This window comes from Carex rostrata, chromosome 1 (genome assembly GCF_964058835.1).
Source record: "Carex rostrata chromosome 1, lpCarRost1.2, whole genome shotgun sequence".
Classification (NCBI taxonomy): domain Eukaryota; kingdom Viridiplantae; phylum Streptophyta; class Magnoliopsida; order Poales; family Cyperaceae; genus Carex; species Carex rostrata.
The window spans coordinates 7,261,268-7,535,132 of record NC_135918.1 but is presented as its reverse complement, the minus strand read 5'-3'; the positions used below and the strand labels follow the sequence as shown (position 1 = coordinate 7,535,132).

The window sequence follows — 273,865 nt, the reverse complement described above, 5'->3', positions numbered from 1 at the left end:
TTTTTTAGATCAACTAATTTTCTACCTAAATAAATAGTAAAAATTTTCCAAAAAATATAAAATTTGGTCTCCAAACACATATTAATATGGAGAACAAGATGAAAGACTTAGATCGACCGTTTGAATTTTGAAAACTCAAATATTAAACCATAGCACCGTAAACCTCTATGCAACCCATAGCACCTTAGCCTTACTCATTAATCAGGTTGTGAAATTTTTTTCTACTTTATTGGCGGCCAGATAAACCGACATTGCAACGCACACATGAGTAGTCCATATCCGCTTCAAATGACTTTTACTGTGTTCGTTGGGTTCTCCATTAGGTAAACGAAATTGACCGTTCAACTCTTATGGGGCCTTTTGGTCCTGACGGAGTTGGTAAAGACTAAAGACTACAGCAAATGACAAATTTCAAGATTTTAAATTAATCCACTTTCTGACTTCAGTCTTGATAATTTACTTTCTTTTACGCAAGTCATTGGCATTTGGCAATACATTCTCTCTAACTAATTTCCACCTTGGATCTATTTTTCTTCTTAGAAAAGTTGATAAAGACTAAAGACTGCAGATGATGACAAATTTGAAGATTTTAAATTGAATAAGGCTTGAGTGCTATGGATAGCATAATGGGCTACGGCTCAATATTCGAGTTTTCAAAACTCTAACGGTCGATCCAAACCGTTCATCTTGTTTTCCATATTAATATGTGTTTGGATACCAAATTTTATATTTTTTGAAAAAAAAATTACTATTTTTTAGATAGGTAGAAAATCAAATATCTGAATGGTGCAGAATTTTTTAGATCAAGTGATTTTCTACCTAGCTAAAAAAATAGTAAAAAATTTCCAAAAAATATAAAATTTAGTCTCCAAACACATATTAATATGGAGAACAAGATGAACGGTTTGGATCGACCGTTAGGATTTTGAAAACTCAAATATTGAACCGTAGCACCCAAGCCTTACTCTTTTAAATTAATCCACTTTCAGACTTCAGTCCTTGGTAATTTACTTTCTTTTACGCAAGTCATTGGCAATACATTCTCTCTAACTAATTTCCACCTTGGACCTATTTTTCTTCTTAGAAAAGTTGGTAAAGACTGAAGACTGCAGAGGATGACAAATTTGAAGATTTTAAATTAACCCACTTTCAGACTTCAGTCCTTGTTAATTTACTTTCTTTTACACAAGTCATTGGCAATTACATTCTCTCTAACTAATTTCCACCTTGGACCTATTTTTCTTCTTAGAAAGTAATTACCAAGGACTTATCTAAGAAGATTTTAAATTAAAAGATGGATCAGAAACGACTGCGGAGTCTGCGGTCAAACATCTTGATTGACATTATAGAGCCGACTGCGGTCAAATATCTTGATTGACATTATAACATGTTATTTCCAAACCGGGTAGAAGGTTGTGGCTTGAAAAACCCGGATTTTTTTTTTTTATAATAATATATGAGCGAGTCTATGGTACTATGCATATTACGATTTGTTACTGTGCTACGGCTATATATTCGAGTTTTCAAATCCTAACGGTCGATCCGAACCGTTCATCTTGTTCTCCATATTAATATGTGTTTGGAGACCAAATTTTATATTTTTTGAAATTTTTTTAGATTCATTGAAAATCACTGTTTTGGATGGTCCAGAATTTTCAGATCAAGTGATTTTCTAAATATCTAAAAAAATAGTAAAAAATTTTCAAAAAATGTAAAATTTGGTCTCCAAATACATATTAATATGGAGAACAAGATGAACGGTTCGGATCGACCGTTAGAATTTAAAAACTCTAATATAGAGCCGTAGCACAGTAACAACCCGTGATATGCATAGTACCATAGACTCACTCATAATATATAAGAGTTTCGAAAGAATGTTGCATGGATCATGGGTGGTTTGAGTAGGGGTGTTATTGGGTCTGGTTTATTCAGTTTTAAATCGAACTGTGAGAATTCAGTTTAAACAGTTTGGTTTTTTCAGTTAAATGGATCGGTTAAGTTCATTTATAAAAATCAGTTTAATAATTTGATTTGGTTCGATTTAGAAAATTTAAAACCTGTTAGACCGAACCAATTGATATTTTTAAATTCATTCCCGGTCCAAACCAAATATTTAAAAAAAAATTATGACATAATTAATATATTGCTTAGTTAGATTTAAAATCAATTAAACCAAACCAAACAAAAAATTTAAATTAATCTTTTAAAACATTCAAAAGTTAACAAAAAAAAGAGTTTGTTTTTATGATTAATATCATATTTTCGTTCAATCGAATAAATCAAAATTTACTTGAGTTTGTCTATTTTAATTCGGTTTGAACTCCAACTTTCTCATTTAAAAAAATATATATGTGTGTATTAATTACATGCGGTGTTATGGTGCAACTCGATAACCACCAAGTTCTTAATTAAATTAGAAACGATAAAAGTTCAATAACTAATTTTATTTTTATCATTATTTTCACTAGTCAAAATAATAGTTTGTCTTAGATTACAGGATATATTAAAGCTTGTATAGCTCTTTTGTAATGTATTATCTAAATAATATCAAATAATATATTATAACCTTTTGTATCGAAACTATGGTAATTTAAAACGTATCAACAAAAAAAAAAATTTCGTATCTTAGTTAAAATGTTCAACGGCATATTTTTGTTCTACGTAAAATCCAACAAATTAAGTTTTTGAATCCTAGAAAAACCAAGAAGATCAATAAACACCCTTTTTTTTATTTCTTCTAGCTCTTTTGATCGATCTAAAACAATAAAAAGAGAATTGCAATTAGCAAAATATAATTAAAAAAGTTCTTAGTGTTATATATATATAGAGAGAGAGAGAGATGGGCTATGGTGCATTGCAATGCATAGGCCCCTCTTGTGCATTGGACCATAAATCATCGATTCAAAGTTCAAATGACCGATCCAAACTGTTCATCTTGTTCTCCATAGTAATATGTGCTTGAAGACCAAATTTTACATTTTTTGGAATTTTTTAACTATTTATTAAGCCACTTTGAAAATCGCTGATCTGATGGTCCAGAAATTTTTACTGTTTTTACTGTTCATCCAGATTTTCAGATTTTCAATAAATCTAAAAAAATAGTAAACAAATTTCAAAAAATGTAAAATTTGGTCTCCAAGCACATATTAATATGAAGAATAAGATGAACGGCTTGGATCAGTCATTTGGACTTTGAATCGATGATTTATGGTCCAATGCACAAAGAGCCTATGCATTGCAATGCACCATAGCCCATCTCTCTCAATATATATATCTCCATTCTATTATTAAGCACGTTGGGTGTCCGATCCGCCAACCGCTACGATTGAGAGATGAAACTTCGGATTTGATCTCAGCTCTCCAATTACATAATTTGTCTTCTTTTGATTAAATGCATCTCTTTTATGTATAGAAGTCTAAATTTAGTTAAAAACATACCCACCACATGTACTGCCACACGATACGTTATAATTTAAAATGAACAAATTATGAAATTTAGCTATATATTTATTTGTTTCCTTATTCCTTTATTTCCATATTTTTCATCTTCAATTGAGAAGACTCCACCTTCCATTTTCTTATTTATTGTTTCCCTACTTCTTCGTTTCTATACGAATCACAATGGAAATCATTTTTTTTTAATTTCCATATTTTTCTTTCTTTGTTTTCATACATATTGGTGTGGGAAATTTAGAATATATTTTCAATATATAATATATCAATGTGTGTATGTGTGTGTGTATTCTAAATTGGAAACAAAAAAGAATATAAATTGGAACGTGTGTGTGAATATATATTTTTCTTATAATATGTGTGTGTGTGTGTGTGTGTGTGTGTATCATATACATACAAACGATAACACTTTTTATTTATGTTTTTTTATATCATATTATATGTTGATATTGAATTATTGTATGATATTTGATATTAGATTCGAATCGAGCTATTATTTGATATCATTGGTACTTAAAAATAAAGAATCATCACATCATCAAATTGTTATTAGAGATCACGATTAAAGTTAATTATAAATACATAATCATATAAATTTTCTATTAACATGTGTTTTAATTTTTAGATAATTATTATTTTCATTGATATATTTGTTTCTTATAATATGTCCCCGTTGCAACGCACGGGTATGATACTAGTATATATATATATATATATATTCTAGAAGAGAATAGAAGAAGGGAGCAAAGAGGAGAGGAGGGATGACTGAATCTAACCGGATCTTGTCTACTTATTTTAGAACTTTAAATTTTAAGAGAGAGGAGGTGAATTTATATACAAATCATTTAAATTTTGTAACCTTCAAATTAAAGTGTGGAGGAGGAGGTTAACTCTTTATGCAATCCTCTTGTATTTCCTTCCCTCCCCTCCTTGTTAGTAGAGTACAGTCTAAGGGGCGGATACTAAATAGGAAGATAATTATTTGTTTGTTTACAAATTACAAACCGTGAAAAATATATAAAAAAGGAGTCTCATAATTGTCTCCCAAACAAATAACCGCCTGCGCCCTCCAAGTCCTCTGACCTTCTAAACTGTTGGCATCCGTACATATCCAAACATTTAAAGTTTTCTTTAAAATTCTTAAATCTCTGTCTACAAGCATTTAAATCATAAAATTAGAGTAGTTCAACTCCTAACTATTGTTTTCAAGCCAAAAAATAAAATATTCATTTCACCCACTATTTTTTTCCCTCCGATCATTATTATCATTTTCCAGATGATCAGTGAAGAATTTATAAATCGGAAGAGTACAAACGTTTTCTACTCAATTTTCTCTTTCAAATGAGATCCATAAAATACTTTTGAATTATTTTTGTGTCGTTAAATTTTTTTTAGAGTAAAAGTCCGTGAGCACCTTAAATTCTTAAGCCTTTAAACATATGTCTACTATCCTTTGAAGAATCAAGTCATGCCTTTGGACCTCTATCTATAACTATTAACTTATCATTTTTTTTTTAATTTGTTTTGTTTCACAAACCTTTAAACACATGTTTAAAACTCTTTAGAGTATTTGTGTCAAGCATTTAAATCTCTGTCTACAACCCTTAACTTACCAGTTTTCTATTTTTTTATTTATTTTGATTCATAATTCTTTAAACCTTTGTCTACAGTCATTAAAGTGATCGTGTCAAGCTTTTAAATCTTACATGTAACTTATAAAAAAAATTACAATAAAAGTCTTTTGGAGTAAATGAATTTCATCAATTTGAATTTGTCGTTTGAAACAAATTCAATAGATTTTTGAAATTGTGCTCACGAAACTCTTATTTTAGTGAGCACATTATACTCTAACTTTGCTCATATTAAACTCGTATTCATCATGATGTCAAGGACATTGTAGATGAAAAATTATAAAATTATATCAAGTGAGTTTGCAACGAAAGATATTTACATTGATAGGATTAGAGTTCAAAATATTTAGCTCGTACGCGATGAGTCTACAGTTGAAGTAATACCAGTTACCAGCTCGAGCGAAAATACAAAAGATGTCAAATTGGAAACCTTTTTGCGCGGTTGGATATCGGATCAAGCACAACAAATCATAAACTTTCAACCGTTTGATTTTCTTCACGTGCTATATGAACAATATACTGCATCAACACTTTCAAATTTGGAAGATATCTAAGAGTGGGAAAAATGGCACGGCGGACTCGGCTCCAACATGGAACGGTACAGTTTTAGTACAAAACTGTACCGTATGTGTGTTGGTTATGTGCCGTGACTCGCGTGTCTCGTGCAGTGATCATATTTTGAAACTTTGACACAATACGACACATCACGTGAAAAATATAGTCACAACACAGCACGGCACGTGATCACACAAGTCACTTGTAATTAAGACCATTTGATATTTGATTATGTGGCACAACGAAGTCGGTTCCGTCACAGAAGTTACATGTCGTGACTCGCGTGTCCCGTGCTGTGACCATCTTTTGAAATTTTGGCACAGTACGGCACATCACGTAAAACTCTAATCACGGTACAGCACGGCACGTGGTTACACGAGTCACATGTAATTAAGATTATTAGATATTGATCAAATGATGAATCTTGAATAAATTAACTTAAATTATGATCAAATGATCACGTGAATAACACGAGACAAATTTGAAAACAGTGTGACTATTCTTGTGCCGTGACTAGCCCTTGACATTTTGATTACGACACGTCACATAAAAAATTAACTTGATCACGATACAGCACGACACGAGATTAAAATCACAATGTGTTAATCACAGTACAACACGGCACATTTTTTCCACTCTATATATTGATATCCCTTAAAACGCAATAAATTTGAATCATATCCTGTGATAATCCATATTTTATTTACTACAGTATTGCTTTTAGTTCGGATTTGAATCGGATATATCTATGTAAAAGTAACAATCTAGAAATGAATTCATGTCGAGTTGCAACTAATTATACAGTGATGATTTTGACGCGTATCGTATAGTGCCGAGCGTCGAGTGGCGGTTTAACCGTGGTCGAACTAAAATTAGGACCACAAAATTAAAGCTCTACACCTAGAATCTCCACTTATGTAGACAATTCAGAAGGTGATTCTGAAAACGAGGGTTTGAGAGTCGCTCTCGCTCGACTCCTGTGCTCTGCCCCTCTCCACGTACTACACTCTCATCCACCCGATTCATTTCATTTCGTTTCATTTTGAGCTGATGATTCTGTTTAATGTATTTGACTGCTGCACGACACCTTGATCGTCTTACTTCATCTGAGCAGGTGTTTCCGTCCAACAGATCTAGCCACCGCTTGTCGGTCTATTTCACCTCATTCAAACCTAGTAGATGCTTCCGTCTAACGGATCTGATTACTACTCTTCCATCCATTTCGAATCTCCGAATTCGACTGAGGGTATTGTTAATTCGTTAACCCCTCCCTCCCCCCTCCCCCGCGTTCCGTAGTATCTGTTATAGTTATATATGAATAAGGTGCGTGTTTTTATGGTTATTATCAATAACAATGATGCAAAGAGTTGTCTCATTCCTCTTCTCCTTCTTCTTAGATCTTTCCCACGTTAGGACTTCTGAGTGGTGGTTTTTCTGGTTCCATTGATTCAGTTTTCAGTCTGATTTAATTCAGTGTCTTATCGGCTGCATCATTTCTCTCGGTGATGTTAATTAGGAAAAGTGAAAAATACAATGTAGTCACACTTATTTTACTATTGTGTTTACATACCAAGAGAAGAGAATGAACATTCTTATTAACTTGCTAATCTAGTGCAAACTGAAATAACGGTTAGTTTTACTTTTTTTTCTCTTCTTTTTAATTTTTAGTAGCGAATTTTTTTACAAGTAGTTCAGTGTATATAACGTTATATTTGTGTAATAAGAAAACCTACCTGAAAAAGAATTGTAATTTACTGGTGTTTAATGCTATCGTCTAAAAACTTACGACAACAAAAAGTGGAATTCCTTTGGATTGAAACAGAGCAGTAACATTGTGCAGCCTCTCATGTAGCGTGTCATAAAAAACTAATAAATCAATTGTCAACACAATTTGGTCGGTTGTCGGCTTGTTGCTCCCCTCCAAATTCGTATCATTTGCATTAATTTAAAATGCAGAATAAATTCAGACCATCCGATTCATATTGGCACGAATAGAAACATCGTGCCTTCTATTTCGAACTAAATTAATTTGAACTCTGATTGAATGGGTGAGATGCAATAACTGATTAACTCCAATTGTGTACTGATGCAAAGGATACAGATTCAGCCACCACGTGAGCAGAGGGGCATTTTCAGATCCTATGTGATATTTATTTGTGGCGGTGTAAGAGGGTCTTTGTCTACCCATCACCAATTATTTTGTGGCTCGCTACATGTTCGTCTCATAGAAAGCGTTGCAAATACTTGAAGCTACATGTGTCAATAGCAGGAAAAAAGAATAGAAGTTTGTACATGTATCAATATATAGCAGGAAAAAAAGGATAGAAGTTTATCATGTGCGCCTGGATGGAGCAAGAATAGCATTAATTCGAGAATAATATTATTTTTTTGAGCTATTTGATATTTGAATGGAGCAACAATAGCACTAATTCACTATTCTTTATTTGTCTTATATGAATTAGCTTACTATTTTACTAACCCAACCAAAAATTGAGTTAGCTACTATTTTCAAACTTTAGATTAGTTCTATTCTTTGTTTCATCCAAACATAATAGAAAAGAGCAATGTTTTTAAATGCAGCATTCACACGGTATGTGAAAAATCACTGCATATAAAAATTTTAAAATAAAATTCACAATATATATATAGAAAGAGAGAGGTGGACTAACTTGCTTTGGGAATTAAATAGGGTATTTTACTTTTCGCTCATATTTTCATTTTCAAAGTTCAAATAGTCGATTCAAACTTTCCAACATGTTCTTCATATTAAAATGTGATTGGAAACCAAAATTTACATTTTTTTTTGAAAATTTTTACTATTTTTTTAGAATTTTTGAAACTCGTTGCTTTGCTTTGAATAGTTCAAAAACAGTGATTTTATATCTATCTTAAAAACTAACAAAAAAATTTCAAAAATTATAACATTTTATCCCAAGCATATTTTAGTATGAATATCACATTGAGCAGTTTGGATTAACAATTCAGACTTTGAAAATAAAAATATAAAATATGAAATATGATGAGTTATGAAAGGCATGAAGTATTGGAACCCTTTTCTAGATAAGATAAATAGAGTTATTATGAAAGTGATTAGGTAATAATTGATTTTTCAACTTTAAAGAACTTAAATTAATTGGTTAAAAGGCATGGGAATATGGATATAGACTGGATTTAATTTGTTGGAAAAAAAATGCATTATCGAATAATCTGTTTTTAACAGCTGCAGCCAAGGAAAGTAATTTTATTCTGAGAGTAATACATGTGAGTTTTCTAAACTTGTGTTTGTCATAAATAGATTCTTAAATCTTTATTTATGACAATTGACAAGTATCTTTTCGAACCTTCTAATTTGTGACAATTAGTCTTCTAGCTAATAATCTAACATACTATATTATTTTTTAAAGTGAAATATCAATATTATTGTTGGTAAATTTATTGTTATTCATATGTTTTTTTATTATAGAATTTAAGTCTCGACAATTAACAATATCAGTTTTTAAGTTAATAATAGTTTCTTACTTAATATGATGTGCTATTTTCCAAATATATATAAAAGAGGTTTAAGAAATTCTAATTATTCGTAATATTATATCTTTCTTATAAATATAAATAAAGTATACATTGCCAAATAAAAATAAAAATAACATAGAAAATATGTTACGTATCAAGAATATGTAATTCTACCTTTTTTTTTTAAAAAAACAAAATCTGCTAACGTTGGACAAACATTTAAATCATGAACAGTGTAAATATTATATCTCCATTCTTATATTAAGCACGTAGATGTCCTTATCCGTCAACAGCTTTGATTAAAAGATAAAATTTCGGATTATATATTAGTTTTCCCATCAAATATTTTTGATTCTATGCATTTTTTTATATTAGTTTTTTACGTGCAGAAATTTAAATTTATTTAGATACTTACTCACCACATGCAAATTGTATCGTCTATTTGATTGGTCATGATTTCTTTCTATTTTTTAGATGTTATTTAAAGAATTTTTGAATTGATTGCTAATTGATTGGTCATGTCTCATTTCTTTCTATTTTTTTATTATTAGAAATGTTATTTGTCATTTAATATGTCATATTATATTATTTGAGATTTTTTTATGAAAAAATATATCATTTAAGGAATGTTATTTACATGTATATGTTATTTAAGAAATATTATTTGTTATTTAGTCTATTTTTTTTAATAAAAATATGTTATTTTGTATGAGATTTTTTGTTCCTTATAATATATTTCCGTGGCAACGCACGGGCATAGGGTTGCAAACGAATCGATCTGAATCTAACTTTGAGTTTGGTTTGAATTAATTTCGAAGTAAGTTTGGCTTGAATTAATTTTGAATCGAATTTTTTAAGAACTTTTTTATAACAAGGAAGAGTGATTGTAGTCGTCAAAAGCGAGAAGTGAAAGTCGTCTAGGGTTTTAGAACTGAGAACGAGGGTTACGACTTACGAGTTATGACTTATGGCTGAGCAACCTTATGTTTTAACTTTTAAGTCATCAGCAAACATAAGTCATCAGTGAAAATCAACAGTTCACGTTACTTTGAGATTTGAATTAGAATTGTTCGCGAACCTATTTCGAACGAACTAGGTCCAGTTTGAATTTGATTTGAATTAATTTCAAACTATTTCGAATCGAATTTTTTACGAACTTTTTCGAATCGAATCACGAACTACGAATTTTTTGTGCAACCCGGGCACAATACTAGTTATAAAATAAAGTACAATTCAAGATTTTGTTGTCATTTCGCCCTCAAATTGAGCATCAATTAATTGCTTGGAAAAATAAACCGTTGTCACGGTTGCTTGAGAATTGACTGGTCCTAAATCAAATGTTTGGAGACATAATCATATGATATTATATCTAATTTATTTTCTTCCTTCTTTTTGTTTCTCTTTTTTTTTTTTTGAGGGTTAGTGGAAGGTCTTTTGTTTCTCTTCTTAAACACAACCATTTTTAGCATGATGATACCAACCTACCAATTTTTCATTAACCCAGTTATGATTTAATTGTCTTTATATATATGCGGTTGGTAGACAATGTTGACTCGTTCTGCGTTAATTATTGCTGCTCTTAATTTCTGAAAAGGATTTGAAACCGCAAGAGGTCAAGAAAGGAAAGGTACTTTAAACGTCGGATTTGCCACAAGGATTTTCGTTGTGAAAGAAACTAAATTAGGATTTTAACTAGAGTATGGATTTTTTTTTTTTAAGGATGGATCCACTTATAACATTTGAAAGTTATAATATTTTACAACAATTTAGTGTTGTAATTTTTAAGGTTTAAATAATTTATTCAAACAGTTGAACATGATCTCTATATTAAAATGTGTTTGAAAGTCAAATTTTACATTTTTTTTAAATTTGTTTACTATTTATTAAGTATTTTTCAAAACTGTTGTTTTAAGACAATTTTGGACCACTGAAAAACAACAATTTTGTCAAATACTTAATAAATAGTAAAAAAATGTAAAAGTTTATCTCCAAACACATTTTAATATAGATATCATGTTAAACGGTTTGGATCGAATATTTGGACTTTAAATCGCAAAATGGAATTGTTGTAAAATGTTGTAAGTAGATCCCTCCTCTTTTTTAATATAATTTTTTTTATTTTGATAATATTTAAAAAAATAAAATTTGAGTTTAAAATTAATAATATAGACATGATTTATATTATGTATATAGTATGTCTATATTTCATGCACATCAAGTGACTTAAATTTGAGCAGTTCAAAATTAACAATCATTGGTGCATTAGTAAATAATATTTAATTTGTATGAAATTTGAATTTTGAGCTGTCTATTGTCCAATACCATACCTATATTTTTAATTTTAATTTGTTTGTAATATCTTGAAAAACCGTTTTATCAATATTAGTTAAAATAATTAGTGATATATTTTTTTTCTAAAATAACCAACAAAATTTATCACAACTTATATTTACACTCATATAATATGAATGAAAAATTTCCTATGGGTATTAAATTATAAAAAATGACACGTATATATAATTGAGAACAAATCTTGTCAATATTAATTTTTGGCTGTACTACCGACAACATTATTCAATTTATTGTCAACATCTTTTGCTTTTTCAAGTTGCTTTCAGCCATTAATCTCCATTCCGCTCAAATCCAAGAATTTAAAAAAAAAAAAACATTTTTTTCGATTGCAATTTTCCTCACGGTAAATAATAAGGACAAAACTGGATTATCAATGAGGAGAATGATTTGGTTTTATAAATTACAATCTTATAAGTGACACAAACCTGAGGTCGTATCTTGCGTGGCCATATTTATTACTTCATATTTTTATCATTCATTTAGGAGACCACGACACAAACCATATTTTAAATTGTAAATATTGCGAGTGTTTTATTTAGAGTTAAAAGAGTAATCGTGAATTTAACGTGTCTGTTTTGCACTTGATGCGATACAATAATTGTTGATAGGGCATTTTTTTTAGTAAAAGTTGTTTTTGAGATTTTGTATACATCGTGCTATCAGGTCGGGTAGGGTCCGAATACTATTATATTTGAACCCGTACTCTAAAAGTGTTCAAATTTGAATTCGATCCATATACTTATTAGTTTCAAATCTATTCAGGTCCGGATCCGGATACCTATCGACCCGTAGATATTTCAGGTCCAGTCTTTCGGTTCCAGATAGATAGTTACTTATTACTTGTTTGTGGATTATTGGATCCGGTTTGGATCCGGAGCGGGTATATGTCGCAACTCATAAGTATTTGAGAAACCCTTTATGTTTAAATATAATTAAAATTTCTTAAACATCCAAACATAATATATCATTATAATATAAATTAAAATATGCATCAAAATATTGAAGGTGAGATAATTTTAGAAAGTAAAATATTGAAGATGATGATTTCATTCTATGGTTCCAAAAATCCATGAATATAATATTAATACCAATTTGTTTCAATCAGCGAAAAGAACAATAAATTTCAATGTTCCTGCAGAAAGGCAGATATATGATAGACAAAGCCAAAAATTTTATTTGTAGCACAAAAAGAAAGACCAAAACATCCTAGATTTGGGAGATTTCCATATTTACCCGGGCCGCACAGCCAATTTGCAGCCTATTTACGGGGAACCGCAGATTGGCTGTGCGGCTCGGGTAAATGTGAAAATTCCCCAAATCGATGATGTTTTGGTTTATTTATTTTTATTATGGTATTTAAAAAAAATTCAGTAGACAAAGAGATAAAAAAAAAGGATTAATTAACTTCAAAAATTTATAAGCAAAAGTTGAACGTGACATTTAATTTCAAGAATCTGTGCAAAAAGAGCAACAAAATTCATTCAAAAAATTAAAAAATAGTGCAAGTGGTTGTATTTTCATAGTTATTAATATATATTTTTATATTAAATAATTATAAAGAAATGGTATTATTATTTTATTAGGAATCGGGTCGGGTTCAATTATGGGTCGGATAATTAAACCAAACTCATATCCTACTAGGGGTGCAAACGGATCGGATATGGATTGGATAGTGGTAAAACCATATCCGTATCCGCTTTTAATTTTCGGATACAGATACGAATCGGATATTAAATGGATACATACGGATACGGGTCGGATAGCAGATATCTATAGATATATACATAAATAATTTCATAATTTATGGTAAACTATATGGTATATATCTACTATTCGGATATGGGTAATTAAAATTCAAAACCATATCTGTATCCGTATCCGCACGGATATTCGGATATCGGATTTCCGTATCTAATTTTCGGATATGGATGCGGATACAGTTGGATAATATCCAACCCGTTTGCACCACTATATCCTACCAATTACAGTATCGGTTCCGGTTCGGATTCGGGTCATATATTAAATTATTAGTTTTATAACCGTATCCATAATTTAACAGGTTACATTTTTTAAACTATATCTTATCCAAATTAATCGGATTTGAATCGGTTCTAGATTGAATCCGGATAATCGGATAACAGTAGCACCTCTACATGTGAAACCATAGGATTCAGTGTCTATATCAATTACGTATTTGATGCTCAATTTTTCTTTACTATTTTTGTTTTATTTTTAAAGTTGTATTTTGATTTTGTAATTATTAATTGGAGATAAACTAAGGTCTTTTTAGTAATGTAATTAGAGTTACACATGAAATTAATTATATAATGAATAAATAAGAAAGAGTTGCAAGAGTTGAGATGTAAACAAAAAAGAGTTGCAAAAGTTATAGAATAAATAAGATTAATAGAAGTCTCAAAAAATAAATAAGAAACTACACAAGTCATGATCATAGTGACAAATGAATTATTCAGATTCGATTCGCTGGGATCAAAAATTCGTGATTCGGGAATAATTCGGAAATGATTAGTAATTCACATTTTATTCGCAGTTAATTCACGAATAATTCAATCAACCGAATAATTTTCAGTTCGATTCGAAAATACAAAAAAAAAAAAAAAAAAAAAACAGAAGTTTTATTCACAAATATTGTTACTATGGTCATAATAAATAAAAAATTATCTTAAAAACAGATGGCTACGTAGCGTAGCGAAGACCATTCATGAATATCCTACTTTTTCTCCAATCTATCAAAACTATCTCACTAAGCAATTAATCTTTATGAAGGTGAGAACGACTTCATATAACTATCATTTTCGCATATGTGAACCAATATCTTAAAGCAAGTACAAACTTGCCTTTAAATATGCCAATTTATACAAATAAGATATGTGGAAAAAAAAATTGTGTGCCGCATAAACCTACACGAAGTAATTTAATGCTAATCTCAAGATTCTTATATCAAACAACATATATAGATGCTTTGCAAAAGGACTATTTTCCTTCAATTATTTTTATTTAATAAAAAGGAAATAAAAACCATGTAATCGACAAAATAAATAAATAAATAAATATGGCACATTTGAACAGTAAAAATAAAATAGAACAAAACGTAGCGATCAAATAGCAAAGAAATACGAAAAGGTTATTGGCTATTCGGATGAGATGAGGGGTGTATTTGCCAATTAATTTTTTTTTAAAAAACTAAATAATTAGTTAAGTGAATAAAAAGGAATGGAAGAAATAGAAATACTAAGTTTTAGGGTATGTTTGGTTACAATTTTAAAATAGCAAAAATAGTGAAATTGACATTTGTCTTATTAGAATAGCTTCTTTCAATATTCTGTGAAAATAATTTGTTCTAATAAAACAAACAAGTTTGGTTCTCTATTATTATTATTCTAACACACAATCAAACACCGAATAATTTGTTCCAAATAACTTATTCTTAAAAATAATCTATTCTCACTCCAACCAAACATATCCTTAAAAAATATATATATAGAATATCACGATGTTTTCACGACGATATTGACTATTATAGAAGTTTATATGATGTCTTGGGAGAGCTGCAATTGCAATTGTCAGTGAGCTCTTTCAACAAGAGTTTCCTCTGACGAGCTCAGTCGATGAGCACAGTTGGTAATGATAATTTAAGGATTGAATAGAGAGAGTAGAAATCAAAAGAGAAGAAATAACAAAATGGAAAAATATATACTGGAGATTTTATTAGACTGCATCTGATCGGGCGGTTCACCTGTTTCAGAAGAGTACAAATTGAGGTGGAGGAGAACGCTACGTTGAATTTTAGTGAAATTTTTCATCCTCAAATCGAGATGGATGCGAGGTGAAATGGTGTCGTTCACAATCTTTCAATGAGCACAGTCAGTAAGGACAGTTTAAGATTGAATAAAAAAAAAAATTAATGAAAGAGAAAAATCATACAAAATGAAACTTGTTTGAAAGAAAAAATTATTTTTGTCGTTTTGATTTTTTTTTCTTTTTGCGACGGCTCTGTAAATCGTAAATCGTAATTGAAGCGAATGGAAAAGAATGTTTTTTCTTCCTCTAAAAACGTGCACAAGCAAGAGGAGACAAAGTAACAAAATAAAAGGTTACTGTGGAGAGAAAATAGCAGAACAATAGTGAATAAAAATAAGATATTTTGACAGCGTCAGTTTGAAATCGCTTTCAGTAAATAAAATCATTTTTAAGTTTGAAAACATTCTGCAGTGTTGACAGCAAATAAAACGCCAAAGACCACAGTACTTGGAGATTAAAAATAAGAACCGCCATAGATGCTCTCTCAAGTCTCAACCAAACATACTATGATAATTAGAAAAATAATGATATCACAGGATCAAAGCAACTCAAAGTCTGGCACCTAGTTGGGAAAGATTCGGCCTACGGGCCATGATATCACCAAAAAACAATAAGAAATTAAAATGTGGGTTAGGATTGAATGAATCCATTGATCCATTCGCCTCGTCACACGATATATTATATTTATATAGAGATAGGTGATGCGTCTCGTTCAGTGTGATAAAATACGGCCTATGCATCGCATATGCGGCTGTATATGTATTTGCTATGTTTGATTATATAAAATCCGACTATACGAATCTAATATGCAGATTTAATCACAGTATTAATCAAAATCGCAGCCTACTTAAAATATTTTATTAATAAAAATGGATCAGATATTCAATAATAACCGAAATCCAATCCAATTTCAAATACTCATCCGATTCAATCAAGTCAAGTAATTTTTTCCAAACCCTGTCCAACTTCTTATATAGGCTCTCAAGCGCTACCTTTGTTTTGTTTAGAACATGCAAGATTAAAGAATACTCTTCTCTATACCGAACTGTCTCATATGTTTTTTTTTCCAATTGTCACCGGGAATTCATATCCTCTGCATTAACTCAAAATCTTTTGAATTAATGAATCTTCACCATTCAATTTGTTTTAAGATTCGTGCAAGAGCTGGATTGGCTCCGTTTAAAATAAGACGATTAAAGTCATTAACTCGAGAGATTCATTTTTGAGTTAATGTAGAGGATATGCATTCTTGTCACCAGCTATCCCCCCCCCCCCCCCCCCCCCCGCTGCCCGCATCATCTGCATTAACTCAAAAGAGTAACATTTGAGTTAATAGATATCAGCCGTCCGATTGTAAACGGAGCCCATTCGGCGCCCGTCTAAAAATAGGGGGTCATCAATATTAGTGCGAAATTAATTGGCACGAATCTTAAAGATGATCAAACGGTCCTTATATATTAGCTCAAAAGATTCATTTTTGAGTTAATTCAGAGGATACGAATTACCCCCCCCCCCCCCCCCCCCCCCTAAATCTGTTGAATCACAGGACCCTGCTATTCCAAATCCATCCCTTCATTTATTTTGAGATTCGTGCACAGAAAATTATTGATTTTGAAATTTGTACATTTTATAAAATAAAGGGTTGTATTTGGAATAGCAGTCCTGTGATTCCTGAAGAATCGCAACAGATTTACGAACCAACTCTGCTGATCTTCAAATAGAAGAGTCGTGCATAAAAAACTCAATGGTTAGATTTTGAATAACAGAGTCTCTGCTCTTCTATATACAGAGTCCTGCTCTCCTATGCAGAGAGCAGCGGAGTCAAATCCGCAGATTTATCCCCGCTCCAGCTGCTTTTGGGCCTTTATTGCTTTGAATCCGCCTGGCGTACCTAAGTACCTTTGTTGCCTTGAATTCGTCTTTATTGTAGAGAGGAATTCTCTTTGACATCCTTGTATACCACTTGAGTAAGAATTCATATCACCTAAGAATACTTGGGTTTGGAACCTATTGCTTTTTGGGACTTTTGGACGTAAACCACAATCCGGTTTTATTACATATCTCTGTTCGTATATTTATAGAGCTCGTTCGTCAAGAATTTTTGGCTCAAGTTCTAAGCTACACAAAGGATAACAACCTCGGTAATAGTTAAAAGAGTAATTTTCTTAAGACTTTAAACTTGATAAAATGCTTAAGCTATGTAGAACTATGGTTTAAAAAATTGAGCAAGCTTAAAAATATGAACAAACGAAAGTCTAAGAAACTAGTATTTAAGCTTCATAAAGTAGAGTTTGTTTGACAAGTTTAGGACATGGGTATGTTTGACTGAGAAGTGAAATTAGTTAGAAAAGTGAGCTACTTTATAATTTGAGAATAGCGCTAATTCAAAAAATTGTAGGAATAGAGAATATTGAGCTGACTCAAGTTATTCAGGCTATTTTAACTTCTAATTTTTCATTCAAATGCAGAATAGCAAAACAACTTTTTTGCTAACTTCAACTTTTTCACTATTCTAGCTATTCCTTCATCAACCAAACATTAAAAGATACTAAAGTCGTCTGAAAATTTTTAATCCATACTTGTTGAACAACACCATAAAAATATCAGTGATATTATTTTCGTTTCAAACTTTGGATCCGAAAAAAGAATGCCTCCAATTCAAGGAGAATTTTATTGTTTTCCAGTTGGAGGAAATTTTTTGTGACAATCAAACTACATTGATTGTGGGATGGATTAATTAGAGCAACAGACGAAATAAAGTGCTCTCTTCACTGGGATCAATATCCTCCCAGGTAGGCAGGTACCGTAGAAGATTTCTCTCACTTTACGGTTTGAGATTTAGTTTCAGTCAGTTTGAGATTCATTCTAGTATAGGGGGACAATATTATTGTACTTTGAGATTCGTACCGAGTTAAAAGAACGGTTCATATCCACTAATTGTAAAAGATTATCTTTTCAGGTACGGGTGTAAATGGTCGGATCCGGATCGGATAGTGTCAAACTATATCCTTATCTGTTATAATTTTTCAGATACGGATACGGATAGTTTTGGATATAGATACGGATCGGATATTAAACGCTACGGATACGGATCGGATATTGGACGGATACGGACATTAGATCTAATATTTTCATAATAAGTTTGTTAATTTCAAAACATATATCATATTATCAAAATATTAGTCATTAATCATGTCATACTGTTATATTATTCATCAAAATACATATGTATATGCAGTTTAATAAATTATTGGTATGAATATGTAATTTAATAAATAAATTTAAAAATATATAGTACATTTATTTGTTGTGGTTTAGAGATGTAAACGGTCGGATACGGATAGTTACAAATAGTTAAAAATCTAACTGTATCTTTATCCATTATAATTTTTTAAATACGAATACAGATACAAATAATTTCTGATATAGATATAAATTAAATAATTTAAATAATTTTTCGTATTCAGATTCGAACGAAATCGAATAATATCCGATCCGTTTACACCCCTACCAACCTGGGAGGATGTGAATTCCTTTTCACTGCCCCCATTGATCATTTATTGTGGAATATCGTGGTTGATCAATTAATTGGAGCCGCTATCTCTACCAACCAAATGTTATGTCACATCATGTCTTTTTCTCTCGCTGATCGTACGTTTAGAATGGTTTAATTTTGTAAGGCGTGTTTCACAAACGGACGGAAATAGAAATAGGAATAGGAATGGAATTGCAAAATTTTTGAACTAAATTTTACTGTTCACGTGAAAAAAAAATTTAGTCTCAGTGAATTTTTTTCCCACATGAATAGTAAAATCCAAACACGCCCTAATTGTATGAATTTTATTGCAAAAGTTTTAGACAAACTTAAAAAGATTTCATTTCAAGTCGAAAATTTAATTAGGTTAACTCTCTCTCTCTCTATATATATATATTTGTTTTTTATGCATCCGTTTCGACTCTATCGTGTCTTAATTTTTAATAATAAAATTTTTATAATTTATATGTTAAAATAAAACCATTAGATGTAATATATATCATGCGCATAAAAATAATTTTTTTTAATTTGGTTTATATTAATCAATCAGTAAAAAAAAAAAATCAACATCCATAATTTATTTGTATCAATAAATTTTTTACAAGCTTCTGAGACTTATCAGAACAAAATGAAAAATATCATGATTTTTTAAGCATGCACAGAGAAAATAATGTAAATCATATCTAATTGTTTAATATTGACATTTGTATTTTAAATTTTAAGTTATTGTAATTCTAAAATTGAAAACATAACGAAGACAAGAAAAATAAAGTCATTCAAACACTAATATGTTTTAAATTAAAACAGATGAGTGTTTGAATAACTTTAAAGCAGATGGTTTATTTTAGAAAAAAAATATACTTGTCAATTTGATTTTTAAAATAAATAAATAATATGTTAAATAAATAAAAGAGTATAGAAGAAATTATTTTAAGTTTTGATGAGATATGGATATTATGGTGTTTTTATGAGGATATTGGCTATTTTGAAAGTTAACATGGGCACACAAAATTCTCCTATATTTGAAAATCTATAACTTAAATGCACATGAAATTTGTTGTATTGAAACTCTATCTTGTGGTATTTTTTTTATAAAATTTATTTTGATTTATATTCATTATAAAAATTATCCTCTAGCGAGAAAGGAGAGGTAGCACAATTGGCTAGGAAGATGTCCTAGAGTTGTTATACCCAAAGGTCGAGAGTTTGATTCCCCTTCACAAACCTTGGTAGCTACTACTAAGTTTTCAAAACAAAAAAAAAAGTATCCTCTAGCTAACTTGGTATTATTAATTATTTCATAAAAGACAAATTAGACTTTTTTTTATTTACTATGTGAGTTAATCTTTTTATGCTTAGAAAAATTACCAAGTTACTCTACAAATAATTATTGTGAGACGAATTTGTAAACAAAAAAATATTATTGTTAAAACCTTCCAGAGTCCAAACGGCACATGCAGATTGATTAGTTTTTATGGAGTGCGTATCCTCTGAGATATCTCAACTTTTGCGTGACCTACGCGTACGGTGCCTATTCGGGGATAGCGCAGGTGACCAGTATTATAGTGCTTTGCGATTCGTGCAGAACTTATTTGAACGGTATAGATTTTTCATAAAAACACGTAAAAATTGAGATATCTCAGAGGAGGTGAATTCGTTTTTATGTTGGCAGAAAAATCCTGAGTCAGAATCTTCTGCATTAACTCAAAAGAACATTTTTTTAAGATTTAAAAGGACCATCTGATTAGAATTGGAACTATCCGCCCCACACTTAATAACGAATTCGTATCCTCTACATTAACTCAAAAGAGAATCTTTTGAGTTTATGTATCTCGACCATCCAATTGGCTTTAAGATCCGTGTGGACTAGATCCGCACTAATATTAAATAGCCCTTGTGTTAAAATCAGACGGCCATATTGTCTCCGTTTAAAATCAAACGGCCAAGATGCATTAACTCAAAAGATTCCCTTTTGAGTTAATGCAGAGTAGGGCTGCTAATGATTAAGATTCGGCTCAAATTCGACTCGGCTCGTCAATTGTAGCCCAATGATTCGGCTCTTAACTCGGCTCATTTTTGAAAGAAAAAACTCAGCTCGACTCGGCTCATGAAAGAAAAAGCTCGACTCGACTCGGCTCATAAAAGAAAAGGCTCGACTCGGCTCACGAACTCGCGAGCTGGCTCACGAGCCGACTCATATTTTTAATACATGTATATCTTCATTTGCTATAAAGCCTACCTTCATGCTAATGTTTAATTAATTTACATGTAGAGACGAATTTTTTCAAATTTGTAATACATGTATATCTTCATTTGCCATGAGGCCTATCTTCAAATTTTTTCATATTTCAAAATTTCATATTTCAAATTTTTTTCAGATTTCAAAATTTTCAGATTTCAAAATTTTTCATATTTCAAATTTTTTCAGATTTCAATTATTTCAAATTTCAAAATTTTTCAGATTTCAAATTTTTTTCAGATTTCAAATTTTTGCAAATTTCAAATTTTTTCAGATTTCAAAATTTTCAGATTTCAAATTTTTTTCATATTTCAAATTTTTTCAAATTTTTTTCAGATTTAAAATTTTTCAGATTTAAAATTGTTTCAGATTTAAAATTTTTTCAGATTTAAATTTTTTTTCATATTTCAAATTTTTCAGATTTCAAATTTTTCAAAATTTTTCATGTTTCAATTTTTTTTCAGATTTCAAATTTTTTCATATTTCAAATTTTTTCTTTTTCAAATTTCAAAGTTTTCAACATGTAATATGAGCCGGCATTTTGAAATTATTTTAAAAAAATAATATTTTTTTTCAAATTTCTTTAGATCATTTCTTTAAAAAATAATCAAAGTTTTTCAACATGTAATTTAAAGTCACAAGAATATCTCTATCCCACTTTAATTATTTCTTTAAAATAATTAAATGATTATTTTTTTAACATGTAATATGAGCCAGCTCACGAGCCGACTCGCGAGTCGAGCCGAGTGTTTACATGAGTCGAGCTGAGCCGAGCTTTTTTTATTTCAAAAGTGAGCCGAGTCGAGTTAGGGCATTTTTTAGTTTCGAGTCTGATTCATTATAAAATATTGAGCCGCTCAACTCATTGATTCGCGAGCCGGCTCGACTCATTAGCAGCCCTAATGCAGAGGATATGTGTTCCACTTATAATCGAGTATAGCTAATATAACATCATTGTTATTTCAGTCTATATAACACCAACTCCAAAATCTATCAAATCGAGTTCAAATGGTGAATCTAAACTGTTCAAACCGATCTACTTCATTAGTTGTGCATTTACATGTAAAATTAATAAGTTTTTGAGTTTATTTGGTATCAAGTCAAGTGGTCAAATGTGTGAGTTCTTAAGTTAATTTTAATACATTCATTTTTCAATTTTTTTGTCGCTTGATTTGATACTAAAATAACTCGAAAATATAAAAGGTTTGCATGAAAACGCATCACTCATAAAGTAAATTAGTTTGAACGGTTTGGATTCAACATTTTAACTCGATTTGATAGATTTTGGAGTTGATGTTATATAGACTGAAATGACACTGATGTTATATTAGTCATACTCCTTATAATCACACCTACAACGTACGAGACCCTTTAATATTAGGGAAAATTTTTAGTGTACCCATACAAATTTTAAAAATAGCCAATATCCCCATACAAACTTAATTTTATTTCTATCATCTCCTTTCTTTTATTTAACCTTTTATTTATTTATTTTAAAAATAAAATTGACAAATATACCCCCTCTCTCCTTCCTGTATACCCTCCTCCACCTCTTCTCATCTTTAACCCATGGTGTTTTATTTGGGGAGGCGGAATGAAATTATAAAGTCCAAGCTAAGAAATAATTTTGCACTGCTTTACATTTTCAAATTATTTTGGCCCACTCACGCCGCTATAGGCCTGTAGCGAGTGAAGTAGCCTGATGAACTCGATCTGCATTTTTCTTTGACCTTCTTATTTATCTAATGAATCTCTTTGACCGTCATATTTCATCTTGAGACTTCTCAATGATGAAAATTGGATGAACATTACAATGAAAGTTTCAGTTTCTCACAAAGAAGAGACTACTAAAAGAACCTGGGCACATATGTCCATCCTTGCACAACAATTTAAGCTTGTATTTAGTACTGGTACATGTCCAGCACCTATACCCTTCATCTTGTCTTTCTAGCAGCAATTCCATAATACATGGAACAGTGTCGTGTATCAATCTTTTAATCATCGCCTGAAGCACCAACCCAATTGTTCATTACTGATGTAAACACGTCCTTGCTCTGCCATTCATTTGATTAATAACAATCTACATGTAAAAAACTAACTATTGCTCAAATGATCACATTTTTATAAAAAATATATATTCATATTCTTTGGGTGCTCTCAGAAAATGATTGATGCGCTGCCATCTCATTTGGATTTATCTTTTAATCCCATCTTCAAATTTGAACCATCTAAACTCTAAAGTGACATTTCCCTTTTTGTAGTTAAGAAATAATGTTTTTCTTTCCAAATTGCATGTTTCCATGATAATATTGTAATGGTGTCAATCTTTTCGAAACCATGCTTAGGAATTCAGAAATAGTCACAAGAACACTGTTCGAATTAAAGCGCTAATTTGCCTCAAGAGACAAAACTCAGTTTTCCCATACAATCTAATATGTTATCTATATAGTCTAATTTCTCCTAACACAAACGTCCTCCGAAATAGGCTAGATTTTGACCGCATGCATAGCCATTTGTCTTTTATTAAAACCAGAATAGAAACACCTGAAATTTTCCTCTCAATACATAAAAGACAGAAGCAAATATAGTGAAGGATAGAGAAGAGAGAGGAGGTATATTTGTCTATTTTATTTTTAAAATAAATAGAAAAAAAGGCTAAATAAAAGAAATAAAGTTAAGTTTGTATAGGAATATTAGATGTTATGGTGTTTTTATGGAAATATTGACTATTTTGAATATTTTTATGGGTATACTAGAAATTTTCCCTTAATATTAATGCGAATCAAAATTGAACGGTCCATATCTGATAACGCACATTCCGCTAATGCAGAGGAGACGAATTAAAAAAATCCTGCAAACTCGTGGGAAGAGGATTTGATTCCATCGATAAACTCCGAATTCCAGATTTCCAGCTGCCCTGACTGAAGCAGCTGGCTTTGAGATTTGTTTAGTATTTATATTTTTCCTTAAAAAAAGTCCTCGATACGGGCACATGGCAAAAATAATATATGCATTCTACCAAGCACCTAATGCAAATATGTGGACCGTAATGTGATTCAGATCCACAGGGTTAATAGTTAATACAATTTACGCTGGCACATGACAATACACGTGTGTGACTAGTTCTTATTAGGTATCCAAGTGGAACTTTATTCTCCGTAATTTTTGCTCACGGGCTTTTCTCTTCTCAGAAAAAAAAAAAAAACAAAGGTGGATATTTTGTGTGTTAAAGAAATGAATATTTTTGTGTCAATAAGGTTCCGGACAACAATGTTGCGTTGGCATGTCATATTGTTACATATATTAATTTCCAGAACAAAGATTCGCAAGGCTTGATATGATAATGATAATCTATGTGGGTCTAAAACGTGTTACGCACCGATTAAGCACTTTATAAAATTCTCATGGTAATTTTTGAAGTAGAACTAGATTGCTTTTATGCTCATTAATTTTTTTGATAAGTTTAATTTTAAAATTCATTATATTGATTTTAAATAACAAATTTAATATGTTAAAGCCAATCTTACTTCGCACTCGCGTGTTTATATATAATTATTTTCTAAAGAATTATACAAAAATACACCATTATTCAAGTGAGACACTGTTTGAGTGAAAGTAATTATAATTCTTCTCCAAAAAATCATACAAAAATGTCTTTACTATCTGGGTGTAGCTAATTATTATAATTTTTTTTTTGAAAAATTATACAAAATTATCACCACTATACGTGGATGACTAATTATTATTGCTTTAAATAATGCATTATAACAACACAATAACGTTTTTGGGTCTTAAAAGCTATAGCGGTATTAGCTGTTTTCATAACTATAATATTTTTTGTCTTTTGGTAATATTGCTATACTCGCTATTTAGAAATCTTGCTAATTATAATCACTTTTCATAAAATCGTATATAAATAGTCATTATTAAAATGAGACCGATTATATTGCACCACTCTCTAAATTAAATTACAGGACTAATTACAATTAAACCGATTATAATTTTATTTTATTTTTACAAAAATGACACCACTATCCGAGTGAGGCAAGTTAAATTCCACCCTCATTACACTGTGCGAATGGAATTAAATTTTACAAAAATGCCACCATCACTGGAGTTCAAATATGTTGTTATCCAAATTGGATGGAATAACAGGAACTGTTATTTCAAATTTAGCCGTTGTACTTAATTCAGATTCATGCATAAAAAAAATCCAACAATTAGATTTGAAATAACAGAATCTTGTTATCCCATTCGGATCCAACCATAGTGACAAATGAATTATTCGGGTTCGGTTCGGCGAGGTCAAAAATTCGTGATTCAGGTATAATTCGGGTATAATTCGGGAATGATTCGGTTTATATATTTTAATTTTTTTAATTTTCAATATTTAAAAAAAAAAATTGGAGGCAATAAGAAGCTGTGCCTCTTTTTGACATTCAAAATCTGCTAAAAAATTAAAATTTTGATGTAAGATAGTGGTCACGTGGGGGGAGGGCCCACTTAGTCCTTTCAAAATTCAAAATTGTGTTTCTCTCTCAAAAACAAGTGGCACGGCTTCACCCACGTGTTGCTTTGTCGTGTGAACTAGGAACTGTGAAGTGTGAAATAGCTGCATTGCACGGATTACGGAGAGAAAAACGTGACGAACTTTCAGATTAAAACGCAAATAATTCGTACAATACGTATTATAAGCGTTTTTTTCGCGAATAAATCGGTAAAAGATCGGTCAACCGTTTTATTCGCTGTTCGGTTCGATAACCTCTGAAAAATGTTTTATTCGCGTTTTGCGAATAAAATGCGTATCATGTTACTATGGATCCAACCAGTTATATCCAATAGAACTGAAGTCAGCCAGGATTATTCACCAGATGCGCACAAAAAATCTCAAATTCAAAGTACAATCATGACTCAAAAGTCGATAAATAATTTAATTCCCTTCGTTTCGTTTTCAACTTTTCATATAATTTTCTTAAGACAATGAATTATCCAAAATTAATCCCGTTTTTTATATTTTTCTTAAAAAAAATTCATAATAAATTTTGCACTATTTGCATGTCAGTTTCATACAAATGTTTAAATACCGTTTATCGCGTCATAACGGAATGATTAAAAAAACAACGTTATGCACAAATAGCATCGCTATAGTGCCAATAGCGCCATAGCTTTTATTGTCTGAAAACACTATGGAGCGCTATTTAGAACCTTGATTTCATATAAGAACTCCCTTTATTTCGGAATTTTTTTATAATTTTTTTCTGCTAAAAATTAAATATGTAACGCAACGTGTATCATCATCATCTGTATTAGATGTGCAATTTGATTTCCTAACTAGTAGAGTGATTTCTTCAGTTCGACAATTTAGCTCTTTAGAGTAAATGGTTTAAAAGAAAACATATAAATTAAATGCAATTCCACGTGGATAATTGAACTGTTATTTGCCGAGCAGCAAAAGTAAGCATAGTTGTACTCATTTGGCACACTCTCTTAAAAGCTTCTTAATTAGGATGTACTCGAGTGTGACTAATATGCATTCGGTATCACTTCGGCCGAAGTGCTACCGATTTATTTTCCGATTTTTAAAGTCCAAATGATCGATCCAAACCGTTAGATGTTACCTCCATATTAAAATGTGCTTGGAGACCAAATTTTATATTTTTTGGAATTGTTTTACTATTTATTAAGCCACTTTGAAAATCGCTGATCCAACGGTAGCTTCTGATTTTTACTGTTTGGTAAGCCACCGTTGGATCAGCGATTTTCAAAGTGACTTAATAAATAGTAAAAAAATTTCAAAAAATATAAAATTTGGTCTCCAAGCACATTTTAATATGGAGATGACATCTAACGGTTTGGATCGATCATTTGGCCTTTAAAAATCAAAAAATGAATTGGTAGCACTTCGGCCGAAGTGCTACTGAATGCATATGAGTCACACTCGATGTACTCCATAATTAAGAGCGTAGAGAAAGGGGGCGAAAAAGGAAGAAAGGAGACGAGGATCAATGCTTTTCTCTACACAGTAATTTTTAGAGCATCTCTATCTCATAAATTATTGAGATTTTTAATCTGACGTGCTGATTTTTATTTTATTTCAGAAAAATAGGCAAGTTATTTTATTTAGAAATCATTTGGAAAAATTTCTTATTAAGAAACTGTTTTGAATTGCCAGGCTGGCGAAACAATTTGTTCAAATCGTTTCTTCTTTGTTTTTGTGATGCTCTCTCTTCTAATAGAAAATCTAAAATTAATTTTAGGGACGTGAAAGTTCAGAAATTCATAAAGACTTTAATTTTTAATCATTGGTTAACAGTTATTTAAAAATTCATTTCAATTGCTGAGATGGAGATGCTCTTACATCCCTATTTGAAGGTGAACAGTTTCGTCAAAAACTTTCACGATACTCACATCCGCTCTCCTTCGCACAGTATTCGCCCTCCTCCGCTTCCTCTCTGATTCTTCTATTCTGAAACAGATAAAGTAGCCCGATCAAATACGGTATTGGTTTCCCTCCGCATAGTGTTTCCTCCATTCTCCTTCTATGTCACCCTTTGGAGCAAACCCTTAAGCCACGTTCATTTGCTTTTTATTTGTTTTTTTGCTGCTCTCTCTTTCTTAATAAAAAATATAAATTTAATTTTAGAGATGTAAAAGTTTAGAAATTAAGAAAGACTTTAATTTCTAATTATTAATTAATAATTATTTAGAAATTCCTTTCAATCAGTGAGATCGAGATGCTCTTGCACCCCGTGCCAAAAACTTTCACGGAATCACAGTACTCACATTACAGTACGAAATACCAAAACATGAAAATATATATTTTTTTAAATGCAAAAGAACAACAGAGATCATACCCGTGACAGGCCATAGTTGTATTTTATTGTATATTGGGCTGAAAGCCCAGAATTCCAATATTACATTATTTACTGGATTCATGAAATGGAGTTAGATATGTGAATCTAAATTTACAAGGGGGCCCAACAAAAACCTTTTACATTATTAACAAAATGAATATTTGATGGATACAAATTTGAATATAGATATAAGACATATAATTAATTAAATTACTATAACAATGCAAAATATCGAATATTTTATTTAAAATAATATCAGTATAATAATAAGCTTTTTAGAATGATATTGCTACGATCAAATATTACAAAATAAATTACAAACTTCCATTTACAATGTGATGTTTATAATAGATAACAAATATACAAATATGAGAGTTCTTAATAAAAGAAAGAGAGAAGAAATTTGGATATATGATTATTTTAAGTGACTAAATTATTAATGTTATATCTTATCCGCTAATAATTCTTTTTCTTATTCACGAACGCATAATTACATAATTTGTCTACAAAAGTCATGCGAAAAACCACCACAAATTCTTATTAATTGCATAGTTTAATATGAATGTAGATGAAATTTGGGACAGAAAATTTGGCAAAAGTTTAATAATAATAAAACTGGAGATGGCTTCCCAGTATGCAATTATTTGGGCTTGGAAACAAAGAAAAAGCCCTTTCAAAATAAACAACAGGCCTAAAGTGTGAGCTCTGCATCTTACTAAGCCATTATTTTTGCAAGGGCGATTGTTCAAACAGATCTGGTCCTTTTTAGCCCAACATGACACATTACTGGCATCATATTTGGAATTGACCTTATTAATTATTCTGGCTTGTTTAAACAAGTCGTTGGATGTATTGACATAAACAAGATAAATAGGGTGAAATACAAGAAAAGCGTATTTGTCTGATGACTATAACATCTTGTAAAATGGTAAATTTAATGTGTATATTATGGATTAGATGATGGTCAAATCTATACTGGAAGTGGGAATGCGTTTCCTCTGCATTAACTCAAAAAGGAATCATTCGAGCTGTCTGATTTTAAATGGAGTCAATACAGCTCCTATCTATAATATAAGAGCCATTTGAGTTAATGAATATTAACCTTTGAGTTAATAAATAGATATAGCTTTTGCGGTTCAAAAAAGATATAACACAGCTATTGCGTAACTATAGTTAGCTATTTATAACCCTGATTTATATTCATTTTGTACGAAATAATATGATTTTTTTATAAACCATAATTAGAAAAAAGATTTTCATGAAACCAACATGATTTTTTTTTAAAAAAAAAATCATAAGAATCAAAGCATCATTTTGGTACCGAATTTTTTTTTGACCGAAATGACAATTCGATATCAGGTATTTTTATAATTTTTTAACGTATTTTTTTCTCGAAATCTGTGAAAATGAGTAGGAAAAAAAAGAAGATCGAAATGACATTTCGATTCTTATAATTTTTGTCAAAAAAAATAATCATACAGGTTTCATAAAAAAACTTTTTCCTAATTATAGTTTATAAAAATATTCAAATAATATAGATGTTTTACTTATTAGGTAAATCAATTTTAACGATTTAAATTGTGGTTTGAAATCTATTCGAACCATTTTAAATGTCGTCTGTGTTTGCATGACTTTTGTAGCAAGGAGTGATCACATCATCAGTGCCATTATTGCTCGGATAGATTCTCAACGAAGGAAGGCGACCACGACGTGATATATACAGGTGCCGTCGTTATCGTACGAAAGAAATCAAAATAATTAATACAATAACAAAAATTAGAAATAAAATTAATTATTTTTACTAGATTATTTTTTTATAATTTAATTATATATTAAACTTTAAAAAATGGGGGTGTAACGAATTGATGATTCGATATTTTCTAAAGTGAACTGAAATTTTGATTACCTCCAAGACCGATTTTGTATCCCCCTATATATCACAATAAATAAATCTGAACCCTTCTTTTAACCTGGCACGAATTTCAAAATAAATTTTACGGTCCAGGAGACAAAGCTGTGGTTTAATTTCAGCTAGGAGACATTATCGTTCTCATTTCTTAGAGTTGCTTTGATAGATGTACTGATATAATTTTTTTTTTCTGAAGTGTGGAATCAATGTTTAAAAAATGTTTGTTTAGATTGATTAATCGGCTGATTAGTCGTTGACGGTGACTAAATAGTCATGAATTTTTTCGATTAATCCGTCGATTATTTCTAATTATAATCCATTATTTTCGATTATTTTTCAATTAATCGCTTAGCGGTTCCCTGTCCGTACGACGACCGCATACCATTATTTACAACACTGGATGACATTAGTGTGAACTTAATTTTATCAAGATGATTGGTGGATACAACTTCAAACAACAAATATAAATCAACCAATTTATTTCACAAGTTGATACATTTACACTTTACATTTATAAATCTTCAAATTTAATTACAAAAATAGATGGCGAAAATAAAAATTTACAAGTTATAAAATACGTTTAATTTTTATTATTTTTTTACTGCATGTTTTTACACAAAATAAAATTAAAAATTAATAAATTTAATATATCAATACATCTAAGTCAGTTTCAATAGTTTAGACTTTTAGAATTATCGTTCAGGACCTCTCTAATAAATTTTAAATTTAAGCTCATCAACCATTTTAGTAAGCTTAAGGCTTAAGCTTACTCTTGAACTAATAATATATATATTTTAAAAATTCTTTTCTTCTCCCTGTCACCGAGGCACCACAGTGAGTCAGTGCACTGTGATCCCTTTTTCCGGGAAATAAATCTGCTGTTATTCAAAGAAATAACAGGAACATGTTATTCAGATCTGAACCGTTCATCTTTGTTAAGATTCGCGTATTAAGAAATTTGATCAGTCAGGATTGAAATAACAGAAGATTTATTTCCTTTTCGGATGGGAAATTGTACGATACAACGCCACCTTCGTTTTCCTTACGCCACCTACATATTTGCGATTACTTTACTTTCTGTTATCACCTCTCTCTTTGAGGCCTTAAAAATATCGACTTTTTCGAAGATTTAAGAAACGAGCACGGAGAGTGTGGGATCGTGCAGCGGTTCCTTCCTCCAGCCAAGGAGATTGTTTGAAGAGTGTCGTGTCCGGAACAAAATCTCCAAATTGACCCTGTCGAAATGAGCAAGCCCTTCTCCTCTCCACAGCAGCAAGAGGGTCATTTTCGTAATAGCGTCAGCGATGGTGGCAGTCCTCGCGGGGCTGTACCAATACCGTCCGATCCTCCAGTGATACCGATGACCATTTCCCAAAATACCCATGGAGTAGGAGTAGTATGCTCTCCTTCCTCGCAGGACGGGCATTTTACTAGAGACCACAACACCTGTCAACCGACGAAGGCGCGAACTTCCCAGAATACCCCTGTGGTGGTGAGTCCAGACGGGCATAATCGTAACAAATGCTTTATATCTGGTGCGGATGGCTCTGGACAGCTGGATCATCAGGCCACGATGAAAATGAACGGTGAGGATGTGCCGAAGAAACAGTGTCCATGTGGAGGTGGCACATGCATTGTAAAGACGTCACACACGGAGAAGAACCCAAATCGCCTTTTCTACAAATGCCCCGCTAAAATAGTAAATTCCAGTCTCTATTATCTTTTGATTTGTGAAAGGCAATGCATCCGAGGGCAGGTGTGATGATTTTACCAGCAGAACTTCATTTCAGGGTTTTACTGTGCATTGAAGCTAGTAGGAAAACTATCAGTCCTGCTTCAAAAAAAAAAAAAATTGAACGGATGATCTTCAAAAAAAAACTACTAGCCTAGCATTTGCATTCCAAATTTTTTTATTTTCTTGAGTTAATTTTGTGTTAGATCAAAAGGGTGAGACGTTAACTATTATTATTGTTAATACAAAACCGGCACCAAAAAAATAGAATGAAAACTGTTGGCTCATCAAATACATCAGCATCAATGGTTCAAATTTATCGTTTGAAGCTAATTAAATGGTCTTTTAAGCTAAGCTCACGTATTGTGATGATAAGCTTTAAGTTTAAACTAGCATCACTGTATAACTTGTGGTTAATTTTGTTTACTTGTTAGTTTGGTTCTTTTATTTTTCAGGAGAACCCAGAAAAGTAATGGTGCAACCAGTCTGGATTCACAACAAAGTCAAATGAAACTTGCAATGCCTTTTATGATAGCCTATCATTTATTAACCTCAATATTTTCGCTAATTTGATCCATAAAAAATTTCAGAAAGTTTATTCTTAAATTTAGACTTCAATTTTGTACCTTGCCACGATGGTCGTAAACCTGAAAAAACTCATGAAAATTTAATGCTTGGAATTGATCCAGCTAAAACACAGGTTAACAGTTCGCCTTGCCTCAAATGAAAACCTAAAATGGCAAGACCAACCTGGCATGACACCCTCCACATTTTTACTTATCTTAGGTCAAATATGTATAGATAAACGAGTTGTTATTACCTATGAGTCTATGTTGGCAGCATCTTCTAATTATATCTCCAATGCATTTTATTTCATTTCTTGTATCTTCTGTTTCACAATAACCTATATTGTGCTCTTGCATGTACTTCAAAAGTGCAACTTCTTTCAATGGTGTGATGGGTTGGGCCCGAGTTGTCAAAGCCCTTTGAAGCCAGACCAAGGATGTAGTAGGAGCCCGGGCAAGATAATTAAACCCCAAAATACCTCTTTAGAACCTAAAAATCCAACATGCTCTTGCAAAGCTGGACCATGCATTGTTCAGACCATGCACGAAGGAGAAAACAAGGGCCGCAAGTATTATGCTTGCCCTATAAAAAAGGTACATAAGTTCCTTTTGTTATCATCACTCTATTGATCTCTTTGTATATATCTGTATACACACACCCCTGTGAATTTTACAAATTAGAGACTCCTGATCACCGTATAAAATTGCCAATCCTTAGCAAAGAGGTAAGCTATACCAAAAAAGAGAAACTTGTTTAGACAAATATGTATTAATCTATGAGGTAAGCTATACCAAAAAAGAGAAACTTGTTTAGACAAATATGTATTAATCTAAGAGGTAAGCTATGTATACCAAATAGGCATGTTACATCAGAAATGATACATTAGACAGGAACTAAAGTGTATAAAGAAAAAAAGGAATGGCATAGTCAGTAATGCATGAAATGCACATATGTTCATGTTGCATCATTTGATTCATTTCTCCATTTTGTTTTTTTAGGGTCACGGAGCTTGCAAACACTTTGAATGGGTTGATAGCCTGGTAAAACCGCCTGAAACAGAGAGTAACTCAAAGATACACCAAAATAATATGTCGATCGATGATGTGGCTACCCCGGAGCCAAAGCAAACACTCTCCCCATATGAATCTGTAAATGACCCCTTTGGGGAGAATGACAATAGAACCATTGAATCTTGGTGCAAAGAAAAAGACCCTAATAGCACAGCTGCTACTGGAACTGAGATAAACAAACAGTTATCGCCTGGCACTATTAGGGTTGATAGCCCAGTAATACCACCTGAAATAGAGAGTAACTCTAAGATGTGGCTTGCTTTGAAGCAGAAGTTTGATGGAACTTCTATTACAAAATTGAGACAACTCACTATCAAATTTGACACTTACAAGAAGCGTCATAATCATAGCGTGCGGCAACATCTCAGGGAGATGTCAAATATGATTAGTGAGTTGAAGGATGCTGGTCATGTTTTGACTGATGAGCAACAACTTCAAGCAGTGATTCGTTCACTTCCTCATACATGGGAACACATGAAGGTGAATCTGACCAACAACGAGAGTGTTACAACTTTCAACGATGCAGCAAGGCATCTGGAACTTGAGGAAGATCGTATAGAGGCATCAAAGCCTCAAGAAACTGAATCTGCTGTGCATTTGGCTGGTTCAAGCTCTAATGGAGGGCAATACCAGAAACGCAAGTCAAATTATGATCACAATGGCAAACAAGAGAAAAAACACAAGGGGCAGGATCGTGGCAAGGGAAAGGCTTCTCAGAACAATTTTAAGAAGCATAATAAAGTCAAGATCAAGTGTTTCAATTGTGACAAGAAGGGTCACTATGCTCGTGAATGCAAAGAGCCCCATAAGGTACAAATTATAGAAAAACTTTCATATTTTTCATATGTTTTCAGTTCTGTTTTATTGCTGATTCTCATCTTTTGTGGACTATAGACTCAGGAGCAACAGACCATGTAGTCAAAGACCGAGACTTGTTTGTGAATTTTCATCGAATTTCCCAATGTTCAAAATGGCTCTATGTAGGAAACAACCCTCGTGTACTAGTCAAGGGTATAGGCACATGCAAATTGAATATGCGTGATTGTCGAACTCTCCTCTTACATGATGTTCTCTTTGCACCTGACATTCGACAAAATCTTGTATCTCTAGTTGTTCTTCTTAGATTTATATTTACTTTGAACATGTGTGGCAATAGTATTAAGTTGTATCTGGATGATATGTGTTATGGTTATTGATATGTATCGAATGATTTTATTATTCTGGATGTTATTAATATAATGACTTCTTCTAATACTTATTTTTCTTTAATTACATCATATGCTGATGAAAATGTTGATGCGAATGTATGGCATATGAGATTAGGTCATATCGGACAGCAACGAATGGATAGATTAGCCAAGGAATGCATGTTAGACCAAATTGAAAGGGTTAGTCTACCAACATATGAAAATTATTTAAAAGAAAAAATGACAAGAAAATCATTTGGAACGGGAACCAGATATGAATTTTCGTTGCAATTAATTCATTCATACATTTGTGGATCAATGAATGTGAGGGCACGACATGGAGGTAGATAATTTATCACCTTCATTGACAATTATACGCGATATGGTCACGCTTATTTGATCTCTCATAAATATGAAGCTCTTGTATGTTTCACGAAATTTATAACCTTATGTGAAAATCAATTAGACATAAAGGTTAAGGACTTAAGAACAGATCGCGGTCGCAAATATTTGTCTGATGAGTTCAAACAAATGTGTAAAGAAAAATGAATACTAAGGCAACTAACTATACCATATCAAAACAGAGTGACTGAAAGGAGAAATCAGACTCTTTTGGAAATGGTTAGATCAATAATGCCTCAAGCAAATCTGCTAATCAATTTTTGGAGATGCATTATTGACTGCTGCCAATATTCTAAACCGTGTACCTTCTAAGTCTGTTTCATCAACTCCTTACGAACTTTGGACTAATAGAAAATCATATCTTAGTAATATGAGACATTGGGGATGCACTGCCATTGTTCATGATTCGTCTCATCAACATGGTAAATTAGATTCACGAGGTAAAAAGAGTATATTTATACGATATTATGAACATTCCAAAGGTTATGTGTTCATTGGTGAACAATCGAGTGTGAGTGTAACAGAATTTGAGTCCCGAGATGTCATTTTCTTGAAAAATGAATTTCCAAGAAAGGGTGAGATAGGTCAGGAATTTTTTTTATATGAAGTAGAGGAGCGAGATGATTTGATTGTTGCAAATTGTTTGGTGCATATTCCTGAATCTCCAACAGTATCTCATCCAAGTGAGAGCAAGTTAGTAGATGATGCTGAGCCAAGTTCAGCACAATCACAAATTAGACATAACAATCATGCTAGAGTTCCTAAACGTCATTTTCTAATCGAAAATGAGTCTTACATGATTGTCATGCAAGATGAAGAAGAGCCAAAAAATATTCGAGAGGCTCTCACTTGTTCTGCTAAAGAAAAATAGATGAAAGCAATGGAAGAAGAAATGGAGTCAATGAGATCAAATAATGTTTGGGAATTAATTAATCTCCCTGAATAACGCCAAGCAATTGGGAACAAATGAGTTCTCAAGATTAAGCGTCTAGCTAACGGCAAAGACACAATTCTCTACATGACTGAGCCAAATCATTATGCACTCTTCAATCATAACAGGTTATGAAGCATCCACACAAACCAAGTAGTGCAAAAATCGATAATGCCCCTACAATAGAAAAAAGATTTCTTTCAGACACTGTAAAAAACATAAAAAAACTACAAGAAAAATTCTTTACTAATATAACCAAAGTTCAATTTGATGTTATTGACATAAAAACATCTGTCAAATTCGTGATCAGATCTAAATTTCTCAAAACCAGTCTAGGAAAAGCCACAAGATTCAACTTCTTAAATTGGTTGCAATTTATTGTTTGCACTAGCACAAAGAAAACCCCCATGTATCGACATAAAAACCACTTAAATTCTCATCCTCTACAGATGTCAGGTATATAATAGCCTCATACATGTATCATACCTTGAGCAGCCTTTATGTCACCTGAGGTTGTTTTTCTAACTGCTAGTTTGAATGAAATAAATTTTCTGATAATTTATGTAGCATCTACTTAACTAGTCTTATCACATATATAATAAAAGCTAATCTCATCATCAAAGCCCCATGACATGCAACCAGAATTGCTGATAGCCATCAATAAAATACACTAGGTATACAAATAATGATATTACTTGAAATATAGGAAAACATTCAAGAAATAACAATGATAATAACCATCTGATGACAAGATTTTCCGGTCTCCAACTTAGTACATCTGGATGATTTAAATCCCTATAGATTTTCACCATCTCCCTTGCAACAAGGATAATATATGTTTGACTCCTATAATCAGAAACAATCTTAGAAGGAGTTAACACCAAATAAAAAATTAACTATAACTGACAATTTGAACAGCTGCTAATATGAAAAGTACGTCTCTTGTAATGAAGAAATGGAAGTTTAGTGTACTCCATTTTCTGTCTGTATGAACTTGAACTCTCAAATAGCACGGACGGGGCTTTACAGGTTGTGCAATGTGAAAATGCAAAACCCTCCTGAATAGTAAACAAAGCAAACAATTAAAAAATTGCTACTAGTTCGGTCTGAGACAAAAATCAGTATAATATACAAAGAATCACTATTACAGAGTGTTTGGTTACCAGTCAGCACTTTTTAACTCCAGACGGTATCCGAGACGGGTACGAAGCACAATCTTGAGTATCGGAGTAACATAGTTACTGAATATATCTTGTTCACTCTGCATACCGCTTCGCTTCTGTTACCTTCACAGATGCAAAACTATTAGATATTCTTATACAAACTTGAGGATTTCAAACATAGATGCAAAACTAAAGTTGATTAATTAAAATTTTTGGTGGTATGGTATTTTCTTCTGTGAAATAGTATATAATTTAAATTTTTGATTGTATGATCTCTTTGGAAGACAACAATACCGTTTTGAACAAGTAATTGATTTAATAGAAAAAAACAACCCTGAATGAAGAATAATTTAACATAATTGATTTAGTATAATTTAGTTAATTTTAGTATAATTAGCATAAATTAGTTTATTTTAGTATAATTTTGGTATAATTAGCATAATTTAGATTATTTTAGTACAATCTGCATTAATAGGGATTTTAAAAATAAACTAAATTCTACTAAAATAAAGTAAACTATGCTAATTATACTTAAATTATACTAAATTGTACTAAATTATGCTAAATTATATTAAAATAAACTCAATTATGCTAATTATACTGAAATATACTAAATTATGCTAAATTATGCTAATTATACGAAATTACACTAAATTAAGATAATTATACTAAAAAAGCTAAATTATGGTACATTATACTAAACTAGTATAAAATAAAGAAGATCAAGAGTTTGATTTACAATTGGAATTTCAAGCTTTGATGCAAGCAAAGAGATTTGATAAAAAAAAAAAAAGACAAATGGCTTGTAGAAATATATACATCCCATAAGCAAAAGCTGAAAGGACAAAAAATATTTAGTGAAAGTGAATTCTTATTAATAAATTAGTTACTCCATTTTGTGGCAGTAATTATAGTTAATGTTACCAAAATTACTTCTCAATATATGTCCTCCATATAATTGAGAACTGAAACTAAGAATGAACCTGAACATATTAATAAAAAAATAATATTTTATCTTATCAAAATTGTAAAAAGATTCACTGTAGCTTAAATTGAGTAATGTATTAAATTTGGAGTTATCAAATAAATTGATAAGATATCAAATGTTGATAAAATATTTTTAAAAGATGTCAGCATTTGATATTCTTAAAAATAAATTTATCATCCATCATTATTCTTAAATTTAATGAATGAGAGGAAAAATAAGTAAATAAGGAATGAAAGGAGAAATAAGGAGATGAATAAATTAATTTTCTCTCTAATTTTGTTCTCTATTCAATTTTAATTGTAACATATTGTGTAGCAGTATGTGTGGCGAGTACGTTTCTAACTAAATTTGGACTTGTACACGTAAAAAGATGTATTTAATCAAAAGAAGACAAATTATTTGATTGGAGGGTTGATATTAAATCCGAAATTTCATCTTTCAATCATAGTCGTTGACGGATCAGGACATCTGTATTCGTATCCGAGACTATCCCTATCCAAAAAATTATAACGAATAAGGATACAATTTGACTATTATATGATATGTATCCAATCGTTTACACCCCTAACATTATACTAAAATAAATTAAATTATACTAAATTATGCTAATAATGCTAAATTATACTAAATTATGGTAATTATACAAAATTAAGCTAATTATAGTAAAATAAACTAAATGATAGTAAATTAAGCTAAATTATGCTACATTATACTAAATTATGTGTTATACTAAAATAAACTAAATTATGCTAAATTATACTAAAATATACTAAATTACGTTAATTATACTTATTATACTAAAAAAAATTTAATTATGCTAATTATACTAAAATATGCCATATTATACTAAAATATGCCATATTATACTAAAATATGCCATATTATACTAAAATATGCTATATTATACTAAATTATGCTAATTATACTAAAATATACCAAAATATACTAATTATGCTAATTATAAACTAAATTATACAAATTATACTAAAATATACTAAAATATGATAAATTATGCTACATTATACTAAATTATGCTAATTATACTAAAATATACTAAATTATACTAAATTGTGTTAAATTATACTAAAATATACTAAATTATGCTAGTTATGCTATATTATACTAAATAAACTAAATTATGCTAATTATATTAAATTATACTAAAATTAACTAAATTATGTCAATTATACTAAATTCTACTAAAATAAACTAAATTATATTAATTATATTAAAATAAACTAAATTGTACTAAATTAATTACGTTAAATTAACTTTCATTCATGGTTGTTTTTCCCATTAAGTCAATTACCTGTTCAAAATTGAATGGCAGTCTCACAAAGAGATCACGCAATCAAGATATTTAATTATATATATTTGACAGAAATATACAGGCCGTTGAAATTTTAGCAGGCGCAATAAAAAAATATATACTATTAAGTTGGATATTAATAATTTCTATTGAAGTTGGATATTCATAATTTCTATATGTATCCGAAATTTTGGACATAATTAATAATTTCTATTTTAAGTTGGATATTAATAAAAATGTCAGTTATTTTTGTAACTTAATTATGCATCACATCTTTATCTCTATTTTTTTAATTCTAAGGAATCGATCCGAACCGCTCAATACAAATTTTATATTAAAATGTGTTTGAAAACCAAATTCTATATTTTGTATAATTTACTTACTAATTGTTTAAATAAGCATTTAAAAAATAAGCGATTCATAAAAAGAAATGCAGATTTTAAGAAAATATATTCTGAGTGTCGCCTGTGTATTGTAAAAACACAGCGTGTCCATCGCAAGTGCTGACATGCATGCCTAAGAACATAGTATAACATGGCACGACAAAAATACAGCGTGTCAAGACGTGTCAGTGTCGTGTCTAAAATTTCATGAAATTGGTACGTATAAAACACAACACGGATAGACACTTTTGTTACACCGTATGTCTATGACACGCTACGGACACCCAAAAAAATGGCGCCTGGCTGAAGCACAAATGAAATATTTAGCATTTTTTTTTGTTTCATTGGAGCTACAGACAAAATAAACTCGGAGCGTTTGGTGAAGTGTAGACCCATGATACTCCGATTTTTTTAAAAATACCCAAATATTAAATAAAATTATTAAAAATAACCACATTATCTCCAAAATTTTAAAATACCCACCCGCGGATATTATCTGCGCTCCGTAATATTAATTTCCCCGCGGATAATATCCGCGCCCCGGATTAAAAAACCCCCCCGCGGATAATATCCGCGCTCCGGGTCTTTTATTTATTTTTATTTTTTTGGCGCAATTTTTTGTTATAAATATGGATCAAAGAGACTTCAGAGAGAGAGAGAATCAGAAGGAGAAAGAGAAGGAGAAAGAGAGGAGAAGAAGAGAGGAGGAGGAGAAGAGAGGGAGAGAAGGAAAATGAGTTAAGCTGGTAAATCAGGTATGCACTGTTCACGTATTTACTATTTATGTGTATGTATTTTCTTTTCATGCACTGGTCATATAATGTACGTATACGTATTTACTGTTCACGCACTGTTTATGCACTATTCACACCTGTTTGTTCACTGTTCATGTACTGTTCAATCACTGTTCATATGTACTGTGCAATCACTGTTTAAATACTGTTCAAACACTGTAGAATGACTGTTCCTAAATACTGTTCAATCACTGTTCATATGTACTGTGCAATCAATGTTTAAATACTGTTCATATGTACTATTCAAACACTGTAGAATTATTGTTCCTAAATACTGTTCATATGCACTGTTCAATCACTGTTTAATTACTGTTCATATGCACTGTTCAATCACTGTATAAATACTGTTCATATATACTGTTCTCAACTGTTGACAATTGAAATCAGTAAAATGACCAAATATTTGACATTTGTGAATGTAGTTCATTGGCCATGTCTATTGGAATTTCAGTACATTTTGGAGAGAAGTTCATAAATGATCAATATGGTGTACGTTACTCCAAACCTGTAGTAAATACGTATTGGGTTGAAGAAAATTTCTCATTCGAGGAGTTGCATTCACTTATTTATGAAGCGAGCGGCTACAATAGGAATCACTGAAAATTAGAAATATAGGCCCGTATGCTCCAAGCAGGAAAGTATCTCAGAATCACATTGCGAGACGAATGAGCATTTAGAGGCCTGCTTAGGAAGGTTGTGAGGTCTGGTGATCCTCTGTTGGAAGTTTTTGCATGCCGAATTAACAGAGAGTCAGGAGCTAGATGTTCATCCCAAAATTTGGCTGTAGAAAATTATCAACCAAATTATGAACCACACACTCCTCTATTCGTACCCGGACCAATGCCAGTACTAGAACCAGAACCAGAAATATACAATGATTCACCCCAATCTCCACCTTTTATCCAACCCCAACCACAATGTGCACCTTTTATCCCACCTATATCCGTAGGTTCTCCATCCTTACCTGGACCTGAACCAAATCCTCACCCCAGACCGCCACCGGTACATGAAGATCCAAACGAGTCAGAATTTGAATTTATGAACGAGGTACCGGATGAGAATCTGCAAACTGGGGATGAATGGGGGGAAGGAGACTTGGATGATGAGGTAGATGAGGAAGATGAAGAAGATGAAGAAGAATACACACAGCCCACTGTGAGGCACAATAGAGATATGCCGTTAAGTGGCCGTTCTAAGACTCACCTGTTCCTAAACTTCAATGACACATCTGCTTTTCGAGAAGCAGATGTTTCTTACTACGGTCATCGGATTGAATACAAGAGTGAGCTCGCAGCAGGCCAATTCTTCGCCAACAAAAATTAGATGCAGCACTTCGGGTTGTCGTTTTAAACTGAAGGCAAAAACAACAAAAATTGGAGATACATGGAAGATAATTGAGCAAGACACGCCTCACACATGCACATCTGAGTACACCAGGATCGACCATGCACAATTGACGGCATCAATTATCGCAGATATCATCGGGCCTAGCATTAAGGAAAACCCCACTATGAGCATCCGGAGTGTGGCACACTGCGTGAGGGTTAGGTTTGGCAGTATAACCCTGAAGTACAACAAACTTTGGAGAGGTCGCGAGCTTGCAGTAGCCCGACAATTTGGGAGTTGGGAAGAGTCGTACAACTTTATGAAACTATTACTTCTCGGGATATGTGACAAGAATCCCGGCTCGAGGCACCTATTTCGGACCAACCCGAGCTTCGATAAAGATACAGGACTGGTCAAGCAAGGTGTTGTGGAATTCGTGGCCGTGGCATGGGCTTACGGACCATGCATCACCGCATTTGGTTACCTAAGGTTGGTGATCAGTATAGATGCAGCCTTCCTTTCTGGGCGGTATGAGGGAGGACTTTTGATGGCTTGCGGCTATGATGCCGAGAACTAATTGCTACCTCTAGCATTTGCAATTGTGCATAAGGAGAATGAAGATTTCGCCATGGTATGTCTAATATTGTCTAATATTGTCTAATATATGTCATTTTCGATTATTTAAGATGCATTTTGTCTAATTTGACTTTGTTCTATTGCAGTAAAATCCGATGTGTAATGTTTTTTTAAGGAGAGTGGGCAAAGTACGTCCTAATGATGTCATGGAGCAATCAAATTTTGATAAAATTTTCCAAACCTCTGATGGAGGATACCGATTTGGTATCATGACAACAAACGGCTTCGAGTCCCTTAATGCTGTCTTCAAGGAGAGCCGAATGCTGCCCGTGGCTGCACTTGTGGAGGAGACATTCTACAAGTGCAATAGTTGGTTTGTGCAGCGGCGGCAGGCAGCGATGGAACAAAGGGATGCAGAAAAACCTTTTTCCAAACGGGTACATGATAAGATTGCCAAACGGTGGGTGAAAGGTACAAAAATGGATGTCATCCCATACTCGCACGGCGAAGGTAAGTACGAAGTCACGGGCCCAAATGAATATGTTCCAGTAGTCCAAACGCAGGATGAAACTATGTCCATGCTTCACAGAAGGTTCCAGTATATCGTGACATTCGGGCCCAACAGAGCAGTAGAATGTACATGCAGAGGTATCCAATTAACTGGAATTCCGTGCGCTCATGTGTTAGTTGTCTGTCGCCAGAAAAATTGGTCACCCGACCTATTTGTTGACCACCGGTATAGGGTGGACTACCTTTTGAGTACTTGGAATGTTGTATTTGTTCCTTATGGCAATCCTGAAGATTGGCCTACGACCACTACCCCTAAAATTGAGCCAAAGAAAGATTGGATACGGCGTGGTAGGAGAAAACACATCCGTCATATAATGACCATGGATGAAATGCAAGGTAGGCGACAGGGGCACCGTCCTCGCCGTTCCACTACTGATAGGCAGAGTTGAGGTATGTAACATTCAACCTTGAAAAATGGTTACATTTCATTCCAATATTGAACAGGTTAATAAGTAACATATGTGGGATGCAGATGCTCATAACGCAGCAAATGCAGCAGAAAACGAGCGAGTCATGGCAGAGTCAAGCGGATCGCGAGGGTCGCGGCGAAGCACAGCCAGAAGCCGTACAGCTGACCGTGAAAATGCAACTATGATGTTTAGGGAGGCAGTGGGAGAAAGACTGTCAGGAGGAGAGGCGGTTGGGATGCAAGGGCCCTCAGGTACTACCCAGCGAAGAAGGAGCACATCTCAAGCTGGAAGAAGGAGCACATCTGGCGCAGGACATTGTCAAGAAGAGGCAGTTCAACCAGCTAGAAGGAGCACATCTGGCGCAGGACCATCTGGTACAGCATACCAGCAAGAAGAGGCAGTTCAACCAGCTAGAAGGAGCACATCATCATGGGGATCTGGACGGTTACTAGGATTCCAATTTCTTCGGGGTCGTAGAAATTAACTTCAGTGCTCTTTCAAAGTATTTCACTATTTCAAAGTATTGTGAACAATTTTTATTTTGAGGTTTGTATTAACTTTATTTGTATATGTATGAACGTTTTTTTTAATTATTATTTTGTAAATTGTAGACGAGAAGGATGGACAGCAATACTCGAGGAAAGAGCGAGGAAAATAAAAACCGCACATGCTGCTTTTGCGGAAAGCTTAGAAGTGACTGTCCGAAATGTGTGCGGATAGATGAATTTTTTAACCGGAATGACATATATGATGATGATTTTGTAGAAAACCCCTACGGTTATGGATCAAGGAAAGAAGAAATTAATGTAGCGACGCCGCCTAAGGTTCAGACTAAGACTAAGACTCATGTACCTTCAAAGATGAAAGAAAAAAAAATTTAACCTTCAAGGAATAATACATTTTTCAGTTCGTTATGCATTTAGTTCAATTTGTATTGGGAGCTTACGTTGATCTGCTCAGGCTGGAATTTAAATTAGTTCTAATTGTTAAGTTAGAAGTTTGTATGAACTTAATTTTATTGTGTACTTGTCGGATTATTGTATTTGTTGTGTATTTGGAGATTATGTTTTAAAGTAAATACCAAAACAGTAAAACTAAACTGCAAATCATAATAAAACATAACGAAACATAATAAAACATAATAAAACTAATCTAAACTAAAACAATAACTGCAAATAAGATCTATCTCAAATAACTGCAAATAAGATCTATCTCAAATAACTGCAAATAAGATCTATCTCAAATATACTCTGAAGGGCTAAACCGGTCAGGTGGATGACCCTTATTTTCCCTACTGAAATTCCTTTGACGCCAGTCTTGCCACTGAAGTTGTCCAGCTTGCGCTCTACGAGCTGGTGTAACCTCCTCCTCGGGCTCAGCCTGTGCGCTCATCGTGAGTGCTACACTCCATGGATCTGTGGGCTCGGCCGCGTAGGTAGCTGGCGGTGGCGGTGGGGTATGGAATAGGGACTCTACAAACTGGGATGCACAGTCAGTCTGAGTCCCGCTCCTAGAAGCCTCCCAATCATGAGCCCTCGGTAGATACGGCTGACCCAGAGAGGCGGCTGTATCCCACTGATCAGCTGGAGGTAAATCTGAAAGGCTGAAAGTGAACCCCTCATCATCCTGCTCAAGCTGGATCTCTGAAGACTCGTGCTGCTCAGGTGGTGGCGGCATGTATGCAGGACCCTGCAAGGATACCAATAATTTAGTAAATTTTTACTGAATCTTTACCTGCAATAAAGAAATAAATAAAATAAAGAATCATATACCAGGGGAAGAACTGGACGTCCATGCTCGTCGCGGTAGGCGTGCCAACCGGTCATGGTAAGTACGAAACGATGATAGTCCCACTCTGGCTGCTCTGTGGGGATCGGTGGCATCTCACTGTTCAGCATATGTGGCGCATCAGGCTCGTCCGACCATATTTTGCGCCAATCAATATTCTCTCCCGCGTCTCGTAGCATAGTGACTAGCTTTGCCTCGTGGCCGTTGTCCTCAATACAGGGGGCAACCAAGTTCAACATCGCATGCCCGACTGCTCTGTAGCCTATTTTTCCAAGACAGATGATTGAACGCGCGGCACCTTTAATGTCACACCCCGCGGCCACGGGTCGTAACAGTCCCCCGCCGTAAGCATACAACGCCGTGTATGCTTACAAGGCTACTCACATTTCAAACCAAACAACAAGCAATTCAAACAAGTTTCTAATATATATATCAGAGTACACAGTCTGGTCAGCATATAATACAACAAAAGTATCTCATCCGGATACCAACCACGAGGCCTACCCTAAATCTATACAACAAAAGATATCTAGGGTCATATACTGGTAAGCTACTAAGGCCTACTACTCTCGTGCCTCTCCGGAATCAGTCGCACCAATACCTGTAAAATAACGGGGAAGGTGGGGGTGAGAATAAATTCTCAGTGCGAATTTGCCACATTTGAATTATTGGACTTGCAATCAAACTCTATATTCAATAATGAAACCCAAACAACAACAATGCAAACAGTTATATAAGAAAACATAAATAACAGAATGCCACTACTCGACAACAGTTAATCAACCTGAAACACAGTTTACGGAATTTCCAAGATGAATCTCAAACACAACATATATTTTGGCTTAACTCGATTCCTAACTCAGTTCAGTAGGGCTTGTAGCAATTACAGATGTTCTTTCGAGCTGAACCTTTATCAAACCCACATCTGTAGGGTTACTGACACCTACAGATGGCCAACCGCTGGACCCTTTATCTGACACCCATCTGCAACCGCTTGGCTTAACAGTTTATTAAGGTCTGGTTCAAATCATGTAAAGAAAATCCACTTTAGAATCGTTTCCAATATTCGTCATATTCAATCGACCGTTCAAATGCATTAACACGTAGGAAAATGCTACCGAGCCATAGACGTTACACAAGTCAACCACGATTTCCAATCACACATCTCATAACATAATCACCCTCCCTCGTCCCAACCGGTACTGGGAATATCGAGGGCCGTTCACCTAAGGCCATTTAGGATCCTGGGAATCCAAGTCAGCATACAGCCCGACTTGGCAAATTAATTGGATCCAAGTGCTTAACTTCGTAAATCCATTCACACACACACATATCAATTCCACTCGTGGTGACTTTCAATCAAAATCAGATCACAATAGATCGACATAACCTATAACCATACCAGTATGCAAATCATTCAATTCAGATCAATTCGAGTTTAATTTGATTGGGCTATGCAAATGCTCTACGCAATTCAGTGATGCAATCAATGATATTCAACATGACAAACGAAAACACAGTTTAATTCCTGAAAATAAAGTATCAAACAAGTCCAAGAATCCCGCACCTGTTTGACGAGCGTACCGCTTAAGCTAAGGATTGGACGTCTCGTATGGTCTCGCAAGTTCTTGCTCGACCGAGCCTACACCTATATTATACGTATACTAGGTTTAACATTGGTTCAGGATCGAGGAGTTTAATCGAGTGGTGCTAGGGTTTATACCTTCCCTATTCAATTTCTATGTTTTTGGTATCAATTCGTTCGGTTCATTATTTCTTACCAACATCATCTAAAACCACACAAAATTCATCTAGGTCCTCGGGACCATACAACTCTCCATTTGGTGACCATCAATCACCGGTTCACTACTTTGGTTCTCGGTTCATTTCAATTTACCGTTTGGTTAACCCTAATTTGGTCAAAACCTCAAATCGGCCGTTAAATGTTCTAAAAATTCACGATCAGGAGGCAACCCTACCGATTACAAGTCTAATTGGTCGGGTTAAGCAAATCAAATCACGATTATGCCAACTTTCAATTTTGGCACGAAACCCTAGAAATCAGATTTCATAAATCGGAAGAAATCGGGAAAAAGATTGACAAACAAACTAGTAAGAAGTGTAGAGGAACTAGTCCTCGAGCAATTCGAACACAAATCTCGGGTTTAAAACGAGAATCCGAGAAATCGAGAAAATTCGAGGTTTCGAAAGTAAAAAGGAGAGAAAGAAATACCAAATAGAAGGGTTCGAAGAGATCCTCGGCTGCTTTCTCGGTTCCAGACTCGATTTCTCGCAACAATCGGGAGTCTGAGCGAAACGGAAACTCACGGGATCTTTTCCTTCTCTCTTAACCGAAATTCACTTGAAAATGGGGAAAATGGTGAAGTGAGAGAGAGAGAAGGTTTAATTTGGGTTTTAGGGTTAAAATTACCCTGAATGCGGATTAGCCAATCCGCACTGCGGGTGACTTAATCCGCACTCGAGACTTAGTCGGTTGTCAGCCGAATCCAGGAAAAGTCCGAGCCTACTGCGGATGAACCTGATCCGCACTGCGGTTCAACCTCATCCGCACTCACTACTTAGCCGATTTCAGAAAAATTCAGTGCAATACAGAAATTCATGAGTGCGGCTAAACCCATCCGCACTGCGGATCCCTCACCCGCACTCACTACTTAGTCATTTTTTTTGTCAAAATTCCAGAAAAAGCCTGAGCCACTGCGGATGACTTCTACCCGCACTGCGGTCAATCTAATCCGCACTGAGCCTATAAAGTTCCGAAATCTCGAAATTTCGACGCGGTTTCAATTCACAATTAACTTAATTATTTAGGGAAACCTTAATTAAGGTTTAAACTTCCATTTTATTAACACAATTAACTTGATTCTTTCTTTTGATTCATTTCAATTTAATTGTAAAAATTTCGTAACGTAACATTTAAGCCCTACCAGCAGCTAAAAAAAACAAGGTTAGATTTAGTAAAAATTATGCAAAAAAGTTCATATTTCTCAAAATTATGCATTACCTGACGAGCACCTTTCCGGCCAGTGGGGGTATAACCATCATCTGAGAATATCTTCCAGCGAAGAAAATTGCCGTAATCTCCCTCTAGATAAACCGAGGCCATGCAGACACGTACGTACCAAGCCTCGTATCTCAATAGAGGATCTCCCTGGAACTGCACCCCATCCTCCGGCATATGCCACAAGTTGGCAATCATATTTCTGGCCATTCCGTAGTGTATTTCGTAAAACGTACTCCAATCTCTGCCGGGGTGATTGCCGTGCGTCATCCTGTAATTAATATGTTAGTTGCAATTTTAAGTCAATAACCAATGTCCGCTACTATATAATAGGATAACATAACCTACCCGTATAGCCTCCTGATCTCAGATCTCGGGACGTCTGGATCTGCGGGGATGAGTGGAGGATATCCAAACTGACGGAGCACCCGGTCCGGATAGTGGAACTCCACTATCCAGAAGCACACCAGTGGACCCCTGTATAGCCACACCGCCGAATCATCTGCTACTGTCTGCGGCAGCCTCCCCTCACTGTATAGCTCCTGGTATGGAGTCCAGGTCACCTGCGTGTCACCCAGGCTCTGAATCTGTCCTTGGACCAGCCTGATACCTACTGGTTTTCCGTGAGGCTGGTTCTTGTACTGGTGATGTCCATAAAATTTCTTGCCAAATGCATGACAGTCTTCATTCGTGGGAACTCCCCATTCTGGCGATTTATTCAGCACAGGTACCCCCACCGGTAGCCGTGACCATGCCCAGTGCTGCAGTAGAATTACTAGCCCGTACATAACCTTTTGTTTCTTCTGTAATTTGAAGAATATTAGCCATCACATAGATGTTCAAAAATTTAAAATAAGACAAGAAGAACTTACTGACCTGACAACTCTGGTACAAGTTGAAGTAAAGATGTGATAGGACTGCCCCACCCCAGTTGTACTTTCTATCTGGCTCAAGGTCCCGCACCAGCTCCAGATACATCAGCGGGACAGTATCACCACCCGAATCAGGGAACATAATAGAACCAAATAGGTCCATCAGGAAGGCCCGTGTATATCTGTAATATTAAAATTAGAAGGCAACTCATTTTTTGACATTAATTATAGTACAATTTAAATTTATTTCCTAATAGTTTTTTTAGTACCTCTGAATCTCAAGCTCCGTGGCATCCCGATCCAGACCTCCCGCAAACAGAGCTCGCAGCTTCGTCTTCTTGATAGCGTATCTGGACTTCCCATTATAATCCTGTATATCTCCTTCAGCTCCCAACAGCTCTGCGAGTCTGTCATTGATCATGTCGTCATCCTCCTCAGGGGGGTCAGATATGCCACCAACGGGCTCACCCTGGATGGGCAGACCCCATAGGACACTAACGTCCTGGAGAGTCACTGTCATCTCTCCGAACGGTAGGTGGAACGTCTGAGTCTCAGGGCGCCATCGCTCCACTAGTCCTGCCAAGAGGGACGCATTAATGGCCTTAGTCTCCGTCTCCATAATATCGACCAAATGATGCAGTCCCAAATTTTGCAGATACTGGTCCATCAACGAGTAGTACTGTATACTAGGATGCCGACTCCTAGCCTCTACAATCTCCTCACTCTGTGTTGAAAGAAGTAAACAACATAAAAAACTAAAAATACGACAACTCCACAAAATTTAAACTTAAAAAATTAATCAAGTACCTCAATAGATGCCAGTGAAACTCGATGCTCTGCGTGAGTCATCCATAATAGAGGACTAAAATGTTCCGTGTTGTTATCGGGAATTGGCTCAAGATCAGGGTCCGGTGGTGGTACTCTCCTAGGCCGTCCCCGTCCCCGTCCCCTAGCCGCCATCCTACGTTAAAAAGAAAATTAGACATCATAATATTGGATAAAATACGCTAATTCCGGACTATTAGAACTATTGACTATGTATAACGGGTTGGCTATTAGAACTACTGACTATGTATAATTGACTATTAACTAATGAAAATTCTAGTTTAAAATCTATTTTAATAAGAATTAACAAGCCTTTTTTAAAGTAAAATCTCAAAACTCTTAAAAGTGATGAAATTTGGTATATATTTATCAGATACCAACAAATTGATAATTTAATTTACCAATCAATTATGCCTCTTCATGTCAGACAACCAAGTGTTTTTTCTTCCAGCATAACTAATATATGTGACAAACCAATGTCACATAATTAAGTCTTGTTCATAACCATAACGAACACAATATTACCAATTTCGATAAAATGCACACAAAAAATGGAACGGATCAAGTCACCAGAACTGCTCATGACGCATATATTGCTCATGAATGCTATGCTAATCTATGCATGCAACTCCTCTGACAACCTGTCTACGTGTCTCCTTTCAACATCACAAGAACTTGAAATGAGAAACATAAATGTGTTTATCTTAAGCGCTCTAAACATCACATGGTATGTTAGCTGATGTTTTAGTCTTGTAGACATTCACAAAAAAGATGGAGAAAAGCATTCTTTTTTTTTCTTTTTTTTCATGTAGAAATTGAAGCTTAATTTACTAGTTTTATGAAGTGGTAATATGAGCCTCATCATTGGGTATTAGAATTGATATAACATAACAAAATTATTTCAAGAATAGATAAAAGAATATAAATATGATATTGAATAACCATTATTAGTTACATGTAAAACAGTGTGATGAATTGACTAAATTTACAAAATTGGAAAGCATCTAATTAATTTTTTTTTTCTAAAATTGACCATCTAAATATAGGTTTACAAGTACACTTTCCTAACCGAGCAAACCCCGAGCAAACCCAACAATTCAATTATTTTCTTTAAAACAAATCTCAAATTAGGCATATTATTGCCGGAAAAATCAACAACCCGAGCAAACCCCACAATGCAATTACTTTCTTTAAAGAAAATCTCAAATTAGGCTTGTGCTTGCCGGGAAAATCAACAACCCGAGCAAACCCCACAATTCAATTAATTTCTTTAAATCAAATATTAAATTAGGCTTGTGATTACTAACCGTTTAGAGCAAAGATCGACGGACTAGCAACAATCACACTCTCGAACACCGATCGAACTCACCGGAGGCGAAAACCAGCAACAAGAGGGATTGCTCGTGAGGCGGAGGAGAGGGGCGGGCTCTAGGGAGATGGAAGAGAGAAGGGGCGGGGGTGAGACTCTTGTGAGGCACAAAAGAGAGAGGGGGCGGGGGTTTGGACAGTCTGGGCGCTTCACCGAGAGAGAGCGGCCAGAACAGAACAGAAACGGCGGAAGAAGAGAGAAGAAAGAAGGGTTCTGTCGGGGGGGGTATTAAAGGGGTCGGAGCGCGGATATTATCTGCGGGGGGGGGAATTAAAAGTCCGGGGCGCGGATATTATCCGCGGGGGGGAATAAATATTACGGAGCGCGGATAATATTCGCAGGGCGGGGGTATTTTTATAAATTTTGCGATAACGTGGTTATTTTTATTAATTTTATTTATTAGTTGGGTATTTTTAAAAAAATTGGCATGATACTTGCACAAAAAGTGAGTTTTGTTGAAAAGAAAATTAAGAATGGTAACCGACCGGCCATTTTTATTAATATCCCTGAAAAAAAAGAAAATTTTAAAAATAACCATGTTCCTCATTTTTTTTTAAATATGCCCTGACCGCCTGGACTAGGGGCGGCCCAAAACACCAAGTGAGGCGCCCCAGGGCCCGGCGGCCCATACCCCAAGTGAGGCGCCACCCCCTGGGGCGCCCCATTAGTAATTTGGTTTTTTTTTTTTTTTTTTTGAGAAATCTTAGTATTTTGATTTGAATAATTTTGTTGAAAAAAGTGTTGGGTTTATGTATATGTGTATGTCAAAAAATAAAATATTATGTATATGTGTATGTGTATGCCAAAAAATATAATATTTGATATATTTACGAAGTGATGTCGTAAATTTTTATAACTTTAATTTTTATTTTTATTTCTTTGGTGAACTATATGTATAATATACACACATACACATACACACATGCACATACACATACACATACACATATACACATACATATATACACATACACATACAAAAAAACTCACACATACACATACACATACACATACACATACACATACACATACACATACACATACACATACACATACACATACATACACACATACACATACACATACACATACACATATACCAAATAAATCAATTCGCATAAGCAAAATAGCAAGTTTATCTGCCACCACGTCTGAATAAACCTAACAAACGACTAGTTCTTCTGGTACCAGTGGCAGGTGCGGCATTACTTGTAGAGGCTTGGCTACTAGATGATTGGCTTACAGGAGGAGGGGGTTGTGTTCTACCGGTTGCTTCAGCGACAACTCTGGCATTTTCTCTTTCGTTGTGTTCGTTTATTGCATCTAAATGTAACAATGCAATTCAGTTAGTAATATAATTAAAGCATAAATAAATTTTGTACAATTCTACGTACCTGCCCTGCGCCTGTCGGAAACAGAACGGCGAGCCCGATTTCCCGACGGTCGCCTACCACCCATCTCGTCCATGGTCATTACAATACGCTTGTGTCTCCTCCTTCCCTTTCTTATCCATCCTTCTGAAGGTAATATTCTATCTCCGACATATGTAGGCCACTCATGCTGATCAGGATAAGAATGGAAAGATCCACCCCAAGTGGAAGCAAGGTAATCGGTACGGTACATGTCAGCAACATAGTGATCCTCACAGTAGTTCCTCACTCGGCATACCGCCATCACGTGACTGCAGGGTATGTGACTTAGCTGGGGTCCTTGGCATGTACAGGTTACCGCCCTGGCATCTCCGAATTTAACCACGTACTTGCAAGCCCTCTTGACAAACGCCATAGTGCCGTCTGGTTTACGGGTGGTAGGAACGTACTCATTTGGATTTTGCACTTCGAATTCTGTTCCATCGTTACCCATCGGGATCACGGTCATGGTTGCACCTTTGTCTCTGTGTCGTCTTAGTTTCTCCTCCACCCTTGTTGAAAATGACTGGTTCATCCTTATTAATTCTGCGGCCTTAGCACGCCGTTCCTGAAACCAGGCATTTAACTTGTAGAATGTGTCCTCTACAACTGCAGCCACAGGCAACATCCGGCTCTGCTTGAATACTGCATTCAGCGACTCGGATCCGTTGGTGGTCATAATTCCCCAACGCCAACCTCCATCCCGGGATTGATATATTTTCTCGTATGCTGGATCTTCGTTGACATCTCGGGGATTATTTTTCCCCACCTTCATTAAGTAGAGATTTGCCTTTGGCATGTACTACATAGAAAATAAGGAAATAGAATAATGTAAGTAAACAATTGTAGTAAAAAAAAATTATTTTCTTAAAGTACAATAATATATGTAAACAATTGAAATGCATGTACCCTTGCAAAACTGCTAGTCATCTCTACCACCCTTCTCGGCTTTTTCTTTCTGCAATTCCATCTAAATGTATCAGTAACCCACGTGTCGCCTCCGGTTGCCTTGGAAAGGTTCTCCGCAACGTGTTGCATACACAACCTGTGCACACACTGGCCAGTACGTGTTGACCAACCGTAATCTTCACGATCAAAAACATATTTTATTCCTTTGTGCTGGTCTGATATCACACAGAAAAACTTCCCTTCCCCAATCACCCGTCTTCTTAAAAACTGCATAAAGAATCCCCAGTTCTCGCTGTCCTCTTTACGAACAATTGCAAACGCCAAAGGCAACAGCTGGTTCTCAGCATCATATGCGCATGCTATGAGTAGTCTCCCCTCGTAACGGCCAGACATGAAGCATGCATCAATGCTGATAACAGGTCTGATGTATGGCACAGCCTGGATACAAGGACCAAAAGCCCATGCTATGCCCTTGAATTGTTTAGCTCCCTCTATTAGTACACCGTCTTTATCAAAAAAAGGGCCATGCCATCGCTCATATACGGTGCCGACATTTGTACTTGCCATGGCCTGGAGCAATGGTGCCAGATAGCCATATGAGTCCTTCCAACTACCAAATATCCTGCAAATCGCAAGTTCACGACCTCTCCACAGCCTGTTGTATTTTGGGATTACATATTTGTATTTGTGTCTGACGGTCATAGCCACCGCCTTGATGCTCATCGATGGATCCAACTTAATGTCCTCCTCAATTGCATCGGCAATTAGTGATGCTGTCAGATTTGAATGGTCTGTCCTTGTGGACGCAGACTTGCATGTATGAGGTGGTTCGCACTTCTTAATCATCCATGCTTCCCCTGAACCCGCAGGGGTTGCAAAAAGGCGGAACTCGCAGTGCGGGTGAGTTGAACAAAGCACAACTAACCTTGTTCGGTCCCTTTTGTGTATTATACATTCCCAGTTGCCGTGAACATGAGTCTCATATATTTTCTTTACAAGCTCGTCTACGCTGGTATAAACTTGCCCTGCGGCAAGTTCTTTGTTGTATACAACACGAGGACCAAAGAAACTAATGTCTGCCTCTTCGAAAGCTGTGGTGTCGTTGAATGTGGCAACCGGATGCTTATTCCCCCGACCTCTAATCGGGAATTTTTCTGCCCTGGACAACCCTGCTACATTTGCATCACCATCTGATAAGTCATCATCTTCCCAAACCCCTTGGTATTCATCCCCCGTTTCCATTTCTCTTTCTGGTACGGCATCAATAGCATCAACATCAACATCAACATCATTTCGATTAACGGGTACCGGTCCTGACTCTGGCATAGTTGGAAATCTAGGGATTATGGGTGTCTGTCTGGGTGGTAGTGGTAACTCTTCAGTATTTTCTGGGGAGTTGTGGTACCCCTGGTTGTCATTACCGGGGCTGTGATACTCCTGGTGGTACCCCTGGTTGTCATAAGGGGATTGCTGGTGGTACTCCTGGTGGTCATAAGGGGAGTGCTGATGGTACCCCTGGTTGTCATAACCTGAAGGTCCAGCCCCAGCCGAACTTGAAGGTCCAGCCCTCGTGCGGGGAACCCTCTTCGAATATATGTCCATTACCGGGACCCCACAAGCTACAAATTGAGTATACACAACTCTCCACAAATTGGCATCTGTTATTGGAAACTTAACAAAGTAAGGTCTACCCCCCCCCCCCCACGTGAGTTGTCAATCCGTGTAGCCAACTCTATTTCATACCTGTTGGGGTTTACAGATGTCTTTTCGTATATTAGCTGCTTCAGTTCCTCAAATGTGGTATTTTCATTAATCTCGAAGCCAAATGCGACTTCTTTCGTGTAATGCACGCCATCTTCATCCCTTTCTAGCTTGCCGCCGACATACAGTGCAACTAACATCTCTTCTTTAACAAACTACATTTTAAAAAAAAAATTTACAAGTATTACATGACATAATAATGGGTACATTAATAAATGACTAATTGAAAAATAAATAAACAAAATTAAAAAAAATTACAATTTTTCTACAGTAGGTGTACAGCAATTGCTACAGTAATTGTACAGTACGCTGCAGTAAATACCAACAATAATGTACAGTACGATACAGTACAGGTCAACAGTAAATGTACAGTACGCTACAGTAAATGTCAACAGTAATGTACAGTACGCTACAGTAAGTGCAACAGTAAATTTGGAACAGTAATTACTAATTATTATAATTATAATTACTAATTATTATAATTATAATTACTAATTATTATAATTAAAAAAACATACCTATTTTCCCCAGTTATCGCCTCCAGAGAAGGTCTGAGATCGGGAAGTGACAGAGGCAGAAAATGCGTTTAAATCACAGGACTAGTGGGGCGCCCCAGGGGGTGGCGCCTCACTTAAGGTATGGGCCGCCGGGCCCTGGGGCGCCTCACTAGCTGTTTTAGGCCGCCCCAGGCCCAGGCGGTCAGGGCATGTATGAAAAAAAATTAGAGAGAGTGACATTTTTAAAATTTTCTATTTTTTTAAGAATATTAATAAAAATGGCCGGTAACCGACTGGTTGCTTATTTCCTGAATGGTTGCTCCGGGTTTACAAAACTTTACACATTTTTTGAGGCGCTTCACGCGGCTCGATTACTGCATGCTTATTCAAAATTAACCGTTTTGAGCCTACCACGTGGCATACTCTGAATGGTCTGTTTTGAAGCACGGATCTTGTTTTTTCCCTAATCAATATCAGCTGCCGATTCAGATCGAACGGTTCTAATTAAAAAGTTTCTTCACGTCTGTTTTGATTAAAACCGTCAACTCACACACAAACACATCTTATCAAGTTGTGCGTGTTAATAAATCTGTTGTGTTCATTTTTAATACAGTATGATACAACACAACAAGTCTTAAAATCTCAACATATTATTAAAATACAGTATGTGTTCCGGACACATATAAATTTTGTTTAATGTGAACTAAAATATTGACTTTTCATTCTTTTTTAATATCCAACATAAAAATATAAATCGTATCATTTATTTCAGTATAATATAGTATAATTAACATAATTTAGTATAATTAGTATAAATAGCATAATTTAGTTTATTTTAGTATATTTTAGTATAATTAGCATAATTTAATATAATGTAGCATAATTTAGCAGAATTTAGTATAATTTAGTATAATTTAGTTTATTTTAGTATAATTTAGTATAATTTAATTTATTTTAGTATAATTAGCTTAATTTAGTATAATTAGCATAATTTAGTTTATTTTCGTATAATTAGCTTAATTTAGTATAATTAGCATAATTTAGTTTATTTTAGTATAATTTAGTTTATTTTTAAAATCTATATTAATGCATATTATACTAAAATAATCTAAATTGTGCTAATTATACTAAAATAAACTAAATTATACTAAATAAATTATGTTAAATTAACCTTCATTCAGGGTTGTTTTTCCTATTAAATCAATTACCCGTTCAAAACGGTATTGCAGTCTGCCAAAGAGATCACACAATCAAAATGTTAAATTATATACTATTTTACAAGAAAATAATAAAAATACCAAGCCGTCGAAACTTTGGTCGGCCCGATAAAAAAATTATATACTATTTAAAAAAATAAATAAATAATACTAGGCCGCCGAAACTTTAGCCAGCCTAGACATTTTTTTAAAAATTCAACCAAATTGGTCATATTTGTTAATTTATATTTAATGTTGGATATTTAAAAAAGAATCGTTATTCTGAGTGTCTAATTTTCATCATCTCTATCTTTTTAATCAAAAATATCAAGAAAAAAATATTCCTATAAAAATCTATGATTCTAAAACAAATGAATAGAAAATACGGATACAGATTATCCATATCCACATAAACGAATATCTGAAAATTTTAAAAATTACGGAAACAAAAAATTAGCATAAAAAAATTCAAAGTGAAATGATAACATTTTATTAAGATTTTATAAAGCTTAGCATTAGCACAAAAATTGTTTTTATTAAAATAATAATTGATATGATAGCAATTTAAAATTTCTAAACTAATATCAATTACGATAACAAGCAATTAAATCCATTGATTCTCAGTTTTAATGTGTATCAAATGTAAACTATAATTGACATTATTTATTTTTTTCAAATAATTTGTAAATATTTTGGGAATGTCATTCACAAATAATTTAGAAATAAAATTAGGACAAATACGTATTCATGATTAAAAAATAATTAATTTCCAATATAATTTTAACAAATAATTATTCATGATATTAAATAATAATTATGTTCCAATTTAATTTTGACAAATAACATTATTTTTTTGGGCGACGATTATGTTCCAATTTATTGTTTCTCATGGCGCAAAAGCCCATCTCCAATTCGCGCCAAACCAGTTTGCTCCCAGAAAATGAAAAAAAAAACAATTCATACAAAAATTCAAAGTGCAATCATGACTCAAAGTCGATAAATAATTTAATTTCCTTCGTTTCGTTTTCAACTTTTCCTATAATTTTCTTAAGACAGTGAATTATCCAAAATTAATATCGTTTTCATATTTTTCTTAAAAAAAATTCATAATAAATTTTGCACTATTTGCATGTCAGTTTCATACAAATATTTAAATACCGTTTATCGCGTCATAGCGGAATGATTAAAAAAACAACGTTATGCTCAAATAGCATCGCTATAGAGCCGATAGCGTCATAACTTTTATGGTCCGAAAGCACTACAGCGCGCTATTTAGAACCTTAATTTCATATAAAGACTCCCTTTATTTCGGAATTTTTTTATAATTTTTTTCTGCCAAAAATTAAATATGTAACGCAATGTATATCATCATCATCTGTATTAGATGTGCAATTTGATTTCCCAACTAGTAGAGTGATTTCTTCAGTTCGACAATTTAGCTCTTTAGAGTAAATGGTTTCAAAGAAAACATATAAATTAAATGCAATTCCACTTGGATAATTGAACTGTTATTTGCCGAGCAACAAACGTAAGCATAGTTGTACTCGTTTGACACACTCTCTTTAAAGCTTTCTTAGAATGCACACCATAACTAAGTGCGTAGAGAAAGGGGAACGAAAAAGGAAGAAAGGAGACGAGGATCAATGCTTTTCTCAGCACTCTAATTCTTAGAGCATCTCTATCTCATAAATTATTGAGATTTCTAATCTGACGTGGCGATTTCTATTTCATTTCAGAAATATAGGCAAGCTATTTTATTTAGAAATAATTTGGAAAAATTTCTTATTAAGAAACTGTTTCGAATTGCCACGCTGGCGAAACAATTTGTTCAAATCACTGTTATCAAAACCGAATCGGACCGGCCGGTTCGACCAGAATAAACCGGAACCGTACAGGTTTACGGTTTGGTTCGCTATTTGGACCGGATATGCAATAGAACCGGATATATTTAATTAAACCGGCCGGTTTTATATAAAAAACCGGTTTTATATTGATTTTTTGTCCATTGTTGTCACGCGACTATTTTCAATTTTGAATGGAAAGGAACAACTTTTGAGGAGAAAAGTGAACAACTTTTTAGGAGAAAAAGTGGAATCTAATGTGTATTATTCTGTGACTAACTTTGTGTAGTCATTTATATTTTGTAACATACTTTTCTAAACAATTATGTGTTTAAGAATAATTCAACATTTGTTGCAATATTATTTTTTTATAAACTAAATATTAATTCTAATATGGATCATTAGGGGTTCACTTGATCACAAAAACTAAAGAATTTCTATGTAGTTATTCAATTTATTTATGAAGTATAAAATATAAAATTTCTTCGATGAAAAAAATATTTTATAATATTTTATTTAATTATTTTACAAATTCTAACAATAAGTTCTACATTTGAGCTACAGTAGATATAATATTTTCTAAAAAAATAATTATTTCTAATATATAAATTTACTTTTATAGTACATTGTTAATATGTATATTGAAAATTTTATTACATAAAACATAATTATTTATAATAATAATTATATCTTATAAATAAATATGTAAGTATTTAAAAAATCAGCAGTCAAACCGGTTGAACCATCGGTCTGACCAGTGAACCGTTAAACCGGAGCTTTACCAGATCGACGTCCGGTCCAGTTCTGATAACATTGGTTCAAATCATTTCTTCTTTGTTTTTGTGATGCTCTCTCTTCTAATAGAAAGTCTAAAATTAATTTTAGGGACGTGAAAGTTCAGAAATTCATAAAGACTTTAATTTCTAATTATTGGTTAACAGTTATTTAAAAATTCATTTCAATTGCTGAGATGGAGATGCTCTTACATCCCTATTTGAAGGCGAACAGTTTCGTCAAAAACTTTCACGATACTCACATCCGCTCTCCTTCGCACAGTATTCGCTCTCCTCCGCTTCCTCTCTGATTCTTCTATTCTGAAACATATGAAGTAGCCCGATCAAATACGGTATTGGTTTCCCTCCGCATAGTGTTTCCTCCATTCTCTTTCTATGTCACCCTTTGGAGCAAACCCTTAAGCCACGTTCATTTGCTTTCTATTTGTTTTTTTGCTGCTCTCTCTTTCTTAATAAAAAATATAAATTTAATTTTAGAGATGTAAAAGTTTAGAAATTAAGAAGACTTTAATTTCTAATTATTAGTTAATAATTATTTAGAAATTCCTTTCAATCAGTGAGATGGAGTGGCTCTTACACCCCGTGCCAAAAACTTTCACGGACTCACGGTACTCACATTACAGTACGAAATACCAAAACATGAAAAAATAATTTTTTTTAAATTCAAAAGAACCTTTACAACAGAGATCATACCCGTGACAGGCCATAGTTGTATTTTATTGTATATTGGGCCGAAAGCCCAGAATTATAATATTAAATTATTTACTGGATTCATGAAATGGAGTTAGATATGTGAATCTAAATTTACAAGGGGGCCCAACAAAAACCTTTTAGTAAGATCACAGGAAATTTAATGTGAGTAATAAGATAGGGGTATAAAATGAATATTTGATGGATACAAATTTGAATATAGATATAAGACATATAATAAATTAAATTACTATAACAATGCAAAATATTGAATATTTTATTTAAAATAATATCAGTATTATAATAAGCTTTTTAGAATGATATTTCTACGATCAAATATTACAAAATAAATTACAAACTTCCATTTACAATGTGATGTTTATAATAGATAACAAATATACAAATATGAGAGTTCTTAATAAAAGAAAGAGAGAAGAAATTTGGATATATGTTTATTAAGTGACTAAATTATTAATGTTATATCTTATCCACTAATAATTCTTTTTCTTATTCACGAACGCATAATTACATAATTTGTCTAAAAAATTCATGCGAAAAACCACCACAAATTCTTATTAATTGCATAGTTTAATATGAATGTAGATGAAATTTGTGACAGAAAATTTGGCAAAAGTTTAATAATAATAAAACTGGAGATGGCTTCCCAGTGTGCAATTATTTGGGCTTGGAAACAAAGAAAAAGCCCTTTCAAAATAAACAACAGGCCTAAAGTGTGAGCTCTGCATCTTACTAAGCCATTATTGGCATCATATTTGGAATTTACCTCATTAATTATTCTGGCCTGTTTAAACAAGTCAGACATAAACAAGATAAATAGGGTGAAATACAAGAAAACCATATCTATCTGATGACTATAACATCTTGTAAAATGGTAAATTTAATGTGTATCCTCTGCATAATTAGATGGTCAAATCTATATTGGAAGTGGGAATGCGTATCCTCTGCATTAACTCAAAAATAAATCATTCGAGTCTGATTTTAAACGGAGTCAATCCAGATCCTACCTATAATATAAGAGTCATTTGAATTAATGAATATTAACCTTTGAGTTAATAAATAGATATAGCTTTTGCGGTTCAAAAAAGACATAACGCAGCTATTGCGTAACTATAGTTAGCTATTTATAACCCTGATTTATATTCATTTTACATCTTGGTTTTGTACAAAATAATATGATTATTTTATAAACCATAATTAGAAAAAAGATTTTCATGAAACCAACATAATAATTATTTTTTTTTTTAAATCATAAGAATCAAAGCGTCATTTCGGTCCTGAATGTTTTTTTTTTTGACCGAAATGGCAATTCAGTCTGAAGTATTTTTATAATTTTTCAACGTATTTTTTTCTCGAAATCTGTGAAAACGACTAGGAAAAAAAAGAGGACCGAAATGACATTTCAATTCTTATAATTTTTGTAAAAAAAAATAATCATACAGGTTTCATAAAAAACTTTTTCCTAATTATAGTTTATAAAAATATTCAAATAATATAGATGTTTTACTTAATAGGTAAATCAATTTTAACGATTTAAGTTGTCGTTTGAAATCTATTCGAACCATTTTAAATGTCGTCTGTGTTTGCATGACTTTTGTAGCAACGAGTGATCACATCATCAGTGTGATTATTGCTTGGATAGATTCTCAGTCTATAACCCTATTCTGACAAACGTCTCACAGGCGTCAACGAAGTAAGGTGACCAAGACGTGATAATACAGGTGACGTCGTTATCGTACGAAAGAAATCAAAATAATTAATACAAAACAAAAATTAGAAATAAAATTAATTATTTTTACTAGATTATTTTTTTTATAATTTAATTATATATTAAACTTTAAAAAATGGGGTGTAACGAATTAATGATTCGATATTTTCTAAAGTGAACTGAAATTTTGATTACCTCCAAGACCGATTTTGTATCCCCGTATATATCACAATAAATAAATCTGAACCCTTCTTTTAACCTGGCACGAATTTCAAAATAATTTTTACGGTCCAGGAGACAAAGCTGTGGTTGAATTTCAGCTAGGAGACATTATCGTTCTCATTTCTTAGAGTTGCTTTGATAGATGTACTGATATAAATTTTTTTTTTTTTTCTGAAGTGTGGAATCAATGTTTAAAAAATGTCTGTTTAGATTGATTAATCGGCTGATTAGTCGTTGGCGGTGACTAAATAGTCATGAATTTTTTCGATTAATCCGTCGATTATTTCTAATTATAATCCATTATTTTCGATTATTTTTCAATTAATAGCTTAACGGTTCCCTGTCCGTACGACGACCGCATACCATTATTTACAACACTGGATGACATTAGTGTGAACTTAATTTTATCAATATAGTTGGTGAATACAACTTCAAACAACAAATATAAATCAACCAATTTATTTCACAAGTTGATACATTTACACTTTACATTTATAAATCTTCAAATTTAATTACAAAAATAGATGGCGAAAATAAAAATTTACAAGTTATAAAATACGTTTAATTTTTATTATTTTTTTTACTGCATGTTTTTACACAAAATAAAATTAAAAATTAATAAATTTAATATTTCAATACATCTAAGTCAGTTTCAATAGTTTAGACTTTTAGAATTATCGTTCAAGACCTCTCTAATAAATTTTAAATTTAAGCTCATCAACCATTTTAGTAAGCTTAAGGCTTAAGCTTACTCTTGAACTAATAATATATATATTTTAAAAATTCTTTTCTTCTCCCTGTCACCGAGGCACCACAGTGAGTCAGTGCACTGTGACCCCTTTTTCCGGGAAATAAATCTGCTGTTATTCAAAGAAATAACAGGAACATGTTATTCAGATCTGAACGGTTCATCTTTATTATGATTCGCGTATGAAGAAATTTGATCAGTCAGGATTGGAATAACAGAAGATTTATTTATTTTTCGGATGGAAAAATTGTACGACACAACGCCACCTTCGTTTTCCTTACGCCACTTACATATTTGCGATTACTTTACTTTCTGTTATCACCTTTCTCTCTTTGAGGCCTTAAAAAGATCGACTTTTTCGAAGATTTAAGAAACGAGCACGGAGAGTGTGGGATCGTGCAGCGGTTCCTTCCTCCAGCCAAGGAGATTGTTTGAAGAGTGTCCGGAACAAAATCTCCAAATTGACCCTGTCGAAATGAGCAAGCCCTTCTCCTCTCAACAGCAGCAAGAGGGTCATTTTCGTAATAGCGTCAGCGATGGTGGCAGTCCTCGCGGGGCTGTACCAATACCGTCCGATCCTCCAGTGATACCGATGTCCATTTCCCAAAATACCCATGGAGTAGTAGTATACTCTCCTTCCTTGCAGGACGGGCATTTTACTAGAGACCACAACACCTGTCAACCGACGAAGGCGCGAACTTCCCAGATTACCCCTGTGGTAGTGAGTCCAGACGGGTATAATCGTAACAAATGCTTTATATCTGGTGCGGATGGCTCTGGACCGCTGGATCATCAGGCCACGATGAAAATGAACGGTGAGGATGTGCCGAAGAAACAGTGTCCATGTGGAGGTGGCACATGCATTGTAAAGACCTCACACACGGAGAAGAACCCAAATCGCCTTTTCTACAAATGCCCCGCTAAAATAGTAAATTCCAGTCTCTATTATCTTTTGATTTTTGAAAGGATTTTATATTTCAGTAACCCCGATGTCTCATTTTGTTTAGTGGTCGTCTAAAAATTGAGCAAATCTTTAAATTTTTAACAAAAATAAATTGTATACCTTGCAATGCATCCGAGGGCAGGTGTGATGATTTTACCAGCAGAACTTCATTTCAGGGTTTTACTGTGCATTGAAGCTAGTAGGAAAACTATTGAACGGATGATCTTGATGTATTTAACTAGCCTAGCATTTGCATTCCAAATTTTTTATTTTCTTGAGTTAATTTTGTGTTAGATCAAAAGGTTAAGACGTTAACTATTATTATTGTTACTACAAAACCGGCACCAAAAAAATAGAATGAAAACTGTTGGCTCATCAAATAGATCAGCACCAATGGTTCAAATTTATTGTTTGAAGCTAATTAAATGGTCTTTTAAGCTAAGCTCACATATCGTGATGATAAGCTTTAAGTTTAAACTAGCATCACTGTATAACTTGTGGTTAATTTTGTTTACTGGTTAGTTTGGTTCTTTTATTTTTCAGGAGAACCCAGAAAAGTGATGGTGCAACCAGTCTGTATTCACAACAAAGTCAAATGAAACTTGCAATGCCTTTTATGATAGCCTATCATTTATTAACCTCAATATTTTCGCTAATTTGATCCATAAAAAATTTCATAAAGTTTATTCTTAGATTTAGACTTCAATTTTGTACCTTGCCACGATGGTCGTAAACCTGAAAAAACTCATGAAAATTTAATGCTTGGAATTGATCTGGCTAAAACACAGGTTAACAATTCGCCCTGCCTCAAATGAAAACCTAAAATGGCAAGACCAACCTGGCATGACACCCTCCACCTTTTTACTTATCTTAGGTCAAATATGTATAGATAAACAAGTTGTTATTACCTATGAGTCTATGTTGGCAGCATCTTCTAATTATATCTCCAATGCATTTTATTTCCTTTCTTGTATCTTCTGTTTCACAATAACCTATATTGTGCTCTTGCATGTACTTCAAAGTGCAACTTCTTTCAATGGTGTGATGGGTTGGGCCCGAGTAGTCAAAGCCCTTTGAAGCCAGGCCAAGGATGCAGTAGGAGCCCGGGCAAGATAATTAAACCCCAAAATACCTCTTTAGAACCTAAAAATCCAACATGCTCTTGCAAGGCTGGACCATGCATTGTTCAGACCATGCACGAAGGAGAAAACAAGGGCCGCAAGTATTATGCTTGCCCTATAAAAAAGGTACATAAGTTCCTTTTGTTATCATCACTCTATTGATCTCTTTGTATATATTTGTATACACACACCCCTGTGAATTTTACAAATTAGAGACTCCTGATGACCGTATAAAATTGCCAATCCTTACCAAAGAGGTAAGCTATACCAAAAAAGAGAAACTTGTTTAGACAAATATGTATTAATGCATGAGGTAAGCTATATATACCAAATAGGCATGTTACATCAGAAATGATACATTAGACAGGAACTAAAGTGTACAGAGGAAAAAAGAAATGGCATAGTCAGTAATGCATGAAATGCACATATGTTCATGTTGCATCATTTGATTCATTTCTCCATTTTGTTTTTTAGGGTCACGGAGCTTGCAAACACTTTGAATGGGTTGATAGCCCGGTAAAACCGCCTGAAACAGAGAGTAACTCAAAGATAAACCAAAATAATATATTGATCATTGATGTGGCTACCCCGGAGCCAAAGCAAACACTCTCCCCATATGAATCTGTAAATGACCTCTTTGGGGAGAATGACAAAAGAACCATTGAATTTTGGTGCAAAGAAAAAGACCCTAATAGCGCAGCTGCTACTGGAAGTGAGATAAACAAACAGTTATCTCCTGGCACTATTAGGGTTGATAGCCCAGTAAAACCACCTGAAACAGAGAGTAACTCTAAGAGAAACCAAAATAATATATCGATCGTTGATGTGACTACCCTGGAGGCAAAGCAAACACTCTCTCCATATGAATCTGTGAAGGACCTCTTTGGGGAGAATGACATGAGAACCATTGAATTTTGGTGCAAAGAAAAAGACCCTAACAGTACAGCTGCTACTGGAAGTGAGATAAACAAACAGTTATCTCCTGGCAAAAGACCACATCAGCCTAATACTATGGGTGATATCTCACCAATGAAAAGGCTCAATTTAAGTGATGCATTTCAAGTTGCGGAGAACTGCCCAAATTGTGGTAAAAGAGGCCAGTGCATAGAATGTCCTATTTTAACTTGTTTCAAGGATGATGATTTTTCAGAAAATAAGCATGGGAATGCAATGGATGGAGGTAATATTTCTACTTTGGCCCCCATTTCTCCAATTGGAGAGTCTTCGGTGCAAAACGTGAGTCCGGGCATTTTAAAAAGGCCAGGCAGGTGTTTTACTTGCGGTAAAGAGGGGCATTGGAGTTTGGAGTGTACCTCACCTCGCGGTACCAATTCTGTATGCTTTAAGTGCGGCAAGGCTGGCCATTGGATGAAAAATTGCAATCTGTAGCTGCACTTGCATGTGATTTGCAGTTGCAATTTGGCCATTGGTACCGGCAGTACTTGTATGTAGAAGCTATCCTTCAAATATAATTATAAATTTGCTGTTATGATCAGTCTTCAATAATTTAATTCAGAACTGTTGTATCTAATTAACGTATGCTTTTTAAATCTGATTAAATAGTGTTATCTACTATATGTTAGTTTACTGCAGTTGTGAGAATTCCTTTTTTTGTGTTCTTTTATTGTATTTCACTGATTCACTCTCGAGTGAGATTATGGTACTTTACAATGTGCGGATTGGTCAATACTATATATTTATATTTTTGTTTTAAAGTTTAAACAGTTGATTGAATAACTGAATATGATCTACCTTTAAAAATGTATTTGGAGACCGGAGTATACTTTTTTATTGAACTTTTACTATTATTTTAAATCGGCAGAAAATCACACTTTTGATAGTCCAAAATTTGTAGATTAGGTAATTTTTTACTTATTTCAAAAATAAATAAAAAGATTTTAATAAATATAAAATTTAATTTTCAAATATATTTTCATACGAAAACAGATTATCGTAGAAAATTAATTTTTCGATGGATTGAAATTATTGAGTCTGATCCATAAATTTTTTTTTTTCCACTGCCACTCTTTTTAAAAAAAAAAAAAACTTTGGATCGACCTTAATGAGTCCAATCTTACTATATTTGATATAAACGGGATATTTTTTCTATTTTTGTATGTCCGAATTTTATAATTTTTGTGAATAAAAAATTTCTGCAAAATAGGAGAAGGGTAAAGAAAAATAATGAGATGATAATTAAAATGTTTTAATAACGGTCTTAAATGAATTTTGTAAATAAATCTGCCAATTGGGAGCAAAACAGATTGCCAAATAAGGTTAGAATTTATGACCGTCTGATAAACAAATTGCATTATGATTCGGTCTTCATGAACTAAAGAACAATTAGAGAAAAGTTTGGCGTTTGGCGTTTTTGGATAGGATTTAATATGAATATCATCGTTGCAATCAAGTTATATAACTTGGTAGCAGAATAAGTGAATTATGATATATGTTATCTAAAAAAATAACATGCTGTTTTTAAATCATATTTTTTATTTTGTTCAACCTTTTTATCTGAAAATTTAACATGCTTGATTAGGTTCATCTATCTTTTAATTTACCTTCTTTGAATTTAAGTAATGATAAGTGTGAAAAATTGAATAAATTTGTGAGTGTTTGAAATTAAGAATGGTAAATATGATATCATGAATTTTACAGAAGGGAATACGTAATTTCAAGATTCTTGAGGGGTATGCATGAAATTTCAACAAATAAAGAAGGTTTCGTACCCGTGAGAACCAGACGATTCGAGAATACAATGGAGACATCCAACAGCGGAAAACATCCTTTACAAAAGAGAAAAGTTCACTTGTAGGAATCCTTAGGCTTGTAGCCTCTACCAAGATTTAAAAAGAGAGAGAGAGAGAGAAAAGTCTGAAATTTTAAAAAAATCCTCAATAACAAATTAATAAATCGAAAGATCACAAATCTTTGAAAATTCGAGATTTACCCGTTTTCTTTCAAAACAGTTAATTTAATATATTTGTTTAATAATTTTTAAAAGTAGAAAGAATAATTAATAATTTAATTATGTTAGAAAGAATATCAAACAAAATAGATAAAACATCTTATAATTTAGATATATTAGAAGGACTTCGAAACATTTTTCAGGTAGGATTTTTTCTGACTGTAAAAAAATTAATTTAAGTAATGCATCAAGAAATAGTTTAATTTTTTGTACATTCAGAAAAGATCCTACTTGAAAAATATTTTGGAGTCCTTCTAGTACATATAAATTATAAGATGTTTGATGTATTTTGTTGGATGTTCTTTCTAACAAATTCAAATTGTTAATTGTTCTTTCTATTTTCAAAAATTATTAAACAAATATACTAAAATTAACTGTTTTGGTGGAAAAAATTTGATTTTTGCGAAGCCACAACGTGAAATAACGCTCTCCAAAAAATGGAGCCGCTATTTCATATTACAGCCCAGGTAGATCTCGAATTCTTCAAAAATAAATAGTCTTTTCATTTACTTTTTTATAACAAGAGCATATTTAAAAATTTCGAGAGCAAAGCATTATCTCTTGCTCTTTAATTTTCATTACTTCTCTAAAAAAAAGGATTTTGTAAACTCCGATAATTTTTTAATGCCTCGTATATCTTTATTTAAAAGGCAATTTAATTTACCATTCCTATCAAGTTATTAATCACATGGTTAAAGTATGGCACTTTACGGTTTTTAATATCATTCCCAAGGTATTCATTCTTATCAAGATATAAATGGTCTAAACCACGAGCATCCCTAAGGCATCTGACGTTACCTAATTGTGTAGAACACTCACAATGGAGCTCAAAATTAATTAATTCGGTACCTATTTGGAATATAGGGGGTCTCCTTTGAGATTCGTGTCAGGTTAAAACAGATTATTCATATCTCATTTTATACGGTTAGTATTGCATTGAATCTGAATTCCTAAAGGCTTTCCGGGCGGAACCAAATCTCCTGCCTCTAAAATCAGTGACACGTGGGTCCGAAGTGGGTATTAAGACAAAATTATATTCAATATTTAAATGTCAAAACTCACTCCGGGTCCATGTATCACTGACTTTAGAGATAGGAATTTTCTTTCCACAGAAAGACAAATGATCTAGTTCCTTCCTGATGTGGATCTATTCCATCCTATAACATCTTTGAAATGCTAAACAGGGGTGATCAGGAACAAATTCTCCAAGAGATTAGAGAGAGCATTCCACATTGAGTTATTGTTTAAAAGTGTACTTTTTACGTTAAGAAGCAATTTACATTTGTAACTGTTGAGATTTCCTTGTTTTTCTTGAGGTGTCATATTCCCAAATGGAAAACAGCTGGGGAAACAAAGAGAACAATTCTCTCAAATTTTGACCTTATCTCCCAAGCAAATTAAGAGAGAAGCCCCATATAGTCCTCTTCTAAGGCATCTATTTCCATCAAGCAATGTCCTAAAAATACGCAAATGAAGATCGATGATATATTTGAAATTTTTTGTCAATTAAATCTTTTGTAGAAGCAATGAGGTGGCAACTAAAATGGCCGTTGGAAAAGATGCACACAAAAAGCCAGCCGCAATGCTAATTAAGACTACTGTTAGCGATGTTATATTTTTTTCCTTTTAAGTAAAATGTTCAGACCATCTTTTTTTAGTAAAGTTGGTTTTGCCTGTAATTTTTTGAAATTAAATATGCGAGTTATATTGACAAGTGACAACGGATTAGTTTGATAATTTTGACAATTGTAAAAAAAAAAAACTTATAATTTTGAAATCGATTAGTAAAATGTGATATACTTCGTACACACGATATATATTAAAACTAACAATATTTAATCCTAAGTTTACCGCTTATCAATGTTTAATATAACTTGAATAAATATTAAATGATTTTTTTTTTTTTGATAAAAGTGGTTAATACCACATGTTTCTTATAGAAACGGTAAACATTGTTCATACAAAATGTGTAGAGGACATACTCCAAAGTTCAGAAACAAAACACTACATATGAGAGGCAAAACTAACACATAAACTAGTTCATCAGGAGACATATTACACACACGAAAGCTGATATTAAAGACGTAAAACTTCTGATCTCTAAATGTCTAGGAGTGAATAGAGTCTGTTGAGTAAGAACTGCAATCCATATTGGGATCATTAGAAGGTGTTGATGCAGACCCTGAATTAGACACCTCGGGATCCAGTCTGGCTACCAGATACTCCGAAAGATCCATTGCCCCGTACCCAAGATCTGCGTCCCCTGTATCCCCTGAAAGGTGCTCTTCTTGGGTATCTGAAACCGGTAGAATTGTCAGACTGCCTCCCTGATTCAAGTTAGAAACATCCATAGGCAGGATTAATGTTAATTTAAAGTAAGTATCATCATTTCGAGTTTTACACCAGTAGGAGGCTAAAGAGATAATATTAGAGCCTAAACTAGTTAGAGGAGGTATAGTTGCATTTTCAAAGCATACTTTATTTCTAGTTAACCAAACGGACCATAAAGTGGCTGCTCTAACCAATTCAACTAATAATTTATCCTTAAGGGGAATGCAACTGTCAATTAACCAAAGATCTTCCACTGTCTCGTAATTAAAAGTGAATCCATTGTGGTTTGCTATCCATGACCAAATGGATTTTGTATATGGGCAAGTGGTGAATAAATGGTTGGAGGTTTCTACTGCTCCACAGAAAAGGCAAGTTGGATCTCCTTACCATCCTCTATGAATTAAATTTGATTTTGTAAGTATCCTATCCTGTTTTAGTAACCATAGAAAAACCTTAATTTTAAGTGGGATTTTTGCTTTCCAAATGGTATTGAAGTAAGAGTTTTTTATGCCTCCAAAATCTAACCATTTGTACAAGGAATGTATAGTGAACCGACCATGTGCGGTCCATCTCCAAGTTATTAAATCAGATTCAATTTTATATGTAAAAGAAATGGATTGTCTCAGCTGATGCCATTCTAATAATAATACACCTGTTAGTTGTCTATTGAAATATAGTGTTAATGATGAAGATGTAGGAAAGGCTTCAGCTACAGTTATAGTCTGGTTTGATGCAATTTGAAATAGGTTAGGGTAAAGACAATATAGACTACATTCACCTATTCATCTGTCTAACTAAAAAGCTGTAGCCTGACCATTATTCACTAATCTATTAATTCCTAAGTCATAGATATCTCTAAAATTAAGTACACCTTTCCAAAAGTAAGAAAGTCTAGGTACATCTAATCCTGAGGATCCATATTTTTGGATCAGTATAGTTTTCTACAAGGAAGAGTTGGGTTATTGTACTTGTAAATGACATATTTTACTTCACAATTGTATTTTACGATTTCAAAATTCAAAATGTTGATCCGAACTATTCAAGTTGATATTCATATTAAATTGTGCTTAGAGACCAAGTTTAATATTTTTTGAAAATTGTTTACTTTTTTTTTAGAACTTTTGAAAATTGCAGTTTTTCAAAAAATTATTGATCATCAAAAGCAGCGATTTTCAAAAAAATTTCAAAAATTCTAAAGAAATAGTAAAAAAAATTTAAAAAATATAAAATTTGATCTCCGAGTACAATTTAATATGAAGAACAACTTGAATGGTTTGAATCGACGTTTTGAACTTTGAAATCGCAAAATGTGAGTATAAAGTAAAACACTCGCTTTAACTTATGAAGCACCGTAGCCCAACTCCTACAGAGAAAACAGCATAATTATTTTTTTGAATTTTTATTATATGACTTGAGAAAGCGATCTTAAGTTTTCAAGTGGTCATTAAGAAAGAAAAAAAAAAATGTCAATCAATGTTGACTCAAAGTTGTAATCACATTCGTCATTGCTATAAGTAGAGCCGCATTTGTCAAAAAGAAAGCGAAAGGAGGGTATTCAGCAACCGTGTAAACTGTAATCATTTAATTAATTAATTATCAAGATTAGTTAAAACCAAATTCCATGTAAAAAATATTAAAAGAAAAGTCATTAACTAATTGATTTGATGCCAATCTTGGATGAATACACGGCCGTGTAAATCACTTTCCCTCCATCAATTCCTTTTAGGTATCTTTTTTTTTTTTTAATGCTCTTTTAGGTATCAGATCCCTTACTTTGAGCTTTTCTTGCCATGTCTTGCCGGTTCATCTATGCTCAATCCATCCTCACTTTTCCCTACAAATACCAACCTAGTACCATCACCAACTCACACCAAATTCATTTGTTTCAAAACTTCATAGAAGAAAAAACAATTTAATTAATTCCATGGAGAACCAACCTAGGCTCCCTTGGTTTCGGTTGGCTACAATGGCTCGGGCAGCCGAGGCGGATGCCCAGTCTCAACCCCAGCCTGCCCAACCGGCTCAAGCACCACCAGCACCAGCACCAGCACCAGCACCAGCACCTGCCCCTAGGCAATCAACTGTGCCGATCGTTCGGAGACCCATAGTCCCACCACCTGTGCCACAGACACGTGTCCCTACACCACCACCTGTGCCACAGACACGTGTCCCTACACCACCACCTGTGCCACAGACACGTGTCCCTACACCACCGCCTGTGCCACAACCCGTAATACAACGACCTACAGCGCAACCAGCTGCCCAACCTACCCCTAGGCCGGTAACTCCTCCACCACAACAAGATTCACCAAAACCAACTTTGCCAACAAGTAACGGCATCTCATCGCCTAGAACTACTGCACCATCACCACCACCATCTCCAAAGGTCATTAAGACTTCAACCCCTACCCCACCTCCATCCCCTCGGGTCAAAACAGCAACACAAGTACCTCCTATCTCTGTCTCAGATAACAAGGCAGCCAATCCTGAGGCAGAAAACAAGCCTGCACCAGTGCTATCTCAACTAGTGTTAGAGGACAGAAACAACAAAGTAAATGGTAACGGTAGTAGTTACAATAATACTAATAATACCAACAAGAGTGTCAATGGTAGTAATGCTGATACTAGCGGTAAAATGAATGGTGCTAACGTTAAAAGCAAAAATAGCAATGGGAGCAATGGGAGCAATGGGAGCAATGGTAAAACCAATTCTAATGATATCAACCATAGCAACATGAATCCTGCCCCACATCCAGAAAAGAAGGAAATTGTAAATGGACAAGGGATGTTTGAAACAAGGGGCAAGCACCAACACTCAAATTCCGGCACGGCAATACCAAATTCAAACCATAAAAAGAGCGACAGAGATACAAAGATCATAACCATAGCCGGAGAGAATATAGGTGCTTTAATGGAACTCGGTCATAATGCTCACAGCTCTGGTCGGAAAATGCAGCAAGGAGGTAACAGCCCGACGAGCGGGTCCCAGCCAAAGGATGAGAAGGCCGCTGAGAGTATGGACAGTAAAGGTGGTGCACGAGCAAAGCCTATGACTTCTTTGGTGAATAGTAATGTGCAGAGTATCAACAATTCATTGCTATTCAATAGCTCGTGCACACAAAAAAGCCCTGGAGTTCATCTAACATTCAAAAGCAAAGGCACAGTGAAAGCGCACAAGCATGGGATAAATCCACCTTCCTCTTGAAGGCAGAGCAGCAGGACAAGTGAATGTAAGACTATTCGATTATATTGCTTAAAACAGCAAGTTATTGGGAATCAAGAGCTGTATTGTTTAGTTTGAATTTTTCGTCTTTGGATTGTATCATGACATTAGGTGTCAACTGTACTTGTCAGACATGTAATAAGAGTTTGTGCTTTATTTAAATAAATAAATAAATTAGAATTAATTAATTTTACTTTTTTAGAGTCTGCTTCATTGTTTTTTCCTCTTCATTCACGGGTTAGTGAGCCATCTTTATTTTTCAGACTAGGCTCTTCACTCACAAGTCACAACTATGTCAACCCACCAAATAAAACATTTTACAAAAAGTAACATCAATTGATATTGGCCCAATCAAAGGCCCAACTTTAAAAAAAAACCGCCAAAGAAAACCTGTAAAGCCCATTACATGGCCCAAAGTAAAGAGGAATTATTCTTAGTAAAAACTTCAAAACTGCAACAGGAAATAATGGACTGCAATAATTACAGGGCAGCTCTTCAAAACGAAACTGGAAAAGATGGCCGAATAATAAAAAACAAGAACACTTGGTTTAAATTATAGCATACCCGCAGCCTAAATATTCAATACATCCGCCAAGTTACATTACAGAAAAATGGCGAGAAAATATAAATTACAGAATTAAGTAATTTTTCCACGCATATTTATTCCCTGCCAACCTAACTAATATACAAAATATGAAACGAGAAGACCTATCCTAATCTACTAAATAAAGAAGAGAAAATGATGTATAACAATACAGAGTACATACAAGGTGGTCATCAAAGTTCCCTACCGGGTCGGGTCAGAATCAGCTTGCTCACGCTTAATGGGTAACCCAAAAGCAGCAACACCATCAGAAGGAGCAGAACTTCCATTTTGATATCCTAGACTACCCGCCACAACCGAGTCACTAACCATGTCGAAATTGATTCTGCCTGTTATTAATCTCCTTCCAGTACTGAAAGTTTTGAAAAGCAAAGAAATAAGTGAGAAAACAGATATTAATGGTATTGCTTCAAGCAAATTGTCATTTTTGGAAAATATTTGTTTATTGAACGATATAAAGGAAAACCTATTGAGGCGGCAGTTGATGTCATCTAAATCCTTGGAAGGGCTTTGAAAAGCATGTGTGCTTTCTCCAATGCATGCATAATAACTCCTTGAGCTTGGTGAGAGCAGTGCATCCATCTGTCTCAAATAAATATTACAATAAGAGTTTAGCTAACTGATTTATATGCCAGGTTCCATTTAAACAAATAGCTATGAACAACATTGGTCTCCTGTTGACATGGACCATTTAGTAGCAGTTCAGTTGTTCATTTGCTTTATTTTTTGTTTGATTAGATTGCAGCTTGGCCTTCAATTTTACTAGATAAAATATTGTTCTTTAGAAGATTTGGGGGTTACTTGTTACAATTTCAAGCTGCTTCATGCAGATAAACAACAATACATGTACAAGCAAAAAAAAAAGTATAACTTGTTCAAAGAAAGAAATAAAATGACCTTGGATTGGCGAAGGGGAGACACATAGACATTATGTGAGGCAGAGATTTTCTTAGGGGACATATCTGGTAAATTTGAAAAGGGTGACACCTTTGGTGAACCTGGTACCTGACCTCCTGCATAATTTGAAATAGAAATATTTAGCAACTTCTTTCAAATTTTAATAAAAAAAATTAGTTACTGGCATACACACCTTCAGCGATGGCCTTCTCCTCTGTGCGAGAGGCAGAGGGAACCATGCCAACCAAAAAGGGCTTTACAGCTGGCACAAACACTTCATTATAAAATGTGATGATGTCGACATGGCTTGCTCCCACTCTCTGTTTCAACACATCACACATGATATATTAATATCAGACTTCCAGAACATAGTAATCTTTTTTTTCTGTCCAGTAATTAGCACAATACCATATTTGAGGAGCTGACAAGGACATTGCGAAACACCTCAGGCTTGCATTGTGGTTCTTTCTTATAGCTGCTTACTATTTCCTTGAACGTCAGATTTAATCCTGATACCTATTGGAAATAAACATTTAAACACATATTGATGAAACAGGAGAAATGCTACCACCAAGTAAACCATATAGCTTGCAATTTACAAATTACTTTAAAACCCAAACCTTGCATAATTGGTCAGAAAAGAATTGGTTTGATTTTATTTCTGACTAAAAGATAAAGATTAATAATTAACACAGGTTTGGTCTGGTTTATCCACTTTATAACCAACCTTTATCTGACATCACGTATTCATATTCATATTACCTTTGCAACACCATAGAAACAACATAGAATAATTTGGTCAACGTGACGATTGAAGAACAAATGGGTTTGCTTATCAAGGATCTGCTGGAATATTCCATAAACCCGATCCAGGATTTGTTGCGGCTGCCTCAACCTTTCACATAAGCTTCTAATTCTGATTGCACCCAATTTTAAAATCTGAAATAAATGTTATTTCAATAAGTTTAAAGAGGGTTCCTAACAAAAAATAATAAAATTACAAGGTGTGTAGTTCAATGATAGTCTGATAGGATTAAATAAAATAAGTTCAAGAACAATGAAAATACACTCAAATTTGCAACCCTGCAGATGTTTGTGGTGTACATACTCTGTAAAGCATTTAGGTTTTCCATTTTCAAATTTTCATGCACATGGATTTTTCTCCTGTACGGTGTATACTGGAATTTCATAGTTTCTATAGGAGTGTAATTGCAGAAGATAAACAATTAATTTCAAATTTACCTTGCTAAAGAAAACCTTGCATCCTGTCTCTGCACAGGTTTCATTCCCTCCAACAGGATTAGGCTGGGCTGGGCTGTAATGGAAAATAAAAAAATAAAATAAAAAAAAGGAAAAGGAAAGACACTACTTGAAGAAGATAAGTGTGGAGACAAAAAGTGCCAAGTAATTCAGTACAACTATGAATTGTACTGTAGAGGAGATCAATGACCTAGCAAAACTGGGCTGCAGTGGATGAAACTTCGACTTGAGGCTGTACAGCCTTTCCTTTGCTGGAGGTGTGAAGCAATTCCTTTCTAAGAGTACACTTCCAGATTCAACACATGCTCGTTTTGGTGATGGTGCATCACTTCCCTCTTGATCTAAAACAGTATTAGGTGGAAGTGTGGAACCCATTGTAGGTCAGTAAAATTATTTACATGAATAGTTCAAGCCCAAGTAAAAAAAAAAAATCCTGTTTCATTGGTTTAAGTATCAACATATTTTAGAAAATTAGCAAATACTCGTTAAGCATAAAACTACTAAAAGACACTCTAGAAGAGGGGTTGGTGGGGCCTAAACAATTGTTAAAAATAATTACTGAGAGCTTGGCTTGTTTTTAAAAAGGGATAAAAATATTGCAATGAGAAAAGTTCAATTACAGTTGATTGCCCCCTGATTAGTTTACAGTTGATGGCCCCCTTAAGAAAATTAATAAAACCTCAGTACTTTATTGCTTTTAGGACTGTATTTTTCCAACATTTTGTAAACAAACAACTTGTCACAGTTATTACCACAATACTAAGGCTGAGTATTAAGAGACACTTTTAATATCTCTAACATTATAGCAGCTATCATGTAAATGCTGACAAGCAGTCTATTTTCTAATATATAGATTAAAAAGGAAACTTTTCAAAATTTCTCCTTTCAATCTACCTGCTTGTACAGTACACTAGTCTATGTATCCCTGCATTGTATGCAACACATGTTCCAGGATGGTGTCAAAGAGCTAAAAAAGAAAGCGATAAAGCAATACCTGGTGATGCGTCTCGCTTCCTATTGGAAACAGGTAAAGCCCCAGAAACTGATATGTTATGCCGTGCAGCAATTTCATCGAGTGACAGCATTGGTTCAGCCAAGAGGCCCAAGCGACTAAGCTCAGGCCCCAAATCAGGCCGAGCCACAAGCAAATAATTATACAAAGAAGACCCTTTGACCCAAACCATGCTCTCCAGTAGTTGCTCCTCTAGTGAGTTCAAATGCCGCTTTAACTCCCTTGGCAGTGTCTCCTCATGCCTTACAAAGCTCTCAATTACTTTGCTTAAATCAAATGGAGTCAGGCCAGTTGCCTCCAAAACAGCTGGAAACATCATTAGTACAGTCTTGTGTGTGGCTAATACCAACTCAGCAGAACATGCCAACATGCAACGGTGAAATCTCTCATTTGTTAATAATTGTGCCAAGTTATTGGTACTACCATTGTTGTTGTTTTCATTCCTGGAGCTGAGTAAGTTGGACTCAGATCTACAAATAGACTCCAGAACCCGATAGTACAATTTGGAGGCCTCGAGTTTCCTCTCTTTGGCCCACAAGATGTCAAAGGAGTTGCCATTATGAAATATTGCTTCAAGGATTATGTGGGCCCGGCGGATCAGATCATTTGTCAGGCTTTTGTTGTCAGATAGACAGAGAAACTGCTCGAGGTGAGGAGATGGTTTGTCAGGCAGAGGGGAGATGACCTCGCGAAGCCACTTGGCAGTGGTCATAGCTGACGTTACAGGCGTCATTTGAAGAATCTTAGGGTTACTCATAATAAAATTAGGTCTTGCAGGGGACATTGGAGAGAGTGGCAGAGTCAGCATATTTGTTATTGTTTTTGTTGGTGAGGCTAATGTTTCCAATTTGCTCTGCATAAGAGGGAAAAGAAGGTGAGGAAACAAAGAGAAAGTTTCCAAAAAATTTAGCATCTATTAAGAAAACCCAAGGAAATTATTTGACATGATTTGTGTCCTCTTTTTTATTTTCACTTTGTTGCTCTTCAAATCTGCACATTATGAAGGAGATCTCAAAGACTAAAAGGGTTGAATGCAAACAAAAGTGAAAAGGAAAGATATCTTTATTATACCTTGGTGTCACTCAAATTAGAAGAAGCACCAACAGGTTTATCTTCAGATTGAATAAATAACATTTCATCAACCTCTCCTTTATTGCCAACCACATCCATGTAGTGTTTTTCCAAAGCCTGTATGCCAGGCTCCACCAAGCCCTCTTCGAGCATGTTATTAAAGTACATCAAACCCTCTGTTACATTTATATGAAAGCCATGAAAATTTTAGTTTTGGACAAGACAAACTAACTTGAGATTGGTATAAAACTACATGATACCATACCTGTATTAATGTGATTCATAAGGTCGGTCTTGCAATCAGAAGCTAGAATTGGTTTTCGATTCAGGGTTTCTGATATTATTTTGTATGCCTTTTCCATCATACCCCTTAAACAGTCCTCAAAGGTATGGTAGGTGTTGCACAGTGAGTCCAAAAGGTCGACTCCTTTTTCTGATCTTTTCACTGTACAGGAAACCAAATGGAAACTTATTTTATTGATTAAACCCTAAAAAAAATAGAGTAAAAAACAATTGCTTCTTACCTAAGCGTGACGTATCTTGGGGTGAAAAGTTTCTGAATTTTACCGGAACATGAAGTATAAGTATAGCCTAACAATGATAAATATAAAAGATCAATACATAAATTACCATTTAAAAGAAACAGCTCAAGAAATTAAATAAAAAAGGAAGAAAAAACCAACCAAAACAGCCACTAGACCATGCACACATGACACTAGGTCTTTAAAAATGTCAGGTGTGTCAATGCGAAGAGTTAAGAAAAGAAGCCAGCCAAATCGGTGTATTTCTTTAGAAACTTCGGGCGTACTTGAACTTTGACCAATCGAGCCAAATGAAAAGAAGTCACCAAAAGTTTTGTCAAAAAACCTGTAAAATAATATAGTAATTAGATAATATAAAATCAAAATCAATCTGACTATTATGATGCATCGGATTTAATCAATAGGAAATACCTAATTTGATCTAGCATTGAGGTTTACAGGTTTAGAGTTTAATCTCCATTTTTTATAGCAGAAAAGTAAATTTACTAAAAATCTAAACTAGACTGATGAATATAGGTTTAAAGATAGACCTGTCGGAGTAGATACCTGCACCATACTAATAACAGGCCTGGTACTAATATGGCTACAAATTTGTGCAAGAGTTGAATTAAAACAAACGAAAAGAACTATGTATAGAATACAACGCACTTTCTCGCATCATTTAACATCCTTACAATCTTCTCTAGCTGCTTCAGCTGAAATATTTAGTAGAAGAGAGAGATTAGAAGATTTAGTGGCTTATTAGAAGTACATCAAACCACTTTTGCATTACTATAGGAAGTACCTCAAGCCTATCCTCCCAATCAAACCCATATCTATCACCCAATATTTGCTTGGCCTTGATAGTAAATTGCTGTGCTTCTTTGAAAAAATCATCAAGCCTATTCACAAAATAACGAGAAGTAAATACAATGAGTAAAAAACCTGAATATTGTTTTATGCAATTTTTTTAATTTTTACTCTTTTAAAATGTGTATATTTCAGTTAACAGGTTACCAGTGAATGATGGCTAGGAAACTTACCAGTATACACCCACTGATCAGGGGATTTGCCTAGACAATTTTTATGGTTTAAGCACAGGCATACTGCGCGCAGAGTCTAAAACTAGAATAAACTGTTTAGCATCAAATTTGTTATGCTACACAACAGTGATTAATAAAAAAATAGGAGTAGAGTGACACTTACTTAAGATTTGTAGCCCTTAATATATCTGAAAGTCTTATTCTCCCATGTTTATCATCCTCCTTCGATAAATCATCTTTGAGTTTTATTGCGCAGTACAGAACAAATGCGTTACAGTATATTTCCAGCTCTTCTGGCTGAATGATGCAAACTTTTAGGCATAATATCAAACAAAAACTAAGAGATAGAGATGTATAAGAAAAGAGGTACCCTTCTGCCTCCAAATGATGAAGCCAATAGAATGTTCCTGATTTCATTCAGAAGAGACGTCGCCTCACTGATTACTTCCTCCGAGACCTTCAATGTCTAAATTAAACAACAAAGAAAAGAAATAGGTAAGAGAAAAAGGAACTGAAGTACCGAAAAAGAAATGGGAAAGACAAAAAGAAGACCTTGCATAGATCGGTGAATCGATTCTCAGAGGTGGTCTCACCCTCAGATTTCATGGGTTCAGCGAATTCTTCCTTGACAGAACTCATTTAACCTCAAATTTCACCCAAATCGACACGGATCCAACGTGAAAACTCCAGATCAAGCGAAATCACCCATTCAAAAACAGGATCGAGAGAAAGACACGACGAATCAAAGGGATTTTGGTTACCTCAGCTGCCGGAAAAAAATTAGGGTTTTTGGGAGGACCAAACAGAAAATTGCTTAACAAAAGTTAGAAAACCCTAATGTGGCTCCTTTTTTTCCCTCTCTTTTTTTCCTTTGCCCCTTTGTTTCCCTCTTTTTTTTCCTCTCACTATCGGAGGAGATGCCAAGCAAGCGCGGGAAAGGGAAAACAGGTGTGGGTCCCCTTTCCATCTCCTCGGATTCTGACACGTGTAAGATTATTTTACTATTTACCGCCGATTTATGATGCAATAATTGGCACTCTTTTTACCGCCGATTTAAACAATTCCAGAGCCGAAGGTCTTACTTTCTTTTGTGGGCTTTGTATTCGGTTGGAGCCTGTATTCCGTAGGCGGTAGCCCAATTTTACTATTTTACCGCCGATTTATGATGCAATAATAGGCGCTCTTTTACCGCCGATTTAAACAAATTCCAGAGGTTTTTCTTTTGTGGGCTTTGCATTGGCTTCTGTTAGAGCCTGTATTCCGTAGGCCCCATTTTGGGGAAATATAATATATATAAAATACAATTGAAAAATATCAAAAGGTGGTCGTGCCGGAGTGGTTATCGGGCATGACTAGAAATCATGTGGGCTTTGCCCGCGCAGGTTCGAATCCTGCCGACCACGTTCATTTTGACTTTTTATTTTCTTCTATAAATTGTATTGGGTTTTATTTCGTCTTATATGACCAAAAGGTTCATTATTCCATGTCTTGGAAATATCGAAAATTATGTTTTGCATTTATTCACGACGGGTTAAGAGTACAAGCTTTTTTCTTCATGTTTTGAAGATTTAAAAAAAAAAAAAAAGCAAAAAATGTCCATTTCATTGCTGAAATATAATAATTACAAAGACCAGTTTTTATTTATCCAGCCTAATGAGTTCATTATCACTCTTTACAAAACAAAAATGAGTAACATGCAATAAAACCACCAAAGCTTGCTATTAGCAAGGCACCAAAAATATGCTAAATTTGCTAAAAACTAAGTCACAAAATATTTGGACTAAGGCTAAGTATAACTAGACGACAAAATTGGTGAAGCATCTTCAGTTTCCACTACGGTAACACGTTGGCAGCAGCAAAATCCAGGGGCGAGTCCAATATACAACAGGGGTAGGCACTTGCCTACCCCTGGAATATATATATATATTTTTTGGACCGGGTTTATGTTTTGGGCTTGCCTATCCCAGAAGTGAAATCTTGCCTACCTTAGGCCCAGAACCGTCTCCTGCATGAAGGAAAAGAATGTCTCTGCGCGAAGGAAAAGAAGAAGGTGAGTTGCGTCTGTCGCGAAGGAAAAGGAGGGCTCCGTTGGCTGTTGCGCGTCTCTCCTGCGTGAAGGAAAAGCTGCGCGTCTTCTCTCCTTCGCTCAGCGTGCGCGCACCGTGTGTCTTCTCTCCTGCCGTCCTGACTCTTGTGCGCCTCAGCTTTTCCTTCTCTCAGCGCCAAAACCTAATTCCTTCGCCTCATCTTTAATTTCAAAGGTTAGTTGGGCAATTTTATAACAGATCTGATTGACTTGATTTAACAATCTGACATCGCCAAACAATTATGGGAAAATAAACTTATACTAAAAACTATATTATATCGGATTGGTCAATTTTACAATACAGCTTTAATTGGTCAATTTCCTGCAAAGTATCCATTAATTGGTCAATTAATTTGGCAATTGGTTGTATGTATAGCTTGGTCAATTAATTTGATAGGTATTTGTTTCTGCAAAGTTTAATGCTTTCTATTTTGTATAATGTTGATAGGTATTTGTATAGGTATTTGTTTCTGATAGGTTTTTGTATAGCTTGGTCAACTAATATATTGTATAATGTTTTCTATTTTGTAGTACTGTACATGGCTAAGTTAAATTAATTACATTATAATGCATGCTTTGAGTGGTTGATTTGGTACATTAAAACTAATAAATTTTGTTTGACAGCTCTCCTAAGCATTGACTGACTTTGAACAATTCATAACTTGGTCAAGACAGAGAGGAGAATCAATATTATCATTAATTGGTATATTTTCGAATTCCTCTTGTGAATTAGTGAGATAGACATTTTAAATCTGTCATATATAAATTTGCACGGATAATTAGAAATTTAGAATTGCTTAGACTCTTGCTTAGCTCTAATTTTTTCTTTAAATTTGTTAATAGAGAATGGATAAATACTACATGACGGTACCTAAATTTCCAATTGATTCATTTTCACGAGGATCACAACAAATAGGACCTAGCTTAGGCCCTAGTAGTTATTCATCTTCGCAAGAACCTCCTTATGATCCCGCTTCAAGGCTGCCCATATCTCAATATCCGCCAAATGAGAAGAAGGATATACGTAGACATTATCTAGGCAAAGGGCCATGTCAACCAAACAATCACGATTTTCCCCAAAAAAATTTTTTACAATTATTTTATAGTTCTTCTTGCCTACCCTGAATTGAATTCCTAGACTCGCCTGGCAAAATCTCATGTTTTGAAGATTATTTTGACTTTTTCTTTTCTTATATTAAATTACATTAGTTACTGTGTTTGCATATAATTACTCGCTTTTCATTTTTTAGTGTGTGTGAACTTTATTTTGTTTAAAAATGGACATTTCACTTTCTAGCTATTATGTAGAAATAAAGTTCAGTAGTTGTTTTTAAAAATAAACAAAGGGGCAGCGAAAGGGAAAACGATTCGGGAAAGGGAACGAAAGATTTCTCATGCAGAGCTCCTTAGAAAATTTGGATATAAAATTGTATAAGGGTAAATTAGTCACAAAGCAAAAAAATTGTACAATCAAACCAATTCTGATATCTGAATCATTGGATCTTATAGAAAAAAAAAAAAACGATTTAACTGGCAAGAACCATTCAATTTTTTTCATAGGTACAAGCAGAACTATACAAGTACGTTAGTACGATCATATAATCAAAGAGTGACCATTCCAGTATCAACTAATCAAGACAGTCCCGGACGTTTCCAGTTTTAGTTTCACTGGAGAAGAACCAACTGAGAGATGAAGTTTGTAAATGCAAAAACGATGGGAGGTGCGGTGCGAAGCGCGTGACCTGAGCCTAGTGGTTTAATTTTGCCCCAGTCGGGTATACCCTACCCTGCCCGCTCGTACCCAATACCCGAGCCCGAGTATAGGTCGGGTACGCGGGTAGGCGGGTACGGGCAAAAAACGGGCCGGACCGGTGTTTTTGGACAAATACCCGACCATACCCTACCCGACTATACCCGTACCCGATCATACCTATACCTGACTACCCGACTACCCTTACCCGATACCCAGATACTTTAATTCAAAAACCAAAAATCAAAAATTCCCTCCCAAATTCCCACCAATTCCATCCCATTCGGACCCGACCGGCCGGACCCACTCGGACCGGACCGGACCGACCGGATGGGATGTAAAGTTTTTTTTTCTGTTATTCTTTAAAAAAATTAAATTTAAATTTTATCCCTCCAATCAAAATTTCTTTAAATAACCCTCTTCCTCCCTTCATTTTCACATCTCCATCTCAATTCTCATTCTCTCAATCTAAATTTTTATTATTCTCAAATTTTAAATTTATTGTTTAAAAATAATATATAGTTGTAAATTTAATTCCTTCTACAAATATGCAAACGGAATTACGAAGGTATCGAAATTACGAAGTTCGGCACCTCCCGCAAGATTTTTCCGCGAGATTTAAAGGTTACATTTATTTCATGTTAGATTAATTTATTTTTGTAAAGTAAATTTAGTTTATGTAGATTTATTGGATGTTAAGTAATTAGATATTTAGATTTGTTAGATTTATTTTATATTTTTATGTTAGATTTGTTAAATTTGTTAAGTAATTAGATTTGTTAAATTTATTGAATATGTTAGATTTATTTAGTTTATGTTAGATTTGTTAGATGTAAAGTAATTAGATTTGTTTTGATGTTAGATTTTATTTTTGAAATCAGATTTATTTTTCATAGGTTTAAAAAATATGTTAGATTTATTTTTGTGAATATGTGAAGTAATTAGATTTGTTTTGAATATGTTAGATTTTAGATTTTATTTTTGAAATTCGGATTTATTTTTAATAGGTTTAAAAAAGATGTTAGATTTATTTTTGTCAATATGTGAAGTAATTAGATTTGTTTTGAATATGTTAGATTTTATTTTTGAAATTCGGATTTATTTTTAATAAGTTAAAAAAAGATGTTAGATTTATTTTTGTGAATATGTGAAGTAATTATGAGATGGTGGAGGCGGCATGAAAGGACCTATCAACATATGCATCGAAAGATTGGATTCAGTAAGTTGGGTCCACATGTTTTTGAGAGACTTGTGTGCTTGAAAGATTGGATTCAGGCTGAAGAACGCAAGCAACATACGCATCAACAAGCATCATCATCCGAAGTCGACACTGAAGAAAGTGGTACCGAGGCGCGGCACGAGGCTAATTCGGATTCAGACGGTGCAGAAGAGAGCGAAGAATGGTATAGGAATGCGAACTTCTAGATAGGCAGTGTCGGTATAAATTTCTAACCTCTTTTAATCTTTATGGTTGTTTCTTAAATTATAAATTTCTAAACATTTTAATTAGTTTTAAAATTATTTATTTTAAAGAAAAATTACTAACAAAAAAAAGTTAGAACTCCGCCTATGTTATTTTACATAGCCGGTCCCAAACCCTGAATAAAGGAGGAGGGTAACTTTTATTTTTTAATCTATTGTTTTAAAATAATTCATAATTATTTTTAAAGTAATTGATTTAAGAAATTTTTTATTTATATTTTATTGTTTTAAAGTAATTGATTTAAGATATTTTTTATTTATATTTTATTTAACCTATTGAAAATAAATGAACGTTTTCAAAATATATTATTAATTTAAAATGAACGTTTAGAAAATATATTAACAATTTAAAATGTAAACTAAAAATTTCGAGATATAAATAAATTATGAAACTATATAATTAGAATGAGAATTTGAAAATAAAATAAAATGACTCGTGTAAAGAAATAAATAAATACATTTGTAATTAGCCGAATAAATATACAAATTTCCGCACGATTAATTTTTATATATAAGTTACAAATTTTATTTATTTAGAAATTATAAAGATATGACTTGATAATTTTATGTATATATATTTACACTATTTGATATTGAACTATTATGTCTATTCAGATTTTAAAAGTCGAATTATAAACACGTATTAATATTCGTACGACACCGTAAGAAAAACAGAAAAAAAAAACAGAAAAAAAAACAGAAAAAAAAGAGAGAAAAAAAACAGAAAAAAAAACCGGACCGGACCGGCCCCTACCCGGATCGTCTGGCCCCCCTACCCAGACCGCCCTGCCCCCTGTGGGTACTGTGGGCAAGGGTATAGGATGTGCAGGGCACGGTTTTTGGGAAAAAAATCCGAGGATGCCCGGTCCGCAGTACCTGTCTACCTGAGATACCCGTGCCCGTGCCCGGGTATGCCCGGTCCGTCCGGCCCTGCCCGAGTATTAAACCACTACCTGAGCCTATCTTCTCCTAATCTAATCGTCATTAACAGTCATAATCCAAGTCTAATCTAATCACATTTACATGATTCATATCTCTGTCTCCAGGGTTCCAGGCTTCCAGCTCAGCTTTAAATGTCCGCAAAAACCTTACCCTCTCTGGAAAAGAAACTATCTACACCCGTTCTACCTCATACACCGATGCCCCTTGATTCCCCTTCTAGATTTCTTTCTTTTAAAACCTCTCGACGTGTAGCAAGTTACGACCAGGCACATTTTTCTCTTATTTATATGACTCAATACACGATTAAATAGAAATACTGCCGCAGAATACATAACTAAATGGTACTTCCAGGTCCAAGCAAAATGTCACAAACGGGACCCACAATTAGTTAAAATTATGGTCTTCCACCTAGGATTTATACCAGGTCCACAACTGTTCTATCCTCTAGGGAAGAACGAAGATAGAGAGAGATACTAAAGTGCAGCGAAATAGTTTCCGTTTCTTTCCTCTAATGACATGAGTTCATGCCTTCGGGTTTGAATTTGTCTAGATCTGTACATAAATAGAGATACATTTCCAAATTTCCCCCTTATTTTTGTTGTATTTTGTGATAGAAATCCCAGATCTGGCGGCATCGACGATATCTAGCTCCAATCTACAGTCTCAGCCGTGCTCTTTTGTGGTAATGAGTTTAATGACATATTTTTTTATTGTCTTTTCTTTTGAATCAATATTTGGTTTCTGGGAGCACTTCAAAAAAAAAAAAAAAATTGGTTTCTCGGGAAGGTGAGAAGGGAGCGAGATAATACATCTACACGACTTGTTGCTGCTGCATTGAACTCTGCAGATTAAGCTCGATTCCGAGTTCAATTAAGTCAGAATCACATTCGTCGAAGTAAATTGAGTTGTTGCAAACTAATTTGGTCAATTACGAGCATATTTGAGTTGTATTTCTACGTCAAGCAAAGTACATTTAGTTTAGAGAATCAGGCAGTGAATCCATGAAAAGAAAGTAAACATGGTAGGTTTCGTTTCAATTTTGAACCGAATATTTGTTCTTGAAGGTGTATTTACGTTTTTACCCATCAATTTGTGTAATATATTCAGGAGACATATAATGTAGGTATATGGCATTAGAGCTTGAGAAATATATCTCAAAATATCTTTTCTTACTTTTGCCAAAGAGAAAAGATGAAAATTTTCTTATCTTTTTTTTTCACTAAAGGCAAATAAGATAATAATGAATCTTCTTATGTTGCAATGTGATGTTACAAAATTGGAGAGGAAAATAAAAAACCATGCCTTTCCTTATTATGCCACACGTCAGACCATCTTGGCCCCAACCAAAATCGATCTCATCAATGCAATCCATTTTGATGATAAATAAATTGTTATTTAAGTCCCATCTCGGATAATTTAGGGTTCTTTTGCAGTCGCATCACATTCATTGACACACCATTATCAGAGAGAGATTGACAGAGAATTAGCTTTGGCTGAATCTACTATTTTGATCTAAGGATTAAGTAATCGAAAAAAAGTTATAGATCTGAATGAACAATTATGCTTTGTTGTTAAACCTAGGGTTTCGCACAGTTTTACTTCTTTTCCTGGTAATTTACCGTTAAGCTCATCACCTGCATTGCCTTCTTTGATTTTTGGTAATATTTTTTATGCTGATTTCCTTGGTAAAATATTTTTCTAACAATGCTACATTCAGTAATCAAACAATTCGCCCATCATTTCTCCCGTATCTACCGATTTTACCTGAATCTTTGCATGCTACAGGTACTACTGTCAATTACAAATGGCAAATCTGATGAATAAGAAAAAGTTGATGGAACTGATGCCTATACCAGAGAGAGAAGCAACGTCTTGGGGAATTGAAAACCAGCCTATTATTTACTGCCCCACACCTAGGCATGTTAATCAACACTCTCTCTTCTTTAAGAGTCTTGACCAAAGTGGTGCCAATCTAAACAGGTCAGTCATTTAACTTGTACCATGATCTTATCAGTTTCAGATCGCGGTACCATACCAGTCAGTCACCTTTTCATATATTATGATATTTTTATGTTTTCATTGTGCACGAGACCTTGGGGCAAATTTTTTAAAGTAAGCTTTTAGGGAAATGTCAGATGTTGATGGCTTATTTTTGCTCTTTTTTTTTTTTTCATCCAGAGGGGGTGACCAATTAGAGACAGATCTCATTCTTAGTCAGGTAACAGTTCTTAGGCACTGTCAAAAAAAGTTTCATGCTGTCTGTCTTTCAAATATTTTAAAAACCATATGCTGAGAAGGTAAAACGTAAGCTCACTGTGTCTTTTAATAGGATGGTGCTGAAGCAAATTCAGTATTTTTTTGTGAATCACCGCCCGTAAGGACTAACAACCCCTTAACACATGACTCCATTTTTGTTGAAAGACTAAACTCTCAGCTTGCGTCTTCTCGTACATCATCTTCATCCAATTCCATCCCTTATGTAAATTCAGCGTCTTTCAGTAAAAAACCGAGGCTTGAAGCAGGATCCCCTAGTTTTTCATGCGGGGTTACCTCTTCCTATGCAAGCAGCCCAGAGTTAAGAGTTGAAGGTTTTGTTGTGATTGTGGGTAGCATTTGAATCACTATTTTGCATGTCATAGAGACCATCTCTTGTCTATAGTTTGTATATACCCTTTTTTTTTGTTAGAATATCGACCTATGTTAGTAGTGGAGGTTCATGGCTATACGAGAGTTAATCCATGTGTAAATAGTTTACCAGGTCTGATGTACCTTGCTTTCTAATATGCTTATGTAACAGAGAACTGTGTTAGTTACATTTTTGTAAATATAATATTTTCTGTTGCTGCTTTTGTATATATTATGATACTAGCATCGTACTCGTGCGTTGCAACGGAAATAAATTATTTCATTATAAAATATTATAAAATAAAAAAGATCAAGCGTTTCATTATTTCATTATTTGCGTGATCTTTTTGAAAATCAACCGTTCAAATACGTGCTGCACAAATCTCAAAGCAATAATAATACTGATACAATACGGATACGACAATTTTCAAAAATGAAGGATACGATACGGCTATTAATATATATATATTTTTTTATTATTTTATATATAATATTTATATAATTATAATTTAAATCAAATTTGTAGAGAAAAATAGTTAAATACTATATTTATCTACAAGATAACACATGTGAACTCTAGTGTAGTAGTAAGAATTTTGGCACCAACAAAACCCAACTGGGTTCGAATCCTGTCTTCAGCAGAAAAAAGGGTGCGCAGTGCACAAGCTCGGTCCACGGGTGCGGCGCGCGGTCTACGGGCGCTGGGATCATATGCGGCGCGACCAGTGTTAGTGTAATAATCTAGAAGTCAATAATACGATAATTGATTATATATAAAGCTTTGTTCATGAATTGGATGATTAATATCATTTTGTTGCCTTGAGTATTATTGCATTTATGGATCATTTCGAGTTCATGACTGAAATTGTGAAACTTCATAATATAGATGATATATACTCTTAAAAGGTCACTAACCAAGGTAATTAGCAGGAACACTAATTACCGCTGTAAGGTTAGTATGTGGATTAAATGATGGTCAAGTTTTTCAGACCATAGACAAGGAGTTGTCATTTTAATCACATAGATATATGTTCCAGGAACATGATATCTGACAGACCCCGAATGAAACATTATACGGAATTGTGTTCGTGTCATTAATGCTTTCATTCAGTGTTAAGTTCTAAAGTATGAGGTATTCATCTTTCATACTAAGAAATGTATATGTGTGATTGTTATCAAACGCTGTCGGTAAAATGCAGTTATAACGGTAGCTCTTCGGTATACATGACTTAGCTGAGGTAGTGATGGTTTACCAAAAGTACTATTGTCTCTCGTATCTCTATACGAGCTATAGCATCACTGGGCCCCTTGATAGAGTAAGATTATTAGCGCGCGGTATGATTACAAGAGTAATCATATTTGATAATCTACTCAAGATCAAGAAAATATTAAGTTTACAATGATGATACACACCTACCTTGAAACTAATCTGATAGTTATGTGACAAAAGAACTAACACGAGTAAATTGTTTACTGGATCGTGATATTGTACTGTACAACATCATCTGTGTAATTGGATGGTCATAGTGTATACTGCCAGATGCCTCCTATGATTATAGAAGTTAAAACAGTTTTAATTCTATTTACCAACATAACACAGATCCTATTGGGTCACACCATATAGGAGTTAATCGGAGAATCTTATTGTGATTGATTATAAATTGGTTATGATCAATAGTAAGATGGTTATAATTAATTATACGTGTTATAATTAAATTATAAATGTTATGTAAAAATAACAAGCAAAAACATTGGTTAATTTATAAACGTGTGTGACATGTTGTATAAAAGTTAACCGGTTAATTTATAAATGTGCAGGACACGTTGTATAAATTACCGAAACAACAACCGCAAGAAAAATATATATAATTGTTCAGAATAATTATACGAATATTATTTGTATTCGGGCCGAGGGCATTCGGGTCTTTTCAGATTCGTCTTATCCGCATGACATGTCATCGATCCTATCCAGATGACACGTCATCGATACCGAAACAAACAACCGCAGAAAAATATATATAATTGTTCAGAATAATTATACAAACATTATTTGTGTTCGGGCCGAGGGCATTCGGGTCTTTTCAGATTCGTGCTTATCCGCATGACGTGTCATCGATCCTATCCAGATGACACGTCATCGATCTTATCCACATGTCATCATCCTTATCCATTCGATGACATATCTTGTAAATAGGCCGAACTTGGAGGGCATTTTGGTCTTTTGGCAACCGACCCTAAACCCTATAAATAGGGGTGGAGGGGTAGAGAGAAAAATCACTAATTCACTTGTATCGTTTCGTGCAGAATCGAATCGGTATTTTCTCTCTTTCTCGGTTTCTCTCCTAAATAGTGTTTCGGTTGAGAAAAGAAAGTTATACGTAGTTGCCGTATAATCTTGCGGGTTGTTGTGGAGAATATTTACTGGATTGATGAATAGTGTTTTACCGAATTTCGCGGTATGTCAGTTTTGCTCATTTGATGAAACTGAGTAACCGAAAATTCGTGTTTACGGGTTTTCGTCTTTTTCCCCGTGAATAGTATTTTTACAGAATTCCGCAGTTTATAGTATTTCTGGCAAAATAAATAAACCGCTCTCTGGTTAGTCTTGGTGGATAACCGATAGAGGTATCACACGTGTGATACTTCGAGTCGATTCCTTCCCTGGTGAGGCTCTACTCGCTCGGTCTGCATTCCAACTGTGATTTGGAAACAAGGTATAAATATGTTATATTAATCTATTTAATTGGTAAGTAGATTAAAGTTTTAGAAATCAATCATGAAGTAGATCTGTAAAATGATTAAATTGGGTTTTGATGCCAAAGGAATACTGAAGGTGGACCGTCTTGGAAAGTTTTCTGACATACCCCGTTTAATCCTGAGCTTAAGTTGGCTGTAGAAATTTTTGTTCTACGGTCATTCCGCACCTTAAGCCTAAACGGGTTTTGGTTACAGCACCGCCGAAACCCCAACAACCAGTGCATGCTTAAGTGTTGAAGCACATAATTTGGAAAATTCGTCTATGTGCTATCTGGAAATTCAACGGCTGAGCATCCTCCCAAAAACAAAATCAGTAAATCAGAACCCTTGCAGGATCTAGACATTAAGCTCATTAATAAGGAGGAGAGATTGAGGTGGGAATTCATTAATAGCTGATTAACATAACAATTTTAACAAACTCACAAAAATAATTTATAATTTAAATGCAACGTTTAAAATGTAATCTATAATTTACTAATATTGCGAATATATGTTGCAACGGGAACATATTATAAGAAAACAAAAATAAAATTCTCATACAAAATGATGTGTCTTCATCCAAAATAAACCAATGAAAAAAATAATTATTCAACAATAAAAAAATAGACCAATATAGGGCTGCAAACGAACCGAACCAAATCGAATCTGTCCTAGTTCGAATTCGAAATAATTTCGAACCAAACTCAATTCGAAATTGAAATAGATTTCAAACCTAAAAGGTCAGTTTGAATTTGGTTCGGTATAATTCGAACTAGTTCGATTTGATTCGAAATTAGTTCGAAATTTCTGACGCTGACTGCTGCTCAATCAGATCTGCAATCCTTCTGGCCTCGAAACTACCAGAAGACCACATCCACCAAGAGAGGAATCGAAATTTGTCCTTCTAGGCCGTGCAAAATCATCACAGCAAGTTGTTCGTGATTTGGATTATTTGACTGAAATATTGCAATCAAGAGAGAAGGCGAAGAAGAAGAGAGGTTTGGAAAGGAAGAGATACTGTGCTTCGACTAGGGAAAGAGAGCTCCAAACCTTCGCTGTATGCGCTAGCGCTGACTTGATCGGAGAGAGAAAAAAGTTGATTGGGGAAAGAGCGAAAGTCGGCGTTTAGGTTAAGCGAGAGAGAGATAGAGAAAGAATACTGGCGACGTAAATTAATTGGACGGTCAATATTACTCGGAGATTCGAACTTTTATAAATTCACGAACCTATCGATTCGAATTCGAAATTGAATTAATTTCGAATCGAACCGGTTTGAATTAATTTCGAACCGAATTACTTTCGAATCGAATTTTTTTCGAATTTTTTCGAATCGAACTCGAATCGAATCACGAATCTCGAATTTTTTGTGCACCCCTAGACCAATATATTCTCATATAAATGTAAAGTCTATTCTTTATTGATATATAATGAATATTTTTTTACGGGCACATAACATTTTTTGTTTTGTTATGTTACTATTATTAACAGAGAAACATAAAAAAAAATCAAAATAATTTATATTATTTGCTGTTGTTATATTATGACTATTGTTATTGTTATAAGAATTATTATTCTCTCTCTAAGATTATCAAATTTGAATTTGTAATAGTTCAAATTTGATAATATTTGACAAAATATTAAATTATTTCAAACCGTATGATAAATAATTCTAATTGTCTGATAATTAATACACAGTTTTGTCAGTAATCTTAACTTCCGATTGTCAAGATTTAAGATTAGCGCTTTCAAATGTGGTTGGCTGGTTTGAACATGCTGCCATATATGTCTGTTGGGAAGAGCTGCCCGCCTGCACCTAATGGGTTTTATATTTATATGATAATATGTGTCATTAAATAATGGGTTTTATATTTATATGAGAATGTGTTGATTTTTTTTTTGAGTAATTATTATTTTCATTGGCCAATTTTTTTAATAAAAATATATCATTTTGTATGGGATCACACTTTAATATATTCCTAAAATCACTTCTAGAGAAATAGATGAAGTATTTTAGAATTTGAATGTACTAAAAAGACCACGATAACGATATTCTTTTTATATACCCAAAAGTGATTTTTGAACCGGGATTAATAACTCAGATCCAAAACATTTTTATTTTTTTTCCCAATAACACACCAAGGAATAGCTTAATTTTTTTTACAGTCCGAAAAATGTTTCATAGTGCTTCTAGTATATCTAAATTATAAAACACTTTATCTACTTTGTTTGATGTTTCTTCTAACATATTTAAATTATAAGTTGTTCTTTCTATTTTTAAAAATTAATAAACAAACAATTAAAATCAGCGTTGATATCCCAAATTTTTGAGGTTTTTGTTTGTCCGCAGGTTGAAGTGTCCGCAACCTCAAATGACATATATGTCAAATTTTGAATTTTCAAGATTCAGTGGGTTTTTTTTATTTATCTTTTTCTGGATGAAGGTATATTTAAAAATTTTGAGTGATGTGTTCATTAAGAGGTGTTAGTGAATACACATTCAAAAGTCTATCAGATTGGTTACAAACGACAAATACGAACCATTGAAATCTATATATTTCATGAGTAATGCATGTACATGAAATTTTTTGAAATTTCAATTTCATTTAGTACAAAATCAAGCTGTCAAAAAATAATGAAAAATAAATACATAAAACAACTTATAAAAAGTTCATTATTTTGACTGTTTGATTTTGTACTAAATGAATTCAAAACTTTTAAAAAAATTATGTACATGCATCATTCATAAAGTAAATAAATTTCAAAAGTTGAAATTTATCATTTGAAAACAATCTGATAAATTTTTAAAATTATATTTACAAATCTCTTTTAACGAAAACATCACATCTTAAAAATACTTTGGAGTTTGGAGTGAAAATGGACAATTCCGAATCAGACGTTAAAATGAATTCCGCTGGCCTAAGACTTTAAACAACCGTTCCCAATAGATGTTAGAAGCTAACAACCAAAGCCCAAAATCACATTAATTGACTTTAATTGGGCCTTTTCTTTTCTTAGGCCCATAGGCCGTCAAACGGGGGCTCAGAGGAGTGCGTGTCCTCTGAGATATCTCATATTTTGCGTGATGACGTGTCGGGTGTCTATTCGGCAATACCGTGGGGGCCAGTATTATTTGAGATTTAAGAGTCGTGCAGAACGTATTTGAACGGTCTGGATTTTTCAAAAAGTCACGCAAAATGTGAGATATCTCAGAGGATGTGAATTCGGCTCAGAGCTCTCAACGTAGTTCCTTTTCCAGTAGCTTCTGGTTATACACGTGTCCCTGTCAATCCAGCACCATCCACCACCTCACTCCTGCTGCTGCTATAAATCATATACAATTTTATTCTTTTCATAACACAAACAATAATAAAAGCTAAGATCTTTCTACAACATTCACCTTTGCGTGGAGTCTGGACAATTCAATTTCTTCCTAGTGATTTTGTGCTTTTGAATCAACAATGTCAGTTTTATCAAAGGCGCTGGTAAAATTAGTTTGAATTTTCAAGCCGTTTTAACCTTTGCCTTCATAACAGTTATTCAGTTAATTTACATGAATGGAGTTCTAATTTCTTGGTTATTTTTGTTTTAAGAAATTTTCGAGCTCTATTCGAAACATCTATGGAACTCGAGGACTTGCCACAAGCATCCATTTAGACGAATTGCAGCATCCTATCCCTAAAAAGAAGTTCAGGTTGTACCAATTTAAAATTTTCATCTTTGATTGTCTTAAAATATACATGTTGCTTGTTTTGCATATCTAACCATGTAAGTGTGATTTGATGAAGGGGTGACTACGTGCCCGTCTATGTCGCTCTCGGATTGATACTTTTTGGAACAACGCTCGGCCTGTACACTGCCAGATTACAACTGGCATACTCCCCTAATGTATTCGTCAACAAGAAGAAACGAGAGGCGGTGCCTGAGGTGGCGATTCCTGATTGGTCATTGCAAGAGGCCGAGAAGTTCTTCGACAAATCGATGTTTCGCAAAGTGGCGTACCTTCAAGACATTGATGCAATTCGATCTGGCATTCCCGACCCAACACGTGACCTCACTAAGGCTTTGTATGTCCTTTTTTCTTTCACATCTTTTACTATTCTATTATCACCAGATTCTTCTATAACTTTAACATGCTCATGTTTTTCTTTGACAAATTAACTGGGGATGTAGGGTCAAGAGAGCTGAGACACTAAAAGATGTCGGTGTGGAGCCTCCCGGCATCGAGACTAGAGGTGGCCGTTTGCGGGAGCTGCTCGGGAATCTTGTTAACAAGAAACAGTAGTAAGGCTGAAATAACAGTACTTCCTGTTTCTGTTGCGTTTTTTAGAACCTGTATTCCTGTTTTGTACAAAATAAATTGTAATTTGCAAAGTGTGGCAAAAGACATCTGTTGTTGTGTACATTATGTAGATTATGGAAGTCTCTAATAATTAATTTAGAAAAGTATTTAGATTTTGTGTTGGTAATTTGAATGTAAAGGTCCTGTATCTTCTTAATTTTTTGTTTTTGTAGTTTTTTATGTTGTAATGATACTATTGGGCAATCCATAAGAGTCGAAGTATTTATCTATTTATTGTAAATGTACAACCCAAGAACTGTATATTTATTCAATATGTCGTGTGATTTCTACAATTGTGTAGTATTTTGGAAAAAAAATGTTGCAGGATTTTTTTAAAAATAGAATTAAATTTAATATTTTTAACGACATAAGTATAGGGGTGTCAACGGGTACGATACGGGTCGGGTAGAGATATTTTCATATCCGTACCCGTTATGGTAACGAAAAAAAATCTTTATCCTTATCCGTATTTTCGAATACGGTACGGGTCGGGTAAACGGATAAAAAAGTGTCATTAACATTTCGATTTGTATTTTCGATAAAATGTTTTTCAAAATAAGAAAAATAATAATGAATACAACTAATTTGTATTATGAAAATTTAATAAAATATAAAAACTTTATTGTATCATGTATCATCTTCATACAAATATATATCTATATATATAATTTTATTTTTTTTAAATTATCTTATACGAAAACGGGTAAGATAACGAAAAAAAATCATTACCCTTACCCGTACCCGATTAGCTAATAAAAAAAAAATCTTACCCTTACCCGTGTTTTCAGATACGATACGGGTCAGGTAAACGGGTAAAAGGGTGCCATTGACACCCCTACATAAGTACCCTTGATTTGGATTTTATATAAATATAATTTCACTGATCGGCAGGATCGGTGGAGATCAAGCAAGCCTCGGTGGCAGTAGAACGTTTATTTCATCGATCAGTCAAATAGGTGGAGTTATTTTATGAGCCGTTTATATAATTTGATCACAGAAATCAATAGCAAATGGTTTCGCTGAAATAAACTCGATCACAGAAATCAATTTTTGAAATTGATAGATAATAAAATTTACAGGTCGAGTGCATGTGAAACCAGTGTTTTAAAATGTGGCCGCATATGCGCATGCGGTCGGCAGCTGTGCTCAGAATGCCCATGCGGTTTTTCTATGCGGCCGCATATGCGGTTCGAATATGCGGTCATGCGGATTAAAAATGTGGCTATGCGGTTTGAATATGCGGCCATGCGGACTGAAATATGCGGCCATGCAGTTTTCTCATGCGGTTTTGATAATTTGATTGTATTTTAATTAAAATTTATATTAAAAAAATTAAAAAATTATTGTTGATTGTGTTATTATGTGAAAATAAATTCAAATATATGAATATGAATTTATATATATACATAAATTTTTATTTTAAAATCCGCCTGAAAATCTGCATATGCGGTATGCAGTAGCCTTCCGCATGCATGAACAAAACCGCATTTGTCCACAATGGTAGATACGAAATAATTTTTTTAATATCGTTATCATTTGTCAACGCTCGAAAAACCGTCTATTTACGAAGTTTTTGCAAGTTATAAAGGCAAAATTTTCTTTTTGTTATTACATTCAAGGCAAAGAATGCCAACCCTAATTACATCGACAAAATTTTCTTTTGGTATGATTTGGGGCCGTACCAGTTCGGTATCAGAGCGCTGATCGGTAAAAATGAAATGGCCGGTGTTGTGCTATAAGCCTATAACTTTATATTTTCAAAAATTAAATCCTGCTTTAATAAATTTCCTTTTTTTATTTTGATCTGTGCTATAAATTTATTTTTTTTTGCTTTTGGGGTTCGAATAATCTATTTGAGTAACACAAATTTATATTTTTACTTTTAAAGTTTAAACTGTCAATTCGAATGAATAAATTAATATTTTCGTTTTTAAAGTTTCCACCATCAATTCGTAAACAAAATTTGTATGTTTTAAATATTTTTTATTATTTTATTAGACAAGGAGAAACTAAAAAGTAATATAAAATTTGACCTCGAGTATATTTTCATTTCAATTGAAAATTATGTTATACTATTTGATTCAAACTAAAACTAAAATATTTGTCCAACTAAATTTCAATTTCCTTGCATGGATGTAAATCAAACCGATTGATTAAACAGATTAACCGAAATTACAAACCGAATCTGCTACAAATAAACTGAATTTTATTAACTCATTAAATTAGTTAAAATGCAAATTTTTATTTATAAATAATAATTCTATTACTGAATCTGAACCCGCTCCTGAGGCACTGGTACGTTCAGGTTTGTGGGTGGGGTGGGGGTGGTGAACTGGAGTGGAAGCGTATCCTCTGCGGAGTCGTTCCGTGCGGAATTTTTAATTTGGTCTGTTCGTTTTGGATCGGACGGATCAAATTAAAAGCTCCGTAAATTTTGAGAATTTTTTTTTTTTAATTCGAGCAAGATCTGATCTGTTCCATCCGATCCAAAACGAATGGACCACATTAAAAGCTCGCGGTCACTGGACGATCTGATGCAGTCACGCAGCCTGTGAGTCGCTATCCTTGCTATTTACATACCTCCTCGTTACATCCGAATTTCCGCTGGCTTTGAATTTCACATCCTCTCTTAAAATTTAATGTCTCGTCTACAGTACTGGCTTGCTCCTTCGACCATCAGGCTGTCCGTACACTGAAACCCCGTTCTACGGATAACCCCCTCTCAGCAACTGAGAACGACGACAATAGGACCGATAAACAAGCGGATAAGAAAGGAGCATAAGAGGTACACGGAGGACGCTACTGAACAATAATTTGAAAAAAGGTCAATTTTGGATTGAAAACTTTTGTTGGGGTGGGTGAGGGTGACAATAAATTGAAAATGTGATACTTGGTGGGTGGTGTCGGAATATATAATTCTCTTGCAATTCAATAATTCTTGTATTCCTAGAGACCTATTATAAGAAAAATTGTTTTTGGCCCTGTCAGTTGTTATTTTTGTATTTGTACATTGCTCACAGTCTAGGACCTGATGAGGTATTAAAGGAGCAAACCTCCAATTTGATTGTTCAGTGCTAATTCCAAATCCATAAATTTCTAGCCAATTGATTCCTTTTTCCTAATTTTCTCACCTGATTTTGACAGCTTTTTTGCTGAACTCAGAATTGGAAAGGAAAAAAGATGTCAGGAGCATATCATACTTTTCATTGAAATTAAAAGCCAAATACTTTCTGAATTTTTAGTTTCGGGTGAAAATGATCCAAAAATAAAATATTAGGGCAAAATGGTCTTTTTTTACCATCAAAATGCAACTTCTTACTTGACCTATAACTTTCTGTATTTGCTAATGGAAACTTGACCAATTTAAACAATTCTACCATCCAACCTTTTATCTAGTCACACCTGGGGCTATTAGCTTTAAACTGTGCTTGCCAGTTCTGTTGTACGGATATGAGCATGAGTATGGTATTTTAACAGGATACAGAGAAAACATTACAGCAATTTCAAAATCCTTATAATATGATACATCATAAGACATGAAAGAGGTTGTATCAACATGTCAATTTTTGAAAAAAAGGAGAAAAAATATGTATTTACTCTGTTGTTACTTGTGTAAGATATTTGGATAAAAGTTAATTGGATGAATGAAGCATTGAAGCAGCAATTAGAAATTCATGAAAATAAATTAATTACTTATCAGGACCCTTGCAATTAGGTCCCATATTATTATATTCAAAGAATGAAGTTGGTTCCTGCTTTCTATAGTTACTGGCCAGAGTACAACCTATGCTGGACATCAATCCAAAATTTAAATTTAAGTATTAGGATACATATCCATATCGGATACGTATCAGATACGGATACAGCAGTACTGTAGGCGTATCTGGGAAACATGGTTTCCCAAATACGACAATTTGACTGCCACACCTGTATCTGACAGGCACCCAATATAGATATGTGTACCAGATATGCTAACTGGCATTTCAAAAATAAAAAATTAATGGATATGGCCAAATATATGTGCTGATACGTGTATCTGCACATGAGAGATCGTATCTCACATGGACTATTGTTAGGAGTGTCTAATTAGGAAGATCATCCTTCTTTATATAGAGATTGGCTGGCTCTGTAGGAGCAAATTGTTCGTTGTGGGACTAATGAAATGTAAATCCGGAGCTCGCTTGTCCAACAAAATACGCTTTGTTCCAAATCTTTCTATTAATTTAATTAGAATTGATATTTTCCTCTTTATTCCCTTAAATCTTGTGTAGATTTGTTGTTGCTTCCATACCAATTATTTCTTAGATAATCCACATGAGGTTCCAATACCTCATATTTAATATCTTCATTTTTAAAGTCCAACCGTATTGGAACCCTCCTCTTGTAAATTTGAACTTTGAAAATTAAGATATAAAATGTGAGGCATGATGACTGATGAGGTATTGGAACCCTCCTCTTGTATGTTTTAATATAATAATGTTGAGATTTTTACAATATTTTTTAGGTATTTTCTTAGTTTTTCATGGTAATACTTCCAAAATACCAGGCTGTCTATTTTTTTCCCTAAAACAAATAATTTGGTTCTTATGCATAAAAAGGTGATAGAAACATAACACACATACAAGTATTGTTCCAATATGATACTTGTAATCGTATTTATGCAATGTAGGTTTAAGTACTTAATACCTGTTATCTGTTATGAGTTATGACTTATGACCAATTCCAACACTGTGTTATGTATCATTATACTTTGTAATTGTTCTTATATGCTTTTGCATGGAGTAATGGTGCAATTGAATAAAACCCACCTCCACCGTAGCCTACCACAAAAGCCTAAATTACAAATAGCCGTTTGCATGAACATCTTGTAAGTTGTATTCTGTTTTCACCATGTGTTTTTGTGTGGTTGTTTGCTTGTTTTGTATGGAAATAAATTGTACTCTGCAAGTGTAGTAGTTAAATTCTGTTTTGTTTTCTGGAAAGATTGATCAAATGTTGTTCTGGTCCTGTCATCATAATTTTGGATAAACAATTTCAAATCAAATTTGAAAATGAGAAATTTGCACTGTCTATTTTGTTTAGCTTCACAAGTTTTTCAAATTTTTGTAACTTCAAATTAAATTACTCTCGAAAAGATGTTGATAATATGTATAATTTTGTTTTCATTTTTTCTTTAGAATTTTACCAAATAGCGAGACGGTATGTTTTCTTCCATAAGATTCAAGCAAATTTATGCTACCAAGTATACATATAAATTCGAAAGCCAGATAATAAATTAATTGTTTAAACATTTTGATGACTTAATTTTCAATCTGTACTAAAAAAGTATACACCAGCATCCTTGAATGATTGTACTGTGACTGCCATTTTTGTGCCAGATAAATCTCGAACCACTAATTCAAAAATCACTATTTTTGCACTACTTCTTGCAAGATCCAAACGTACCTTAAGTGTTAATAAAACTAATAAATGTTAAATAAAGCTAGTGAGGTGTTCATAATAACATTTTTTTTGTTAAAAGCAACTAACTTAACGTTAAAAATGCATAGTTACACATACATATTTTTAATAACTATATGTTTAAAACAACAAAGTTAGTGTTAAGATAATTAATAAGGTATTTAAAATTACAAAATGTTAATTAAAAAAATATATTTCTGAAAACATATAAAAGCGGACAGCACGGTATACTGAATATATTTTCCTTGGAAAATAAAATAAAAGGGTAGTTTGCATGTTGCAACACGGAAAACTGCAAACTGTAAGCGCGCCATCACTGCATTTTTTTTTTTTCATTTTTTATCTAATACCAAACAACGGGTAAAGATCTTAACAGAGTAGTTTTAGCATCATGCAGCGCGCGGACTACAAAACCAAAACAGCGCTAGATATGGTTCATGCGCTGCACGAAGCTACAACTACTCTGTTAAAGTCTTTACCCCCCAACAACACAATATCACTGATTTCGTTCCTCACGGTCCACAGAAATCACCTCGTCTTTCATATCCAAAACCCTCCAAAACCTTCCACCTCCGCTCCTTCCATTAATGGTGAATTTTCATTCTCTGTAATCACAGTCACGATTTCCCACGCACTAATGGCTGTTGTCAAGCATTCTCCGAACCCACCTCTCTTCTCTCTCCGGTTCCCCTCCCACTCGGCCCGTTTCGTCTTTCTCCCTCTTCGCAAACCTCCCTATTGGTTCTTCCATACACTAAAAGCCGGGTATACTAGCACCATTACCCCGTCTCATTCCATTACAACACCAGTGCCTGAACACGACCATATCGAGTTGTTAAATGAGCGGATAAGGAAGGAACACAGGAAGCCAGGAGATGACAACACCGGGTCCACCATGGGCCAGGAAGAGGCTGATATGTACATGAGGATGGTAAAGGAGCAACAACAAAGAGGTTTACAGAAGCTGCGAGGGGAGGAACAGAAGCAGCTTGGTGGGTTCGGGTACCGGGTTGACCCATATGAGCTCCAACCGGGTGATTATGTTGTTCATAGAAAGGTATTAATTCCTCCCAATTTTTACATTTTTTAAGAGAATTATTGTAGTGTTCTTTGAAATTGTGCTATTTTTAGCAGGGGCAGAACTAGAATTTTAGATAGGGGGAGAAGGGGGGCTTGAAACGAAAAATGCATAATATGTGAAATTACATAATGTGTGGTCACTAGGATTTGAACCGAAACCACTAAATGGAATCTAACCACTAGGCTACAAGCACACATTTAGCATTTCATAAGGGGGCTGAACCATATAAAAACTTTAAGACAAATAAAAATTCAACTAAATTTCAATATACATGATTAAAAGTTTTGAAATCAAGGGGGTTGCTAAGCACCCCTGGGCTATCCCTAGATCCGCCCCTGGTTTCTGGATTACGGTTTAGAACTTTCTTGCAATTCAATACTATCATTCTAGAGAGTAGAGACTCAAGAGCCTACCACAATTCTGTCACAAAAAGAAAGTAAAATGTGGAAAAGAAAAAGCTCAAATTGCTTACGATTGAGCCCACCGTAGTTATCATCTGGAAGAAAAACAAATACATTGTGGAATCTGTAGAAGATGCACTAAATCAAAATCGCTGGGTTGGTGAAATGACCACTTTGCCCCTTGCTTTTAGAAATTGTAAACAAGGCCTCAGAACATCTATGAGAAATTGTTAGTACAAACTAGGCATAGTGCATTAGAAACTGAATTCTTTTGAAACTTGAAGTGGTATCAACAAAATGCTCTAGGACGGGGAGAAATTTTTGCCGTGCCCAAGGATTTGGTATTATTTATATTAATTTTGTTATGATGATTTGCATAGGCGGGAATCGGGAAATTTGTGGGAATAAAACAAATGGCGACCGGAGAAGGACCATCAGGTGCAACTGAGTACTTGTTCATAGAATATGCAGATGGTATGGCCAAGTTACCTGTTAAACAAGCTGGCCGCTTACTCTACCGATATAATTTGTGAGTGTTTTTTCTTCTCTTTTTTACAGAGGCAATTTCACATATACCCTCATAAAATGACCAAACAAAGGATATAACACTGCAAAACTGCTAATGTCATGCAAAACAGATAATCATTTGTTGCAAAAAGATGCCCGGAGTGACCCTCCTTTCTCACTTGCTTTTCCCCTACACAAGCAATGGGAAAAATGGGGAAATTTTTGTTGTCAAGGAAATAGGAGAGGGACTAAGTGATATATATAGTTTTTTGTCATATCTTGGATGGGAATATGAGATATTTCTCATTTTCAAGATAATAGGTGATGTTTTCACGTTTTCACTGGGGCATAGATGGAATTTTGCCCTTCCTACACATCTCTAAGAAAACGATACGGCATGTCTTTTGCAAAAGAATGCTCAATTTTTATTTTATTTGCAAATAACCGGTATTTCTTGAGATATTTCCATTGGAAAGTCCAAGTTACAGCCCATTGTTGGTCATGTGATGGAAACACTATATCCTTTGGCTTTTTGATTTTGCAGTATATTTTTGAGATATATGCACAACACCCAAGATTTTGTTGTTGTTTATTTGCAAAGAGTCCAGACCCCGAAGACTGTCAGGAGAAATGCTACTCGTTGCAAAAGAAGCCTAAAAACAAAGACGTGACGTACTATCGTATTTAGTAAATTGTATGATTTAATTAGTCTTTAATTTTGATAGACCTAATGAGACAAAAAAGCCGAGGACATTGAACAAGTTGAGTGACCCTGCGGCATGGGAGAAGAGACGAACAAAAGGGAAAATCGCGGTTCAAAAAATGGTGGTTAATTTGATGGAATTGTATTTACATAGGCTCAAACTTAAAAGGCCTCCTTATCCCAAAGCTCCCGAAATGGAACAATTTTGTGCATACTTCCCTTATGAGCCCACCCCTGACCAAAAGCAGGTTAGTGTCATAATTTGTTGTACCAGTCGAAATCATTTCATGTTTATTGAAGGCCCAAAAAGGAAACAAGGCACATTAGCATGATGTAATGAGCAGGGAGAATTGTCTTGTGGCAGTTGGAGGTTTCCACTCGTCATACTAGGATTAGACTGCTGTTTAGTATATTACGTTGAGTTAATATAAACTAAGTTTCAGGGACAATGTTAACATCTTTTATTCTTTTTAATTTTTCCACAAATTCCTATTTAGAAATAAGCCAGAAAATGTTGATCTAAATTTGCCAAAAAGAAAAATATCAGGTCTAGTTTGCAAGAAGATCTGAATAGACTTTCAAAAGAAGAAGCTCTGAATAAAATTATACAAAAGAGGAATACAAGAAAAAGAGATAATTATTCTGCATCATTCTGTTTCTATGCTATTACCACTGTAAATACTGTACAATTGTTATGTATGGTTTGTAGGCATTTATAGATGTGGAGAAGGATCTAACAGAGAGGACAACACCGATGGATCGGCTGATCTGTGGTGATGTTGGCTTTGGTAAAACTGAGGTCGCCCTTCGTGCAATCTTTTGTGTGGTATCTGCTGGCAAACAAGCCATGGTTTTAGCTCCGACTATTGTACTTGCCAGACAGCATTTTGAAGTCATCAAAGAGAGGTTCTCTGATTACCCCCATATAAAAGTTGGCGCTCTCAGCCGTTATCAGGTAAATTACATTTATCTTCTTTGCTGGGGTTTAGTATATTAGAGGAAAATAGGAGGGGAGGAAAGAAAGATGGGCGAGGAAATATCAAACATCTGCTTGGTATTTGATTTTGCAGTGGCCCCTAAAGATCACTTTCAAATGTTCTTTTAGATATCTGTTTACATAGAGGTGACCTAAGGCGGTTTTAAATTTAAATTGAATTTTCCCTGGGAGAGAGGCCGAGTTTATACCAAGTGGTTTTTGCGATTTTGAAGTTCAAATAGTCGATCTGAAGTGCTCAACATGTTTTTCATATTAAAATATGATTGGAGACTAAATTTTACATTTTTTGGATATGGTTACTATTTTTTAGGATTTTTCAAAATCCCTGTTTTCAGATTCTTTTTATTATTATTTTTTTAACCATATTAAAACAGTTATTTTCAAATATCATAAAAAACAGTATTTTTTTTCCAAAAAATGTAAAGTTTGTTCTCCAAGCACATTTTAATATGGAGAACATGTTGAGCACACTTCAGATCGACTGTTTGAACTAGCAAATACCACACTTAGTTGGACGAGGCCTCTATCCAAGCGCTTGGAGATTAGCCACTCTCATATTCCTCAAATACCACACCTGAGAAACATAGTCTTGTAAAGTTGAGGTCTCTATTAAATATTAGGAAGGAACTTCAGAAAGAGTGTATCTTATCAACAATCCTCCCAGCATCCCTCCCTATCCCCCCTTAAAAAGAACTTTATTTTATTCAGGCAAATCAAGAGAAACTAGAGTACTTTCGTATGATCAAGAATGGCGAATTAGACATCATAGTTGGGACTCATGTCCTTCTTGGAAATCGCATTCCTTATGACAAGCTCGGCCTTCTTGTTGTTGATGAAGAGCAGGTCAACTCTGCAGATATCTCCCTATACCTTTCATTTTTTATATTCATTACTTGAGAAACACATCATCCTCGTTAGCAATATCATCTATGTTTGCATGTTAGTTAGGTATTAATAAGAAACAATTATTCTCACCACTGCCACTAACACCACGAGCCGGCTACCTGATCGACCTAAGATGTTTCTTGAAAAGAAGAGATGCAAGAGATCACTAGGGAATTGAACTGCCTAGTACAAAATCCGTCAGATCTGATTGAGTGGGTTGCTTATCCACAACCACTACCCCCACTATTACTACTACTCTACTACTATTTTTACTATTTTAATTTTTTGAATTGGACAGAGGTTTGGTGTGAAACAAAAGGAGAAGATAGCTTCATTAAAAACATCAGTGGACGTTCTGACATTGTCTGCGACACCTATACCTCGCACTCTTTATCTTGCATTAACTGGATTTCGTGATGCTAGGTAAAAACAAAATGAACAAAAAATTTATATTCTCTCCATGTATGTTTCTTGACTGACCGACACTATATTGTAGTTTAATATCAACACCACCACCAGAGCGAGTACCAGTAAAGACAACTGTGTCACTTTACAGTAAAAATAGAGTGGTAGCTGCTATTAGACATGAGTTGGATCGTGGCGGTCAAGTGTACTATGTATTACCTCGCATCAAAGGTAGTCATAGTAAATCATACCTAAAATATCAATTTTTTATTCAAATAATTTATCCTCTCTAAAAGAAGATAAGCCATTAACATTACGCAGGGTTGGAGGAAGCAAGAGCATCTATTAAAGTTTTTTTCCCAGATGTACCAATTGCTTGTGCACATGGGCAGGTTCGTAAATTCTCTCAATATGTTTTATTCTGTTGATGATTGTAAATTTTTGCCACTTTGTACGTGAATAATGTTAGTGAATTTTAAATATTTCTTTTTATACAAATAGCAAGGTTCAAAAGAGCTAGAGGAGACAATGAGGAAGTTTGTACAAGGAGAAATCAAAATATTAGTTTGCACCAACATTGTGGAGAGCGGGTTAGACATAAGTAACGCAAATACCATTATTATCCAAGACGTGCAGTATTTTGGCATGTCTCAGTTGTACCAGGTACTATATAAATTTACTATTCACACAGACTCCTAAACTACTACTTCGATAGAGTTTCCCTTGGCATAAATTTAGGGCAAAAGGAGAGCTATTGTTTGTTCTACAAGAAGGTTATATGTAATACTTCTGTGTCTTACAGGATGCATGAGGTGTTTTTATTGATATATATGTATGAGATGTTTCTTGTTTTTCAGGGGCAGACATGGACATCCATTTTAAATTTTTGCATCAACTTGTCTCCCGTTTTCATATTATCTCTTTGGTGCTGAGCTTTCTATATTGATTCTTTGTTACTTTTCAAGCTAAGGGGCAGAGTTGGGAGATCAGAAAAAGAAGGCTTTGCATACCTGTTCTACAATGACATCACAACTTTGAAAGCCCAGACATATGTGCGTTCTGAAATTTCTCTTTATTTTCAATTCTTTTCACTATTTATTCTTTCTTTTATATTTCGGACACCTTAATGGTATAATTGTAATAAAACAGGATAAACTAGCTGCAATAGAACAACATGGGGAGCTAGGTAGCGGATTCCATTTAGCGCAGAAAGACATGGGGATTCGTGGTTTCGGTAATGTTTTTGGTGAACAACAAACTGGCGATATTGGAAATGTTGGTACCGACCTTTTCTTTGAAATGCTCTTCGAGTCTTTATCAAAGGTAAAGAAAAACCCCCCGACCTCCCCACCCCTCCCTGAAAAAAGAAAAGAACAAAGAAACATGCGCGCGCACACACACACACTCTCCCCTACACAAAGAAAAGTAATAATTTTCTATTATTGTTTAGGTCGACGAAAACAGGATTTTATCAGTCCCCTACCGAAATGTTCAGGTACTGCTTCAGCATATTTTTTTTATTGGAGAGTATAAGCATCCATCCTATTCTTTTTTCTCGATTTTGTGGAAATTAGTTTATATAGATATTAATTTGCCTTGAAAAGTCTGAATTGAGCACCTGTGTCTTTTTTTTGAAATACCATGACAGAAGCTGTCAGGTGTTGTTGCATTAAACAAAATGCACAAAGGCACTCATACAATGTACATCTTACAAGAACATAGAGCAGCAAGTATGCCCTGCACCTCACACTCATTAAACTACATTTTACCAGTAATTCACCAGTAATGAAAAAACATTGATAGTTAACAGAATCTCAACCAAAGTTTACAGTCATTAATAACCCTGTTCACTAGAATCTCTGGAGGAAGAGAGGATCCTCTGAAAATTCTTTCGTTACGTTGTTTCCAAATTGCCCAAGTCGTACATACAAACCATGAGATCCAAATTTTCTCAGTCAATCCACTGCGAATTGGGGTGCTGGTTCTAAGTGCTTGCACTGATGATATCCATATGTGTTGGATTGTTGTGCCTTGTTGGATTAGGTTAATCCCTAACTTTGCCGATACCAACCTCCAAACCTTCATTGCATAGCGGCATTTGAACAAGAGATGTAGGGCAGTCTCCAATCTACAGCCCGTGCACATGACACAACCTAATTGGCATTGTATATGTCTCCGTATCAGTATATCTTGTGTGAGTATTCTACCATTCAGAACAAGGAACATGAAGATCTTTGCCGAGGTCGGGCACTTGGCAGTCCATAGTTTATTGAAATTCCATTTAACTCTACCAATCGAAATAAGCATTCTATAAATCGATTTGGAAGAATATACCCCTGAAGGCTCCAAATTCCACATAAGCACATCCCCAACTGAAGAAAGGATCGGAGGTTCTGAGATAGGATCATTCGGTAACAAAACTGAAATCCTTGTCAGAGCTCGGGATAAGGAAATATTGGGTTGTGGAGGCCGAGGCAACCCATCACCATATCGCCGCAACGGTTCATCTTGCCAAGTGTCATACCAGAAGGAAATTGAGTTGCCATCTCCTATATTCCATCGAGTGCTTGAATGAAACAATCCTTTTAAATTGAGTAATTGAGCCCAAAAAAAAGACCCGCTTCTCAACCAAACTGTCAGGCCCCCTTCTCTGTTTACATGTGCTCTCAATCTTGATGCCCAGAACCGCCATAAGGAATCATTTTGCTGGTAGAGGCGCCACCACCATCTTAACAAAAGTGATATATTTTGTAACTCCAGGTTTCGTATCCCCAATCCACCCCATTCTTTCGGCATACAAGCCATCTCCCAATTAATTAAGGAGATTCCCCTCCCATCATTCCTATAGTTTCCCCACAGAAATAATCGTCGTACCTTGTCCATTCTTTTAATAGCCCATTTTGGAAATTGAGCACCTGTGTCAGTCAGAATATATCTTTCAACGAGCCAAACCAAAATAACAAAAAAAAATTCCTATAGAAGCAAATTAAAATTTGCTCTTATCCCAGACACGCTCATTCTTTTATCTACAATCATATTGAAAGTAAAATCAGACCAAGTAATAGCTGTCTGTTCATATAGTTGTTTGCGTTAAAATTATAAAGTCTGGTACAATTGTTATATTTTTATTTCACATAAATGAGATTTAGCAGTCTATGTCAGTTGTTAATTTCAGAAAGGTTGGCCTTACATTGATTATTGGTAAAATATTGCATCAAATTTGCAAAAAGATGCTTAATTGTAGGTGGGGTTACCGTATTCTTTAATAAAGTAACCTTTGTGTATGTTCATGTATATTTGTCAGCTCGATATAGATGTTACACCGCATCTCCCTTCAGATTACATAAATTTCCTAGAGAATCCTGTGGAATTGATGAATGAGGCAGAGAGGGCTGCTGAGAAGAATATTTGGAGTCTAATTGAATTCACTGAAACCTTGAGACGCCAATACGGGAAGGAACCCTATTCCATGGAGGTATATTTTTTTTTATTTAGTAAAGTATGCAATGATTCCTTGCAGTTGTCAATAAATTGCATAAAACTCGTCTCTTATACTTTAAAAGTCTGTACTGTTAGATGGGAGTAATTACCCAAGTGGTCCATAAAATATAACTCTTTTATTATTTTACCATTTTGATAAATTGATAACTCAGGGATCAAAATGGTAATTTTGAAAAATTATGAACAAAAAATGGTAAAATACTTGTACTTTTATGTATAGCTTGTGTATTTACTCTTTTAAAAAAAAATGTAATATTTTTTTTTATTAAATTGTCTTTTACAAAATGTTGCTGTGATTTGCAGTTGATATTGAAAAAACTGTATGTTAGAAGAATGGCGGCTGATTTGGGAATAACAAATATATTTAAAGTGAAGAACACAGTTTATATGGCAACTAATATGAGTAAGAAAGCATTTAAGCTTATGAGAGATTCAATAGGCTCTGATGTGCAACGCAACTGCCTCTCCTTTGACGGTTCTCATATTAAGGTATTTTTTTTTTTTTAATATCAAGAAATGCAACAGCAAAATGTAATTTTACATTTAGATATGAATCTGATTTTCTTTTATTAAATTAATAGGGGAACTTGTTATTGGATTTGCGAAGCGAACAGGTGTTGAACTGGATATTCCAGTGCGTCTCTGAGCTCTATGCTGCTTTACCTGCATTTGTCAAGTATCAAGACTAATTTCTGTTTACCCCCCTACAAAAGGTTGAAATAACTTTACAACCTTCCATTTTTGTTCCATCTTTTTGTCCCACAATGGCAAGCAAAACTGGACAACAAGAACCGCTCGGCGAAACGAGGAAACTGGTCCTCTTATTTTACTCTGCTGACTACATACATGTAAGTGGTTTTGAATTTTACTTTGAAAAAAAGAAAGAAAGTGGTTTTGGGTACTATTGATTTATTATATGGGTCGGGATCCATTAACAATGGATGAACTCTACATTTTTGATAATATCATGCATTTTATTTTATTTTTGTTCAGTGATTTTTACCGGAGGAGAAAGTTAGAACCTACTGAGACAGTTAACAACAACATCGTTGGTAGTTAATAACTTAATATAGGCTAGTATATTATTCATTGTGGACTGAATTTTTTATGAGATTAAGAGGGAATCATGGTAAATGTGCATGTATTGCACTTTCATTTGTATTTTCTTTCTTGTTTACCCTCGGTTTTCCATTCTAATATTTCGCCTATTTATAGCTTAATTTTACTGCAAATGGTTGCTATTGCCAACATAATTGTTAAACAATCTTGTTATAAGGTTTTAGTCACATGTCAGAGAATTTAGTCGGCTAACTATAAATCAGATAACATGAATTCTTTTGCAAAATTGCAAATAATGTTACTTGAGGAAATGTTAGGTTTTAGTCACTGTGGTTGATGAGGTACATGTGGTGGGTTTAATTTACAAGCTTCATATAATTTGTTGTATATGTAAGCTCGTTTGTGCAATCATGGAATATTGCTTGGATAGTGAATCACTGATTCACTGTAGTCTAGTTTCAAACAATCGTTTTCAGTCGTAGTAGTGTGCTATTCTGACAATTGTTAAACAAGTCCATAATAATGTGAATTTTGAATCAATGATATTTTTAAACTTCGTGTTAGTACATTATTACTTGAAGAAGAAGCCCTTTATTTATATTCTAATTATAAAACAATTATATATATATATATATTTTAAAACTTGATAGATGCTACTAATTATAACACTAATTATATATTTGTTATTTCTTTTAATCACAGAAATCATACCACACAATAGCTTTTATTTGAAATTTTATTTCTTATTAAGGTCATCTTCTTTAACTTCCTTTTGTTTGAAATTTTATTTCTTATTCAAATCTTAAGTCACCTCTACACCTAATTAAGTTTCTTTTGATCTTTGTCAACGAATTAAGTTTTCTTAATACAAATTGAACATGATTTCTCTAGTGTGAATTAAGATTTAACTGGACCCTTTCCTAAACAGATCCCGAAGGCCTGAATTCTTTGACTGTCTCTCTCTTTACGTGAAACTAAACTTTCGACCAAGTCCTTTTGAAATGAAATGGTAAAACTCAAAGAACTGTTCCAATCCGATCTTGGAAACCTGAGAATTCCGATTTTTCTTTCACAGCAATAAAAAATAAAATTAGGAACGTAGCATTTGCAAAATGTCTAAAATTAAGAAAAAAGTTGCAGTAAATTATAACAGACTCACAACAATAATTTTAATTATACTAGGCTATATATTTTAATTCTTAAACTGTAACGAATCATTGCAGTCCAACGAATATGTCTGGTTAATTTTAAACATTAAAAAAATAATGCTACGATTTTTATTTTAATGTCACGTATGCAAAAAAGAAATTTTTATCCATAAAAATTATAAAATTCGGACGTGTAGAAATAGAAAGAGTGCACCGTTTCTATTAAATATAGTAAGATTTGATTTATTGAGTCCGATTCTTTAATTTTTATTTTTATTTTTATTTTTAAAACTGTGCATGAAGAAGAAGAAAAAGAATTTATGATCCGATCCATAAATAGGTTGATTTTCTGTGGCACAACATACTATGTAACCATTGATTTTCTATGGATACAGAGAATTTTGTGACGCAGAAAATCAATCACACTATGGATCAAAATCACTGTTCACATTTAATAAATTTTCTAATTGAATTTCTACTGCATCAAACTCTCTGTATCCGTATATATAGAGGATTTTGTGCCACAAAAATAAACTATTTTATGGATCGGACTCAATATCCATGAATTTTTTTTGTAAATTTTCTGTGCAATTTTTTTAAAAAAAATATAGAAACGAGAGTTACGGGACACTATTTCTATTTCTGTATATTCGAATTTTATAAGATAAAAAATTTCCATGCAAAAATTCGGTGCCATGGCCCATTGGCCCATTTGCAGCAACACCAAAGAGAAAAATAAAAAGGGAACGCGATTGAAGTCATTCAACTAGTCGACTTTTGGCTCGTCTCCCTCTCTTTAGAAAGGAAGTTACAAGGAAGTGAGAGAACCAAAAATGGCGTTTCTGCTGTTTTACCACCTCCTCTCTTTTCTATACCTCTTCCCATACGGCCTCTACCACCTCATATCCTCCACCCGCTCCTACCTCATACCCTCACCTTCCCCTTACAAGGCTCTCCCTTTCCATCCCCTTCCCTTCCCCTCCAGTCCATTACGCTCCATTCCCCTCCATTTCTCCCTCGTCTTCCTCCTCCTTTCCTGTTTCATCACCCCCTTTCTCTTCCCTTCCATCCTTCTTTCTCTCCAGTTCACTCTCCCTTTACTTCTTTTCACTCTCCTCTCCATTTCTCTCCTCCTCTTTTCATTTCCCTCCGATCTCGTCTTTCTCCTCGCCTCTCTCTCTTTCTATCTTCTCTCTCTCGCTTCCAGTAATTCCTCTAACACCTACCCTTCCACAGATCTCCAGTCCAAATCCCTCTCACTTTCTTCCGTCATTTCTCTCGTCTCTGCTTTGTCTTCTCTAACCCTAGCTATCTCGCCTCGCATCTTTCTTGCCGAATTGACCCTAGCAAGCTCGATCTCTCTCCACGGGTTCTGGTCTCTCCAGTCGGGGCTCTCTCTTTACGCCGATGCTTTCATCCCGATTGGATGCCATGCATTGCTTGAGAAACCGGGGGTTACAAGGTGTGATCTAGATGAATCATGTGCAAGGGCGGTTGAGATTTTCGATCTAGCGTTTGTTTTTCACATAACTGTGATTGCTGTGATTGCGGTTGCGGTTTATGGAGTTGTGGCTAAGGTTCAAGGGGGTAGTGGTGGAAATGGGAATGCAAGGAGGCTCAACAGTGTGTCCTATGATGTTTTGCCGACAACATCCGGTGCTGCTGCCATGGATGAATTGGAGCACCATGTACCAATGAAGGCAATGGCCAAGACCACTGCACAAGAGTAGAATCTTCACTTGAACTGAGTTGGTTTCTCTCTTTGCATGACCTTTGTTTCTTTTATTTTTGTTTGATCTCTCTTACAAAGATGGTATTTCAGCTTAGATGGTCATGGTATAAAGTTTTGTAAAGAGTAGTTATCTTTTATTTGAATATTTGAATTGCAGAGAGATTGGAACCATTTGTAGAGGAATTGCTGGAAACTGGAAAGATAATTTTTTTTTTTTAGTTCTGATAATGTCCTACATGATTATTTTGGTGGGTTAATCAATAACAAACACCTATGAAAAATTGGGCTGATCACTGAAGTAATGTGTTACATTGGAAATGTTTTAGGTGATATAACCAATTCAAATCCTGAAATTCATGGTGATTACGAAAACCTTTTATTAGTTTTGCAGAAAGTGAAATTTTTCTTTATTCTATCCCATTTATTTAGTCCTTTCAAATTTTCTCTTGCTTTAGAAGGAAAGCCTTTTTTTCTTTATTATTTCAGAAAAGAAGAACACCAACTTATTTCTTTTCCAGATCGAAACAAAACAAAATTTACATTCATCATCTACCTAAACCATTCCAACAAAACCCAACGAAATACCCATTGAAATTTTCAGATTTTGTTTACTGTCCCATACAAAGGCTCCAATAAACACAATCTCTATGACTATTGAAACTTGTGCAACTGCTTTCCTATACATTTCAAATTCAAAATCTCTCTCTAAATGGTTCAAACATAAAGAAAAGGCTATATATTCTTGCACATCATATTAGTGTGTCTGCAGCCCTGTATCAATAACCAGGCTTCTTTCACCCCTTTTGTAATTTCTCAGCCACTCCATGAAAGAAATAATGTTCCAGCCCCAAGTATATACTGAATCTAGAATCATTTTCTTTTTTTAGGAGATTGAAAAATGTGCCGATTCATGACCTGATGACCAAACAGTATTCAAGCAAGTAGTACTAACTGCCTCCATTAAGTCCCTATGTACTTCTATAATACAACACTGTAACCAGTTAATAGATCCTTTTTTTTGTTACTCTTTTGTACTATAAGTATCAATCATGGTTAAAGGCAGGTTTCTGATATAACTTCATACACAGTTTGAGGCAGGAGTCTTCTATAATCATTTTAACCTGATCCTATTCTGCATAAATCCACCATCTATAATCATTTTAACACAGTTTATGGCTGGAATTCAAACTTTTATGTAGGGTTAAACATTAGGTATTGGCCAGAAAACACCGCTATATCGGCCTGGCAATAGAAATCTACCATCTGATAACCTGATCCTACTCTGCAAAAATGTATTTGCTTGTGGTTCCCAAAAATACATCGGATAGTTTATTATCTGCCCGGGCATTTTGCAAATGTACCTTGTTGGATTCACATTAAGATGTGGCAAAATCATTATCCATAGTGTTTAGAAACTGACAAATAATATAGATAAACAATCTAATTCTAGAAAATGTGTTGATTGCTTTTAGAGCTTATATATCTTATATGTTTATATATCATGCATATTCATTAAATGAGTTTTTTTGAAAGGTAGTTTTATTTATTTAGTCCAAACATTCTGGCTGAATGATCTGAATATAATCTGAATTTTTCTGGAATCCGCTTAAATAATGGATATACATGTACAATTGCATCTCAAACATTTATTGGACAGGGATCGGTTGTTAATGGATATGGATCATGGCATCATGCTAAGATCTGATCTGAATTTGATACATTGACAGCCGTACTTATAGGGTTTGGTACCTGTTATAGGTTGCCTATGAAAGGAGAGGTTGTGACATTTGGTTATGTGACAATCATATTTATGGAGGAAAATCAGGTTGATCTTCGAAAAGATGATTCCTTTTCTGATTTTGATGTCATTCATTGTTATCATGTTTTGCAAGCTTTTAGTTTATGGAAATATTCTTGTCAATTACCGTTATCATATAGAGCTCTAACAAATTAAAAATATGACAATATCAAAAAACTTGGCTGTGCTCGTAAAGTTGTGGAAATTTTTTAGAAAGAAAAGTGTGCTTTAGGAAGTACTAATTACTCTAATATCCAGAGCAAATAGATAGTACTGTACACAATACTGGTACTGTCATGATCAGATCCTTAGGGTGTGCTCCAGTAATTATATGAGAGAGGAAGGGGAGAGGAGGGGAGGGGAGGGGAGGGGAGGGGAGGGGAGGGGAAGTTTTTAAAAGTAGTTACTTGCTCCAGTGATGTACAAGGAAGAAAGAAAGAGTGTACTATAATATTTTTATCTAACTCATATTTTATCTATTGTGACTATTTTACCCTTAGCATGATGCTTTTCTAATATCTAGCTATTTCAAGCAGTAGCATTCCACTGACTTGTACCAGTACATTGCGCATCCATTAGTGACTTGTACCAGTACATTGCGCATGGAAATATGACGTGTACCAGTACATTGTTTGTCAATTTAATTTATTCCAAATGTAACTTGTACCAGTCCAAATGCATCCTTCTTTGGATAATTAATTTAATAGTAAGCTTTGAATGATATTGCGCACTTGTACCAGCACATTACTGACTACAAACTTGTATAAATATTTTGCAATGTCAATCCCTGAAATAAGTTGAATAGTACAAAAATAAGCTCTAGTAAGCTTTGAATCCTTCCTTTTTCCCATTTCAAAGCTACAAATTAACAAAGTCAAATATGCAACTCCAAATGATAACTAAAATCAAGTGATTGTGCTCATTGTATAGCAAGTGTACCAGCAGCTCCAAGGAAACTGAACATAATGGATTTTTTCTTCTAATAATATTGATTTTACAAAATTAATCTGGTTGGTACCAGTACCAATTATTATTTTTTTCTAATAATGGACAACAAATAATACAAATTAACATATGCACTTGTCCGGTTGGTACCAGTACCAATTATAACCCTAGTATAATTGGTACCAATTACAAAGAGAATATCATCACGCTTCATAAGTTTGGTACCAGTACCAATTATAACCCTAGTATAAGATTGGTACCAGTACCAAAAAAAAAAAATTGATAGTTTCACATTTTTCATTTTTCATTTGATTTGTACCAGTATAAGATATAAGATTGGTACTAGTATAAGATTGGTACCAGTATCAATTTCTAAAAAACAAACCATACACCAAAGAAAAGAGAAAAAAAAAGGAATTGAGAGAAACAAATCAACAATACCAGCCAATGCCAACCGCCAAGGCCAAGATAACTGAGGTTGAGAGAGAGAGAGGGAGCCCTTGGCAGCCACTGCCGGGTTTTCTAGAGAGAGTGAGTACCTGATGATCTAACTGCAGTGAAAACGAAAGAAGAAAACAAGCAAAGGGTAAATCAGCAAAAGAAGAAAACGAATGTGGAGGGAAAACGAAAGAAGAAAATGAGAGAGGCGGGAAAAGGGTAAATCAGCGAATTCTTTCTGTGGGTCCGCTTTTCCTCTCGCTGCACCCCGATTCGGAGGGGACGGATTTTGTCTGCGTAGAGTAAGAGCGTTACTCGGCCTGTCTTTCCCTTCCTCCTAATTTTTTCTGTGGAGCAAGTAAATTTTATAATTTTCACTCAGCGTCCCTTCCCCTCCCCTCCGTTCCCCTCAATTGGAGCACACTCTTACTGGCATGTGCTGGTGAATACAAGTTGAGCCCATTTCCTTACCGGCATTTTTTTTAAGAGCAGCCACTGCCAAGCTTATAAAAAAAAAAAGAATTTGGTTTTTTTAGAGGATTTAACACAATTCTGGCCAGAATGCGCATGCTGCCTATATAGAGAAATACCTTGAAATATTCCCATATAGAAGGGTTATTGGATCAGCATCCTGCCTTCAAGCTGTGACCCACCTCGTTCTGAACCTGTAAGTCACAAAGATGAACAATACCGAGCTTGTGACGGTCAATCATGGTAACAAACCAGCCAGATTCAAAATTGCTACCCTAAGAAATTAACAATCGTGAATTGTTATGTTAGAACCAAATACATACCCCCATCTCTCTCACTTTCTTTCTGTATAGGTTGGCTTCACACCTATATTAAGTTGCACCAATTAGGCTACACCTATTTAGAAAGAGTGCAAATTTTTTGACCCATAACTTATACAGTTCAATATGGTTTAATCCATATTTAATTTGAGGAACTAACATATTAATTCCGTCTCAAATAATTTGATAAATAGGACAATTCTAACATACACAACGGCTTTCTGTTGGTAATTGTGCTGACTTGAGGTTTGTGAAACTAAAATACAAACGAAATAAAAAAAATATATATTATTTTGAACAAGTTAAACAAAGAAGAAAAGTCCATCTTACATATAGGGATCTCTGTTTCCTTACCATTTAACTTCAAACTAAATAAGATGATAAATTTAAAATTGAACATGGAAATGAATTTGAAGTTTCAATTGAAAACAAAAACTATTAGCACATTTATGATTATGGAGAAAATCAATTATTTTTCCATATTTTGAAGAATATGTAGCACGCATTTTGTTTCATTGAATAATTAACAGAATAATGTCTACATTTGCTCCTGTATATTGTATGTGTAACATATATAAAACCAAAAAATTTGCACATCTGGATTTTTATAGTTATATATAATGTAAGCTTAGCTTAATAGAAGTACATAATTATAGTATTTATTTTGGTTTCTGCATTTTTATATATTTTCAAATTTTTCCTATGATTAGTTTTTTTTTTAAAAATAAGAATATACAACACACATTCATTCTTTATGAATTCCATGCACAGTATATACCTAGATCTATACAGATTCCGGCCTAACAATAATCAATTTTACTCTTAGTTAGAACAAAAGGCAAAAAAAAAAAAAGGAATATACATCACTAAAGGTGAATCAAGACAATACACATCTCCCAAATTAAATGTAAGTACAAACAGCACCAATAATCCATTTTAATCACCCCAACCTTAGCCTGTCAACCTAAAAATTTAATTGTTCTTTGGTTTTCTCTAAAGAAATTCTCTCGAATTCCTTTCCCGATCGGCATAACCATATTCCATTCCAAATTCAAGTGCAAGTGCCTCCATATCATCTTTCATTTCCCATCCATTCTTCGTACGAGCCTCCCAGCTGGTATCCATGCGTCTCGGCTGGGTACCACACCTCTCCAGTTTTCCCAAATTTTCTATCTGTGCATGGATATCATCAAATTCTTCTGACAACACCCCCATTCTCTTATCTGCTGGTACCGCTATCTCTAAATCAAAGCTCGTTTTTGCAACTTCAGCAGAATCCACTGTGGATGCCTCGAGGGAATGAGATGATGCAAACATAATTGATTCATCATAAATCTTTGCTCGAAGATCGATTTTGGATTTTGGAGTCTTTGAAAACAATATCTCTATAAGGTTCTTCATGCACCCCTTGTTGTATGGGTTTGACTTGCCATCATACCGATATCGAAAATTCTCGTATGTTGTCTGCATAAGAAAATAACTATTATGAGAGCATTGCACTCACTAATTTATTGCCTTTAGTCACCAATATCATTAGAGGTGGAGCCAGAAAAATAAATTGGGGAGCCAAATAAACATGTGTAATGTAATTTCATTTTTATCGGGGGGGGGTAGTATCAGTTCTTACATTATTGCTGCTATTTTTCTTATATTCTTATACCACTGACACCTTCACCATCACCTTATGTGTAGGTCAAATCATAATGCTAAAAATTAGTTTATAGAACGATATCACGATTTCTGTAGCTCATTGCCTGGTGGTAACTGGTAAGGCACCAGAAAGTGTCATCTGTTTATGATTGACATCAAAACAAAAGGCTAATGCTGTGCTTAGTTCATAAGAAATTGCGAAAGTATGCTTAGGTCTCTGATTCCATGCAGCCAGGTCACTAGATCACCGTGAGCACAGCAATGGATTTTTCAGTTCAGCACAAAGAAATGTTGTTTTTCCTTTTATCACCATTATTGTAGGAAAGGAGAGGATATTTTTAAAAGAAAAAAGAAAAAAAAAAAGAAAAAAAAAAGAAAGAAAGAGGAACCTGATTGGTGCAGATGAGGTAAAGGTGAAAGGTGGTGAGGCCACCGACAAACCAGGCACCAATGAAGGTGTAAACGATAAGCAAAGCCGAGATGGGTGAATGCAGGAAAGCTCGCCAGAGAGTGCAATTGTGGTCCTTTGTTAACTTGACCAAGTTAACCCAGCAAAATGCAAACACGTACAGGCACAACAGCGTTGTTGCTGAAACAAACATGAAGAAGAACCTGTAGTTCCTCTGCATCAATCAATTTATGCTGCTTTAGCATCATTTTAGAGCAAGCAGTTGCTAGTTGTTACCACAGTATTATGATTATCTTCTGGTAATGGATCACAAGAAGGATATAAGGTACCTTTCCAATACACTGCCCGACCCATGGGCAATGGTGATCAAACCGCTCAACACAATTATTGCAGATAGAGCAGTGCGAGCACCTAGGAGGCCGGTACAACATGCACGTGTTACAATACTTGACCTTCACAATGATGCCATTAATGAGTATGTCTTTGGTTGGTGGGGGTGCTGACAGGGCAGCCCCCATGCCCGGTTGGCTGCCCGTGGTCCACGGGGACAAAGGTCCACCATCATCCTCTGGCTCTGGTGGGTGCGGGTTACGAGGCACGATGCCTGGATCCCCCGATGATGTCAGAATGAGTAGTGTTATTACCTATTTACAGTTGTGTTAATTTTTCGGTTTTTAAGCAAGAAAAGGAGAAAATAGAACCAACATTTACTTTAAGAAAATAAAACTAACATAGACACAGAGGATGATGGAAATGGAGAGGACGAGGTTCCCGAGAAAGAAGTCAACCTCGTTGGCCAGTCTTTTACATATGAAAATGGTAAAAAGGATTACAGGTACAGTTATCAGAGAAATTGTTAGTAGAATTGATCGATAATCCGGCCCAAATATCAACCTTCCCCCTAGACAGAATATCTGAAAATCAAATAAACAAAACAAAAATTAGATTAAAAAAAATCAAACCATCCAGTACCCACAAAAAAAAAAAATATCCTTTTACAAATTTGGTTAATAAATGGTTTGTGTTTGGTGAGTTTGCAATTTCAATTGATCTCTGAGAATAATTCCAATCATGATTTACAAAACAGAAGCTGTGCCAGAATATTATAATTCTAATTGATCAGAATAAGGTACATTGTATAGCACTGCAAATTTTGAAACCTCTTGGTCCCATTGACGAAATGCAAAGCCCTCAAATAAACAAATTTGAATTGTTACCAATTAAAAGTGAACAACAATTGAAAAAAAAAAAGAGGAAATTTGATAAAACACATACATTATTGCCGCTCCATAATTGGTAGACCCGTTTCAACGACCCGCCATGTTCCATCATCATTCTTCGATTCGATTCGGAGGCATATTTTTGGAGCGTGGAAGTGGAATACAATTTCCCTTGCATCCCACACGTTCTTTGTTATAATAATATTGCCACTTTTTGGGCCACCGCAAACCTAAATTTCCTCCAAATTAAATACAAATCAAACCAAAATCATTTGAAAAATGAAAAAAAAAAAAAAAAAGCATTCAAAATTAACAATCTTTCTATTAAATTTTCAACAGAAAAAGAAATGAAAAAAGAAATTGTTATTACCAACGGAGGTGGAAATGACTGACGGGATGAAGGAAGCGCCACCTCCGGTCCACGATAGACCGGGCCCACGAGATGGCCTGAGTTTGAGCGGGACGCTCGTCGGCGCGGCGGAGCTTTTGCGGTTGCCCAAAAAAAAATGTCTAAATCCCTTTTCTTTTACCACAGAGCATATCCTAAGTCTAAAAATAGGATAGTAGAGAAAACGAAGAGAAAAAGAAAGAAACAGCTATAAGCCATTACATGGCACAAAAAGGAAGGAGACATGAGCTGAGACGGTTAGGTTGTGCATCTCGATGTGATCGTGACGTGGCATTCCTAGATCATCTAACGGTTAATAAATTGAGGCCGTTTGATTTTGACTGAACGGTTCCGATTAACTGAACAGTTCTCTTTAAAAAAAGAGCGCGAATCGCGCCAAAAGACAAGGAAGAAATAATGGAAGCTACCATCAGAGATAAAAAAAAAAAAAAATAGAAGGGGATTTGATCAAATGACGATACTGCCCCGACAAAATGTTTCAGGCGCGTCAATTACTTTGGTATTTCTCTATTTCTTTCAAATAAGTAGGGTATTTTGGGGAGTTTAGAATTAGGAGGAGGGTTTTGAATTAAAAAGAGTGGGGGAGATCCGAGGAAGAAGACTTGGTAGGAATAACTGACAAGGGACAACGGCCTGTCAAAGCGGAAACACCAGAAAACGAATCAAATGTAACTCTCCATTCATTCAATAGACTGGAGATACCCATTGTTACTATTTCATAATGACTAAAATAACACTGAGTATTGGCTACGGCCGTAGGGGTGGCAACGAGCTGACTTTAAAGGTCCGAGCTAAAATCTCAGCTTAAAATTATCACAAGTTTGACCGAGTTAGCTCACGAGCTGGCTTGCTGGATCTTATTTTAAGAAGAAAATAAATTTTATAAACTTTTTGGACTGAACTGAACTGGACAGTATAAAATGCACACAAATTCATACAAATTCACAAATTGATGCCTAGCCGAGCTAGCTCGCGAACTGGTGAGCAAGTTAGGCCCTATCTTGAACTTGTTACTTTTGAACCGAACTAGTGGCAAGCTAGCTCGTTAATAGCTCGGTCCAGTAACAAGCGAGCTATTTACGAACAAGTCAGGTGTGAGTTACGATCGAGCCACCAGCTACGAGCTTTTTTGCCACTTATGAGTTGTTAATTAAAATTATGTGTATCAAATTTAGTCTAATTTAAAAAACGTTTGATCACTGATAAAATGACAATATAGTTGAATCGTTGATTACAAACTATTCAATGAATAATCAATTAATTTTTAAATTATATCAAATTTCATACTTAACTTATCTAAATATGTATATCGTATATATAATTCTATTTTTCCTATTTTGATAATCTATAATTATATTTTACAGTTGTTAAGTAAATTTTTTTACAGTCCATCTACAAACAATTCATATAAAAAAAGACTGTATGTATAACGTTGCCCCGCCACACTTTATCACAATTCTTCTTTTTTCTTGCTTAAAATATGTTGTACAAAAATTACACAGGTGGAGTTAAAATATGAATTTTATTATTGAAATGTTAAAAAAGATATATTAATATGACATTAAAAAGTATTATTTGAAATGGAGAAAAAGAATCAATCAATGGGACGAACAGTAAAACTGGATAAAAAACGGAGAGGATCCGTACAAGTTTCAGGGGAGCGACCGAACGATGAGTCCGCATCTTCTGCATTAACTCAAGAGAGCATTTTAGTGCATCTCTGCCGTCTGATCAGGATCGGATCCAATTCTGTGTGACACACGGGCCTTTTAATATTCGTGCGGATCTCAATCGGACGGTCCAGATTTATTACACGTTCTGTTAATGCATTGGATATGAGAAAAAATACTGACCTTTCAGCAAAAAAAAAGAAAAAAAATCATGAACCAAATTTTTTCTTTTCAAAATTTAGGAGCAGACAATTTAGGTCGGCCCCTGCGACCAAGTCTATAGAAAAACCAGTCATTGATAATAGAGAGAATCTCTTTGTATTAATATTAGTGCCGATCTCAATCGGACGGTCTCGATCTATTAACGCACGGTGCATTAATGCAGAAGATACGAATTCTTGTTTCTTATATTATATTAGTTGGTCCTGTCAAGCGTGCAAGATAGCAATCAAGTCCAAATTAAAAGGTTGTACCCTAAGTTTGCTTTTTGTCTTTTGCTTTTACTTTTTCATTCTTTTTCCTCCTTTTTTTATCATTGTCTTGTTTGAAAAACAACACAAGCTGTTCAGCTTCAGCACGAGAGAAAAATTTCTAACGCAATGTTAGCTTTACAATAGAATGGAAAAACAATTAGAATAAAATGAAAACAATTAGGAAATAAAAGTAGAGGTCTTAAAAATTGCATTTCAGTGATTTGAATGAAAAAAAATTTTATACATTGCAAGAATATTTCATTTTTTTGTTTGATCGAATTATTTAAACAATTGAGCCTTCTGTTGTCCATTTGAAATGTTCATTTCAATATTTTATGTAGGAGCCAAAGCAAACTTTCAAGCTATGAAGGTTAATCATATAAAATTTTCATGTTAAATATGAGAATAAAAAAAATATAGTACTTATAGCATTTTACTCTAAACTATATAGCAAAATCTTGTCTAAGCACGAAAACTTTGAAAATGAAAAGAGGTCAATTGACAGGTTTAGTATAATAACTTTGGTTCTAAGTTCAACTTATCTGACAAGAATAGTAGAATAACTTTAATCAGTGCAGTGTGTTAATTTCAGGGGCATGCTAGAAAATCACACAATTCAATTCAGCGAACTGTTATCAGCACTGAGTCTATCTCAGCTGATGTTATGATTTACATGGATGATAGTGATGAGAGGACTGGTTTTGATTGAATTTGGATGAGGATTTGCTGTCGGATTGAATCCGGCTGCTTCTAAGATAGATTATGTTCTAATTTGATAACATTTTCTATTGTGACATTGCGATGTCATTATCATGTTATAATACTGGTGGCAATGGTCTAGGGATTACTTTGGCTTTGTACCAGACTATTAGTTCTGGTACAGATAGGGTTTTGGTATGGATAGTTGTACTTTCTTTGTTCTCTACGTGCGCGTTGTAAGTGTGTGTATCATTTTATTTAAAAAAAAATGAAAACAATTATCGTGATTAATTGGCAGCGACGAAAGGCGTTTGCTGGTCCCAAAATGCATTTTCTGGTAACGAAATCTCAACATTGGTACTAATATGCAAAATTTCTCTCTTTTATTAAATACAGCATCTAATTTTCGATTTTTTTATTTATATCCAAAAAATAAATAAAATTTAAAAAAATATCCAAATCCTGACTGAAATTCGAAAACTATCCAAACCAGTGCTCCAATAACCGGAATAGGCGCTTCTTTCCGGTTAACCAATTCCCGGATTTAAAGAAATGGTCCGGTTAATGGTTAACCGGAAAGGTTATTTGTATAGTGCAATTTTAATATAAATCCGGTTAAGGGTGCACCGGTTTTGGTTTTTTTTTTTTAAACAAAATTTTTTTATTTTTTTTATTTTTTGTATTAAAATATTAGAAATATTGAATATATTTCTTTGAAAATAGATGAAATACAATATAATTTGATTTATTAGAAAGATTGCAACAAATAACCCGGATCAATATTTTTCAGGTCGGATTTTTCGCGGCTGTAAGAAAAATTAATATATTTATTTATGTGTTATTGGAAAAAAATAAAAATGCTTGGATTGTGAGTTATTGATCCCGGTTCAAAAGTCACTTCTAGGTAATCCAGAAAATATTGTGATATTTCTAGTACATTTAATTTATTAAAAGTTGTATCTATTTTGAGAATTCTTTTTGAAAAATAACCATTAAATAAATTAAAGTTTTTGTTTTTTTTTCAAAAATAGATACAACTTTTTATAAATTAAATGTACTAGAAGGATTACAATATTTTCTGAATTACCTAGAAGTGACTTTTGAACCGGGATCAATAACTCACAATCCAAGCATTTTTATTTTTTTTCCAATAACACATAAATAAATATATTAGTTTTTCTTACAGCCGTGAAAAATCCGGCCTGAAAAATATTGATCCGGGTTATTTGTTGCAATCTTTCTAATAAATCAAATTATATTGTATTTCATCTATTTTCAAAGAAATATATTCAACATTTGTAATATTTTAATACAAAAAATTAAAAAAAAAATTCTGTTTTCAAAAAAAAAAAAAAAAAACCAAAACCGGTGCACCCTTAACCGGATTTATATTAAATTGCACTATACAAATAACCTTTCCGGTTAACCATTAACCGGACCATTTCTTTAAATTCGGGAATTGGTTGACCGGAAAGAAGCGCCTATTCCGGTTATTGGAGCACCGGTTTGGATAATTTTCGAATTTCAATCATGATTTGGATATTTTTTAAAATTTTATTTATTTTTTGGATATAAATAAAAAAATCGGTCTAATTGTAATATTCTTTTAAAGTGGTTTCTCATTGTGGATTTTGAATGTTGTAACAATATTGGGATCAATGGAATTTGCCTGCACACTTTATCCTTAAAAAAAGGAAAAGATAAACAAATATATATATAAATCTGGACCATCTAGTTATGCAAAATGCAAAGAGTACATTAGTTACAGACTTACAGAGTTACAGTAATGTTGTTTGCAACTAATCAGAAATTGCAAGAATATTGTAATAATTGTAATCCAATGATTATGTTTATTCCTGGGAATAAAGGGGATAACTTTAAGGCAGAATAAATTCTGTTTTGTAGTGCTGTAGACTGTAGCTGTCACTTGTCCAATTTGATTGTGTCCTCTCTGCCTTTAATAATTCAACATAGAACAGAGAAGAATGAACCTCAAACAAGGGTAATAATGGGTATTCTGGATTTTACTGTTCAAGTCATTAATATTTCACCAAAGGCAACTAAACAAGATTTAATCACCTTGTTTTCCTACTGCGGTACAGTCCGTGAAATCAAGCTAGAATGGTAATTCATATTCTCTGTTATCCTTTTTTTTCTTTTTCAAATATTATCATTTATTTGAAGAATAAATTCAAATATATCTTGAGATGAATGTTAGGGATGCGAACGGTACACAGGCAGCCAAAGTGACATTTCGGCAACCGTATGCATTTCAGACTGCGCTTCTCTTCAATGTATATTTGTACCTTGGCAATTTATCTAATTATGCGTTTAATTTGTGTTCTTTCTCACAGCAACAAATTAAGAAAACAAAGCTTATTTTAGTTATATTTTCATATACACTGCAGAATGCAATAATAATCGATCGGAGAGTTCGCATATTGCCACTAGAGATGAAGGAAATACCAATCAGCTTATCTCAGTCAGAGGACCGAAGCACCCAGCTGGTAACTAATAGACCGGTACAAACCAGGCTGAAAGAAGAAGAGATCATTGCAAAAGCAAAGGATTTGGTTCTTAACACAGGAAGAATATTAACTCAACAGTCAGGCTCGGTGATTTCGACAGCGGAGAGAATAGCCGATGAAATCGGGTCAAATGTTATTAACAGTGAGTGTTTCTCACAAGGTGCAGGGTGGTTATCAGGTGTGCTTGACAAGGCCTCTAAGAGTCTAGCTGAGCTTAGTAATGGCACAAAAGGGCCAAGATGATGCTATTATGATTTGTACCATGTAAATTATTGATGCGAACCAACAGTCTTATGAGAGATTGCTGGATGTATCTTTTCATATGATCATATCTGAACATTAACCATTGCCTCTTCTTTATAGGTGATATTATTTAGGTCCTTTTATCCTTTAAATGCTGATAACAGTGTGAAAATGGACATTCTTTTAGAAATACATAAACCGATTAATGTGAGAATGAGACAGTAACTGGCCCCGAAATTTTTATTCATAAGAAATACAAAAAGCAAAAAAATAAAAATGAGAAATAGCATGGTGGAATTTTAAAAATAGAAAGGTAAGATTACGGTTTGGCGTCTCTACCGGAGCCACTGTCAAAAATAAAATAATAAAACTCTAAAAGTGGAACGTCAAATTAGACACAAAAAGTGCGCATGCTCTGTTACTAGGTATTTTCATTCTTAAGTATATAAATTATACATATATTTAGATTTACGTACATTTATGCGAGTTTATCGTGCTTAACATTGCGTTGGATAATGTGTCAGTGATTAAATTGCCGAACCACAATAAATAATTTATATTCAAGAAATAATGAAACCATGGTCAATGCAATCATGTAATCAATTCAGTGGGACGGGTACGATTGATTTATGATCGATGCTACCTCTAGCTACTTTTATCTTTATTGGGAAACTCTGTTTAGAGGACTGTCATGATATATTACCAAGTATTTTTTATCCCTGTAATTATAGAACAATTTATTTACTGCTCTATGCTCTATTGCTGATTGCTCTATAGTTATTATTATTTAATATCTGCTTTATCAACATGTCTAGGGCTACAAACGAATCAAACCGAATCAAACTTACTCCAGTTTGAGTTTGAATAAAATTCGAACCAAACTAATTTGATTTGTTTCGGATCAAACTAATTTTGAATTGAATTAATTGCAAACTACAAATTTTTTGAATCGAAGTCAATTGAATTATGAACTACAATTTTTTTTAACAGACCTAGTTATACTGGTAATTTATCCATTAGTTTTCTTCTGGCAGAACAAAATTCACGCGGTTTCCTTTTACCTTTCACAAATTCGCACTGATGAATTATGGACCAACTCAAAATTCCCTTACCTTTTACGTTGCTGGATTAATTAAAATCACGGCATGAACTTAATCAAATGAAATTTATTCCATTGTTAATATGTTACGCTGCTGAAACATTTTCCTATTATAAGTTACTATTATATTAACAATTTTGAGCTCTGATATAAGTTTGGTTCCTGCATTATTAAAGATTGATGGTTGAATCCAATAATGCATTATTTGATATTCGAACCTAGATAGTTTGCGAATCAATTTCAAACAAATTATACCCAATTTGAGTTTGATTTGAATAATAATCGAACCGAACTGGTTTGATATGTTTCAAAACGAACTAATTTCGAATCGAATTAATTGCGAACTTTTTCGAATCAAACTCAAATTGAATCACAAACTAAGAACTTTTTGTGCAGCCCTAAACATGTCTCTGATTTTATTCCAAATTAAAAAGCTACAAGTTACTGAGCCACTGTTCACAGCTGCTAAATTAGCAGAATGAATGGTACTACAGGCAAGAAACTGATAAATGATAATATTACACTACTAGAAGCCAATCACAAAGAAATAATAATAAGTTACATTAGTCTTCATGGAGGATGTAGGGGTGTTCATTCCAAAACTTGGGGCCTATGATATCAACATAGTCAACAGTCACTATTTTCTTACACCTTTTTATTGGATTTCCACTTTTGTCTATCTTCACTATTTCTTCCACCTTCAGTGCAAAATGGAAAAGAACAGCAATTAACAAACTAAATAATATCAATAAATAATAAAGCATTGATTAGGAACAAGGACACCCAGTGAAGTTGCAGATTGTTACTAAAACCTCAACTTTCTCATCATATGAGCAACCAAAGTTGATAATTTGCCGATAATAATTATGCTCAGGTAGTTTTTGCATGCACTTACATGTAATGTTGTCAATTCACATTTATGACCAAACTCTAGTTCTGATAAAACCCAACTTCCCCACTCTTTAAGGCAAACTGGAGTTAGCTCACTTGATTGGTTGTGTTCCAATTTTATGAACTAATCTTCAAAATTGAATTGAATTTACATAAAAAGGGTAGGGTAATATTGGTCCATTTTTTGCTTGACAGTCTTGATTCCTTAAGGTAAGATTTTGCATGCAAGTGTCGAAACAAAGGAAGTTGGGTGTTGACTTTGGAAAACCACAGGTACTGTGCAAAAAATGAAAAAAATAACTACAAGAAGAACACTTTTATTTAAAATATCCCACTTACCCAGTATGTGGATCCCAATAAAATAGTATTATTTAATACAAATAAACAATTTAGTTCAGAAAGGACCAAAACAGTATTTGGTATTTTCATATCAGATCAGGGAGGAACAACTTAATGTGATATTTACATTATTTCTAGGATCTTAAAGGATATTTCCCATCGCATCAGACAGAACCAACATCATACACAATTTATTAAAAACACCACAGAAAAATATTTTTTAAAGTAATAACTTATGTTTAAAAACTGACATCTAAATGAACGCACTATAATGGTGTAAAAGGTACATTCAGTGAAAAGTTGCAATTTTCCTTAACCACTAATGAGCATCATATTTTTTTTCCCTCAGACCAAATAACAATAACAACAACAACAAAAAATCAGCTTCCATGTTTGCATAAAATCAATTGCAATCAATTTGGATAAGGGGCAATAACAAAATTTCAGTTTAAAGTTGACTCTGTGGTTAATTTTGCATATAGCTGCATATATAGCTGATTTTTTGAAGCTACGGTAACATACGTAGTGTAATTTGCAAGATAATACCTGATTTGTATTTCAGTAAGTATACCTTATTTCTAAAAACACATGATCCCTTCTTGAACATCTCCGGTAGCTTGTCGTAATTTATCCCAAATTGATTAAATAGCATTTCATTTTTCTCCTTAGCTTGTGTGCCCTACAAAGTTCCAATTATCAAAAATAGGTACTTGGTAGAAGCTGAGTTTTTATTTATTTTTTTAGTTAAAGCCCTTGGGCATGTAGAAGCTGAGTTTAAACTAGTAAAAGCAGCAGAAGAAATATGAGCAACAATCATAAACCATAGGAGTTATTCTAGTATGAGATCTGAGATTGTTAGCATTGGCTGTTGATCCAAATCCCAATTTTTGATCACCAAATAAACATCCCAGGATGTAAATAGCCAATAGGAATATTTTGTAAGATTCAAATTAATAAGAAATAAAATGCACCTGACATGGCAAACAACAAATCTTTTGTAAATTTATGGGAAAATGGCGTTGAAATACAGTCAAAGTAATCTTTAAGTACTCTGTCTCAGGTATGATAACCATGTCTAATCAATTGGATAAACTATTTTTCTAACATAATACTATTTTATGGTTCTAGTCAATATGAACAAAAAAAGCTAATATTTCATCTCATATAGCTAGTTATACCATGTCAAAATGGAGTGAACAGTTTGGATTAGCTAACCAAGCTTCTCATGGTCAGAATTGGAAAACAAAAGAATTGGGCTAATGACATTTTGAGAGCATCTTACAAAGCAGAAGCAACAATACCTTCAAACACAACTGAGCTTCTCTCTCAGTTTTACCAGACTTGACCAACATCCAAAAGCATGTGTTATACTGATTGTTTATGTGACCTGAAATAGAAGTAATATATTGCAAACAGCTCTTGAGATTGTATACCTCACAAAACAATGAGATATCTTAATATATAGTCCCTAATATTCTTTTTTCAAGAAAGCATTTTGGGAAGTTCAACATTTCATCACTAATTACTATTTTGGGGGGGCTCATACTAAAGGTTTGCTTAAATTTAACATTTAAAAGACACAAAAATAACTTACAGTCAACTTGTCTCCATGCAAGATAATCCCTAATGACTTTTGCTTTTGGGTAGCATACTGCTCGGCCATCAAAATATGGCAATTCCTTCAGATCTTTATTGGGAAAAAACTCTCTCCATTTCATCACATATGCTGATGTAAAATATGAAACGAATAAAGAGACAATTTTGCTGCAAGAGTAAAAGAGGAGTACTTAATTTAGAGTGCTTCAGTCAAAACAAAATCCACTACAGGCATTATATAAGGCAAAGAATTGATAATATTCTAAAAATTGAAGTAGCGGGAAATTTACCTAGTCCGTCTTTGGTAAAATTTGCTTTTCTCACTTAACACAAAACTGTAATGACAAAAGGGCAAAATGAGAATAAAGTCCTAATTTCCTAAATCAATATAAGCAACTTATTTCTCATCAGTCTGTACAAATAATATTGCTAGGAGTGAGAAGAAGCTCTCTTGAACAAAGCTGAGGTTTAAACTAGGAAATTTGCCATTATTAAATCTTCTATTTCCTAAGATAAAGTTGGTTTTTGAAAGGGATAAGTACAACGGTTAAATGTACGTACATTTCTCCGAAGATAAAGAAAAATCCATCTTTTCAAATTTAAGTCATTATTTTACATAGATAAATACAGAAAAATCACAAGTTAGATGAAAATGAAACTTCTTCTCCAGAGGTTAATAAATTTTGACTACAAATAATACCTATACTCATCACTTACGCCATAAGCAAAAACAATGTCCGGAAAGTGGTCCAGCATTGAGCTGGCACAGGAATTCATCAAACATAGAGCACTTGAGTCATTTGGCTTTTCAAACTCATGTATTGAAGAAAAGCTACAAATGCACGAAAAATGAAAAATCAGTTATTAACGCTTAGAGAATTGAATAGCATTAATTTAACAAACATGTCACTCCAATGAAAAATACATAGCACTTCATATAAGAGATATTTAGTACCATCTAGTTCCAAGTAACAAACATTTATTTTTGTATTAGGTCGGTCCTGAATCCTTACCCGCTGGACCTATTAGGTTCAGCACTAAGCTGAAATCTGTGGTGATGGTAGCCTATTTATTTATTAGATACTGATGATAGTCTGCATACTTTGGTCTTGAAGGAGTTTAACCCGAAGTTCTTTTATTTTCTTTATCGATACAAATACAAACATTTCTTAAAATTTGCATATTTGATTCAATTAAGAAATAGGAATTGAGAACCAAATTAAATGTGTAGTAAGCTCAAAACAAGAATTTCAAATAAACTCACCGATGGAAATGACAGCCATCGATCCGTACAACAATCCAGTTAGATGGAGGCAATCTATCATCTAATTCAAATTCCTTTACATACTCATACTTGCTTTTCGCCATGCTGCAAAAATTAAGGGAAAGAAGCACGCAGTGGGGTTCTCAGTTATCCTCTTTAGTTGCAAGAGGGAATTCCTTTAAAAACAACGAAGAGATTTTTGTAGCCAAACTGCCACGTGTGTGCATGTGCGTGTTTTTGTTGTTGTTAGGATCGTCTAACAAACCAGATTGATGGCTTCAAGCCCAATTACTACTACAAAAAGGTCACTTTTGTCTAGGGGTTGGAACATGGCATGAAGCGTCTGAATACATTTTCAAAGTTCCATTTCTTTATGTATTTTTCTTGGGTGGCAAGGGTGCGGGTTGGGTAATTGATTCTAACTGATTCTAACTAAATCAAGGATTGCCACCTCAGATTCAAGTCCAGACAGGTTGTGTAATTGATTAACTGAGGTAATTAAAACCTACTTAAGCAAACATCAAAATACTGCCCAATCTCAGAGAAAACTGTATATTAAAGCACTTGCATTTAATATCATAAATTATAATTTTTGTTGCAAACACACATGCTTAAAATCGGGCTGCAATCAATAAACCAAACTTTTGCAGAGATAAATAATAACCTTTAGCTTGTACAAAAACACATACTTAATTGGCCTGCAATCAATTCATGCAGTGTGTATACTCTAACAAAAGACATAATACTGCTTTTGCTTTTGCTTGTGCATGTATACCTTTACTCAAATAATTGTAAAAATATTCTTTATTTTCAAAATAATTAGAAAATTATGTCACATCTTAAGATTTCACCCTATCATGTTCTCAATGTTGATTTCACCCCTTGTGGGATACCCAACATCAATTAATGAGTTTTTTTTTTTTGCAGATTTGTTGTTTTTTCGCAAAAGAGATATTCTTAAATAAAATTCAAACGAAATGCTATCCAGAAAGAAAATATTCAGCAAATATTCATTCTAAAATGAAAAGTCCAATGATTTGTCCGGGAATATAATCAAGCACACTGAAAAAATTTGCTTCTCCTGCGTATAACCAAGCACACTAATTTTTTTTTTCTCAGAAAGTAAAGTCCCAGTTTCACTCCTTAAAAATTGATATGGAATTCAACCGAATGAGAGAGAACGAGGGGAGACGGAGGAAGGGATCGCTTACCAAGAATGGAGAGGGGTCGGCACCAAGGTCGTCAGGGAGAGAGGAGAGAGGCGCTCAGGAAGGTGGCGCGCCTTTGAGTGGTGTAGCCACCTGGAAGATCAGACTGAGAGTCAGAGAGGGATGGTGAGATCAGTGGCGAAGCTAGGAATTCAATCAAGGGTAGGCAAGCATAACTATATAAATAGTTGTAAAAAAAATTGAACAAGATCTCATATTAAAGGGACTTTAAATCTTACAATATCTAATAAATTTTGCTTTAGACAGTAAATGGTAAGCAAATTTTGCCACTGGTTTAGCCCAATCTCTACTGGTAAACACGGTCAATCTGGTCATAATGGGACTATGGAAGTAATAAATCGATACCAGGAAGATGTCAGCTGGTACAAACAAGGTGAACAATTGGGGATGAAACTGGAAATGCATAACAGAAATGGAAAGGCATTTAATTCATTAAATAGCAGCACAGAGGCATATAGACCAACTTTATCATGGGGCTCCATAAATTTCAGCACTTATAAGGACCTGCTTGCATTTTTTTGCATTTCGGTTAATTCCTCAAGCATTTTGCATACGCTGGTACTTGTAAAAAAATAAATAAAATAAGAAAATAATTTAGCATCTTTCAGTGCATATGCAAATCAGTGGGTTCCAGAAATTTATTCATTTTTTTTCTTTGATGATATGCAATAATCAGAATAAAATATGTTTGCAATAATCAGAAGCTCATTCTATGTATTATCATATACACAGTACACATATCTCTTTTTCAAAAACCCAATAACCCAATAAGTAGACAGTAAATGATAACCAAGAGTCTATACAATTCTAATCATCTGATTCAGACATTCAGTTCTAAGCAAGATTAACATGAAATTTCGGAATTTGATTTACCGAACAGCAGTAGAGGCGGGAGGCTAGGGTTAGCGGCGGGCACAGGCTGACAGGCGGGGTAGGCGGCTCGCACAGGCGGAGGTGGGGCTGGCGGAGCGGAGGCGGCGGTTCTTCTCTTCGCGCAGCGCAGGCGGAGGCGCGGAGCCGGTCTTCTCCTTCGCGCAGGGGCTTTTTTTCCCTTTTCTTTTCCTTCGTGCAGGGGTCTTTTCCTTCTCTTTGAGTTGTTCGTTTTTTTTCTCTGGGCTTCAGTTATTGGGTTTGAGCCTGGGCAAGACACAATTAATTATTTGGAGTAGAGAAGCTCGGTGAAAAAGCCCAGTTCGAAAGAAAAAAATAATAATATTCAGGAGTAGGCACCATCTACCTTCACCTGTTCACTACTGATAAGGGTACAAGTACCTACCCCTGTTACCATTTACCTTTGCCCCTGAAGGCGGCTCAAACGGGAATTGAAATGGGGTGTTAAACGGGCAAAACCGGTGCCTATTTGGGATGGCGCACTGTTTTTTTGAGATTCATACAACGTTGCGCAGCATAGAGCAGTATTATTTGTGCTTTGAGATTCATGCAACGTTAAATGAACGGTCCGGACCATCTCAGAACAGTGTCTCTGTAGTAATAAACAGGATACAAATTCTGTATTTAGTTGTCTCTGTAGTAATAATCAGGATACAAATTTTATATTTTGTTAGAGCAAGAATAAAGCTAATTTAAAAATAACATTATTCCATGCAATGTTAAAAGAATGGTCCGGACTATAATAATAGAGGGATACAAATTCTGTATTTGATTGAAGCAAGAATAAAATTAATCTAAAAATAACATTATTTTTTTGAGCTAACTCACATTTGAATCAAGAACTATCAAATATTTTTTGTTTGTCATTTCTGAATTAGCTCACTATTCTACTAACTCAATAAGAAGTTCGGTTAGCTCTATTCTTTGGTTATTCTTTGTTTCATCTGAAGTATGTTTAAAAGAGAAAGTTAATAACCCAAAATAGTAAGAATATAGCTCACTAATCCAAATTAGTGAGCTATTTCATGGTTTAGACGGATTAGTGAAAAAACAACAATAATTTACATTAATATATCTCGTATATCCTTCAACTCTTAAAATCCTTTCATATTTACCTTTCAACCCTTTAAATTATCTAATATTTATTAATCAACTCGTCTATTTATTATTGTATATAATTCAACCTTTTAAATTCTTTCATATTTACCAATGAAATTGAGAAAAGATTCTGATATTGTTATGTAATGAGACAACACAATGGATTATCAAAACTATGTTCGAATTAGAAAATAAAAAGATACTTAAAGGAAGTTATATAGGAAACCACAAAAATTTGTCCAAGCACTAGCATACATTTGAATATAATTCTGATCAAATATTCTCCCCTGCTGCAAAATTTGTTGCTTAAATTGGGAATAATACAAGAGCTTTATTGGGACAGGTGGATTCGGGCAACTTAATTTTTTTTTTTTCTACAGCTTGAGCCGTTAAACTATGATTATATAATGGCAAAGGCTTCTATGAACATAAGGACCTATTTGTAAAATGAACATATTTTATTATTTTATTCTGTCTAAATTCGATGTACAATTAATCTGTTAAGGGAATGTTTGGATGAAATGAAAATAGCTAGAATAGAGAGTTATTCTAGAATAGAAGCTATTCGGAATAGTAATGTCCATCCAAACAATATTTTTGCTATTTGGAATATATAGTTAGAATAGCTGCTCTTCTCTATTCCTTGTAAATGTTGGAATAACTACTATTTGAAAGTGTGAAGAGAGAGAAATAAAATGTTTTCTTCTTAAATTTTTGCTAACACAATTTCAAAATTATAAAATTAACATCACTTCTGTTATCTTCACGTCGTGATAATTCATTTGAGATCCCACTTGCCTATCTTTCCTCTTAATTAGCACATTGTTAACACTATTTTTTATCGGTTATAACTATTCACTATTCAAAATTTACAATCTAAACAACATTTTTACTAATCCAAATAACATCATTTTTACACTAATATGAAAATCACTATTTATTTTCTATTCTCATTTGCTCTTAAATTTCACTATTTTAGCTATTCTAACTTCCATTCAAACGTACCTTAAGGTTTACTTAAGAAATTATATTTTTCTAGAGTTTGAGACATTTTATTATGATTATATATTATCATTTCATTATGTCCAATTTAATATAGTATCACGTTGAACATTCAAATCAACTATTTGAACTTTAAAATAGCAAACATAATAATTATATGATGTCAAAAAGTGTCACCGTAAAATTGTGTAATTGGATTCCCTTCAAAGAAATAGCCATGTAATAGCTTATAGTATTTTCTAGAATTTATATTCACGTAGTTATAATTTATCGCATATAATACTTTTCATATGTTTTTATAATGCGGTTTAAGTATTTATTTGAAAATAAATAAATTAAAAAATAATTATTGAAAAAGCAACACGAGGCATGAAACGCAGTAAATAGATTTTTTTTATAAACCATAATTAATTTTTTTTATATGAAGAATATTTTTTTTACAAAAATTATGAGAACTGAAATGCTATTTTAGTCGGAATCTTTTTTTTTTTGAACCAAAATGGCCATTCAATATGAGATATTTTCACAAGTTTTACAACATTATTTTTTTTGAAATCTGTGAAAACGGCTCGGACCGAAATAACAATTCGTTCTGAAAAAAATAAAATAAAATACCGAAATGACATCTCAGTTCTTATTGTTTTTGTAAAAACTAAAGCAGCTAAGTTGGTTTGGTAAAATCTATTTTTTTATTTATGGTTTTAAAAAAAATTCCAGTGATTAATAACAGGAGATTGGGATTGGCAATTACCAACGATGCGAGCAGTAGCAAACTTTTGGGGAGCTTCAGTTGTAATTTCCAAACTAAACCGGTGTGCCACACGCTTTGAAGTTTTCTTCGTTTAACGTCTCCCATTTGAAAGAAAGAAAGAAGAATATTGTTCTTAGCAGCGTATTTATTCTTCTTACGCCTTTCTAGTTTGTACTTCGTGGAAAAAGTCTCCTTCGTAAACCTCAATGTCGACGATTCAATTGGTCTGCAGTAACTCAAGTTTTAGGTTCATCACAACAAACTAGACCGTTTGCTCCGTATTAGCACGAATATTAAAGATCCACGTGCATTTCAGCTTTGAACCCGATTAGTCCGGATTATGATCGGACGATCGATTTTCAAAATACAACATATAAGGTAATGCAGAGAATCTATACTCCCAACAGAAAAAATGATATATCCTTCCCCATACGAACCAAACATAAAGACCCAACAACAATCCAAGTACTGCTTACTAGCAAATGATGAACAAACGATCGATTTACCTGAAATCCATCTCGTGCAAGGGAATCAAATCCCCTGTCCCTTTCCAAAAACCCTCTCTCTACGCCACCGTCTCTCTCTCGACCACCTCACAGCGCCACCAGACTCCGGTCGACACTGCTAATGGAGAGAACCCAGAGTGGGAGTGCCCCATGCGCTTCGACCTCGCTACACTCCCATCGGACGCTCAAGATCTGTTCCTTAAGTTCAATCTGATGGCTGGGGTTCCATTGCTCGGCGATCGGCTCGTCGGCACTGCTCACGTTCCCGTCTCCGATCTGATTGACGGAGGATCTCGCGGCCATGTCGGTTACCAGGTGCTGTGGCCAGATGGGAAGCCTAATGGAACCATCCAGTTGTGGTACCAAATGGAGGGATCGCAGCTACCACAAGATATGACGTATTCCTCGTCTGAACCCTCTGCGCCACCAGCAGCAGATTTCTCTTACAAACCAACGGTTGAACCGGGTCAGGTTTATCCGGCAACCGTACCGGTAACAGTTCCCTTTAATACAGGTCCAGTTTGTTACCCACCGATGCCCGGTTTGGTACCCTACAATTCTGAGCCGCACAACCCGGGTTCAGTTGAACCGGGTCGGGTTTATGGCACACCCGCTGGAACAGAGTACATGCTTTACCCGCCTCCCAACAGTGGACAGTATCCGCCACCGAATACGGGTTTTGGATCTTTAGTACCGTGCTACCCACCACCACCACCACCACCTCAAGCCCATAATCCTCTAATGGATCAGGCTGTGAGCGTACCTACATACTATCCACCACCAGAGAATTATGGTGAAAGTGGGTCGATGTACTATCCACCACCAAGAACCCGTTATCCTCCAGCGAATCATGACGAAAGTGGGTCGATGTACTATCCATCACCCGGAACTACATATCCACCTGTTGTGGGAAGTGATTGTTGTGATATCAAGTACAGAGAGGCACAGGAGCCGGTGGTGGCTTATCCGGTGGGTAACGGGTATTACCCACCTCCGCCAAGATATCCATACTATTAATTCACTTTTTTTTTTTTATTGATGATAGACAAATAAGAAGAATAGAAGAGTTCATAAGCAGCATAATACTGAATACTGATGAATTCATCTGTACATAATAGAATTTGAGTTTTTTTTTTATCTCGTTTTTAGGTTTACATCGCCTTAAATTAGACAAGAAAATGTTATAAATTTCAAAAGGTTAAAGTTGACTTCATCATTCGTTCCTATATGTGTAATATTTCTGCGACGTGGATTATATTTTTGGATCCTGATAACAATCTCCGCAGGTCTATCCCCGCAAAAAATCCCGGACAAACTATCAAAAATATCATAGGGGGGACCGCTCAATAATTAATTATCCGTAGAAACTGTTAGTATTTAACTTGAAGCATCAAAATATTTATCGTGAATTTGCAAAGTGTTAATCCTTATGCAATGATCTCTATTTAGGAAATAATAAATCAATTCATTAGTTGTTCCCGCACAAAATTTCTTTTTTTTTTTGAATCATCCCCGCACAACTGGAGACCATTAAATAAACAATCCCCTCATAAATACTTGTCATTTATCCCCGCACAAATTTTCTTTTTTTTTTCTAGATTGTCCCCGCACAACTGGGGACCATTAAATAAACTATCCCCTCACCCAATGATAAATACTTCTCAGACATAATGATAAATATTTTATGATACATTGATAAATATTTTATGTTACATGGATAAAAACTTATCAGACATAATTGCAACTTTCAGTATAATATGAATGATAAATACTTTATGATAGATTGATAAATACTATATGTTACATGGATAAAAACTTATCAGACATAATTGCAAATTTCAGTAAAATATCAATTATAAATATTTCTCAGACATAATGATAAATACTTTATGTTGCATGAATAAATATTTTATGTTACATAGATAAATACTTCTCAGACATAATTGCAACTTACAGTAAAACATCTGTGACAATGATAAATACTTTTCATATATAATCGTAAATACTTGTCAGAACAACGATAAATACTTTCTTGAACTTTGTTCTTGAACTTGTCAATAAGTAATGTTTAATCAAATCAAAGTATTATCATGTCAGGGACAATGATAAATACTTCTCAGACATAAGGATAAATACTTGTCAGAACAATGATAAATACTTTCTTGAACATCAATAAAGATATAAATATTTATTAGCGGGAATTGTTATTAAATGATAGTATAATTAATGCGGGGATTGTTATTAGAGGACAGTATAATTAATGTGAGGATTGTTAATTAATGCGGGGATTGTTATTAAAGGGCAGTAATTAATGCGGGGATAAATGGAAATTCTTAGAGGAATTAATGTGGGGATAAAATGCAGTTTAGGGAGTTAATTTGGAGAGAGAGAGTGCGGGGTTAAATGGGGGGACAGGGGTGAGGGGATCAATATAATTATTCTATATTTTTTTATTGTTACATTATAAACTCGAATTATTTATGATGATTATTTATATGTTGAACAAGCATGTGTGTTATTTTATGTTTTCAATAAAATACGATTAAAGATACAAAGAAATACTGTAATTAGTCAGCTTTTCATATTAAAGATAGAAAGAAGCTAGAAGCTAGCTAATGTTTTTTTATCAAGAAAAGAAAGACTTTTTAAGACAAACATAAAATTTAGTTCAACTATGAACTATGAATTGTGTTTTATAAATAAAACTGATTAATTTTATGTGAAATTGTTCCTACGGTCCTTATCAGCACCTTCATTTGTATTTCCAAAAATTTAACCTCTGATGATAAATTTTTTTTTTATATATTTAACACCGTGTAAATAATATTTTTCTGAGATTTCAAATTATATGTGCATTCAATACTTACCATATTTTTAAAGATACGAACAATTATTTCGTATACTTTTTAAAAATATATATATTATTTTATTTGTATATAAAAATGCAGTAATCACTTTTATCACTTTACTCGTAACATTGAAAAATAACAAATGGTACATTCTTGCTTGTAGATGAATCGGTGCTGGCGTCACAGCAAGCATAGCATCGAAGCCCAAACCAAGCCCATAAGCCCAAGGCTTTTTCCAGACGTTCTTTTGTGTTACTACTCAGGCCCAGCTTTTTTTGGTAAATCATTTTTGTGCTGTGTGACCTGTCTCAAGGAGTAATCTGGAGAGAGGAGCCATAGATGAGAACTGAGAAGTAAAGGAAAAAAAAATTGTGAATATTTTTGTTTGAATTTTTTGGAACTTTTGGAAAACTAAAGGAAAAAACAAACTGACTTGAAAATAACTCAAAATTATTTCTTCATAGATTTCATTTGAAAGAGAAAATCAAGTAGAAAACGTTTGTATTTTTAGATTCACAAAATTTATCATGGATCGTCGAGAAAATGAACGAGAATAATCAGAGGAAAAAAAGATTGGATTAATAATTAGAAGAGCTATTGTCATGGACGGCATAATTTGAGAGGTCATTATCTAAATTAAAACTTCTGATACTTGTTACAAATTACAAGGCTGTCATAACAGTGGAAAATTATTAAAGAAGTGCTAAACAGAATAAATATTATGACAACAACAGTGGAAAACTATTAAAGAAGTGCTAAACAGAATAGATATTATGAATGAAATGGAAAATGATTTAGGGCATTGTAATTCATGATCAGTGTTGTAAAATGTAGTTTTATTTATATATGCGGAAGATCACTGCATATTGTATATGCGACATGCGGCTGGATATATGAATTTCTATACGAAAGTACATATGCGGTTTTACTATGCTCTGTTAAAGAAATATAGATAAAATAAAACTAATTTATATCTAAAGACTTGTTTAATCTAGTGATTTCTGCTTTTTATTATATTATCAAGGTTATAGATTCTAATCTCTTTCACCGCAAAATAATTTTTTGACTTTTTTTCAAGTCCGCATGGACCATATATGTACTCGTATATTCAAAACAGCATGAACTTGATTGCATGAGACTCTGTATGCAGAAGACCGGCTGCATGTGTGGTCCATGCAGCCGCATTTTACAACACCGCTGATGACTGAACTAGCCTCTAGAATAGGGGTCCACAAAAAGCTCGTAGTTCATAATTCGATTGAATTTGATTTGAAATGAACCAAATTAGCTCAGTTCAGAAACAAATTAAATCCAGTTTGGTTCAGTTCAAAATTTATTCGAATTGAACTCGAAATGAGTTTCACTTAGTTCGAAACTCTTATTTTTAATTTTAAATCCTACTTCAATTTCAAATCAGTTTAGTTCAAAACTCATTCGAATTTCACCAAATCAAACTCAACTCTGTTTCAAGTTAGGAACCAATTTAATTCGAAATAGATTCGAACTTAATTCGAACTGGGTTAAGTTCGGTTGGATCCGTTTGCAGCCTAAAATATCAATAAGTCTAGATTGAATCAATATACATTGCAAAATAATTAAATGAAAAATAATGGAATCGATTGGTTGAGAGACAAGCTGGCTCATGACTATTCAAAAATCAAAGCGGCCTTTCATAGAGGCGTGCCAATATAATATTTCACCTAGAAAAGGGATCCTTTGACCACTATTTTGTCTCTCCTATTTTTCCCCTTTACAGTGTCAGATTTCCTGTGGCACTTAACAAAGAACCTTCTGTAAAAATTCTCTTTAATTCTTTAAATTGACCCGCTATGTAGTTCGCTACATAGTTTCATTGCATTAACCAAAATCTAAAACTAGATGGATCAAATCTCCCAGAATTCGTACTCTCTGAGATATCTCAAACTTTGCGTGACTTTATAGAAAATCCCAACCGTTTAAATACGTTCTGCACGAATCTTAAAGCACACATAATACTGACCCCCTACGTCACCTCCGAATAGGCACCGGACACGTCGGTCACGCAAAAGTTGAGATATCTCAGAGGATTTGCACTCAATCTCCCATGCATGGATGTTAAATTGATTGGTTTGTTTTGGATTCCTTTCTTTTGTTTTATTCCCCAGACTGAAAGAAGTAATAATTTGCCATGCAAATGGTACAAAATTTAATCGTTTGAAATTGAATAGAATTATAGAAGTAATCCGTGGCAGCTTCTGCCATGGTTTCAAAAAAAAGAAATCGAATAGAAGTAAAAATATATTGAAGGTACAAAAACTTGTGTTGGTTTGATGAGAGAGAGAGAGAGAGAGAGAGAGAGAGAGAGAAAAGAGAAGAGACAACAGCACGTGGTGGCAATTAGAGAATAAAACATGTCCATGTGAGAAATTATGCAAATCCTGAGCTGGATCTCTCGTGCGACCATCTTTTTCAATTTTTGACTAACGAACTTTCAAATTTTTGACTCGCTTTGATCGATACTCTTCTTTTGAGTGTCTAAATGTGTTAATCAAATCATATAAAATTGCTTCGTATTATTATTTTTTGCAAGCTATATTATAAAAACGGGGCAATAAACAATTAAAAATGGAGCAGACGGAGATGGAAAACAAAATTGAATTTACACGAAGGAAAAATAAGAAGGGAAGAATGGAGGAAATAACACAAAAAGAGTGTTTTTGCATAACCATAATCAATTTAACCCCCCAACTAATTACAATTTTACAAAACCCATTAACGCATTCTAAAATGCACTATCTAATTAATTAATCCTTCTTTCTCCTTCTCCTAACAAATGCACTAAATACTAAAAGACCCTTCTTTCCTCTCCCCTTTGATCTTCTCTCTACCCCCTCCATTACCACATCTAATCTTGGTCTCCATTTTTTAATAACCTTACAACACAGTTCCTTGTACTCTTTCTCCAACTCAGCACTACTACAGAGCCTCCCTCTCCTCTCCACCTCCTCTTCCTTTACCTTATCGACCAAGAACTCGTCGCAAACCCGTATTTGCAATGCACCTGCCGGTGTTTTTTGAATGTCGAACGGTCTCAAAGCCGGCATTTTCTTGCCATTATTTTGGGTATTTGACACCAAGAGAGACGACGCAAGCGATACAAAAGACAGTACCGAATGAAAGAATTGTGACGGAAGAATAAAGTATGATTGACCCGGTTGCAACCGCTCACCAGCCGATAAAGCCGGTACCTTTTGACCTATAAAAAATGAGTCAGACCGGCAAATGAGGTGGCATGGGTGCTCTTTCATCAATTCAGCTGCGGACACCGGTCGATGGTAGACTATGACTCGACCATCTGAACCGACTAATCGAATCGGATCGGATCGTGTTGGGTGTGCACTTGAATCCTGTCCTGTTACCATGTGAAAGCACCAAGGGAGCATTTGGAGGCTAAGTGATTTCAACCCCATTAGCAATTGGTGGTGTAGAAGTAGATCATTTGATGAAGTGAATGAATTGGTTGTTGTTTGTTTGTGGCTTTCCCTTTTGATAAGAGACAGTGGAAGGAAGGGATAGAGATGATTTAAAAGGAGAGCATGTGGGGGTGAGATTTATATTAGGAGATTGTATTGAGGGGGTGGTGTGTCCTTATTGGGGTCTACTACAGAGTTTGAATAGCTTTCTTTTTTAATTAATGATTTTGGTTTAGAAAGGATTTGGATTTTGCTACGTTCACATATGACTGTGCACCTACAGGAGTGACATGGATAAAGATATTGACAGCTCAATTTTAGCTTTATGCAGCGCATGAATAATAGAGTCAAAATAATATTGTATATGACTTGTGCAATATATCAAGTCAAAATTAAGATGTTAGTATCTTTACCTAACCACAATATTGTTGTTGTTAATTTGTAAATAGTGTCTAATTAAGAAATAAAAAAAATAATTTTATAATTACTTTTGATATAAAAAAGAGAAGTCTTATTCACGCACTCTATTTTTCTAACACAAATTACAAAATCGAATATAATTATTGTTGTATATTTTCACAAATAATATAATTGTCAACTTAAACATTGTATTATTTAACAAAATATTAAATAAATAATCAAATATAATATGCTAAATTGACTAAATAATTAATTGTAACTCTATTAAAAAGAAAATAAATTTGACATGCCAAATCGAATTAACTCTTTTTCTTATAGATATTGGACATACTGTTATAAATTATGGATTTTATAAAATCTTTAGTTGACTTCTCATATACCTTACAAAATAAAATTTAAAGATTCAGGGTACATAATTCCTCCGAATTGTTTGATTCCGAATTACTTCAAAAAGAATTAGTTTGAAGTAAACCTTAATACATACATCGACTCTTGTTTGATAAATCAATTACTTATGTGTTTGATATGATCAACATTAACTATATTTACACTGAGCCATAGTTTCTTACGATATAAAATGTACACACATGTAACTAAATTTGAACTAATCTTTTGTATCAATATTATTAATAATTATTGTCAATTATTACTATTTAGTGATATGATTTTTCATATAAAAACTATCACACAAATATAACTCGCCCTCTCTGTTTGAATGAATATTTAAAACTCAACTTATTCACAAAATATTTCATATTTATCTTATAACCTTAAAATAATATTTTTATTCATCAATTGCAATAGCATCAAGATAATACTTTAGTTAAGATAGATAGATATCTATACAAATTTGTCGTGATTTTTATTAATACTCTTAAAAAAGATTAGTAAATATGTCCTCTGGGCTGAATTTTTTTTATAAACACCCTAACCGCTATACAGAGGGGCGGTTTCCTTTTGATACTTGACCGCCTCACTGATGGACGGTCTGCCCCACTGGAGGGCGGCTAGGTCGGAAGCGAACCGCTCTAGTGTGGAGCAGTTTGATGTTGATAGTGGACAGTCTCTTAATGGAGACAGTTAGAAATATTGTTAGCCCAAAAAGCATATTTGCTAAATATTTTTTAGAGGATATTAATAAAAATCACGGATAAATTTGTATTCCATGAAGTAATCTTTTGAAATATATTCATATTATATTCATATTTTATACGAAAACCAACGAGACCAAGGGAGTTATCATAGGCATTACTTCCTGGGTACCCAATAGCTTGTATGAGAGAGAGGTTTGATTTTTGAGATTTATTTACGGCGACCGTTTGATTATTTATTGTTTTGTATTATTTTAGTAATATAATGGGTTGTCTCACCTCTGGTCCTGAACGGATAGCAGGTTTGACACTTTGACTGAAACCTTTTAAATCTCTCTCTCTCTCTCTCTATCTTTCCCTGGCGGTGACGTCTCCATTGTCCATTCTCTCTCTCAAATAATTTATAACTGGTGTTTATTCAAAGATCCGGATATCGAGAATTATACAACTTTCATCAACTTAGACCACAGTTTAGTATTTATTCCTCTTCTACCACCAATCTTTTCCTTCCACGTGTTGCTTGGAGGAGCACATAGTCCAACAGAGTCAAAACCCTAAAATCATAATTAGGTTGGATGATTATAACTTATCTTAGACTTGGACTTATTGAGATATGAGTTTAACTCTAAAATTCTATTAAAATAATTTCAAACAACGAATTTAAAATTTAAAATTAATTTAGTATCGAGTGAAATGCGTCAAAAAATTATGAAAAATATTTATATTAAAATTAAGAAGCTTGATAATATTCTCTTCAAATAAATTCTCGAGTGCACCTCCACAGAGTGCTTCGATCTTATAGAATGTCAGATTTAATATTCTTCATTCAAACTTTTAACCCTCAAGTCTAAATTATATTTTTTAATTTCTTTCATTTTTTTTATGCTCCAAACCCAATCTCCGAGCACACCCCCGAACTAGTGGGTACGTATCCTCTGAGTTATCTCACCACATGCGTGACTAATGTGTACAATCCCTATTCGGGAATAGTGCAGGGACCAATATTATTTGTGTTTTGAGATTCGTGCATAGTGTATTTGAACAGTTGAGATCTTCCAAAAAGTGAAGCACACGGGGAGCTATCTCAAAGGATGCGAATTCTGAACTAGTCAGTGCTCTACAATATTATCCCCCCCCCCTCCCGCGGTGTACTTCCCTGTCTAACGCTCATGTTCAATCATTTAAAACATTGTTTGCAACTCTTTAACTTGTTGCTCGTAAACCTTTAAACATCTATATACAGGAATTTAAATCATGAAATCTGAGTAGTCACAAATCCAGGCCTTTAAATTTATATCTACAATCCGTAAGTATCCGTGTGAAGTCTTTAGATCTTTGTCTACAACTTTGTAAAATACTTGTGTCAAACCTCTAAACCGAATCAAATCGATGAAGAACTAGTCCTAGCCGTCAACAATGAAAGTCAGAGGCGGATCTGTCATTCCGGCTATCTGAGAAAACTTTTTAGATACTATACTATTGATGAGGCTTATCGGTCTCAACTCGATGGGTTTGATGGGAGGTAATTATTATGTTCCATTTTATAATAATTTTCACAATAACATCGAATAGTCATTTTTTTACATATTTTCAGAATATTTTGCGTGTTCTCGTGTGGATGAATTTATATTAATTGATTTGTAGATGCTCATACTCGTGAAATTTCATGACAACCAAATACAATTAAATACAACTCTATTGTTCAATCTCGAACCTTTTTGTTCACTTGCTTTTCACAAATTTAGTTCGAACCTTTGCCTAATATCTATCTATATTATGTATAAAAAAGTAGAATATGGTTAAGAAAAAAAAAAAAACAATGTTGTTTTTTTTAGTAAAATTGGAGATCAAGTAATTACTAAACTTTTAATATTCACAAGAGATTTCTATATTGGTTTCGAACATGTAACTTCTCACACAAAGAACATTATTTTTGTCACTAGATTAAAGACTAATTCTCAAAACGAAATAATGTTAAACATTGATTATATTAAGAAGGATGTTGTAATCAATTTTATTAAAAAAAATGATTATATATATTATGAAACACATTGATATTATTTTTCTATCTGCTGTCTTTAATAAACACATAGATGATAGATATAACATATAAGTTTTATAGTGATATTCAATTCTAAAAGAAGCCAGCAATATAGTTTCTCTGGTCAAGCTGAGTCTAAGCATTGTCGTCAAAATGGTTTGGTAGGTCTAATTCTAATTCTAATTCTACCAGTAGATGAGTAGACCGCTCTAAATTCAAATTATGAGAGCAATGCTTGACCTCCATTTCAACTATCGCAGAACATTCCATTACTCCTTTAGCGGCGATGTACATTGTATAAAACTGGAGGGTTCGGTGGACGGAAAATGGTAGTTGGCTTACTGGTTTGACTGGTTTCAGAGAGAGAGAGAGCAGACAGCAACACTGGACAGGCTCTTAAAACTAAAAAGAGAGTAATACCCAGATGAGAAGCCTTGTCTGACATCACCATCTCTCTTTTGCTTTGCACGAGGGGTTTGCCTACGAGGTCGTGAGCCCATTTATTATTTGGAAATAAAAAAACAATTTTATCCTCTCCATTTAGTAAAAATGGAGGTGTCCTTCGTTGCCATTTTCTCATTGTTTGGTTTGCTACTTTTCAACGTAGCCCAACTCAATGATATGTTTGAATTAAGAAGTCAATTTAGTTGGTAATTATGCCAGTTAAGAAATATTCAAAATTTTGACTTCAATTTTTCAAGCAAAGTAGGAATTTTAAACCCATCAATTTTTCATAAAAAAATGTTGGACCTCCAGTTGTAGTATTAAGAATTTAAGATATGTGTAAACATGGTTTGCTTTGCTCTATATGTACTAAAATTGGTTTTTTGGGTTACATTCCGAAAATAAAAATTTACATCCAAAAAAATTAAATTAACCTTCATAGATAAAATAATATATTGAACTTATTTTGCTCGTAAAGATGAGACATACACTTTGAAATAAAGACTTATTTAAAAACTAGAAACTGAGCATATATGCGTTTAAAATTTTAGAATAATTTTATGATTAAATTTGTGGTAACTAATACAATTTTACATGATCAAATATGCAAAAATATGGAAAAAATTATAGTCATCAATTGTTTACCCTGCATAGTTTGCACACTACAATATTTTACAAAAATTTTAAAAATTTAATTGATGCAAAAGAGTATGATATAGCATGAGAAATCGAGAGAATCCAGGATTCTATCCTCCCAGGTACCGTAGAGGATTTCCCTTACTTTACGGTAAGAGACTGATCGGAATAAAACTTAATGAGAATAGAATTCAATTCACTAGAAAAGAATGGAAAAGACTTCATTTCAAATTGAATTTTACTGATCGAAAAGTGCAAACGAAATAAAAGAATTCAATGTAGGAGAGTAAAAAAAGAACCTAAGAATACGTTGAATTTACAATTAATGCCATTTAGGTCGGCCAAAGCAGGGAGACAGAATAGGGAGATAAAATGGTGGTTCACAGCAAAATTGAAGAAAAAAATTGCGCCATTTGTATCTATCAAAATCGAAGAGAGCTGAATCAGTGTAATTTTGCTAGACTTCTGATGCCGTGGAGAGATAAAATCGATTTCAGGTATAATGGTCTCAAATTTGGTACTCACAATTGATCAAGGGCTTGCCTGATAAGGAATCTTCAAGAGCGAACTTGGTGGATGATGAAGAAGAAGGGAAGGATGTCAGGAGAGAGAAAGAGAGGATAGCAACGTATTTTCACCGTTACGAAATTGTTTCTCACCAAATCTGGTGGATGATGAAGAAGAAGGGAAGGATGTCAGGAGAGAGAAAGAGAGGATAGCAACGTATTTTCACCGTTACGAAATCGTTTCTCACCAAATCTCTACACTTTGAGCGCGATTTTGGCCTCTCCAAATCGCGCCAACTGAAATCGTTTCTCTTACTTTCACTGCTTCTGATCATAAACCTGACACGAATTCCATTTCTATTTCTTGTTTGAGAGATTGTTGTGTCGTTCCGATCACAGTGTAAATCTCAATTGATTTGGAATTTGAGCTAACACAGGGGGGCAGTATTATTGGGCTTTGAGATTCGTGCCAAGTTGAAAAGAACCGTCTGAACTCTGAATCCACTAATTGTAAAAGATTCCCTTTTCAGGTAATGGAGAGGATGTGAATTTGAGAATCAAATTCTCTCATTAGCTGATTTTGTCATATACTGATATACATGTGACATTTTTCTATTACAAAAAAAATATCATAATTTATTTTTTTAGCATTCAACATTTTACAGTCCGTTTCATTAAAAAATGCATAGTTTTATTGTTGATATTTTTCACTAATAAGAATGATAGATTTTTAGACGTGATTAAAATCAAATGACATGTGATAATAGTAGAAAAAAAAAGTATTGAGAATACTTGATTTCAACCATTTTTATGGAATATATGTTCACATTTGCAATATAATTTCTCTAATGTAATTTTTGCTATTTTACCGTGTCAAAAAGAAAGGAAAATCAAGCCAGATGTGAGCTCCAAGTTAACCATTACATACTCAAGTTAAGAATTTATTTGCAAAAAAAAAAAGACAATTAAATTAGAGTGAGTCTATGGTACTATGCATATCACGGGTTGTTACCGTGCTACGGCTCTATATTTGAGTTTTCAAATCCTAACGGTCGATCCGAACCGTTCATCTTGTTCTCCATATTAATATGTGTTTGGAGTCCAAATTTTACATTTTTTGAAAAATTTTTACTATTTTTTTTAGATATTTAGAAAATCACTTGATCTGGAAATTCTGGACCATTCAAAAACAGTGATTTTCAATAAATCTAAAAAAATAGTAAAAAAATTTCAAAAAATGTAAAATTTGGTCTCCAAACACATATTAATATGGAGAACAAGATGAACGGTTCGGATCGACCGTTAGGATTTGAAAACTCAAATATAGAGCCGTAGTACGGTAACAAATCGTAATATGCATAGTACCATAGACTCACTCATTAAATTAACTACTCACCAAATAACAAAGCAGAGATAAAATTTCCAAAGAATTTAAATATTTAATACTCACCGTGAATTAAATAAATCAAATAAAAGGCACGGATAGAGAGGGTGAAAAGAGAGAGAGAGAGAGGTCATAGTCTTCTCCGAACTCCAAAAAAACCCTGTCCAATTAAAGCTATTCAAAAGCGTAGTTCTAAATTTTCAACCCCAATACCCAAGGTGGCATCTTTTGAAATCCCTTTCTAGACCCTGTTGTACATAGTTTTTGGTGTTGTCATAAAAATGGCTAGCTAATATAATGAACTACAAACAAAAATGCTATTTCAAAGAAAGGAAATTATCACATACTTTTTAGATGGTAAAACATTATCAGTTAAAAGAGGGATCGGATGACACCTTTTTTGGTGACATCGAATAATATCGTGTATTTTTAAAGTTTTCAAAATTCAAACAGTCGATCCAAACCGTTCAACTTGATGGATATGTTAAAATGTGCTTGCAGATCAAATTTTACATTTTTCTGAATTTTTTTACTATTTATTAAGTATTTAACAAAATCGCTATATTCAGACCGTTGAATTTTTGTACCCGTCTTAATAAATAGTAAAAAAATTCAGAAAAATGTAAAATTTGATATGCAAGCACATTTTAACACATCCATCAAGTTGAACGGTTTGGATTGACTGTTTGGACTTTGAAAATGCACAGTGACATCCGATGTCACCAAAAAAGGATATCATCCGATCCCTCCTCCAGTTAAAAAATGTACTTTAAAAAAGTAAATAATTAAATCAGATAAAAAAAAATACACCCTAAGCCCATGAAAATGTCATAAAAAATGTACATGTTTATTAGCTATGACTTTTTTTAGTGCAAAACAATTTTCTACCTACATAACAACATAAATGTAGAGATTTGTCAACAATAATTTAAGCCGTATAAATCCACTCTCCTCATTATTTTTCTACTTACAGTAAAATATGACATTTTTTGACATCTGAAAATTAAAAGAACTCGTTAATGCTCGCCCTTCATGCACAATACCTATAGACTAATTGCCTAATTCTACATGAATTGTACATCGATATTTTACATTGAGTGACGCAGCTAGAATTTGAATCAAGAGTAGGTAAAAAGTTTCGGGTTGCCGGATTACCGGATCAGTAGGCAAAATTAACTTATATACTTGAATCATTTTAATAAATCTCACTAAATTCTAAATCAAATTTAAATAAAAATCAGAAAAAACATTAACACTCAACAATTTTAGTCAAATATCAGTCTCAATTTGCAATTTAATTTATTGATTGGATTACAGTATTGAATTGTCAAAAAACAGGAATAGACAATCTAATTTTCAGTAGTAGACAAGCTAACATATTTATACTACTTCATACCTGATTTTAAAATTTTAGGAGTAGGCAATTGTCTATTCCTGTTACATGGTGGCTCAGCCACTGTTTGTATCAGTTTGAATGTTTATACCAGAGTGTTTATGATTTTAAAATTTTAATTATATATATTGAAACTTAATTAATTTTTTTTATGAATTTTTAAATAGCTTAGTCCTCTCATAAAATATCAAATATTTGCTAGTTCCGTCCACCACTTATTGACTTCAAATTCCACCAACCGCATTGTACATTTTAAATTTCAACCTCTTATTAAAATTTACTAGTTCCGCCTTGGTTTATACCTACACATTAATTGTTAAAATATAATCCATTCGCCATCCAAAAAGAAAAAAAAAAAAAAAAGAAAGAAAAAGAAAAACCAAACCATAGAAGATCCCGGTTATGAGCTCAAGCTTGCATGGGGAGGGAAGGCAGTCTCAAACCCTAGGTCTGCACAAAAGGAATCTATCCCTTTTTCTTCACTCTTTTTTTTGTGCTTTCCTTTTTATTCTTTCCAATCTAATCCCAATTCCAATTCACAATTTCTCTTTATTTAATCACTGTTTGGTCCCTTAACAAAGCGGCAACCAAAACATATTGGCAAGTCTCAAGGAAACTCTCCCCCAAACCGAGGCCTTAGCATTTGTCAATTGGTAAAATGTGTAACGGGTCAGTTTACATTGGAACTTCCAACTCATTACAGGGATCTCCATTGGACTAGTGACATAGAAAATCTGGTTGGCTAGCTAAACTCCAAGTTGATAAGCACAAAAATTAGGTTAGATTCTTCAAATACAAAATTACATTCCAAAAAGGGATCATATTCAAATTACATGCAGAAACGGGTGTTTGCACGGGTGTGTGTGTGTGTGTGTGTGTGTGTGTCTCCTGCACCATACATGATTAGTATTAAAAATAATACATGTGCTTATGCTGAAAGAATCTTTCAGAGCAGCAGCTCCATGTGCTTGATTCAGATCAAGAGGGTTTTTTGATATGTTGATAGACTAATTATTATTATTAATATTTTCTCTGCTAACTATCTATTAGTTTAAAGTTTGCACGGATACTATGGCAGTAGAGGTTATCACATCTCATGCAAAATTGGGTCTGATTCAGCATGCTACGTGTCGTCTTGTAAGCGAACCACACGACCTATGAAAAATTTGTAGTCTCTGTCTAAGGCTTGGTTAAAAGAGTGGTTAAGAGTTAGTCAATAGTCAATGGGTTAGCCAAACTGTTTCAACCTAACCATACCTGTTCTAGAATCAGTTGTTGCACACACAACACACGCTCTCTCTGTTTCCTTGTTCAAAAGCATGTGCTTTGACTTCTTTAAATTTGCCTTTTGCTTTTCTTCTCCTTGCTCTCTTTTTCTTTTTAGTTCACTTTGCTTGCACCAAAAGTGGAGATTTTTTTATAAACCATAAATAGAAAAATAATTTTTAGGAAACCAGCGTGATTTTTTTTTTTTTTTTGAAAAACCACAAAGACCGAGTGGAGCATTCGGTCTCCACTTTTTTTTTTCTTCAGACCGAATGCTCCACTCGGTCTCACTCTTTTTTCAACTTTTTTCAATTTTTCCGTGCGGCAAACGGTGTGGCATATGTTTTATGTATATGTATAGAGAGTGACTTGAAATTTCAAAATTCAAAAAGTCGATCCGAACTGTTCTTCTGAATTTTTTTTACTATTTATTAAGCCACTTTGAAAATTGTTGATCCAATGGTGGTTGCTAATTTTACTGTTTTGTTAAGCCACCGTTGGATTAACAATTTTCGAAGTGACTTAATAAATAGTAAAAAAATTCAGAAAAATGTAAAATTTGGTCTCCAAGCACATATTAATATGGAAAACAAGATGAACAGTTCGGATCGACTTTTTGGATTTTAAAATTTCAAGTCACTTTCTATACATATACATAAAAAGATTATTCAGATCTTATGTGGCCGAATCTGTGAAAAATTGAAAAAAATGGCGAGGAGAAAAAAAAAAGTGGAGACCGAATGCTCCACTCGGTCTTTGTGGTTTTTCAAAAAAAAAAAACAATCATGCTGGTTCCCTAAAAATTGTTTTTCTATTTATGGTTTATAAAAAAATTCCCCAAAAGTGTTATAAACATTATTTATTAATATATCTTAAAGAGTTAAAACCCAGTTTAATGAAATTATGGAACCATATGCCTACTGCATTATTTTTCCCAATTAAAAGAGGTGGACCCATAATTTGGGTCAATGTTTCGTTTTTTTTTTTTTTGGGATAATTGTTGGCATATCCATTAAAATCTTTTAAATTGTTCTCCTTTTCTTTTTAGTTACTTCACTTTGCTTACACCAAAAGTGTTAAAAACATTATATATCTTAAGAGTTAAAATCCAGTTTAATGAAATTATGGGACCATATGCCTACTGCATTTTTTTTTTGGGATAATTGTTGGCATATCCATTAAAACATTTTAAATTGTCTATTTTCTAATCAAAACCTGAAAATTACTTATTTTCCCATTAAAAACATTTCTCCTTTCTTTAATATTTTTATTATTATTAGGGTCATAGTTGAAATGTTGATTTCTGACACAAACAACAAATATAAGGTCTTAGTGCTACATATTTTTTGTGGTCACTATACAATGTAAACGTATGTTGTTGACTCTAGTGTTGTACTTGTATATTTCTCTAGATTCTAGAAGCTAAGTTAGACGGCACCTACATGAAAACATCACTGGTCCAAAGAGGTATTTTTCTAATGTTCTACGTCTCTACTCATGATTTTTTGTTATGGTTGGTGATCAAACACTAGACTGATTTACAATCTAGAATCTTCTTAGTACCTCTAAAGGTTGAATTCAAATTTACTGTCATTCTGATGACTGTACAGTGATGGTGTTATTGAATCTTAACCGTTTGATTGAAATTCGACAGATCAGATTCAGGTCTGATTGGTCTTTACCGTAAAACTTAAACCTAGTGAACCTTGGTTCCAGTAAAAGAGAGAATCAAATAACTACAGTCATTATGTTCAGCAAACAAGAGCTTAAAATGGAGTAGTTACAGAGCGTAAAAATGTACCAAACAAGAGTTTGGTTCATTTTCTCCCATAATCATTCATTATGTTCAGTACTCAGCAATAATTTATTTCCTCTTCCAGAAAATAAACCATGTACCTATCCCCGGGTTGAAGCCGCAGTTGTATCAGTCCAGCACCTCCTTAAAGAGTCTAATTAATTTGTGATCTTTGAAACGTCAACAAACAGCGCCGCTATCTTTGTTCAACTTCTTGACTGATATAATGGACTAGTTTTGAGAAAGAGATTGCCCAAGTCACTTTCTTGAAATAATGCCCCCATTAGAAGTATGTAGATGATGGAAACCTTATGTTGAATATGTATACAGAAAGAGAAAGATTTGTTTCAAGTAATACTAACTACTCGATAACTATTTTCTCTCTTCCTATGAATTATCTAGATAAACTTAGAAAAGGGTAGCCCATTCAATTGAATTCACCTTTGAAATAAGACTAGTCATTTGATAAGACAAGGGGTTTTAATAGAAAAGCTAAAAGTAATGCTTTAAGCATAAAAAAATTTCTGTGCAGATTGCAAAATTAGCAACACATTTGGAATTTGTCAGATCAAGAAGGGACCTGGTCGCCGGGACTGACGTCATCTACTGGTGGCCGTTGCTTGTGATGATTGGTGACGGACTGGTATGCCATGGCAAGTGCTAAAGCCTGGCAAATAAAAGAGGAGCACAATAAACAGCTTGAGTCACAAACAATATCCCCTTACAAAGTTCAAACAAAAGAAAAACCCATGAAGTCAAATCACATTGCTGTCTAATTGAACGTTAAATAATAACCATGCAAAACAATAATTCACTTCACTTCAATTGTTTCTACATACAAACTTTTCACTTGCAGTAGATTTTTATCGGCAGTGCCTGTGCTATTAATCAACAAAATGCAGTGCTGAATATCAGTTAGGAAGGAATTAATCAACAAAATGTAGTGCGCAATTAAGAAGAAAGAACAGGCATTTTACATCTCTACGACAAGGAAATTATTTATGTTGCAAAGTCAGCAAATAAAAACTTACAATGTGGTCATGGTCGGGAGGGGCATATATCCCAGTAGTTATTGTTGTTCTCCGGCTGGTGCCACCTTCAGGCAGGTCTTCGACAGGTTTGAATCCAGTAGGAACCACGACGACTGGTAACCCGACTAAATTGCCGAGACATACCAGCTCCCAGTCTGTTGCATTCCCAATAAAAGCATCAATCTCTTTGAAGTTATCCTTGACTTCCCTTATCAACTTGCCTCTTGCTCTTTGTGCCTACAACAAAGTTAATGAACTTTCTGAACCCGATACTCTCATTGAATCAGGTGTACTTGTGGTTTTTTTGAGTATTCTCTAATTTAAGAGACCACCTGTGCAGAAGACCTGTGTAGCTTCTGCACAGCCTGTCCCAAGCCAGGAAAAAGGAGGAGAGTTGTAATAAGGCGTGGCGAGCCAACTTAAAATACAACCTCTTTATGGAAATGAAACCGTACCTCTAATTTAAGAGATCTTAGTAATTGTGACAAAATGAAGAAGCCCTAGAGAGAAAAATTTAACAAAGCCGAAACTCATGGCATAATTTCGAATTCTTCAATTTACTTTTGTTTTATCGTTTTGCACAAGAAACTTACCTGTATGTAATCTACAGCTGGTACAAGGCGAGCTCGTCGAAGCTCAACTGGCCACTGGTCTTGGGCCTCAAACTGATCGTCAAGCCCCTCACGCTGCCACCTGTCAAAGTGGGCCAGCATATCCACATCCATTGTTATATTCAAAATTGACTGTACTGACCCCACTGTGTAGTTCAACTTGAATGGCACTATCTTCACCCCCTTGGACGATAAAACATCCACCACCTAAAATCATAAACTCATTAGTGCGGGGCTCATTTCCAGGACTAATTGATTTGGAAAGGTAATATACATCATTGCATTCAAACCTCCATGTCAGCACTTTCAAGATAACCAACGGTGAGTTTTGAGATGCCAACTTGAAATGGGTCCTGTAAGGCTACGTCACGAGAAGAGAGGTCATTTTCATCTTTTCCACGAATTGCGTCTATTAGAATTGCACAGTCGCTGGCACTTCTGCACATGGGCCCCAGCTTATCCTATCATCATTACGACATAGTAGGAAGTTTTAATACGAATTAAGATTTAGTAGGACAAAGTTCAATAAGCTTTTAATCAATGGGAAAAAAAATTAAGAATAATGGAGGTACCAAGCTTTCAGAAATGCTCATAACACCGGTACGGGCAACCGTGCCAAAAGTTGGCCGCAAACAAGTGATCCCACACCGAGCGGCTGGATATGTCAGTGATCCTGCCGTTTCTGATCCGATTGCAAATGGTACCAACCCTATCATACACCAAAACACAGGTATTTACAAATAAACACATTTTTTAGCTGTGGAAGAATTAAAAAAAGTAATAACCTGCAGAGGTGGAAGCAGCAGGCCCAGCTGAAGAGCCCGTTGTAAACTCTAAAATATTCCAAGGATTACGCGTTCTTCCTCCAAACCAAATGTCATCATATGCAAGTGAGCCTGATACAAGCTTAGCTACGAGTACCGCACCTGCTGCTTTCAGTCTGGAACCATACCCATTAAAATTGAGAATACAATACATAATCAAAGGATATCTATACGTCATGACATACGTAGGATGATAAGAACATTACTTTTTATAAACCCAAGCTTCAGTGTCCAGAACTTGATCTTTGAAAGTGGTCGAACCCCAGGTGGTATGGTAGTGTGGCACCGCTATTATGTCCTTTAATCCATACGGTATTCCATGTAGAGGCCCTGTTTATTTTATATATTATAACATATTTGCACACAATGCAAGCAGCTCTTTTATTATGAAAGCGGAGAAAAATGGTCGAGTACCAAGGTAATTCCCTTCGGCAAGCAACTCATCTGCTTGTTTTGCTTGTTCATACGCAAGCTCTTCAGTTAAAGTGACCACAGCTTCAAGCACGGGATTATACCTTTAACAATCACAAGATGGTTTCATTCATTTATCTGGCTACTTATTCGAGTTAGGCTATACATAGATACTGCTTCAAATCCCTATTTTGGAGTTCCAATCGGCTGAGGTGAACAAGGTAATGAACATGTTAAGATCTTGTTGAACACCAAATTCTATTTTTAGACTTTTTTCAGTACCTTTGGACTAGGGAAAAGAGGTGCTACTGGATGGTCTAGAATTTTTCAAAATCAATAGTTCTTCTGCTATTAAACAACATAATAAGAAAATCTAAAAATATATAATTCGGTCTCCAAAATACGGATTGGGAGCTGCGGCACTAGCCGGTCAGTACTATTGATAGCATCATAGCTTAATTCTACTTATTCAATACCAGACAAAATATGTTAAATAAAGAAAAGAACGTACCCACCTCTTTAACCTCTTTAGATAGATGTCAGTGAGTTCAACTGATGTGATTTGCTTCGTCTCAAGCAGTTTTCCTAGTTCAGTAACCTGGCCACATTGTCAATTTATAAAGTAAGCAAAAAAGATAAAAGGTTAAAAAGGAAAGATTAGAAAGATTAATCAACATCATACACGCAGTACCGTGTTATATGTTCCTACAAAGCATGAAAGACATCACTTGTAGCTATCCTGCTGCTATCTTTATAAAGAATCTCATTACCTTAATACCCACTTTTTTCGTAAAGGAAAATCAAGTCAAAATAGTGTTATTTCAAGCATCATTGACTACTTCATAACTCACATAGTCACATTCAACCTTTTTGCAGAATTATACATACTATTGCCTGTGTTTTACGAGGTATTTCAAAAAAATTCTGCAAGTGCAGTCATCGAATTTGAAGCATTACTAGCTAGATAGGAAAAAGAGATGTAAAAAGAAATAGAACTTACGGTCATAAAAGCAATATCTTCATCCTTGCTTGGCCTCTTTACTTCTCCATGAGAGGGATAATTAAATTTTTCACTTGCATCCAATGCTTTATTTTGTATAAAAGAATTGTTCTTTTGTTTATTCTCACCCCATGAAGAATCAAAAACTAAAACAGATGGATTCTTCAAGCCCCCATCTTCTGAAGCAACCAGCTCTCTATTTTCTCTAAATGCCGGTATGTTGAACTCCTCAGCACCTTTTGCCATTTCCTTTACCTAGACAAAAAAGCAGGAAAGAAGATACCAGGAATGATCATTAATTAACACTCTTATCCTTTTGATCTTCACAATTAATGCATTTTATTCCCCAATTTCACTTACTGTTATCAATTTCAGACTATTTTTACCTTTTTTGTTGGATTAAGACTTTCAGAAAGTCGATTGGCATACTTTACATCATATGACCGTGCCATTTTGTTTGTTAAAGTGCATAAAATATGAACAAAATAGCTAAAATAAAATGCAATATTGAAGGCATGTAGTTAGTTCTCAAAAAAAAGAAGGCTTTTAGGAACATTTCTGTATTACCCTGAAATACCATACCAGAGTAGCTAGATAAATCAAATATGAATATACTATGCATAATTACTTTTGAATCATTGAAAAACTGGGCATCAAAGAACTTCAACGCTTTCTTCAACGCAACAGCATCACTTATCATCTCTTCAGTCTCTACTTCTTGCTTTACCAGAATCACCAATTTCTTATCCTTCAATAATACATTAAAAGTTAAATCCTCACAATATATATGACCTCTAATTTTCGGATTAGAATGATTCAATTGACCTACCTTCCAAATCTTATGGTAATGACAATTTTGTGTATAAGAGTAATTCTGAGCTCTGTTTGATAAGAGGCTCTGTATTCTTTTCGCTGAACAAGCCTGTGTTAACATATATAAGTACTGTAAACAAGAAAAAGGTAACCATTTTTCTTTTCTTTTTTTCAAAGAGCAGCGAACTGCCGGTTTCTACTATATAGAGAGAAATTTTACAAAAGGACCTACTAGTCCTAAACCTACATTCAATTACTGTTCCTAGAAATAATTCGTAATCCCATAATAAATGAAGAAATCCCTGTAAATAGATCCTAGCCTCCTCCTTAGGAAAAAATAATACCATATTAAAGTAAGCTCAAACCTACCCAGCATGCAACTTAACTCTGAAAAAAATCATAATTTCAACACATTGTGCATCTTCAAATCATTTGCACAACTGCAATGCAGGGGATCATGCTAAAACTATATTAGAAATTAATATTTGGCGTATAATTTGAGAAAAATAATGCAAAATCGAAAAATGAAGTTATCAAATTTGAAATTACCATACTGCCGAGTGGGGATGCCAGTAGCCGAGGTACGAGGGAAGAGGAGAGAAGGACAAAAAGGAGGAGGAGGATAGCGAAGGGACTGCCACGTGGCATCCTGGCCTGATTCGTGGCGGTCAACGGGAGTGTACTCGTGTGCTTTGCCCGGCGAAGAGTAATTAAGCAGCTGTAGAACAGTTGGAAACTTGGAATCATCACTTTCTTTTCCTTCCTTTTCTTTTTGCATTTTTTTAGAAGGCGCAAATCAGCAAATGAGATCAAGTACGGTACCGTACCGTGTAGAATGAGTTCTGAAACGTCTGTTTTAAACCCGTTTTTTTTTTTTCCTACCACCCTCAAAAATCAGAATTAAATGAATACCACCCGAATAATCAGATTTTAGATTCCGCCACGTTCGCACCGTGGATCTACGGACGGATCGCCAACCCGTTCGCGAAATGGATCTGCGGACTGACCCGCTCCCGTGACCCGTTCGCACCGTGGATCTGCGCACCGACCCGTGGATCTGTGCACTGACATGCTCGCTTTGACCCGCTCGAGTGACCCGTTCGCACTGTGGATCTGCGCACCGACCCGTTCGCACCGTGGATCTGCGAACGTGGCGGAATCTGAATTCCGATTTTTCGGATGGTATTTATTTAATTCTGATTTTTGAGGGTGGTAGGAAAAAAAAAAACGGGTTTTAAACTTGCACGAAAATCAAAGCGTACCCCAAATTCCAAATAGACACCAAATCATTTTGACTCAGATGGGAGTTACATAGTAGAGGGTACCGCAGAGAGAATTTTTTTATTCATAAAAATTAATAAAGTATAAGAGAAAAAAAAAGTAGAAAAAGTATCTCTATTTTTATACTTATAAAAAATCGAAACCATTGTTTCCAATTTAAAATTGAAATCAGAAATAATACCTCCGATCGAAACTGATTTGATCTTTTTTATTCTGTCGGTCAGATTTTAAGTTTTTAACCAATGTTTGTGCATTTTGGGCCTAATTCTGTGCTAATTTTGGATGGGATACAAGTCTGTTAGGCTAAATTTGACAAAATTATTATAAAAGGCCCACTTTGGCCCATAATAGGCTCACTTTGGCCCATAATAATCTGTGAGGATATAGTCGGATGAAAATTCAACTCATGATCCAATCCAGTTCAGCTTAAAGAACACGTAAATTCTTTTCCGAGTTTCCACATCACCACTCCTGAGGAAATCGCATCACCTAAAGTAACTCAAATTTTGAATTTAGAAGGCCCGTACATTCCATCTTGGATCCGATTGGCTTGATTCTGATCGAACGGTCCGTATGGAACATCAAAATTTAAGTTACTCCACAAGTCCATAGGATGGATCCCAAATCAAAATTTGAGTTACTTCAGAGGACTAAATTCCTTTTTACCAGTTCTCTTTTCCAAATTCAGTGTTGAATTCACGAGAGAGAGAGAGAGGAGCTAAAATGGCGATGATCAAGGTTTTCCTGCAATTAGCTCTTTTCATCGCATTGATCTCTCTTATGGTCGGATTGGGAAACAAGTACGGATACCTAGACAAGGAGGGATTAATTGCTGGATTCGAACAATTGAAGGAGAAACTCGGTGTTTGGGCCATACCAGCTTACGTCGGGGCCCACACTCTGACACTCTCTCTGTGCCTCCCCTACGCCGTCTTCTTCGAAGCGGGTGCTTCGCTGCTGTTCGGATTCGTGCCTGGCGTGCTGTGTGTGTTTACAGCCAAGTTGCTCGGCGCCTCGCTCTCCTTCTGGATCGGAAGGTTAGTTGTGCAATTTATATTTTATTTATGGATCGAATTATCAAGAGATCAAGGATTGATTGGATAAAGTCTGATTTTTTTGTTTAAAAAATGGCGTAACATTTTTCTGCCCAATCGTGTACAATATGAGCTGGATTGTATTGCATTCCCCCCTTGCATTAAAAAAATAATAATAAATTGTATTCTTTTAATAAATAATAGGCCAACAGGCAACATCCGTATACAATTGAACAAGGCAATATGGAATTTTAGGAAGAGAAGAGAAAAAAATAGTATAAAATGTGTAGAGTTTTTATATTTCCTCTTAATAAATAATGGTGTTGTTATATTTCAAAGATTAGGATTGTAAACAATAATAAAGGTTTGTGATTGAAATTTAACAGCTACTGCACTTGAATTTTTAGTTATCTGTAATGTGCAACAAATTGACAGCTGCTATCTTCTCCTCAGGTTGGTCTTTCGGAGCTCCAAGTCAGCAATGGATTGGGCCCAGAGCAACAGGTACTTTAATATACTTGTCAGAGGTGTTGAAAAGGACGGTTGGCGATTTGTCTTACTTGCACGTTTTTCACCTCTACCTTCCTATGTTATAAATTATGCATTGGCTGCCACGCAAGTCAGCTTCTTTGTTGATTTTCTTCTTCCTACCGTTATTGGCTGCCTCCCCATGATTTTGCAAAACACTTCCATTGGTAGCCTCGCTGGATTAGCGCTGGCCCCTGGCGCAGATTCTGGCAAGTCGAGTTTGTTTTCGTACTTATTCCCTATGCTTGGTATCGGGTCAAGTATTCTTATTTCATTGAGAATTAAGAAGTACTCAACAGGTTTTGTGATGGCTGAAGAAGAACTTAAGAAGAAAGAGTGATAATGTTATTTTTATTTAAATTTTGGTAATTTATCAGTTGAGTTCGGACCAGCTTTAGGTTTAGATTAAAATCGTAGTTCTAAAAATTTACAATTTACCAGTAAAAAAAAGGACCAGTTGGAAGATGATTCTTTCCATTTGCATTTGCGGCTTAGAGTTATTTCAGAAAATGCCTGAATGTGAATAGAGTTAAATAAATAGATGTTAATTTGGTACTGGTACAGAGGTTTAGGATTGTGCAGATTTTGTTGTAGGAATGAACTCTGCGCGTGCAGTGTTGAATTTGGTGTTTGAAAAGTAACAAAAAACTCTGGTCTTGGAGTCACTTTTACAAAATAAATATATTAATAAATGAAATTAGGATTGCTTCAGGGAGCATGCTTTCATTATCAATTTATCATTTCTTGCGGTCGGCCACTGCTTGACCGTTTTTTGAAACTGCAACACCCATTTACCTGGAGCAGTTGAAATGGTAGTTAAACTATGTTTATGGTATTATTATGTTTTTGATGATTCTGCAACACCCATTTTGGGGTTTGACATATTCCTCTTATATATTGGATTGCAATTATGTAACATGCTCATCTGAGAGTAGATAACATGCTCATCTGAACAAATATTACAGCATCCTAATCTGAACCCAAAACAACTTGACATTCTTGACTTTCACAAACCTAATTTGCTCTGAGGAAAATGGACTTAACATCCTTTGATCATGACAGAAACAGAAACTACTTCTAATCCTACTTGAAATCATTCTCTTTGGATGTTAACAAAAGGTTGGAGAAGTCTCAAATTTAAGTAAACTGGAATCTGGTTTTTCCAAGAATTCACCTAGGATTAAACTGATTACATTTGTGTAGTTAAAAATAATATATTTCATAACTGTAGCTATCAAAATAAAACTTGGGTCATGTTTTCCTTTGCCCAATTGGGATATGTGTTTGTTCTTAGCAAATGTACCACAGCGGATACAAAACCACATGAGATGTTTCTATATAGGCGAAGCCTCCAGATTTTCTTGATGTACAACATGACTAACGAACAATACTTAACAGTTACAGAGATGGTTTCTTCCCGCGGAACCAACCATGCATAATAAAATGAGCCAAGTAAGCGAGTTACTTCCAATTCATGCTCAGCTCATTTAGTAAATCAACGAGTTACTTCAAATTGGAATGTTAATAATGAGCTATAAAGCTAACTCAATTTTAGCTCATTATCAACTCGAGTTGGTTCACAACTCCTTTGATCAGTCAATTTTCTTAGTTATAATTACATACTAGTAATAATTTATCTAAACAAAAACAATTCAAATGATTTAGTAAGAGTTTATCTAAATATAAACAATTCAAACGTAATTTTTAACAAGATAACTAACAAAATAAAAAATCCAACAAAGCTTTGGAGTTATTTAGAAGGGCATGGTTATTGTGACGAAGTTTGTATAACTCGAGTTGTTAATAAGCAAGTTGGGGTATACTCAAACTCAGTTCATTTATTAAACGAGTCAGCCAACTCGAGTTGGAACTTATACGAGCTGTAAATGAGCGAATTAAAGCGAGCAATTAGCGATCGAGTTACAAATTTGAGTGATTTTGTACAAAGATTAAAGTTACGAGTTTGAACAATAAAATAAAATAAAGGCTAAAGATCTGGATATGAGATCGAAGTGTGTTTGTGTGTTTTATCTTTGAGGTTTTCTTTATGATTTCCTATGGTGAGGAATAATAATTAAATAGATTGAAATATAGGTTTCATTTCAGCCGAACAAGTAAAGAATTGAGTGAAATTCTGGAAATGAAAAAAGTGAAATTGAGTTTGAATTTTTACGGTCAAACTTCAATTTTTTACATGCAGGGCACACTTTTATTCTTGAATGAGCTAATATTCTATTTTTTGGTGATAGAAATAGAAATATAGATATATAGTACGGAGCGATGTGTAGCCCGAGATTTTTATTTTTACCCAATTAAAAAATTATTTTAAAAATAATAACCAAGATTTATCAAAAATTTTAAAAATACCCAACCCGTGGAATTTTTCCACGGGTTGGAATTTTAATTTCCACCCGTGGAAAAATTCCACGGGCCCAACCTTTTTTTTTTTTTTTTTTTTTAAAAACAGAAATTTGTATTTATTTTTTATTTTTTGTATTGAAATATTAAAAATATTGGATATATTTCTTTGAAAATAGATGGAATACAATATAATTTGATTTATTAGAAAGACTGCAACAAATAACCCGGATCAATATTTTTCAGGTCGGATTTTTCGCGGCTGTAAGAAAAATTAATATATTTCTTTATGTGTTATTGGAAAAAAATAAAAATGCTTAGATTCCGAGTTATTGATCCCGGTTCAAAAGTCACTTCTATGTAATCTAGAAAATATTATGATCTTTCTAGTACATTTAATTTATTAAAAGTTGTATCTATTTTGAGAATTATTTTTGAATAATAATCATTAAATAAATTAAAGTTTTTGTTTTTTTTCAAAATAGATATAACTTTTAATAAATTAAATGTACTAGAAAGATCATAATATTTTCTAGATTACATAGAAGTGACTTTTGAACCGGGATCAATAACTCGGAATCTAAGCATTTTTATTTTTTTCCAATAACACATAAAGAAATATATTAATTTTTCTTACAGCCGCGAAAAATCCGACCTGAAAAATATTGATCCGGGTTATTTGTTGCAGTCTTTCTAATAAATCAAATTATATTGTATTCCATCTATTTTCAAAGAAATATATCCCATATTTCTAATATTTCAATACAAAAAATAAAAAATAAATACAAATTTCTGTTTTTTAAAAAAAAAAAAAAAAAAAAAAAGGTTGGGCCCGTGGAATTTTTCCACGGCTGGAAATTAAAATTCCAACCCGTGGAAAAATTCCACGGGTTGGGTATTTTTAAATTTTTTGATAAACCTTGGTTATTATTATTCAAATAATTTTTTAATTGGGTAAAAATAAAAATCTCGGTGTGTCATGCATAGTTTAGCCTCACCTTTTAAAAAAAAAAACAATTGAAATAAAACTGAAAATTAAAATTAAATTTTTTATGTATGTTGTTGAATATATAAAAAATATAATAGTAATCAACTTTTATGTAAATTAAGTATCATTTGATGATACATTAATATTTATTAATTTCAAACTATTGAAAAATTCAATCATTTAATGAACGATGGAAAATACATTAAATATCATTTTATTTTGTAAGGCATGATATATGCACTATATAAATTATATTTCTGTGCTGTATTTTTTTTTTTTATATGAGATGAGTATCAAAATTCTTAATCTTATTTTTAGAATATTAAATCTTGGTCATGCAACATCTTACATGAAAAACAATATTTCTGTAATATAAGATCTAATTTTAAGCTTTATAAAATAAATAATTCGAAATTTTTACTAATACCACTGTTAAAAAAAACAAATTATGGGTAATTCAAAAAATACTAGGACCTCCAATTTAATTTGTGGCCTCATTCTTGAGGGGGCGCAAATTGAATTAAAGTCCCTCCAAAAAACTCAAAAATGCACTGTAATATACTTATATTTAAGTTTTTTTTTTTGTGGGGGTGGGGGTAGGGGTGTAAACGGATCGGATATTATCCGATTTCGTCCAGATCTGAATCCGAAAAATTACCTAAATTATCTGATCCGTATCCGAGACTATCCGTATCCAAAAAATTATAATGGATAATGATACGGTAGACATTTAACTATTCGTATCTAATCGTTTATATTTTTAAACCACAACAATGTGCTATATGTTCTTAAATTGATTTATTAAATTGCATATTATACTCAATAATTTATTAAATTGCATATAGATATATATTTTGATGAACAATGTAACACTGTGACATAATTAGTGACTAATATTTTAATAATATAATAGATATTTTGTAACCAACAAGCTAATTATGAAAAATATCAGTATCCGTAACATTTAATATCCAATCTGTATCCGTATTTGAAAAATTATAACGGATATGGTAAGACCACTATCCGATCCGTATCCGACCGTTTACACCCTTAGGTGGGGGGGATCTCCAATTCAATATGCGCCCCCCCCCGCCCTCAAGAATGAGGTCGCAGATTGAATTGGAAGCCCTGATATATTTTGAATTCTTCAATTTCAGTATTGTTTTTTTTTTAATGGTATTAATAAAAATTTCGGATAAATAACTTTGTGTATTAAATCCTTGTATTTATTTACATCACGCAGTCGCAACTCATACGCAATCTGTCAAATGCAGAGGACCGTGAGGACACCACTATAGACCGCTTATATTTATGCTCAGGAAACTATGATTTGTTGATTTCGTTGCTTGATTATAGCGAAACAGAACACCACTATAGACCAGTTGCAACTTGCAAGTGCAACGCAATGGTAGGGCATCATAACTCATAATGCGTTGTTGGTCCCTCTCACTTTGCCTTTTATGTTGTTTTATATCCTAGGAAGGAAGAAAGATAGTTCACCTTCCTTTTTACCATAACCCATAAGAATATGGGAAGCGTATCCTCTACGGGGTCATAAGCTGCGGAGCTGTGCGAAGCTTTTAATCTGGTCCATTCGTTTTTGATCAGACGGACCAGATCAGATCTTGTCCGAATTGAAAAAATTCTCAAAATTTAAACTAAGAACTACATAGATCTGATTTGGTCCGTCCGATAAAAAACGAACGGACCATATTAAAAGCTCCGCACAACTCCGCAGAGGATACGCTTCCTAAGAATATGAGGAGGGTTCAAATGCCTCTACTTTTTGTGCCTCCATTATGTCTTCATTTTTAAAAACTCTAATAACTCAAAATTTAAAATATAAATGTCAAAATAAAACCGTTAGATGTGATCTATGTTATTTTCTTTATATGCTCATGAAATATTATCACATTTCAATTTTGATTTTATGTGAATTAATAATTTCAAAAATCAACATCTAGAAATTATCCACATTAGTATATTTTTTTTACAATATCTTGATAACAACCAAAACAGAGTTGAAATGTCATAATATTTTACATGTGTATAGATAAAATAATGTAGATCATATCCAACGGTTTTATTTTGACTTTTAATAATTGATGAGCTTGAACTCTTACTAGGTTACTAGCTTGGGTTCTTGTTACTGTAGATACTAAAGGAAAAAAAATTATTTGATTGCTACCAGAATTTGTGTTAGACTTTTCATTGTTCAGCACATTCTAAGCAGATATTTTATACATTACGGTGCTCTAGAAGGTTTGCATTGATAAGTGGCTAATATTTTTCCATATCAATCCAAAACTTGATTATAATTTTTTTATTCAAACAACTTTTTAGTTGCTAGAATTTGAGCAGGGGACCTAAATGAAGGACATCTTTTACCATTACATGTTATATAAACAAACAAAAGCACAAGCCAATGTTTTATAATATCCTCAAGGGAATAATTCGTACGCCATGATAAAATTTTATTCCTTCTCCACAAACCTAAGGGCCCATAGTTCTAGCCTTTTACATTTATTAAGCACAATCATACAAAATTTACATTATCTCTTCCCTGTCAATTACATTACCTATAAGTATTTAACTACATTTGCTGTATAGAAACACTAGGAGAAAAAAACAAAAGAAAAAACATAGCACAAACCTTTGGGTGCCTATAAAATAGAAATCCTACGTCAGTATATCACGCTAGTGGATATATATATATATATATATATATTATTTGTTGCACTTTGAGGAGGAAAATTTAATGTTACAGAGGTATCAGGTATGTCCTCATCAAGCACTAAATTTGACATGTCACCTCACAATTAGGTGTAATATATGGTTCTGTATTGCAAATGGGACTTGCTTAACCTGGCAAAACTATCTAATTTCTGTACATGTAGTAAGGATGAAATACTAGAAGGGGTGGGTGGTGTGAAGTAATTAATAAATTTGGAGGGTTTGGTTTGTAAGATGCATATCAGAAGTTTTCTTTGTGGAATTCAAATTTTGTGGTTGTCTTCCTTGAAAAGTCCTGTGCTAGATGACGCAGCTCTTTGGTCAGCACTGGCGCCCCACAATAGAATACCCCTGGAATGTCAAAGAAAATTGCCTTGTCAGTACAGGGATCTTATAAATATTAAATGTACATCTTATCAGTGTGCTATTTGGAAGAATGATCGCATGAACAGAAGTGGAGGAGCCATCCTAAAAATCAAGCTTAAATTAATTACAAGCAAGATGGCAACTTTTAAACGGCAACCCAGGTGGCCAGTTTATGTGGTGGATATAATAATTTGTCATACTTTCGACGTGTCAAAGATATATTATTGCTGGATAGCCTTCTCCTATCTAATCCCCAAAGAGTAAACAAATAGATATTAGTTGGAACCATTCTGTATTCCTCATGCAATTCTGGTAATACCTTCTTCAAGATACAATTGTATTTACAAATAATCAAATCTAGTGGGAGTAGCTTTCAGCTATGTCATACTCTCACAGGACTATTATTAGCATATCCACTGCGGTACCTTTTTTTTCTTCTTCATAATTTCATAGTTATAATGAAGATATTAGATATCCTATTTTATTGACCAAGTAGTCACTAACAATAATATAAAAGGCACAAAATAAAAGCATCAACCGAATATGCGATGCCAAATATGAAAGTATTTTTCTGAAGTCCCGTACATGTTCAATTTAATGTTCCTTTTATTAAACTATGTGGGTGCCAAAATATGCAAGTATTTCATTATAGTACCATAAATGTTCCTTTCATAAATATGTCTGCTCCAGTTTTGCATGGAAATTATTGTCAATCTATTGATTTAATATTGGGCAAGGACCAGTCAGATGGGTCCCCAGCAAAACATATAGTATAAATTAACAAGTCCGTGGTAAGTGAACTGTATAATGAGAAAGCTTTAAATTTCATTTCAGTCAAATATAAATTATATTTTTGTTGAATATATCTAGAAGAAGAATCAATTTTCCTCAACTAGCGCATGTCATGGTTGGTATTTGGTAAGACCGTACAAATACAACATTGAATAATGTAAGGTGGTTGGAACTCATGCATACACCAGTCTGTTTTCCACTTTTGACAAGAGAAAAGTATGCAAGCAAAAAGTAAAATGTAGAATAAATAAACAAAGAACAAAGAACTCACCAATGCGCTTGTCTCGGTGATTAAGTGCAATTCGTTTGTACACACTTCTCCAGTTGGGTCTGGCAAAATGTGTCTTGACTCTGGTCCCTGAAACAACATCGACCCCGTGCTTGGCATGATTCAACTGTTGCAACATGGCAATCAGAGCAGAGCGCACATCTCCCTCCTCATACACACTCGTACAATAATTATGTAGTTCTATAACTCTGTTTTTATCTGCCTCCGCCACGTCATCCATTACACCTCTGAACCACTCAAATGACCCTTGCTCTCTTGTCACCCAGTAAAAATATGCACGCCTTGTGTTGAAGGTGGCACTGGATCTGTTTGGGTTGTAATTCGGGTTTTGTTGGGCCGACTCGAGGTCGTCAGGTGAGAGAGAGTTAAGCTGCCCGATATTATTGATTATGTCCTTTATAATGGAGATGAAAGGTGTAGCGCCAATGCCTAAGCCTACTAGAAGCACTACTTCATATTGCTTATAGTCCTGTGCTGGTGCACCATAGGGTCCGTCTATCAATATACGTGGAAAACTGTACCAAACAGGTTACGATGTTGTCAACAGAATAGAAATGTAAATAATTGCGATTTAAAAGAAATTAATAAATTATAATTAGAAGAACAGCTAAAGGCAGAGGGACAAGGGAGATAGATAAAGCATCACACAAATTTTAAACAGAGAAATTTTCACTTGGTCAAAAAAGACTATTAAATTATATAAAAAAGGTACATCAAATCATTTTTCACAAGTATATCATAAAAACCTTTACACGTTTGCTTTTTTGAAAAAGACAAAGCAGATTCTGTAGAGCAACTCGATAACAATAGACAAGACAGAAAGTCAAAGGAAGTAATTACCAAGGGAACAACTCTAACCATGAGAAAGAGACAGGATGGATAGGAATCAAAATCCAAAGACCCGAACATAGAGAAAGGAACTCTTTTGTTGTGTCATGTAGATTTTCAGAAATGGTGGGCTATCTATCAAACATTTGATATGTAATCTTATCCATCTAAGCAACTCTACTAGGCCCCGCAAGCAGTCTCAAGTCCTATTTAATCTCTACCAATTTTGTTCGTTTTCAAAAATTGAAAATTGGCTTCTAATTTTCAGTTTTTTTTTTCCCCTTGTGAAACACTCTTTGAAAACATCATTTGACCACCTCCTGTTTGTCTCTCGAACAGAGAAAAATAGGAAAATTTTGTGATGCTTTTACATTGTTATTAAATAAACGATAAAATGAAACACTTTTCAACTGCTAATTTAAAATAGCAGATAGCATGCTATTGCTACATATTGACCACGAGTTTGGAATATTCAAACACATCTGTTTGACTGCATTTGGCCCAATAGGTCCTTGAAACTTGTTGAAAATGAACGTTAGATAATTAAAACAACTTCTAAACCTCAACCAGACTGGAGCACTAAAGAAAAGTAAGAGATAGAAGGTGGAAAAGAGGAGAACAGACTAGACTTTGCTGTAATTCAACTTACTTGGGAATGGAACTGCGGCTGTCTCTATCATAATCTGCTCGCAAAAGACCACTCTTTCCATCAGACGGTGGCTCACACACCTAATAACAACCAAACCCACTAATATCAGATCTCTAATCCTTCTTTTAACCAAATCTTGGAATAAAGTATAATTTAACGTCTCTTTCAAAAAAAGAAGTAAAATTTAACATTATCTAGGATTAAAGTGAAAACAATCCCAGGTTAGTAGGCTGTTAAATTTTTTTTAACTGTGAGTTACCTTGGAGAACACATTTTTGAGCTCCCTTGTCCAGTCTCCCAATGTTCTTATATGAACACTGACGTAATCATCCTGTGGTGCAGAGGTGATAGAGAAAGGATGCCTGTTTCACATTAATTTAACATTATTGACAAATTAACACCATATTGATCAATAGTAATTAACACGTTAAACATATACTTTATTTTTATACAGAGAAGTATATGGCATCCAATAGTTGCACTTTCAATATCCATGGAACATATAATTACTTAGGTCGTAAATAGATACAGTACTACTTCAACAAAAATGAGCAGTTAACTACTATATTCAATTTCCATTTGTGTCATCAAAGAAGATACTGTTATTAATGTTAACAAGAACTGAATTGTGCGACTTCTGGATATGCTAATGGCTCAAAATTATAAAGAAGGAAGAAATGTACCATTGGAAAGGAGAGACGGCAGCACAGTTAACAAAGATATACTGGCCACTACGGTATCGGAATCCTTGTGGTTTTGACATGTGCAGGGTTAGCACATTACCAGGATACACAGCTACTTTCAGGATCTTGACTGGCCTCACGCTCGACCTTAGTGCTCTTTTTAACCTCTCACCGGCATATAAGATCATTGGTATTGCTAGATACATCCAAGTCTGTTACACAAAGAGGATAATATGTTATCAAGCTTGTTACACTAATAAGAAGTATTATAATTTTTTGAAGAGAGGATTTGTGTGATTACCGTCTTGTTGTACCACTTGTGGGAGAGATAGAGAAAGATCCCATGAATAATGAGCAAAATGTAGACAATCACAAAGAGGTGATGTGAGTACCAAAATGCATTGAAACCAGTGAGCCGGTTAAGTGGACCCGGAAGCTTAATTCGGCCACGCCTAAACCAAGGAGTGGCAAGCGTGAATGCAATAGCCATTAAAACTACAATCACCACACCTGTCCATCCCTCTGTACCTTTAACAAACCACCAATAGTTATCAGGCCTCTTATCACCAAAAAATTGTTTCATCGGCTCATATGCTTCATCAGATGCATGTAGAAGACGTGGGAAATCACATGTCAAGTGCGAAATTGCATGTAATCCAACACCAATCGTTATTCCCACAGCAATTACCTGTAAGTAATGGTGGAACATTTGAACTTATCAACATGAGTAAAATTTGCAAGGGTTTTTCAAGCTTCCTAATTAGTTGCTAATCATAATGTCATTGAGTACCTTATGGAAGTTGAGATTATCATCAAATGGTAGGACGTGGCCAAGCCTAGTCTTATTGCGGATCCAAGTTATTGTGTTACGACAAACCGGCAGTAAAATGAGTGCCATGTTGAACTTTAGTGTTTCTGCTCCACCCTTGGCAACACATACACAGTAACCCATCACATGAAAGACCGCACGGTGCCTGTACTGCATGAATTTCCATGTGAAAAGGGCGATGCAGATGCTAAGCCAGACTGCCATCACCCAAACTCTCTTCCAGTTGTCTTCCATGAAATATTTGGTGTTTTGGTACCACCGCCTCAGCGGGTTTGGTTCCTGGGTCGGTCTCAGGTTCTGGCTCAGCATCTGGCTTAAGTTCTTGCTGTTGGTTGTTGTGCTTAATTGTACAGACTTGCCAGGGCCTTCTAGCAGTAGCATTTCTAAATTGTATATCTGTTCAATTGAATGGAAGCTCCAATGTTATTACTTAAATTACAAAAATGCAGTAATTTTTTAAGTTATTCTTGAATCAATAAAGTTGACCTCAATGTAGCCTACGCCGTTAGGGTCTAGTTCTTCCATAATTAACCTAGCATACTCCTCTGCCTGTTCTTGGACATTTTTCAGTTTGTTTTCTGAAGCACTTAGAGCGATAATCTGTTTAATAATAAAAAAAACATAATTATGATGTCACCATGTATGCAAATCAAAAGGATTAATATTATGCAAAACAAAAGAAAAGTGTACTTCATTATTAATTGTATCTCCAGATTTCGTCGAAAATACGATTGAGGCCGTGGTACTATGCATTGCGCATATTGGTCCATACTACGGATCAATAACTTCGTTTTCAAGGTCCAAACGGTTGATCTGAACCGTTCAATATGATCTCCATATGAAATTGTACTTGCATACTAAATTTTATATTTTTTAGAATTTTTTTTTACTATTTTTCAGTTACATAGAAATTCACTATTTTTGAATGATCTAGAATCTTTAGATCAACTGATTTTCTACCTATCTAAAAAAATAGTAAAAAATTCTACAAAATATAAAATTTATAAACAAGTATTTTCTTCTAATCAAACTTTGTTTATTATTTAAGTTCAGACTTAAACATGTGTGCTTCTTAAAAAAATCAAGAAAGTGCACACTACATTAGTGGTTTGACACTACCCGGGGCAGGGGTGGGGGCGGGGGGGGGGCGGCAGCCTGTGCCCGGACCGCCCGTGGCTGCTGCCCGGGATACCCGTGTCTCAGTTCTGGGTATAGGCGGGTAAACGGGTACACGGATAAGGGTATAAAACAAGCAGGGCACGGCTTTTCGGAAAAAAAACCCGACCATACCCAGATCGGTTTACCCGTATACTCCCGTGAACCCGTGTGCCCGCACCCGTACCTGTACCCGTTTTTTTTTTATTTCAAATTTTTCCCCCTCCGGCCGGTTCAAACAAAACCGGGCCTGGTTCAAATTTTTAATCTATTGTTTTAAAATAATTCATAATTATTTTTAAAGTAATTGATTTAAGAAAATTTTTATTTTTATTTTATTGTTTTAAAGTTTCTGATTTAATTATATTTTTTATTTATATTTTATTTAACCTATTAAAAATAAATGAACGTTTAGAAAATATATTATCAATTTAAAATGAACATTTAGAAAATATATTATCAATTTAAAATGTAAACTAAAAATTTCGAGATATAAAAAAATTATGAAACTATATAATTAGAATGAGAATTTGAAAATAAAATAAAATGACTCGTGTAAAGAAATAAATAAATATATTTGTACTTAGCCGAATAAATATACAAATTTTCACATGAATAATTTTTATATATAAGTTACAATTTTTATTTATTTATATACACTATTTGATATTGAACTATTCAGATTTTAAAAGTCGAATTATAAATACGTAATATATTCGTACGACAACGAGTCAACGACACTGTAAAATAAAAAAATTAAAAAAAAAAAACCGGACCGCCCTGCCCCCCGCGGGTATAACGGGCACGGGTATTAGACGGGTAGGGCACGGTTTTTGAAAAAAATACCCGTGATACCCGGTCCGAATTACCCGTATGTGCCCGTGCCCGAATATGCCCGGCCCGCCCTGCCCCTACCCGAGAGCAAACCAATACACTACATCACTGCTACTGCTACATAGCCTGCCATTATTGACCGCAGTGGCTGACTTACAACTCGGATGCCATCCAATTAAATTAAGCCACATCAGTCAGAGTAAAAGAACGTAATTATTGATGGTGTATAAAGTGAGAGGCTTACCTCCTTGACCTCCTCTTCAGTAATCCTTCCATCGGCGTTCTTGTCCACCCTGTTTGATATGAACAGGATATTTCTTTTTTTCAAAACAATTAACCAAAATAAATGCAATAAAGAAAGCGCATTTGAAATAAACCCACTTCACTTACATGTCAAAGAAAGTTTGGAGCCTTGAATCAAAACTCTGATCCGTAATTTGATCCCAGAACTCTCTGAGCTCAGCTTTACTAATCGTATCTCCATGTATATTTCTTCTCCTCGCCAACGCATCGAAAAGTTCATTAGCAAACGCTGATTCCTTCATTCCTACAATTGCCCATTTCACTCTGTCAACTTTCTTTGACATCAAATTACAATTACAAGTTAAACAAGAACTTAAATTAAGTACCTATACACTGCCCAAATTTCGATTTATGAAGCAATCCAGCTGAAGAGGCGAGTTCATCGAACCGTTTTTCAACTGCTGACCAGCCAGCCCCACCATCAGTCTTACTGATAAACTTTAGTCCCTTGAGTGCATGTGCAGTGGCCGATTTAGACCTGTCAATGCGTGCTCCGGTTCGCCTATTCCCGGAGGCCAGTCTTCTTAGCTCCTGAGATACCTGTCTAAATTTAGACGAAGCAGATCGCATCATGTTTGAGCCAACGGAGCGTTTCTCCAGCGTCTTTGCCAGTAGCATCACGTCTGGATCCTCCTCTCCAGTTGAGCCTCCATTGTTTCCCGCCGGCTTGACACTGTGTACCGCCACGGAGTCATCACGCACGTCCAGCGTAATCTCCACATAAGCCAAGTCGTCATCTCCATTGGATGATCGGCCCGGAGAGGTGAGAGCGGAGTCGTTGAAACGGGCGCTCTTGCGAACCCCGCGCTTGTTGAGGGGGCCACTGAGAGGTCCGCTATACGGGATGCGGTCCCCACCGGCAGACGATGACGTGGAAGGACTAGTGAGTTCCGCCTCCACTATGTCGTCAGTACCCATTTCTCAGATCTAATCGCGGATCTGATCAAATTTTGGCTTTGGTTGCTATCTCTAATCTCTCCAAGTGGTGATAAGTAAGAAGCAGAGCAGAGAGCGTTTTGAGAGAGGTGATAAAGAGAGGGAGAAAGGGAAGTTTCGGGATTGGAGCGTTAGAGAGGTGTGGGAAATGAGGTGGGAGAATTTATATATAATAATATTTGGCGGTATCTCTGCTTCTATCCTTCTAGTCTTCTACAAGTTCTCGTCTGCTGCGTAAACGATTAAAATTACTAATTTCGTGATTAGTCTCCGACTCTGTTAATTGTGCGAGATTTTGTTGGGAGTATTTATAGGTCAGGAACACGGGACCTCGTAGCGTATACTCTGCGTTAACTCAAAAGGGTATGTTTCGAGTTAAATGAATTTTAACCGTCCGATCTGTTTTAAAATTTGTGTGGACTAGATTTGCACTAATATTGAAAGACTCCAATGTTATAAGCGGATGCCGGATTCGCTCTGTTTAAAATCAGACGGCTCAGATTCATTAAATCAAAAATTACCTTTTGAGTTAATGCAGAGGATACGCATTCGTACTTTGCTTCTATGACTGACTGTTGTTGTGGGTAGAGTGTCGGTCCCAAATTTTAATTTTTTTATTCGTTGGGAACAAAAGACGGATTTACTTTTTTAAAAATTCAAATTTTTAGATAAGGAATTGATTATTTTTTTCAAAAAATAGATGAAACCGTTCCCGTTCCACCAAACAGTCCATAGTGACTGACGAATTATTCGGGTTCGGTTTAACAAGGTTAAAAATTCGTGATTCGGAAATAATTCAGTCGGAGAATGATTTGGAATTATCTGGATCAGAGATCTCAGTCCTATAAGGGAGCAAAAAAAAAAGTTCTGCGAAAAATTCGTGAATAATTCTTAAAATTTGGTAAAAGTTCGTAAAATCTGCGAATAATTTGGTCAACCAAATAATTCAACATTCGGTTCTGCATCACAAAAAAAAACTAATTATTCGCTAATCTTTGTGGCTATGCTACTAGAACCTAAACTTGATGGAGCCGAATTATTGGTGTGATTTCATCTATTTTCTAAATTAATAGAGCAATCAATTCTTTTTCTGAAAATTTGAATTTTTTTTTCTAGAAAAAAATGATGACCGACCGTGTTAATTGCTTAATATTTAATTTCTGATGATTGACGAAGGACACTGGAAATTGCTTATATTTAATTTATTTTATACTTTTCTTACTCTAGAGATTGTTTGACATATGACAACATAAATAATAGGGCGACTATAGAAAGATTGACGGATTAAATGTTGATAGTTATCTATTAAATTGATTTTCTATTAAGTGAAATTTCAAATAATTATTTCTTAAGTTATAAATAAAAAATTAATTAATTAGATATGTTGTATATATCAAGCATGTATATTCAAAACATACATAATTTTAATTACTTCTTAAATTATATTTAATTATGCAACATATTTTAAAAATCATAAATATCCGACTTAGGATTTTAATACTCCGACACATATTTAATTATGCAACAATTAAAAATCATAAAAAGAAAAAGACACAAACTACAACATTGTGAAAACAAATTAAAATCCACCAAATATCTCACAGGCCGAAATTTTTAAATATACCATACTCCAAAAAAAAAAATAAACCAAACAACCACGATTTCTAAAAAATTCGAATTTTGACACGCCGTATCCCGTAGGTGCGGTCACCCCTTCTTTTCGTTCAGATTGAACTGCCGCACGAGAAAAACCAAAAAAAAAGAAAAAAAAAGGTGGCCACATCCCCTAGATGCGGCCTGCAGAAAAGTGGCCGCATCCTCGCATCTAGAGGATGCGGTCATATCAAAATTCAAAATTTTCAGAAAACGTGATGGTTTGATTTATTTTTTTGAGATTATGGTATATTTAAAAATTTCTGTCCCACAGGTGTCGGAGAGATTTGTTGGAATTACTTCTCAAATCCTCCTATCTATTTTTTTTTTAAAATAAAATAGTTTGTTCTTGCAAAACTACACGCGATAACAAAAAATATTATAAAATACAAGAATTAAGTTGATAGGGTCAAGCCTTAAAATATAGATTAATTTAAAATAGGATACAATCAATATGTGATTGCTCAATGAATATTAAACATGAAAAATAAGTTACATCTCTAAACATTTAAATTACATTCCTCTTCAGAGGCAGATTCACTCTATCTTAGAATGATGATTAATTGACCTCCAGTTATTTTGAAATTTTTTATAACTATACATTATTTTCTATATAGCTCAAATGAAAATACTACGAGTACTGTAAATTTGATCTAGATTCGCAGTTTGAAAATTTTATGAATGATGCTCATTCGTATTTAACCACCATTACTTGAAAGTCTAGATTCACCTCTGTCTCTCTCGGACTTGACTGAACACAATTGCGACGGACGGTCCAGATTTATTCTCAGCCGGTACTTGTTCAGGATGGCGCAAGGAACAATATTATTTGTGCTTTGAGATTCGTGTCAAGTTAAAAAGAACAATTTTAGATTGGCCGATTCAATTGTACTCAGTATGGTAACATGAGGGGATGTGAATTGGTCCCTCTCCATAATAGGAAGATATCAATTATAAAGACTGTTCGGCAGCCGCATAGACTTGATAAGACCGTTAAATGCTCAGCTCTTAATTATAAAAATGTCAAAGACAATAAATTTGCAAACATGATTTTGTGATCAATCAATTTCGAACAAGTCAAGAGTAGGTGGAAGCAACTGTTGTCTGTTCTCTGTTGGCGGGCATGGTTTTTCTTTTTGACGCAATCCCTTGTTTTGTTTAAATTACAAGTCAAAAACCAACTAGCGTAGTCATGTTTGCATGCACACAGTGCGCATTGATTTGAATCTTGACACGGTCTCTCATCCCACAAAAAGAAAGTGAATTAAAATACTTAAGAAATCAAATACAGCAACCAGTGAAAGTGGGGAAGTTGGTCCCTCTCCAATTTTTTTATTTATTTATACCATATTAAAAAAAAAATGTTTTCTCTCGAATTTCAAAAAAATATCAGGACCACCAATTCAATCTGCGATCTCATTTTTTAAGAACCGCGGGTTAAATTAGAGGCCCTCTAAAATTCAAAAATACACTGTAATATACTGATATTTAAATTTTTAGGGGCCTCCAATTCAATCTGCGGCCCTCCAAAAATGGGAGTGCATATTGAATTGGAGGCTCTGATATTTTTCGAATTTTTTTTTTTCTTTTTGAAATGTTATTAATAAAAATTTCGGCTCTCCAGTGGTTCGGAGAATTTTGCTTTTTTTTTCACAAAAAAGAAGAAGCAAGAGTTCAAGTTGGAATCTGCTTTTTTTTAATGGATATGTATATTTGAGTAAACGTGCTGATTATTTGCTCAATTTTCGCTGCTAGTGGCAGAATAATTCCGGCTTTGATTGATGTACCAAACTTCGAAATTATCTGTTTATCTTCGCTGCTAGTGGCAGAATAAAGAACGATATGTTGTGCAATAATCCAAGCGAAGCTAAATCAAACCACATCCTTTACACCTAATGAAAAGAAAAAAAAAATGGCAATAAATACATTCAGACATGAACCGTGATTACTTAAAGTATCCAATTTACTTAATAATCTATACATTTTGCATATGTTTATTGTTCATGTGATGCATTTATACTTGATCTATAATTAATGGCGACACAAAATCAACATTTATATTCTACACAGTAATTTAATTTGGTACATATATCTATATAGGCAGTAGCGGAGCCATTATGTGAAGTAGTATAAATATATTGGCATGTCTATTTCTAGAAATTAGATTGTCTACTTCTGTCCTTTGATAATTCAATACTGCAATCTAATTGAATGCAGTGGCGGAACTAGGAATAATCGGTGGGGAGCCTAACTAGAGACGGATCACTCAATCGCGTGCCCTTGTCACCTCGTCGTAGAGCCCAGTCGCCAAAGTGCCATGGGGGGGGGGGGGGGGGGGGGGGGGGGGAGGGAGGGGGGTTAGGGCTCAGGCTGGCTCAAGCCTTGGTTTCGCCCTTGATTGAATGAATTAAATTGTAAATTGTGACTGATAATCGACTAAAATTGTTGAATGTTAATGTTTTTCTTAATTTCAGTTTAAATCGGACTTATAATTTGATGAGATTGATTAAAATGATTCAAGTATATAAGTTAATTTTGCTCACTGAATCAGTTATCCAAAACATTTTGCTTATCCCAACTGAAATTCTGACTAAACCACTGTATATACAGATAATATACTAAGTATATGATATGGTTATACCTAGCTTGTAAGTAGACATTTGCTAACGGGTTACCCGTGACCCGTTCCGGGTTACCCGTTAGGGGTAACGGGTAGGACGGGTACGGGTAAAACCCGTAACGGGTAGACGGGTAATTTTTCCAAAACCTCTATCCGGTCCGTTTATTACCCGTACCCGTTGCGGGTTGACGGGTACGGGTACCGCGGGTACGGATCCGGGTATCCGGGTACGGGTCCGGTCCGCCCGGTTTTTTTTTTTTTTTTTTTTTTTTCTGTTTTTTCCCTTTTTTTTCTGTTTTTTTCAAAAAATTCAAATTTTTTTGAAGTGAAACGGGTCGGGTACGGGTAACGGGTAACGGGTACGGGTATGCGGGTAGATGGGTACGGGTAGGCGGGTACGGGTATGCGGGTAGATGGGTACGGGTAGGCGGGTACGGGTAGGCGGGTAGACGGGTACGGGTATAACGGGTTTTTTTTCAAATTAGGTTGTCCGGTCCGTTTATTACCCGTACCCGTCTACCCGTTTGTACCCGGGCAACGGGTACGGGTAGCTCGGGTAACGGGTACGGACCGGGCAAAACGGGCTGAACCCGTTAGGGGTTTAGCAAACGTCTACTTGTAAGTGCAAAAGCGTGTTGAATTACTAAAACATTCTAGAAACTCAGTGACCATATTCTTTGTCATATTCAATTAACAACTAGCAAACAGCTGTCCATGAAGATTAATCCATTCCAAACAAAGTAATAAAAAAAAGGGGAAATAAATCCAAAAAATCTTGAGAGCAATATCTGCATGCCGACTTCCTAACTTTGAAAATGGTTATTCTTTTAATTTTAAAAAATATATATTATGGTGTGTGTGTTTTGACTTTTTATTGTATTTTTTTACCATTATAGCCGTTGAATTTTCATATCAAAATTTCAAATATTGATTTAATAAAGGACAAAATAGATTGAAAGTAGTCAAAACTGTTTTAATACCTGTTGGTTTCTATATTAAGTAAAAAAAATACCAAAATAAAATTATATTTTCACATGTTCAAAAGATTATGTATTTTGCTAAAATATTATGATTAGACTAAATTTTTATTGAAAATTTTATCTTCTTGTTAAAAAGATTTTAGGTCCATATATCAATACTTTGGATTGGCTTAACAAAATGTCAATGTATGATATTAATGCAGCATATGAGTTTAATTAATGATATGTACTTATAAAAAAAAACTAAACTTAACTAAAGCATTTGCAATTTAGAATAGTAATTATCTTTATTAGTTTATATATTAGTTTGTTCTGAAATTTTTATTAATACTATTGTAAAAAAAAAAACCCCACAAATTATGGGGAATTTGAAAAATACCAGGGTCTCAAATTAAATATGCGGCCTCATTCTGGGGGGAGGGGGGGCATGTTGAATTTGAATTGGAGGCTTCCCAAAAACTCAAAAATGCACTGTAATATACTGATATGTAGGTTTTTGAGGGACCTCCAATTCAATATGCGGTCCTCCAAGAATAGAGCCGCATATTGAATTGAAGACCCTGGTATTTTTCGAATTCCTCAATTTGAGTGGTGTTTTGGTTTATTTTGAAATGGTATTAATAAAAAATTTGGGCTCAGGTTATATATTTAATATTTGCACTTCAAAATTAAACATAAATTGTTGAAAAACTACATAACGGAGAACTTTATAAAAAAAAAAGAAAAAACAAATGGGGAGTGCTATTCTAAGAGCTCAAATTGTATTATTGAGTGCAAAGAGAAAATTTTGCTTCAGTATACCATATTTATCCTTATTTAATACATACTTCTTTTGTTTTGAACGGTATAAAAAAATATATTTAATGCATTAAATATGGAAGATAATATTACCATAGTTCTTTGAGAAAATTCAAGATGTTATTGATCGGTGCTGTACTGTATCACTTGATTGCAGCAAAGAAATGTCATTAATTGTTTTAACCTTTTACAACATTTCATTTGGAAGAAAATTCTATGTATCTTGATATGCTCCATCATAAAATATAAAAGATCTTTTAAAAAAAAAAAATGAAAGACTTACACACCAAGAAGATTATCTTATTTATTCACATGTTTACTCTTCTTCAAATAATAAATATATAGACTGCACAAATCTCAAGATGTGATAGACGCAGAGGTGCAAACTAATCAAATATGATTCGTCCATATACAGATAAAATTTCGGTTCAAAAGTGGATACAAATATGGATAATTATCCATACCCATTATCAAAACAAATCCTAGATATTGAAACAAGTATTTTCTTTTTTGGAAAATTTCATTTTTTTGCAAAGATAATATTAATATATTATTATCAAACAAATCATAATCCTCGGCAGCAACCAAATTGGTATGGTACAAAAAAAATGATTTTCTGAAAAAAAAAATATTAAAGTAATTATGGCGTACATTTATGTGATGTTTTGCGCAAAATAAAAATGTTTAAATTAGAAAATTTAAATCATTTTGATATTTGAGTTAATTTGAAATTCAATTAGTAGTTCAAAATAATTTTGGTGTACACCCTCAAAATTTTAAAATTGTTAGATGGAATGGTAAGCATCATTCAAATTGATTATAATATGATACATATGATATTTAATTTTCTAATTTGAATAATGTTTGATATTTTTCAAAATATCAAATAGATATACTTTCGAAAATATTTCATACTATGGAAGTAATAGCAAAGTAGGTTGTGTACTTTAATTTAGGTTCAATTATTGATATGATTCAGCTTGGGTTTTAGTTTATTAATGAATAATAATTTGTTTGTTATGAAGGTTTCTGAAATATTTGATAATACTCTAGTACTATATTAGTTTTTATGATAGATTATAGTTAACACCATATGAATGTAAACCACAGAAAGTCAATTTTGTAAAAAAATATAATTTACTTATTTCCATAATAAAGGGACCTAACGGCTGGACAACTGTTCCTTCAATTCTATCATAGATAGTTTCCTTTTAAAAGAATTAATGAAGTATAGAACAAAAATTACGGAAAACATTAATTAGGGGTAGAGGTGGTATAACTGTAAAAAAATTGGATTGAGCGCTGAATATTTGAAAACTAGCTCTGAAGATAGCGCTACCCAAAACAAATTGACAAGTATACTTATAAAAGGTCAAAAACACTGTACAATTTTCAGAATAGTTTTTAGAAAAAATAAAACGCTGAATTGACAAAGACATTTAATTTACCAAAGACTATTGAAGGTTAAAAAAATAATAAAGCATTGCAAGTTGAAAGCATCATTTGATTGATGCATGATTTAATTGTTGAAATGAAATGTTAGGTCCTGTTCGGCGGAACCGATGGAATGGGAATAGGAATAGGAACAAGAAAAGTTTGAACTAAAAATTACTGTTCACACGGGAAAAAAAAATAGTCTGAGTGGAATTTTTTTTCCCACGTAAACAGTAATTTCATTGCTGCAGCTGAACAGACCCTTAATGAAAAAACAAAAGAAGACAATTGTAATAAAGCATTTAATGTGATAAAACGGAAAGGACTTTACTAGCGAGGAAGTTGCGTGACAGATGCATATACAACTCGTGCTCTAATTTGTCATAAACCAACCCTATCTTATTTAATTATAATCGGTTCCAAGATATACATATAAGCATATAGGCAACCCCACCTAACAAATCTTATTTATTATATCAATTCCAAGATATACATATATACATATAGGCAACCCCACCTAGTAAACTATCCAAGTGCATAAATGACAAATCCAATTCAAAGTTCTTCTCAATTAGCTGATTAGCCTGATTTTAATCTCATTTAGTTATTTGATATGTACGATATATATACAATTTGAATAATTTTTTAACATACTAAGAATTAGCATTTGATTTAGCTCATATTTAATTGTGGTAATGTCGTGGAGTAAGTATCTTATTCCACATTTATGCTGTCAAATATGAATTAAGTACGATGAAATAGCAAGGAGTAAAAAATCACTTATAGATTGATTAACTTATTCTACGTTATTGTTATAGTTAGTATTGTTATCTTTGTCATCATTATCGTTATTATTATTATTTTATTATTATTAATTTTATAATTATTATTACAATTATTATTATCAATATTATTATTGTTGTTATTATTATTATTACTACTACTATTATTATTATGAAGAGGGTACAAATGCCTCATCATATTTTATACTTTTTTTTTGTTTTTATGTCCAAACCATCGATCTGAACCCTTCAACGTAACCTCCGTATTAGTTTGGGATCAAAATTTATATTTTCTTCGAAATTGTTTATTTTTTTTTAGATAGGCACAAAATTATTGTTTCTGGGCTATAAAAAAATAGTAAACAATTTTCAAAAAAATATAAAATTTGATCTCCAAGCACATTTTAATATGGATTTTATGTTGAGTTGTTCAGATCAATAGTTTCGACTTTGAAAACGGAAATATAGGATGTGATGCACGAAAGACATAATGCATTTGATTCCTTAGTCGTAAACAAGTAATGCGTAATTCTAAAAACCTTTAGTCGTAATTTTTTGTGTCTGCATATTAGTATTTCACCTACATTTAAATTTTTGCTCAGTAAGAATGAACTTAGTTTCTATGCATTTAGTTATTTTCAAGTATGCGTAAGACTAAACTAACATTTATAAAAAAATTTAATTTTTAATTATTTTGTAATTAAAAAAGCTTGCTAATTGTTATCAAATTCGTAATACAAAATATGAAGATTAAGAGGTTCAACTTATTCCATCATAACTTTAACCTACAATCAAACAAAAATATCTCATGCCATCTTAATTTAAAATAAACAACTTATTACATTATAACTTTTAACCCGCAATCAAATATGAACTTAGTGACTAAAATAATATTTTTATGTGAAAAAATGCCTGTTCCAACTACAAATGGAACATCTTTTGTGATTATTTAAAATTGCTAACATGTGTGCTATACACTTCCACGTCCAAAGTCTTGAAAATGATGACGAGGAATGCATCATTAAGCATGAGAATGACATGATAAAAATCGAACCTAGAAATCAGATTAAGAAACAATTATTCAGAAACATAAAAGTATAACGAGGAGGGTTCAAATGCACCCAAATGCATTCTATCTTTCAAATTTTTTTTCTCTGTTTTCAAAATCCGAATAGTTAATCTGAACCGTTAGATGCGATCTATATATTAAGATGTGCTTGAAGACCAAATTTTACATTTTTTGAAATTTTTTTACTATTTATTAAGCCACTTTGAAAATCGTTGATTTTTCATTTTATGGACCATTGGATCAGCGATTTTCAAAATGGCTTAATAAATAGTAAAAAAATTTCAAAAGATGTAAAATTTGGTCTCCAAGAACATCTTAATATATAGATCGCATCTAACGGTTCGGATTGATTGTTTTGACTTTGAAAACAGAGATAAAGGATATGAAAGATAGAGTGCATTTGAGTGCACAAAAATTTGGGTGCATTTGAACCCTCAAGTATAATATGGGCTATTAGATGTACGCACTATTGGATAATGTTTTTTAAGGCTATTTATGTAAAAAAATTTAAATGATATAAAATTAACAGTCATTTATAAATCTTTAAATGATAATTAAATTGGATGAATTTTGATTTTTCTTTTTAGGCTATTTATATGTTCAATGGATACCTTCAAAAAAAAATTCACTGTATTTAAAAATATTTGAAAAAATATTGCCAAAATAGCCATAGTAACAATTTTTAAATCCTGTCTTAAACGACATGATGCGATAGGGACCGAATTTTTAAATTAATAACATTGAAAAATAGATCTCTAGAAATTTAGAAATGTATCGAAAATAGGAAAGGAGGGTATTCTTTTTTTCATCTCTATTATCTATTAATTATTTTCTGACAAACTAAGGGTGCGTTTCGATGAAGAATAGTTGCTGACAAACTGAGCGGTGGATTAGTGAGAATAGTGGCTAAACCAAGAATGAAAAATAATTGCTAATTCAATATTTGGTTGGATTAGTAAAACGGTGAGCGAATCCATAAAAGACAAACAAAGAATAGTAGGTGGGTCTTCATTCAAACATCAAATAGTTCAAAAAAATAATATTATTTTCGAATTAATACTATTCTAACTTCATCCAAATGCACCCTAAAAGAATAAAAAAAAAATAGAAATGTGAAATGCTAACGCATTTCAAAATAAATTAAAGGTTGGTAAAGAAGCACACGGCTTCATTTTCAATCATTAAGGGGGGACAGTGAGATAGATCTCTTTTAATGAAAGCACCATCCATTAACTAAATTGAGCTTAATCAAGCACCTCTCCAATCTCTACTTTCAATGGATACCTCCATTTAAATTTGGGCACAGAATTCCCCCCTCACGGATGCTTTGAATTTTGAACACGTGGTTTGGTTTGATTTGATTATTTTACCAAGTTCGATTCCCTTAGTTGGTCATTATATATGACGTATGTCAATAGTAGGTGACATATCAATAGTTGGTGGAACGAGGAGAAGAAAGATGATTTCAATTTGGTTGAAGAAATTTGGGCGAAGCGAAATGGAATCCAAATTTGGGACAAGTCAAGGTCAATTTAGTACATCCATCGTATATAGACCATATCTTTAAGTTAGTTTTATGCAACTAAAAAAAGTTAAAAAGGGAAAGTTTTGTGCAACTAATGTCAGTTTACTGATTTAATAAGGAGGAAGAAAGGTATTGGTTTGTGCTTTAGCTAGTTGTTATACACAGAGACCACAAAAAATTATTTAAAGAACTAGAAGAAAATAAACAAAAAGGTTTTTTTTTGAGAGAATATCTAATATTGTTAGGGGTTATTTTAGAAACGCGGAATACCGGTACACAGTGTCAACTACAAGAAACCCGCAATAGATCCAATATTTTGTATACCAAGGTAAACCGAATAATTAGCGACAAATACAATTTGTATGCAATCAAAACCAACAACAATAGAGAAAATATGATACCGCGAGATAGATCAAGTCCAACAAGCACACAAGAGAAAGCATACAAGAGGTAAGGTGGTTCGGTCGAGCCTACTCCACCGGAAGGTAATCAACCGACAAACTTCACTATTAATCAAGAGATTACAAGGAATATAAGAGTGTTCCAATTATTAGCACAAATAATCACTCTATCTCACTGTCTCTACCTCTTTTTTTTTTTCTCTTTCTTACTTTCTGTCTTGCACAAGGAGCAGCCACACCACTAAACAAAACAGTTGGGTTACAAGCATAGTGACAAATGAATTATTCGAATTCGGTTCAACGGGATCAAAAATTCGTGATTCGGGTATAATTCGGAGGAATGATTCGTGGTTTAAACAAGAGATGTTACGAGTTTAAAAATTAAATTTTACATAGAAGATTCATGGAACATTTCACATTGAATCCGGTATGAATAATTTTTTCTTAAAAAGCTCCTGTCACGCATGGGAGATGGGCCCCGCTATGAATGTTTTTCAAATTTTGGCACTTTTTTCAAAGAAACCATGTGATGTTGTGAAAGACACTGACGAATTTTTCTATAAAAGCCACGTTTAATTCGTAGAATTCGATAAATACACGAATTCTTGTATTATATGCGGATTGATACGTTTATAGACCAAAAATTTAATTTTATTGTGGATATTAGATTCCTCCTTTTTCTAAAAAGTATAATTGAAATAAAGTAAAAGTAACAACATTAAATGATTTGAAATTGTTTGGGATCTCTCTCAGTTTTTTTTATTCTGTGTTTTATATTTGGTTCGCTTTGCAAGTAAAAAAAATAATGTTAGAATAATGCTATTTGAAAATAATGAAATATTGAGCCACTCTGAAAAGAAACAAATATTTTTTTGGTAAATATAATGATGGATTCTTAATAGTAATAACAATAATCTCATCTTCATCATCATCTCTAGCTACAAGACCCAAGAGAAGTATTTTATTTGTAGTTTGAGATGTGTTCTAATAACTCGTGCCTTTCATATTTCATATTTTATATATTTTGTTTTTAAAATTCAAATTGTTGATCCAAACTGCTCATACTAAAATATGCCTAGAGATTAAATTGTTTTACTATTTTTTAAGATAGGCACAAAATCACTATTTTTGGACCGTTCAAAAACAATGATTTTGTACCTATCTTAAAAAATAGTAAAAAAAATTTCCATAGATTATAAAAATTCATCCCAAACATAATTTAGTATGGATATCATGCTAACTGGTTCTAATCGAAAATTTGAACTTTGAAAATAAAGATATAAAATATAAGGTATGAAGAGGTGTAAAAGGCATGAGGTATTGGAAACCCTCTCATGGACTATTTAGCTTTGAGTGCGGCTAGGGTAATATATACTCTGTATCGATCTGTGCTAGGAATTTATATTTCTATTTTTAAAATTTAAACAATCAATTCTAAACGTTAAACATAATTTACATATGAAAATGTACCTAAAAACTAAAATTTATAGGTAGAAATTACTACTTTTGAATCAAAATTCTTAGATCGATAAAGTAGTGATTTTCTACCTACCTAAAAAAATAGAAAACAAATTCTAAAAGAATGTAAATTTAGATCTCTAAGTAAATTTTCATATGAAAATTAAATTAATTGTTTGAATCGACTATTTAAAATTTAAAAATCAGATTTCAAATTCATTTAAATCACAAGTTGGTCAGGAATTTATATATAATATCATAACTTAATTGCTTAGCTATTCAAAATAATAATTAGATGAATGGATTGTGACCAATTACTATCATATAACTTGACCTTCTAACTATAAAAAAATAATTATTCATCATTGACTTGTCTCTCCCGACATAAAATCAAACAAGTCTTGCGTAGATACTCAAAGACATTGCCGATACAGTACATAAATGAGAGACAAATTAGATGTCTAATCATACTATTTAGTGGTTTCATGCATCATATATCTCACTATCTCAGAGGAAATAGAGACTCAAGCAAGGAAGCACACATTCAAATTTCAAAGTTCCGGACTTATATTCATACGTTTTTACTATTTTTCTGATAGATAGAAAATTACTAATTTTGAATGGTTCAAAATTCTTACTGTAAATCTGCTGTGATTCTAAAAGAATCACCTGACTCTATTATTCTATATCCATCCATTTATATGTCTAGATATTCGTGCACAAAAAATAAGTGTTGTTGAGATTTGTGCATTTTAAAATGTGAAAGGTTAGATTTTAAATCACAGTCATGTGATCCCTTTAGAATCATAGCAGATTTATTTCCTCAAAATTCTTAGATCGAGGAAGTAGTGATTTTTTACCTATCTAAAAAAAATAGAAAAAAGATTCTAAAAGAAATGTAAATTCCAGTCTCTAAGTAAATTTTCATATGAAAATTAAATTAACTATTTGAACCGACTATTTAAAATTTAAAAATCAGATTTCAAATTCATATCACAAGAATATATATTATCATAACCTCATTACTTAGCTTTTCAAAATAATAATTAGATGAATGGACTGCGACCAATTAATATCCTACAATTTGAGAATCAGCCTTTGGTCTAGTGGCACAGACACATGGCTCTCATGTGAAAGATCATGAGTTCGAAACCCACATAGTAGAGAAAATCTATGTACTATAAACTAAAATTTATAGAAAACCGGTAGGCTAAACCTCCACCTTTTACTTCAAAAAAATAACCTATAACTTGACCTTCTACTATAAAATATAATAATCATTGACTTCTCTCCCGACATAAAATCAAACAAGTTGTCTTGCTTAGATTACTCAAAGACCCCGGCAACTCAAGTTGGAAAGTATACCGACGAATAAATTGGATTTTGAACAAATATTGCCGATACAGTACATAAATGAGAGAAATTAGATGTCTATTCATACTATTTAGTAGTTGCATGCATCGTATATATCTCACTATCCCAGAGGAAATAGAGAGACTCAAGCAAGGAAGCAGGTATTCAAAATTCCGGATTTAGATTTGATTTCTTGACACATTTAGCTTCAAAGTAGGTATTTGACTTTGCAAGAATATGGTTTACCAGAAAAGTTCCCAGTGCTACATCCTTTCAATATCTCATGTTAAAGCATTCTATTTCAACAGCGACTGATTGCATCAATCTTAATCTCTTCACGGCTAATGGCTAATGGCTAATGACCTAATGCCAAGGGTGATGTGAAGAAAAAAATTTAGTTTGGTACTACTTGGACCATCGCACAAACACAAGCTTTTTCAGGGTCATTTTGCTCCAATAGACTTCCCAATAACAAAAAAGGTGTTTACACGCAGAGAAAGTCGAGTCCGCATCGTCTGCATTGACTCAAAAGAGTATCTACTCTTTTGAGTTAATATATATCGGCCGTCCGATTATAAACGAAGTTCATTCGGCTTTCTTCTAAAATATAGGGTGTTTTTAATATTTGTACATATTTATTTTGTACAGATCTTAAAGCTGATCGAACGGTCCAGATGAATTAACTCAAAAGATTTCCTTTTGAGTTAATATAGGAAAGATTTCTTGCAGAGGATACAAATTCGAGAAAGTCGAACAAACGAACGGTTAGCCGGAATTCGTATCCTTTGCATTAACTCAAAAGATAATCTTTTGAGTTAATGTAGCTGAACAGTCCAATTATATTTAAGATTTGTACAAATTAAATCCGTACTAATATTAAAGACTCCTGTGTTTTAGACAGGAGTCAGATGGACTCAATTTATCATCAGACGGCTAATATGTAAACTCAAAAGATCCTCTTTTGAATTAATACAGACAATGCGCACTTTTTTTTGTTTTTGACATTAATCCGTAAACGCACACACTCTAAATTCTGTTAGTCAGGATCGAACCTAGAAAACTCCACTTGTGTAACTGTGTTACACAGTGCTTGGCCAGATGCGTACTCGATTAGTAGAGATTAGAGATTCATTTTTCTCGAAAATTTCAACAGCGTAAAACATGTGTGTTAATATGTAGCGAGTGATCGTAAGAAACAATCAATTTAAAAGAAAGTGTTGTATAGTTATTTCATATGAGAAACATACCAATAAATTTAAAAAGAAGTGTTGTATAGTTGTTTCATATGAGACAAGGCCACAGAAAACAAACCAACTCTGTTGCTCCTTTATGTCCTGGGTCCCACAAATGTGCCTTCAGAAGCCGATGCGTGCCACGACTTGTGAGGAAGGGAGCTTTTATAACGTTTCGTGGAATCTCATTCGGTCAATGTCAAAATATAACGTTTCATTTATTACCATTTAAGAGAGGAGGTGAGTTCAAATATCTTTATTTTTTGTGTCTTCGTTAAATTTTTATTTTTAAAAACTTTAATAACTTAAAATTTATATCTTAAAATTCGAAATAAAACCGTTGGATATAAACTACATCATTTTATCTATGCACGTGTAAAAAATTATGACATTTCAACTTTGTTTTGATTGTCATCTTGAACTTGTAAAAATGTATACTAATGTGAATAATTTCTACACGTTAATTTTTTAACTTATTGATTTATATAAAAGCAAAATCAAAATGTGATAATTTTTTATGGACACATAGAGAAAATAACATAGATCACATTTAACGGTTTTATTTTGACATTTAAGTTTTAAATTTTGAATTATTTAAGTTTTTAAAAATGGAGGCATGATGGAGACACAAAAAATGGAGGAATTTGAACCCTCCTCTTAAGAGAGAGTATTCTAAAACCAAAAGGTATGCACTGACGGACGAACAGGGTATCGATTGATTAATCGGTACGCAGGCGATAATTTTATATTTTTATTAAATTATAAATATATACTCATAATTTATTAAAAATGATTAATTTCACTCATCAAATTTATCAAATAAATTTATTTTAACTTTTTTTTTGTTAATTAATAAAGTTAAATTGTCATTTAAAAAAATGTCTAAATAGGACAAGATAAAGCATGTAAGGATTAATCAGATAAAGCGGCTGATTTGATAAACTAAATTGTCAAATATATAATGGATCATAATCCAATAAACAACTAACTAAAACGCCTAAAGATCTTGTAATCACCAAAAAGACTAAATAGCAATAAACAACCAATTAAACAGAAACAAATGTTAATCAATCAAAATAATCGAGAATAATCAACTGATTAATCAGAAAAATCCGCAAATATACCTCCACCGACTAAACAATCTATTAATTTCATTTATTGAACAAATATCTTCGATGCATAGTGTATGACTGTGTGTGTGTAGAGGAGGGATCCGATTACCACAATTTTGAGTTACCACAACCAATTTTTCTACATTTTTATAGTCCAAATCATCGATCCAAACCGTTCAACAGGATCTCCACAATAAAATGTGCTTCCAAATCAAATTTTACATTTTTTTGAAATTTTTTTACTATTTATTAAGATGAGTACAAAATTCAATGGTATGAATTTGACTAGTTTTTGTAAAATATTTAATAAATAGTAAAATATTCAAAAAAATGTAAAATTTGATCTGCAAGCACATTTTATTCTGGGGATCATGTTGAACGGTTTGGATCGACAATTTGGACTTTGAAAATGTAGAAAATAGTTGTGGTAACTTGTGTTTACTTGTGGTAACTCAAAATTGTGGCAATCAGATCCCTCCTCATATATATATATATATACTAGTATCATACCCGTGCGTTGCAACGGAGACATATTATAAGAAAAAAAAATATCAATGAAAATAATAATTATCCAAAAATTAAGACACATGTTAATAGAAAATTTATATGATTATGTATTTTTAATTAACTTTAATCGTGATTTCTGATAATAATTTGATGATGTGATGATTCTTTATTTTTTAAGTTCCAATGATATCAAATAATAGCTCGATTCAAATCTAAAATCAAATATCGTACAATAATTCAATATTGACATATAATATGATATCAAAAAATATAAATAAAAAGTGTTATCGTATGTATGTATAGGATATATACTAGTATCATGCCCGTGCGTTGCAACGGGAACATATTATAGGAAGAAAAAAATTATAAAAAAATATCAATGAAAATAATAATTATCCAAAAATTAAGAGAATTTATATGATTCTGTATTTTTAATTAACTTGAATCGTGATCTCTAATAATAATTTGATGATGTGATGATTCTTTATTTTTTAAGTACCAATGATATCAAATAATAGCTTGATTCGAATCTAATATCAAATATCGCACAACAATTCAATATCGACATATAATGTGATATCAAAAAACATAAATAAAAAGTGTTATAGTGTGTATATATAGAATACACACACACACACACTATAAGAGAAATATATCTATACACATACGTTCCAATTTATATTCTTCTTCTTTGTTTCCAATTTAGAATATATATACACACACATTGATATATTCTAAATTGCCCACAACAATATGTATAGAAACAAAGAAATAAAAAAAATTGATTTTCATTGTGATCCGTATAAAAATCAAGAAGAAGTAAGGAAACAAAACAATAAAAAAATGGAAGGTAGAGTCCGCTCAATTAAAGAGGAGAAATATGAAAACAAAGGAATAAGGAAAAGAAGAAATATATTGCTAAATTTCAGAGTCTGTTCAATTTTAATTGTAACGTATCGTGTGGCAGCACATGTGGTGAGTATGTTTTTAACTAAATTTAGATTTCTATACATAAAACAGATGCATTTAATCAAAAGAATACAAATTATGTAATTGGAGGGCTGAGATTAAATCCGAAGTTTCATCTTTCAATCGTAGCCGTTGGCGGATCGGACACCCAACGTGCTTAATAATGGAATGGAGATACACACACACATACATACTATAAGAGAAAAATATATTCACACACACCTTGCAATCTATATTCTTCTTTGTTTCCAACTTATATTCTTCTTCTTCTTTAATTTGTTTCCAATTTAGAATACACACACACATTGATATATGAAATATAAAAAAAAAAATTTCCATTGTGATCCGTATAGAAACAAAGAAGAAGTAAGAAAACAAAAAAAATAAGAAAATGGAAGGTGGAGTCTTCTCAATTGAAGAAGAGAAATATGGAAACAAATAAATATTTCTCTAAATTTCAGAGTTTATTCAATTTTAATTGTAATGTATCGTGTGACAGAACATGTGGTGAGTATGTTTTTAACTAAATTTAGACTTCTATGCATAAAACATATGCATTTAATCAAAACAAGACAAATTATGCAATTGGATGGCTGAGATCTAATCTGAAGTTTTATCTTTCAATCGTAGCCGTTGGAGGATCAGACACCCAACGTACTTAATAATAGAATGGAGATATATATATAGAGAGAGAGAGAGTAAGGCTACCATACATTGCAATGCATTGGCACAAAGATGTCTATGCATTGCAAAAATCATAATTATTTAAATAGCACTACTATTTTGCTATCGAGACTTGTGTGCTGAAATTCAAATTCTATCAAATTGCCTTCAAATAATGAATCCAATTCGTTAAAACCAATTTAGTTCAAAAATAACGTAGATATATACAAAATTTAGAAGTTTGAAATGCATCTTGTAGAAAGCCATGCAACCAACAATTAATTAAAAATAAATGCATTAATATTAACTTAGAAATCTTCTTTATTTGAACTCTTAAAATTTTAAAAAATATAATCAATGCATAACTAAAGAAATCTTTATTTTATACATTGTCAAACAATACAAGATTTCAAAACCCGTACTAAGAAGTCCATGTTCAGTTGCCTTAATTCAAATATAAAGATTAAAGAGGCTTAATCCATGGATGAAGGTGTCTTAAGATTCAGAAAAATATTAAAATTTCGGACAAAAAAAAGACTAACAAAAATGATCTTAATCTTCTTAAAAAATTGATATTTAAAAAAAATTAAGCAACAGAGAGCTAAAAAATACTTAAACAGAAATAATCTCTCTTTAACAAACAAAACTTACGAGGTCAATAGAGGTGATATGAAAGCATAAGCTTATCTTGAAAGTCTCTGTCAAGCATTTCGAAAAGAAAAAAAAAAATGAAGAACAGAAAACAGAAGCTTACTAGGCTTTAATTTTCCTTTTGAAAACTGAAGCAAGCCCAATGATAAACATGTAATTGTGATTCCTCTGTAGACCATATACGAAACAAATTTGATTTCAAGCCAGGGCCATTGAAATTTTCTTTTGTCTAAATTATAAAAATTTGATTTGTTCTAGATCTTAAATTCGCACAGACAACGATTTGGGTTGTCAAATAATTGGATCCAATAAATTGCCGAAAGAAAAAAGAAAAAAACAGAGAAATTGAACATGACATCGTAGGTAGACCTGGTCTACTGGTACAGCGCACGTCGGGCCCATTTTCTGTCGACAGGGTGGGCATGTCAGAGCAGATTGATTGGTTGTTTTCTTCATCCCTAATTGTCGGATGTGAATCTCTTTATTTTGAAGAACATGAAACAAAAATGAAATTTAATTAAATCCTGATACATTCTAACTCCGGAGAGATTAAGTTGCAGTGTATCTAAGTACGTCCTAACTTGAGAGAGATTAGTCCGTGTGAGTTAGTTGTGTATTTGTTATTTAGTTTTGAGTGAGGCTAGGGTAATATATACTCCGTATCGATCCGTGCTAGAAATTTATATTTCTATTTTTAAAATTTAAATAATCAATTCGAAACGTTAAACATGATTTTCATATGAAAATGTAATTGAAAACTAAATTTTGTATTTATATATTTTTACTATTTCTCATATAGATAGAAAATTACTATTCTTACATTGAGAAAGTAGTGATTTTCTATCTATTTAAAAAAATAGAAAATATATTCTAAAAGAATGTAAATTTAGATCTCTGAGTAAATTTTCATATAAAAATTAAATTAATTGTTCGGATTGACTATTTAAAATTTAAAAATCAGATTTCAAATTCATATCACAAGTCGATCAGGAATATATATTATCATAACCTCATTGCTTAGATTTTCAAAATAATAATTAGATGAATGGATTGCGACCAATTAATATCATATAATTACTTGACCTTCTAACTATAAAAAAAAAACATTAATCATTGACTTGTCTCTCCCGACATAAAATCAAACAAGTTGTCTTGCGTAGATACTCAAAGACATTGCCGATACAGTACATAAATGAGAGACAAATTAGATGTCTAATCATACTATTTAGTAGTTGCATGCATCATATATATATCTCACTATCCCAGAGGAAATAGAGAGACTCAAGCAAGGAAGCAGGTATTCAAAATTCCGGATTTAGAATAGATTTCTTGACACGTTTAGCTTCAAAGTAGGTATTTGACTTTGCAAGAATATGGTTTACCAGAAAAGTTCCAAGTGCTACATCCTTTCAATATCTCATGTTAAAGCATTCTATTTCAACAGCGACTGATTGCATCAATCTTAATCTCTTCACGGCTAATGGCTAATGACCTAATGCCAAGGGTGATGTGAAGAAAAAATTTTAGTTTGGTACTACTTGGACCATCTAGGGGTGCAAACGGATCGGATACGGATCAGATAGTGGTAAAACCATATCCGTATCCGTTTTTATTTTCCGGATATGGATACGGATCGGATATTAGACGGATACGGATCGGATATTAACCGGATACGGATACAGATATCAGCTTTTTATAATAGTGAATAACATATTTTTTTTCATAATTCATATTAAATTATATAATATATATCTATTATTCGGATACGTACCAGATTGTGTACCAGATTGTACCACTCCTATTCCGTTTTGTGGAATATGTACCGAATTGTGTATGTTTCTCAGTTTGTGCATTCCATCTAATTTGAGTTCCCTTTTCTTTTGTTTATCTTATAAATACCTTAAATATGAAACTGAAAATACAAAAAAAAAATACAAAAAATATGAAACAGGTTCTTTGTCGATGAGGTACCGATTAGAGTGTTCAAGAACAGCAAAGATTTAGGTGTCAGGTACCCCTTCAACCAACCAATGAAAATTTACAACAGCCTATGGAATGCTGACGACTGGAGCAAGGCCCCATTTGTTGCCTCGTACCGAAGCTTCCACATTGACGGTTGCGAAGCGTCGGTCGAGGCAAAGTATTGCGCCACACAAGACATGAGGTGGTGGGACCAAAAAGAGTTCCAGGATTTGGATGGATCCCAGTACCGGAGCCTTAGCTGGGTTCATCAGAAGTACACTATATATAACTACTGTACCGACCGAACCCGGTATCCAACCATGTCTCCGGAGTGTAAGAGGGACCACGATGTGTGAGGTAAAATCGCACAGGAGAAACCGTGTGATATAAAAACAATAATTTTTTTTGCTTTTTTCAAATGGCTGAGGCAATTTTTGAGTGATGATATGTTACGATCTGTTCAGAGATTTTGTATGAAACTTCACAGTTTTGTTCTACGATGTCAAGACTACATGTCAGTCAATTTTCATGATTTTTGAAGATGTTTTCCTATGTTAACCAGAGATGCAAAGTTGGACTCAGAAGCACTCCTTCAGCAGTTTGAGCAATTTTTGAGTGATGATATCTTACGATATTTTCAGAGATTTCGTAGAACAAGACTGTGAAGTTTCATAAAAAATCTCTAAACAGATCGTGAGATATTATCACTCAAAAATTGTCTGAACTGTTGAAGGAGTGCTTCTGAGTCCAATTTTGCATCTCTGGTTATCATAGGAAAACATCTTCAAAAATCGTGAAAATTGACCGACATGTAGTCTTGACATTGTAGAACAAGACTGTGAAATTTCATACAAAATCTCTAAACAAATCGTGAAATATCATCAACCCTGTTGCTCTTTTATGTCCTGGGTCCCTCAATGTGCCTTCAGAAGCCGATGTGCGTTGTGACTTGTGAAGAAGGGAGCTTTTATCACGTTTCATGGAATGGAATCTCATCCGGTCAATGTCAAGATATAACGTTTCATTTATTCTGTAAGAGTTAGCATGTTAATAATCATTATTACCATTTAAGAGAGTATTCTAAAACCAAACGGTATGCACAAAATGACGGGACGGGGTATCGATTGATTAATCGGTACGCAGGTGATCATTTTAGATTTTCATTAAAATTATAAATATATACTCATAATTTATTAAAAATGATTAATTACTCATCAAATTTATCAAATAAATTTATTTTAACTTAATTTTTTTGTTAATTAATAAAGTTAAATTGTTATTTAAAAAATGTTCAAATAAAACAAGACAAAGTATGTAGCGGATTAATTGAACAAAACGACCAATTACAAAAAAAAAAGACTAAATAGTAATAAACGACCAATTAAACATAAATAAATGTTAATCAGTGAAAATAATCAGAAATAATCAACTGATTAATAAGAAAAATCCACAAATACACCTCCGTGAAATCTATTTGTGGTGATTTGACCACCGCCACTGACTAAACGGCCTATTAATTTCGTTTATTGAACAAACATCTTCGATGCATTACTATTTTGCTATCGAGACTCATGTGCTCAAATTCAAATTCTATCAGATTGCCTTCAAATAACAAATTCAAATTGTTAAAACTAATGTAGTTCAGAAATGACATAGTTACATACAAATTTTAAAAGTTTAAAATGCATTTTGTAGAAAGCCATGCAACCAAAAATTAATGAAAAATAGATACATTAAAATTAACTTATAAATATTTTTTATTTGAACTCTTAAATTTAAAAAATTATAATCAATGTATGACTAAGCAAATTTTTATTTTATACATTGTCAAACAATACAAGATTTCAAAATCCGTACTAAGAAGTCCATGGTCAATTGTCTTAATTCAAATATAAAGATTAAAGATGCTTAATCCACGGATGAAGGTGTCTTAAGATTCAGAAAAATATTAAAATTTCGGACAAAAAAGAACTAACAAAAATGATCTTAATTCTTCTTAAAAAATTGATATTTTTTAAAAAAATTAAGCAACAGAGAGCTAGAAAATACTTAAACAGAGATAATCTCTTTGACAAATAACACCTACGAGGCTACGAGGTCCATGGAGGTGATATGAAAGTAGAAGCTTATATTGGTAGTTTCGGGAAAAAAGAGAGAGAGAGAGAGAGAGAGAGAGCAAAAGCTTACCAGGCTTTAATTTTTCTTTTGGAAACTAAAGCAAGTCTAACAAGGCCCAATGATAAACATGTAATTGTGATTCCACTGTAGCCCATATATGAAACTGGTTATCAAAATTTGATTTCAATCCAGGGCCATTGAAATTTTCTGTCTAAATTATAAAATTTGATTTGTTATTTCTATATCTTAAATTATTAGCCGATAGATTAGCTTTAGTTATGGATTCTTTAATAGATTCTTCTCAAACAGCTTACATTAAAGGTAGATTAATTTTAGATAATGTAGTATGTGCACATGAGGTTCTTCATCAAGTGAAAATTAAGAAGCAAAATGGTGTTCTATTTAAACTTGATTTTGAAAAAACTTTTGACCATGTTAATTGGGAATTCTTACTTGAAATATTACATGCAAGGGACTTTGGAGAAAAATTTACTACTTGGATCAAATTGATTTTAGAAGGTAGCCGAACATGTGTAAATTTAAATAGTACTTTAGGCCCATATTTTTCTTGCCAAATGAAGGTACGACAGGGAGATCCCCTATCCACTTTCCTTTTTATACTTGTAACTAATGCTTTAAACAAAATCCTTCAACAAGCTAATAGAGGAGGTTTTGTCGATGGTTTGGGAAACTTTCCAAATTTCAGAAATGTTATGAATTTACATTTTGCAGATGATACTCTTCTTTTTCTTAAGGCTGATAAAGTAGTTTTAACACACATTAGATTGCTATTGGTAGCTTTTGAGAATGTTTCTGGTTTGAAAATTAATTATGATAAAAGCGAAATGTATCCTCTTAACTTATCAAGGACTGAAATTGATGAACTCGCTTCAATTTTGAGGTGTAAGATTTACACTTTACCTCTTACTTACTTAGGTGTTCTTATTAATAACAAATCTCTAAATGATATCGATTGGCAAATGCTGATTGATAAGATTGAAAAAAGATTGCAAGGGTGGAAATGCTCTTTACTATCTTTAGGAGGTAGAGTGACCCTTTTAAATTCTGTTATTCCCTTATATTGGTTATCCATATATAGATTACCTGCTAAAATTAGACATAAAATAGATAAAATTAGACGTAAATTCTTATGGCATGGAGGTAACTCTACTAGAAGAAAATACTCTTTAGTCTCATGGAAAATTGTGTGCAAAAGTAAAGATTAGGGAGGCTTGGGGGTTTTAGACCTTAAGCTTATGAATAAGGCCCTTCTGGCTAAATGGTGGTATCGGTTTCTAGATAATTCTGTTTCTGATAGATGAAAAAATATTTTGCATAGTAAATATAGAACTCGAACTACTCCTTCTCTTTGTTCACCATTTTGGCGATCAATCCTAAAAGATCATGTGGTTATCAATTTAGGACTCAATAAAGAAATAGGTAATGGTAAAACAACTTTTTTTTTATTAGATAGATGGTGTAGTGAACATACCTTAAAAAATTAATTTCCAAACATTTATTCTATTGTTACTTATAGGTTTATTTCGGTAGCAGAGGCATTTTCTACTTCTCATTTAAGTTTGTCTTTTCAAAGGCAAATAACTGGTATTTATAGGGATGAATTGCTTACCTTGCACCACAAATTTCAACATTTTACTTTGTCTTCTCATTTGAAAGATAGATTGATATGGCGATGGTCACAAGATAATCATTTCACTGTTCTTTCTTTTTATAAATGGTTAGAATATGGTATTCCAAATTCTAATTATGATACCATATGGAAATCTCACATCCCTTTAAAAATCAAAATCTTTCTTTGGCTCGTCCGACGTGATAAAATTCTCACTATGTTAACTTGGCAAAAAAAGGATGGCTAGGATATCTTACTTGTGCATTTTGTGACCAATATGAGAGCGCTGACCATTTATTTATACATTGTTCATATGTACGCTTGATATGGAATTGGATTGCAACATACAATTCATTCCCCTTTACATGTAATTTTTTAGATGATTTATGGTTACTTGATGGTTCTATCCCCTTAAAAGATAGACTCCTTGTAGAATTGTTAAGGGGAGCTATCTTATGGAATGTATGGTTAGAACGAAATCGAGTTATTTTTAATGATAATACTACTCTCATTTCTGTTAAATCATTAGGGTTTAAGATAATCTCTTTAGCTACTTTTTGGTTTAAGTCTAGCTCTAACAATTTATACTTAAAATTAAGTCTAATGCATGTGATGTTAAGGACCTTCCAGATCAGATACTGGAGGAGGCAGATGAGTCCACTCAAGCTCTTGGAGCCAGCAACCCCCCAGATCATATGTCTGGAGACGAGATGTCGGATGAGGATTTATTGGATTACTAGTCTCCTAGGATATGATTGTTTTTTGAGACTTTTCTTTTGCTTAGTATTCATTTTGTTTCCAATGTAGCTTTTGTTGTGGTACTATCTCTACTTGTATGCTTTTATGTTTGTTGATGGTGACTTGATGTAAGACTTTTCATATTTGATTTTGGTACCTATTTTAGATACCATATCAGATATGCTTGATTTCTATGAAATCGATGGTAATGCCACTATTTTTCAAAAAAAAAAATATCTTAAATAATTGGATCCAATAAACTGTCAAAAGAAAAAGAAAAAACAGAGAAATTGAACGTGACATCGTAGGTGGACCTGGTCTACTGGTACAGCGTACATCGGGACCATTTTCTGACGACAGGGTCACAGGTGGACATGTCAGAGCAGATTTATTGGTTGTTTTCTTCGTCCCTAATTGTCGGATGTGCATCTCTTTATTTTGAAGAACATGAAACAAAAATGAAATTTAATGAATCCTATCATCGTACCTTTTTTTTTGTCGTGCTATATTTTATCTTGTTTGTAACCTTATGTTTTTCTTTGTAGTCTATGAAGGCATGTAATTCCTTTATTTCTCAGTTACAAAACCCTTTTCAAAGGAAATGAATTTGTTAACTTCTATTCTAAATCTGATTATTTTCTAATTCTAATCTCACTTCCTGTTACATCCTTATTTTTTCCTGTTTCGAGATTTTCCTTCAGTACTATGAACAAAAAACATTGAATCTAGGGGTGAAAACGGAGCAGATACAGAGCGGACAGTGTTAAAATCGTATCCATATCTTCTTTTTTTTAATTTTCCGGATACGAATAAGGATCAGATATCAGCCGGATACGAATACGAATGCAGATTGGATCGGATATTTAGTAAAATAATATAAAAAATATTGAAGTTCATAATATTTATTTAATTATAATAATGAATAACATAATTTTTTTTCATAATATATATTAAAATATATGATATATATTAAAATATATGATATATATTTACTATTTAGATATGAATAATTGAAACGTAAAACCATTTAAGTATCCATATCCACATGGATATTCGGATATTGGATATCCACATCTAATTTGTTGAATGCAGATCCAATACGGATCATATCCAGTTGTTGCTGGTAGCCCACAGAGCACAGTAGCTATGGACACCCATGAAATTTAGTGATCCATCATCCACATCTCCATATTTAAATGCAGGATGAATTTGGTCATGACCCTTTTTTGACAAGTGTATAATAAAAGCTATCCAACCCCATTATTTCGGGCCTTCATGGATATAGAGGGCTCCGAGAAAATACTATCAAAAGCTCAAATCATAATTGTTTGCGTTGGCATATATTAATTCGATCCATCTCTCTATGTTCTATAATAATAAAGGAACGGATACAATGAATTATATCGTGTTGATGAGATATCATGTCTGCCCATGCACATAATTTGGTTGGTACGAAATTAAGACTGTGCTCCACAACACCCACGCGAAGAGGAACGGGAAGGAAGAGAGAGAAAAGAGCAATATTCGGTTCTTTTCGTTAGAGTGAAATCTTTACCTTAATTTGGGAGGTACGAATTTCAAAAGTTTGTATAGCACGTTCTCTTTTCTACAGTAACGCATTTCTTCTTTTTCCTATCCGATTACCTTTTCTAGAGCGGGTGAATAGTGGGCAGCCCGAGCTCGCACGGAGTTCCCCTTTGTTCTCGTTCCTTCTCTTTAATAAAAAGAGTTCTCCTCCTCTCTGAAGCACAATCTAAGAGACGGCATTGGTTTCATGTGCTTCTTGGCACAAATGCTTGAAAATGTAGAGGAATTTAGGAGTGCAATGTGGAACAGATAGTGATAATACATATGTATATATAATTAGAGGGTTCAAATGCCTCCATTTTTTGTGTCTCCATCATGCCTCTATTTTTAAAAACTTAAATAACTCAAAGTTTAAAACTTAAATGTCAAAATAAAACCGTTAGATGTGATCTATGTTATTTTCTCTATGTATCCATAAAAAAATATCACATTTTGATTTTGCTTTTATATGAATCAAGAATGTGAAAAATCAACGTCTAGAAAGTATCCACATTAGTATACATTTTTACAAGTTCAAGATGACAATCAAAACGAAGTTGAAATGCCATAATTTTTTACACGTCCATAGATAAAATGATGTAGTTCATATCCAATGATTTTATTTTGAATTTTAAGATTTAAATTTTGAGTTATCAAAGTTTTTAAAAATAGAGGCATGATGGAAGCACACAAAATGGAGGCATTTGAACCCTCCTCATATAATTATTTGTAATACGGACGCAGATAGAATAGTGATAAAATAATATTTGTATGTTTTTATTTTTTGCATACAGATATAGATACAAATATGATATTAAATGAATATAGATATGGATATCTAATTTAAATATTGTGACAAAGTTAACATGCTATTCAATTGGGTAGGTTTGGATGAATGATAGGTGTGTTTGGATGGAATAATAATAGTACTAATCCGAGAATAGCACTATTCTTTTGGTTGCAATGTTAGAATAGCAAACTTGAGTATGTTTGGTTGCAATGTTAGAATAGCTAGAATAACAAAATTAGTGTTTGTCTTATTAGAATAGCTTATTCCAACTTTTTGTAAGAATAACTTGTTCTAATAAGACAACCAAGTTTGGTTCCCTATTTTAGCTATTCTAACTCAACCAAACACCGAATAGCTTGTTCTCAAGAATAGCCTATTATCAATCCAACCAAACATTGAGCTATTCGATATTTGGATGGAGCAAGAATAATACTAACCCACTATGTACATTTGGATAAAACAAAGAATAGAGCAAGAATAAAGCTAATCTCAAGTTTGAGAATGGTAGCTAACCCAACTTTTGGTTGGGTTACTAGAATAGTGAGTTAACCTATATAAGACAAATAAAGAATATTGAGTTAGTGCTATTTTTGCTCCACTCAAACATCGAATAGCTCAAAAGAATAGTATTATTCTTAAATTAGTGATATTTTTGCTCCATCCAAACACATTTACAAGTCTTATATAGGTTAGCTCACTATTCTATTAACCCAATCAAAAGTTGAATTAGTTATTATTCTCAAATTTGAGATTAACTCTATTCTTTGTTTCATCCAAACGTACCCGCATCCAAATAATAGAGCAATAATAGAGGTATTTAAAAAAAAACAAATGTGGGGATAGATTTGTAGAAATATTTTTTTTAGGATATTAATAAAAAATTTCCGAACTATCTCAAGAGATTTGAGTTAGTTTGATTGAAAATATTGGATTGGATATTTGGATAAGTGTTGGAGTTAAATCTCAAATATTAATAATTGATAATATAATTTATTAGATAAAAGTATTTTTATTGTTGTTGTAAAGTCTGTAGGCGATTTTAAAATTAAAAGAGTTATAAACTAGCTGATATATATAATTAGTAATAATTGTCTTAAAAAGTATTCAGTTATAATTGAACTAAAAATGCACATGAAAGACACTAATTTGATCATTCAGCTGGCAGATTTTATCGCAGAAGACACTGAATCAAACTGGACAAAAACTAAATGAACCAGAAATAAAAGTTATTGTTAATAACTAAATAGGAGATTAGTTGGATGGACTCCACATGACTACATGAGTAGTAGCCAATTGCTATTTAAAAATTAAAAAAAATAAAGCATGTCATGTAACACCTCAACCGTAATAGCTATTAGCTCCTTACTCAAAGCTTTATATATGCAACTATGAAAAGTAGCAATCTTTCCCACAGTAATTTCTCGGGCGCTTATTCAATTATTGCTGTGCATGATTAATTCGGCTTCTAAGTTCTAAACCTTAAAAAAAAAAAAAAATTGAGTTCGTTATATGAGCCCTAGATTTGGAGCAGAGTCATGTGGTTTCATTGACTGCAACCAGCTAATATAGATACCCTTTGATGTGACTTCACATTTATAATCGAATAATGCATAAATTTGTCTACCGATCAAACAAGTTATTGCTCTTCATCAATTCTTTTTCAGCCTTAATTACATTGTTATAAATTGCGACTGATAGAATTCTCTGTTCATTCATTCATTCATATCTTCTCCTTTCTCTCCCTATCCTCTGTTTCTAATCCTTGTGTAGTTTTGATAAATAGGCATGCATCATACCAGCATTCTGTACCTATGTTTGCTTGGCTTATTCTTTGAACCGAGCAATGGCGGTACACTGAGAAAACCAATCGATGTACCATTTCATAGAAATTATGTTCCGTCATGGGCTGCGGAGCATATCAAGTACTTAAACGGCGGCAATGAAGCTCAACTTTACTTGGACAAAAACTCTGGTAAAGCACACATTCATATTTTTTTTGCCTTGTACAAATATACATTTTCCATTCATGTATCTATAACCTATGTGCCAACATCAACTTTCTTTTTATACGCAGGTACTGGGTTTCAGTCGAAGGGGTCGTACCTATTCGGGCACTTCAGCATGCAAATGAAGTTGGTAGCGGGTGATTCTGCTGGCACGGTCACTGCATTCTATGTATATACATTTTCATCTTTACTTGATTGCAACATGTATATAAGTTCCAAGTCATAACTAATATATGATATATCACAGAATATTGATCAATCTTTTTTTCTTTTCTTTTTTGTGTTTTCAGCTATCCTCACAAAACTCAGAGCATGATGAGATAGATTTCGAGTTTCTAGGAAACCGAACGGGGCAGCCGTACATACTACAAACAAATGTTTTCACAGGAGGCAAAGGAGACAGAGAACAAAGAATATATCTTTGGTTCGACCCGACAACAGAGTACCACTCCTATTCCGTTTTGTGGAATATGTACCAGATTGTGTATGTTTCTCAGTTTGTGCATTCCATCTAATTTGAGTTCCCTTTTCTTTTGTTTATCTTATAAATACCTTAAATATGAAATTGAAAATACAAAAAAAATAAAAAAAATATGAAACAGGTTCTTTGTCGATGAGGTACCGATTAGAGTGTTCAAGAACAGCAAAGATTTAGGTGTCAGGTACCCCTTCAACCAACCAATGAAAATTTACAACAGCCTATGGAATGCTGACGACTGGGCCACACGCGGCGGCTTGGAAAAGACTGACTGGAGCAAGGCCCCATTTGTTGCCTCGTACCGAAGCTTCCACATTGACGGTTGCGAAGCGTCGGTCGAGGCAAAGTATTGCGCCACACAAGGCATGAGGTGGTGGGACCAAAAAGAGTTCCAGGATTTGGATGGGCCCCAGTACCGGAGCCTTAGCTGGGTTCGTCAGAAGTACACTATATATAACTACTGTACCGACCGAACCCGGTATCCAACCATGTCTCCGGAGTGTAAGAGGGACCACGATGTGTAACGTAAAATCGCACAGGAGAAACCGTGTGATATGAAAACAATAATTTTACTATACCTATGATTTTTGGGAGCCATTATATATATGAAGATCATGGTTAATTTGTGCTGTAATTTAAATTGTGATGCACCTGTAATTTGCTATGAGTGAGAATCTGTACTCTTTGTATAGTTCTATCAAGTTGGTTTAAGTACTAAAAATTTGTTGTAATTTTAGTTTTCTGCGCCGAAGAGAAACAGAAAATATGGGCTGATGCTGTTCGAGAAATCAAGGAAGTTGTAATATCTCCAACCCAATTATTATTAGGCCCAAACAAAAGCCCACTTCTCGGAGAATTAAATCTATACAAATCTTGCTTCGGCGTTTGTAAACGAAAAGCCCAATTATTATTAGGCCTGAAAAAGTTTGGCCCAATCTATTTATCTATTTAGGCTTCTCAATTTTTCTTCCACAATTTTTTTTATTCAGTTTTATCCGTATCAAAATTTGCACTGATATTAGTCGGCTTTTTTTTACTCATAATAAATACAACAAAAATTACGCAACGTTGCATGCAACGGACACTAACAAAAAAAAAAATAATATTCTATTTCAACAAAACGCTTCAGAAAATCGAGTATGAATTTCTTCCAAGTCCTATATTAGATGTTATTGTAGATAAACTCTTCATTGAATATTTCATCAAATACATACAAATTCCTATGAATACATATCTTGTACACTTCTTGAATAAAGAGAGAATTGAAAGCCTGAAAAAAAGATGGATAAGTTTAAATCAAGGACCACCGCCATCTTCATCATATGTATCATTGGTTGTTACAAGTCCAACTCATGCTTCTCTCAAGCAAAGAACAAAAAAAAAAAATACTCTTATGTCACTCATACGACCGCCATTATTATTAATATCTAAGTTTAATTACAATTTAACAGAATTGTCCAGGATTCCTGGGTAATTTTAAAAATATCCAAACCGGCCATTTTTCGGCCCATTATGTATTTTAATTAGGACAGGCTATTTTTTGGCCGGTTAGGAGATTTTTTTTTTAAATATTTGTTAAAATACTTCTTTTGATGCATAATTATACTAAAATACGGTAAATTACGCTAAATTAGACCGATTTTGTGCCATCTTTCATAAATCATAAAAAATAGTAAAAAAAAATCCAAAAATAATAAAAATTGAGATTCTACAAGTTCATTATATAACCAATTTATTGAGCTACTTAGATCGAAAAATAGAAATGAAAATCTTAATCGGAAACTTCAAATTAAGTTTTGAGGCTCATTTGATCCATCACCGACGCATGCATCTCTTAGCGTAATTTAACATAATTTCAAAAAATTTAACGTATTTTAGTATAATAATGCTAATTATACATCAAAAGAAATAATCTAACATTTTTATCCAAAACAAAAAAATTTCTGATCGGCCATTTTTTGGCCAGTCCTCATTTAAATTCCAACCGGTCAAAAAATGGCCGGTTTTGACATTTTTAAAATTATCCAGCAATCCTGAGCAATTCTGTTAATTTGTAATTAAACTTAAATATTAATAAAAATGGCGGCTCAGACGCTCAAGATATTATAAGGGGCTAGGCTACTATGACATTGGTGTTATTTGAAATTAAATAACACCAACTTTTAAACCCTTAGATCTGCCTTGAGATTCGTACAAAATAAAGTGCTTGAACAGTAAAAGCGGATATTACGAATCTCAAGGCAGATCTAAGGGTTTAAAAGTTGGTGTTATTTAATTTCAAATAACACCAATGTCATAGTAGCCTAACTCTATTATAAGGGTATGGGATTATTGTTCAAAGAACTTTCAACAAAACCTCATCCAAGACAAGGTCCAAATCGTCCCGTCAAAATTTACACAGCCAGTTTAGATTTATGGAATGTTTAAATTTATTAAATTTTGAATCAGTTCACAGATTTTTTTAATTAGATCAGACGGTTTCAAGTCTTCCTCTGGATTAAATTTATACAGACAAAATTCAATTCCTACTATTAGTTCAGATGAGATATTCTTTGGTCTAGTGGCAAAGCAATACTCTCCGTGTGATAAGTCACAGGTCCAAAATCCGAATAGAAGTCTTGTGAATATGAAATAATTGAATAGCTCTACCGCTAACCTTAATATACCTAAAAAAACAGAGACATTTGTAGTTGTATATTTCCTGAAGGAATGAACACGCTGCTAGAAAATAGTCAAAAAAAAAACATTTTCAAAGAAGATGTTTACATTACGTGGAGTCTACTACAAAAGTACCCAAAAAAACAATCAAATTTAATTAATGCTTGAAAACAACCTTTACTAGTGCATATCTTCATCGCAGAAAAAATTACTGTATCCAGACAAAACATTTCGTCATAGCTTGGAAAAAAAAAATTATCAGTGGTCGCTGTTCATAATTCTGAGGTTGTAATCTTTTCAAAGAAAAACTAAAGAATCAAACAGAATGTTCGAGTGATTGTAATGTTTGATTATATTGATTTTCAGTAGTTTTTGTGGAATTTTGAACTTCTAATTAAAGTCAGAGTCGCTAAAGTAATGTTCATCACAGGAATTATATTGTCATTTTGTTTTCTTGTTTAAATAAAAGAAAACCTGCCAAAACTTAGTTGAAATATCTTGATATTTTGTAGAAATTGTCAACCATGCCTTAAATTTGTTGATACTTTGTTGAATTTTGGTTCTTTAAATATATTTATTTTTTGTAGATATACAATTGCTTTTATAATTATAGCAACTATTCACCATCAGAAATAGGTTGTCAATTTCAAGATTGAAATATTTTCAGCATGAAAAGACAATAATTTCTTTCTAACTGACAAAAGCCAACTAGAGAACGCCTTTTCTTCTCTACCATGTTGAGAGAAGACTAATGAAAGATAAAAAAAACTTCCAAATGTATACCTAATTTTAAATTAATAACAATTGAAAAGATGGTCTTAATTTTGAATAATATGTTTGATATCCATGAAGAAAAAATAAATTTTAACTGACTGTCTAGTTTTCAACTCTGCACGTAGCCGTTCAGAAAATACTGTTTTATCCAAATTTGTTTGTAATTTTGAGAGTGATGTCGGCGTATATTTACAGAGCAAGAAGTAATACAAGAAATTGGTAGCTGGTTTCAAAGTTGAAAGCTGCAAGCTGAATAGTCTCCTGACAGCAAAAAAAATCAGAGTTCATCTAATTAATTTGTGTTTCCATTTTTTTAATTAGCTTTGTTCCGTTTTCCTGTTATATCTACACAACTTGTGCTATCATCAATGAAAATTGAGAGCTTGACCCTCACCTTTCTTTCAAAAAAAATTATAATGCGGTGAAAAGTACCAAACTTGTTGGGTTTTGCTGTTACTCATGTACTGGTTTAAGTGCGGAAAAGACCATAAAATAAAAATTTTACGTCTAACTTAAGCCGAAGATCTATCTCCTGATTGATTTCTAAAACTAAATTTATTTAACAATTAAATAAATTAATATAACATTATACCTTGGTTCCAAATTCGAATTGGAACTGCCGTTAGCCTTGCCTCGGAGCTGCTGCTGCTAGACTTGTAGCACCAGAAGTTTGATGCCTCTATCAGTTATCCACCAGGAACAACCAGAGAACGAGTATTTCTTTTTGCCATAAATACTCTACCCGCGGCACTAAGCAAAAACAGTTGTCTCACAATCCGCAGATACTCCTATTTTCACAACCACGTGCAAAAGCAGAGTTACCATAGATTTCGCGATATTACAACTCACAACTCGCAAAATTATATATTAATCATCCAATTCAAGAACAAAATAATATATTAATCATCCAATTCAAGAACAAATATGATTGACTTCTAGATTACTACTATAGCAAAACTAGCATTGGTTGCTTTCCTTTTGTTTAATCGGTACCAAAGGTTTCGATATGAGCAGATTGTACTAGTTTCTGAATTTTCTTTTCCTAGCTCTTGGACACTGCTACCTTGGACTGCAAACCGAACCGAACCAAATCTCTTACGAACCAAATCTCTTACGAACTTTTTTACGACAAGGAAGAGTGATCATAGTTGCCAAAAGCGAGAGGTGAAATTCGTCTAGGAATTTTACAACTTACGAGTTATGATTTATGACCGGGTGGCCTTATGTTTTAACTTTTAAGTCATCAGCATAAGTCATCAGTAGAAATCAACAGTTCACGTTACTTTGAGATTCGAACTAAAATAGTTTGCGAACCTATTTCGAACGAACAGGTCCAGTTTGAATTTGGTTTAAATTAATTTTAAACTATTTTGAATCGATTTTTTTATAAACTTTTTCGAATTAAACTCGAATCGAATCACGAAATACGAATTTTTTGTGCAACCCTAGTGCTACGAGATAACCCTTTTTCCGCTCTCTTTTGTGTACCAAGAACTGGTACACGGGCACAACTCGCATCATGACCTATTTTTGGGTATCCATAAACCTATTTAGCGATGCAGAGATTTAGAAATTACGATTAACTTAATTTCTATTTAGTGCTTGACAGTTGTTTTTAGTTTCTTTTTTATTTCACTGAATGTAGATATTCTGAGGGTTTTGCATGAAATCACTGGTTCTTAAATATTCAGTTCAATATCAAAACAACAACTATTATTGAGAGAAGATTTCAAATATATTATAACACAGTGTCCTTATCTCTACATCTAGAATAATAACAGAAAAAAAAATGGTTTGAATAAGATATGAAATACATCCATTAAAAATCCTTATAGATTGCCACCCCACAAAAGCAGGCCTCAAACAGCATAATTGGTTATTCTTATAATTCTCATATGATATGATGATATGCACGATCTAAATTTCTATTCTTTTTATTTTATGCTGTCATTCAATATTATATTTTGTTGCTTTCATTAGCAGGGCAATGATGTCACAAAATAAGAGGCGGCCTGAATCAGCCCATTTCCTTGTTCATGAATTGTGGGCCCATAAAGATTTGAAAAAAAAATCACTGTTTCCAAATTTCTGATTTAAACCTTTTCAAATGATGCTGATCTTGTAATAAAGCAAATTTAGACCAATATATATAAACAAAGTAGTTGAAATAGCTATCCCTTTCATTCACAAAACAAAGAAAAGAGATATAATATCTAAATCACCAGGAAAAGTTTAAACCACAAATACTACCTTAAATCTGGATAACTTACCTAAACCACCAAGCAAACTTGGCTATTGGTACCACACTGGTACAAACTGCCTAACCCAAACTACACCGACATAAGCGGACGGATCTACGTGGATTGGATAGATTGACGCTTATTTATTTTCAAAATTTTTGTGCTTATACATTATTTTCTATATAGTTTAGAGTAAATTGCTACCGTAAAATTGACCTCTGTACTGCAAAAGAAAATTTTATATGATTGGTCTACAATGTGTGCTTGATGCTTTGATCTCAGAGTTTGAAAGTCTACTCTGCTCCTGAAATTTTCATGTTAACTGATAAAATACATATTTCAATTTAAACCACCAAAAGAATAAAGCAAATAAGAAGAATAATTCTCCTCAAAAAAAAACAAGAAGAAGAAGAATAATTATGAAGAACTGAGATGGTGCCAGCACTGGTCTCGGATTCCCTGTCCTGGTACCAAACTGAGCTGGTAGTTCCCCACATCAGCAAGCATTTATTTTTGGAGTAGAACTAGGGTGCTCTCAAGCTCACCAAAGTGTTTGGTGAGCTTGACTCTAAAACCCATCAAATCGATTTCAAATAATGAATCCGAACCGTTGAAACCCGTTTACCTTACGTGTAATGCGTCTACATGTGAAATTTTTAAACATTCGAATTAGTTTAGTATAAAGTCACTTGGTCAAAATTAGAAGGTTAATAAATTAATTTTAGTGCATTCATTTTTTGAATGTTTTTTGACCGCTTGACTTTATACTAAATTAATTCGAATGTTTAAAAATTTCACATGTAGACACATCACACGTAAGGTAGGCGGGTTTCAACGGTTCGGATTTGTCATTTGAAATCGATTTGATGGGTTTTAGAGTCAAGCTCACCAAACACTTTGGTGAGCTTGAGAGCACCCTAGTTCTACTCTTATTTTTGTATCCTAATCTTTGCCTCCACTCCATGCTATTTTGACCAGAAATTAGCTATGAAATTAATCAAACTATAAATGTATAATTTTACATTTAACACCTTACTAAAAGTTTATTCCTCTCAAAAAGTAAAGTCTAGAAAAAGGCACGCCGAATAATTTGTACTATATTGGAAGCTATAAAAAGAAATGTACCTATCTATGCACTGTAATTCCTTTTCACCAGAACAACTAACAGTAATATCATTTTTACTTCCAAGTCCAACAAATAGTAGCAAAAGTGCAACAACAAAAAAATGATCTACTATTTCAGAATTGATACAAAATTATAAACATATAGTTTCTTCTATATAATATTTCCTATAAAAATAAAATTATCATCTGTTATTCTATCATCTAAACTAGTGATATCAGTATGCCACCAAACTCTTACCATTGAATAACAATAATTACCAGTAAATTATCATGGAAGTTTTAACTATAATTTACATCTGCACCCATTCTAAAGGTAATAATAATAGTATTCTTAGTAGATGTCATAACAACAGTAATATCAGAATGAGAAGCTAAATAAGAAAATGAAAGGATATGATAAAGAACACTCGAAGAAAACCTCTCGCTCGTCCATCTGTCGAAACTTGGTATCTTTGTCATTACCTATCAGCTTCTTGACAACCCTAAATCAATCATTTCTTCTTCTAGGAGCAACTTTCCAAATGATGAATCACTTTTATCATTAAATCTACCTTCATATGATCATATCATTAAGAAACTATTTCCTTTTGTGACCCCTTAACATTTGTTATTTATGTATTTCGTCACTGTTTTCCAATTAACACGATATTAATAAGAGCAGTGTATAATTTTAATAGTATCTCCTTTCTAATGGAGTAATTTCTTGATTAACTTACCAGTATATGTACCTTAATCTTAAACAAAGATATCACATAACCTTTACACTTCCAAGCATACAGATTTCTCTTAATTTTATCAATTACTAGATTCATGTACATTTGTAACATTGAGCTTAGTTATCAAAAATATAGCTTAGAGATATTTATTTGCCAGATGAAATCTATCTACATCATAATAATTCCCACCTGATCAAACTGTACTATAAATTATATACTGCACATTATAATTTTGTCGAATCTATATAACTAGATAAGTAAGATATTTTCAGGATATTGGTTTATAGCTACAAATTTCAAAATCCATTCAATCCTGGGGGAAATTTCAGCTCAGTTCAATCAATTCTGGCCAACAGAGAGGAAAAATGGTTTCAATTTTCCTTTGTAGGTCAATTTTTGCCATTCCGAACAAATTTGGGAAGCATTGTGGAAATAATATTAATAGAACATGTAACAACTGAAAATAAATTCTAAATCATGATATAGGCTTTGATTATGGACTAGTTGATAGTCATTATAAAATCATGTCATAATTGTTTGTTATTTAAGCTAGTAAAAGAAAATGTTTACACAAAATCAAACTAAATTATTTTTTATGTAACTTCAAATGTAATTGCCATGCTAACAACTTAAAAATAAATAATCAGCCAAAACGTAATTATGGTAAGTGAAGTAATTAATATTTGTTAGATTTTGAGAAGACAATGTTTCAATTCATGATTTGTCAATTATTGTGGTGGATCCAATATATTTTGGATTGGTATATGTGGTTTGAAAATGATGTATGCTTAGATCCTACTACCCAACTAACTTAAAATGCTGTGATTTAAATCTTGACAATATTAAGTTATCAGCACTAATCATGCTAGCTAAAATATTAATTTAGCACTCATAGACAAGCAACTTAACTTTGAAATCAAGCAATCATCTGACAACTTGCATCAGCAAAGTTAAAAAAAAATAGAACTTATTCTCTGATGATCTTCCCTAAATTAATTAAAGTGTGCATCATTACTTGTGAACCAGTACATATTACCTTAATAAATGTAAGTCAATTAAATTAATTAGTTGAATAGAGAGGTTAACTGTTGTCATTCCAATGTACATGGGGGAGACAAATATGGAATCAAACTTTGTTGCTTTCTATTAGGTCTAACAGGTGATTATTATTTTTCAGCTAATCTCCAATAAAACAAATCCATACACAGTACCTAAATTATTGGGTTCTCTGACCTGACAATGTCAGAAGTTAAATAGTGTTGAATATATACCTAAATAGACAAGCAAAATAATTACCTAGAGTGAGGTTACAGAATATGCATATTACGGATCGATCCGTGCTATGAATCTATATCTTGATTTTCAAAGTTCAAATGATCGATCCGAATTTACTAATTTTTTTTTGAATTTTTTTTACTATTTCTTTTAGATAAGTAGAAAACCACTTGATCTACATTCTTTTTTTTTACTATTTCAGAGCATTAAGACAGATATTTTCACACATCTTTTGGAAACATCATTGCTTGATAGTTCCATTTCATGACACAAATTAATAATTTAGCCAATCAATAAAGAAAAATGACAGATAGCCATCAAGAAGTACACTTTACCAGAACCGTGAATAAAAGATAAATCTAATGCTGTTGTGGTTAATGGTTATTCTCCTTTTAAATCGTCAAAAGAAAAACCGGAAAAAGTAGAAAGCATCAACTTGTGATGAAAGCGAAATGAAACTTATCACCTACAAACACAATTGGAAGTATCCTTCATAATTTAAAATAAGTTATTAGGCGGGTGGTTTCAGATAAAGACTACAAACAATGACTCAGATCACATTTAAATTTTGTAATTTCAAATGTTGTAGCTATTTTAAGAGGCTAGTTTTGAATTTTGATCCTGATTAATTATATACACGAAATAGTGAAAAAAAATAATCTTTTTGAGAAAGGTTGCAGGTTAAAAATATGTTGTGTATGTTTCTCATCTGATCATATATTTTTATCAGGTTTGATTTAGTATGATGTTTAGGAATAGTGGGCTATATTTAACAGCTATATTAAGGAGAAAATTTTTAATATTCTAATATAGAGTATTTTAGAACGTGTCATTTATATGGTTATCTCTTTAAATATTTATGCTCTTATGTTATTTGTACTCTATGTAATAGTAAAGTTAAAAATACAATTAACCTTCCTTGTAAAACTATATCTCTTGTTTATGACCCTTCTTTTTTAAAAAAAACCTAATAAAATATGATCAAAATTTTTAAACCGGTGAATATTTAAGTTGAGAAGTTTCATCTAGACCTTCACGCAAAAAAAAACCTATGATTTGAGAGCATTCCACATATATCCGGAAAAAAAGGTGTGATTCTCCTTGACACAATTATCAGGAAAACCGAAACTGTCATGCTCAATGTCGACGGCGAAGAACAGAATTAATTGATTATTTGAACATTCAAATCAATCTCGCTCGCTATCACTGGTACAAAAGTTCTATTTGTAATGTCAGATGATCAAACAAGGAACATAGTGTTTAAATCATGCGTTTGCTAGCTTATCAAGCTATCATCGAGCAGCGTGATGTTGATACCAGTAAACTGATTATACATGTGTCAGGAACTTAGCAATAAAAAATGTCGTTTTATAAAAATTAATTGTTGTTGTTGGTATTTTTATATAACAACGATAAAATTAATAGAAAAAAGGCAGTTCATCCAGAGCCCCTGTAAATCTGTAATTCATGTTGAACGGTTCAGATCAATTGCTTAGATATTGGAAATGGAAATATGAGTTTATAGTGCAGACTGTTGTGTAATATGCATATTATTATAGGAGTAAAGCTAGCGTGTGACATGCTCACCAAGAAAGTTTGGTGAGCATAACTCCAAAAGTATATCGGATTGACGTCAAATGTCAAATCCAAACCGTTGAAATCCATGTACTTCATGAGTGATGCATATAGATGCAAAATTTTGAAAGTTTCGAGTTTATTTGCTACACGGTCAAGTGGTCAAAGAAATGAACATTTTATTATAAGTTATTTTATATATTCAATTTTTATTATTTCTTTGACCACTTGACCGTATAACAAATAAACTCGAAACTTTCAAAATTTTGCATGTATATGCATCACTCATGAAGTACATGAATTTCAACGGTTTGGATTCGTCATTTGACATCGATCCGATATACTTTTGGAGTTATGCTCACCAAACTTTCTTGGTGAGCATGTCACACCCTAGCTTTACTCTTATTATAGATAATTTAAACAAAATTATTTGAGTCATTTCTGTTTTTTTGTGAGTCTATGGTGCGCAGTCATTGTGTAATATGAATATTATTATAATATAAACCGGTGTTGTAAAATACGTCTGTTCAGCCCAATTATCGACCGATTAAATTAAAAGGTTTGGTGGTGTCCAAACCGTCATAAATTTTTACAACTAATTGGCCAATTAGTTTTTATTATGACTGATTATTTCCGATTAATCACTTGATGGTACCATGTCCGTCCGATGACCAAATACCATTATTTACAACACTTATTTTAACAATATTATTTGAGTCATTTCCTTTTTAAACATGACACGGCCTTTATGTCTAATTGGTAATTAATATTTATAAAAATGCTTTTAAATTTTAATTAATCACTATTGGATATGTTTGTTGAGGTCACTGTTTCATAGTTCGGCATCAATCATGTCACTATATATTTTTCTATTAATTTCTCGCCAGTTGTTTTTTATGTATCTCATTCTTTTCGCACTTTCAAATTCAAATTGGTCTCCATTCTTTGCATTACAATTCACAAAGAACGGACGTGGGAGAGTGACACAAGAGAAAAGGAAAGAAAAAAGATAAGATCAGAATTCAAAATCAAAATTTATGGTTCAGATTAGAGACCAATTAAGTTTCCCTTCAAATCTTCAATCAACCTTTTGAAAACTTCTTGCCTATAATAATTTTTTAATAAATATACTTAAAACTATATTTGTAGGTGTTTTTATATTGATTAAATAATACAGCTTAATGGAAAGCAATAGTCCGGTACGGAAGAGACATCGTGACAGAGATGTGTACAGGTTGACAACTTATAGTACGACATGAATATTTGATTGAGATTTACCTTTGATCACAATTTTGGTAAAGAATCTCTCACAATTTTACCTCAATCACTGAAACAGATTTTGCGCCGGTACCGACGGTACGTACTTACCTAAATAAAATGAAAAATATATTAGACTGACACAGTGATTGAACATTGAAGAGAAGCATGACATAATCAAACACTTAAATGCAACCTATTTTCCTACATGCTATAGTTTATGAGTAGAACTAGGTGCTCTTAAGCTTATCAAAGTTTTGTTGAGCTTAACTCTAAAATTTATTAAATCGATTTTAAATGACGAATCTGAATCGTTGAAACCCGCCTACCTTACGTGTGATGCATCTACATGTGAAATTTTTAAACATTCGAATTAATTTATTATAAAGTCTAGCGGTCAAAAAACGTTCAAAAATGAATGCACTAAAATTAATTTATTAACCTTCTAATTTTGACCGCTTGACTTTATACTAAATTAATTCGAATGTTTAAAAATTTCATATGTAGATGCATCACACGTAAGGTAGACGGATTTCAACAGTTCGGATTTGTCATTTAAAATTCATTTTATGAGTTTTAGAGTTAAGCTCACCAAAACTTTGGTGAGCTTAAGAGCACCCTAGTTCTACTCATAGTTTATAGGTAACAACCTTTAACTTGTGACTAGTCAATAATGTTTTTCTTTTTTAAATCATAATCAAACACTTAAATCCAATTACATCTTTTTTTTATGATACCGAATTACATTCTCAATTTTCAAAGTTTAAGTAGTCGATATAAACCGTTCAACATAATGGATATAATAAAATGTGCTTGCAGATCAAATTTTACATTTTTTTGAATTTTTTTACTATTTATTAAGTATTTAACAAAATCGTTATATTCAGACCATTGAATTTTTCTACCCACCTTAATAAATAGTAAAAAAAATTCAAAATAATGTAAAAATTTGATCTGCAAGTACATTTTTAATATATCCATCATGTTGAACGGTTTGGATTTTAAAAATCGAGAGTGTAATTCGGTGTCACCAAAAATGGTGTAATTGGATCTCTCCTCAAGATAAATTTAGATAGCCAACCTGATTGATTTTTTTTTTAACAAAAATAATAACGCACAAGTACTAAATGGACTATTCGGTATCTCTCATTTATATTTAAACAGTACCGAGTAGCTTATTTGGTACACAATTTATTCATAGTTTATGCCAAATAAAAGAGTAAAATTAGGTGGTACTGAATAGACTACTCTGTACCGTTTAAATGTAAATGAGAGGTACCGACTACCGAATAGCCTATTCAGTACTTATTATTTTTGTAAAAAAAAAAAAACAATCAAGTTGATTCTCTAAATTATATTTTTTCTAATAATATTTTTTTAAATAAAAAAATTGTGAATAATGCCGGTGTTTGGAAAATCGCAAATTCAAAAAAAAAAGTTATGCTCATTCCATTATACTTAACAACTACAGCTAAGTTTTATAGACTAGCGAACTAACTTTCACTGATGAGATCCCCTGAAAAAACCTTAGATAAACAGTTGTGAAATGAATTACTTTTTGTCTGAATAAATGCATAAAAACGAAACAAGATTTTCAGAATTTACTGCACCAACAATGGTCAAATGGTGTGAAAAATTAATGAGATTATTGATTTGATCTTGTAAGCCTCTCTCCAATGAATTCACATCACCCAAGTTAACTCAAATTTTGAGCTTAGATCTTGCTATTCGATCTAATTTAGCACAAATATTAAAGGAGCTCCATACATTTTATTTTAGACCGGATTGGTCCGAATTTTGATCGCTGAATCTAAACACAAATTTTGAGATACTTCGAACTCGAAGGATCTGAACTCCTCAATGGAGGTCCGGGTAGAAGAGAAAATAAAGTATATATAAGAGGTAGCTTATAAATTTGACAATTCTTACTAAAACCGAATCAATAATTTAGACTCAATAGTTTGCAGATTATCTGCGGAGAAGACACGCTATAACTTGCATAAACTATTGAAACCGTCGAATCATTAATTTGATCCCAGAAAATACATCTAAATGACCGAATCATTGGCTTGTTTCCATCTATTGATAAAAAGAATATATCCATCTTATTTAAGATAATTTGATTTTTTTTTAAATAAAAAATTGCATCAACTTTTAACTGGCGACCAATGAACAGTGCTGGACTGCTGGTATGTGAAAACACGGTTCAAGCTGATAATAATAATAATAATAATAATAATAATAATAATAATAATAATAATAATAATAAAAATAAAAAAAGTGTTTTCTTACTTTTTCTATTGTTTCCTGTACTATATTTTCCTTTACCAACCCTACCAGTTCTCCCTATTTGACAAAAGAGAGAAAAGAGAAAACAGTGTTTTTCTTTTATCTGCTAACTACAAACACGGTTCTGACAATAATACAAGACTTCTCTTATTGTCAGTGGGGACATATTATAAGAAACAAATATATCAATAAAAATAATAATTATCTAAAAATTAAAGCACATGTTAATAGAAAATTTATATGATTATGTATTTTTAATTAACTTTAATCGTGATCTCTGATAACAATTTGATAATGTGATGATTCTTTATTTTTAAGTACCAATGATATCAAATAATAGCTTGATTCGAATCTAATATCAAATATCATACAACAATTCAATATCAACATATAATATGATATCAAATAATAGCTTGATTCAAATATAATATCAAATATCATACAACAATTCTATATCAACATATAATATGATATCAAAAAAACATAAATAAAAAGTGTTATCGTTTGTATGTATAGGATGTATACACACACACATATTATAAGAAAAATATATATTCACACACATGTTCCAATTTATATTCTTCTTTGTTTCCAATTTAGAATACACACACACATACACACATTGATATATTATATATTGAAAATATATTCTAAATTGCCCACAACAATATGTATAGAAACAAAAAAAGAAAAATAAGGAAATTAAAAAAAAAAATGATTTGCATTGTGATTTGTATAGAAACGAAGAAGTAAGGAAACAATAAATAAGAAAATTGAAGGTGGAGTTTTCTCAATTGAAGAGGAAAAAATATGGAAATAAAGGAATAAGGAAACAAATAAATATATAGCTATATTTCAGAATTTGTTCATTTTAAATTGTAACGTATCGTGTGGCAGCACATGTGGTATGTATGTTTTTAACTAAATTTAGACTTCTATACATAAAATAGATGCATTTAATCAAGAGAAGACAAATTATGTAATTGGAGAGCTGAGATCAAATCCGAAGTTTCATCTCTCAATCGTAACCGTTGGCAGATCGAACACCCAACGTGCATAATAATAGAATGGAGATATATATTTCCTTGCCGAACAATCACCGTGTAACTATACAAAGAAAGAGATTTCAATCTATGTATGAAAAAAAAAAAAAACACTTTTGACGAAGTTTTAGGTTTTCATGGAAACCTAGCTATGTTTTTGTTTCACGTGACAAGCTGTCAATAGAGACTAGAGAGAATAGACTAAATGAGGTGTGAATGTATATTTTTAAATTTTTTATGTATTATTTTTAATAAAAAAAATGAACAAATATCATCAACTATTTAATATTTATAAATTAAATTTTCATTCAAATTTCAAACCTGCAATCTTTCACATGGAAAATATTATGTTTATAACTAGATAACATATTGATTCTTATTAATTCATGTATGTATCCTGCTACTAACTACTATTTGCTTGTAATTAATCTGGTTGATTCACTTGCTTAATTTCAATAAACAGTAAGTTTGTATCCTCTTAGCAGGATACATTCATGAATTAGAAACACATAGATATGTAGCTCTAACTACTAACTACTATTTGCTTGTAATTAATCTGGTTGTTGCAAGAGAAATGTAAGAAAAAAAATGAGAACCGTCTCTACTTTTCTAGCGAAAGATAGAAGTCCAGAACAAGCAACAAAAATCAACTTGTCAGATTAAAGTTTGATGGACACGGTTGATTAATTATATTTATAGCCTTATAGGTAGTTTGTCAGCTAGGTTATTTATTTTTGTCCTGCTTCTATCTAGAAAATAGAAACGCGCGCGCAGACTGTATGTATCGGTTGCTGTGATATGGAGAGAATAGAGAAAAGAAAAATACAATTAAAGAAAAAGGAAAAGGAAAGAAAAGGGTTATAAAGAAAGAACCCCAGGCACACAGCAACCGAGTATAACAGAGAAGCAACAGAATTGCTTCGTAAGGTAGCAGTGTGAGGTACTGTGTGTATCTTTTTCTAAATAAAAACCATGCATGCCAGATAAGTAGATAACTGATCATGAGTGTTGCTTTACTTTACATTACATTATCGTTTTCTTTAATTGATCTTGCGTGGAAGCACTTGCATAGTTGCATGGAAACATGCAAAAGTAGGTTTTAGTTATGTCACATAAACCGGCCAATTAATTTATTGTCAGTAGCATTGATAATTGTTTATATAGAAATAAAAGAATAAAAGATAGGATTTAGCTATGACAAGCAAAGCATACATGATAGGTTAATTTTCCTTTCTCATGTTGTGATATTAATGCGTTAGCTCCATGCATGGCTATGTTTGGATGTACCGAGAATAGTGAGAATAGCGTTGTTCTGATCCATCTAAACATACTCAATTGCTATTCGGAACACTGAAAATAGCGTTGTTCCGCTATTCCTACAAAAAGTCGGAATAGCAATTGGTACTCTCTCAAATATTCAAACTCTCCATCGCTATTCTAAATATTCAATTCAAACAACATTTTTGCTATTCCGAATAGCCACATCAACACTATTCTCACTCTCTTCCAAAAATCACTATTCTCAAATAGTAGCTATTATAGAGTGCATCCAAACGTACATATATAAAAGATTCAAGTCATGACTCAGTCATGATAAATAAATTTGTCGGATAATCTTTTATAAATCGTTCAAAGTTCATTAAAATTTTGAAAATGTATTTACAAACCAAATTTGATATTTTTTAGAAAATTTCCTATTTTCATAGATAGGTGGAAAATCATCTGATCTAAAAAATTTGAACCATCAAAAGTACATACGTATTAGTTTTTATCTATTTAAAAAAAATAGTAAAAAAAATTTCTAAAAAATGAAAATTTTGCTCTTCAAATATATTTTTTATATGAAAATGACGTTTAACAATTAAGATGAACTGATTGTACTTTGTAAATAGAGATATGGATCCATAACAGTGTGTATTAATTAGTAGAGTAGAACTTGGGTGCTCTTAAGCTCATCAAAGTTTTGGTGAGCTTAACTCTAAAACTCATCAAATCGATTTCAAATGACGAATCCGAACCGTTGAAACCCGCCTACCTTACGTGTGATTCATCTACATGTAAAATTTTTAAACATTCGAATTAATTTAGTATAAAGTCAAGCGGTCAAAATTAGAAGGTTAATAAATTAATTTTAGTGCATTCATTTTTTGAACTTTTTTGACCGCTTGACTTTATACTAAAGTAATTCGAATGTTTAAAAATTTCACATGCAGATGCATCACACGTAAGGTAGGCAGGTTTCAACGGTTCAGATTCGTCATTTGAAATCGATTTGATGAGTTTTAGAGTTAAGCTCACCAAAACTTTGGTGAGCTTAAGAGCACCCTAGTTCTACTCTAATTAGTAATATGCATGTTACTGTTACCATAAGCATCATTGATTGAACATAGGTGAACAGTATGTGTACATGCAAGGTAGAGAAAAGTACAGTATAAATGTATAAACCTAGAGCCTGCTAGGGTTAGGTGGTGTGGTAGTCCTTGCCATAAAACAAGGTCACGCTGTTTCCATTGATTTGAGTTTAAATGCGTCAGATATGAAACACAAAAACAGTGATACCCCAATGCCCCATGCCATGCATTGTCAAACACTGCCACCATGCCATAGTGACCATGCCATGTCATGCATTGTCAATGACTCAAACTAGTGCATGGTGGATTGGTGGTCCAATCAAAGTACCAAACAAGAGAAATGCCAGAAGGGTTTTACTGTGACTTTTTTTATCAGTTTTCACACATGACATGGATATGGTTGGAATTTGGAATTAGATTAGACAGGGGTTGGAATTAATCAATTAAAATTGAAGGAGAAAAGGACTACTACATTAATTTGGCACTATATGCAAATTAAATGACTTTGGACTTTTATTATTGTTGCTTTGCTAAATTGAGATTTCAGATTGATGCAAACAGGGATGACTGGTGAGCAGAGCATCATTTTTTTTTTCTAAGAGCCAAATTTTTTATTTATACCATAATAAAAAATAAAAACTAAAACACCCAAAATTATGGGGATTTCCAAAAATAAACAATTTGCAACCATTTTCTTGGTAGCGCAAATTGGCTCGGAGACGCCTCAAAATCCTAAATATATTAAATATCACTGGGCATTTTTGGATTTTTTAAGGGCCACCAGGTCAATCTGCGCCTCCATAAGAATGGAGCCGCAGATTGGTATGGCGCTCCGAATGTTTTTGGAAATCATCACAAATTATAATTTTTTGGTTTATTTTTTTTAATATGGTATAAATAAAAATTTCTGGTTTAAGAGTCAAGGTTGAAAATGTTATTTCGGTTGTTGGCTTAATGAAATTCAATAAATTGGGTTTTATGGAAAGTATTTGAACAATCTTGATAATTCTTAAAAAATAAATTGAAAATTAATATTAGAAATAATCTATATTATCTGCATATCATATCATGTCTATAAAAAATATAACGAGTCTTAATGCATATTTTACTGTACATCAATGACCAGAAAATTTCGATTTTGCAGAATTTACAGTTCTTGATGCATTTAGTGGCAGAGGGAAGAAGAGAGAATGAGTGTTAATCGATCCTCATTTTTTCTCAAATTTTTTGTATTTACATATAATTTTTTATATAAATTTAGAGTAAAATAATTTGGTATTGTCAAATTGACCTCTATTTTTTCTAGATTTTTTTTTTTTTTAATCTCCATAGTTTGAAAGCCTAACTTCGCCCCTGGATGCATTAGTTAACAATAAAATTTAATTGTTAAACTATCTATATGTCCCACAAATATCGATAAATTTACTTCTAATTTCAATTTTATCTGAATTTATTTAAAAATGATGGTAATTTTTTTTTCAAAAACCATTATCAAGTGATCCATCGTCATTATTAATCTGTATACATTTAGAGGAAAAATCACTTGGCAATAATTATTTTTACCATATTGACAACAAATTTTCTAAATACAATAAATAAAATATATATTTGTAAAAAAATAATTTAAAGGTGTATTATTAGACATTAATTGTAATGCATTTTAATTATTCTTTCATAAATAGGGGTGAAAACGGTATATGGATAATACCTGATATGTATTCAATCCGTATTTTAAAACATAGATGTGGATGTCTGATATCAGAATATCCGTGTGATTAAGGATACTGATATGGTTTTACGTTTCAATTATCCATATCCGAATAGTAGATTTGTACCATATATTTTAACATATATTATGAAAAAAATTATGTTATTCACAATTATAATTGAGGAGGGTTCAAATGCCTCCATGTTTTTGTACCTCCATCGTGCCTCCATCTCTCTCCATCATTTTCAAAGTTCAAACAGTCGATCCGAACCGCTCAATCTAACCTCCATACTAAAATATGTTTGGAGACCAAATTTTATATTTTTAGGAATTTTTTTACTATTTTTTTAGATAGGTACAAAAATACTGTTTTTAGATGGTTCAGATTTACTGATTTTGTACCTATCTAAAAAAATAGTAAAAAAATTCCTAAAAATATAAAATTTGGTCTCCAAACATATTTTAGTATGGAGGTTAGGTTGAGCGGTTCGGATCGACTATTTGAACTTTGAAAATGATGGAGAGAGATGGAGGCATGATGGAGGCACAAAAACATGGAGACATTTGAAACCTCCTCATTATAATTAGATAAATATTACGAACTTTAATATTTTTATATTATTTTAATAAATATCTGATCTAATCCGAACTCGTATTTGTATCCGTCTGATATCCGCTCCGTATCTGTATTCGAAAAATGAAAAAAGAAACATAAATATGGTTTTACCACTATCCGTTTCGTATCTGCTCCGTTTTCACCCCTGTTGATAATACATCAAAGATAATTAATTTCATGCCATTGGAACTTCAAATCACTTGACATGTGATCAAATATATATCAAATCTCATTATCTTTATATATATCTTATAATATTAGATTTATAATCTAAAACTTATAGTTTCCAATATTGACAAGATTGTTAAGGGGACCATCTAATATTTATACAATTATACGGTGGTGTGTCTTCATAGTTCATAGTTCATACCTAGAACGCCTTTCTTATGCTGATAGATAAACTGTTCCAAATTGGTACTAGCCAGAATGAATCACAATCCAGTCACATGGTATGGTAGTACCATGTCTATACATTGGATCTACTCGCAAGTCCCAATTATTCATCTCCATTCAATTAATTTGAACACGCCATTATTCTTGCAACAAATGGATCTAGATTCTCTTTTTAATTAGTTCCATTACAGGTCAATACAGATCTCAACCATTTTCAAATCTATACAAAATTACAAACAAGTGCGTCAATTATCAAAATCAATCAATGGTTCACACGTTAACATAAGCCTTAACCAAGGCTGCTTTGACCAACCACTATTAATATTTTTTTTCCTTTCTAATTTCCATATATTGTCAACTATATATCTTGCTTTGGAAAACCAAGTTATTAAGAAATTATTTTTTTAGTCAGCAAAAAAACAAAGAAAATTGAACGGGTCTGTTTGCCACCTTAAAAAACAAGAAGTTTCAATAAAGACATGCTACCAAATACCTGGTGAGCTGCCTGAACTAATTAATTAAATCTAATTATTAATTGCAATTATAAAAAAAATCTGTATAATAAATCAAATTAGGGGTGCAAACGGATCGGATAGTGGTAAAACCATATCCGTATCCGCTTTTATTTTTTGGATACGAATACGGATCAGATATTAGATGGATACGTACGGATATCTGTAGATATATACATAAATATTTTCATAATATATATTAAACTATATGGTATATATCTAATATTCGGATATGGATAATTAAAATTCAAAACCATATTCACATCTGTATCCGCATGTATATTCGGATATCGGATATCCGTATCAAATTTTCGGATAAAGATCCGGATACGGTCGGATATTATCCGATCCGTTTGCACCCCTAAATCAAATGGTATCTGATAGGTGGTGGTGATGGGGCCCACATTTCCTTTGACCCCTCTCATTGTTCCCCCTTGATTAATCTAAAGTCTAAACCTTGCTACTGCTCCTTGAAAGCGCATTAATTAATTTTTGGTTAAAATAGGCAACCCCAACTCACTGGATGGTTTACATCTTTCTTTTATTGTATAATTAATTATAATTTCATAATAGCGCACTTATGGCAGTTGTGCCACCCCTCACTTGCCAATCCATCCCTTTGTCCAATGATATAAATACATCTCTTGCATATATATAGATATATGTGCAATCTATCTACCTCAAGGCTCAAGCCCCCAATTTAACCCATCTCCCTTTATCTAAAGAAGAAGCAAGGAAATTAAACAGATTGCAATGGCAATTGAAGCTCAATATTCCTTTCCAATGAAACGCAATCGCGAGAACCTCTCCTCGTACACACTTCTCGACCCCGCAATGGAGATGCCGGTCATGCCGGTTAAACAAGCCCGTCTTGACGAGTCGGGTTTTCCTTCAACCAGTGGCAGAGCCGATTCCATGATCATCTCTCATTTCAACCGAGTAAACGCTGAAACCGACACCCTTCTCCAACTTCATGTATGTATTCTATATAATTATATATCATCCCATCATAAATAAAGATACTTGAATCATCTCTATCTACTTCATCTTGTAGTTTGTTAATAATTAATTTTATTTTCTCAATTTTAACAGATGGAAAGATTAGCATTTGCAATAAAGGAATCGACGAAGAGGCACTACGTATCGACGCTTATGGCAATGGAAAAACAAGCGTTGCTGATTCTTAAACAGAAACAAAATGAAATGGATAAATTGATATTGCGAAATGCCGAGCTTGAACAGCAACTCACTCAAATCAATGCTGAGAAACAAGTCTGGTTTAACATGGCGAAAAATAACGAGGCGATTGCTTTAAGTCTGCGATCAAACTTGGAACAAGTTCTTCAAAACAACAACAATAACAACAATGAAAATAGTGTAATTGAAGGATGTGGAGATAGCGATGAGGTGAACTCGGCATGCTATGATGAAAAGAGGATTTCCGATTGCCGTGTTTGTAAGGTTTGCCGTAGCAAGGAGGTTTCCGTGTTGCTCTTACCATGTAGGCATTTGTGTGTCTGCGAGGGATGTGAGCGTCGAGTCGACATGTGCCCCGTGTGTCATGAGAAGAAGGATTCCTCTGTTCCTGTTTTAACTGGATGAATTTAGCAAGGTTTATGCATTTATCTAAGAAGCATGAACCAGGAAAGTTGTGCAATTCAAGGAAATCTATAAACTTGCTTGAGGAATTTTTTGGGAAGATTTATATAGGTTTTTGGTTATCTTTTTGTTCATTAATTTGGCACCAAATGAAAGGATGACAAAGTTCTACCTGTAAATATTAACTTTTGAAATATTGCTTTGATTAAGTTCTTTCTTTGTTAGTTTATTTGAATTGTTCATTGATTCATTTGTTTATGGTGCATTTGACCATTTTGATGTGATTGTGTTTTGCCTTTTTTAGTTGAAATCATAAAGGTAATTTATTAATGATATTAGACATTGCATGATTCAAAAGAGTGATTATATTTATATCCAATTCAACGGATAGAATCATAAAATATATTTTGAAGCAAGATAATAATAATAATATGAAAGTTATCTTAGCACGTACACCAAGTTTCTGTTGAATGTCTGATATTTTCTAAAATCGAATACCAAGAATATATATATATATATATATATATATATATATAGTAAATCGTTATAATCAATATTTTTTAGTGAATATTGTATTACAAAAAAAATTGGAACTTAATAGCAAAGTAAATATTCCATATTCATATTAAATCGAATGGCCAATATTAATTACTGATTTTTTTTTCTCTTATGAAATATGATGTACTGAAAACATTGATCTAATAACATTACATGCATCTAATAAGTTTTAGATGAATTATTTCAGTTGTAATTTCTTTATTCAAAACTTGAAAATGGTGCATGTAATTTTCCATCAATATAGAGTTCAGTTATTTCATTTAATTTGTGCACAACTTAATAAATATCTGACTATATTTTTATTATTATTTTCTTGCTCATAAACACATATATTGGATAATACATCCCTGTCACCTTTTGCGTATTTTATATGATGATTAAACAACCTTGCCTAAACCGAAAGGCTTATATATAGTTTGTTAAGATTTCTTTTGCTTGGAAGAAACAAGAAAGAAATTGGAATGGAAAGCTGAACTTGAACATGAACCGAACCAAACAAATACAAAATCAAAGACACTACATCACACCTCATGACTCAATACCAAACAAAAGATGCTATCTCCATCTTTAATGTAAATACAAATTAATAGCAATTAATTAACGAAGCAACATGCATTGTAATATTATATTCTCTTTCAACGTGACAATAACATTTGTGCCAACCAGCCTTGCCGTGCAGCTCCTGTATTCCATAGTGAAGAACTTTCATAGGAAAAATAATAATAAAAAAAATATGGTGAATATATAAAAAAGGAAACAACTCCATTAGCCCATGGCATGTGGTGTTGAATTCAAAATGTTTGATCGATTCTGACATCTTACTTATCTTTTATGATTGACATTGGCTACCATTTTTAGAAGAAATTAGACAGGGATGGTAGCATCCTTTTAAAAAATGTCTTATTATAATTCAATGCCTATCATGATCAAAGAAAGTCGGGCGGTATAATTAACAATTTCATGATGAGAATGTCATCTTGTATATATAAACCAGTTTTATTTCAACGCCATCATGACATATATATATATATGCTATGGTCCATTGTAATGTACAAATTCTCTTGTACATTGGACTGTAAATCGTTGGATTTAAAATTCAAATAATCGATCAAAATGGCTCAAAATATTCTTCATACTAAAATGTGTTGGAGGCCAAATTTTATATTTTTTTGAAAAAAAATTACAACTTTTTAGAATTTTTGAAAATCGCTAATTTTTAGAAATTTTTAGGCCATAGAAAAGGAACGATTTTCAAAAATTCTAAAAAAATATCAAACAATTTCCAAAAAATGTAAAATTTGGTCTCCAAACACATTTTAATATGGGTATCAAATTGAATGGTTTAGATCGGTTGTTTAGAAATTAAAACTAATGATTTATAGTCCAATGTACAAGATGATCTATACACTGTAATGCACCATAGCTCAACATATATATATATATAAATTTTTTTTTGTTTCCAACCTTCTTTTGTTATTTAGCTACCGAAGTACTCGATCTAAAAAGAGATTATTTATGTATAAAAGACTAAATTTGAGCTTGCTACCACTTACTTAAACAAGGGAAAATAGTGTTTTATCTACTCATGAATAATTAAAGAGGGTAAATAATTGTCGGCTTATGTAACACTATAGGATAATAAAGTTCTATATAAGATTGTACTGTTGTGCACAATTGTGCAAGTTGAGTTGGAGGCATTAATGAATAGATATAGTCACTTTTAGAGAAGAGAGATTGAAAATTTTGGAATGACCAATGAACATTAATTATCAGGAGAAAAACATAGCAAACAATAATTTATTAGATTCACACTTTACTTGAGATAAGAAAATTAAATTAAAGGTGAACTTATGAGAAGGGACAATTATAAAATCATGGACAGCATAATGTGAAGTTTGGTATAAGTCAATTTCATGTCATGGCCATCAAAGAAGAATAGTAAGGACATCTACCATATATCCCTGCGCACAAATAGTTGCATCTGCATCTATGTGCCTATGCCCATGTTGATGTTGCCATGGAGAATCTCTTTATAGAAATGTAGCTGTAGCTTAGTCTTCTACAACAACCTTGGTTAATTGCATCACATGCAACTGTGTACAATAATTCAGTTCTTTTTCTGTGGAGGTTGTTCTCTTTGTATTAATTACAAATTGACAATAGAAAAAGAAGTGTATACAAGGCTAAATGGTGTAGATAACAATAATTTTTTATGTTAGAAATCCTTTTATTTAAAATAAAACCAAGTTTTTTTTAGTAAGAAAATAAAACTCAAGTTGGTTGAACTCTCCAATAATTATTCCTAGCTCTTCCATAAATGCATTTAATTGCAGAAAAGCAATGTCAAGTACAAGAGCAGAAGTATAAATTGGAGACAAATCAAAGGTTGGTTTTTATTTCATTGGATGGGGACAATAATTGAACTAGTGGTGAGGTGAGGTGCATCATTATATATGTATACTTGTCACATTTAAAACAAAGTTGGTATTAGAATAGGGGAAGTGAAGATGGCAAGATGCTTTTCCAAAGAGGGAGTTGTGGTGTGATGTTTACATTTTTGTTTCACAGGGAAATGCAACCATCAATTATTTATTGCTTTCAAGGGAAGGTGCATTACAAAGGGGTTTGTCTCTAGGCATGTGCTTAGAACTAATTCCACTACTTCAGAAACAAAATAAATATCATTCATTGCCGTATCCAGAAAAGCATCTCCAATTTGCTTAATATTATTATTGTGTCAGCCATATTTGTAAGATAGTGACTTATTGTCCCATTTACCAATTTCCTGCTGTATTATTCAATGCATCTGTTGATTAAATATAGCATACTAGCACCTCTCTTTTACTTTGTCTTATTATTTTGGATACGCCGTGATTAACTTTGGTTAAAATTATTCTATTTTTATAGTTACTTCCCGATCCATCTAACCTCCATTGCTGCTGCTATTTTGTTACAACGAGTCACCGACACAAAAATAAGTTGGTCTTGAAAAGAAACCAGAACAGAAGCAGTACGCATGTAATTCTTTAATGATGAAATTTTCTAATCAGAGAAGGGTTCCTCTGAAAAATTGCACAGAAGAGAAACAAAGAACAACATGCTGGACCAAAACGCAAATAGGCCCCTCCGCACGTTGCTATCACAGCACAACAGTAAGCAGTGGGCCAGGCCCAGCTAAAACCTGGACCAATAAAAGAGCCTATTCAAGTGGGTCCCATCACATCAGGAGATCCGTAAAGATGGCGGTACCTTTGGAGGTTTGTTCCCTCCAACAGTTTCCCCATGGTCCCCACACCCCCCTGGGCCCCACTGGTTTACACCCATTATTTAATTATTTATTGTTTTCTTCCTTGATTTCATGTGGCTCTCTCCAACTAACATTTATGAGGATTTCTTCCTTGAATTGTTAAGACATACGGAAGAAAGTAAGAATGTGGACAGAGAAAATCAATGAAGGTTAACGATGTCCAAAAGAGTATTTTATTGTTTAGTGCAGCAAGGTAATGCGATCATATGATGGGTGTGGCCATCACTTTCAGTTGCTTGTTGGTACGTGTAAAAAGTAAGAACGATGAGAAGGCATCTTTCACTTTCTGTACCTTTTTAATGTTCTCTTCTCTCCTCTCTGGACCTCTCTCTGGCCTCTGCTCTGCTCCTGCGACCTTCCCTTTTGTGGGGCCCACTGCGTCGAGTGTGTGGTGGGCCCCACGGGGAGAAATAAAGGTTGAAAGATAAAGCTGTTGGGATAGTATAATAGGTTGACGACGACGTCGAGACTGGGTACCTTTCTTCATATATTAATTAATATTAAATTATAATAAATCTTTTCTTTTTTGCTCTTTTCAAGAAATTATGTTTCCCAACTCATGTAGATGTAGGCTTTGTAGCAAGGAGATTTTCTTTTATCTATCGGTTTCGGATCCAATTATTTTATTCACCAAGATTATTTATCTATTCATTATGCTAAAGTACTTCTACTTTCGAAACATATTTAATAAAACAGTTAAGAAATATATCATATTTATCAAGAACCAGTTTTCAAACGAGTGATAAAAACAATACTCTGTGTGTGTGAGGTTACAAATTAAAACTCGAAAAGAGAAAAAAAATATATTATTAAATAATTAGGTAGCTTGAGGTCTGATTTTTACTCAAAAAATATATAATAGTTATCATATTTTTAGAAATTAATTCAGAAATATTCAATTGGATTCAAATTTGCACGCTTTGAAGCTGTTATCACCTCAATAATTTTTCTTATTCTTTTTTTTTATTATGTGATGCTCCATAGTAGAGAATGAGCAATCAACCATATCACATATGGCATATTAGTATATATATTTTTTTTTACCTTTTCGGTTTTTCTTTGTTTTTTGTTTGCGTCTTTATTTCCTTATTTGTTTCGGTCACTTTATTTGGTTCCCACTTTAGCTTTGCGTGAATGGTTACCTCACTTTGCATATCAACAGATTAAAAATTAGGTTCTCTCTCCAACAAAATCTGATAGGGGCCTTTTCGGAATAAAGAAGATGCCTTTGTGTGGTGTCTATTCAAATTTCTAACATGTTCATTGAATTATTTGATTAATTTCTATATTAGTCAAACGAAAACAATTCATATTTTTTTTAATACAAAAAGAATATCAGATGAGCATGTCTTATTGTCTTCCATTAATTGGACTTTCCTCTTTTTATTAGTGGGAAAAAAAATTAATGCCACGAGAGCAAAATAGTCAAAAGGTAGATCATGCCATGTTGAAATAAACTAAGTGATTAGAACTAATGAAGGTACCACAATAATATATATTTTTTTGTAGCATTGATCTAGAAAGGAAAAGAAAGGGACCAAACTTTCAATTGAAGAAATTATCTGGCAACTTTGGAAAAAGAAAGGTTGAGAGGTGGATTCCTTGATGCTTCTCTTGTGAAAAAATTAAACGTGTGCATCATTACTTGCTTGACACTTTCATAATACCTACTTTGACATTTTTGGTTAATGAAATTATGAAAATTTTCACCCAGTCAAATTAGTGGGCTTTCACGAGATTTCTGTTTGCACTTTGCAGTTTCAACAAGTGGAGGAGAAAATGAATGTTCAAAGTTTAGACCATTCATGCTTTTTTGTATATAATTTATTTATGAGAAGAGATTCAATTATATCTTTTTTGGGTGACACTAGATTATATTCTACATTTTTAAAGTTCAAAAATGGTTGATTCAAACTGTTCCACATGATGGATATATTTTTAATGTGCTTGCATATCAAATTTCATATTTTTTTGAATTTTTTTTTTACTGTTTATTAAGATGGGTAAAAAAATTCAATGGTCTAAATATAGCAATTTTGTTAAATACTTAATAAATAGTAAAAACATTCGAAAAAAATGTAAAATTTGATCTGCAAGCACATTTTAATTTATCTATTATGTTGAGAGGTTTGAATTAACTATTTGAATTTTGAAAACTTTGTAAATGAGGAGTGCAATTCGGTGTCACCAAAAAAGATGTAATTGAATCTCTCCTCTTTATTTATAAGAAAATGACAATTATTTATTTATTTTACGTCATTATTTTTTAATGTATGCGCTACAAGCTGTGCCTACAGGTGCTAATGTACATATTATTTTTACTACAACTCATAACGAAGAATTTAATATATAATTTTTAAAGTCATATTTCAGGAATTAAAATCATAAAACAAACAATTGACTTCTAATTAATACCATATTCTAAATTTATTTAAGATATATCATAGCGTGGGGGCATTATATAATATGATCATGAAAATCTGACAAGATTTATCTTATAAAATAAACGAGCATGCATGTTCGATCCACTTTAATTTTTTTGAAAGATATATTTTATTTTAATTTAAGATGTACGCGTCCTCCTCCTCTTTTAGTACACCGATTTTTTTATTTATATCCAAAAATTAAATTAAATTTCAAAAAATAACCGAACCGGATGTCAAATTTGAAATCTACCCAAACCGGTTAACCGTTAACCGGACCAAATTTCCGGTTAACGGTTAACTGGACCTTTTCAAAATGGTTCGGTTAACCATTAACCGGACCCAAACCATGGGTCCGGTTAACGGTTAACCGGATTCGTTGGTTCGCTGAACCGTTAACCGAACCCAATTTTTTTTTTTTTTTTTTTTTTTTTTTTTTTTTTTAAACAGAAAATTTTAAATGCATATGTATATGTATTTTTTTATTTTATATGTATATGTATATGTGTATGTATATTTTTCTATAATTTTAAATTTCAGATTTGATTTACAAATTTTTTTTGTGTAAATTTGATAAATCTAAATACGAATTTTATTTTATATGTATATGTAGATTATATAGAATATATAGTGTTTAGGGTTTAGGGTTAGTGTATATAGATTATATAGAATATTAATAAAATAAATATTCCGACAGAATATATATAGTTTCTGCAACATCCAATTATTAAGGTCTAAAATAATAATAATAATAATAATAATAATAATAATAATAAGGTCTAAAATTATTTATATGAAAATATATATAATAAATTTCTGCAACAGAAAATTAATTAGGCCGAAAATTATATATGAATTCATATAAAATCATAGAAAATACCAACATAATACAATTTGTGCAACATATACACACATATAGTTTTTTGTACATGCAATCCCATCTTATCCTATCATATAACATATAGTCAAGATCCAATACAACACATATAACACATAGTTCGGTCCTTCCCCTTTATTAGCCATGCAATCAACTTTTGGCCAAAATTCAGCAAGTTCGGCCCATTTTGCCAAAATGCATGGCTGTCATTGAGGTTGGACCGAATTTTTGTTCATCTTAAGTTGTATTAGATCCAATATAGCAAAAATAGAGATGCACATGTGAGGCCTCTTGGGAGGTTAAAGGTCTCCAACTTTTGCATCTCCCATAAATTTTAATAATAGAGAATAATTATGAATTGATTCAAGAATAATAATTCTCAAAATTTATACGAACCAAAGAATTAAATAAAATTAATAATTCTCCGATTAAAATTAGTAATTAATCCCAAAAAAAAATTTACTCTCGGATTAATCCAAAATTCGTCCAAAATGAATTTCTCAGTTTAAATTCGTCGTATAAGATCCGTAATCATGAACCATCAAAATGAATTTCTCAGTTTAAATTAGTAACTGTATATTTCAAAAAAAGTAAAAAAAAGTAAAAAAAAAGTAAAAAAAATTGGTAACTGTATATTATTTATGTATATGTATATGTGTATGTGTATGTGTATTTTTCTATAATTTTAAATTTCATATTTGATTTACAAAAATTTTTGGTGTAAATTTGATAAATCTAAATACGAATTTTCATGTATATTTTCAATAGAAAAAAAAATTGAAAATTTTCTGTTTTAAAAAAAAGTAAAAAAAAAAAAAAAAAAAAAAAAAAAAAAAATGGGTTCGGTTAACGGTTCAGCGAACCAACGAATCCGGTTAACCGTTAACCGAACCCAAACCCTTGGTCCGCTAAACGGTTAACCGAACCAAGGGTTCGCTAAACGGTTAACCGAACCCTTGGTCCGCTAAACCGTTAACCGAACCTAGGGTCCGGTTAACCGTTTAGCGGTTTGGGTACTTTTAAAATTTGAAATGCGGTTCGGTTGATTTTTGAAATTCAATTTAATTTTTGGATAAAAATAAAAAAATCGGTTTAGTACAATTACCATAATTTTCTAACTTAAATAAACAAATGTGCATCCATATAGTAGAATCAACATAAAAGGCAATAACATATTCTGAGGGATGCGAAAATAGTTATACGATCCGAATTTTAAAAAAAAAAAATTCCGTAAATTACGAAATTGTTCAATTGTTATTTTCATAATTGTTAATTGGTTTTTACACTTTTGACAAAAGAAATAAAAATAAATAAGGAAGTTCTTGAATCATTTAAAACAAAAATGAATTAATGGTGTGAGGTTCTTGAACTATAATTTTGACCTACGAGATATGACAATTGCCTCTTAAATTTTTTAGTTGCAATAGTTATATTATTATTGACATTTGAGAGGAAGATTGATTAGCTGGTAAGGTTCCATTAAAAAAAAAAAAATTTAGTCAATAAAAGAGATATTAGTACTAAAATATGTTGCTCGTGCAATTAGAAAATTAATGGTAACCAATGGGGTATACAAATACAAGTCACCTTAAACCACCTTGTTTATATTCAACCACCAATTATCGCCATATATTATGCGAACATGTAAGTTGACTGGTAGCCTGGATTGCTTCCAGGCGCATCTAGATCGTGTCAATGATCTCCTCAAATATAATTATTGGTGTTGCTGACATGTGCCTATTCAACTATTATTTTGTCTCTGCTCATTTCTTATTTTATAAATTCAGATCCCAAATAACTTAAATTTTAAGTATGGACCACCTAATTTATTTTAACACGAATATTAAAGAGACCGAAATTTTTATTTATATCAAAACACTCGATTTTGGGAGAATTTCATTATCTATTCGGGCCGACAAGACAATCTGCAGCCGCATTCTTGGGAGCCTGCAGATTGACTTGACGGCCCAAGTAGATGTCGAATTCCCCATAATTTGGAATGTTTTGGTTAAATTTTTTTAAAGGGTATCAATAAAAATTTTGGTTAAAGAGATCCCGTAAATTTAAACCTGGGACAAATTCATCCGAATTATTATCGGACGGTCCGGATCCAAACTCAAAATTTGAATTGCTTTGGAGGTTCTAAACACTTATTCCATGGTGGGGCTTGATTGTATGATCATTTCCAACTACAAATTTTGGTAAATCTGTCAAGGAATCTCACATTTAGTTAGACTTTTTTTAGATGAGCATTGAGATAACCTAATACAAGAAAAAATTAGGTGGAAATTTAGATGAGAGAAAAATTAGGTGCAAAATGGTTGATTGGTCAGATGGTGGCATTATCAATTGATAAAAATGACACTAGATTGGGCACGTCTACCGGCCCATCATGGCTCATCATACGAGAAAGAAATTAGGTGCTGGTTTTATGATCATAAAAATACTTTTCAAGTATATTAATAATTATTCAATGACTTATTTTGTTATGTGTTATAATCTTTTATCACTATCATTTATATTTTAGAGTGCAGATCGATCTGTACGATTGGTTGCAAAACAAAAATAGGTGTCGTTTGTTCTATTAGAACAGTCAAATCTCAAAAAAAATTAGAAATAATATATTATAATTAGACAAAATGTTTGGATTATCTATTCTAACTATTATAATTCAACAAACACCGAATAGAGTATTTCGAACAGTCTAAACTCAAAAATAACATATTCTCAATCCAACCAAACATATCCTGAGATGATATCTTCATTTTCACATTTCATATGATCAATCAATTGGAACCGCACACTGCGACTTCCGTGAAAAAATATACTCAGATAACAAAAATTTATATTTTTGTAAATATTTTTACTAATTTTTAGATAGATTAAAAATTATTGATTTTGAATGGTTCACGGTCTTCCGATCAAGTGATTTCTACATATCTTAAAAATAGTAAAAGAAATTGTGAAAAAATTTAAGTCAATCTTTCATATAGAGATCACACTAAACGTTTCGGATTGACGGTTTGTATTTTGAAAACGAAAATACAAATTCATTGTACGTACTGATATGCGTATACAACACTTTATGACAACGCATTGCTTGTTTAAATTTCGAATTACAACAAAATTGTGAACAGTTAATTCTGCTTATTTGGGAAGCATTTTCTTCATAAAAAATTGAAAATGTTATATTTGGTAAAAAAAAATTACGAGATGAAAAGTTGAGTGCATAGAATTTACTATAACCAGTTCATAATTTTTCGATGCCCAAATATTCAAATAATTTTTTAGTAAATCATTGCTGATCCCATAAAATCATTCCTAATTTCTCTGTTACTAATGAGTATGGCTAATATAACATCAGTGTCATTTCAGTCTATATAACACCAACTCTAAAACCTATCAAATCGAGTTCAAATGGTGAATCCAAACCGTTCAAACCGATTTACTTCACTAGTTGTGCATTTACATGTCAAATTTATAAGTTTTTGAGTTTATTTGATATCAAGTCAAGCAGTCAAATGTTTGAGTTTTTAAGTTAATTTTAATACATTCATTTTTCAATTTTTTTACTGCTTGATTTGATACTAAAATAACTTGAAAATGTAAAATTTTTGCATGTAAACGCATTACTCATAAAGTAAATTGATTTGAACGGTTTGGATTCACCATTTGAATTCGATTTGATAGATTTTTAAGTTGGTGTTATAAATACTGAAATGACACTAATGTTATATTAGCCATTATCGTTACTAATTCCCTACAAAAATCTCTTTTGTCATTTTCTAAACAACTAAAGAACAAAAAAAAAATGATGGATGATGCATATGCTCTGCCAATGATGTTTTTATTTTTTATTTTTTTACTATTGCTGTAGATCAATAGTTACTGTGCAAAAGTTGAATTCACAGACAAAGACATGCAGCTTTAATCGATTTCATGGAGCAGCAAATATATGCTTCCACAAAAGAAGAAAATGAATGGCCCGTGATGTAAAAAGCAACGCCTTTGCATTAATCATGTCAAGGTCCCATTGGCGATTGCATTTGCGGGAATTTTTTTTTTACGTCCCAAATAAATAATTTTTGTACTATTTTTTTTTTAAAGTGGACTGATTTTTTATTTATTTTTCATTTCCTTATTATGCTATTATTTTTATTATTCTGTTAACTTACAATTTCAAATTTCAAAACTATAGTGACGTGGATAAATTATAAAATTATAAAACTATTATTTTGATTGATATTGAGAACTTACAAAACTATAGCGACGTGGGTAAATTATAAATGTTGATTTTTTAACTTATTAATTCATATAAAATTGAAATTGAAAAAAGATAACATATAAAATTGAAATCGAAAAAGAGATTTAATCCTTATACTTAGTACAGCCTTGAATATATAGCTTAGTTCACTTATTGTTATCTGGGTTGATTATGCTAATGCTTAGTAGTTAATGGTGCTTCATCTAGGCTGACGTTTATAGTTTGATGTTTTGTGATGTATTTTGGTTATTCTCATTAACTAGTATATACCAATTCTTTTGTATATGCGTTTTGATCTTGCAGTTTGGAGCTTCAAAGCATTTGAACATTATGAATTTTAATGAAATCGGTGAATTTCATCCACTTTATCAAAAGAATAAATAAATAACAATAATAAAAGTTGAGACAGACAGAGCTGTTCGGCAAGGCTTCCTTAAACCTCCTTAAGACTAAATGAGCCTATTTTAGCTTCCTTAGCCGCTTAATCCTATCGAACACCGGTTCCTTAACACTGATTAAGATTACATCCTTTAGCCTCCTTCTACTCGAATCTTAATCCCCTGCCCGGGTGTTAAGGCACCTCTACCCTTTCCTTTAGCCTCCTTAGCTATCATTCACGGATTAAGCCAACGGAACATCGATTCCTTAAGCTTCCTTAAGATTTAATCCTAATTATAAAAGATTTTACAGTTAAATATTAAATATTTTATTATTGAATTGTTAAATGGTACATATTCCACAACCAAAGAGCATATAAACATATGCCTTATGAAAGAAAAAAAAAAAATTGAATTTTCATTTCTATTTTCAGATTTGGGTTGGAAATTTCGACCCATGGGAATAGGATCCGAATAGCAGTCAAAGGGGCAATGTAGGCTTCAGTAATCGGTAATGTAAAAAAGACGAAAAGAGGAGAAAGAAAAGGATGATTTGATAAGAAGGTTGTGCGGTCAGCGGTCAGGTCAGGCAGGGTACAACAAAAGAGCAGTAGCAGAGCTGACATTGACTGATGTGGCCCATCCCTTGGTCCTTCACAAATTGGGCAAACGATCTCAACGCGTCATATACCCAACCAATTAACAGAGCAAAATTAGGCCAAAAGAGAAAGCTACCTTTTTCCTCTCGTCTACTACTTTCCTACTGTACTAGTTCATTAGGTAATTGGTTGATTTGGTTCTAGACTTAGACTTATAGGCTTGTTTGTAGCTAGTTGATCAGATGTGCAGTGTCTAGAGGGAATTGCTGATAGATAGCGCCTTTTCATAATTCATTTCATTGACAACATACCTTTAAAGTTGAAACTGTTCTGCTTTAGACTTTAGATAGAATATTATGCTTTTATTTTTTATGCACTCAGGAACGCGCTTTGGCAAAGAAAATGAAAGAACAGAGCACACTTAAGTTAAAGAAAACGGTATGGATAATATTCTATCTGTATTTAAAAATTTAAATGTGGATACGAATACTGATATGATTTTATATTTCAATTATGTGTATTCAAATAGTAGATATATACTATATATTTTAATATATATTATGAAAAATTTATGTTATTTGTTATTGTAATTAGATCAATATGATGAACCTTAATATTTTTATACTATTTTAGTAATTATCCGATCTGATTCGAACTAATATTCGTATCCGTCTGATATCCGCTCCGTATCCATATCTGAATACTGAAAAATAGAATATGGATATAGATAGTCTTACCAGTATCCGCTCCGTTTTCACCCCTTGAGCACAGGCATGAAGTCATATTTTTCACTGTGTGAAATGAACGCCTTTAGGTACCGCGTTAGGTTTTGTAACGGTGCAGCTAGAGGTAAACCAGTTAAAATTCTCATAGGCTAGCTGTGCCTAATAATCCAACAGTAGGCCATAATTTTCAATGATGAATTAATTTTTGTACTTTTTAAAGGAACCTCTGCATCGCACATTCGCACTACTAGGAACAGGAATTCTTAATTACAAGTCGGACAATAATAATATATAAAATTCATTCAATTGGATCAGAGGAACGAATCATAGAAAATTGAACCTAAATTTGCGCATACCATTTCCAGATCTCTACCGCTAATTTTTCAAAGCAAAAGCAAGCCCATACTATAATAAAGAATTAAATAATGAACCATGATACGCTCCTAATCTTGCCTTTCTGGCTGACCTGATTTTTTTTAATTAATTAGGAATAGCCGGTTAGCCACTATCGCAAAAATAATTGATTAAATAATTTTGATTAATTGGAACTTGGAAGTGCTAGCGAAAGAGGTTACCATGCCATTAATTCGGTTTGACTGTTTGTTTGTTTGTTGCTCTTTTAAAAAAAAATTAAACTGGAGCTGATATGGATCCCGCAAATTGTATCAATTATAACCCAAAGGTCTGACATCCATTCGGGATCTGATATGGATCCAAATAAAAATTAATATACTTTATTTGTAGCATCTAAAAAAAAATCAAAATACTTATTTGTAAGATGCAGCAAATAAAAAATGAAGTATTGATCGGGGTTGTAAAAAATGTCCGTTTAGTTCGATTAATCGACCGATTAGTCGTTGGCAATAATCAAACCGTCATAGATTTTACCGATTATTTCCGATTATTTTTGATTAATCGCTTGACGGTACTCTGTCCGTACGACGACTGTATACCGTTATTTACAACACTGATTTTGACATCCATTAGTTCCTAAAAAATATTTCACAAATTTTCATCCTGAAAATTATTACTTTAGAAAATTAATGTCTTTCTAAGTCTAGAATTTTTTTAATTTAACAAGAAAACCGAAACGGGTAAAACAGCTGTTCAATTAATTTATCTTTGTCCTACTGACAATTAGATGGGTTTAATTTCGTGGATGGTTATCAGCTAATATTATACAATTAATCAGGTATATCTAGCTATCTTGCCAATTTAAAAATGCCTCCATTAAGATTTACTTAAAAAAATCATGGGCATGCATTATCCAATCTTTTTTGTCACTTTGTTTCCCTTGAGAGCACCTAGATAGACGTGTCATCTACTCTCTCTCTCCTTTTTCTTCTGTTTTTCTTTGTCATATATATATACAGCCTAGTTTGCACGAATCACGCCATTTCTTCTCTTTTCTCTCTTGTGCATATATATACCAAAATCGGATCAATCAAGCGACCTGTGCGGAGAAACAAGAAGTTATTAGAAAATAATCGAAAATGGCGGTTCAATCTGATTATGGAACGAGCAGTTTTGAGCCTGATTTGTGTAACAGGTTAGAAAAAGAAAATATCAAAAACAGAAAAAAAAATTACCTATTCTTTTCTCCTATTTTTCTCCAATAAGTTCAGTTCTTGAAACCTACTTTCTTTAGTAAAGCATTCGTCTTGATTCTCTGTTTTTCTATTTTATCTCGAAAAGCAGAGGTGTAGTTGCGCGAACAAACCAAATCGAGGAGCTTCCCGCGTGCACCGCTTTTCTCGGTTAGCCTCTCATATCTTTCTTCTTTTTCTTCTTTTTCTTCTTTCCAATTTATTTCTTTTATAAATAGTTTTTCCCTGGAAACGAGCTTAAAGCAAGACGGGAGAAAATGCGGGAACTGATTTCTGTTTCCTCTCTACTTCCTCTTGTTTCAGGTTACAATAACATCAACAACAACAACAACAACATGAATAACATGAAGAAGTTTTCGGGAGAAGAAGCGCCACAAATTAGCGAACTTACATACAACGCTTCTGCCAATTTAGTCAAGAAAAGAGGTCGTGATAACTATCCATTCATGGCTTTTCAATATCCACCTACCTTCTCTTCCGACGTGCAACTAGCTGGAGGGCCCCCGCCTAAGCAAACACCGGTGAACCCAGTTCAGATAATCGGCTCTTACGCGCAGAGGCCTGTTAAGCAACCCCGTTTGATGGATTCTGGGTTTAATTCCATGCCCGGCGCTTCGACCTTCTTGCGCCCGTTACCTGTTTGTGGAAATACCAGCATAGGGGTTCCTCAGATGAATACTGGATTTTCTACATTGCGAGGAGTGGTAAACGGAGCTCCGAGTGTGAACCAGACCCGATTGGCGGGTATGTGTTCACCCTCTACCAGTGGAAGGCCGACTTTACCGGGTTCTGGGTTGACTGCTATTGACCACGAAATTGCATCCATTTTACAGCAACATACTGCTGATACTAGCAAGATCTTTCAACTTGAGGTATGTTGATTAATCCTTCACAACATAAAAATGCTCATAATTATGTTTATAAAATCAAAAAATTTGTTTTTCTGGTGATGATTTCATTTACGGATTTTTGTGATGGTGAAAAATAGGTGAAGAAGATGCTATTTGCTATTGAAGAAGAGAGTAAGGCGTTCCAGCAGGCCATCATGTCAGAGGTTGTGAAGGGTCCCGCAATGCAGTGGCTGGTACAAAAAGAAGCAGAACTCGAGATGTCAACACGGCGAAATGCTGAACTGGAACTAAGACTCAGTCAATTAAGTGCCGAGAACCAGAAATGGATCAGCATTGCCAGAAACAACGAGTCGATTGTAAGCAAGTTGCACACCAAAATGGAACATGCTCTCAAAAATGGATATGACAAGAATGTGTTAGAAGAGGGAATGGGCGATACTGATGAGGTCCAGTCGACATGTCGGGATGATTCACAAGTAGGTCCATTTGCGTGTCGATTGTGCCGGAAGGATACAACCAGATTAGTTTTTCCATGCCGGCATCTGTGCTTATGTGATGCGTGTGATGCGACTGTTACGGTGTGTCCAGTATGTAACGAACCGAAACTGTCGTCAATACCGGTGCTGTTTACATGATTGAGAAAATAGTTTGATAACTTTTGATGAATGTGTTGTTGTTCAGCTAACTTCCTTTTAATATTTTTTCGTTTACTTACTGAATTCATTTTTTGTTATCGGAAGTTTTATTTTATCTTCCATTTGGTTATATTTTTTTTGTATAAACGGCAGTTAGTTTATCTCATTTCATGAGCAATTGTCTAATCTAATGGCAAATATTTTATTTCCAAGATTCATCATTTATTTGAATAAGTAATAGATGTTAACTGGAGGCACGTTGAGAGATGCAGCAGAAACAGCAATTATAGCGCTCTCTGTTTCCTAGTTATGTTTAGTTTTGAGTGTTTGACGCGCGCTACGTTTCAGATCTATTCTAAAGTTTAAATCTTTAAATGGATTCATATTTTATTTTTTTCCTTTTTACTTTGTCTTGAGGGTTTCTATTTTAGTAACGTGGATTGAGTTGGAAACCTGACCAGTGGGTCAGTGGCCACGACCTTCCTCGTGTAGTCGTTGTACATTGGAATTCTGTGGTTTTTAGTAAACTGCAATTAGCGTGATTAGTACGGTTTCTTAGCATTTAATGCATGGCAGCTATTTTCTCTCCTTTTTTAACGAGTAGTAAGTACAGTTACAAGATCTTCTGTTGCGTTATTTCTGTTGTAAATTCTGCAGCAAGTTGTGATCAACAATTTTTTGTGGAATTAATTTATTGCATTACATGAGCTAAATAAAATTGAATATTCACAGTTTGTACGGCTAGCATGTGCGCAAACGGTTCCTTAAGTTCAGGGGACGATTAGTATAATTTCGTATGCATTTTATTGTGATTGGATCTATTGATTTTATATTTACTTATTAAGAGCTCCTTCCATCTGCTTGTAAAAATGTAAATGAGAATTCTGTTTAGCTTTTGAAAAAAGAAGCTATTTTGATTACCATGAATATCTACTGACGTATTGCAAAATACACACATATGAATCTATGTTTATTTAAAACAAGTGTTTGTAGTTGCCTCAATTTGTGTACATTAATTACTTCAACACTCATCGAAAATATATTGTAATAGAGAATATCCATGGAAATTCACAATACACACACACACACACACACTAAAAACTACCTTAGAGGGTACTGATATGACCAAATGAAAAATATAATATATAAATGGAAAATAGAGAAAACGAGGAGTCACTTTGCTATGCCAAGAGCCGAGATTTTTATTTTTACCCAAAAAATAAATAATTTTATTATAAATAACCACTTTTTTCGAAAAATTATATTTATGCCCAAACCGCATATATTCTTGGCGGGCCGAATTTTTAATTCGGACCGCATATATTCTAGGCGGTCCGAATCGAAATTTTTTTTTTTTTTTTTTCTTTTATTTTCTTCCTTAAGCACTATAACTAAAATGCAAGTTATCAATAGTTATGCCAATACACCAATTATTAAGGTTAGGAACTTTAAACTTCGAAGTAGATAGGTAATTATAATAGGTTAGTTAGTTAAATAAAACGCGTTTAATTTATCACGAATAATTAGGGTGTTCTAGGATGAAACTTGGCAGTGTTGTTCTAGGATGTCGAGACTGTATGTCGGTAAATTTTCATGATTTTTGGAGATGTTTTGCTAAGGAAACCAGAGATGCAAAGTTGGACCCCGGATGAAACATTCATCGGTTGGGGCTATTTTTGCGAGCTTATATCTCCCGTTCTGTTCGGATATTCTGCATGAAACTTGGCAGTACTGTTATAGGATGTCGAGACTGTATGTCGGTAAATTTTCATGATTTTTGGAGATGTTTTGCTAAGGAAACCAGAGATGCAAAGTTGGACCCCGGATGAAACATTCATCGGTTGGTGCTATTTTTGCGAGTTTATATCTCCCATTCTGTTCGGAGATTCTGCATGAAACTTGGCAGTGCTACAATTAGCTTAAAAATTTTATTATTTATATAAAAATATGATTTTGATAAGTTTCTTCTGCGCATGCTTCGCGAAAAGCGCTTCTCTCCGATCTGATCTTCTCAGCCGCTTCTTCTGCGCATGCTTCACGAAAAGGGGCGTAACTTTTGATCCGTCCGTCGGATCGGGCCGAAATTTTGACATGAGCTCCACAACCCCAAATCCAAGCTAACTTATTTTCTAGCCCGATCCGACCGTCGGATATAGATTTTTCGAATTTTCTTTACAATTTCAGAGTTTTTAGGGTTTTTTCGGGCTCAGATTCGCGATCCGAGCCTTTCTTCATGGACTTTTGGTATAGTCTTTATAATTTTAGAGTTTTTAGGGTCTTTTATGTATCTTTTATGTATGTATTTTCTGTTTTAGGGTTTGTATGATAACAATAAAAGAGCAATTTGGATGATATTTTATTTAGTGAGTGTTATTTGTAAATTATGATGAATTATTTGATATCTTTGTTTTATATATAGTTAAGCAAAAATATATGAGCATTCCAGAACAAAAATTTTCATTTTTAGAATTTTCTATGATTTATAGTGAATTTTTGAAATTTATTTAAAAAAAAAAAAACATTAGTGTCGGCTATTTATTAAAAAGCCGACACTAATAAGTATTAGTGTCGGCTTTTTAATAAAGAGCCGACACTAAAAGTTAGTATTAGTGTCGGTCATTTACTAAACAGCCGACACTAATGCCTTACTTTTAGTGTCGGCTATTTACAAAGTATTAGTATCAGCTCGATTAGTGTCGCCTAATGTCTGACACTAATACCCATAAACAGCCGACACTAATTTCAAGTTCTCCACTAGTGTACTTTGAAGTTTAAAGTTCCTAACCTTAATAATTGGTGTATTGGCATAACTATTGATAACTTGCATTTTAGTTATAGCCTTAAGAAAAGAAAAGAAAAGAAAATAATATATATATATATATTTTCGATTCGGACCGCCTAGAATATATGCGGTCCGAATTAAAAATTCGGCCCGCCAGGAATATATGCGGTTTGGGCATAAATATAATTTTTCGAAAAACGTGGTTATTTATAATAAAATTATTTATTTTTTGGGTAAAAATAAAAATCTCGGTGCCAAGAGAGAGGCCAAGTCATTAGCTAACCTTGATCTTCAGTTGGACTCACAATTTATATCAAAATTGTTAGGTTTCTAAGAAAAAACTAAAAACAAGAGACAAAATTTTACGAGTAATCTTAATTATATTTTTTGACTTCGTATTATATAGTATACAAATAATTTATTTATAACAACATAAAATCTCTAAAACGAAAAACTTATAAATAACTTCTTCCTAAAATATTCTACATACTTAAGTATCAAAAAACTTCCCTTAACATAGTTTGTTAAACATGAGCTATTGTTCACAGTCTGCTAAATTAAGTCTGATGTAAATAAATAGTGAGATAAGTGACATACTTAACAAAAAAATTATAACTGATTTGTTGTGGTCAATTTTATCATTTTTACCTTTTGTTATTGTTATCATTTTAAATAAATCGGAACTTAATAATAATAAAAGTAATAAAAATATATATAATTATAAGTTGGGATCCAATAACAATTCAGTAACTTAATAATATTGATTACGACCCAATCAAGTTGCAAATTTTTACTTAAATTCGACTATTTTAAAAGGTGATCTCCACTATTTATATGATCTACATTTAACGTTACACGGTCAATCCATAAACCCAACCAGACATCTCCACTATTTCTATGATCTACAAATAATAATTCTACATAAATTTTTAGTACACGGTGAATCCATAAACCCAACCAGACATCTCTAAATTTTGTTTGCTTTTTAAAAAAATTCTCGAGCCTGATTTCAAATATTTTCTTTAAATATCTATTTTGAGGTTTGTCAGCCGTGTAATTACGACGATTGCAATGAATGTACGGTTGTCATTGTTCTTGCTTTTTGTGATTAAAGAGTTCCGATACACTCTAATCTTTTTTAAATATTATTTTTGAAAATTAAACATGCATCTCTCCACAGAGAAATGAGAATTCATATCACTACACTAAGTCTGCCGCTTAATTATATTGTTGTTGTTCTTATTGTAATTGTTACTGTTACTTTTTCGTCCTCATCGTACTCCTTATTGTTTCTACTCTTATTATCTCTACTACCGAAGTACCGATACTATTGCTATATCATAAGTACTATTTAATATTTTACCTTTTATTAATAATATTGTTATCTATTTTATGTTTAATTAATATTTTTGCTTTTTCTATTGTTAATACTTGTTCAATTATTTCTTCTACAACGACAACAACAACTACATTAAAAGATTAACAATAACAACAACGATAATAATCGCAATGATGATGTCGATGACGAAGATGTGATCATAATTAAGGAAAATATGATGTGTACCAAACCATTCAGATTCTTGATTAATTATATTTCGGATGGAGGGCAGACGTTAAATCAAATTAAATTATGATTTTGAAACTTGTTTGGCCTCATAGCAGTTAACTCTCTAAACTACATCACTGTTAAAGTATTTGTTAATTAAATTTTCAAATTAGCATGACATACATAGGTTTTATTATATTTCTAGTCAGAATAATTATAATATTATACTGTTTTTCTTTTAGTACAACTTGGCATGACAAGACATTTTTGTCAGTATAATTTTATTGATATTATTAGTTCTTCATGCGCTTTGTTGCACTCCGTCATATTTTTATTCGAATAAAATGATCAACAAAAAAAACAAACTTCTATTGCTTTTTTGTGGGCAACTGGCTCGTTATAAAAAGCAAAAAAAGAAAAATGCAAAAGGGGTCATGATGCTATTAAGGTATAGGTAAACTGATCCCTCAAACAAGTGCTGAGAGAGCAAGTAACATGTCATGATACTTGAATTGATAAAGAAATATCATATATCAACATCATATTCATATGTCGTGCACATTACGAAGAAGTGGAAGTGTAGTTAAGAAGGTAAGCATTAAAGCATGAATGGTTGCTAATTTTTTATATATATATATATATATTTCTCTATTCAACACTACTTTGTCATTTCTGAACAACATGGAGTTGGCACCTCACATGGTTGCCAATGGCAGAGCAGAGGGCCAGAGGTGCAGTGCCTACTGTTGCAACAACTTGAGTTTTTTCCAGGAAAGATGTGGGCACAGAGCCACAGCGTGAACAGAATTATTTACTCATAGAAATTAATTAAAAATAATGTTAAGCAATGGATGAATAGGGATGATATTTCAATCCCATAGAAAAAAAAAACAAATTAGTAAGGACATGTTCGGCCGTACTCTAAAGGGAACGGGAATGAAAATTTTTGAATGGCTGAAATACTGTGCGCATGGGCTGATATTTGCGAAGTTTGAGTGGTTTTTTTTTTCCCACGCGCACAATAAACGGCCGAACAAGCCCTAATTAGGTTCCTTTTGACCGCAAAAGAATCAAATCATTAATTCAGTTTATTTGATATACTGCTACACCCCATGTGTTGTACTATAAAAAGTTCTTGTTCAATTTTATTTATACAGGAACGAATTATGTCCTACAATAACAAATTAGATGTAACAGAGCTGAATTATTGATTGAGTTTCAAAACTGAATTATTGAATTGATTTCTTTTTTATTATACTATTAGACCTTCCATGTTCTACTATGAAAAATCCCTTCAATTCTATTTTATTTATAAAGAAAATAATCATGTGCATGCTACTGTAAAAAATCAAACTTTACAGAGCCGGATCAATGATTCGGTTTTATCTATGAGATTTAAATTCTCAGGTAACTCATCTAATTATTTATATAATTTTAATTAAATTTTCGGAGGGAGTGAGCGGGCTGGGACCCATAAACTAGGACCGTACAAATCAGGTCAAGAGTACAGCCATCACAGGTCACACATAAGCTATTAACACCGTCTGAGTCTGAATCTGACCCACTTTTACTCTTTTCCAGATTTTAATTTATGGCTTTTTCGGTTGGGTTGGAGATCCTGTCAGACCCATTATTTTTATGACTCAAAAAACAAAGCGACATGGATATAAAGAGAGGGTTGCATGGTGGATGGAACTACTAATAATAACCTTTGCCATGCCGCCATTATCACAACTCAATCTCCCACAAGGGCCACAACTAATAAATAAATAATAATAATAATGTCACCAAAATTCATAAGACCCTAAATAACATTATAGTTGAGATTTGGATCGTTTGTGACACAAGTTCAATATTACTACATGTGGCTAATGTGATATAATAGCTATAAGATTCGCTAATTATTCGTTATTCTGGTGATGGCGAACCAAAAGTCAATTATTCGGTTGACCGAATTTTAACCAAATTAATCGCAAATAATTTGCGAATTTTTTCCGAATTATACGAACTATTCCTGAATTTTTCCCAAAATAGTTTTTTTTGCTCCCTGATGAGATTGGAATCTTTGATCTAGATAATTTCAAATCATGAAACTTTGACACCGCCAAACTGAACCCGAATTATTCAATTGTGACTGTGGATATAAGTAGATTCGATGTCAAATATCCTTTGCCTTCAATAGTTTTTATTCAAACATTTGATTTTAATCTAGTAAAAATTCAGTAATTCTTCTTCTTTTATATTATACATTTGAATCATTGATGGTTAGGTTTATGGACATCCCATTAATCCATCGTGGATAGTATATATTGTCTTATTATTTGTCTTTGTTTTTGCTTTTTGAGAAAGATAACATAGTCTCTGTTTAGTGCATCCAAGATGATAGGCAGGAAGACTATGGTTGCGCATTAATTTGCAGGATCCGAGGAAATGCTTCCAAGACCCCAAATTTGATGCATTTATAACAAACATGCGAGGGGTTTTTGTTTATCTAAATGTTTTCCGATTTTAATCTTATAAATAATGTTCGAATAAATAGGGTGGAAGTGAAAAAATTAAATTGAGAGGGCTGAAATCTATATGTATAATATGAACATGTGATGATTGGAATTTCAACTTAAGTCTGCACAAGTACAAAAAAAATTCTAACCACTAGACTACGGACACACATGTAACATTTTTATGAGGGGATGAACTCAATCAAAAACTTTTAAAAAGTAATTAAATTTTAATACACATGATAACAAAAATTAAATTAATAAAGATAATTAGGCGTCCCTCGATTCTTGCTAAAAGAATGACATGCTGGCTGCATCCTTGTAAAACTATTGTTTTTGTTTACTATTTTTTTTCTGAATGAAAACTTAAAAAACAGAAGAGTAAACTCAAGTGACATATTTATGCAGTTAGAAAATACAAGATTTTAAAAAATTTACAAAAAAAATGAAAAGAGTTTTCAACACCCATGCCTCATCGTACTGTCTTATTTGTAATTATGTATTGTAATTTGTATCCAGTTGTTTATACATAAATTGCCTAGTAATTAAAATTATATATTCATGTATTTATAGATATTTTTATCAGATAATTTATATTGATATACTTAGACTTAACATTTTTTAGTGAAAAGTGAAAGGTTTAGTGTTTTTGAGATTGAAACTCTCTTAATTTCTTGAAAAGCATGTAAAATACAAATTACGTATAAATATATCGAACTAGAACTCAAACAACTCTAAACTAAGAAATCTTCACAATAAACATAATAAAATAAGAGAATGTCAAATAAATTTATGTAGTAATTCGTATAAAAATGGTCTAGTAAGAAAAACATTATCATTACAAATATTAATGATGCATGTAATGACATATACGACAAGACTGAGAACACGGGTAGGTGGTAGAAAGATACAAAAATTGAAATACGCCAAGTACGGATCTAGGTGCAGTAATAAGGGAGAGTATTATTCTATGGCACACTACGTGCCGAGTCAAAATTAATTCGACACCTTTCATAATATAGAAATCTGTCTTAAAATTCACGTTAGATTAAAACAAACGACTCAAATCTCCTTTTACGCAGTCAGATATTGCACTGGATTTGAATCCATAATAAAGAGGCCAGCAAATATTTATATCTAGTCATAAAAAAAAATACCCAAAGGTCGAGAGTTCGATTCCCCTTCACGAACCTTGGTAGCTACTACCAAGTTTTAAAAAAAAAAAAAAAAAATACATTTAACAAGATAGAAATATAAAAAATTTCGTCTTATTTTTCTGGAAAAGAAATATAAAAGGTTCTTCTTATTTTTCACACGTGAGTGTATCCGACTTAAATATATTGCAACAATTAACAAAAACAAATGCAATTGGAGACGGAATATGCTTGAAAAATGGGTGAATTGAATCAATATTCGGCCGAAAGATATGCAATTATGCAATTCTATGGGTTGTGGGACAATTGGGAGTCGTGCTGGAACATGGGACCACCAAATCAGATAAAAAAGAGAGGTACACAGCCTAGCTAGTGGTATATAGATACCTATTTTTATGTATCTACTTTACAATGACGACAGTATAATACGTAATGTCTATTAATTATACTTGCTTGAACAATGTTACCTAGCCTAGCCTGTTTTATTTCATTACGCTATATATGGTAACATAGGGAATAGGGGCTATAATTTATGAATATTTATTTAATGTTTCTGCTCCACTGATAGCTCTTATAATTCCAGGAAGGAAGTGCTAGCATAAAGGCTAGGGAGCAGGGGTGCAAATGGGTCGGATATTATCCGACTGTATCTGTATCCGTATTCGAAAATTAGATATCGATATTTGAATATCCGTGTGAATACACATACGGATATAATTTTGAATTTTAATTATGCATATCTGAATAATAAATATATATCATATAGTTTACCATAAATTATAAAGATATTTATGTATATATCTACAAATATTCAATATCCGATATGTATCCGTGTAATATTTGATCCGTATCTGTATCCGAAAACTAAAAATCGATACGAATATGATTTTACCACTATCCGATTCGTCTGCACAAGGCTATTGATTAATTTTCTACAGTAAAATAGTTGTTTTTATTTTGGGAATGCTACATAATTGCTTGAAAATAATATTATTTACACCACACTATTTTTTTGTGAATTTTAAAATATTTTGATATACAGTCAAACATTTAATATTATTTACACCACACTGTTTTCAGTCAATTTCTGCAGCATTGAAAACAGCGGTTTTCAAATTAGCTTAATAAATAGTAAAAAAATTCTAAAAAATGTAAAATTTGGTCTCCAAATAGATTATAATATAGATTAAACATCTAATTGTTTGGATTTGTTGTTTGGACATCAAAAAAAAAAAAAAAAGGCCGGCAGCACCTTGGACAGAAATGCTGCCGGCAGCAAATTAGCTGCTGCCTATATATATCTTATATACAATAATACAATATGTGGACGTTTAAGTTAAAATTTAATTCGTGATGGTTGTTTGATCAGATATCAATTGTTAATTAATTACAAGATAAAGATTGTCTTTTTACCTGACAATTTTATTTTATTCGTTTCTCATGAGAGCATTATATACAACAATTATTTTTAGTTAAAATCTATAATATATATATATATATATATATATATATATATATATGGGATGGGCTACGCTACTCTGTTGAGTAAAACGCGTTTGTACTCCACGACATATTTTCATTTTGAAAATTCAAACGACCGATCTGAATCGTTAGATGTGATCTCCATATTGAAATGTGCTTGCAAACCAAATTTTACATTTTTTTTGAAATTTGTTTACTATTTATTTAGTATTTTTCAAATTTTCTGTTTTGTTGTGAACAGTAAAAAAAGTAAAATTTTATGGACCATCGGATCAGCAATTTTAAAAAATGCTTAGAAATAGGAAAAAAATCATAAAAAAATGTAAAATTTGGTCTCCAAGCACATTTCAATATGGAAATCACATCTAACGGTTCAGATCGGTCGTTTGGATTTTCAAAATAAAAATATGACAGCGTAGAGCACCAACTCATTTTACTTCATGGAGTAGCGTAGCTCATCCCATATATATATATATATATTAGGAGGGTTCAAATGCCTCCATTTTTTGTGCCTCCACCATGCCTCCATTTCTTAAAATTTTAATAACTCAGAAGTTAAAACTTAGAAGTTAAAATAAAACCGTTAGATGTGATCTATGTTATTTTCTCTATGTGCTCATAAAAAATTATCACATTTCAATTTTATTTTTATATGAATCAATAAGTTCAAAAATCAACGTCTAGAAATTATCCAAATTAGTACGTTTTTCGTAAGCTCTTGATGACAACCAAAATAAAATTGAAATGTCAAAACTTTTTACACGTGTAAAGATAAAATGATATAGATCATATCTAACGGTTTAATTTTGATTTTTAAGTTTTGAATTTGAAATGATTAAAGTTTTAAAAAATAAAAGTACGATGTAGACACAAAAAATGAGGGTATGAATTTGAAACTATTAAAGTTTTAAAAAATAAAAGTACGATGGAGACACAAAAAAATGGGTTATTTGAACTGTTTTCTAGAATCTTTACCTCACGCAATGTATATATATCTTCGCCAAATTAAAAATTGTAAACAAGGGCTAATGTTAAGTCGGTGACTCTTATCATTAAAAAATTAGTATCCTTGACGTGATTTTAATAGATGAATAGTCGATGAAGGTGTGACATATCACTTATCATGTCCCCTACTGTTTTATTTATGTATAGCTGAATTTTTTTTATTAAATTTCAGTTAATATTATTTTTATTCCAGCAGTAAATGCTCTAGGCTTGTAGTGGGGAGTTGCATTCCGACTGTATCTTCCTCCTTTTCATTTATTGCCATCTCTTTAATTAAAAACAACATATACTATTACTATAAGCTCCAAAATATATGCATTGGTCCCCTCTGGTATTCACAACTTTTGTCTTTATAATTAAATTTACTTTGGTGCGCATATCCACACTTTCCAAAGTCTACGAAGACAAATTTATTTGTGTGAGACTAGGTGATATTGGATGTCTATATCTTCCCCCATTAGAGCTATTCCATTTTTTTTTTTATATTTTTGGAAATAAAAAAATCAATTACCAAAACAAGATAAATTGCTCCTTTTTCTTCCATCCATAGAGATACCGAATCATTTAAAAAAAAAAAATATCGGTTCCACTAGAAACTGCAAATTCCGTGAATAAATCGGTCCCCTTCACTTTCGCTTCGATTTTTCTCTTCTGCAGCGGGAGAACGATCTCGGTCAGGTCCGGTTTGCTGGCCTTTCACCTCTGCTTCCTTTCCTTTCCTTTAAACCCTGTTCGGCAGACACATAGGATTGAAAACAGACTCGGAATATGGGTCAAATTGAACTGTCTGTTACTGTGCACGTGAGAAGAAAAAAAAATCAATCATTTTTCTTCCCACGAGCACAGCAACTGCGCCGAACAGAGCCTTATTGAGTAATATTTCACCTCTTCTGAAACACAAAAAAAATTCAATCAGTGGAACCGTTCCATTGTCCTCTTCAGTCTTCTCAATAAAACTGACTCATTAATATAGCTCTATCCATTTAGGCCCTGTTCAGCCGCATTAGAACTGAATTTTTTTTTTCTACGGAAACAGTAAAAAACAGTTCAAATTTTCACTTTTCCTATGTCCACACCCATTCCCATCAGCACGCCGAACAGGGCCTTGTTGAGAAAAAAAACTACCACTTTTCTTGTTTTTGATAATTTTTTTAATTTCTTAAAAAAAATTTATAGTAGTTCTAGCTAATCAAAGAATAGAATACCAACCTCGTTTTTAGGTAACATAACTAGTTATTCCTTGACACTTTTGCTTTACCAAACTTGTCGTTTATTTAATCTGAATTGATTCTCACCAGTTACATCCATAGTACTCCCATATTTTAAAAGTATCAGAGAACATATCTTGTTTAAAAACACAAAAAGGGTCTTTAGTGCAAGCTGTTTTCAAGTCATTTAATTTTGGGTCATGTTTATCTTTGATTGGCTTTGAATAAAGTTGCTTGTAAGCTTTAATTAGAGGATTGGTGTTACATAATCATCTCAAGAATTTTCAAGCAATTACCTAACGCGTTCTTTTGTGCACGCATGCACCAATTTTTCAAAAAGAAAGAAAAAATTTTAATTTGCATTTAATTTAATCAGTCAATTTATTAATTTAAAGTTAGAACTTTCAAAAAATTCCCAATCCGTTTTTCGAAACTACACGCACGAATTTTGATGCATCGGAAAGGAGAGGACTTTGTACAAATTTAAAATTACGTCGGATTCAAAATATAATATAAACAATTCATCTCATAGAAATAAAAATATGGTCACAATCAGACAAAAAAAGGGTACAATTTGGACCCATCCATATAAGAAAGGAAAAGAGGAGACTAGCATTTGAGGTCATGGTGGTGCGTATCATTCAATTTGAATTCAATTTCTTTAAAGAGTCACGCCTAACGTGATCTAGGGTTCCATTTGTCTCGGTTGACACTTGACACACATCAGAAAAAGAGATTGATGCTGTGTGTTCACATGCCTTGGCTTGGCATATTCAAAGGCACCATATATGAAAAAAAAATAAAGGTTGATGGTCTCAAAGTATCAATTATCAACCAACCAACTCTCTATTCAATCTCTCCGGTTAATTTATATATATATATATATATGCACAGTAAATTAGAGACTATTTTAGGAAGGCGGTGCATTGGTTTATCACCGATATGGCACTGAAGATAGAGAACTGACGAATAAACATTTAAGGAAAAATTACAGAATCTCGACATGAGGTTGAGATGAGAATCAAACTAACTCCTTTGTATAGGTGTGAGAGTTTGTAATTTGTATATCTAAGACTTGTAAATAAACTTCTTTTATCAATCTGTCAAACATAAAAAAAATAGAGACAAATAAATATGTTGATTTTTCGTTGGATGGGTAATATTTAAAAAGGTAAATAATGTCAAGTCATGCATGCAGCATGCATCACAGATAAATAGATCATTTATTTATTCAAGGTGACGTCTTTATGAAACAGATTAATAATTTAATATAGATATTGGAGAGGAACCGAACCGAACCCACCAAATCTGATCTTTGAGAAAAAGAAAAGAATAAGGTGAGGTCTTATTTATAAAATTTCAATTTTCAAGGAGAGGTGCCCCCCACTCAATGAATGGATGCCTCCATGCCCAACGGCTACTTTTGAGTGCATGCATCTGTTTTCTTCTCTCTTTTATTTAAAGTCTTCATTCAATATATACACAGTTTTTAACATTATTACCTTATCTCTTTGCAACCTTTTCTTGCTTTCTATGTGGTACTAGTCTGAATTCCAACTTTAGTGCGCAAGCAAGCAAGCAAGCAATGAAGCAATGCCAATATGCTATAGATTGAGACTCCCTAGGACTCATCACATGTCACCTTTTTGTGTCCCAAAAGATGCAAAAGTTGGCCATTTAGCTGGTGCAATTAGAGAATAGATCTACCTCTTTTTTATATTTTTCTTTTTGGAGCCACTGCCACCTAGATATCAGAAAAAAGATATATCACAAGCGAACACATACATAGGTCAATTGCTATCTAGTGTATATATCCAAGATAGGGGCAGTTACTTTCCTTTTTTCTAGGCCTAATTAATATTTGTTTGCTTTTAGTATTATATATATTTTTTTTAATCTTTTTTTCCCTCGATAGGAACATGTGTTTAGTTGAAATTTACTCACAGTGCATCTAACTATGACTATGAGCAGTACTGTGAAAACTGGTACAAAGGACAAAGCAAGATTCATTCATACACCTGTCAATAGAATTCAATTTGAGCCCATACCTATGTTGGGCCTAACTCATGTGTTTGTTTCTTTCATGAATGTGGGCCCACAATATACGACTTCTAAATAGTAATTACTAATAAGAGATGCGTACTACACGAAAGAAACATTTAAGTATTTTTTTTTTCGCCAAGTTTTTTTTCTCTTTTTTGTTTAGGAAAAGGTGAGCTCACGGCTCCCCAATTCCAGTAGGAACCTTTAAATAATATATATTAAATAATATCTTAATGACTTAAAATACAAAATAAGATTATGAAATAATTCTTAAGGATTTAATTTGTGAAGTGTTTCTTTTTGTGTAATATATACTACCATAAATAGAACAATAATATTTAGTAACGAAAGAAAAAAAAAAGGCATTTAATGTTCTGATAAAAAATCAATAGTAGTTGTGCAATAAGGTTGGTCTGTGTGTGTGTCAGTGTCAGCCTGTGTGTGTGGGTGTGTTTTGTATGAATATAGGTAGGAGACTGGGAGGTGAAGTGAGTAAATGGGCTGTCAGCCTGTCACTGAAGGATGATTTGTTATCAGATAATGGGCCGTGTGTGTGGGGCCTAATGGTATCATAAATTGGAGCCAGACCAGCAGTGAGCAGTTGTTTTTCGTGGCAATTTTCGAAGGACAATAAAGTCACCAGTCGTGACCACACATTTTTTTTTTCCTTCTCTGTTTTGCTTAAATTTTGTGAAAATACATAGTTATTAATTAACGACAAAGCTAAAGAAAAATAACTAAAGACTGTGTGTTGTCGAATAAAATTATATTTATTTTTCCATTAATAAAATTGATTTTTTTTTTTCTTTTTGTCCATCTGTCTTTAGTTCTCATGAATTTATTTCAAATCTGGGGCTGATTTTGTGGTTATTTGTTTTTTGTTTGTTCAATAGACTGCTTTATACTGGGCTTTGGAACTGAGAAGAGGTGTGTTAGGTCCATCTGGATCTCTGAATCAAGCACTTTACTGGGCCTATTGGTACGCGCCGAAACTCGTGCTATCTTTAGATGAAGACCTAGAAATATTAATCGGAGCCAGCAACTAATTTCTGAATTTTGTCCGGTGGAAGCACAATTTTTGAATTTTCTGTAAGCACGGTTTCTCAAGTCTTTCAGTTTCTCTTTTTTTTTTTGAAAATACTGATAGGAGCTATCAGTTTTGCATTAACATAAAGTTGTTTTACATCTCTAGTGCCATACTACAATTAAACACTAGCATCAAGGTAAACCAGCTATTTATCTCACTGCTTATCCATTTTGGCGCACCCCACAGCATCTCAGCCACAATTGTCCCTCCCCCCATGCCTTGTCAGTAACCACCTCAGTTGGCACTCTCTTCCCCCTGAAAATCACCTCATTTCTTTGCTTCCACATAATCCAAAAAACTGCCATGCATCGTACCACCCACTCCTCCTTCAATCCACCTTCATTTTTTGCGTACAACCATGATTGCTCCCACGACTCCTGAATGGAATCAGCAACTTTCGCTAATTTTAGGCCCCATTTCTGTTCTAAACCCGTCCACACCTTTCCTGCATAACGGCATTGGTACATAAGATGCACTGATGTCTCAAATTCACCCGAATTACACATGACACACCTTGATTGGCAAGAGAACCCCCTCCTCAACATCACCCCTTGAGTTAAAATGCGATCTTGCAACAGGAGATATGTAAAAAACTGTACCTTCGGTGGTGCTCTTTTACTCTAGATTTCCATATAGTGCCATCTAACCTTACCACCTGAGACCATCATCTAACCTTTCCATATATTTCCATATAGTCTTTCAGTTTCTCAAGTATCTGATATTCACTTTGCAATTGTTTATGTAGAAGGGAAGCACAATTTCTAATTCATGATCTTAGATGTACTGGTTAAACATAAAAATAAGGGGGAATTTTATATATACCACTCAGAAATTATAAAATTACGTCTTCACCACTACAAAATTTATAATTACGTATTTACCATCATAATTATAAAAACCCACATATTTACCCAATGTAACTTAAATATATTAAACAAAAATCGTGCCCGTACACCCAAACATATTATAAGAGAACAAAAGAATCTCATACAAAATGATATATTTTCATAAAAAATAGACTAAATGAGAAATAACATTTTTTAAATGACATCTATACGTATATAACATTCCTTATACAACACACATATATTTTTTTTTTATCTTTTTATATTTTTGACATATTTTCATAAAAAAAAATTCAAACAAAATAATATATTAAATGACAAATAATATTTCTTAAATGATATACAATAAAAAGAAATAAAGACATGACCAATCAATTTAAAAATTTCTTAAATAATATTTAAAAAAAATCTTAATCAATTTAAAATTTTTCTGAATTAAAGAGATGAAAAGTCCATTTACTAGTTTATTTCAAAATCGCTGGTCCGATTTTGGGGCTGTTTGTATCTTCCTTGTTCTGTGGGTCGTTTTAAAATTGGGCTTTGCAACTGAGAAGAGGTGCATTTTTACGGAAGCGTATCCTCTGCAGAGCCAATCCCTGCGGAGCTTTTAATCTGGTCCGTTCATTTCGGACCGGACAAATCAGATCAGATTTTGCCCGAATTGAAAAAGAAAAAGAAAATATTCTCAAAATTTGCAAGATTTGATTTGGTACGTCCGATCCGAAACGAACGTACCAGATTAAAAGCTCTGCACAGCTCCGCAGGTATTGGCTCCGTAGAGGATATGCTCCCCGTTTTTACAGGGCCTATGAGTACGCATCAAAACTCGTTCTTTCTTTTGATCAAGACATGGAAATATTTATCAGACACAGTGAGGCTAGAATTCAGATTAGATCAGGTATATGACTCCATCAGCTTAATTGGACCGTTTAATGTATATATGCCCTTTTGCAATTGACATCAGTGGCGGAGCCATATTGAACCACGGAAAGATAACTGTCTATTTTTTGGATATTAAAAATTAAAGTATAAATCTATGTATAATCATGTTGTTATTTATTCTTCAAGAAAATTTTACCTATCCCTAGATACTCACAAATGAATTAGTTAATTCACAACACTTCGCAGCCTGCTAATTGTATCAGTCATTTTTTTTTTGCCTATCTCAGACAAAAACACTGACTAAGCCCTTGACATTCTAATTTTGTCCTGCACTCGTTGTCCCTCTCTTTCTCTTTCATATATAGCTCTCTGACTTGCATTTCTGTCTCATACATTGCTCGTTAAGTAAATTCTTACTATTACTCCGTTAATTTTAAAAAATGTAAAGAACATGTTTATAATCGAGTATCTTTAATTTAAATTTTTATCGCGGTCTATGCTACGGAATGCAATCATCTCTTCATCTCTTGGCTTGGTTTTGTGGATAGCTAGGTACCGACTGGTACCAACACATATCTATCTATAGATATAATTTTGGATGTTCCGGTTACTGTTCATCTACAGTAACACCTATTGTCTGCTCCATCTGATTTTTATCTCACGGTAGAAATTCTACCACGTACGCCTCATCATTCCTCGCAACGTGTCTCTTTGCTCTCTTTGTAGAGTCGACAGCTGTTGGCTCCTTTGATTGTCCTTTATCCTCTTTGTTTCTGCTGATCGTCTCCTTCTCCGTCCTATCAACCGCTTCCCTTCTTCTTCTCCTCTCTCCGACGCCTTGTCCTCCCTTCTTCTTTCTCCTCACCTCCCTAACACCCAACTTCGCCTCCTTCCACGTGTGCATACCTTCTCCTCCCCTAAACCCTAAACCATCCCCTCACCTCCCTAACACCCAACTTCACCTCTTCGCCTCTACTCCCCACACAGCTTCATCTCATAGCCTCGCTCAATCCAATTTCCAAAACTCAAAAGGAGGGAGCTCAATTTGAAAGTTCCCAATGTGTCAGAAATTGAAGAAAAATGTTTGATTTATGTTTTCTTTCTAAAGTGTTTGATGATTTCTCTCTTCTTACATAGGATTTTAACATTATGAGGGATGGAAAAGTATGCAAGGGAAAGCACGGCTATGTCAAAAACCAGATTACCGGGATGCTCATGCAGGAGCCGACCGATGTTTTCTACCGAAATAATCTCTCCCCTACTGAGGTTAGTATTGTTTCTTTTTTCTTTTAAATCGTTCATGCCTTAATTAAATTGAACGAAAGGGTTTTCCATTTGGAATGATGGAACTAGAAAGTTTTAGTAATCCATTTCAGTATTTTTGCAATGAACGAAAGGGTTTTTCTTTTGAAATGGATGGAATTAACTTGAGGATTTTTGCAAGTTTCGTCTCCTTTGAGTACTGGAGTTAGTTGACAATTGGTTTCTCTTTCATTTACTCATTTTACTTTTGTTTTGTTTTAATTTTGTAAATTTTATCTTTGCGGTAACACTAAATATTGCAAAAAGGTGTCTGTGTCATTTAATTTCCAGCCCAGTAAGTGTCACGATCTAAATTTTGGAGCATGCAATTAGTTGGTGAAGGAATACATATAAGTGTCTAATATAGCTAATTATTCTTTTTGGGTTAGAACAAGCTACTGAGTTGAGGCATATGATGCAGCCAGTGTGGGAGCATGACTCGAGTAGAAGAACTGGTGCGAGAAATGGAACAGGTAAAATATGTAAGGCATAAGACAGTTACTTCGCATAACATTATCAAATCAATTTTAAAATTAAAATCACGATATTAATGTCCTTCAGTTTTATTGAAGCGAGGTTATTGATTTTAAGAATCAAATGGCTTAATGACAAGCACTATTAAACAGTGATCGATGTCCATGTTTAACAGATATATACTAATGGCACTGGATATTTCATGTCAATATCATATATATATGAACAATAAAAAATCAATCCATCCATATAATATGTATTATCTTATTATGAAGTATATTGCTCTTAGGTACCTTCTATATTCAACCTTGATTTTGCCGAGATTGCAGAACTGATCAGCATTGAAGGATCTTCCCAACGCACCAAATGATGTCCCACTCATATAAAAAAAAAGGTTGGGTCGTCATAGCATCCAGGGCACTCGTCAACAATTACAACAGTTTTTCCAGAAGATAAATAATTTGAGGTGCATCTGATCTGCATTTTCAGTGTAGGAGGAAAACAATTAGAAAATATTTTTTGACAGAAAGAGAGGCTACCAATCTGGTTTTTCAAGAAAGCACCAGTTGTGATGGTTAAACAAATTAAGGAAGTACTACTATAGCCGTCTCTATCAATTACTGGTACAATCACTGTACCAGTACCAATTTCTGACAGCCACTGGTACAGCAACTGTACCAGTATCAGTACCTTGAATCTAGCATTTTAAAGTCCTTCTTTAGTAGATAGCCAACATAGATAGCAATTATTTCCCAGTAATTATAGATGTCTTTTTTCCCAGTATAGGTGCAATTAGTTTATTTTTATGATACTTACCGATCATTCCCTCATCTTTGAAATTTTCCTTTATGAATGGATTGGGCAATTAGGTCATGCATTTTTTTTTAAGTTTCAATTTGAGTTGGGTTGTATGAATATATTTTAAGTAAGCAATTAGGTCATGTATATTTTAATGTTTAATTTTTTTTTGTTAATGTCTTTTTTTATTGTTTTATGTCTAATTTTGTCAAGGAGACACTGACAGCACCACCAAATCAGTATGTAGAAGAAAAATCATTTTAATTGAATTGTTCTTCAAATGATTTTTTTTTTTCAAATTGACAACTGTCTATTTCAACATATTTTTTTAGATTTAGTTCATTTTCTCTTTTCTTTGATTAATTATTAGTTTTATATACATGGATTAAGAATGCACGGCAAAAGACAACTATTTGTCTTCAACAATCATATTATGTGATATTCACTTGAGGGGCAATATAGTCTTTCAGTTCTCTAATATTGTAATAGACTTTTTATTCATTTTATCCTATATGCTTAATCTTTTGTACTTTCCAAACATGGCTTTTTAGAGAGGATTAAATTTAAAAATCTTCCTTGTCCTTAAGAGGACTGTCGAATAGCCTTAATGTGACTTAGTATAATGCTTACAGTTCAGATTGGGTCATTTCTTTGTCAAGAAAATTAGTTTTCACTTATTTTTTTTCACTATGAGGATGTTTCTTAATGATTTTTATATTAGGTTTTTTTTTAGTTTAGTTAAATTTGGTCTTTCTAACTGTGTTTCCTTCACAACTGATTGCAGTTTGTCCAGCATAAGGGTAAAAAGGCACTTCTCCCTGCCATGCAAAAACTTAATGAAGGTCAGTATTTGTATACGAGTCTTATAAACGACAATTGTATAATTATTCTTTTGTAATTGCATTAAATTTGACCTGGTAGCACTTTGGTCATGTCAATCAAAGGCTGATTGGTCTTGGTCACTCATTATAACCTTTGACTCTGTCACATAAGAAATTTTGTGATTCGTCTTGGTTTTGAATAACTAAATTTTCTTATCTGAGTATTAATCTTTGGAAGTTGCATATAGGAAATACATTGCCTTCTCAATTTGGTCGTTCTTACACTATCCATCTGTGAGAGTGTTGCAGATCAGGATTTTCCTTGCACAACCTATACATTATAATGTTTTAGGTCATGACATCTGATTTATGTTGTTTCTTATAACTAAATAGTACATGTATATGTGGTTTTAAAGTTCACCTTTACAAGATAAAGTATAGACATGTTGAATTTCATAGTTTTATTGAAACAATCAAAGAATAACCTCCAAAAATGGAGCCTACAATTTACAGGTATTTTCAATCACCTGTCAAAAATTATATGTGTGAAATATAAGTTCATATGAAGAACTGTGACTCCGAGACTTAGCTAGGCAAATCAAGCATTTATTATGTGAGATTGAATTCACTGGGGGTCTTATTGTGTCTTTGTTTCTGCTATGGATTATTCACAACCCAAATAATTGAGGTATAAATGCTCCCTATAGGGTTAAGCAATGCTTTTTTAGATTACTGATGTTGATTGCTTGGTCATGCAATCTGTGTAAATTGGTGTCCACTTTTGTTATTCTCTAATTAATTGTTCATTAAAGTTACTAAAAAAACAACTAACTTTGTTCTACAAAGAGGTTGTTCGTGATGAAAGAAATCTAGAAGAACTTGTATCAGTATATACATGTTCAGTTTTATTGATTAATGATTATGCAAACATCAAATGTAGTCAAATTATGTGGTCCAATTTTGTTGTATCATTTATTTTGTCCGCCTTTGCTGATTTTTTTTAAATGCTTCACAGAGGCTGCAAAGTTGTGCAAAGTTGTGAGAGGGCTCGAACTCTCAACCTTGGTGTATCTACCAGCCCCTTCGCACTTTCTCCAAACCAACTGTGCTACCGCCCCATTCTCAAGGTTCTCTCTCTCTCTCTCCCTCTCTCTGTGAATTTTACTTGACATTGATCTAAGTCATGAGTGAAAAAGAGAGACAAATTAAAGAAACAAGACATGAAGAGAATATGCAGCAATGTTGTGGGTTGAGATGCAACTTCTATACCTAGACATATATAGGTTGTGTAGAATGGGAACAATATGTTGTTGGTCTGGGTGATTCTGGTAGATTCGACTCCGCAATCAGATCAAGATGACATAAGCATGTGATATTTTATACCCATGAAATTGTTTTGAATCTTTTTTTTTTCTGAATTTTATGGGTTGTTCAAATGTCTTATTTTAGAGTTGCCATATTTTACTTAAATTTTATAATTTGTTGGGCAAATAACAATATTTTGGCAAAAAATTTTATACTTAAATTTTATATTTTATATGTCTAGGTATTGGAATACTTTGATTTAATTCTAATATAATTGTTATAGTTGTCATATAAGAATTTTATCATGATTGTTTAGGCACTTGCCAAGAAGGCTAACGTGAGATGTGCGAAAGTTGTATAAAGAGTTATTGATATGGTATAAGTTATTTTTATTTATTGTTATTTAAATCTGAACAATTGAAAGTAATGTACTGTGAAAGAATATTGATTTTTTAATTTGTTATTATTATTTTTTATTTTGTAAGATAGAGTTCGCAGCTGAAAATGATGAATATGGGGGGAAGATGAAGAAACAACTTCACCTTATTTTTCATGGTAACGTAAGATTTTTTTATGGCCAAATAGGATAATGTGCTATCATATGTGGCATCTTTCCTTTTCTCTAACATAGTACACCACACCACCCTTGCAATTAGGCAAAAATATATATTTTTTTATTGAAAGCTTAGTAGATGCTGCTAAGTGTTGTATTAATCGAATAGGCAAAAATGTGTTGTACAATATTAACTTATCTTTTGTAACAATTTCATAATATCTTTGCGAATGTGAATTGATACTTCCAACTTTATGTATAGTTTTTGTTACACATATCATCATTTCACTTGCTATACCATTTTAGTTATGCTCATGTACCACACTGTTTACGACATGTCACTGCCGAAGCAAAGCGAGGCTCCTATCTAGTTATATATAGTTCTGTTGCAGATCCATACTCAAAGTATCATTTCATTAAATATTTCTTTCTCGGCCTTCGCTAGTAGTTATTCAAAGAATATCTTAGCCCAACTTCTCTGTTGTAGTGTAATTGATGTTCTCTGGGCCCAGTTAAGGCCCAGATAATTGGAAATTAGTAGCAAGATATACTGTGCAGCCCAAGTTTGGGGTCAAGCACTAGGCTTAATTTTAACGAGCCTATTAATTAGTCAAATTTTGAACCATTAAAGAGCCGATCACAGCTGGACAAGTTTGAACCCGTTTTGTGCCAAAACCACCCGGGCAAATCACAAGCTCGTTCATAGATCAAAGATTTTTGTTGATTTGATATTGTGAGTCGCCTTACACCACGAGCTGAATTTTTTTCATCTTTTTCTTGTAAGAAGCTTAATTATCTTTTGAGTGAAGCTATGATAACATGCATATTATATAACGATTTCCGCTATGAACTCATATTTCCGTTTCTAAACTTTAAATAGTCTATCTAAATCGTTAAACATGATCTTCATATGAAAATATATTTGCAGATAAAATTTAATATTTTTGTAAAATTCGTTTACTAATTTTTTAGATAGGTAGAAAATCACTTGATTTGAAAATTTTGAACTATCTAATAGTAGTAATTTTCTACTTATCTAAAAAAAACAGTAAAAAATTCTAAATGATATAAAACTTGCTCTATAAGTACATTTTGATATGAAGATTATATTTGACGGTTTGGATTGACAGTTTCAAATCTAAAAATAGAGATATATATCCATAACAAGGATCAATCTTAGTTACCAGCCAAAGTCAAATTAACCATGGGATCATCCTATTATATAAAGCGCACAGAATGCTTCTGACTTACTATTTGAGTTCATTCTAAAGAATTAATTAAACTGCTGCAATAATTTAGAAAATTGACCAGAATAAGTGGAGTCATATGATGAAGAATAACTACTGGAACAATGGTCAAGAACTAATAATAAAAATAATTGTAGTTGCTAATGCTCTACAAAGGAGAGAAGGAGATATCAGGGATAATTAGTCATTTGCTGCCAGTTCATTTATTGATCCAAGCATTACGATGGGTGTAAGAATAGACTGAATAGTGGCACTTACTCTAGATTTTACCAAATTGGGTATGGTATAAAGTATAAACTCTCACTTATTTTTTTTCTGTGCCAGTATGGGACTTTTCACTGTTTGCAAAATTTTTAAAAAAATGATATGAAGTATAAACTCTGAGGAATTTTTTATTTTATTTGAGAAGAGAACACAAGAAAAGAAAAGCAATGCCTTCCCAACCTTCCACTCAATTCTCTGAATATTATGAATACTTCCCATCTCAATTTACTTTTCTAAAATGGGCCCTTTATCAATTATCTTATTTATCAATGGTTGTAAAGCCATGCATGGATTAATGGAGACCAGAAGCAAGCTTAGATGCCTTCAAGTCCTGCATCTTCTTTTTGCTAGCTTTTTATATATATACATAAACACACATACACAGATAGCTAGGCGTCCTAGCTTGATAACTTATTGATTACTAATCATGTTGAATTCGTCGAGGGAGAAGAGTTGGGTCAAGGAGGTCAGTAACAGTCTCAATAGCATAAGCCCAGTGGCGGAGCTCCACAAATGGAGCAAGCATTCGATATACCGTGTACCTGCTTGCATCAAGGAATTGAATAGCAAGGCATACAAGCCACAACTGGTGTCCTTCGGCCCGTTCCACCATGGTGAGCCCCAATTAATGCCCATGGAGGAACATAAACACAGGTACATATATATAATTGTATTTATTATAATATATGACTGATTAAAAACATGATACGATTAAGGTTATCGGCTAATACTGTGTAATTATTTTTTGTAGGGCCTTGCTTTACTTCCTCAAGCGTACCAAGCAGCCGCTGGAGTGCTTTGTAGATGCAGTAGAAGAAGTAGCGGTGCAGTTGCAGGAGTCGTACCAGAACCTGGACGAACGGTGGATCAAGGACAGAGACGGGTTCGTGCAGCTCATGATAGTCGATGGTTGCTTCATGCTTGAGGTCATGTGTAAATCGACTAACATCCCCTTCAATTTTGAAAAGACTGAATACAGGAGCTCCGCTGACGACTATGTACACAATGATCCGATATTTAGTGCACACGGGATGCTATACACCGTGCCGTATATTAAAAGGGATATGCTCATGATAGAAAACCAATTGCCTTTGCTAGTGCTTGAAAGACTAATCGCCACAGCTGGAGTGTCTAAAAAGGTACTGGTACATCAAATTCAGCAATTCATGTTATTTTAAGCATAATTAAATTAGCTGGCACATGCAAAAATGCAACTTCTATAAGTCTATACATCTTCAATTGTCTATACAAGTTATTTTTTTTTCTATTTATTTCACCATGCAGACTGCCGAGAATATAAACATGTTAGTCTTGAAATTTCTTGCTCCAAATTTAAGAACCGGCCACTTTGGGGTCCTGAGCCTACACCCACTCGACCTATACCGAAAAAGCCTTCTCCATGGCCCACAGGAATCTCTGCCTGACTACAAACCCGATCCAAACTCAAGCGAGATAATTCGATCGGCCATGGAGTTGTACGAGGCTGGCATCCGTTTCAAGCAGAGCTGCACAACTAGCCTGCACGACATTCATTTCAAGCACGGTGTCCTCAGCCTGCCGGTAATCATTGTTGACGACACTACCGAGTACATGTTTCTCAATCTCATGGCCTTTGAGCGTCTTCATGTTGGGGCCGGGAATGAGGTCACATCGTATGTTTTTTTCATGGACAACATCATCGACTCTGCAAAAGATGTCAGACTACTCACCACTAAAGGTACACTCAGCTCGCCATAATGAATTATAATGAATTATAATCAATTAAATGCAAAATTAGTTTTGGACTAATAATTAATCAAACAGTAACATTATTATAAATATAGGAATAATTCAGAATGTTTTGGGGAGCAAAAAGGCTGTTGCGAAGCTTTTTAATAGCCTATCAAAGGATGTAGTGTTGGATCCGGAAAACAACCTCGACAAGGTGCAATGTATGGTGAACGTCTACTGTCAGAAGCCGTGGAACAAGTGGCGGGCCAACCTGCTCCACACCTATTTTAGAAGCTGTCAAAAATAATAGAACTGTCAAAAAATAATAATAAAACAACTCAAGAACACAAGACTCCCATGAATCTCCCTTCCCTCCCTTATTTTATTTATTTATTTTCTTTTTTGATTGAATTACACAGCTCTTATATGCCTATGTATCAATTCAGAAATATTTTGTATATCATACTAAACATGGAAACTAATCTTTAGAATTAATGACAAATAATCAAGAGTGAGTCTATGGTACTATGCATATCACGGGTTGTTACCGTGCTACGGCTCTATATTCGAGTTTTCAAATTCTAACGATTGATCCGAACCGTTCATTTTGTTCTCCATATTAATATGTGTTTGGAGACCAAATTTTACATTTTTTGAAAAAAATTTACTATTTTTTTAGATATTTAGAAAATCACTTGATTTGAAAATTCTGGACCATCCAAAAACAGTGATTTTCAATAAATCTAAAAAAATAGTAAAAATATTTCAAAAAATGTAAAATTTGGTCTCCAAACACATATTAATATGGAGAACAAGATGAACGGTTCGGATCGACCGTTAGGATTTGAAAACTCGAATATAGAGCCGTAGCACGGTAACAAATCGTAATATGCATAGTACCATAGACTCACTCAATAATCAAATACTATTTATTGCCTATTTCACTAGATATGATTGATATCCTTTAATTTCTTCTTTCATTCTTTTGAGTAGATATAGATATTATAGAGGATTCGGCTTGATCCCCAAGTTATGCTGGAACCGAGTGTAATCTTAATACCCCCCCCTCACGAGGGTACGTAAATGTCTACCATTTCGATCTTCTCCAGCATTTCTTCAAATGGTTTAGTCACTATCGTCTTGGTTAAAACATCGGTCACCTGTTCTGTTGATCTAACAAAGGGAAGAGAAATAATGTGAGAATCAAGTTTTTCTTTAATAAAGTGTCTGTCTACCTCTATATGTTTTGTCTTGTCATGTTGCACTGGATTATGTGAAATGTCAATTGCAGCCTTATTGTCACAATACAACTTCATCTCATTTCCATTCCCAATTCTAATTCATTGATCATTTTTCGTAGCCATAATAGTTCGCAAATCCCTTTCACCATGCCTCTAAATTCAGCTTCAGCACTAGATAAGGCGACCGCATTTTGTTTCTTACTTCTCCATATTACCAAGTTTTTTCCAACAAAAGTAAAGTAACCCGATGTTGATTTCCTATCCATGATATTTCTTGCCCAATCTGTATCTGTATATCCTTCAATCTTTGTATGTCCATTCTTCTCAAATTTAATTCCTTTGCCGGGTGTCCCCTTCAGATATCATAAGATACGTGTGACAGCTCCCATGTGATCTTCACTTGGATTATGCATGAATTGACTTACTACTCCCACTGCATAAGCTATGTCAGGTCTAGTATGTGACAGATATATTAATTTTCCAACTAACCTTTGGTATTTTTCTTTGTTCGTAGGACATTGGTCAGGACAAATCTCAAACTTCACATTTTGTTCCATTGGGGTACTAACCGGTTTACAATCTAACATTCCAGTTTCGGCCAAGAGATTAAGAACGTATTTTCTTTGAGAGAGAAATATACCATTTTTTGATCGTGATACTTCAATCCCTAGAAAGTATTTTAGACCTCCCAAATTTTTCATTTCAAATTCTTTTGAGAGCTTCATTTGAAGCTTCTCAATTTCAACTTTGTCATCGCCTGTTATAATCATATCATCTACATAGATAATGAGAATTGCAATTTTACCTTTAGTCATTTTAAAGAACATGGTGTGATCAGAATCTCCTTGATTGTACCCATAGTTTTTCATAGCCTTGCAGAACCTCCCGAACCATGCTCTTGGTGACTGTTTCAAGCCATAGAATGCCTTTTCTAATTTACACACTTTGTTTTCCTATCCAATATGGTTGTAACCAGGAGGCAGCTCCATGTAAATTTCTTCTTCCAAGTCTTCATGAAGAAATGCATTTTTGACATCAAATTGATGTAATGACCAGTCAAAGTTAGCTGCAAGGGACAATAAAACTCGAACCGAATTTAATTTTGCAACCAGAGAAAAGGTTTCATGGAAGTCAACCCCATAGGTTTGTGTATACCCTTTTGCCACTAGCATAGCTTTATATCTTTCAATTTTTTCCTTGGCATTGTACTTGATTGTATACACCCATTTACAACCAACTGTTATTTTTCCTGGTGGTAAATCAACTATTTTCCATGTACAATTTTTTTTCTAGGGTTTCCATTTCTATAGTCATTGCTCTAGTCCATTCTTTACTTTTAAGGGCATCCTCAACTTTTTCGGGTATGGCGATAGAAGATGTTGGTCTGCAAAATTCTTTAATGGTTGTGGCAATTTTTCGGTTGAGATGTAGTTTGCAATTGGATATGTTATTTCTTTACTCGTCCCATCTTCCGGGATGTATCTTTTTGGTGGTTTACTACGATTAACACGTATAGGATATCTAGGCTGGGTTTCAAAAGAACATACCTCGTTGTTATCTTCTCGTGGTATTGTCTCAATAAGATCTATCCATGACTTAATTCCATTTGGTGAATGACCCAACTGACCTGTTTCTGTTGGATTTTGTTGCTCAGAACCTTCATCATTTTTTGAACCTGAGTCAACTACTGCTGGACCCGAGTTATTTGCTAGATCTGTACCCGAATTAGCTGCTGCTGGACCCGAATCCACTGCTGGGCCTATACCCGAATCCACTGCTGCTGGATCCAAAACAGCTGCTGCTGGACCCGAATCATTTGCTGGGCCTGGACCCGAATCAGCTGCTGGGCCTGGACCTAAATCAGCTACTAGTGGATTGGATAAAAAAGTTAGATCAAAGTCCGATTCATCATGACTGTTGCCCTCCTGAATTGGAACTTGGATTTTGTTAAAAAATTACTCATTTTCTAAAAAAGTAACATCCATGGTAATATAGAATTTTCTAGTACATGGATTATAGCATTTATAACCTTTCTGATTTGCTCCAATTCCCAGAAAAACACATTTTTCAGCCCTAGGTTCTAACTTTGTGCGAAATGGTTTTTGTATATGGATATAAGCAACACACCCAAATATTTTGGAGGCAAATTTAAGACATATGGTATGGTCACATGAGATGATAGGACTTGGATGGGGGTTTTATAATCATTTGCACTTGTAGGTGTACGATTTGAGAGGTATACAGTAAATGAAAGGGCATTATCCCAAAACATAGGAGATACTTTATTTTCAAGTAGCAGTGATCGGGTCATTTCAAGAAGATGTCTGTTTTTTCATTCGGCAATGCCGTTTTGTTGAGGTGTTCTGTCACACCCCGGGACAACCCGCCACGTATTTCTACGTAAGGCGTGTGCACATCACATACATTATCAATAAAAAAATATAAATAAAGCCACATTTATTTCATAAGCAAAAGAGTCAAACAAACGATCACGGCCGACATGGCTAGTA

The 273,865-nt window shown here is 33.3% G+C and overlaps 22 protein-coding genes and 1 non-coding gene across 55 annotated transcripts; 16 read left to right on the top strand and 7 right to left on the bottom strand.

Moving 5' to 3' along the window:
* Positions 1–30,974: 30,974 nt before the first annotated feature.
* Positions 30,975–34,468, top strand: LOC144565598 (uncharacterized). The gene is made up of 4 exons (XM_078315396.1): positions 30,975–31,559; positions 32,528–32,752; positions 33,158–34,039; positions 34,124–34,468. The coding sequence occupies exons 1-4, from the start codon at positions 31,104–31,106 to the stop codon at positions 34,145–34,147; spliced, it is 1,587 nt and encodes a 528-aa protein (XP_078171522.1). The 5' UTR covers positions 30,975–31,103; the 3' UTR covers positions 34,148–34,468.
* A 17,808-nt stretch (positions 34,469–52,276) lies between these two features.
* On the bottom strand, positions 52,277–53,732 carry LOC144553834 (uncharacterized). The gene is made up of 3 exons (XM_078302046.1): positions 53,460–53,732; positions 52,536–53,352; positions 52,277–52,464 (listed from the first exon to the last, which is right to left on the bottom strand). Exons 1-3 carry the CDS (start codon positions 53,730–53,732, stop codon positions 52,277–52,279), a joined length of 1,278 nt encoding a protein of 425 aa, XP_078158172.1.
* A 9,514-nt stretch (positions 53,733–63,246) lies between these two features.
* LOC144553757 (uncharacterized) lies at positions 63,247–66,470 on the top strand. Its single transcript, XM_078301981.1, has 4 exons — positions 63,247–63,862; positions 64,900–65,124; positions 65,473–66,234; positions 66,411–66,470. Exons 1-4 carry the CDS (start codon positions 63,410–63,412, stop codon positions 66,468–66,470), a joined length of 1,500 nt encoding a protein of 499 aa, XP_078158107.1. The 5' UTR covers positions 63,247–63,409.
* Positions 66,471–72,064: 5,594 nt separating this feature from the next.
* On the top strand, positions 72,065–73,713 carry LOC144555450 (uncharacterized). 2 transcript variants are annotated; one of them, XM_078303797.1, is made up of 2 exons: positions 72,067–72,414; positions 72,481–73,713. In XM_078303797.1, the coding sequence occupies exons 1-2, from the start codon at positions 72,222–72,224 to the stop codon at positions 73,500–73,502; spliced, it is 1,215 nt and encodes a 404-aa protein (XP_078159923.1). In that variant the 5' UTR covers positions 72,067–72,221; the 3' UTR covers positions 73,503–73,713. The 2 variants fall into 2 exon arrangements, with proteins under 2 accessions (XP_078159914.1, XP_078159923.1); XM_078303788.1 differs by having other exon boundaries at positions 72,065–73,713.
* Positions 73,714–74,050: 337 nt separating this feature from the next.
* Positions 74,051–80,848, bottom strand: LOC144555464 (retinoblastoma-related protein 2-like). The gene is made up of 18 exons (XM_078303807.1): positions 80,481–80,848; positions 80,299–80,394; positions 80,092–80,225; positions 79,691–79,787; positions 79,555–79,601; positions 79,048–79,231; positions 78,889–78,955; positions 78,630–78,809; positions 78,365–78,540; positions 77,276–78,146; positions 76,472–76,622; positions 76,264–76,336; positions 75,784–75,960; positions 75,430–75,537; positions 75,215–75,341; positions 75,022–75,137; positions 74,591–74,706; positions 74,051–74,476 (listed from the first exon to the last, which is right to left on the bottom strand). Exons 1-18 carry the CDS (start codon positions 80,565–80,567, stop codon positions 74,308–74,310), a joined length of 2,976 nt encoding a protein of 991 aa, XP_078159933.1. The 5' UTR covers positions 80,568–80,848; the 3' UTR covers positions 74,051–74,307.
* Positions 80,849–81,249: 401 nt separating this feature from the next.
* Positions 81,250–81,331, top strand: TRNAS-AGA (transfer RNA serine (anticodon AGA)). Its single transcript has one exon. It is a non-coding gene; the product is annotated as a tRNA-Ser (tRNA).
* A 5,265-nt stretch (positions 81,332–86,596) lies between these two features.
* LOC144565573 (uncharacterized) lies at positions 86,597–89,047 on the top strand. 5 transcript variants are annotated; one of them, XM_078315388.1, is made up of 5 exons: positions 86,597–86,870; positions 87,974–88,105; positions 88,367–88,406; positions 88,518–88,562; positions 88,678–89,047. In XM_078315388.1, exons 2-5 carry the CDS (start codon positions 87,993–87,995, stop codon positions 88,765–88,767), a joined length of 288 nt encoding a protein of 95 aa, XP_078171514.1. In that variant the 5' UTR covers positions 86,597–86,870; positions 87,974–87,992; the 3' UTR covers positions 88,768–89,047. The 5 variants fall into 5 exon arrangements, with proteins under 5 accessions (XP_078171514.1, XP_078171501.1, XP_078171507.1 ...); XM_078315375.1 differs by having other exon boundaries at positions 86,601–86,870; positions 87,974–88,168; XM_078315381.1 differs by lacking the exon at positions 88,518–88,562 and having other exon boundaries at positions 86,603–86,870; positions 87,974–88,168.
* Positions 89,048–94,900: 5,853 nt separating this feature from the next.
* LOC144565565 (NFU1 iron-sulfur cluster protein) lies at positions 94,901–95,964 on the top strand. The gene is made up of 4 exons (XM_078315357.1): positions 94,901–95,031; positions 95,140–95,240; positions 95,335–95,613; positions 95,720–95,964. The coding sequence occupies exons 1-4, from the start codon at positions 95,008–95,010 to the stop codon at positions 95,829–95,831; spliced, it is 516 nt and encodes a 171-aa protein (XP_078171483.1). The 5' UTR covers positions 94,901–95,007; the 3' UTR covers positions 95,832–95,964.
* Positions 95,965–101,859: 5,895 nt separating this feature from the next.
* On the top strand, positions 101,860–111,040 carry LOC144555358 (DEAD/DEAH box helicase). Its single transcript, XM_078303658.1, has 16 exons — positions 101,860–102,405; positions 103,211–103,359; positions 104,063–104,288; positions 104,750–104,995; positions 105,746–105,880; positions 106,221–106,345; positions 106,419–106,558; positions 106,649–106,719; positions 106,829–106,990; positions 107,293–107,379; positions 107,477–107,650; positions 107,778–107,822; positions 109,632–109,802; positions 110,132–110,317; positions 110,410–110,676; positions 110,822–111,040. The coding sequence occupies exons 1-15, from the start codon at positions 101,986–101,988 to the stop codon at positions 110,515–110,517; spliced, it is 2,445 nt and encodes an 814-aa protein (XP_078159784.1). The 5' UTR covers positions 101,860–101,985; the 3' UTR covers positions 110,518–110,676; positions 110,822–111,040.
* Positions 111,041–112,775: 1,735 nt separating this feature from the next.
* On the top strand, positions 112,776–115,687 carry LOC144555343 (plant viral-response family protein (DUF716)). Of its 2 annotated transcripts, none has more exons than XM_078303648.1 (2): positions 112,776–113,783; positions 115,425–115,687. In XM_078303648.1, the coding sequence occupies exon 1, from the start codon at positions 112,869–112,871 to the stop codon at positions 113,763–113,765; it is 897 nt and encodes a 298-aa protein (XP_078159774.1). In that variant the 5' UTR covers positions 112,776–112,868; the 3' UTR covers positions 113,766–113,783; positions 115,425–115,687. The 2 variants fall into 2 exon arrangements, with proteins under 2 accessions (XP_078159774.1, XP_078159768.1); XM_078303642.1 differs by lacking the exon at positions 115,425–115,687 and adding an exon at positions 114,655–115,268.
* A 2,895-nt stretch (positions 115,688–118,582) lies between these two features.
* On the bottom strand, positions 118,583–121,997 carry LOC144555329 (putative protein S-acyltransferase 7). Of its 2 annotated transcripts, none has more exons than XM_078303622.1 (6): positions 121,389–121,997; positions 121,074–121,248; positions 120,530–120,712; positions 120,128–120,442; positions 119,779–120,012; positions 118,583–119,203 (listed from the first exon to the last, which is right to left on the bottom strand). In XM_078303622.1, exons 2-6 carry the CDS (start codon positions 121,194–121,196, stop codon positions 118,733–118,735), a joined length of 1,326 nt encoding a protein of 441 aa, XP_078159748.1. In that variant the 5' UTR covers positions 121,197–121,248; positions 121,389–121,997; the 3' UTR covers positions 118,583–118,732. The 2 variants fall into 2 exon arrangements, with proteins under 2 accessions (XP_078159748.1, XP_078159757.1); XM_078303631.1 differs by having other exon boundaries at positions 121,412–121,533.
* A 4,203-nt stretch (positions 121,998–126,200) lies between these two features.
* LOC144565558 (uncharacterized) lies at positions 126,201–127,149 on the top strand. Its single transcript, XM_078315348.1, has 3 exons — positions 126,201–126,393; positions 126,488–126,563; positions 126,678–127,149. Exons 1-3 carry the CDS (start codon positions 126,278–126,280, stop codon positions 127,038–127,040), a joined length of 555 nt encoding a protein of 184 aa, XP_078171474.1. The 5' UTR covers positions 126,201–126,277; the 3' UTR covers positions 127,041–127,149.
* A 1,390-nt stretch (positions 127,150–128,539) lies between these two features.
* On the bottom strand, positions 128,540–134,464 carry LOC144555414 (tRNA(His) guanylyltransferase 2-like). Of its 6 annotated transcripts, none has more exons than XM_078303744.1 (9): positions 134,332–134,464; positions 133,441–133,530; positions 132,230–132,334; positions 131,666–131,797; positions 131,256–131,300; positions 130,964–131,133; positions 130,671–130,756; positions 129,941–130,048; positions 129,020–129,306 (listed from the first exon to the last, which is right to left on the bottom strand). In XM_078303744.1, exons 3-9 carry the CDS (start codon positions 132,331–132,333, stop codon positions 129,148–129,150), a joined length of 804 nt encoding a protein of 267 aa, XP_078159870.1. In that variant the 5' UTR covers position 132,334; positions 133,441–133,530; positions 134,332–134,464; the 3' UTR covers positions 129,020–129,147. The 6 variants fall into 6 exon arrangements, with proteins under 6 accessions (XP_078159893.1, XP_078159886.1, XP_078159901.1 ...); XM_078303752.1 differs by having other exon boundaries at positions 133,441–133,543; positions 134,332–134,430; XM_078303767.1 differs by lacking the exons at positions 129,020–129,306; positions 133,441–133,530; positions 134,332–134,464 and adding an exon at positions 128,540–128,837 and having other exon boundaries at positions 129,916–130,048; positions 132,230–132,467.
* Positions 134,465–137,647: 3,183 nt separating this feature from the next.
* Positions 137,648–138,837, top strand: LOC144555320 (protein SRC2 homolog). The gene has a single exon (XM_078303612.1). The coding sequence runs from the start codon at positions 137,683–137,685 to the stop codon at positions 138,721–138,723; it is 1,041 nt and encodes a 346-aa protein (XP_078159738.1). The 5' UTR covers positions 137,648–137,682; the 3' UTR covers positions 138,724–138,837.
* Positions 138,838–143,338: 4,501 nt separating this feature from the next.
* LOC144553655 (uncharacterized) lies at positions 143,339–144,004 on the bottom strand. The gene has a single exon (XM_078301907.1). The coding sequence runs from the start codon at positions 144,002–144,004 to the stop codon at positions 143,339–143,341; it is 666 nt and encodes a 221-aa protein (XP_078158033.1).
* A 10,950-nt stretch (positions 144,005–154,954) lies between these two features.
* On the bottom strand, positions 154,955–160,444 carry LOC144555377 (Amidase family protein). 4 transcript variants are annotated; one of them, XM_078303697.1, is made up of 13 exons: positions 160,223–160,428; positions 159,489–159,608; positions 158,861–159,115; positions 158,376–158,458; positions 157,864–157,964; positions 157,656–157,779; positions 157,411–157,565; positions 157,198–157,334; positions 156,916–157,086; positions 156,608–156,832; positions 156,015–156,251; positions 155,564–155,650; positions 154,955–155,201 (listed from the first exon to the last, which is right to left on the bottom strand). In XM_078303697.1, exons 1-13 carry the CDS (start codon positions 160,418–160,420, stop codon positions 155,190–155,192), a joined length of 1,905 nt encoding a protein of 634 aa, XP_078159823.1. In that variant the 5' UTR covers positions 160,421–160,428; the 3' UTR covers positions 154,955–155,189. The 4 variants fall into 4 exon arrangements, with proteins under 4 accessions (XP_078159823.1, XP_078159815.1, XP_078159808.1 ...); XM_078303689.1 differs by having other exon boundaries at positions 155,028–155,214; positions 160,223–160,424; XM_078303682.1 differs by lacking the exon at positions 154,955–155,201 and adding an exon at positions 159,690–159,782 and having other exon boundaries at positions 155,426–155,650; positions 160,223–160,444.
* On the top strand, positions 155,391–245,277 carry LOC144555401 (uncharacterized). 2 transcript variants are annotated; one of them, XM_078303727.1, is made up of 5 exons: positions 155,391–155,401; positions 243,486–243,564; positions 243,714–243,772; positions 243,926–244,494; positions 244,611–245,277. In XM_078303727.1, the coding sequence occupies exons 2-5, from the start codon at positions 243,509–243,511 to the stop codon at positions 245,106–245,108; spliced, it is 1,182 nt and encodes a 393-aa protein (XP_078159853.1). In that variant the 5' UTR covers positions 155,391–155,401; positions 243,486–243,508; the 3' UTR covers positions 245,109–245,277. The 2 variants fall into 2 exon arrangements, with proteins under 2 accessions (XP_078159853.1, XP_078159844.1); XM_078303718.1 differs by lacking the exon at positions 155,391–155,401 and having other exon boundaries at positions 243,416–243,564; positions 243,711–243,772.
* On the top strand, positions 161,614–162,999 carry LOC144555312 (SNARE associated Golgi protein family). The gene is made up of 2 exons (XM_078303604.1): positions 161,614–161,991; positions 162,442–162,999. Exons 1-2 carry the CDS (start codon positions 161,678–161,680, stop codon positions 162,854–162,856), a joined length of 729 nt encoding a protein of 242 aa, XP_078159730.1. The 5' UTR covers positions 161,614–161,677; the 3' UTR covers positions 162,857–162,999.
* LOC144555368 (respiratory burst oxidase homolog protein B-like) lies at positions 168,313–176,529 on the bottom strand. The gene is made up of 11 exons (XM_078303670.1): positions 175,650–176,529; positions 175,411–175,567; positions 175,265–175,313; positions 173,518–173,631; positions 172,993–173,427; positions 172,504–172,890; positions 172,203–172,414; positions 171,779–171,881; positions 171,520–171,599; positions 170,025–170,557; positions 168,313–168,946 (listed from the first exon to the last, which is right to left on the bottom strand). Exons 1-11 carry the CDS (start codon positions 176,239–176,241, stop codon positions 168,837–168,839), a joined length of 2,772 nt encoding a protein of 923 aa, XP_078159796.1. The 5' UTR covers positions 176,242–176,529; the 3' UTR covers positions 168,313–168,836.
* Positions 205,971–207,481, top strand: LOC144565551 (xyloglucan endotransglucosylase protein 34-like). The gene is made up of 4 exons (XM_078315343.1): positions 205,971–206,242; positions 206,345–206,445; positions 206,567–206,760; positions 206,879–207,481. The coding sequence occupies exons 1-4, from the start codon at positions 206,056–206,058 to the stop codon at positions 207,276–207,278; spliced, it is 882 nt and encodes a 293-aa protein (XP_078171469.1). The 5' UTR covers positions 205,971–206,055; the 3' UTR covers positions 207,279–207,481.
* LOC144555305 (putative BOI-related E3 ubiquitin-protein ligase 3) lies at positions 227,792–229,161 on the top strand. Its single transcript, XM_078303593.1, has 2 exons — positions 227,792–228,261; positions 228,379–229,161. The coding sequence occupies exons 1-2, from the start codon at positions 228,040–228,042 to the stop codon at positions 228,886–228,888; spliced, it is 732 nt and encodes a 243-aa protein (XP_078159719.1). The 5' UTR covers positions 227,792–228,039; the 3' UTR covers positions 228,889–229,161.
* Positions 245,278–262,350: 17,073 nt separating the features above from the next.
* LOC144555257 (uncharacterized) lies at positions 262,351–267,154 on the top strand. Of its 17 annotated transcripts, none has more exons than XR_013512020.1 (7): positions 262,356–262,906; positions 263,332–263,415; positions 263,746–263,810; positions 264,999–265,056; positions 266,051–266,162; positions 266,657–266,716; positions 266,826–267,154. XR_013512020.1 is itself a non-coding variant. In XM_078303539.1 (5 exons), the coding sequence occupies exons 1-4, from the start codon at positions 262,790–262,792 to the stop codon at positions 266,679–266,681; spliced, it is 312 nt and encodes a 103-aa protein (XP_078159665.1). In that variant the 5' UTR covers positions 262,351–262,789; the 3' UTR covers positions 266,682–266,716; positions 266,826–267,154. The 17 variants fall into 17 exon arrangements, 1 of the variants encoding a protein (XP_078159665.1); XR_013512014.1 differs by having other exon boundaries at positions 263,706–263,810; XR_013512008.1 differs by having other exon boundaries at positions 262,357–262,906; positions 263,706–263,906.
* Positions 267,155–268,727: 1,573 nt separating this feature from the next.
* LOC144565544 (UPF0481 protein At3g47200-like) lies at positions 268,728–270,539 on the top strand. The gene is made up of 4 exons (XM_078315335.1): positions 268,728–269,058; positions 269,156–269,543; positions 269,689–270,121; positions 270,228–270,539. Exons 1-4 carry the CDS (start codon positions 268,832–268,834, stop codon positions 270,419–270,421), a joined length of 1,242 nt encoding a protein of 413 aa, XP_078171461.1. The 5' UTR covers positions 268,728–268,831; the 3' UTR covers positions 270,422–270,539.
* The last annotated feature ends 3,326 nt before the right edge of the window (positions 270,540–273,865 follow it).

What these genes read in the sequence shown, in the direction of transcription:
- LOC144565565 (XM_078315357.1), top strand. Translation starts at nt 95,008, where the DNA reads ATGTCAGTTTTATCAAAGGCGCTG. An exon ending in CAGTTTTATCAAAGGCGCTG is followed by an intron (nt 95,032 to 95,139) that starts GTAAAATTAGTT and finishes TTTTGTTTTAAG; the next exon opens with AAATTTTCGAGCTCTATTCG. An exon ending in ATCCCTAAAAAGAAGTTCAG is followed by an intron (nt 95,241 to 95,334) that starts GTTGTACCAATT and finishes GATTTGATGAAG; the next exon opens with GGGTGACTACGTGCCCGTCT.
- LOC144555343 (XM_078303648.1), top strand. Translation starts at nt 112,869, where the DNA reads ATGGCGTTTCTGCTGTTTTACCACCTCCTCTCTTTTCTATACCTCTTC.
- LOC144555329 (XM_078303622.1), bottom strand. Translation starts at nt 121,196, where the DNA reads ATGCAAGGGAAATTGTATTCCACTTCCACGCTCCAAAAATATGCCTCC. An exon ending in AATTATGGAGCGGCAATAAT is followed by an intron (nt 120,713 to 121,073) that starts GTATGTGTTTTA and finishes TTTGATTTTCAG; the next exon opens with ATATTCTGTCTAGGGGGAAG. An exon ending in TCGGGCAGTGTATTGGAAAG is followed by an intron (nt 120,013 to 120,127) that starts GTACCTTATATC and finishes TGATTGATGCAG; the next exon opens with AGGAACTACAGGTTCTTCTT.
- LOC144555368 (XM_078303670.1), bottom strand. Translation starts at nt 176,241, where the DNA reads ATGGGTACTGACGACATAGTGGAGGCGGAACTCACTAGTCCTTCCACG. An exon ending in CTGAAGAGGAGGTCAAGGAG is followed by an intron (nt 173,632 to 175,264) that starts GTAAGCCTCTCA and finishes ATTATTAAACAG; the next exon opens with ATTATCGCTCTAAGTGCTTC. An exon ending in ATAATCTCAACTTCCATAAG is followed by an intron (nt 172,891 to 172,992) that starts GTACTCAATGAC and finishes CATTACTTACAG; the next exon opens with GTAATTGCTGTGGGAATAAC.
- LOC144555358 (XM_078303658.1), top strand. Translation starts at nt 101,986, where the DNA reads ATGGCTGTTGTCAAGCATTCTCCGAACCCACCTCTCTTCTCTCTCCGG. An exon ending in TGTATTACCTCGCATCAAAG is followed by an intron (nt 106,559 to 106,648) that starts GTAGTCATAGTA and finishes AACATTACGCAG; the next exon opens with GGTTGGAGGAAGCAAGAGCA. An exon ending in TTGCTTGTGCACATGGGCAG is followed by an intron (nt 106,720 to 106,828) that starts GTTCGTAAATTC and finishes TTATACAAATAG; the next exon opens with CAAGGTTCAAAAGAGCTAGA.
- LOC144555464 (XM_078303807.1), bottom strand. Translation starts at nt 80,567, where the DNA reads ATGAGTTCTGTCAAGGAAGAATTCGCTGAACCCATGAAATCTGAGGGT. An exon ending in GATTCACCGATCTATGCAAG is followed by an intron (nt 80,395 to 80,480) that starts GTCTTCTTTTTG and finishes TGTTTAATTTAG; the next exon opens with ACATTGAAGGTCTCGGAGGA. An exon ending in TTGTCAGCTCCTCAAATATG is followed by an intron (nt 75,342 to 75,429) that starts GTATTGTGCTAA and finishes GTGTTGAAACAG; the next exon opens with AGAGTGGGAGCAAGCCATGT.
- LOC144555401 (XM_078303718.1), top strand. Translation starts at nt 243,509, where the DNA reads ATGGCGGTTCAATCTGATTATGGAACGAGCAGTTTTGAGCCTGATTTG. An exon ending in CGCGTGCACCGCTTTTCTCG is followed by an intron (nt 243,773 to 243,925) that starts GTTAGCCTCTCA and finishes CTCTTGTTTCAG; the next exon opens with GTTACAATAACATCAACAAC. An exon ending in GCAAGATCTTTCAACTTGAG is followed by an intron (nt 244,495 to 244,610) that starts GTATGTTGATTA and finishes GGTGAAAAATAG; the next exon opens with GTGAAGAAGATGCTATTTGC.
- LOC144553757 (XM_078301981.1), top strand. Translation starts at nt 63,410, where the DNA reads ATGAGCAAGCCCTTCTCCTCTCAACAGCAGCAAGAGGGTCATTTTCGT. An exon ending in ACAAATGCCCCGCTAAAATA is followed by an intron (nt 63,863 to 64,899) that starts GTAAATTCCAGT and finishes TGTACTTCAAAG; the next exon opens with TGCAACTTCTTTCAATGGTG. An exon ending in GAGAGTCTTCGGTGCAAAAC is followed by an intron (nt 66,235 to 66,410) that starts GTGAGTCCGGGC and finishes TGTGATTTGCAG; the next exon opens with TTGCAATTTGGCCATTGGTA.
- LOC144553655 (XM_078301907.1), bottom strand. Translation starts at nt 144,004, where the DNA reads ATGGGGTTGAAATCACTTAGCCTCCAAATGCTCCCTTGGTGCTTTCAC.
- LOC144555414 (XM_078303744.1), bottom strand. Translation starts at nt 132,333, where the DNA reads ATGGCGAAAAGCAAGTATGAGTATGTAAAGGAATTTGAATTAGATGAT. An exon ending in AAGCTCAGTTGTGTTTGAAG is followed by an intron (nt 130,049 to 130,670) that starts GTATTGTTGCTT and finishes GGAACTTTGTAG; the next exon opens with GGCACACAAGCTAAGGAGAA. An exon ending in CATGTGTTTTTAGAAATAAG is followed by an intron (nt 129,307 to 129,940) that starts GTATACTTACTG and finishes TTTTTTGCACAG; the next exon opens with TACCTGTGGTTTTCCAAAGT.
- LOC144555257 (XM_078303539.1), top strand. Translation starts at nt 262,790, where the DNA reads ATGAGGGATGGAAAAGTATGCAAGGGAAAGCACGGCTATGTCAAAAAC. An exon ending in ATAATCTCTCCCCTACTGAG is followed by an intron (nt 262,907 to 264,998) that starts GTTAGTATTGTT and finishes AACTGATTGCAG; the next exon opens with TTTGTCCAGCATAAGGGTAA. An exon ending in GCTACCGCCCCATTCTCAAG is followed by an intron (nt 266,163 to 266,656) that starts GTTCTCTCTCTC and finishes ATGATTGTTTAG; the next exon opens with GCACTTGCCAAGAAGGCTAA.
- LOC144555450 (XM_078303788.1), top strand. Translation starts at nt 72,222, where the DNA reads ATGGAGAACCAACCTAGGCTCCCTTGGTTTCGGTTGGCTACAATGGCT.
- LOC144565551 (XM_078315343.1), top strand. Translation starts at nt 206,056, where the DNA reads ATGCATCATACCAGCATTCTGTACCTATGTTTGCTTGGCTTATTCTTT. An exon ending in GCACGGTCACTGCATTCTAT is followed by an intron (nt 206,446 to 206,566) that starts GTATATACATTT and finishes TTGTGTTTTCAG; the next exon opens with CTATCCTCACAAAACTCAGA. An exon ending in TGGAATATGTACCAGATTGT is followed by an intron (nt 206,761 to 206,878) that starts GTATGTTTCTCA and finishes AATATGAAACAG; the next exon opens with GTTCTTTGTCGATGAGGTAC.
- LOC144565573 (XM_078315364.1), top strand. Translation starts at nt 87,993, where the DNA reads ATGGCAAATCTGATGAATAAGAAAAAGTTGATGGAACTGATGCCTATA. An exon ending in AGTGGTGCCAATCTAAACAG is followed by an intron (nt 88,169 to 88,366) that starts GTCAGTCATTTA and finishes TTTTTCATCCAG; the next exon opens with AGGGGGTGACCAATTAGAGA. An exon ending in CAGATCTCATTCTTAGTCAG is followed by an intron (nt 88,407 to 88,517) that starts GTAACAGTTCTT and finishes GTCTTTTAATAG; the next exon opens with GATGGTGCTGAAGCAAATTC.
- LOC144555320 (XM_078303612.1), top strand. Translation starts at nt 137,683, where the DNA reads ATGATGAACAAACGATCGATTTACCTGAAATCCATCTCGTGCAAGGGA.
- LOC144555377 (XM_078303682.1), bottom strand. Translation starts at nt 160,420, where the DNA reads ATGATTCCAAGTTTCCAACTGTTCTACAGCTGCTTAATTACTCTTCGC. An exon ending in ATTACCATAAGATTTGGAAG is followed by an intron (nt 159,609 to 159,689) that starts GTAGGTCAATTG and finishes GTATTATTGAAG; the next exon opens with GATAAGAAATTGGTGATTCT. An exon ending in TGCCGAAGGGAATTACCTTG is followed by an intron (nt 157,780 to 157,863) that starts GTACTCGACCAT and finishes TAAAATAAACAG; the next exon opens with GGCCTCTACATGGAATACCG.
- LOC144555312 (XM_078303604.1), top strand. Translation starts at nt 161,678, where the DNA reads ATGGCGATGATCAAGGTTTTCCTGCAATTAGCTCTTTTCATCGCATTG. An exon ending in CTCTCCTTCTGGATCGGAAG is followed by an intron (nt 161,992 to 162,441) that starts GTTAGTTGTGCA and finishes TCTTCTCCTCAG; the next exon opens with GTTGGTCTTTCGGAGCTCCA.
- LOC144555305 (XM_078303593.1), top strand. Translation starts at nt 228,040, where the DNA reads ATGGCAATTGAAGCTCAATATTCCTTTCCAATGAAACGCAATCGCGAG. An exon ending in ACACCCTTCTCCAACTTCAT is followed by an intron (nt 228,262 to 228,378) that starts GTATGTATTCTA and finishes CAATTTTAACAG; the next exon opens with ATGGAAAGATTAGCATTTGC.
- LOC144565598 (XM_078315396.1), top strand. Translation starts at nt 31,104, where the DNA reads ATGAGCAAGCCCTTCTCCTCTCCACAGCAGCAAGAGGGTCATTTTCGT. An exon ending in ACAAATGCCCCGCTAAAATA is followed by an intron (nt 31,560 to 32,527) that starts GTAAATTCCAGT and finishes GTACTTCAAAAG; the next exon opens with TGCAACTTCTTTCAATGGTG. An exon ending in ATGCTTGCCCTATAAAAAAG is followed by an intron (nt 32,753 to 33,157) that starts GTACATAAGTTC and finishes TTGTTTTTTTAG; the next exon opens with GGTCACGGAGCTTGCAAACA.
- LOC144565544 (XM_078315335.1), top strand. Translation starts at nt 268,832, where the DNA reads ATGTTGAATTCGTCGAGGGAGAAGAGTTGGGTCAAGGAGGTCAGTAAC. An exon ending in ATGGAGGAACATAAACACAG is followed by an intron (nt 269,059 to 269,155) that starts GTACATATATAT and finishes TATTTTTTGTAG; the next exon opens with GGCCTTGCTTTACTTCCTCA. An exon ending in CAGCTGGAGTGTCTAAAAAG is followed by an intron (nt 269,544 to 269,688) that starts GTACTGGTACAT and finishes TTCACCATGCAG; the next exon opens with ACTGCCGAGAATATAAACAT.
- LOC144565558 (XM_078315348.1), top strand. Translation starts at nt 126,278, where the DNA reads ATGGGTATTCTGGATTTTACTGTTCAAGTCATTAATATTTCACCAAAG. An exon ending in CGTGAAATCAAGCTAGAATG is followed by an intron (nt 126,394 to 126,487) that starts GTAATTCATATT and finishes GATGAATGTTAG; the next exon opens with GGATGCGAACGGTACACAGG. An exon ending in AGACTGCGCTTCTCTTCAAT is followed by an intron (nt 126,564 to 126,677) that starts GTATATTTGTAC and finishes TATACACTGCAG; the next exon opens with AATGCAATAATAATCGATCG.
- LOC144553834 (XM_078302046.1), bottom strand. Translation starts at nt 53,732, where the DNA reads ATGCAGTTTTTAAGAAGACGGGTGATTGGGGAAGGGAAGTTTTTCTGT. An exon ending in TGACTAGCAGTTTTGCAAGG is followed by an intron (nt 53,353 to 53,459) that starts GTACATGCATTT and finishes TTTTCTATGTAG; the next exon opens with TACATGCCAAAGGCAAATCT. An exon ending in TTCCGACAGGCGCAGGGCAG is followed by an intron (nt 52,465 to 52,535) that starts GTACGTAGAATT and finishes TGTTACATTTAG; the next exon opens with ATGCAATAAACGAACACAAC.